This window comes from Macrosteles quadrilineatus, unplaced genomic scaffold (genome assembly GCF_028750875.1).
Source record: "Macrosteles quadrilineatus isolate MER2022 unplaced genomic scaffold, UCM_ALF_1.0 Scaffold_6__1_contigs__length_79288215, whole genome shotgun sequence".
In the NCBI taxonomy this organism is placed as follows: Eukaryota; Metazoa; Arthropoda; class Insecta; order Hemiptera; family Cicadellidae; genus Macrosteles; species Macrosteles quadrilineatus.
Window position 1 is genome coordinate 4,126,128 of NW_026542599.1, and position 288,358 is coordinate 4,414,485.

General features: G+C 35.7%; 4 protein-coding genes across 6 annotated transcripts; 1 reads left to right on the top strand and 3 right to left on the bottom strand.

The window, feature by feature from the left end:
• Window positions 1-11,649: 11,649 nt before the first annotated feature.
• LOC128997303 (origin recognition complex subunit 5-like) lies at window positions 11,650-42,064 on the bottom strand. Of its 3 annotated transcripts, XM_054422932.1 has the most exons (11): window positions 41,920-42,046; window positions 41,019-41,118; window positions 39,248-39,355; window positions 37,738-37,909; window positions 36,684-36,799; window positions 34,202-34,382; window positions 31,927-32,060; window positions 15,733-15,863; window positions 14,323-14,641; window positions 13,422-13,528; window positions 11,650-11,789 (listed from the first exon to the last, which is right to left on the bottom strand). In XM_054422932.1, exons 2-11 carry the CDS (start codon window positions 41,052-41,054, stop codon window positions 11,750-11,752), a joined length of 1,344 nt encoding a protein of 447 aa, XP_054278907.1. In that variant the 5' UTR covers window positions 41,055-41,118; window positions 41,920-42,046; the 3' UTR covers window positions 11,650-11,749. The 3 variants fall into 3 exon arrangements, with proteins under 3 accessions (XP_054278907.1, XP_054278906.1, XP_054278908.1); XM_054422931.1 differs by lacking the exon at window positions 41,019-41,118 and having other exon boundaries at window positions 41,920-42,064; XM_054422933.1 differs by lacking the exon at window positions 41,920-42,046 and having other exon boundaries at window positions 40,942-41,055.
• Window positions 42,065-50,295: 8,231 nt separating this feature from the next.
• LOC128997672 (receptor-type tyrosine-protein phosphatase kappa-like) lies at window positions 50,296-236,935 on the bottom strand. Its single transcript, XM_054423318.1, has 16 exons — window positions 236,719-236,935; window positions 89,393-89,505; window positions 73,781-73,868; window positions 67,530-67,606; window positions 63,633-63,767; window positions 62,216-62,353; window positions 59,047-59,207; window positions 58,063-58,198; window positions 57,589-57,738; window positions 56,740-56,839; window positions 56,061-56,137; window positions 55,356-55,487; window positions 54,437-54,565; window positions 51,806-51,993; window positions 50,991-51,126; window positions 50,296-50,418 (listed from the first exon to the last, which is right to left on the bottom strand). The coding sequence occupies exons 1-16, from the start codon at window positions 236,744-236,746 to the stop codon at window positions 50,338-50,340; spliced, it is 1,869 nt and encodes a 622-aa protein (XP_054279293.1). The 5' UTR covers window positions 236,747-236,935; the 3' UTR covers window positions 50,296-50,337.
• Window positions 236,936-245,830: 8,895 nt separating this feature from the next.
• On the bottom strand, window positions 245,831-273,732 carry LOC128996884 (protein bicaudal D). The gene is made up of 13 exons (XM_054422411.1): window positions 273,316-273,732; window positions 267,584-267,724; window positions 265,584-265,808; window positions 264,998-265,135; window positions 263,155-263,254; window positions 261,993-262,168; window positions 258,520-258,693; window positions 257,282-257,437; window positions 256,292-256,511; window positions 252,768-252,932; window positions 251,799-252,053; window positions 250,401-250,565; window positions 245,831-248,161 (listed from the first exon to the last, which is right to left on the bottom strand). Exons 1-13 carry the CDS (start codon window positions 273,523-273,525, stop codon window positions 248,064-248,066), a joined length of 2,223 nt encoding a protein of 740 aa, XP_054278386.1. The 5' UTR covers window positions 273,526-273,732; the 3' UTR covers window positions 245,831-248,063.
• Window positions 273,733-280,790: 7,058 nt separating this feature from the next.
• Window positions 280,791-283,181, top strand: LOC128996544 (uncharacterized). Its single transcript, XM_054421934.1, has 4 exons — window positions 280,791-280,796; window positions 281,127-281,748; window positions 282,196-282,273; window positions 282,766-283,181. The coding sequence occupies exons 1-4, from the start codon at window positions 280,791-280,793 to the stop codon at window positions 283,179-283,181; spliced, it is 1,122 nt and encodes a 373-aa protein (XP_054277909.1).
• The last annotated feature ends 5,177 nt before the right edge of the window (window positions 283,182-288,358 follow it).

Genomic DNA, 288,358 nt, shown 5'->3' on the forward strand with positions numbered 1-288,358 from the left:
ACAAGCATTTTGGCGAAAACAGAAATTAGTTATCTTTTTCCGTTTCAAAATGGCGGCAGTTTTTTTTTTTTAATCTATATTTTTTTAATACTCTGTGTTTCCTATACCAATGCATTTATCCCTTCTCCGGTTAAATTGTCTTACTTGTTATGAAATTAGCTTTACTGTGATATGCTACAAGTAACAATTTTTTGAAATTATAAAAATTAAAAAAAAAATATTTTTGAAAATTTGCAAATGCTTATTTTTCAAAAATTTCAAATAGCAACATATGTCAAGTGGCACATCATTTTATAGGTTTTTTATTTCCTAACAACTTTGTAATTTACACTTACTTCGTATCTCTTTAAGTTTTTGCGTAAATAACAAAAAACCTAATTTTCCTATATAAAATGCATGTTATTTGGGGCTGACGTGGTTTAACACTTCATCAAATTGGGCCTTTAGTGTTAAAGGCATAAAAGGAAAGTAAAAATTATTCCTGTTATGTTTGGTACCATGAGTTTAAAATAAAATTGTATAGATCGTGTCAATTAGGATGGCGTGTTTGGGTTGAACGATGGAAAGGTTCCCAACAACATTGAGAACACACTATACGCTATAAATGAATGTACACAACATTCATTTATATGTAATTAGTTGATGAGAAGGCCGTGCAAAATAACAGGAGTGACAATGGAAGAAGTGTTATTTCGCACACACGCATCCCACTGGCTAATGTAATTGACACGATCTACACTGTGCTAGTTTTGGTCCACCCTGGGGGTCCATTCCCAGTACCCGCCATGTCTGACGAGCCTTCCCCTATCCGCCACCTGGGGAGGCGCCCGATAGGAGACTAGCAACTCCACACGGGAAAAATATGGTAGAGGTGGGCGGAATCATTTCTACGATATTTAACCCTTCTTATTTCAGTTTATAAATTTAAAAAAAAGTCACAAAGCACGATACCCGTTGTGGAAGGTGGTGCTAGACATAGTACTTTCCAAAGACTTCCTAACTTTTTAGGGATGTTACATAACACTCTTCCAATAGATAAGAGTAAACATTTTGTGCTGTTATAGTAAAATAAGAACCTTGTATTGAAAGACTTTCCAGAACGATCACCGTTAGGAATTGTTAACATAAGTGGAAAACGTAATAGATTATCCGATACCCACCTGATACAGCTGCCACCTCTAGTACTTAACCTAACTTGACTAACCTATACTGCCTATGAAGGTGTAGCCATAGAGATTAGTTATCCCTACTAAGGGGTATTTTCAAGAAGAGAGAGCCTGATCAAAATAATGTATATCCTCGAAAATGCATTACTCCTTAATACAATATTCAAACGAACGCAATTAGTTTAATCCCTATAGGCATACCTGTAAATAATATTTAGTTGACTATAATAAACTTATATATTGAAGGCCCAGTTTTGAAATAGTAATATGTACCTTAGTGCGTTAGTAAACTGAGTTAATATCCTGACAAACTAAAAGTAAACAATTTAAAAAATACTAAGGAGCCTTTCAAAGATTTAATAGTACATTAACAATATTAAAATTTATAGAATAACCCTTATTACTAAGGCCAAGATACCAGCCTAAACATATGAAAATTATTATATATCTACTAAACCAGACAAAAAGCAGTGTAACTAAACCAACCTGTTTTCTTAGTAACGATGCAGAAGTCACAGTAGGTTTCTTAATGTATTATCAACTAAGCTTTGCAGCTATCAAACTCTTTTCACACTATTCCCTGTTCCCAAGTTAACAAAAGTATAACAGTGTTATATCTTTAAAAAATATATTTTAATTTAAATTGTATTTCAAGTCAATCTTTAACCGGGTACTAAGAAATTTAATTTAGTAAAGCCAATTCATAGAATTAATGTTGGCAGATATTTTTCTATGTATCCAGGCTAAATTAAAACATGTAAATCTAAGACAAACAAAATTAAATGCTTCCTACCTTTGGTTGGCTTCAGCTGAAATTTGACCGATATGATGTGAACAAAGGTATTTATATGAATTTCACTTAGGGTTTTCTCCAATGCTTATTTAAGAAACGTTTATATCTTTACAGCTATGTTACCTAAAGCTCCCAGCTATTTATAATGGTATGGCCTACACTATAATTAACCTGTATATACACTTCTTTTTTGTTTCCAAAACCAATATACCAATGGACCTATGCATAACCTCCTCTAATACGTATGCCCATGATTTAGCCAAACCCATGTGAAAAATATCTTTTTTATTTAACTTTACTACCAAAAAAGTAAGTTAAAAACCAAAACTTCAAAAGGTTAATAGCTTTATCTAAATATGCATTATATTTCAAAATTAATTTTAGCGAATTTCCCTATAGGGAAGTAGCTATTACCGTAGGTGGCACGGTAAGACCTAGACCCGGGACCGATTTACTTTTTCATTTCGATGTCCCCAGAGGCCAAAAACACCATTCGTTCAAATTTTTATATATGTATATATATATATATATATATATACTTATATATATATATATATATATATATACGTCCGTGAACGCGATAACTTGAGTAATTTTTGTCCGATTTTGATGAAATTTGGTTTAAAGGTGTAAAGCGGGATAAACTTGAATGAGTTCGCGAACCAGCACGATCGGACCATGGGAACGGGGCTTTACGGGGGGTTTTTATGGGGTAAAAATAGGTTTTTCTCACTTTTGACCCTCAAAACACAAAATTTCCCGATTTCTCTTTAGACCTTTTTAAAGAGCTTAAAAAAACAAATAATTTAGTATATAAAAGTATTTTTGTTCGATTATTAGTAACGGAAAATATTAAAAAAATTGTAAATTTAAAATTCACATGTTATTCTTATGGAGAATATTGTCAAATGTTGTAGTTTGCTTGTTTATGGATATATTTTGATCAAACTTGGCAAATTTATTTATTTTGTACTAAGCTATCAATATTTTACTCAAAAACACACTTTATTAGTTTCCTTGTAGCAGGCAACCTAGGTACTCGTTAAACCTAATGTTATTAAAATATATTTAACTGAAAATCAATTCAGACAAATGGAAATTCGCTTAGTCGGCAGGTTTGCTGCGGCGGGGGTATTGTTTTGTATTTATTTTAGGCTACACGAATTGTACATTTTTACTGTCTTGATTTAAAAATAACAATTCCATATTGGGCACTTGCGTACTATTTTTATTTCCCCTTTAATAAATCTGTACGATAGAAGGATTATTTAATTTTAATCAATTGCTTATGTTAAATTAATCTCTATGCAGCTTGATGAAGGTGTTCACATCATATTGGACTTTTTTTAGCAAGACACAAACAATGAAATAATGTATACAATTGCCAAGATACATGTAACAAGAGAATATAATGTTGCTTACAATTACGTAGGCACAATAAATTTCGTAGACTAAAAACTGTCAGCGTCGATTCAAACAACATATCGATATTTAAATCATCCGGCTTGTTGTTGGAAAATATAGAAAATTGCGTTTCTCGATACCGTAGTCTTCTTTCCGTTGATATTTTAGTTAACTGGCCAACAACACCAACTGACTAACACTTCTTCCCTTCACGCGGTTGAAATAGTTCCAACTTAATTCTATGTATGTTTCTATAGAACGTATATTCGGTAGAACGTATTCGTATAGTATACCTACCCGAAGCCTGGATACAAGAAATTATTTAACACCTTAAACACTCAGAGATATAAATTCTTACCTTTGGTACGACTGCAACCACTAACCTGCGAACAAAGTTGTTTTACTATTTATGTGTTTAAATAAGCTTTAAAAGCTTATCTAAGGTAAATCAACATATACTTTGACCATAGCATGTTTTATACAGGAGGTATCTTCAATAGTGGTTTTATGTTGTATTAAACTATCGAAATTATAACACGTAAAAGGAACACTCTGCAATAAAATTGGAGTCAAAAAAGCCTGCTTGAAACTCCTTCTTAATATTTTATTGCCAATGACAATTCATAGAAATGTAAATTTTACTTGAAATGCAAATATAAAAAACGAGAATTAATTTAAAGTTTCTTAAAGCTTAATAATTCAGATTTGTTTACAAAAAAAATATTAAACAGCGCTTACATAAACATAGGAGATAAAATATCATAATTTTGTATTTTGTTAAGAATATACCAACGAAGTATCTTAATTTTTGTGGCTTTATTTGGTTGTTGATGTATTTTTATCAATAGGCCTAATAACATAAAAATATATACTATTTTCTTTCAGGCTAAATCACAGTTTAAAATAGGCCTAAAGCTCTTAAATAAGTTTGTTATCAATTATCTTTCTATAAATAAATGTGGCTCTTGTTTGGGCTATGCTATGATTCTAAACTCCATCGTAATTGGAAATTGATTACAGCAACTCAAGGCTTAGTCACAATTTAAAAACACTGTCCTTCAAAAACTGTTTTATTATTGTTAGGCTAAGATTAATTATTTATTTATAATAATGATACTTAAAGGCAGCAATCATTGGAAGGCCCTAATACAGTCCTATCACGTCAGAAATGATAAATAGGGCCAAAATGTAATCTAGAGATCCCTAAATTTAATGAAACTAAAATTTTATAAGGGCTATTTTTTCCGATTATGACTATGAAGGTCGAATAAAAATAACTATGTTAATATTTTACCAAAAGGTTGAAAATATGTAGTTGCAAAAGTTTGCAAACTTAGCAAGAATATCAATTTTATCATTAGAAGTACCGTTTATCAACACTTCATTCAGTTTTAATGGTTTTAGTAAGCCTAAATAAAGCACTGATTCAGCGAAAACCTAAGTAGTAATTTTCTAAAACAAAATAAGCCATATGAATTATAAGAGCCATTATTTAATCATTCTAATGTACGCTAGACTAGGATATTATCATAAAATAACAAGTAGACCATTGCGTAATCAACTTTGGTTTAATGTTTGCAGAAAATTAAATCTTCTTTAATAATGCTGAATAATTGAAAATACATACCAGAATTAATACTGCAAAGCATCTCCAGAACAAAGATGCATGTCGTCGCAGGAAAATCTGCATAAATATTATCACTGAATGAGTCACTTGACACTAACACTTTTAACTAAATGTCTACTAATACACACTAACAAACACTACGTGATACAGATACTAACATTCACTACAAGGTCACGAATACTACGCGTAGTAACATGAAAATACATCGTACAGTTCAACTACAGTTACAAGACAACAATGAACCAATAAGAAACGAGCACGTCATGCGAGTAGAGGACTTGCTGATCAGCTGATCAGCTGACAGTGAAATAGGTTTTTGGTTAGTTTATTAGCCAACTTTTTAATGCGCTACAATACAATGTATTAAAATAGTATTTATTGTATTATTTATGGAATATTAATTATGTAGCCTATGTATGTATTATATACTATTTAAATTAATATAACATTAAAATAGGTAAATAGCTCGACACGAAAAATATATTTTCGTTACAATGCAATTACGAAAGTAATCAACAGTCATAAGTAGTATTATTTTCACTAATAGTTACTAAATTAAAAGTAATATAGTTAGTAGATAGTAATATAGTTTAATGTAATATTTAGCTCAGTTCCTAATTTTGTGAATACCATTATTAAATTGTGAATATCGTAATACTGTGCTCGTACTATGATTTAAGAAATGTTAAATTTAATTATGCTATTTTATAAGAAATGATTGCGTTTATGCATGATATACATTCGGATTAATAACATTGAGAGTGTATTACTGTGAAATGGGATAAATAGGTCTGTTATTACCAAACTATAAATTACATTGTTAAACTACAGTCTAGATAGTTGTAGCACAGACTATAGAATATGTGGTTTACTCTATAGTCTATGTTTGTAGTTTTAGACGCGATGTTCCACGATCCCATTGTTGCGACGTTCCGCGATCCCAGTGACTAACGCATAACAACAATGCTGGCGAACAGATGTTATCAGGAGTTTGTTGTTGCTGAAATTTATTGTGGAAATTTTCAACATAAATGCTCGTATGCATATAAATGTTTGTTATTGTAGAAGGGAAATAAACTAGCTTTCTAGCTATAACAGTTAGGTTGCAAAAGTCATATTTTAAAACGTTTGAATTTACTTCTAACCTGCAGTTACTACAGTATTTTACAATTGACCACATTTAGTTGTACTGGCTTTTATTCAGTCACTTATTAAACATACACCATTACAGATTTACAGTTACTCTTGTACGATTAGCTGGATATGGTTTTTTATATTTTTCTGTCCGATATACAGTACATTTAACCTCTTTCAGGAGTTTAATACCAGTATAACACCATTATTATAACATAACCGACTTAAATGGCTTAACAATTGAATATAAACGGTATCAGCATTCTGACACATACTTTCTCCCATAAGTTTGTCAACAACCTTTATCATGTGTAAGCGGTGAGAGTAAATATACGGAAATGGGATTTGTACAATTTTGTTCAGAATTTAAAGGACTATAACATACAAAAATTTTTATCAAAATCGTTCGTGCCATTTTTGGAAAAATCAGATTTTTCTGTTATTTTATGGGGTTTTTATTGGAAAAGAATTTGTGATGTATAGATGTGATTTAGGTATATTAAACCACTATAATTTATCTTTACTTATCATTATGTAGCACATGTATACAAAGTAGCTACAAGAGATATTACCTCAAAATCACCGCATATTTCCGTCATTTCCGCCACACAGAGCGTAAACCAATCCCAGGCTTGGCGTAATGATATCAACCAGATGAGGCTTGATGTACGTGATTGATATGGCTCAACATGTTGTTTACGATGGAAAATTGTTAAGTGTTCTATTATGGTAAATGCGTTATACCAATCTATATAAGTTTATTTCGTTTAACTTGAGAATAGTTATTTTACGAATACTTGGGAATAGCTAATTAAGGGGGTAACAGAACTTGTTCATTTTTTTATCTTTGAATTTAAGATAATGTACAATATTTGCTCGTGTAGGTCAATTGAAGGTCTGAATGGATGATTGAAAGGGGGAGATGATTGGTTGCCTCCTTGTAATAAACTCCGACCAACTCATCAGACTACCTGCAATTGACCATCTATCTCTCTCTCTTCTATTTATTTCTGCCTCTTACTCATTCTCTCTCTCAAAATGGAGGATGGACCATCGGGGTCTACATCAGAGCAGGGTTAAGAAATTATTAATCATCCCTCAGGTAAATTTTTTTCTGTCGATTTTAGCAAATTTTCTCTATAGGAAAGATTCTTCTACCGTAGGTGGCACGGAAGACTTTTACCCGGGACTGATGTTTATGTCCATAGAGGCTAAAAACAAAAAAAAACACTATGTGTTCTTATTATAAATGTTTATGTGGTATATATATTTATCTATTTATTTTGTTTTATTTTTACATTTGTTCTTTTTTTTCAAAATGTTCAATTATTAATTAACTGAGATGTGGACGCCACCTAGGTGCGTAGGTATTTTAACCCACTTATTAGTGAAGGATGAGTGTAGAATGGAGTGTGATAATCTGTGCAGCTTTGCTACTGACTAAGATCAGCTGTTTCATTAGCAAGGATCATTTTATTTACAGCACAATAAGGATAAGGATGATAAGGAACAGCTGGGTCCAGTGTTGAACCATTAAAAACTGACTTTTCTCAGGATTGATCAAGCAAACTTTATTTACTTCACAAAAAATTTTTATCCGCTGAGGTTTCATTGATGAATTGTACAAATCCTCAAAAAAATAAAATTATGGAATTAATTGTAATAATAATGAAAATATGCCTACATAATATCTTTTAATTATGAGTAGATTTAATACTGATAACTTTTAAAATAATTCATATTTCTTTTAAAATAATTTTCTGTTTTTTTATTTTTATTTTTGGAGTTATGTATTAAATGTGGTACTAGATTTACTTGCCAATGGCTTTCAGTAGTCCAAATTGACTTATTTTCCCATTTGAAATCTTATGTATGTTTTATCATAGATAAAAGGAGTATAGACATATGTCTACTCCTTTTATCTATGGCTTTATGTAAGTTTAGTCTTAAGTTTTTTGAATTTAGATGACGTTTTAGCAAGCGAATGTCGACTAAAAGATATTTTCTATTTTAGAATAGATTTTACGATTTGTGAAGCCCTCTCACATTAAACTTAAACTTGCATTTTCAAAATTTTAATACAGTAATATCAAATTTACCAATATATAAACTTCACCAAAAGATTTACTAATAAACACAAAGTCTATGAAGCCTATTAGAAATAAGTATATAGTTTGTCTAAATGCAAATTGACCCCAAGTTTTGCAAGGGACACAGGGAATGCCTTCTCAAAACTTAACCTATGCATAACAAATGATATCTCCATGTCAACTCACACAGTGTGGCTTACTGCTCAAGGGACAAGGGGAACTTATGTGACTGCTTGCAAAATACATTTAGAATAATCATAACATATCAAGATATATTAGTCTACAGTTCTCAAATATATACGTGTGCATTTTGAACTCCCTGGTAGTTATTAACTATATGATATGCTCTTTTCCCTTTTCTGACGATCATGTGTGCAGCTTTTACCCGCTAATTTTATAATACATCACGACAAATAGTATATTTAACAATCTTCTCCTAAAGAGGTAAATGTTAAATAACAGTTCTCTCAACCAGGTTAAACTTCCTTGAAACTAAGTTTGATCTGCAACTTTTACATTATAAACTTTCTTTATTTCCTTTTAACTGGTTATTTTGTAAAAGGAACTCTTTACAACTAACATATGTAATTATTTTGAATCAAAATAAATCAATATTGTTTATTATTATTGTCATAGAGATGTAAGAACACAATCCAGTGTGTATTGAAGTGAAGGACTAGTAATGAAAATGTAGGGAGGGATCTGCTAGCTTATTTGTTACCAAGGAAAAGCTAATGACTTATTGTGTAGATCGATCCAGGGAAAAGTTTATCCTAAATGCAACACAGCTATTAAAAAAACCCTGCCGCATCAAACTTGCATACTCAGCGAATTTCATTATTTGATTTTCACTAAAATATTTCCCTAAAAATGTCTAATTTAGGCCTATTTACTTTTTAAATATAATTATGCTTTATGAGTATTAGGCCTACTTATGTTTGCTGCTACAGGGACGTTAATGAAGTATTTTTTTTTTTTTTTAGTAAAACATCAATAGCTTATACAAATTTAAAAAAAATTTCATCAAAATATATCAACAGGAAAACGAACAAAAACAGTATCTACTTATTCTCCATAAGAGTTGTTTATTTACAGGTTCTCCCGCGGTAGGCCTACATAGTATAAGGATTTAGTGCTTTCTAGTTTGATTTTTTTGTGAACATAACTGTTTTGGATCCCCCTGAACTGAACCCAAAAAGTTGTTTTCGAAGTGATGTCTGTAGGTGTGAGGTCCAGGGTCCAGATCTTACCATGAGACCTATGAACAGTTATAGCTTATTCACTATAAGGGAAATTTGCCAATATTCAATACATGGGAAATTGGCTAAAATCACCCATGGTAAATTTTAAATACAAATAATATTAAATCTATGATTATAAATTAACAACTATCTTTCGAGTAAACAATCTCAACTATTTGTAAAATTTAACATGATACAAAAAATATTTAAATGATGACGTCAAAGCAGACTCAATGAAAAGGTCTCATTAACAATTAACAAGTTGGCCAGTGCTTTTAGTGGTTTTGATTGTTTACCAAAGAGCAATATGCTTTTGCAATGTGTGTGTTGGAGTTAGGTTTTTGGCGGCCGATAAATAAATAATTTATAGTAACATCATTAATATTGCTGTTGTTAAAAACCACCAAGATATCATGCCAATAATATACCCCAAATATATTTTGGGTATCAAATCAAATCTTTATCATTACATAGCATGCTTTACAATAGATTTTGTCCAAACAGAATAAGAATTGCCATAAAAATAACAATCTATTTCAAGGTTTACAGACAATAAATAAATAAATAAAAACAGATATGTAAAATTTTAAACAAGCAGACTCCTGAACGCTTTCAAATTTTATTTCTTTATATTAAAACTAATTGGTTCAACCATTCTTTGCATTTTCGGGACTTCACCATAGAAAAACAAGTAGTGTTAATGTACAAATTAATCGCACAAAATAATATACTCTAATTTTTCAGCTATCAATGTACAACAGAATTTGGAAAATGTAGGCCATGAAAATATAAACGTTGTTAACAATCTTTTTGCTGCCATTTTGGACCCCGACCTCTGAACTTTGAACGAACATTGAAAGTCCATAGGGCAGATTTCTAGGGGATTCAGATATCATAACCTTCCTAGGTATATGTAAAACAGGATTCAACATTTTTATGGTGATTGGAAGGTAGTGTTGAAATGCATAAAGAGCATACATATGGATAAATCCAATTCAATTCAATATTTCTTTATTCATTAATTAATTAGTGATCACAAAAATTAATTAATATCCCCTAAAACTGATTTTATAGATGCTAAGTATAAATAAATTAATAATTTTTTTCTTCAATAAATCAATGTTAATAAGCCTTTCTTTTTGTATTATGATTTTGTGTCACCTAAAGAGAAATAAAACGCTTTGCAGTTGTAAATGAACATGTTTTTTGGGTATATCTATACTTGTACCATTGACTATTGGATACAGACATCCCATCTATATGGATCAGCTGTCGCCAATTTTTTGCAAAAAAAAATGTAGTTGTGTGAGCTAGTCATTGATTGCGCTAGTGTCTAAAACTCTATTTTGTACCTTATTTTTTGTTACTGACATAATTGCTGGGTCACAACAGTTGCTATAGCACATAATAAGTCATTTCATCAGTTTGACTTGGTAAAAACCATCGTGTAATTGGCAGAAATCAGTAATTTAGATCAGCGCAATCTGTAGGTGGCTCACATCAGCTAAGACAAATTTTATTAAAAACCTGGCTACAACTTTAACATGGGGATGGAATGTCTCTTATACTTTATTTTTAAATTGCGACCATACGAATGTAGGTATTTTAATCCAATAATGAATGTAGATGAGTGTAGGATGAGTAGCTCGATCTTGAAGTCTAGTTAGTGAATAAGGCCGACATCTACGCCTTTAGCATTTTGAAAGTTTTTTGTCTAAACGAGTTTTGGTCCAAACAATGGTCTTGCTACTATCTAAGTTTGACCTTTTTGATTTCAGATTGAAACGAAGCTATGACACTAAGAGGATTCCAAGACAGTATTTTATTGTAAGACAGAAGTCCTCAGTTCGTTACAATTTTATTTAATATTTCTTTATTACAGAAACTGTTCTATATTTGATGCCAGCATGTGGAAATAGCTGGCAACATTTTTTGTTCCTTACATCGTTGATGGTCATTACAGTAACTCACAAAAAGTTGTTCATATTCGACTTAGTAAACAAGTTCGTGTATTCAACCGAAACTAGTAATTTACATCAGCGCCATCTGTCGGTGGCTTACATCATTTAATTCAAAAACTGGCGACAACTTTAACATTGGGATGGAATGTCTAATTGCCTCATTAGTCAAAGATCTCTTATCACTGACAGCTACGGTAGCAAAATAACAACCATGGGCCTCAATATTTTCAACAACTTTGTAATTTAAAATAAATACATTACTGACTTAAAATAGAGTTAAAATCAGATCACATTTTATCCACACAGATCACAAATATTAAGTCTTGTTTCTCATTAATGCACCATGTACTTCCTTACATTGAAGTCAAGGGTTCTGGAACAAATACAGAACAATTAATACAACAGAATATTGAAATTGTTTCACACAAAAATCACACATTTGTCTGCATGAACTGTGTCATTGTAAATAGATAAAAGTGGGGACCGCAAATTGTGCATTTTGATATGGTTTAAACTTCAAAAATTCTACATTAAAGAAAACACCATCATGTAAAAATTTAATAGCTTTGTTTAAGAATTTACAGTATATTAAATTTGATTATTTAAGATCTCTAGACCAAAAAGGAAGTTTTACCTACTTTAGTCAGTTACAATAATCAATAAGTAGCCGGTTAAAATTCAAGTATTTATGAACTAGAGCAACTCATGCGAATTTTGCAAAATCAGATTTATGCCTCTTTGGAAGAACTAGACCAGGATACAAAACACTTTTTTCCCCTCTGGCACCAAATTTATAAACCATTCATTTCCTTAAACTGTTTTGTATCTTTTTTACAATCTGATACAAAACACTTTTTCCCCTTCAACACAATTTTTATAAACTATCTATTTCCTTAAATTGTTTTGCCTCTTGTTTACAATCTGACTGTGGTTAAACATTCAGTGGAAGTATCAGCTGTTAAAAGACAATTCACATAATTTAAACTGTTAAAAAGATAATTGGTCAGCATCACTGGATGTTTGAAAATGAACTACTGAAATAAATAAAATGCTTAAGAGGGGTTAAGCCCTAAAGGAAATAAACTTTTTTTCCCTCCGCTGGATCATAAAAATGACATTTCAATCGTAAAATTTGGTTGAGTAGGACGGCTGAAAAAGGGGATGTTACAGAGAAACTTATTTACCTTAACTAAACTGAACTTATTCTAAATTTACCCTTATTTTATTAGGTATATGAACAATAAATACGTTTTCCTACAGTTACCTAACAATGTACATGTTCTCTCACTGATTTGAGAAAGCAAAGTGGCCGATTCTCTCATCAGTGAGACAATGTTAACATTGTCTCACTCTAATTACTTTGTCTCACCCCAGATTCGCAACGTGAAGGCACGAATTAGTGAGCGCGTAACATGCAGGCAACGTCGTATGCGCGTGAAATACGTTGGCAGCACTGGCTGTAAATCAGCTGGTCAGCTGTTGTACTGTTGTATTTGTCACTTCACATTAAATGTTATATTAAAAGTTCACTTCTGTGTAAAAATAGGTTATGTTTCTTCACAAATTTATTTGTTTTTTGGTAACTGTAGGAAAAGTATAATGTGCAACTCGAGTTAAAAGTACAATTGCCTCACTCGAGAAACCATTCCTCACGAGCCGTAGGCTTGTGAGTAAGGATTTCTCTCGAGTGAGTCATTTGCTCACTTTTCTCACTAGTTGCATAAATAACTATTGTCAATCCTAAACTATGCAAAGCTTTAAATGTGATACGCTGGCATTAAAAAAGTTAATTTTAAGTTAGTAAAATATACATAAAATGTGTGTCGGTTGCTAGCCTTAACTAGTACATGAGAGATATCCTTTAAATCTCCATAATTTAGGTTTATGGACCACTTGCGAAAAAAAAACAACAAATTTTTTTTCTTCCATGAAAATGTCACTGGCGTTAACAGTATCAAGGCACACACTATGTGCTATGTAACTTTTACATTTTGAAAATGCTTACCTAGATATCGCTTCAACACATTCAATTCCGACGGCACATCTATACTTTGGTTTGTCCAGATCATCTCCTAGCTTCACCAACAACCTCAGCTCGACCAATGAAGTGATCTGAAACAAACGGAAATCAAAACTAGAACTCTTATTTCATTCATTTAGAGTTAGCAACAAGCTAAAATGTTGTTTGACATTAAAGCGGGCATGGATTGTTTTCTCACAACGGTTATTCTGTCTCCTGCAACCGCAGCAAAAATATTGTTCATCTCATGAAATCACAGAAACATCATTATTGATCACAGAAACATTATCACCATCCTCCAATATCATGGAAAATATTGAACATCTCCCACCATTTCAACCTCTCAGGAACATTATAATTGTCTACGGCAATCGAGGGAAAAACCAGAACATCCCCCACCGTCATGTGGACATCATCATCGTATACCGGAAAAATATTAAACATCTCCTGAACTCGCAGGGACATCATAATTGTCAAAAAAAAACTTTATTGTTGCGCTGCAATCGCGGCGAACTCCTAAGTATCTTCAGTGTTAATGGAAACATAGTCATTTACCCGTAATTACGGAAACTATCATTGTTATCTGCGACTGCATTATTATTTACTCTTGAACATCTCATGCAGTAAAAGGAACATCATTGTTGTCTACCACGTGCCTAATTACCATTGAAACCCCCCTCCCTCCCCCCGTGGTGTTGTGCTTAACTATTGAACCTCTCTCGTGGTCACGGAACCATTATAATCGCCTTTCCTGATATCGCGTGATCAAAGTCCAAGTTGTAGATCTTAAAAAAAACTATTAAATTTTCTCAGGATTAAACCGACAACCTTTTGATTACTAGACGAGCATTAATTTATTTAAACATTTTAATAAGTCACTTCTTACCTGTGCCAGTAGATTTGCATTTAACGGTGTTTTTTCTTCCATAATCGCATAGAAGATAGCCAGTAGACGATCTAGCGTGAAAACCTTCGGTCCCAACAACTCCTTGCTAGTGTTTTCCTTTTTCTGATCTTGAACCAACCTTTTCTTTTTCTTTCCGTGGTTTTTCACAAAAAGTCTCTTATCATCTTTCGGCAAGTTATATGAGGCTAGAAATGCTGCTATCAGGAAATACTTGGCGTAATACGGAAGATCCAGAGACTGTACTACTTTTGTAGATAACACCTTGTCTGGTTTCAAATGTTCTTCATTTTGACTGACCCTAAAATACAAAATGGCAATTTTAAAAAAAATTGGATTAATTAAATATTTATAGAAAATGTAATAGTTATATTTATTTTCAGTTGAATTATTTAAGCTTGAGAAATAGTGCCTAGTCACGTCTATTAGCAAACAACCTAGCACAGCAGTAAATATGCTAGTGGAAAACAAAGAAAGAGAATGGGTGAAGTAATAATGTTCAAAAGTTTGACAATTCAAGAATATTTGTTTCATGTTTTTTTTTTTTTATTTTCCCATGTGAGCTAGTTAAGTAAATGACTGACTTGCAATTAATTCATGTTGTAAATGTTCTTGTAAACCACTTCAAGACAAGCCAGAAAAATGTACATCTACGAAAAATAAATATATTTAGCTTAGTTGTCTGCGGGACAGACCTTTTTACGGTCAGGTCAAATATTTAGCATTTCGGGTCTTGGACCAACATCGGGTTGCTTTTGAAAGTATTGACTTAAAAAAAAAATATTATTATACCGTTCTGTAATCAGTTTGTACATAAAATTAATATTGTATATAATATCCCCCACATCCCAGTAGTGAAGTCGTGAACATCCCCCGAAGACACAGAGAACCTCTTTCGTGGTCACTGTGAGATCAGTTATCTATCTTTTTGCAGTCATAACAACATCCTCTCCTTCCTCCGCGAGAAAACCCAGCAACATTACACAAATTAAAGCAAAATTGTCAATTATTGATCACGCTCCCTTGCAGACGCTTTCTACTAACACAAAAATAAAAGCTCATCTCGGCTGGACCTGAGTTACCCAAGTTAGGTCCGAACTCTTAGCCCAACCCAACCCGAAGATTTCAGGGACCCGCAGACCCCTAGTTTAAGTTGCTTTTGGTTAGAGTAGCTAAAATTAGATCAAGTTGGAACAGAACTAAACCGACAGGATCACCTTTTTTTGGGTAGGTACTACATGTCAAAATATCTTCAACTGAAAAAAGCGAATAACAAAGACACACTTTCAGATTTTCAACTTGGTTGACTTACCAAGCAGCGATTATCTTTACTTAAAAAGATTTTTGACCCACTTTTTGTCTACTAAGCGTAACAACTAACCACAGCTTTACCCAGTTAAATAGACGTTGCTCAGTGATGCACGGATGTGAGGGAGGACTTGTTTGTAAAGAGCCACATGATCCGTGGGATTGACACTGCCAGATTTGATCGGCTCTACGTACTTTGGGTACAATGCTACCAACTGTAACAAGCAAGAAATAACAAATAAGTGATACAAGAGTTTAAACTTTTTGGATCAGTATAGTAGGTTAAAAGTTCTTCTTATTCTATACAAATTTCTGTAATAATTGTCACTAACTTAAGTCTAATTAATTAATATGAGATCTGAAAAATTGGATTTTCGACAATTAAAAACTCAATATGGCCTCTTATTTTGATATTATTACGTAGGAAATCTGATGGGGAATAATCCAAAACAATTTTACCTCTCTATGGTACGGGTTTGACACAATGCAGTTTAAGGTAAAGGCTTGCATTATTCTATACTTTTCCCGCCTTTTTCCAATAGCGGACGTTGTCGAGTGGGAAAGCTTGGAAATTTTTTGGAAATGTTCAGGGATATGTGCAAAACACATTCCATTCGGATTCGATTGTGGCCTAATTTTGTCTAGGTGAAGTCAATTTCTTTTCTCAAATGGTAGGGTACCTAGACTAACAGTCATATATCAATGCAAATCTGTAAAAGGGTGAGTTAATAACGGAATGGGATAAACTGTGTGGATGTTTACTGATGAAGGTCGTTTTTGTTTAGTAATCAAGAACAGCTGTGATGAGTTTCAAAACATATTGTGTTCCTGAGTTTTCATTACCAGATCTTGACAATTTAGACTCATGAAATATAATCCATCCCTACAACACATCCATGCCAAAGAACTTCCGTATAACTTAGTAGGGGGAAATGTTCTATGAATATCAAGTTTAATGCTTTCTCTATGATTTTAAAATATAAAATACTGATCCCAAAAACATTGTTTACTACATTAAAAGATTACTCAAATCATGAAGCCTCTCATAGTAAGATGATTTCCGTAAACTTACTATAGAAGTGCAAACATGTAAAAGTGTTGCAAATTAATTAACACAGAGTATTTAGAGTGGTGAAAGGCAATTTGGTTATGGAAATACTTTTAGGATAGCAGATATTTGTTTAGAATCAAACAATACTATTCTCCTTGCAAATAAAGCAATATTTAAGGTTACATAGAGGTTACCAAAAATCACTTTTCACTAGTACAAATTGTAATTTCTTACAGTTCTAGCTGCAATTCTAGCTTCTGAGATCTAGCTAAAAATTTATCTTTTTTTTGGGGGTCTTATAATTGTTTCATGAGTTTTGTTTATGTAATTTTGATTTACTCTCTTGCTACATTGACCAATGTATTTAACATCGTGTACTTAGTTTCTAATTGATTAACTTATTGCGTAGTTTTGTGAAATCGTGCTTGAGGTTGCTGTAAAACTTGAACTTTATTGATATGCGAGCCCAGTCAATTGCCTAGGCCATATTGATCACATAAAGCTGTGCATGTATTTAGTGGATGGGATGGACCATAAATTGTAGTGAATTTGACATCAAATCTTAAACATTTGGTGAACTACATTCATAACCTAGTCCGGCTTTGTTGGCAACAAATCATGCAAAAGTGATGAAATGTGATGGCACAATTGTATTTCTGCATGCTTTGTATGTAGAGAGGCTTAGATGCATTGTTTGCCCTAGCTAGATATGTACATCATTTTTAATACTAGATTTGACATTAATTCACCGACTTCACCAAACCCATATAGATTAAACATACTCCATGGTTAGTCTATTCCAAAACTTGGAACACAGCTCACATCCTCAACGTACTCATCTACAAATGATTCTTAAAAGTAGACCAAAAAAGGCAAGTACTAACCCCTACAATAAATATAATCTAACGCAATAAGGAATAGTTATCTGTTCCTTTGACATTGATGATATATCCAACTGATTTGATAATATAACATTTTTTAAGTGTATTAAATTCATCATTTTGATCAAACTATAAAAGACTTGCCCTGCAGTGAAGAATAAATTTTAAAAATTAAAAATAACAAGTGTCAAGACTCATCATATATGGGACAAAATTATATTAAACACAGTTTGTTACCATAGATACACAAGACTTCCTTCTTAAATTTTCTATGAAAGCGACAAATTTTTATTTAGCTTAAACAAAATTAGATTGCACTGTGAAAATGAGCTAGAAATCTTCAGCAATGCTGGAATCTGAGGAGAATCTTTTTTTAAGAAGTTCATCATTCGATTGAGGTTTTCTTTCATCAGTTTCCTAGGAAGATTCACAAGTGTTCTTTCGTATCATGGAGGAAACAGCCTGATTCGATCACAGAAGATTTCCCCAGAACACTATGTTGATATTCTTCATCGACTCCTAAGGCCAACTGTAAAGTATTTTTCCATGATAGAGTAAACATCCAGGATTCAATCAGAGGAATGTGCCACAACCTCTAATCACATAATCTTAACATCCTGGATTCCATACTAAGAAATCAATGTGGAAAAGCTACGCAGAAGAAGATGAAGTCCGAGGTCTACGAACTTCTCAAGTAAGTTCTCAGAAGAGGAGTCACAAGGCAACATGCAATCTAGTCAGGAGAGTCAAAGATTGCACAGCAATGCCTTGTTTTCGACTGCGGCCTCCCTATTATGACTACGTCTAGATTATGACTACGGATTATGACATCTAGATTATGACACCTCTCTTATGACTACCGATCAAGACACCTCTCTTATACCTACCGATCAAGACACCTCTCTTATACCTACCGATCAAGACACCTCTCTTATACCTACCGATCAAGACACCTCTCTTATACCTACCGATCAAGACACCTCTCTTATACCTACCGATCAAGACACCTCTCTTATACCTACCGATCAAGACACCTCTCTTATACCTACCGATGAAGACACCTCTATTACGACTACTTTTGGCTCTCCCAACGATGGCATCTCTATCATGACATTTTAAAGATGATATAACTTGAAACTACGTCGCTAAGGTAAGAAAATTTAAGTTTTGCAACAAACATAATGATGAATATTTATCATACTAATGAAAACAGACATACAGCATCATTGGCGATGTCAGATGTATAGTATAAAATGAAAGATCGCCCACTTTATAAAAGCGATGCACCAAAAAACCGTAAGTAAAGCTTAATTTTAACTCATTCTTAATCTGATGCAATAAATGCTTGAAGAAACACAAAATGAACATTTTACAGATAAGATTCTATGGCTGTTTGCTTTTTCATTGAAACCGTGGGACATGAAAGTAGATTTATTTTTGGTGAGGTCATATTAGATTTAACAGTACGAAACTTATACTTTATTGAAATATTGAAATATGTTTACAGCGTTATTAACGTTTGATTTATTAATTTGACTAAAAGCCCTTTTGTGATTTTAGGATACAAGACATCACTGTGCAATCTTTGACTCTCCTGACTAGATTGCATGTTGCCTTGTGACTCCTCTTCTGAGAACTTACTTGAGAAGTTCGTAGACCTCCGACTTCATCTTCTTATCTTCTTCTGCGTAGCTTTTCCACATTGATTTCTTAGTATGGAATCCAAGATGTTAAGATTATGTGATTAGAGGTTGTGGCACATTCCTCTGATTGAATCCTGGATGTTTACTCTATCATGGAAAAATACTTTACAGTTGGCCTTAGGAGTCGATGAAGAATATCATAGTGTTATGGGGAAATCTTCTGTGATCGAATCAGGCTGTTTCCTCCATGATACGAAAGAACACTTGTAAATCTTCCTAGGAAACTGATGAAAGAAAACCTCAATCGAATGGTGAACTTCTTTGAAAAAGATTCTCCTCAGATTCCAGCATTGCTGAATATTTCTAGCAGGATCTGCCAAACAATCAAGTTGCGAATTCACAAAAAAACTCTTGAAATGGCCACTTGAAGTCAAATTTGTAAAATGTATTCATTCATCCAGTACCGCAAGCCAAATCATCAGTATGGAAATTATTGGCAAACTACTTATGTTAAATTCCTCAATTTTTGTTTCATTAAATTAATTGAATGTTTTTAAATAGGTCTCGTTTTTGTGAATTCATCTAACAAATCCTTTTTATGCAAGAAGAAAACACAATGGTGTTCTAAAGTGACAAAAATTTTGATAGTATTGAAACTTTTAAGGATGTAACTTATCAAATAACTGTAGCGCAAATACTAAGTATAAGAGTCAACGCCAATTGTAGAATGTAACTAAATTTGAAAACTCATATTTTAATATTTTTAGAAAAACATAATTATATTGTGATCTTCAATACTGTACCATATAATCTAAAATAAGAACATTTACGGGCAAACCCTTTCCCTTTCCTAGGATTTTTAAAATTTGTTTCTTTAATATAGGGTATTTGACCACGAGAAATAGATTGTAATTGGTCACAAGGCTGAGGAAAATCCAGTTTCCGTCTTACAGCTCTTCAAAGTGGCCATGTTATCTTCAATACCTTTTGTATCTTAAGTCAACAAAAACAGCCAATACAGATTATTTTTACTGTCATTATTTTGATTTAAGTTTAAAAAAAAATATGTGTATTGGTTTGTTTAAACAAAAGTTGTAAAGATATTAATAGTTATATTCCAGTTTGGTTTACATTCGTATTACTGTTTAAATGTTTTCAAGGTTAATGTACAACAATAATGGAACGAGGAAGACCTCCAAAGCAGAATAAACATAATCCAAATGAGAGAGAAGAGAGAAGCTACAATCGATCATCAGGAAAAAAAATTTACCTATTCGTCTACAATCGAGCCAGTTCCAACAAGTTCATACATCTCACTAAATGTCTCAAAACCTTGATGAAGTTACAGATCAAAGAACAAAAGGAGAAAAATAATTTAAGATTTGATTTGATTCCATTCTACTTCATATTTAGATAAATACTTTCATCCTGTGCACTTTGGTTTATAAGATACAGGGTAAAAATATTTTAAGATTTATAACGTTCAAGATGAGTAACAGAAGTTGATATCAGGTTGCCGTGTTAAAGCTGTGACCTGTTTCTGATTTTATAAGGGAACGTCTAGTTTGAAGAACTCATCTTGATTTGAAGTCATCTAAAGACTTCATCTAAAGACTGAAGAATGGGCTGCTCTCACGAATGAGTAGTTCATTAATTTTAAACTGTATTATTAACCATAGTCATTTCAAAACTTATGCAACAGACAGGGTTAGTCAGGGCTGGCAGCAACAGTGGGGCAAATGCGTAGAGGCCTAGGGGCCGAATCTAACAGAAATATTTAATTAGGCTAAGACACCTCATTCCTAAACATATTAGATCTCTTCGATATAAAAAGACAAATCAAGATATCTCTGCGTTCGTTCCATCTGGGAGTCAACCAAGGAGAGGTTTCAGTGTGATTAAAAAATTAAATACCCTCGCCGCAGCAAACCTGCAGACTAAGCGAATTTCCATTAGCCTGATTGGATTTACACTAAAATCTAATATATAAAATTCTCGTGTCACAGTGTTTGTCTGCAAACTCCTCCGGAACGACTTCACCGATCGTTATGAAATTTGGTGTGTAAATTCTGTAGGTATGCGAATCGGACGTAAACTATTTCCCGTTTCGAAATTCTTAAAAGGGCTCCGCCCCAGTGGCTCTGGAGTTTCCCATGTTAACCTTATGAGAAATGGAATTAATGAATCTTAACAGCTGTTTCAATTAAACAAGTTGGTTCTGTTCTATGATGTTCAATAGCATTAAAGTTACAAGGATTACCAACAGGGTGCAGCACTATTATTTCTTTTACATTTATGACAACAGCTAATTTGCAACCAAAAGGTGAGTGAGCGTAGCGAACGAACTTCAACCTGGAGGCGAGTTAGCGTAGCGAACGAGATAACCTGAAGGCAAGTGAGCGCAGCGAACGAGCTCCAACCTGAACGAACTTCAACCTGGAGGCGAGTGAGCGTAGCGAACGAGCTAACCTGAAGGCAAGTGAGCGCAGCGAACGAGCTCCAACCTAAAGGTGAGTGAGCGTAGCGAACGAGCTCCAACCCAAAGGTGAGTGAGCGTAGCGAACGAACTTCAACCCAAAGGTGAGTGAGCGTAGCGAACGAACTTCAACCAGGACGTGATTGAGCGATGCGAACGAGATCATCTTGAAAATTAAACGTAACGGTACTTTCTTTCCATCGGTCTGTCTTAGGGGAAACCTATAACTTAGGCGATACGAAGTTCGCCGGGTCAGCTAGTGTCTCCTTAAAAATATCACATTTATTCCCTATTTAAATAACATTAGTTTAATAAGTACTTACCCTCCCTGTTGCAGCAAACCTAAGTAGTACTTAGGTTTGCTGCAACAGGGAGAGTAAAAAGGGGTGTATTTTATTTTTAGTAAAATGTTAATAGTTTAGTATGAAATGAATGCATTTTCCAAATTTGATCAAAATATGTTCATAAACAAGCAAACTACAACTTTTTACTTATTCTCCATAAGAATAACATCAACATGGAAATTTTAAATTTACAGTTTTTTTGGAATTTTCTCCGTAACTATTAGACGCACAACCACGCTTCAATATACCATTTTTTTTTTTAACTCTACAAAATTGTGTAACGGTTCAAATGTGTAGGGGGTAAAATAACGGCTAAACCACGAACTTTAAACAGCTAAACATAAGCTGTTGAGTAAGCCTAGTCGCGACACTAAACTGACATCGTACCTAACCTCAAATACCAAGACCGCAGACGACGTTGGTGTCAGTTTGGTTGTTTGGGTTGTTCGACTGCGTCTGAGGACGGGCTACGGGAGAGAATAAGAGCAGCTGATCCACCTTGTGAGCGAGGCAGCTATAAAGCCTGTTAAAGCTGCCATGCGCCTGCCTTCGCTGCCAGTTTTTTTCGGTTTCTGTAACTCGTTGACCAATCAGGAATCGTTTTAACTTTCGTCTCTATTCTGAGACGAAGGTGAAGTAAGAAGAAGTTTTGTGAAGTTTTAGTCATTCGTAATCCCGGCTTTTCGTAAGTTTGTTTCGCTTTTGGTTCGTTCTCGAAAATTCGTGCAAGTTAAAGTTCGTATCGCAAGCTCTGAAAGCTTAAGTTCGTACGTATAGTTTTGTAGTGAACTGGTGCAGGAACATAGTGGGTTATAATTTCGTCGACTGGTGAGTTTCGTAGTTAACTTCTCTGGTTGTCGTATATTACTTGACCAGCTTTCGTGTACGAAGCTTGGTTGAACTTGAAGACTAGGCCTGATACGCAGACCTAGTCACACGCCTTAACCAACTAATTTAGTAAAGTATTGCAGTTGGTGAAATATATTTTCGCTTAACGTTTCATAATCCGTATTTGGGACTTACTTTTTAATTCTTAAATCTGTTATAAAGTTCCCGAACGCCCCGAAGTTGGCCCCAGCAGACAGGTTTCTGCTTGATAATTATTGCAGAAGTTTGCTTAAGTTGAACACGTGGGGAAGTTGAAGTTTTAGTTTTTTCTTTTTTCGTATCAGCTCTTGAAGCAGTTTTATTTTTAGTTTCAGTTTTTCTCCCGTTTCGTGTCTCACTTGGACAACTTAAGCCAACTCGTTTTCTTGTCTAGTAAATTCAGACTCTGTGGGAGTTAGGCTAGGTTAGGCCTATCTTGTACTAACCTTGTTTGTTTCAGGGTGACGACGTAACTCCGTAGGTAAGCGGAGTGCCTACTTAGCTTACTTGTTGATTTGTTAAGTTAGCTAGTAGTGTGTCTTTTAGATATTTGCCCACAGAGTCAAGTCAAAATTATTTATTTCCCCACAAGCCCTAGGCTAGAGTGGTGATTTCGAGTAGGGTGTTTGGTAACCCGCAACGTTCGTCTCGAGCTCTGACAACCAGGGCTATCAAAGTTAGGCTATCCGAATCACTATCGACTCCTGGGAAACTCCCCGCGACCAGACTAGGGCGAATCCTGGGATCTCGTTTTCTTACCGGTGGCGTAATTTACCTCTTGTCGTCCGCCAGGAAAATTACGTCACATAAATGGCGCCCGAAGCAGTTGGACCAGTGATTGGATAGTCTGATAGTACTTGGTGAGCTCAAGCTAAGATCGCGGTAGCAGCTGACGTCGAGTTGTAAGATTTTAGCCTACGTTAACCGCTCTAGCCTATCAAGTGTTTGCCTAGGCCTACTGTTATTTTTTATTCTACGTTACCGTTCTAGCCTAGCATCTCTAGTTTAGTAGGTAGCTTAGGCCTACATATTTTCTAGTTTCGTCGTTGTAGCCTATTGCTAGCCTAAGCCTATTGGTGTTTAGCGTTAAATATTTTAGCCTATTTGTGTGATAGCCTATTTATTTTAGGTAAAACGTTTACTTTATAGTAGCCTATTGCATTTTAGCCTTTTTATTATTGGATTTTGGAGCAGTTTGGACTTGGTCCTATTTTAACAAATTTTCTGGGTTTTGAGTACCTAGTTGGGACTTAGGCTATATAAAAAAAAAAAAAAAAATTTTTTTTTAAAGTTGTCTTGTTTGGACTTATTTAGTGCTGTTTAACGTTAGGCCTGAATTTAAATAGGCCTATTGTGGATTTTCATAATTGTTAATCAATTTCAGCCTTTTAAACTATTTTTGCAATTTGTTTGTCTTGTTGTGCACTAATACTTTGCAGCTATGCCTAACTCACTCCCTGAAATTTTGACAACGACGCCAGGAGTTCTAACCATGGCTGGGGCCGTGGTGACTACGTCATCGGTTATCCCTACCTGCTCGTGTGCATCAACAGTTACTACTACGTCAACGGTGTACACACGACCGGTGACCTCGACCGGCTATACTGCTCCGCTCTACCCAACGGATGATCCACGTGTCGGCTGGATACATGAGCTGTCAAAGCAACAGTTGATGGTGGAGATGGCGCGACACCAATTGCCATCACATGGTACACTGGCAGAAATGCGCAAACGTCTCTGCACGTACTGGCGAAGCAACGCTGGTGCACCGTCTTCTCCAACCTCCCAGGAGGAGGTGTTTACGACTGGCCAGGTGTTAGATAACCAGGCCCGGAGTTCGATGCAGGAGCCTACTCCACGCCCATCGCCTTTCGACTACCGAACGGGGTCAATGCCTCAGCCTACTGCGTGGAGACCACCCGGTACCTATGGACTCGTAGGCCTACCCCCTGCTACGTTCCAGCGTCAGAGCCCACCTGCTGCGGTCACCTCGGCATCACATGAACCCTCACTCGCAGGACTGGAGAACTTGACTGACGCTCGACATGCCTTCGACTTCGCTCCGAGGTCTTCGCTCCCGGAAAATTCTGATGCCGATCCGGTACGTCACACTTTGGACCGCATGCGGCAGATGCTCGGCCTATCGCCCAATGCTGACATGCGCAGCCTAGAGCACACGTTAGCCGAGGTGTTGAACCTCGAACAGCGGGGCTCACGACGTGAGGAGGACTACGCCGAGCTTCCAGTCCACGGGATCGACCCGCTAACCTCCCGATACACAGTCCCGTCTCGGCCAAGGGATGGATATGGAGGTGTCCGGTCTTCGTATGTCCTACGGAGTGATGACCGACCTGATGACGTTGCTAAAACGTCGTCCGCCCTCTGTGACAAGGTCCGGAAGTGGAACTTGCGCTTCGACGGCAGACGAGATGCGGTTTCGTTTCTGGAGCGTCTAGAGGAGCTGCGCGAGGCCTACTCTCTGTCGCCAGAGGACGTTTTGAAGGCTCTGCCTTCGCTTCTACATGGCCAAGCTCTCCTCTGGTACAGGAACAACAAAATGATGTGGCGTTCCTTCCTCGACTTTAGGCGGGCATTCGAGGTCCAGTTCTTCCCTGCTGGCTATCATCGCCACTTGGATGACGAGATACGGAAGCGCACTCAGGGTGAAACAGAGGCATTTAAAGATTTTGTGATTGCCCTGACAACCCTGATCCGACGGAGCGGCACTTTCTCTAACCAGGAAACTATCGACCTGGTGTACTTGAACATGAGGCCGGAATACAAGTTCATGATACGACGTCATGACTTTGTCACGCTACCCGACCTCATCGAGCGAGCCGACGAATACGAGGAGCTGCTACGGGAGCGTAAGCTGTTCCGCCCTCCCCCTCCGGTCGCTCAAGCATTGGTGCCTGAGACGGCCTACACGCCCAGGCGTCGAATGGACCGTTTCGTCGATGTTGCGGTGATGGACTATTCTGAGCCCGACCGTAAACCGCAACCTACCTCGCCCAAGACCGGCCGCACTGGTGATTACCCTGCAAGGAGTGGGGGTAACCAGCCAAAGCATACGACAGCCACCGTTCCTAATAATAAAAACCGGGGCCTACCGTCTACGAATCCATCCCGACCATCGAGTAACCGCAACCCTCCAGTCTGCTGGAATTGTGATGCACGCGGTCATGTCTTCCGAGATTGCGATCAGCCGAAGGTGTTGCGGTGTTACTACTGCAAACAAGTCGGAGTGGCCACTACGAGCTGCGGTTGTCGCGCGGGAAACGCCAGACGGACTCAGGCCGCAGGAGGTCGCCTGAGCCCACGTCCCGTGGCCGCACTACCTCCGACGAATGGAGCTCATGGCTCCAGTACATAAGGGCCTTTACCGAATCGGGCTCAGGAATCGTGAGGTCACTTGAGCCCGCAGCGCAGCCACCTACGACCTCTACCGAGCTCAATTACGTGAGCACCTCGTACGTGTCGGCTGGAAAATCGTCTGAGTCGACAGACATCCGACCTTTTGTCGACATCACGCTCCTTGGAAAGGGATTTCGCGCTCTGTTGGATACCGGAGCAGTTGTAAACCTCGTCGGGGAAGAGGTTGTACGTCACTTCGACGAGTGTGGGGTAAAACCTGAGATATCTTCGGCGGACCTGAGGATGGCTGATGGTACACGTTGTCGGATTGAGACGAAGTACCACATCCCGGCCCAGATCTTAGGTGAAAACCTCATACTCGGAGCCTATTTCGTGCCTGGGCTCACCACGGACGTAGTATTAGGTATGAGGTGTATTCGAGACCTTAACCTCATACGAATTAACGTCAACAACGATGGCACGTTCGACACGACCACGACCCTTCCTTGTGCGACGGGCACACTGGAACCGCTGACGTCTAAGGAAGAACAACATCTCAAGAATTTTCTCGAGAAAGAACTCCCTCTCTTCGATGCTGTTGTGGGACCCACGGCGTTGACTGAGCATGTCATCCGGCTCAAACCAAACGCAGTCCCGATCAAACAGCGCCACTACCCTCGTAACCCTGCGATGCAAGCGGTCATCAACGATGAAGTAGCTGCCATGTTGAAGGATGGTGTAATTGAACCATCCGAGAGTCCATGGAGCTCTCCGATCGTGTTGATCCGAAAGTCGACTGGGAAATACCGCTTTTGCATCGACATGCGCCGGGTGAACGACTCCTCGATCAAAGACGCCTATCCTCTGCCTAGGATTAACGCCATCCTTGAGAAGCTCAGGCAGGCCAAGTTCATCAGTACCTTGGACCTGAAGCAAGGCTACTGGCAAGTGCCACTGGCCGTCGACAGTCGCCCCGTGACCGCCTTTACTGTGCCAGGCCTAGGCCTTTTTCAGTTCAAGGTCATGCCGTTTGGCCTACACTCGGCCGGTGCCACCTTCCAGCGCCTTCTGGATCGAGTCATCGGGCCTGAGCTGGAGCCGATGGTCTTCGCGTACCTTGATGACCTTGTGGTAGTGTCAACATCTTTCGAGGAACATCTAGAACTTCTAGGGGTTGTTTTTCGCCGCCTACGCGAGGCGGGCCTTCGTTTAAACCCCGAGAAGTGTCACTTCGCCCGTAGGGAGCTGAAGTATTTGGGACACATCGTGAGCCAAGATGGAATTGCCACGGATCCTGAGAAGGTCCGCGCCATTCAGGATATCCCCGCACCCACGAACGTCAAGGGACTTCGCAGTTTCCTAGGCCTTGCGTCGTGGTATCGGCGATTCGTCGAGAAGTTCGCTTCAGTAACCATTCCGCTTCGAGGTTTGCTGAAGAAGAACGCCAAGTGGCTCTGGGGACCCGAACAAACTAAGGCATTCGAAGCTCTGAAGCACGCCTTGGTGACGGCCCCGATTCTCGCCTGTCCCGACTTCAGCCAACCCTTCGTGCTCCAGGTCGACGCCTCGAATTATGGCCTGGGAGCAGCGTTAACTCAGAGTGTAAACGACCGAGAAGTGGTCGTTGCGTATGCCAGTAGGCTACTCTCTGAGGCCGAACAGAACTACACGACTACTGAGAAGGAGTGTCTCGCTCTCGTGTGGGCTGTTCGGAAATTCAAGGCTTATCTCGAAGGCTACCACTTCATTGCGATAACCGACCATGTCGCCCTAAAATGGCTGCTTAAGCTCAGTGAGCCTAGTGGGCGCCTGGCTCGGTGGGTTATGGAGTTGCAGCAATTCGACTTCGAGATAAGGTACCGCAAGGGGACAGCGAACAGAGTGGCAGACGCCCTGTCTCGTCAGCCGGTCCCTGAAGTGCCCAGCTCGTCTGGTGAACCCGATCAACCTACGTATGAGGTCGGAGTTTTAACCAGACGCGGTGCTAGGGAACAGTTGCGGTTACGACGCCTAACCGATGCTGAAGGTGACGAACCTTTACTCGGTGATGATCCGGCGGGTGACGTTATCGATCACGAAGCTCCTGGTCCGACGCAGCAGGAGACTGACGACCCATCTTCCGACGTGGACAACGATGGTAACCCGCCGGGCAGCCACAGTGCTTGGTATGACCGCCTTTGCAATCTGGTCAGCAAACACCCTAGGCGATACTCGAGATACCAGCTTCGCGGCGGTAAGCTGTACCGTGCAGTCTCGAGGAAGGATCGACCTACGACATGGAGGGTGTGTGTGCCAAGCGACCAAGTATCCGTGGTGCTGCACGAAAACCACGACACGGCTACGGCAGGACATCTTGGGGTGAAGAAAACGTTAGCCCGAGTTGGTGGGGAGTACTTTTGGCCTAACTGGCGTCGTGAGGTGAAGGCCTATGTACGGTCTTGCGCCCAATGCCAGGCCTATAAAGTACCCCAAACGAAACCAGCTGGGAAAATGTACTTCCGACAACCCCAAGGACCGTGGTACGCAGTGTCTGCTGACCTGGTAGGCCCATTGCCTAGATCACAACGGGGTCAGCGATTTCTGCTCGTGGTGCAGGATACCTTCAGCAAATGGACGGAACTCGCCTCCATTGCGTCTGCAACCGCAAAGAATGTGGTGACAAAGCTGAAGGCTATCCTACTTCGACATGGAGCTCCGGATGTGTTGATTACGGACAACGGCACGCAGTTTGTCGGTAAACTGGTTCGAGAGTTGGCGGCGGAGTGGGGCATCACGCTGCAGACGACGGCCCCCTACAGCCCGCAGTCGAACCCAGTCGAGAGGCAAAACCGGGTGGTGAAGACCATGATTGCACAGTTCGTAAAAGGCAACCATAGGTCTTGGGACAACCACCTGGTGGAGTTTCAGTACGCCCTGAACACAGCTGTCCACGACTCTACCGGATTCACTCCTGCGATGCTGTGTTTCGGACGCGAACTGAAGCCTCCCTGTGCCGTCCGTGGCCTTTCGTTTGAGGTGTCTGAAACTCCCCAAGGTCCCTCGTTAAGTGAGGCCCATCGCAAACGACTAGATGAGTTTCAGCGTCTGATCACGCAGACACACAAGAACCTCAAGGCTGCCTACGAGAGGCAATCGACATACTATAACCTCCGTCGTAGGGAGGTGACTCACGAAGTTGGCGCGCAGGTGATGAGAAGACTTCACATCCTGTCTTCCGCTGCGGACGCCATCGTAGGGAAATTAGCACCAAAATATCATGGCCCCTGCATTGTGGTCGGTCGTCGAGGTGCTAATCTCTTCGAGGTACGAGATGAGGATTCTGCTGCGGTGCACGTCGTGCACGTGAAAGACTTAAAACCTTTCTGTGCACGTGACTAATATGCAAGGATCCCGCAACCGCAGCAACGTATTGCGATCCGTTTGTTCGTCAGTCCTTTCAGCCACGTCAAGCTGCCGACAAGCAGCCATAGATAACCCTCGTCTGGGGGGTGACGTATCATCGTGAGAAGCTCTTCGCCGCACGTCCGAGACCCCGAGCCTGCCGTACTACCCTACCTTCGTAAACCCCACGCCTACTCTTCACCTTTGGTTACTTTTCGCCCCGAGTCGTTTTCGCCTAGACCTCTGAGGCAACTCGGCCTCAGACTGTCTACATCATTTGTAACTTCGTCCATTTTTCGTCGTCAACACCCTGGAGCAGTCGGACCAACGGGGTCCGGCATCGGCTTCTGTTAACTTTTCCTGCCCACGATCCTACTGATGCGTCATCTGCAGGAAAGTTCAACAGCTTTTTTTCTTTTTTCTCGCTTTTCTTTTTTTTCGTTCCGAAGTGTGGAGGGGGTGTAACGGTTCAAATGTGTAGGGGGTAAAATAACGGCTAAACCACGAACTTTAAACAGCTAAACATAAGCTGTTGAGTAAGCCTAGTCGCGACACTAAACTGACATCGTACCTAACCTCAAATACCAAGACCGCAGACGACGTTGGTGTCAGTTTGGTTGTTTGGGTTGTTCGACTGCGTCTGAGGGCGGGCTACGGGAGAGAATAAGAGCAGCTGATCCACCTTGTGAGCGAGGCAGCTATAAAGCCTGTTAAAGCTGCCATGCGCCTGCCTTCGCTGCCAGTTTTTTTCGGTTTCTGTAACTCGTTGACCAATCAGGAATCGTTTTAACTTTCGTCTCTATTCTGAGACGAAGGTGAAGTAAGAAGAAGTTTTGTGAAGTTTTAGTCATTCGTAATCCCGGCTTTTCGTAAGTTTGTTTCGCTTTTGGTTCGTTCTCGAAAATTCGTGCAAGTTAAAGTTCGTATCGCAAGCTCTGAAAGCTTAAGTTCGTACGTATAGTTTTGTAGTGAACTGGTGCAGGAACATAGTGGGTTATAATTTCGTCGACTGGTGAGTTTCGTAGTTAACTTCTCTGGTTGTCGTATATTACTTGACCAGCTTTCGTGTACGAAGCTTGGTTGAACTTGAAGACTAGGCCTGATACGCAGACCTAGTCACACGCCTTAACCAACTAATTTAGTAAAGTATTGCAGTTGGTGAAATATATTTTCGCTTAACGTTTCATAATCCGTATTTGGGACTTACTTTTTAATTCTTAAATCTGTTATAAAGTTCCCGAACGCCCCGAAGTTGGCCCCAGCAGACAGGTTTCTGCTTGATAATTATTGCAGAAGTTTGCTTAAGTTGAACACGTGGGGAAGTTGAAGTTTTAGTTTTTTCTTTTTTCGTATCAGCTCTTGAAGCAGTTTTATTTTTAGTTTCAGTTTTTCTCCCGTTTCGTGTCTCACTTGGACAACTTAAGCCAACTCGTTTTCTTGTCTAGTAAATTCAGACTCTGTGGGAGTTAGGCTAGGTTAGGCCTATCTTGTACTAACCTTGTTTGTTTCAGGGTGACGACGTAACTCCGTAGGTAAGCGGAGTGCCTACTTAGCTTACTTGTTGATTTGTTAAGTTAGCTAGTAGTGTGTCTTTTAGATATTTGCCCACAGAGTCAAGTCAAAATTATTTATTTCCCCACAAGCCCTAGGCTAGAGTGGTGATTTCGAGTAGGGTGTTTGGTAACCCGCAACGTTCGTCTCGAGCTCTGACAACCAGGGCTATCAAAGTTAGGCTATCCGAATCACTATCGACTCCTGGGAAACTCCCCGCGACCAGACTAGGGCGAATCCTGGGATCTCGTTTTCTTACCGGTGGCGTAATTTACCTCTTGTCGTCCGCCAGGAAAATTACGTCACAATTGTATGGAAAGAAAATGCTAAATTTTAAGTTTTTAGGGTCAAAAATGGGAAAACCAATTTTTACCCCATAAAACCCCTCATAAACCCCTGTTCCCATAGTCCGATCATGCTGGTTTATGAACTCGTTAGAATAAATGTAGGTTTACACGTTTGTACCAAATTTCCTCAAAATCGGATTATTTTTGCTCGATTTATCGCGCTAACAGACACATATATAAATATATATATATATATGAATTTGAACGGATGGTGATTTTGGCCTCTAGGGACCTCAAAACAAAAAAGGAAATCGGTCCCGGGTCCAGGTCTTACCATGAGTACTACGGTAATAGCTTATTCCCTATAGGGAAATTTGCTAAAAACTAAATAAAATTTAAAAAATCATAATGGGTTGGTTTTGGAAGCACTCTACTTAACTTACTTGGTGTTTTAACTCGTTCAAATCTCTTGTAGCTAGGTAGAAGATATCCAGGAAAAGTCTACTAAACTGGTTGAATAATTCTTTTTCATCTTCAGCTTCAGGACTTACTGTCATCAGGATCTTCATAGCATCATCTAAAAAAAGAATAATACTGCATTGATCATTAAGACCTTTGGTGGAAATGAGAGCAAATTAATTTAATACTTATACTTAAATACTTTTCAATGAAATGGCGACCATACAAAGTAGGTATTTTAAGCCAAGTATGAATGGAGATAAGTGTAGGATGAGTGGCGCGATCTTGTAGTCTTGTTAGTGACTAAGGCCGACTTATTCCTTAGACACAGCTGTTAATTAATAGCCCATACAGCTAATGGCATCTAAGGGACCTACAGTTTATAGTGGAATCTGAATTTTGCTTTGGTATAGACGAATTGGTATAATTTTTAGGATAGTACTGCGGATAATCGTAGTACTTACTCGTGCGGACCTTAATCCACACTAGAAAGTATCGCATCCACAGTGCATGCCTATAAATATCCACAATTTGTAACCTCCTAGTAGTTGGATTACAGGACGACTCAACCCATCCCAGTGATTTCAGCAGAAGACAGCTGCAGACAACTGGAGCTACCAATATCACTGTCAATGAACAGTCCAAACTACTAGGCTAGACCATTGATGCTAAACTCTATTGGACAGAACATGTAAATAGCCTGAGCAAAAGACTAGGATCTGAAATTTGTGTAATGCGTGGAATTAAATGGATGGAAGCAACTAAGATTGCATTCTATGATTTAGTACAGTCCTACTAAGATATGGATAAGTGATGTAGGGTGGAACCAAACAACAGAACCTTACAAGAATACTGCGACTTCAGAAAAAAGCTATAAGAACGCTAGCTGACCTCAGTCCTACAGAATGCTGCAGGAATCTTATAAATCACTAAAAAGCATGACATAGGGGTTAAGGGGGTGTGATAGTTCCTAGGACAGCCCAAGGCTGCACTGATATCCGAAACTGAGGAACTACTTCTCCCCCAGGGTCTTTAGAAATGGTGCTCAAGACTGTCCGAGAAGGCCAGTACAAATTTAAGTACAGGCCTGTGTAGTCCAATGACTGCACCGTTCACGTCGTGGCCCCTGTCACGCTGATCTCGGCGGATCTAGGCTAGAGTCCCGAATGACTCTCTGGTGGGGGGCAGCAGCACCATCAGAACTGGGTGTTTCGTACTGGTCTAAGACAAGGCTTGCAGAGCAGGACGCTCACCCAGACGTTCAGTCTTAGCAATAACTACGACTGAGCACTGCGGGCCCTGGGCTAAGGTGGAATGCGACCTGTGCTGAGAGCCTTGCGGCACTGGGGGCCTAATACTCAGTGTCTGAAACGGAGCCTTCTGGGAACCAGGGGGAACCCAGTCGTATGAACCCCTTACCTCTCTAATCGGGTCCCTGGGGAGGTGGACCTTTAAATACCCAGGACTCGTGGGAACAAAATGGATGTCCAAAAAATAGTTAGTGAGCAAACTAGTTAGTGACAAAACCAAGACTGATGAGCAAGGAGAGAGTGACCGACTGGTCGAAAGCACTCCTATTGCTAGTGCTTTCGTAGAAGATCCGACCCAAATGGAGGAGGAAGGCCTACTAAAATCTGATGATGAAGACAAGCTCCCGGAAACTGGAAAGGAAAGAAAAAACAAACGACTTTCCAGGGGAGAGCTACGAAGACGGAGGATAGCGGAAGCTTTAGCCAAAGGCGAAAAGGTGCTATCCAGAAGTGAGAGGAGGCTGGCGTGGGCTGCCAAGCACCCGAACTCTGCTCCCGGCAAAGCTGGATCCCCTGGGAACCAGGATGCGGGGGAAAAGCAGGGCGAGGGCGGCACTCCCAACCTCTTAAAACAAGAATGACTTAACGTGAAGTTATAACTGTTCCCATGGACCACTTGATATAATTTAGTATAAGTGATTATTTTAAACAACTCACTTTCAAAGACTGGATTCCATTTTTTTTCCTAAAATGATGGAAAAACTTAAACATACTGTAGTAATTAGATGTCAGCATAAAATTGCCGCCTGAAATTTAGAAAAGTAACAGGAAATCTAAAATAAAATATTTGACTCCAAGTGAATAATACTTAATAATCTATAGCATCAACTTTAACACAAATAATATTGTTTGTTTGCACTGTTGAGGATTGAAGGCATTGGTAAATTAGTTGAGGATGAGTCCTCATGTTTTAGGACAGCTTGTGTTACTCAAACAATTTGGAGCTTACCTTTGGTATACTGGGGAAAGAAAACCCTCAAATGAGGGACAAACGTAGTGTGTTTCTCTGGTAGGATTTGACTAATGAATACCACACACAGATGGGGCATGTTCGTGAGCTCTTGGAGCTTCTGGAACGCTTGGAAGTAATGATCGCCAAGGTCAAAAAGTCGCTCACAGTTGTCCAGGACCTAGAACAGTATTGGAGAATATTAGGTTTAATGTATAAACCTGAGCATGATTTACATAATAATTAATCAATGACAAAATAACAAAAAATTAAATAACAAGCAACATTTCATTAAAAAAGGAATAAATATATAATGTTATTTAATTAATAAGAAGATAGTTCTGTGAGCTAGTCACATATTGCGCGAGTGTCAAAAAACTGTATTTCTTAAGTTATATTTTGTTACTGAGTACTGAGATAATAGACAAGACATAATCAGAGGTCAAGGTATAAAGAACTTTCAAAATCTTAGTATAAACTCAGGAGTAAAGAAGTTAAGATCTAATAAGAGACCATAGTGCTTGAATTTGAATTTAAAGGTTGCTCGTTGATTTTTAAGTTTAATTGGTCCAGTAGCATGTCAAAGAATGATGGATGTAAAAATAGGTGTATTTCTATCTGAGGTATATCAACTATATTCCTGCATTATTTTAGATCAACTGGTCCAGTGGTTTTCACATGATGGTCCATATAATATAGACTAACTAGAGAACCCGTGCGGCTCAATGAGCCGCATAGTATGAAACATAACGTCGAGGAAAACGTTATGCTTAAATTCGAGTAATTCTAGTTACATCTTAGAGTTGTTTAAACACTTGTTAGAAACTAATTTTAAATATCTCTATTTGTGTCTATTGCCTACATTATTGCTGCTCTCAGTTTTAACTAATAACTTCTAATGAGTGCAGTGAACATGAAGTTCACTAACGATCTGCCTCAATTCGAGTGAACATGTTGCAACAAAGTTTTTTCAGCATTGAGAATTGAAGAAAACTGTTGCCTTACTTATAACCTGTGTTAAATAATTTAAATTGGGACATTTTATTTCTTTGATTTGAGACATCCCCCTAATCAAACGAATTTTCTCCGTAGAGTATCCTAAAAAGTGGGGTGATATCAACCATTTTCATGTGCTCCATATTTTTTTCTGCAAACTCTGGGTTACCAACTGGACAGCTATAATCTGCTTTGAATAGGCTAAAGCAGCAACACCATTGAAAGTTGGTTATCATATATTAACGTGTTGTCAGTCAGTCACAGTATATGCCTCGCATCAGAACGTTCTCATGTTGTTCAGTGGAGTTTCTCTTAATAACTGTCCCAAAGTATGGATTCATTTGTCGAAATAGGTTAGATAACTCTCGTAGCTCTAAGATTTTGATAGCAATTTTCATTTTCCTTTTTAAACAGCGTATATTATGTGCCTCTCCTGAATCCTAAAAATAAACTTGACCGTAACTACTCGATCGTTGAATACATAAACACTAATTCCTTCACTTATGTTTAATCTAATATTGCCACTAAAACTTTTAATAGTTTTTGAAACTTCTTATTTTGGACTGGAAATGTCTGGATTGTGTTGGTGAATTCAGTCAAACAAATTTGTATAAGTTTGTCCGAGGAACTGGCAACATAACCTAGAAGTAAACAATCTATTTCCGTTTTTTATCTATTGAAGTAGAGCGAGTAATACTAATACAAAAGTTTGCAATAAAAACATAAGGTCCGCCAGAATTTGGTATAATCTTACTACCTACTTGAACTTATCATAGTCAAGGCATTAATATAGTTTGTACTAAATGTTTGGAAATATATCGATCTGTCAGTGTCAGAAGTAAAAATTCTTTGCTTGCATTCATTTGATCTAGGCAAGTTTACTTTACCACCGTGACAACACTATGTGCTTCGTATATTTTATCATTTCCAAAGTAAGTTGCATAGCAGAACTGGTAAATATTATTCATCTCACCAAGTGAATTTGTATCTAGATGGGTATCTGTTAGACCAGATCTCTCTTTTTCTACTCACCTCATAGGCATAAGTGATCTTACTATTGATTGTCTCCTCCTCCCGTTTTCAATATTTCTTCTTTGAACTTGAGGCATTTTCTGTTCTTCCAACAAAACTGATTCACTTTTTAACCTGTTCTTAACCTACTGAATATTACAAACAATAATGTTTACTTCCAAAAAGCTAATGAGTTTCTTTTTATAAACAGCTGTTTTTTTGTTTTTAAATTTGTTCTATGCATTTCTTATGGGGAAAAGCCGACCTTTGAGAGGGTCTCACGCCCATAAGAGTAGGGATTTTAAAATTCTAAAACCTTATTGCAAAACTACATATTGAGACGAATCTTTTGACACCTTAAACGTTGAAATTGGTCTACAAATAAGGGAGGAGTTGCGTTAACAAAAAACGGCTTCACGTATTATATATATAGATTTCCAAACTTTTACATAAGATAAGATAACCAAGAACTTACGATAACGCACGACTTATCCCTCAGTTGTTGCTTTTGGGCAGCTATCTTGAGCTGTTTGACAAGGACCATCATGTTGTCACATTTCTCATTCCCAGAATCCTTTGTGTACTCTCCATCTGTGGGACGGACAAAATGTGTTATAATCCATATTTTCTAGCCCCTGAGCTGGTTCTATAACTAAATTGAAATTTTACCTTTGTCATCCAGCTCCTGATTTATTTATAATAAATCACAATAAATCAGGAGCTGGATGACAAAGGTAAAATTTCAATTTAGTTAAAATGTGTTAGTAAAATTTTCAAAATCTGCTCCCTTTCCTCAAATCAATCAGAAGTCAAAACGTTTCATCATAAAAATGGTACCAACAGCTAACGAGTATTCTTATGAGTGCAGCATTGTCAAAGTATTGCAGGCAAGATTTTCTGTCCCAGCACTGCCTTGTCAACTACTGGGAAACTTTCATGTGAAGTTCACCCTAGCCGCTATTGGGACTACAGACTTAAGGAAGCCAATTTTGGCATAGCAGTCTAGGAGCTATAAAATGGATTAGGCCTATTAAAATTTATATAGTAAAAACGTAACAATACACACAGTTTTTTACTAGTATTATGAGTTTACAATTTTGCCTTGATTATATGACGGGTGACGATAGGCTTAATGATGTCTCTGCAATCGCGGGAGACGATGACAATTTTGTTGCCATTGCAAGTAAAGATGATGGTGTTTAATGACATATTTTGTAGAGTGCTCCGCCGTGATAAAAGATTGCATCAAATATGTTTTTATTCTGTTCTTGTTACTTATGTTCTTTTACTAATTGTTTGTGTTTAGTTTTATACAGCTTTTCCTAAGAGCATTTTAAATACTTTCTCTTGTAACGCTTCAGCATTTTAAGTACTTTTCCATTAAATCCTTAAGTAAAAATGCCAACAGGGTAGACACCAAGAACAAAAATAGATCTGATATAACAAAAAATACTTCCATTTTTTTCTCTCAAGACTCGAGTGAAAATACCAATTGGCAAATTAAGCTCAGTTTGACTTATTTCACTCACCTAGCAGGCCGTCCAAGATAGGCTCTAATAGCAGACGAGGTGTGTAGCACTCGATGCAGTTGACGAACGCAAACTGCAGCGAAGCTAGGTTAAGCAAAGCTTGAACCACTTGTGTTTTGCCAGTAGCTGTGTCTCCGTAGATGTAAATACACTCTGGTAGAGGGTCACCAGCCTACGACAAATGAAAAAGCAAGTATTTGAACAAAATCCAACATACAATGTTATGTACGAGAATGAATACTGTTGTGGTTATCATGCTTTGTCAATTAAGGCTGTCATTAATAACGATTATGAATTTAATTGCTAACAAGAGGGCTTAAGTGCAAAGTGCACATGCATTAGTAGAGTTCAAAACTTGTTATAGAAACCAAACGCACAATGAAATTTAACCTTTTACTTTAAAAAGTGTTGCTTGTTTAAGACAGTTATTAGGTAAACAAAACTTAATAATTTACAAAAAAATTAATTTGTTGATTATGGAAGATATACAGTGCCTTATTGAGTGATTTACCTAAGTTACCTCAATTAGGTTAGAATTTCAATAAAAGTAGCCTCTGAATATTTAACACATTCGCTGCGGCTCATCAAATAGCAGGCGTAGCTTCAGTGTGGCGCAGCCCGCAGTGTCGAACAAGTGATTGGCTTTTGAATTTCAGTCTGACGAATAGCAAATACGCTTTACAATGAGAGTCGATGTAGTTTGCTAAAACACCCACAGATAGCTGCACTACTTGGAACATAGTCGGTCCCATTGTATTGCCAATTGGAGGAAGAAAGAGGGGACAACAAGTTGATTTTTAAGCTTGCCAGACGGGGACTTTACTAGGAAATTTACTGCCAACCTACACCACAACCAAAAAGCAAGTCACACACTAAGTACGGTAACGTGGTAGGTCCACCTTTGACCGACGCTAGAGCAAAAACAAAGATATACAAAATGTATTGCCGAGCGTTCCCGATTGGGTACGGACACACTCTATGGGCGCCAAGCACCGTACCCAATCTGGAGCGGCCACATAAAACGTGTTAAAAGCCATTTTCATTAACTTTGTTGTCTTTGTTTACTAACTACCTTACTAAGATCAAACATTCAATTAGCTTACAATTCACAATTTAACCGAAATAAAGACATTTGGTCAGCATCACTGGATTTTTGAAACTAAAAATAAATCAAACACTAAAGTGGGTGAAGCCCTTAATGAAATTAGATCAGTGACCATAAGTCACTCTGCTGGCTTCGAAACGACACTTCATCGTAAAAACTGGTTAAGTAGGAAGGGCAAAAATGGGATGTATCAGATACACTTATTGTATTACCGGTTCGAATTGGAATATAACATCTAGGTGACATTTTAACATCACAACTTATATTCTGTATGGAACGTATCTCCTGACCTTCCATCTACCTGTGGACTAGCCAATGGTTTAAGGCCCGGGCAGCCCCAGAGACGGTGGGTATGAAACAGAATCCGGATCATAAACATACAGCGTAATAAATAGGTCTACTCACAGTTCCTAGCAAGTTGTACAGAAGTTCTATCTGTTTCTGTCTGCCAGGGTACATTTGATTTAGTGTCTCAATAGTTTCCAAGGCCATTATCATCTCATCGTCTTCCTCCTAAAATTCACATATTTGTCAGAGATTGAACTACCGGTACCTAATAAATATTGACTTTAGAAAGTTTTGTACTTTTTACACAAATATTATTAGGCTATCTTTTGAATTTTTCCTACGGATCTTGAGACTTGTTATTATGTATTGTAGGGTAGAAGAGACACTTTGGAAAAAATTTAACTTGGGCCAGTTTTTTTATAAATGGCAATTATACTTTTCTTACAGTTACCTGACAAAGCAGGCTTTCTTGTACTGATTATAGCAAGCAAATGAGCTAATTGCTGCATTTACTTAGGCTACATTTGCCGCACTTTAAATAGTAGGTCTATTCCAACCAAATAACACAAAACAGCTTTAATAAGGCTTATAATACGTGTACTGTTGAAAATAAGTTGGCAACACTTAAAGATGCTACGACTGCTATCAGCTGGTGCAGTGTTTTGTACATCATTTGAGCTGGGTCAACTTAATCCTGAGATTTTATACAAGTGATTAAACGGGCTGGTATACAACAAGCTACATGTAACAAGCTGAAGGCTTGTAAAGTTTTCCTGCATATCTAACGGGATGAAAACCAAAAACAAAAACAGCATGGGCTACGATACTACGTGCAATGCTATGACTTGCAACCAAATGACAGTAGAAAATCAAAGAGACTCATTAACAAAAAACAAAACTTAAAACATCAAAACTTTAAGTTAAAAAATATTCAAAATAAATAGACAAAATATAATACTGTACCAGAATATGGCGGTAAATAGCCTACATGAAATAATATTCTAATTAAAGACAGATGCATATAAACTACACAAAAATACCAGACAGTAGCCTAACTAATCACAGCAAACACATAATAATTTTCACAATGCCAATTGTATCGTTACGAAACATATTTATCTTAAATGTAATTGCAAATAATTTTTAAAGGGGTTGCCTTAGGAATCATTAAATAATAAAATACTATTATATAGGCCTACAAAAGGTTAAATAAAAGGAATCCATAGTTTACAGTTTAGACATGCACCCTGAACCCGCAGCTGTGCTGTAATAATTAATGGTAGGCCTATGTCCGCTCTGTCCTTTTTGGTAAAAATGTGTGTAGGCCTATGTGATTGTTATTTTTTTATATGTTTGAAGACTTTCTGACGAGGAACAATATCTTTACATCGTAGGGCTTGACAATGGCACTTTTTAAGTGTGTCAAAACTGGTCGCCACATGACTCTAAGGATTATGGCAATGAATTTCAGCTCTTGCATATTAGCCTATAATTATTTAGTAATCTGGAAAGCAACGTCCCAGCCTTTCACTGCATAGCCTAGGAATTAGGTCTACTTAACAGCAGGTCATAAAACTATCATGCGTATCCTACTGTTAGTAATTAGGAAATTTAACCACACAAAACTAGCCTACCCACAGATACCATTTCAATCTAAGTAAGTACATAATGGTACCAAGCGAAAACACACAAAACTAAGCAGTAACTATGATTAAATTTTTTTCAAGAATAAGCAAGCAGTTTATAACAATAAAAAAAATCCCATGCATTATCACAAACAACAAGCTTAAATAACATTAAGTATTAATTACCTATGGGTTACTTAAAGGTCTGAAGTCTAAAGCTTTAATTACCACCACCTTGGCCTTCACTTGCTCTCTGTTCTTACCTCAAAATCGTCACAATCCATTTGTTTGGAACTCATATTAAGTTATTAATGGCCTACCGAATTCCTCCTCCACTTTAGGACTGCATCTTCAGAATTTCATCTGGGGGTAAACAAGTATATTAGCCTAATTTATTCTGTGCTTTTAAGATTATTAAACTAGGCCTAGCTAAATTGGAGTGTTGCATTGGACTTCCCAATGTCACAATGTTCAATGACATAAGTCAGTGTCACAGCATCCAAAATGTAATTTTTGAGCTGCCTCAACACGTCCAATATAAACTATAGGCCTATCTATTCAACTGTTTCACAACGTCCAAATCTTAAGTTATCATGTCCAAAAATGCAGTACATAACTGCAAGAAACGTAGTCTTTCTACAAGCTTTCTAAATCATGGGATTGGTCGTTGTGCAACAGCGTACTTTTCAAGTTTGGTTAGTTAGTTTAACCTAACCTATAACTAACCGAATGAAATAATCGATATATCGAATAATCTATATACAAGTTAACCATATATTTCATTCGAATGAGTGTAGGACGTAAACTAAAGTGCAGCCTAAATAAATTTACCCAAGTTACCGAAGACAGTTTAATTTCATATTTCCCTAGCCTATTGCACACAAATACAACCTAACTTAGGCCTAGCCTACATTGTACTGATTTAGGTACATAAACGTAAGGCTCTTAAACTAAAAATAGGAGTTTCCTGCCAAAAGAGTTAAAATTAAGTTGTAGGGTAGGGCCTAAGCTAAATTGTTATGTACATCACCAAATACATTGAGTGTTAATATTGTATGTACACAAAGAAATACAACTAACCCTAACCCATGTTTGAAAAAATTACAATCTACACAAAAATTACGTACTGTTTTGTTAACAAGTTAGTTAGTTTAGTGTCCTTACTTCGATCAGGATGGTTGATGATACTGTTACACACACTGTCATAGACTAACCATGTTGTCCATGTTTTAATTAAAATGTTACTGTACTGTATCGATTCTCTACAACCTAGAACCTACACGGCTACACCTACACCTAAAAACAAAACTATTAAATAAAGAAAACCTTTACCTAAACTTTAAAATTATCTACAAACAAACTAATTAGTACAATTGTTTTGATTCTGCTTTGGATTGGAGGTTAGGTTTGGTTTATCTCCGTCCGATCCGATCCGAGTGGACACTAATTCCCGCCATTTCACAATAGAATATATAGACAGAAAGCAAACCCTAAAAAAATCTACTGGAAACATAAAGGAGTACCAACTATGCTCGTTGGTCCCAAAGTGGTCCCAACAGCCGTTGGTCAAAGATGGTCGATATCCCATAGATTCTACACTATTATTATATGGGATACTCAAGTCAATGGCTTATTTTCTACAAAGTGACATCTTATAGCATTGAAAGTGTCGGAGTTTTAGGATGTTGGTAATATGAACGTCTCTAGGGTTGTCGGCTTTCTGAGATTTTTTTCTATAGGAAAAACCGAGGCTACCGAGGGGAGCACAATCATTGAAAGCAAAAACTAAACTCTTCACAATCATTGAGGTCGGGGCTGTGTGTAGCCCCGCCTTTATAGGTAATGTAATGGAAACGATATTACTCTAACTAACTAGGCCTATTCACTTATTTATTTGACGGTACTCATGTCAAATATTGTAATAAAACAGAGTAAGTAATACAACTATGGCTAATATCTATGTGGCTTGATTTTAAATGGACCAATTTCAATATAGTATCGCTTACTATTATAATTTACAGGAGCGCTAACTAACTGTAGTTTTTCTCGAATACTATCTACTACTATAGTAGTTTAAGCTTTTAGCAATAGAGTTAATAGTCTAATACATTTTACAGTTTGTTTTACATTACTGTTCTATTATTGAGATGTTTTTCAATTTGTATAACATATTTCACCAATAAATTAGTTTAAGATATTGGTCGAATCCATTTATAGAAATTTATTATTAGGTATTATTATTTATTAATAATACTAATATTAATATTAATATTATTCATTATTTTTGGACACTGGCTTTAATAGACGATTAAATAGGTGCATATTGGTTCTATTTGTCTATGATACAAACAATGTTAACCCTTAAGCGCGCGCGCTAGTTTTTTTACTCTGGAGCGCGCGCGGGGGTCTAGTGCACCCCCAAATAAAAATGGGTATATATAAAAACAGTTTGTGATATTTAGCTCCTTAAACTTTAGACATAATATCCATATTAGTTTTATCACTTTACACATGTTATGTACATTTTTGTTACGTAAAAATGTGATGATCCTATATCCTATAACTATTTTGAAAATAATACGAGTAGTTTGGACCCTTAATTTTTTCATGATGAAATGTAATAATGGTGTTGAAGAGGGGAAACTCGTAGTTAAACATGTGTTTATTGCAAACAAATATAACTTTTAATTTTACAACAGTTACTTGTAAAAAACCATGTAAGCAGTAAATATTTAATGAATTAATAAATTTCCCGGTTTGTATAAAATACTGAATAAAAAATAAAATAAATTTAACACTTTCTTTGGTTATGTGTGTTTTTTTAACATCCTCGTCCAGTTGAGTCAGGTTTAGAGGTCCTTTTAAACACACTTCAAAAATATTTTACATTTATTTTGTGCCTGGCACACAATTTTTTTAAGGTTTTTACCATAGACTAAGCAACACAAAGTATGTTTTATCTATGGTTTTACACTCTTAAATTTGGTCTTGGCGTCTTTTTTACCAAGGCAGACGCGCCTTTTTACTGGAAAGCTAGATCAGTATGGACTATATATACGGTTGAATTGCTGCTTTACTGATACTACGTTTTTTTTTTTGCAAACTTGCAATACTATCAAAATTATAAATAATAAAGTTGTTATAAACTATTTATACCAATTCGATAATAAAACTGAGACACTACTACGCGCACGGGGGTACACAGACCCCCCAATGAACACGTATAGGCCTACTGGTAACACAGCCAGGGTGGTAAACAGTCAATGACTGGCCAAGACTAACAAACCTCTGCGCTAGATGATAGAATATGCTATTTTAGGCTGCTACTGTTATGCTCACCAGGGTTGCCACCTTACTTGTAAAATTATGACAGAATTTTTGTCTGTATTATGTAGATAAGGAATTATTCAATTAATTTTTTAGTTTTTTTGGCAGTTTTTACTGTTTGATCACCTCAAAATGTTATAGGTGGATATGTGTTAAAAAAGAGCTTAAAAACACAAAGTACAGTAGTCAGAGCTTAGCCTGGGCGTGCGGCCGCGCTATGGCGAGGGGTGTAGAGGGGAGGGTTTATTGCTCATTTCCAAAAATATCTGCCCACACTGCTGTCTTCATGGCTTTGGCAAGGGGGAGGGGGGACGGTTAGTACACAAACACAAGGGTCCGCGCTCCCAGCTAACTGCGACACTACTACGATTAGTACTTTAATCTTACCTAACTTACCTGAAAGTAAGAGGGACTGTATTATCTTGCCATGCTACACAAACTCTAACCTAACCTGTTTAAAACATTAAAACCTAAATTCAAACTGTTCGGATTCAGCGGGTCACAGAGAAGTAAAGGTACAGAGGAAACATTCAATGGTAAGCTTGTGTGGTGTCTAGCACTACTCTTAGTACTGGTGTCTAAGGTAAAGTCCAACTCAGAACTCCACCCCCTTGCCTTCATGTACTACAGCACTCACATTGGAAGAAGACCCTGTGCTCTGTATGCAATAGGAATTTCCGCACAGTGCTCACCACTCGGACTCTTCCTTGCTTGTCACAAGTATATTTCTAGCTGCTAGAGCTGAAAGCGCAAGGTTATCCCCCTATTTCTTCTGGACCTTTTCTCTGTCAGCGGGTAAAGAAAAAATGCAGTTGCTCGGTATACTGTATTTAAAACAAACATTAACACAATGCACTTACTCAGGGGTACGAGATACATGTGTATAAAGATAAATAAATGTATTTACAAATGGAGAGAGATGACACAAGAGGTTAACATAGAGCAACCACAATACACTATAGGCTATGAACACTAAGTACTACAAGAGGCACATGAGTGGTCCCATCTCACCATTCAAACTAGATTGTTTTGTTAAAATCATTTTTGTTTGGAAAACTTACAACTAGTGTGCTCAACATTTTTAATCACCCTAATGGGGGACAAACTATACATGTTGTACAATGGTTTAGAGAACATTGCTTTGATCTCTTTGGTTGTGATTTTAGAAGATTCGCAATGCAGGTCTATGTAGGTGATTGCGCCAATTTGATCCTAGCAAGTCACAACCAATTTGGTTTGGTTCATGCAATAATTTGTCGTTACAGCTTTGAACCAGTCAGCCAAGGGTCTGGTCTTCAGCACACAAAAGGAAATTATTATATTTTTTGGTAAAAAAATAGTCAGGTTTAAAAAATAATTTACAAACTGTACAGAAAATCTCAAAAGAGTTAAACAAACGCCAATTTCAAAGTTGAAAAAGTACATTTTAACTAATTAAACAATTGAACAATTAAAATGAAAACAACCCTCTTTCTATTTTCAAACAAAAATGCAACATATATTTTAAAATTTTAATCTTATCACTTATTACAAAAGAGAAAAACTACCCAACAAAACAAAACATTGTGGCAATTTGGTTGCTCCAAAAAATAGTATGGACAACACTTAAAAGCTTTACAAACTATTATAACTATACCTATATCTTAAAAACAATATGATTAGAAAAGTGAACTCAAAGAATCGACTACAAAAAACCATATACAATTTATGTTTAACTCCATAGGGTTTTGTATTGAAGTTTTACAATACAGATATAATAGTTAATGGAGATGGTACTTAAAAATACAATTACCTGTTTGTAGGAAATCTTACAGCATATTATTTATATAACCTTGGATTATCTGATTAACCTTAACCTACAACATCATAGTTTTTGGGTTCATAACTTGTCTAGCATTAATAACTGTTTGTTCAAACAAAAATATGTCAATTATGGTTAACGCTTTCCATAGCTAAGATAAGATGTGTATTTTATCATTTTGTTGTACATTAAGATACAAGTTAAAAGCTCAATCATTTCCTGAAGTTTAAAATGTATTCTATAACTAATAAAATGCAGTTGTTTAAATTTTTTTGTTCATATTGTATTAAGTTAACTTGCTAAACTTTACTATTTCTATAGCACCGTACAATATCTTAGGGAAATAGGGATGAGTTTTTGGATTGGGTCCCATATAATTCTGAGCTGTCGCAATTTCTTACTAGAAAAAGCTGAAATTCAAAATACCTAATTTCTAAACATTTTGTAAGATGTACACATTCCCGCACCTTCAAAAATATTAAAAGGTGGATCAAATATCCTTCCTTTGAGCATTTAAAAATGTATTGGCTATAGACAGTGTAAGTGAATAACTACTTGTATTTCTAAAGGAGTAGTATAGACTAATATTATGATGGTGAGAAGATAAAAAATAGTATTTGTTTTTATACATCTTATGGTTAACGAGTAGTGCAGATGTGAAAATTATTTCAATCTCCAATATCTTTTATTAGAATCTTCTTCCTTGTTTTTGAAATAATTTATCTGCATACAAAACAATTCTCCTGAAAAGATAAAGAACATAATATACAGCATGTCACTTTATGTATAGTTTTTTGTGCTTTAAACTGAAATGGTGGTAAAGTAGCTTCTTCCCTATAAGAAAATTCGCAAAACCTTAAACAATTTATCTAAGCTTGATTTTTTGTCAACTTAAAAACATCCTAACTCAGTTTTTATATCAAAATTACAAAATGATTATAAATAACTATATAATGTCATTAATTATTACTTTCAGAACAAAATTGAAAATACAGAGGTTGTAAGTGAAAAAAGTACATTACTGTGAAGGTGTTCTTAACAGGGATGCTTGGGAAAAAACAAAAAAATCAATTCTTGTAACAGTGTTGCAGAAGATGAACTCATGATGGCCATGTCATTACCATTGATTCAATGTCATTGACCTAGTATATGATTATTTTACTACTTGAACTAAGTTTGTCACATCATTAAAAATATATATTGGATAAAAGTTCTAGTATTTAACTTTCCCCAAAAATTAACCTAGACCTGTAATTTACCGTCTGAAAACTCTGAAACCGCCGATCAATAATTCAACGTTTTCTGAAACTGCCCAACCCCTATTATTCCAAATAAGCAGGGATTGAAAGCATAAGATTTGAAAACTGCATCAAATTACTGTGAACATTTTTTTGTTCACAGTAATTGTCTTTTTTGTAAAAAAATAATTCAGAGAAACATTTAATATTTATGCAATCATCAATAAAATGCTAGAAATTGTCATTCAAATCATAAAGGGCACAGTATCAAAAGCTTGGCAAAATATATTTATAGAAAAGCTTACACTTAGTACATTTGGTTGGTTACATTTACCTAAATCATTCCATTTAACCATTTTAACACTCCATACAAATCACATGACAGGCTATAAAACTAAACAACCAGTAAGTTAAAGGCTAAAACGGACATTTGAATAAAAACAGCTAAGACATCTAATATAAAATATTAAAATTACTGTGACGTTTAATATCAAATATGGACAGATACAATACGATATACTTTATATATAAACATGGCTATAAAATAACTCTATACATCTACCACCACCGTGTACTAAATTACAGTGAGTATACTTAAGACACCATACAATAAAAATGACTTCTCCTTGATTCACTGCATACTAGCATACTTTTGTTGGCATACAATCAATACATTCAGTGTACATTACATTTCGGGGCAACGCCAGGAATTTGATACATAGGACACATATTTTTTTTCTTCAGCATTACTTAATTGTGTTTTTATGCGGAGAAGTAAAGCTTAAATTGACCAAAAAGTAAGTGGTACTTATTCTTAAAGCACACATCAACAACTGCTAAAACAACTAAAATCAATGGAAAGTAAAATTGTTTGGAGAGAGCATGTCAATTAATACTGTTGAGTCTATGTCTTAGTTTAAAATTAGTGGTGCTCTTCTTTCAACTTATCTTTCACATGAGTGTTTGTTCCACATGTACTTTGGGGTGACAAAGAAAAATCTAGGCACATCTGAGTAACACATCACACATAATAATGAAACAAGACCTTTATTTGAAAAAAAAAATGTACAATGATGAATTTTTCATTTGGATCACAAATTTAGGAATCTAATCTACAGATCCACATGTTAATGTATTTTCTATTGTTGCGTTTTGAAGATTGTGGTCTTCAGGCGACCAACGTTTTGGCCTCGATGTATATTCAAGAGGACTTTACTTCCCACAGTTGTCGTATAATTGTGCTTGATCAACCATCAAGTCAAGATATCATCATCCTGAGAATACCACTCTAAGGCCAAGACATTGGTGAAAAGATGTATTTTATAAATTTTGAAACAATCGTTGCCTAAAGACAATCAATCTACAAATCCACATATGTTATGTTCAACGGTTTGATTTGTGTGGGAAAACACGCTTATGCAGTTTGCAGTGCATCAAGGAACAGCCATGAGTGGACCCCTGGATTGTTGTTACTAGCCACCAAAACGTTAAACAGAAAACACGGAAATGAGGAAAGCACGCGCCTCTGAAATGAGGAGACCACGTACCTCCAAACTGAGAGGTAGCACGTGCCTGTACATATGGTGTTCTGCAGTGATCCGGTGCGCGTTCCAACAAGCACGCACACGTTACTAATCTACCTGAAAGACTAGGCTCATATAGAGATAAATATTCCATCTTATATACAACTACGACGGTTAACAAATTTAACTTTTCTATAATACAAGATAAAAACATACCATACATTTACTTACACTTATAAGTTAACAACTTTTCTACAATAAAAGATAAAAACATACCAAAAACTTACTGTTGGATAAAATAAAATCTCATAAGGCCTTTCGATAGTTAAATCGCTACATTTAGTTTAACTCTATTTTGGACTTTGATACCACTCTGTAAATTTGTGCAAATATTGAAATGCGTACTTTAAACTTTGCTGCATAGACATTGATAAACAAAATTGTCTAGTTATAATGAATAAAATTGTATATTTTATTAGTAAATATAAGAAAAATACTTTAAAATTTAGTATAATTTGATGTATCAAATTATTAAACTCATCCATTTCTGTTTATTTTTTATATTTTACTTACAGTTACTACAGTCAGCCTAATTTTATATTTAGTATTTGCTGAATATATAAAATAATGTAAAATGAATATATATGATAGATAAAACTCAGGAAATCAGCAAGACACTAATACACAATTACCATATGTTTTAAGTAAAAATAAGGCTTAAAAATGAAAATTTGCACTATGAGTCTTGTAAAGTTTGACGAGCATTCAATATTTACAGAGTAGCAAAAGACCTTAAATACATTTTTCAAATGGGAAAGCAATCGGAAAAGTGGCTCTGTACATGGGAAGTGGGAACCTCAGTCTGTCCTACATCGACCACAGGCTCGAGACAATCTCTTCCGTTAGAATCCTCTTCCAACTCGTCCCCTAAGACACTTCTGGCATCATCTTTAATCCCGGGTGAGAACATATCGCAGCAAAACGTACTTTGATCGAGTTCAGTGTCAGCAGGGAGATCGTCTGAAGCGGAAATGTTGGACAGCGTCATTTCTTCTAATTGAGAGTAGAATATTTCATCCTCCGTGACACTACTAGTATTGCACAAGCCTCGACAGTCTGTATAATAATAAAGCTCCTCAGTAGGAGTGTAATCGGAACGGTCACTGTAACAAAATGCTTCAGAGTTCTGTCTGTCTACCTTCACATGTACAGGATCTGCATCTGCGGGGGGTTCTGGACGAAGGTTTTCCACGACTGGAACGTCAGGTGCTTCTTGGGAACTATTTGAAGGCGCATTTGAGCATGATTGATCCTCGACTTTATTTATTTCAACAGGAACAGTAAAAGTAGTTTCAGCAACGTCACTAAACGAATAAGAATAAACACATTCACTAAAAGACTTGTGTTTACTGGAAAGCCTGTCTCGGTCGTACATTGCTAAACTGTCGCAGGCTTCATCGACGTAAGGAAAGTCGGCTCTGAAAGTGCGAGGAGGCGAAGGCTCGTAGTTATCCTCTACAACACGAGCTTGACGGCTTAACCTCGGCCGATCCAAGACGTATCTCCCGACATTGGTAGGTCCTGGACCGTCTTCTGGGCTCGGGGTCAGATCAACAATTTCATCTTCTGGCGTCAGCGGCAACGCAGCGCCACGGCCAAACTGGTAAAACCAGAGGTGCTGGACATCGCACTCTCACTTCTTCTCCTTCAAGTCCTTGTCCAAGTAGTGCAGCACATAGTGGAGTACGAGGTCGTAGCAGTATTTGTACTCCGTCTGAAAACCACATCAATAAGTTAATTTATAATAACGCTTTTAGGCATGTAAAATGTCCCATATTAAGAATAAGTCATCCTCACCCAAAATATAATGATTTTTAACTTCATAGTTTGATAACTAAATACTGGTATTTTGTGGGTAGCTAAATGGTAATAGTGCTCGCCTTCAAATCTGAAGGTTGCTGGTTCGATTCCAGGCAAGATTGTAACGGACCCAGATGCCATTATTGTAAGGTGGACACGAGATAGGAACAAGATCATGGTTTATACTGTTTCCTATAAGAACGTTAAGAAATACCAACGGCGTTGATGCAAACAAATAAAAGCATATTTAGAAAGTACCTATCTGAGATTGTAACCTAGTTCATTACCTAGTTCATACTAGTACCTAGTTTTACCTAGTACCTAGTTCTTCTGGCGCTTATAGCCAAAAAAGAAGCATTTTCTAAACTTGGTCCAGTCCTGTGAGAATTGGTTAAAAGAATTGGTACTATAAATCAAATAAAATCCTGTACCGTATTTGAGTTGTAGTGATATATATGATAAGCGAAAACAACTTGATCATCTAACCATATTCTCAATGAGCTGAGGTCTGTGCCTTCTGACAGTCTTGACTGCTTGGAAGATGTCCACTTCTCCGTGCTGAATGACTTGTTCAATACAGGCATTGGCAGCACAGTAAACCCCACAGCGACCCCTTCCATCCCTGCAAATAACCATCATAAAGTATACTTCCGGTAAATAAAAAAAAATCAGTAGACAAAACCTGCATTGGTTAAGGTAATTGAATAATCACTGGTTCAATCTTTCTTAGAATGTATGTTTTGATGGTTCAAAAATGGACACAGCTATTCTTGATAACTGGGCCTTTAAAAAATGTTCCTGGGATAGAGAGAAGTAAGGTACAGAGGACAACTGTGTACTTTCAGTTCTAGTATGCTGTGCTGGAAATATACTTATTGTGACGAGCAAGGAAGAGGCCAAGTATTGAGTGCTGTGCGGAAATTACTATAGTACAGAGTCTTCCACCAGCATTGTAATACATGTGGGCAAGCGGGCAGTGTTGGACTTTGGCCGAGACATCAGTAACTAGTGCTAGACACCTACAGCACAAATGTACCATTGAATCGTTCCTCTGTACGTTACCTCTTTGTGGTAGCTTACAGAAGGCTCAAAACTGGACCCCTGTCCTTGATCATTGGGCCTTTAAATAATCCTGGCTAATGAAACACAAGGCATCTCACTCTGTTCTACACTCATCCTTCACTCGCCAGTTGGGCTAAAAAGAAGTATTGTGGTAGATCTAAAGGAAAGATGTGGTGCTCTCATTGCCTCACCCTAGAATAGTTAAATAGAGATTATCACTAAGCAAATTGGCTACTTACTGTGAGACCACAACGACTGGGCCGTAGTCGGTGCGTTGCCGCCAGCGCTCCACCATGTTCATCAGTTCCACAAGGCTGTTAGTTGACGTCGGAACTCTGTGTCCGTCCGGCCAACAGGTCAGCTGAAACATCTGGACAGTGCGAGGAGGAGCCTTGACACCGGCCATCAGCTCTGTCAGGGACACAATCTGTAACAAATTGAATCAAGTCATTTATTGATCCGGTAACACAACAAGTATTGGACAATAAGTCAAAGGAAATTGGAAAAGCTATGCTAAATGGAAGTCTTTTACCATTGTAGAACTTATTCAATGTCAAGTGTTTATCTTAAAGTGATGATCTGCTTTAATCTTTACAGAAAGGTCTTAAAGGTTAGTGGCAGGATGTTAAAACAGTCAAACTGGTCACCATAGCAAAACAGTTTAAGGACTTTGACAACCAGCATTTAGGAACATCAAAGTTCTTGAACTTACAGTTGGTTAGTTTTCTTCAAGGAATGGCTCATCTAGGTCGGGATAAAAGGGATAGAAGCTAGCTTAGGCCGGGGCCACACTTGTAATTTTCAACCAGCGAGACTGTTTTTTTCCGTTTTCACGTGTGACGCATGTGAAACAGTTTGACCGTGGCCACACTTGTCTTACGAGATAGGTTTTTCGGGCAAACCAGTGAGACTGATAGAGCATGCCACACTGGCAATAAAAATCGTCCGTGTCCGTGATACACACTCCCCCCCCCTTCCACGCTCTCTATACAGGTTAAAACTAGAAACGTCCGTGGAAAAAGTTCAGCGAGATAAGATGAGTGTGTTCACTCCCATAAGCCGCAATGCCCCGCGACTAGTTTTACGTGCAACGCCCATGGAATGTTAGTAGAGAATACACGTGCAATTCCATTTGTCAGTCTCGCTGGTACGTTTTTACTCTAGTGTGGCCTGCCCCTATACCGTAATGTATCTCTCAAACCCACGGGTAACGCCCGTGGAAAAAATTCAGCGAGATAAGATGAGTGTGGCCCCGGCCTTACCTTAGGAGAAGTACAGGCAAGCCATAAATACATCAGAAAACACTCAATATTTTATTCCCTAGGGGACTTTGTCAAGTGTAGAGATAGAGAAAGAGTTTACAAAATGGTTGCTGTCATATAGTGTTGTCACACAATAGGTTTACTGGCTTAATCTCTTCTATCTTTAGTGTCCCCTGATTCAACACTTTATATCTTACAGTAGAAAAAAAGGAAAAGTTGAGTAAGCCAGTATAGATTGTGCTAACTTATTTTTTGTAACTGAAATAGTTGAAATGACATGAAAGATGCTAGCTTACAAATTTCATCCTACCAGTTTTACACGATTAAAATATCCACACATAAAGCGAAAATCAGTACAATCTTGTCGGTGATCTTCCTCACTTCTACGACGTCCATTTTCGGTTAAAAACTGGCAGCAACTTTTATGGGAATGGTATGTCTAGTTATATCAACAGTTAAAGGTACATCTTGAAACAAAGCTCACTTTGAGCTTACTTTCAGAGCCAGCCTTTAGGAACGTGCTAAATTTGCACCCGCACAGGGCCCCACACCTTAGGAAGCCCTGAGCTTGGTGCAAAATAAAAAATTAGTAAAAGTCTGAGAATTTTTCTCAATTACGGAAAAATAAAAAGAGGGGTGTATAAATACTAATATTATACATTAAGATTTTTGTTGGTATTGTTGCAATACTACTTTGGTAATAGGGACCCCACTCTGAATGTTACTGGCCCCGAACCACTTAAGGCCAGCCCTTAGCTATTTACTAAGCTATTAACTTACCCTCCGATGTTCCTCGCCAGGTAGAGTGAATGCAGGATGATATCCAGAACCTAAACACTAACATGCAACAATCAAGCAAAGCTACAACACCATGCAAAACAATACAAAAAATCACTTGTTACATAAAAAATAACATGCTTTGATTTTAGAAATATTTGTCTTGGAAGATTTTGACTAACTATAAAATTGACAACTATAGCATTAAACATGTTGAAAATGCATTTAGGAAATAAACAGACGAAAGCACAGGTGAGAGGGGGGAACTGTAACAATTCACCTCTAAGCACCGTAGATACAGAATGTTTTTAAAAGACCAATTTTGTTGAGTCAGAATGAGTTTTTCAAAAGTGAAATGAGCATGCTTCAAAGACAACACCTCACATTATTTGGTAACTTGCATTGCATCCATTATTTAAGACTGTAAAGTGAGTTTGGAGATTTACCCTATGTGTCATATGATGAGGAATGGTACTGAATGATTGTATTTTCAATTTTTCCAGTTCAAACAGAAGGCACACAACAACAGAAGGTTGGTTGTGGTACTTGTACACACACTTGGGCACCTTTTGTATGTTGCAGTGCCAGTTCTTGAAATCAGTCAACAGACTCTTACAAGATTTTTGATAGGATTAGTAGGAATCATGCAGCTTAGTGAAGTGACGGCTCATTTTTTGAGTTGAAAGAATATTACCAAACTTTTAATCTCCATCCATTTGCAAATAAAACTGACAAACTTACTACTACAATAAAAACTTTTCAAATTATCTGTCTAAAAAAATAGTGAGATTGAAAAACCACAAAGAGATGGAGCCATGCATGTTGTCATACCTTCTTGTTGATCCTGAAGACCCAAGTTTTGATGTTGCTGTAGTGATTATGGGAGATGTGGTCAATTGTGAACACTGGACCGTACTTCTTAGAATGTCTCCCCTCTGGCCAGAATGGAGGGTAATCTTGCTATTGGAAACAAAATTAAATAGGTATTAGATAGTGCAGTTGGTAAACCAAAAGTGTGAATTAAAATAGTAGAAAATCAATTAAATCTATTTAGGTGAAGATTTAAAATAACACTCCACAGAGTTTAAAATACTTACTTGGCTATATAGAAAATATATTTTACTAAATCAAATTTTAATTTTTAAATTCTTTTTACTGTAAAATGTTTATTTGCTAGATTAAGTCGTCCATCTCTTCAAAGTATTAAAGAATCAAATAATCTTACAAAATTATCTTGTATTTTGATATTTAGGTAAATGTATCGATTGATTTGAGGTTATTTTGTAAGGATATTTAAAACAGAAATTGTGTTTTTATTTGCCTACCCCACAGAGAAGTAAAGTACAGAAGAAGAAACATTCAATGGTACACTTAAATGATGCCTAGCACAGTTGCTGGTGTCTAGGGTAAAGTCCAACACCACCCCTCGCACCATCATGTACTACAATGCTCACGGTGGAGGAAGACCCTGTTCCCTGTTTAACAGGAATTTACGCACAGTGCTTGCCACTCGGGCTCTTCCTTGCTTGTCACAAGTATATTTCTAGCGTAACATACTAGAGCTGAAACTTCACGTCCCATAAGCCTGTTTCCTCTGTACTTTACTTCTCTTTGACTCCCAGAAAAATTCGGTCATATTTAAATGTTCCCTACAGCCTGGCCAGATACTGTTCATATACTTGTACACTTCCCAGAGGGATGGTATGCTAAACATTACAGTTTTTAAATGAATCCCAAATGCCATACTCACAGAGTTAGGAGGTGGTACACACAGCACGACCACAGCAGAACACTCGTAGTCATAAACGACTGACCAGATGTCACCCAGGGTGTGTTTCAGGGGCCACTCTGTTACTATGTACTCTCTGGGCTTTGTGTAGCCCTGGAACAGAACAAATCAAATTTATTGTCCTTCACTACAGATAGAACTATACAACTAGACTTTCCATCCCATGTTGAAGCTGTTTGAACTTTGCATATTAGATATCACATTTATAGCCATCTATAATAGTCAAACCACTACAAAGTTTATTTCCCCATATTTTTTGTCCACCCTATTGATTTATATGTTTGATGGATCATTGCTTTTGTAGTTGTCTGCTAAACACTTCACTGTGCAGACGATGCATTACACCACATCAACGTGACTCAATTTACAATGCTTAGTTTGTATAAAGCTTTCATATAAATGGCAACTAAGATATACACAGAGTCAGAGTTGTTTCATACAGTTGTGTTGATTGAAAAATATATAACATTGAACACATAATAACTTCTAATAAGACAACAACATTTTTTGTACCTATGCTAAGAAACTTTCCATTATACTATGAGTCCTCTAAAAGGAAGTGAGCAGAGTAAGAGTTAAGTTTCAAAATGCATGGCTTTTTGTTGAAAAAGTTTTCTTGAAAAGCAAAGTTACTTATGAAACATACAACTGGAATTGCATACTCACGTCTACAAAAACAGCGTTGATGTAGTCAGTGAAGGTGTTGCCTTGGAATGATGTCAAGTATGGTCGGAAATTGTCAGCTGGAAAGAAAATATTTTTCGTTATCAAAAGGACACTGACCTAGAAATACAACTGGAGGTAGCCCTTACATGGCAACTCTGCTAGAAAATCTAGCTAGACCTTGTCAAATGTTGTCACCTACTAAGGGAATCAGCGGGCGCCCCTAAACCACCGACGCCCCTAAACCACTGGCGCCCCTAACCCACCTGCGCCCCTGAGCATATGCCCATAGTCTGCCCATTTATAAAAGTGGGCCTGTGTACTAGTACAAATGGCGACTAACATCTCCCAATTCTCCCATAACTCAATAACTCGTTTATTGAACCAAAGTAGACACAATTACATGTAGGTTAGGTCAAAATAATATATTCAGCGCAACTTCCAGTTGTATCTCTAGCTCAGTACCATAATATCAGCATTTAATTTAAACTGTTCATGCACTTAATCAAATAATTATTCACCACTTTTATCACCTACCTACTTATGAGTCTTATTCTAAATTAAGTATGTTCAGATTCTTAAACATTATTTGCTACAGTGTGAGTGTCACATTCTAAATGAAATTCACTAGGATACATAAAGGTTAGTAAAAGCCTATATAATCTTAAGAGAGTTAACTCACGAGGCACTATCAGAACGTCTCGGTTTTTCATTCTGTTGTCTGCTCTATGACCACCAGCACAATCACCTATGGTGAAACGTGGCGTTTGCTTGCATATTTGCTGAAACAGAAAAATTATCATTGTAAGATAGATGTGGTTGAAACAAATGATAATTTTTTCAAAAACTATTCCATCAAATAGGTTTTCTTTTAATTTAGTGTATTCAATCAAAAGGGTGCAGGTATCACAAAACTGTCTTTGAATACAGGACTTTCAGTAGGTAATTAATGAATTTGACTAAAAGGATTGCTGATATTGGCCATAGTAGTGATGTATTAGGTAGCATACATATAGGGAGGAATTTGGATATTTTTGTGTCTGTGAGAGAAGAATTTTGTAAAAAATAATAGTAAAAGTTTCAGCTTTTGGAAAGTCAGTGGAGACCTCTTTAACTTTTGTGGATATACCAAAGATAAAAAATGTATATCTCACACTAAAGTTTGAGACGGTACAACCACTAGGCATTCTACCTCTTATTTAGTAAAGACAAAGTTTATGCGTTTCATAATCATCAATTAAACACGTCTCGGCAAGTGACTGTAATTTTTTGTAAAAAATAAAGCCATTAACCAACCACCAAATGCAAACTGATATAATATTGAATTATGTGGTAAAATCATGAAAAGTATATGTCATAGTTTTTAACAGTACTTGTGTAGACCTCGATCATTTATTTCATTGCCTGGCGTCTGGTCATAATCCTCTTGCAATATGCACCTGTTGCGTTGGCTTAGAAAAACTCTTGTTCATAGTTTTGATCTCTAAGTGTTGTTGTACATTCCGAATTCCAAAAATGACATGAACATTACCTGATATTCTCTCTGGTACTCATTGAGCTTGGTAACAGGATCTTTCATGGATTTCTGTTTCAATCTCTGTGACAGTTCCTTCACAGGGAACCACGAAACTCCGCAAACTACATATTCTTCTAATGTGTCGTAGATAAATTTGTACTGTTCCTGAAAAACAAATGAATAAATCGTATACGGTACCCTATATACATACTCTTATTAAATCAGATCAAACAATCTATATTTACAGTTTCAATAAAATCAGTAGGTAATGCAAATTTTTACCATTCACCTAACAAAAACAAATACTCTCAGGCATCTGATAAAGTAGAAGATTTTGAATGAAATATGTCTCCTAATTTTATGATTCTTTTTTATAAAAAGATTCTCTTTTTTAAATTATAGATAATTTGATTTGACTTATGATTTGTGTCTGTTTGAAAAAGTATGACCAAACAAGAACACCAAAAATAATAAGAAGGAGAAATTTACCAGGGTTTCAACCATGCCTTTTCTTGATTGGCGTAGCATTTTGAGGTATCCAAAAATATCAAATGCATCTTCCTCTTCTTTCAGTTCTAAGTTTGCATCTATTGACAAAAACACACCAGATCTTCCACCACCATCACTGAAACATTATAAATTATATCGATTACATTTATATTATTTATTCCATTTTGAATACCCAACATTTAACGAAGGTGAACAAACTGAAGGCATTGAAAGTTGGGGCAGTACTCATTTTTAGGCAAAGCATGAGATATTAAAAGAAAACTAAACATCATCTTGCAGTTGCATTTTGCATACTGAACCATTAATCTTTTAGGTCTTCTTTTCATTAATAATAAGCTGAAAGTATTACAAAGTAGCGTTAGCCCAAAACTAGCTAATAATAATTATATTCAGAAAAACTTGTCCTTGATATTCCTAAGGATGAAACATTTTTTACACAATAAAGGATCTATTTAAGTGAATTAAATTATTAACTGGCTAAACTGAAAGTGGTAATGTGGTGCTCGGTACTCTTATTCTGAGGAAAAGCTTGGATAAGGATAAGATGTTCCCTTAATTTACAAATTAACATTCAGTAAACTCAGATGTTTTTTCCACAGTCAACACATAATGACTGCCCGTCCTAAACACCTTCCCCCAAGGCCATATCCCTAAAACGCAGGTATAAAGACTATTAAAGAGGACCCTGTGCTTTCAGCTCTGGTATGTTGTGCAAAACTTGTGCTGAGCTAGGAAAAGCTTAAGCGGTGAGCACTGTGCAGAAATTTGTATAGCACAAGGGCCTTCTTTCACCATGAGCGCTGTAGTACACGAGGGCCAGGAGGTGGTATTGAAATGTCTCCTAGTCACCAGCACTACGGCTAGACACCACTTAAATGTACCATTGAATGTTTCCTCTGTACCTTACTTATCTATGCCTGAACTTAGGAGCATTAAGGAATAGTCCGATTTTTAGACACTTACTTGCAGTGCACCACTATCGGACCCTCTCGCGCAGTCCTGTAGGAACCGACGACCGCTCTCATTCTCCTCCGGAACTCTAGGATGGCGTTTGAGAACGGACACGTGTGGCACGGCCACTCTGTGTAATGGAACTGTAGGAGAGTTCTCTCCTGTTCTTCCTCCTGCAGCAAACAGAAACTGTGTAAATTGGACAATTTGTTTATCCAATAGTCAATGGTCAAATCTAGAAATATATCTGGGTAGATGAGTGGATATTGCTTCCCTGGTAATCAAAAGGTTGACCGTACGTCCCTGATAAACCTGCTTCATATAATATGTACTATGTACTATGGGGGAGAAAGTAAAACTATAATGATCAGGACAACTAATCCAATTTAGAACCAAAAGGATTCTGACTTTTAATGGAATTGAACCATGTGCCCTTCTGATTATAAAGGAAGGCTCTATCCAGCAATTGGGTGAAAAGAGCTATTTTAGCCCTTCAGCACATGTATTGTAGATACCTAACCATAAAATAGCTTTAACTGATTGTGTACGAAATAATAGTTATAGTGCAAATCAGCTTAGAATCTGTAATCCATAAAATTTACTCCTCTAGTGAGTTATATTTTTAATTTGTTTGATATAAAACCAAGACAATAATTTAGGTAAATTACAAAATGAATTAAAACTGAATTTACCAATTAAATATTGACAATAGTTTTACTAGAATGAAAATCAACAAGTTTTCAAGACGAACAAAGAATGGCTTTGTTAACTTCAGAGTCTTCATTCTTCCAGAGGTTTGAATACAAACAAAACAAGTTTCAATACCAGTGACATTTGACGGCGTAGTTGAGGAATATAGATTTATTGGGGTTTTTTCCTATAGAAACTTGTTTACATCCACATTTTGTAAAATGTTTTAAAATAACTTGTTTTCACAAATAATACAGTGAGTAAAAAAAAAACATAATTCCTCTTTAACATGGTTTGAGGAGTACCTTATTATTTGCGTGTCTTACAAATTTATTTAAATATTTTTTGTAAACTCTACCACTTTATCCACACTGGACTAAGTCCCCCAAGGGACGAAATTTTGTGTGCACCGTGTCTGTATGTTTACGACCTACCTACACTTCTTCAAGGTAATCTAGCTGTGGTAATCCTCCTTATTCTAGAATTCAAAATGCTATTAATGTTTGTGGCTTTCAATTAATCAGTGCAAAATTAAATTATGGCTTTAGTGAAGAAATTTTCTCCAAAACAGAGAGATCATCTCTCTGTGGAATCTCCCTCTAAATGATCATAAACCTGTGGACTGTGAATGATCAATAAGTCATAACATATTGCTTTAAACACCCCTGCTGCAGCAAAACTGCAGAAAATCCAATTTCCATTTATCTGGTTGGATTTTCATATACTGTATAACAATCAACCAATTGTGTTGTTGGTCTCTGGTGGCGTCAAAACAAAAAAATAAATTGGCCCTGACCTCCAGGGTCTAGGTCTTAACACGTTCGCTACTGAGCGTCGCATATATGCGACGCCGCGGTCATTGCCACAGACCGAGGTATACATTTGAATCTTACACATAGACCGACTGTCACTTGGATAACAGTACACACAGACCACGGGCAAAAACCTGTAAAACAACGATCATTTACATTGTAATACGCTACAATGGTGTTTGTAAATAAATTATTTTTGTTTATTTGTATTTTTTATAACCTTTTGTAATGTTGCATATTTGCGACGCCCGGTCTACAGCGAAGACAATAATGAAAATTATCATAGTTTTCTTGAAATAGACTAAACGTCGCATATATGCGACAGTTCATTTTTTTGTGTTTTAAGGTGAAAGAAAGTAAAAAATAAACAGATTATTCAAGAACAGTTTATAACTGAACAAATATATAAGCTACATAGAATAATGCAGCATACATACTGCATAGTGATGCAGAAAAGTAAAGACCAGTTTTTCCAACTATTATATGACATCACCAATCATCATATCCACAGACCAAGCGACGCAGTTGTGCGTCAGACATCTCTGTAGACCACTGCAGGGAATTCAGTGCCTTCAAATAGACCACTACAAAGATATCAGCATTTTAATAACATTAGAACCCCGACGCAAATATGCGTCGGCAGTCTATTTTATGGTGGAATGGCCTCTGGATCGTCTGAATTAACTATATAGTGGTTTAAATTACCTTGTTACTGTCAAAACGATCCTTTGTAGTTAGTAAGACTACAGCTGTTTCGTGCTGCGAATGGAGCACATCATCAGGTCAGAAGAATGTCAAGTAGTCTTCATATTCCTCGCAGTGGAGTTCGTCAAAAGTTTAATAATAAATAGAGAACAAAACACATAACACACGGAAACACGAAACATTTAATATTGGTCGACCAGACGACGGTAACAACACACGTGATACGGCGCCGACGGCACGTGACAGTCGCGACTCACCCTCAACCGGCGCCGTATCACGTGTGTTGTTACCGTCGTCTGGTCGACCAATATTAAATGTTTCGTGTTTCCGTGTGTTATGTGTTTTGTTCTCTATTTATTATTAAACTTTTGACGAACTCCACTGCGAGGAATATGAAGACTACTTGACATTCTTCTGACCTGATGATGTGCTCCATTCGCAGCACGAAACAGCTGTAGTCTTACTAACTACAAAGGATCGTTTTGACAGTAACAAGGTAATTTAAACCACTATATAGTCTATTTTAATGTGACTAGCCGTCGCATATATGCGACGGCAGTCCATGGGTGGAAACCGGCCGTCGCATATGTGCGTCGCTGGTCCATGTGAATGGAAAATTTCGTACTATTGCAGTAGCGAACGTGTTAAACTCCGTTCACAAAATCTAGGCGGTGTTAGGGGAAGAAACCTATCCCCTCCACTTGATTCTACCTTTAAAACAATAGCTCAACAGCTGAGGTTTGCCAAAACATCAATCATCTGCAACAAACTTTAAGTAAAAAAGTAGTGGGTGAACTCCCCCTTAAACTGCCCCCTATGGGAAATTCACGAACAATGACTGTATATGGCAACATGAGCCTTCAGGACAAGTCTTGCTTTCCATCCACTAAGTCAACCATTACAATGTCATTAACTCATTACTTATGATATATACAAGAGTATTTGGTTTATTAAGCGCAAATAGTTCAACTCACCGTTCCCATTTTGTACACGACTCTGATTGTTCGTACATGAAAGTTTGCAAGTTCTTCTTCTTTTTTCACAGAAATATTTAAGTCTCCATAGTTCTCATTACTAACTTTTGCAGACGGCCAGTACTGCATACACATGACCTGTAAAAATTATACATTGCACGATATATATCAGGGTAAATTATTAACATTGACTATATACAGTAATACAGTAGAATTTCAAAACATGTCTCATATGAGGATGATCAAATAAGACTAGTTAACATGGTTGACTTCTTATTAAGGTTTGCAACACCGTAACTGAAATGAAATGAAATGTTTATTTGTCACATAGAATTTACATAATTGTGATACATCACCAGTAAACATATGACACGTCAGTTTTTCTAACAAAATACATGATATTATATATTTTATTTCATTGTAGTTAGTAATACATTAAAAAATAAGGTCAACAGATTAACTAAAGAGAACTAAAGAGTCGTATAAAAACAAGTGTGTTTGAAAATGATTTTTTTTATCTAGGGTCACATGTTATCGAGAGTCTTCTCATTGAGGTTCCATGTATAAGACATTTATATACTTTGGAAAGATAGAGATGAAAATTAGATTAAGTGTGTCTCTAAATAAATGATCGCAAATACAATTATAAACGACTCAAAATTGCCAATGTGAAGCCAAAGAGCAAATGTTTATCACCACTTCTATTTATATACCATTTGTTGCCATATATACATATAATTTTTTTACATCAGCTAAACAGATATAGAAATAATATCGTGTACAGGAACAATTAAAAGTTTTATAAATATTTTTTTTTTATTTGCAGTGCTTGTCTAAAACACTCTTAGACCAAATTTCTCATATCAAAGGCCTCATATACTAGACTTCGGTGACAATAGTGGCAAAAACACACCGCTCTATTGGCAAACCAAAACAGCTGCTGTACTAGATTTTTTACACATTTGTTATTACATATTTACAACCATGGAAATAAGCCGGTTGGTGCGGTGTTGCCACACATCAATGCCACGGCCTTGTATAAAGGGCGCTATGTCATTGCAAATAACTCTATATTTGTAAAATGGTTTTCAACACCTACTTAGCCAAAAAAGGGAGATATTTAAATATTTTGGTACAGTTTTAAACGGTTAGTTCAATGGTCAATCGACTACAAGTTGTCAAAGCTGTAAGTTAAGTTTGTGAAACATTTTCAACAAAAGTTGGATGATGTGTAGGGATTGTTTTGTTGGTATACACTTACATTTGATAAACTTAACTGAGTAAACAAGTGACAACGTCCAAATAAGTCGGTAAGGACACAGATTGTTAAACTTTCAGAACAAAACGAGAAATTTAGTTATCGATTTTAATTATGAGTAAAAAGTCTTTTATTTTCCTAGTTTTAATTGGTTCTTACTTTGATAAAGTCGAAAGTTTTCGTCAGCATCACTATACAACTGGCTTTTTCTTGCCAAATCATCCGCCAGAAGTCGCACACAGTCGCCTCCGTTGGACCTTGAGTTACGATGTACGCGTTTGGCTTAAGTAAACTCTGCAACATAGATGAGGTAGTTAAAGAGCAGAAAAGGAAACATTTTATGGTAACATGTCAAGTAATAATACTATACTAGTGTACATGTTGCTCGAATTCGAGCAATTGCAAAGTATTACAGGAGTTATTTCAAAATGAATAACAGTCATATTTACAATGAGTTTAAAAGAGTCAACTCAAAGATTACCGGTGTGTAACTCAGATCATATTTATCTTCGTTATTGATAAACCTAAAGCATTCCGGCCGATTTTCTCCTTCTCAAAGTGCCTCGTTGTACAGGCAATACAGGTTATTGATAGAGGGCCAATTGAGAATGAAAAGTCGTTTTGGGGTAGTGTTAGGGAGCATTTGTTACCTAGTTGAGATTGTCCAGGGTCAGGTGCTGAATGTGATGAGTTAATCCTATATTACCATCGATGTATAATAACTCCCTTTACGCGTCACTGTTCTGTAGCTGCGGTCGTTATCACGATTACGCCTCTTGTCTATGTTTCGTTGTCGTCGCGTCGGAGGCATTTAAAAGGAAAAACAACAAATAAACAAATTATAGCTAGACAAAACAACGATAAATGCACAAATTTAAGTTACAATCATGCTAACTCGATCCGTCATAGCGACACAAAACAACGATAAATACACAAATTTAAGATACAACCATACTAACACGATCCGTCTTGGGGGTTATGTTTACACAAACTCAAATAGTAAATAAATGTACTCAATGCGTTTCATTGAATTGAAAAATAAATAACAGCAATTAAATTATACAGCTGATCAAAATGTAAACAATTATGTTCTTCATAAGGATAACATGGGAACTTTCAAAGCCACTGGGGCAGAGCCCAAGGGGCTTTTTCAAAAATGTAAGGCCAGTTTGCAAATCTACGCGACACGCTCTTTCCAATGAGACGTCAATGGATAAAATCGGTTAAGAAATGGCGGAGGAGTTCAACCGACAAAGTTTCATGTAGCGTATTAATTATATAGACTAGTTTTACCTTTGCCTGAGTCCTACTGAGTGAAATTAATAGAGCTTGTCGTATTATTAAATACAAAATAAAAATAAAATACCCCCGCCGCAGCAAACCTGCAGACTAAGCGAATTTCCATTTGACTGATTGGATTTACACTGAAATGTCTACTTAAAAATATAACATTTATTCTCTATTTAAATAGAATTAGTTTAACTAGTACTTAGGTTTGCTGTATCAGGGAGGGTAAAACTGTTTTTTTTTTTGTAAAACGTTAATAGTTAGTAAGAAATAAAAACATTTTCCAAATTTGATCAAAATATGTTCATAAACAAGCAAACTACAACAATTTACTTATTCTCCATAAGAATAACATGGGAATTTTAAATTTACAATTTTTTGGAATTTTCTCCGTAACCATTAGGCGCATAATAACGCTTCAATATACTAAATTATTTGTTTTTTTAAGCTCTACAAAATGGTTTGGAAAGAAATTGCCAAATTTTATGTTTCTTGGGTCAAAAATGTGAAAAACCTATTTTTACCCCATAAAACCCCCCGTAAACCCCCGTTCCCATGGTCTGATCATGCTGGATCGCGAACTCGTTCGAATAAACGTAGGTTTACACTTTTGTACCAAATTTCATCAAAATCGGATCATTTTTGCTCGAGTTATCGTGCTGACGGACACATATATATATATATATATATAAATATATAAATATATATATATATATATGAATTTGAACGGATGGTGTTTTTGGCCTCTAGGGACCTCAAAATGAAAAAAAAAATCGGTCCCTCGTCCAGGTCATACCATGAGTACTACGGTAATAGCTTATTCCCTATATGGGAAATTCGCTAAAAACTACAAACTGATGAAATTTAAACTAAAATCTCATACCTGAAAACATATAAAACAGGTTTAGATTAGATTAGATGCAAAAACCAACACAATGGAAATAAACGATATCAGGATTCTGATACATACTTTCTCTCATAAGCTTGTCAACACAACCTTTATCATGGGTAAGCGGTGAGAGTAAATATGATATTTTATAGTTAAAAATCACAAAAGTTGCAATAAATTTTGAACCCTAATTGTTTCAGCAATGGGGTGTTGTAAGGCTACTATTTTTTAGAATTATAAGGGCCATAACATACTACGTTAAATCAAAACCGGTATTTTTCTAAAATCCTATTTTTCGTTATTTTATGGGAAAATAATATAATTTACAATAACTTTCGAACCGTAATTTTTATAGAAATGGGAGTCGTACCATTTTGTTCAGAATATGAAGGGCTACAACATACAAAATTTTTATCAACCTCGTTCAGGCCATTTTTAAGAAAATCTTATTTTTCTGTTATTTTATATAAAATATGCTTACTTTAAAAGTAAAAAAACTTTAGTTCAAGAGATCTAAAGTTTAAATTAGATAACAAAACACAATTTATCCATAACCAAGTAATAAAAAGTCTGTATAACTTTGATTATATCACAGTCCAATAAAACGAGATAAAAACTTTTCAACGACATCTTCCTCTCCAAGTACTTTTCAATTATTCAAAGCCACGCTTGGATTTAATTTACTGTGTAGGTTGTCTGATCAATTTTAATTTATTTTTCTTTCTATACAGTTTTCTTTTCTCTATAAATTCCTTTAAATCTTCCTCAGTTCATTAAACTCATATTCTTTAGTTATTATTTTGTTTTGAAAGGGGGAAAATATTACTTAAACACAATTAATAATCATAACTATATGGTAAGCAGTGACGTAACCTTAAGCCTAATACTTCCATGTACAAAATCCTAAACATCCTTTTAACTTTATACTTTGTTTTTTTATGTTATGAGGGCAGTTTTTTAAAGTAAAGGCCGATTTTTGCGTATAAACCCGTAGTTCACTTGTACCCTGCTACAATTAAGGCTCCTGGCCACATACTTACACTAAATTTAGGACTTGCCCCCCCCCCTATAACAATTTTTAGCTGGGGTCCTGCTTAATGGCATCATTTTGTGAACAGAATGACATCTTTTGCAACTCTGTAGCTGAGATGTCGTCAAGTGACTGAAGGCTACGCAATAACAGCCCTTACTTTAAAAACCACCCTCGTAATTTCATTATTTTAATTGAAAAAAATTATATTATAATATTATAATAATTTAACTTTATTAAAACTAAACTATATCCAAAAATAACATAAAAATGAATTTACGTAAGGTTGTAAAAAAAAATTCACTAATATGCATTAAAAATCCACAAAATTCACTACGACCTTCATCCATATAATTCCTTTATGATGAAAATAATCTGCAACTAAACAAATATAAGCTATCTTAGTATTTAATAAACCGTCTCTAATATAAAAAATACAAGACAAGTTTGCAAAACTTTTTTTAGATTTCTCGTTAGAATTGGTTTAATACAATTATTAGTATCCTTACAGCCCTGACTGTACCAAACTAGATTTTAAAATATGCTGACTTAAGATGATAATATTTGTTTGAAATTTCACGTTTTTTAGTTAATTAGGGAAAAATACGATATAATTTTATGAACCACCATCTTAGAGAAAAAGGAAATATGACTACGAAACGAACATCTCTAATATTTGATTAATGCAGTACAGTTAATTAAAAACATCCATTAAATATTTAAGTAGCTAATGTAACAAATTGAAAAGAACATTGTTTTACATTAAAAATATTTAATTTTAGCGGTCAAAAATCAGAGTAATCCTAAGCATATTGATGGATAAAACATAGAATTTGAATAAGTTACTTACATCTACATAGGAAGCATTAACATAGTCAGAATCTGGCATGTCAGGCGATTTATCTAACACAACACGATTGTAATCATCTGAAACAAAATAAAAATATGTTAGTTAAAAATGTTATTCAACTTCATCAATACACCAAAATTAAATTCCTTAATGGTGTGTGAACAAGTGAAATTAATCCTAATTGATAACAAAGCAGCAACGAAAGAAAAAAAAACAATGTGTTAGAAATGCATCCATACAGGTAAAATAATTGAAACTATAATAAACTGCCAATGAAAAACATATTTTCAACTATAAAACGTATTAAAATATATAAGTTAAATGTATTAAGAACACACAATACGTTAATGTATTTCCATACTCATAAGCGAGTACTTTGCTTTCTCAAATCAGTGAGAGAACATGTACATTGTTGGGTAACTGTAGGAAATAGTTTTGATCAAACATATGTATTGAAATATTGTTGAACAATTATTTTCACTAATTCTGATTCAGCACTCCTTGTAATGTGGGTTTTTTTTTCAAGGGCCTTGGTTTACCTTTTGGTATACAATAAACAACACATATTTCCTGATGGTAAGAGCTCTTCCCTAGAGCACGGACTTGCAGTTCGGTGGAATACTATTCCTACCAATCATCATGTATCCCTGTATATTTCTCAAGCTGAATAAAGTGATTTTTGATTTGATTTGATTTGTTTGACATTAATATATATATTTTCACTTGTGGTTATTTTTGCAGTCAAATTTAATCATACATATTTTAAATTCAAGTATAAATATATATAAAGGTTTAACCATAGATATTTTGTCAAACTTAAAGTTAGGTAGAAGGAATATTTTAAGAAAAAACCCTATGAAGGTCTTATATACACAATCAACAACTGAGTAAAAAAAACTGTAGTGTTTTATTTGATTTAACACATTTGTCACATAAAAACACCGTAAATCACAGCAAGGTTTGCAGTTCAAATTCTGTATCTAGATTGTGTTCAACGGTTCAATGCGCCAGTAAATAACCCGATTTGATTCTAATCATGAGACTAACTGATGCTTACACCTTACGGTAGAGTAATTAGTGAAAGCCAACACATTTCAGATATCACAACAAACCTCGCTGTCGTAAACCTACCAAAAAAACCTGTTTAACGTTTAAAAAATTAACAAACGCAAAGTTCTGCTGGATTGTAATAATTTGCTTAAAAACGAGAATAATTTACTACATTGAATTCTATATTATTAAAGAAATAATCAGCCAATCGTACACACATGACTGGACAGTGATGTATTGGTCATGTTGTTGGTAGACACTACTGTGACTGTACACACAACCAGAGTCATCACTGGTGATTGACAACAGGTTAATTACCTCAGTCTGTGGTACACACGGGACTGGACAGTGATGTATTGGTCAAGTTGTTGGTAGACACTACTGTGACTGTACACACAACCAGAGTCATCACTGGTGATTGACAACAGGTTAATTACCTCAGTCTGTGGTACACACGGGACTGGACAGTGATGTATTGGTCAAGTTGTTGGTAGACACTACTGTGATTGTACACACAACCAGAGTCATCACTGGTGATTGACAACAGGTTAATTACCTCAGTCTGTGGTACACACGGGACTGGACAGTGATGTATTGGATACGTTGTTGGTAGACACTACTGTGATTGTACACACAACCAGAGTCATCACTGGTGATTGACAACAGGTTAATTACCTCAGTCTGTGGTACACACGGGACTGGACAGTGATGTATTGGATACGTTGTTGGTAGACACTACTGTGATTGTACACACAACCAGAGTCATCACTGGTGATTGACAACAGGTTAATTACCTCAGTCTGTGGTACACACAGGACTGGACAGTGATGTATTGGTCAAGTTGTTGGTAGACACTACTGTGATTGTACACACAACCAGAGTCATCACTGGTGATTGACAACAGGTTAATTACCTCAGTCTGTGGTACACACGGGACTGGACAGTGATGTATTGGTCATGTTGTTGGTAGACACTACTGTGACTGTACACACAACCAGAGTCATCACTGGCGATTGACAACAGGTTAATTACCTCAGTCTGTGGTACACACGGGACTGGACAGTGATGTATTGGTCAAGTTGTTGGTAGACACTACTGTGACTGTACACACAACCAGAGTCATCACTGGTGATTGACAACAGGTTAATTACCTCAGTCTGTGGTACACACAAGACTGGACAGTGATGTATTGGATACGTTGTTGGTAGACACTACTGTGATTGTACACACAACCAGAGTCATCACTGGTGATTGACAACAGGTTAATTACCTCAGTCTGTGGTACACACAGGACTGGACAGTGATGTATTGGATACGTTGTTGGTAGACACTACTGTGATTGTACACACAACCAGAGTCATCACTGGTGATTGACAACAGGTTAATTACCTCAGTCTGTGGTACACACAGGACTGGACAGTGATGTATTGGTCAAGTTGTTGGTAGACACTACTCTGACTGTACACACAACCAGAGTCATCACTGGTGATTGACAACAGGTTAATTACCTCAGTCTGTGGTACACACGGGACTGGACAGTGATGTATTGGATACGTTGTTGGTAGACACTACTGTGACTGTACACACAACCAGAGTCATCACTGGTGATTGACAACAGGTTAATTACCTCAGTCTGTGGTACACACAAGACTGGACAGTGATGTATTGGATACGTTGTTGGTAGACACTACTGTGATTGTACACACAACCAGAGTCATCACTGGTGATTGACAACAGGTTAATTACCTCAGTCTGTGGTACACACAGGACTGGACAGTGATGTATTGGATACGTTGTTGGTAGACACTACTGTGATTGTACACACAACCAGAGTCATCACTGGTGATTGACAACAGGTTAATTACCTCAGTCTGTGGTACACACAGGACTGGACAGTGATGTATTGGTCATGTTGTTGGTAGACACTACTGTGACTGTACACACAACCAGAGTCATCACTGGTGATTGACAACAGGTTAATTACCTCAGTCTGTGGTACACACAGGACTGGACAGTGATGTATTGGTCATGTTGTTGGTAGACACTACTGTGACTGTACACACAACCAGAGTCATCACTGGTGATTGACAACAGGTTAATTACCTCAGTCTGTGGTACACACGGGACTGGACAGTGATGTATTGGTTATGTTGTTGGTAGACACTACTGTGACTGTACACACAACCAGAGTCATCATTGGTAAAAACTTAAATTTAAAAAAATAATTTTTTTCTTTATCAGAATTGAATAGTTGATCTTGAATTTTTGGATGGATTCATTTGGTGAATTATCCACATCTATACTATCGGTAATTGTATTTAATAGTTATAATTGGATATAAAAAATCATCATTGTTGAAACAGGATGTTGACTTGACCAAAAGTGATGCAAAATCGTTTTTCCTACCAGGCTGCTAATGATCCAATCATGAATAAACCAAACTTCCTATTAAACAGTCTCATTGAAGATGTTTTCCCATAAAAGAACTAGCTATAAGCTATTTTTAGAGATTTCCACTGTCTGATCCAACAAAGAAATTTTGCGAAATGCCGTTAAACTCTGTTTACCTAAATCACTTTGGTCTTTGTGTTTTAAAGGAGCTATAATTAGATTGGCTTGCATAAAAGCGCTTTTACGCTACATTTATGTCAGAACATTTAGGAGAATTGTTCAAGTCAAGTAAGGCAGTTGCTTTTATCGTAAAATATTTACAGCATGGAATACCAGCGATATTTGTCATTCTTTGAAGCTGATCACATTCAAGGCGATAAACTTTGTATTTATTTTATATCTGTGAAACAAAACGTTTGTGGAAGTTTATCTAAACAATGAAACTTTTGAGCTTGCACGATAATTCTTTTTCAAAGTTATTGTGGCGATATAAGGGTAGGGATCTCTTAAAATAAATTAAGTTTTAATCGCATTGGAGACCTACCCTGTCACCCTTTATGTTTACGAGATTCGAACACTAACCACAGCGTGATAACAGATTGATAAAAGCTATGAATACAACGTGATGTATTTTGCACAAACATATTCTTCTCTACAGTAATTTGCGACGTATTTAGAGCAAAGCACCATCCAAGAGGTAATAAAAACCTTGTCTATACTTATTTATTGTTTGGTGTAGTTTATACTTAGGAATATAAAATGTATACAAAATCTAGTTTGCACGTATTAGGTTAATCTAAAAAAAAGATTGTGTGATATATGTAGAAAATATCTGAAATAAGGTAATTTAAATAAAAAAATCTAGGGATAGCCCCCTTCATTTTGTAAAGGTAGCATGCAGCCTAAGGCAATTACAAAATTTCAAAACAAAGATTTATTTTCCTATAGCTGCCTGACAAAGCAGGCTTCCTTGCACTGATTATATCACGCACGGTAGCTTATTGCTGCATTTACTTACTTTTGCCGCACTCATTTTACTCACTCCTGTATTTCAAACAAACAACACAAAACAGTGTGTTTTTATAATGTGTTTTTTTTTAACGCTTGAAAATACGATGGCAAAACTTTAAGGTTACAACTACAATCAGCTGATGCATGGTTTCACAGCCTTTTACATTTTGATACTACGATTTTTCTGCTATTCTATTTTCGTCCAAGGCTTGGATTAAACTAACCTTAAACGTCTTGTTTAGACTAATTATTTATACTAGAGGTCGTCCAGTGAAAACTCGACTAAAAATATGTAACGTTGTAAATAAAACAAGTAATTTCTTCTATTCGTTTTGATTTTCTGTTTATATTGTGTTGTTATTTTGTCACCAGCATGGCAACACATAATGACCCATGTTCATTTTTTTCATTTTTAATTAATTTTTTGTGCTCTTTTTTGGGTCTATATAAATTTATGAAGAGATCCACATCCACATGAAAATATCTTTCCAACAGTATGCGTAGATTTTCCCTGCGATGCTCACGAGCAGAGGAAAGAGGTTTTAGAGTGAAAATTTAAAAACGTACGTTTTCATGTCCCTGGCCTTTTACTTCGTAGATACTGGATTTGTAGTATATTATTATGTGTTTTAATATTTTTTGGGACGGAGGCAACATGTTACACACATTTATTTGGTTTTAAATAGGTTCTAGGTATTTTTTTCCTTTTTTAAAGTCTCGAAATTCACGACCATGACGTGTCCCTAGGGTACATTTTCCAACTTTCACGCTGTTTTTAGACTAATTATTCATGCCAAAATATATGAAGCCATATTTTATGTCATCAGTGGTTATTAAACTTACAAAAAAGGAACCAAAAGCTCAGTGACCTTTTTATTTTATAATGGTCATAAAAGCAAATTAGTTTATAGCAAAACATAGTTATAAAAATAATATTAACCATTTTTAATATTCATTTAAACGTCCGTTATGGTCGTGACAGGATTTTGTGTTTTTCTACTAAAGATGCTCTTTAAAAAAAGATATTGCGTTACAATGGACATTTTATGAAACTTCAAATGTTAATGAAATAAAAAAATAATAAAAGTTTTGAAAAAAGGGAAAACAAATTTGCAAGGTGCTTTTCCTGAAAACGTACGTTTTTAAATTTTCACTCTTTAAAGAAACATGCTTGCCTATTAATATTATAGAAGCGGCTGCAAAGTGTCTCGGCTACATTAGTTACTCGAATAACTATTGTTTAAATATTTCAATAATTAGCTAATTGAAACTGTGCTACATAAAACAATTACTATCAAACACAATTTAAAATTTATTATTAGGGTTTGTGAAAGTACTTGTGGAATCTCAGTAGATGGCTGCAGCATGACACTATCATGAACTAATAACAGGCTTAATGTGTCTTCGTCATTAAAGTTGACAGATGATTTAGTGTATTATTTGTGACCTTGGTCACTAGAAGCGTCATCCAGTACTCAGCCGTTGTAATGGAATAGGGAGCAATGTGGGAGCAATTTGGCAACCCTTATGCGTAAGGTAGTTATTTGCTCTCTTAAGCCTGGAAGCTGAGTATCGCTTTAGCGGAGCTTAAAGTTCCTTCTATTTCTAAATTAAAATAAGCTTTAACATGTAGGTATCTAGATAACATCGGAAATAAAAGAGAATTTTACCATGGATTTCATTCAATAGTTTTCAAATCAGGCTAGTACCTAAACACATTCGACTTACACTAAACTTTGTTACCACTACAAGAAATTACCCCTATAGCTTCGAGAAAATGTTAAAACATGGTTACTTACAAGGAATGCACTTGGGGTTCTGGTTCTTTTCTTTGTTGGCCGGTTTCAGAGCATGTCTACACGAATGCGTTTCCACCTTGCATGCAGTCTGGAACATAAAAAAATGTGTAAGAAGAGCACCATAGAGAAGTAATAATATAAGAAAAGCTAGGTAATTTTAAACATATTGCAGTTGACTGTTTTGAAAGGGTTGTTCGGTCCTAGAGTGCTAGGTTCGTCTATGTTTCAGGATAGGGGTTGCAGCATTATCACTGAGACTCGTTGGGGATTGGCAGGATTTGAACACGGGAACTCAAGGACCAAAGTCCCGTACTCTATCTCTAGACCAGCTGGCTCCCCAGTTAAAGGTATTTATTGTCTGTCACACATTAGATATCATATGAACTGATATTGGGGGAATTTGTGGCTTCATGCTTGGTGGTATTTTTACACAATCGATCTGAAATTATTGGAACTATGACCCAGATCAGTTCCATAGTTGCTATATAAAACACAAACATTATTTAATACAGTAAATTAATATGCATTTGATGTAAATAAATGGACATATTTATAATTTCTGTTGACTATTTTGTAAGGCCCCTTAAGATGTATAAAAAATAGAACAATTTTGAAGATTTTCGTTGAAACCTTTGCTCCGAAAATTAATTAAAACCACCATTTTAAGATAGCACATCAAAAAAATTGGTTGATATATAAACGTGAAATAAAATTAGATGGATTTAGGGAAATTTCAAATGCTTCTAATGCACCATTAGCAAAGCTTAATCGGAGATTTTAGCTCTTGATCCAAAGTCAGAGAAACAAAGAAATGTTAAATAATCAGTGTTTTGAAAATTGCATAAATTAGACCACAATCTTCCATGAATATGCAACATGAAACGTAAAACAACCTTGTTTTATGGAAATGTTGGTTTTACGCCTAAAGAAGTTTAGCCAAAGACGGTTTTAATGAATGTCGAGCAGGCTTTCGCAAAAAAATGTTGACTTTAGACAAAAGAAGAGATTTAAAATTATTTATAACAGGCGTGCACCAACATTGTAAACTTTCTTAATCCAATATTGCGAGTTGTAATAGAAAATTCAGTTATGTGTGAAGTTCTATTGTGTGAAAAGCAATCGTTATTACAAAATATTATATGGATCCCAATAACCCAGGAAATTGAATAAACCCAATATATAAGGATGGAAACCAATTTAATAATGGCCACTGAATAAAAACCGAACATATATTGTATTTCATTGGGTTGGTTATATGCCAACTTAAAACTATGGGCCTTTATATCAATAATAGTATTGAACAGCATATCATTTGAAAGATTATGAAATGGCCAAGTTTTTTTATGCATTTAAACATTGCATGGATGCAGGTTTATGTATCAAAGTGGGCTCTTGAAAATTATCGTAGTTAATTAATTTATTGCAATTTTTACTTTATTTTGGACATAACATGGACTATGTAATGGTATAATTGTTGAATGAAACCTTTGATTTATAGCATATTTAATATTCTTTCCAATGATTTCAACTATAACTCTCTAAAGTAATTGGTTAAGTTTTTATTACATAAATTGTGGAGCAAAGTCAAATAAAATAAGAAAAACACAAAATCCCCTATTACAGCCAAACGGTTGAAAATTGGACACGGGTTTACAGGACCTTTTTTGTTCCTTTTAGTAAGTAGAACCTACTGGTGAAGTAAACACGCTCAGTAGAAACTCACCCTGTATAGTTCAGCGTTATCAAATAACAATGTGCAAGAACCTGTGAATCTATCCTTGTGCAAACTATTGTCAGTTTTGTAAAATATGGAAATAGAGTTTAATAATTATTTAATTAATAAATAACCTAATGCCAATAGTACCTCTATCTAAAATTCATTTCCCTTAGAATCGAATTAGTAACCTTAAGGGTTGAAGGCGGGCCACCACATGGATACCAAGACAACTGAAATGAACGGTATCCGCAATCTGACACATACTTCTTCTCTGGCATGTAAACAACCCTTAACATTGACAAGTGGTAGGAGTAACTAAGGTATTTATGGGTAGTTGCAATACATTTCGAAACCTTATTTTACAGCATTGGGGGGTCTTATGATTTTTAGGCATAAAAACACCATAAAATACTATATTTTAATCGAAATAGTTTTAGCCGTTTTTGTAAAAATCTGATTCTTCCAAAATTTTATGGAGTTTTTTAAAAAAAATCATAGGTAATTAAAAATAAATTTTAAAAATCAAAGGAGATACTATAGATTAGTATTCTCCCAAACATTTAGATTAGTATACCACGTACCAAATTTTGCCAAAATCGGAACACAGGTGTAGTATACAGGGTGATTGAAAAGTCTGGGTACGGCTTAATATTTTAACAAATAATGCAGATAGAGCTAAAATACTTGGTACAAAGTTACAGGGCATAAAACTCTATTTTAACACATATTCAGTGATTCAATAACTCTTCAGGGGGACGTCCCACAAGGAGTCAGAAGAAAATCTTAAATGGAAGCATAGGTCAATATGCACGTCAAATTAAAGGTCTTTTTTAGTAAAATACAATGCCGCAAACCGCACTTCAAAAGGTTGATCTTGCGCAAAATGGCAGATGTTCAAAGGTTTCTTGAATCCACCATTTTGAATCTTTGAACGGCTGCCATTTTTTACTCAGGCATTCTTTTGAGCTTGAATTTACGGCATCGTAATCTAAAAGTGAAGACCTTTAATTTGATGTGCATATCGACCTATGCTTACGTTAACAATTTTCTTCCGATTCCTAGGGCTGTGCCCCCTGAGGAGAAAGCGTATAATAGCAATGTAAATTAAATGAATCTTTGAACAACTGTCATTTTGCGCAGGATCAACTTTTTGAACTGCGGTTTGCGGCATTGTATTCTACTAAAAAAGACCTTTAATTTGATGTGCATATCGACCTATGCTTACGTTAACAATTTTCTTCCGATTCCTAGGGCTGTGCCCCCTGAGGAGAAAGCGTATAATAGCAATGTAAATTAAATGAATCTTTGAACAACTGTCATTTTGCGCAGGATCAACTTTTTGAACTGCGGTTTGCGGCATTGTATTCTACTAAAAAAGACCTTTAATTTGATGTGCATATTGACCTATGCTTCCATTTAAGATTTTCTTCTGACTCCTGGCGGGCCGTCCCCCTGAGGAGGTAGCGGATCACTGGATATGTGTTAAAATAGATGTATATGCTTTATAACTTGATTCCAAGTTTTGTAGGTCTACGTTTATTATTTTTCAAAATATTAAGCTGTACCCAGACTTTTTAATCACCCTGTATAGCTCTGTACACATCCACGCACACATGCAACATATATCACTTAAAAGATTTTTTTGTCAGGAGGACTTCAAAAATGGATATTTGCACCCAAAACTCGAATTTAATTTTTTTACGAACACAATACTCTTTCCATTTCGGCTACTATGTATAGGAGGAGGAAGTAAAACGCACAATTTGTGAAATTACAAAGGAACCCATTTACATGAATTATTTAATATCATCCACTTAGCGGTTCAGTTTAAAAAGCAAATTTTTTGATAACAAAATTAACGGACAAAAAATTTGGAGGGAGGAGTTGGTTGGTTTAATTTAGAGTTAATTGCATGACATAGCGAGAATATTTCCTCTAATAGGTCAAATTTGAACATGTATGTCATAGTCGTGCATGTTGTATGTAGAAGATTGTATGAGATCAAGTTGGTCATTGGGAGGACGAGAAGATTCAAACTAGAGTTTATAATTGCATGACATGGCGAGAATATTACCTCTTGATAACTATGTCATATTGGGTCATGTAGTCATACAAGTTGTATGAGATAGGGTCAGCCATTGGGTAGGATGGGATGTTGGTTTAATTCGGAGTTGTCAAATTATTCTAGTCTACAGGACGAGGTAAAATAATTTAGTTGTCAAATAAAAACAATTTTTTACGAAATGATATGGATAGATATTTAGAATCAATACCTAAGTTCTAAGTTGGTATGGATTCAAAAAGATTTAATTTAGGGTTTTATTTAACGTTTTAGTGGAAATGTCTCAGGCGATTGTTTGTTAACGAATTATTTTTTTTTAGAACTATACTTGGAACGATCTAAAGAAGAACAATCTAACGATAAAAATACAATTATTTAGTACGTTTCAAACAATAAATCAATTCATACCTAGCCCATAACAGGAAATAGGTGTAACACAATTAACATTTGTACTTGAATAATTCCCCTAAGAGAGTACTAATGAAACATTGATTTAATTAAGATTTCCCATGATTATGATTAATTAGTGCATGGATAATTTAACATGAAGAAACAACACCTTTTTAAGAGTAAAGAGCAAAAGTCAATTTTTGAATCCTTTTTTTAATTTTATTTTTATTTTGTTTTGTGTTTTGACTTTAAAAGTGCATTACACGTGATAAGAATGTTACGCTTCTATCTGCAAAGAGAAAAACGAATATTCTAGAACAAGTGACATATTGGAAGCAGAAACATAAATGATTTATTCAACGCCCGTAATATATTTGTTTCAGAGGTCGGAGTTGTCTTTACTCAACGCGTGAACCTCAACAAAATAGACAGAAAATATCTCTTTTCAACAATTCGATCCTACAGATAATAAATTAGTAAATTGTCTGCAAACAAATGTTTAATTGTTACTTATGTGCGTTCATAAGTACATGTACAACGATGAAATAAATCATAGGCAATGTCAACAATTTGAGAAGATAAAACAAAGGGCAAATGCAGCCGAAGTGATTAAAAAATTGTATTCACAAGTAAATTTTCTGTCCGCAATTTAATTTCTTATTACTACTTTGCTTCATCCTTAAGAAAATGGTTTTATTCATGGTTTCATCTATCAAGACATTATGGTTCAAGGATCTACGATTATGCGGGAAATGAGTTTCTACGAATGTAGGTGTACAAAAAGCTAGCATAGCGACGATGAAGATCTACTGTTAAAAAGCCTAGTCCATAAAAAGTGCATGGGTTGAAATACTAGGCTACAAAGTGCGCATGGTTCAAGCTTGATAACTGCGTAAAGTTAGCTAATGGAACTACATATGACTATGATATCTGTTGGGGAGTAACCTGGTCTGATGGCATAGCGCGGGCTTCTGGTTCCGAGGTCGCAGGTGCGAATCCCACCAATCACCAATGGACTTTATCCATATGATTACTACCCCTCTCTAAGCCGTAAACTACTGTTTAAAACAGTCTCTGACCTAAAGCCTAGCGTCGTAGGATGTGAAGATAGGAAGTATAAGCTATAACTACAATATTAATTAACCAAGCCCAAAACATGACGGTGGTTTTTAGCTTTCTCAGTAGAATATGTGTGAGGCAATGGTCAAAAGGCCCCCTTTGGATGGGCCTTGTTAACCTGTATTGTAAGGGACGTACATGGATTGCTATCTGAGGTTACATTGTATACAGACACCCTGCAGCAAGTTATCGTCGCATCTACCTTGTGTATTCACCTAGGGTAGCCTCAACATTTAGTTATTTATAGCATCATGAGACCACATATAGGTGGAGGTAACCATGGCACCCTTCACAAAGGCTTTTCATGCAACAGCAAGCGACAACATATCGCAATTTGTGTTTTAATTTTGTATTTTGCGACGAAACAGTTTTCCGTCCAAACATCAGCCTTAGCGTTTTCGTTTTTAATTTTTTTTTACATAAGTGATTGTTTGACAAAGTGAGGGAAATACTTTATTTTTTTATGTTTTAAGTGTTTTTATCGCTTTGGGAATTATCAGGATATTTGAGAATGGTCCAAAACCGTAGGCCTATCACCAAAAACTCTAACTTTAGAATTTTGACAAAATGAATAATTTCTCTATATACTATGCATAAGTGGAGAAAGTAAAAAAGGGATGCAACGAGGAACGATAGTTTACGTACTAGTATTGATATGGAATCAGGTGAATTGTTTTATAATATTATTTTTTAAATAACTTGTCAGTCAACTTTTAGCCGGAATTAAAACACTATTTTACTCGTCAAAGTGAATATTTTATGCAGTAATATTATATATTAAAGTTGATTTGTTTAATGTGTGTCTCTTCTATTTTTTACCACAAGAAAATACCAATACGTTTCATATTTTGTCACATACCCTATAATTGCTGTGTTTAAAAGTTGTAAAATATGATTTTACAGTAAGTTGTAATTCTAATAATTAATGAATAATCTCTAATTTTATTTATCATTAGCTTAATGATACCCGCACCACAGTATACATGTAGACTAAGTGAATTTTCACTAGCGTGATTGGCTTTTTACCAAGATATTTACTTAGACACATTTAAATATAATAGGCTATACATATGAGTTTTAACTGATTGTGTTTTTGGCCTCTGGAACATAAAAAAAAAAAATAAAATTATTCCCGGGTTAAATTCCAACCATAAAACCTCCACAACTTATTCCCTGTATGTGTAATTCACTAAAATTTACTAAAGATACTTAAAAAACCCACAACGCTTTAGATACTAGTCTATAACCAATGTTTAAGTGAGCCTAAACTGAAAATTTATGTTAATTACTCTATTTCATCGATGATTTCAACGAATCGCTAAACAAAAAAGCCCTGCTCAAACAAGATCGTGTAAAGTTATGAACTCAAAATGTAGCCTTATAACAGTGACAATGTAGTTAAGGTGATCAGAGCTGTGCAACAGCTGCAAGAGACAAAGCCACAAACCACGATGTCATTAATGTCAGGTGAACCTTGTACCTCCGTCACGACATGCATCAATGTTACTTGTGATAATGTCACTCATGCCTTATACAGTTAGTTACCTCTTGTAATAATGCCACTCATACATTATACTGCTACCTCTTGTGGTAATGTCACTCATGCCTAACCTAACCTAACCTAACAAACCACGATGTCATTAATGCCTGGTGAACCTTGTACCTCCGTCACGACATGCATCAATGTTACTTGTGATAATGTCACTCATGCCTTATACAGTTAGTTACCTCTTGTAATAATGCCACTCATACATTATACAGCTACCTCTTGTGGTAATGTCACTCATGCCTAACCTAACCTAACCTAACAAACCACGATGTCATTAATGTCAGGTGAACCTTGTACCTCCGTCACGACATGCATCAATGTTACTTGTGATAATGTCACTCATGCCTTATACAGTTAGTTACCTCTTGCAATAATGCCACTCATACATTATAATGCTACCTCTTGTGGTAATGTCACTCATGACTAACCTAACCAAGATGTCATTAATGTCAGGTGAACCTTGTACAGTTAGTTACCTCTTGCAATAATGCTAATTACACATTATACAGCTACATCTTGTGGTAATGTCACTTATGCCTAACCTATAGTGATTTGTCACTCATGCCTTATACAGTTAGTTGCCTCTTGCAATAATACCACTCATACATTATACAGCTACCACTTGTGGTAATGTCACTTATGCCTAACCTATAGTGATAATGTCACTCATGCCTTATACAGTTGGTTACCTCTTGTAATAATACCACTCATACATTATACAGCTACCACTTGTGGTAATGTCACTTATGCCTAACCTATAGTGATTTGTCACTCATGCCTTATACAATTAGTTACCTCTTGTAATAATACCACTCATACATTATACAGCTACCACTTGTGGTAATGTCACTTATGCCTAACCTATAGTGATAATGTCACTCATGCCTTATACAGTTGGTTACCTCTTGCAATAATGATAATTACACATTATACAGCTACATCTTGTGGTAATGTCACTTATGCCTAACCTATAGTGATAATGTCACTCATGCATTATACAGTTAGTTACCTCTTGTAATAATGCTAATTACACATTATACAGCTACATCTTGTGGTAATGTCACTTATGCCTAACCTATAGTGATTTGTCACTCATGCCTTATACAGTTAGTTACCTCTTGTAATAATACCACTCATACATTATACAGCTACCACTTGTGGTAATGTCACTTATGCCTAACCTATAGTGATAATGTCACTCATGCCTTATACAGTTGGTTACCTCTTGCAATAATGCTAATTACACATTATACAGCTACATCTTGTGGTAATGTCACTTATGCCTAACCTATAGTGATTTGTCACTCATGCCTTATACAGTTAGTTACCTCTTGTAATAATACCACTCATACATTATACAGCTACCACTTGTGGTAATGTCACTTATGCCTAACCTATAGTGATAATGTCACTCATGCCTTATACAGTTGGTTACCTCTTGCAATAATGATAATTACACATTATACAGCTACATCTTGTGGTAATGTCACTTATGCCTAACCTATAGTGATAATGTCACTCATGCATTATACAGTTAGTTACCTCTTGTAATAATGCCACTCATACATTATACAGCTACCTCTTGAGGTAATGTCACTCATGCCTAACCGTCACTCATGCCTTATACAGTTACCTCGTCATAGTACATATACAGTTATAGAATTCAAAAATATATTATTTACTACTCTAACATTCTAGATCAAAATCCAACTAAAGTATTTAAAGGAAAACGGGTGGAAAATTGAAATGGTGTTGAAAAAGGGGATACAACAAGAAACGATAGTTTGAAAATGTAAATGTAAGTGTTCATCGAATGCATAAGATAATTTGAATAAATAATACCATGCCGAAATACGGGACTAAAATATTCTGACGAGGGGTTTAATTTGTGTTTGCTCTAAATATTCGAGCTTTAACAAACTTTATTTTACCATTAAGGACCTTTACGCACGCAATATTAAAATAAGTTTAATTCGTATGAAAAGGCACATTTTAGACATTTGTTTTGCGGAAAAACAAAATGTTATTCTGAAAACTGCTCATATTGTTTTGGAACCCCGATTCTGACTGTAATTATAAATAAAGAGGGATTGATTACTATGTCATCGTTTAATCCAAAATTAGCCACTAATGGTGAAAATTATGTTGTAAGTGTAAATGTACAAACTCGTCATATAATATTGGTTTAATAATTCATTACAAAAATCTAGAAATATTTTAGCTTGGCTACAAACACAGACGGAAAACAGGATGAAATATCGTGTGCGTGTCGCAATAATTAAGAGTTACGAAGTTAATTGTAGCTTTCATACATAATTTCTTCATTGTTCGTGTGAAGAGTAATGTATAGCGTATATAAATCTTCATTTTCTGTACGGTTTATGTTTCTAATGTTAAGTTAACTAGATAACTTTATAATCAATTCAGTGTTGAATAAAATAGTTGTATTGTTTTTAATAAACAATTGCCTTTTCGATGTAAAGAAATGCCAACACTTACAGTTAGTTGATCTATAAAAAAACTGAATCCCATAACAAAATGTTAAGGCCACAAATTAAAAATGAATTTTAGATAGTTAAAAGTAGAATTAACTCATTTATTATCTAACATGCACGTAAAAGAGGTAATCTTGGATTGAATATTGATTATTGATACTTTACATAATTACTTTACATTGATTATATGATTGACTTTACATACTTATATTGCTTAGTGCTTTGAGGTAATAATGACATACCTGGTTGTAACAGTTTGAAAGTTTAACCATAAAACCCAGGGACAATGCTGACCTATTTATTAACCAGTCCAGAACAGGTTACACTTAAGTACTTGTTTTAATCTTATAAACGACTGTTCGATATAGTTGCAATGGACTTAGCGAGAACCAATTTAAACTTTGCCAATTTCTTCGTAAATAAGGCAAAGCTGTTTTCTTCAACAAGGTTTAGTGTTACTTGACCATTGCTAGCAAGGGATTTATATGTTAAGCAATGCGGCAAGAACTTGAAATTACTGATGTAAGTTTTAGTAAGTATTTTGAAAATTTATTTATGACAGTATTTGGTCGAGAATAAGATACAAAATACCCCCAACGAAAATGCTGACCAACTGAATTTAGTTTTGCCTGAACCAATTTCAACTAATATATTCCCTTAACAATGTTGGATATATTCCAACATAAGGTTAAGTGAGAAGTTCAGTGTGCTGCTACAAGAAATGTCATAAAAGGTTTTTTTAAATGTAATAGCTTGATAAAAATCAAGTAAACTAACATTAACAAATATGCATTAACGTCCCTGTCCGTATATATGGTTTAGAACCTGTCTGATCTATAAACACATCAATAATACTAGTGGCTGGGTAATAATGTATCCATTACAATATGTCTCTATCAGAAACTGTTATGTGCTACCATTAATAGGCTTATGCCAATCACGTCCTCAAATTGGATGTGGAGGATTAAAATTACAAATGAGCTGAAAATGGACAATTAGGTGATTAAGTTTAATGTTACTTTTAAAATGAATATTAATTTACAAATCTGCAACCACTCATTTACTGTTATTTTTATGAACACTGAGAGATTTATAGTTTTACCATTTCATTGCCGATGTAATCTTTCAGAAACTAATAAAATACAACAAACAGTTGACCTAATTTTAACTTAAAAAACACAAAACGAAATTTTTACTTTATCCAAAAATACATAATATATGAACAAAAACCTCTGAGTAGTACCCCTGAACCCAAAAAGAGGGTTTTGAAGTGATGTCTGTGTATGTGTGAGTGTGTGTGTCTGTTTGTATGTGTGGATACAGAGCTACTGACCACAACATTGGTCCGATTTTTACGAAGTTTTGTATGTTATTACAATCCATGGCACCTCCAGCGTTTTTGGTAACTTTTTCGAAATTTAGATATTTGTTTTTTTGAAATGGTGGTCTTTTATTAAAACCCATAATAGAGAAATCGGATTTTAAAAAATACTACCCAAACTACTTAGATTAAAATTTAGTATGTTTTTTAGTCCTTTTAATTTAAACAATCTGGTGCAACCACCATTGTTGTAAAAATACGGTTCAAAAGTTATTGCAAAGTTATGTGATTTTCCCCATAAAATATTATGGTTTCTCCTACCCCTTACCATGGAAAGGGTTGTTAGCTAGTTAATGGGAGAAAGTAAGTTTCAGATTGCTGATACCATTAATTTATCTAGTAAACCGAAATTATATTATTCCGTTCCCACCACACCTCCCATTGACACGCCAAACCACCGTGGGCAATCGTATTGACAGTTAGTTTGTGGTTAACCTCACCTGATGCGACATTTAACATCACAGTCACCCTAGTTGGCATTTGGTTTGCGTAAAACCTAACAGAGAAGGGGTTTAATAACTAATCTGTTTTATCTTGTTTGGCCAAACAATTCAGTCCATCTCTATATTTATAGATTTAGTAAGATATGTGTAAAAATAAAATTTATTAGTACGAGGTTTGGTTTAAGCTGAAGGAGGTTTTGTAAAAAAAAAACACAATTTACTTCATTTATGAGTGTTTTAGGTAGAATTACACAGACATTGTATTGAATGATTAGGTTTAATGATGATTGATCGTAGTATTACACACTTGTGTACTACAGTCTAGTATGTGGGATAATGTTAGGTAGAATTACACAGACATTGTATTGAATGATTAGGTGTAATGATGATCTATCGTAGAACAACACAATTGGTGTGGCCAGTATGTAGGATAACATTAGTTAGAATTACACAGACATTGTTTTAAATTATTAGGTATAGTGATGATTAAACGTAGAACTAGATAGACATCATGTTGAAGGGGATATTGTTAGATAAAGGGTTGCCAAACATTAGATGTACAAGCCCAGACTGTGAATAATAACATTGCCATAGCGAGTTTAGCCAATAGAACGACCTTTGTACATGTACATAGCAGGAGCCCATTGTGTTGGGGAACTAGCAATCATAAACATAGTCTAATAACTAAGCAATCCTAGTACAGCATGAGCAATTCTCTAAAATTAGTAACGTAAGAGTTAGACTTTGTTGTACAGCATTGTGAAACAATAATATCTTAATTAAATCAACTGTTGTAATACTGTTATAATTTTCAGTATGGTTTTTGTTCCATCCAATGCCGATTAAACTTTGCTTTGTTTAAGTAAAATTTTGTATAGTAGAACAAACGATTTTAAAACTCTATTCACATTAAAATACTAGCAACCTACACTATTACGCTACGGCTATTGATTATCCAAGTTATTCAAAGTTAAATGCAGTTCGGTGTCTCTTAAGTTTCCTTGAGGAGAATTAAATTAGATTGCTTGTTTATGTATTTACTTTACCTTTCAATCGGGAGACTATCCTGATTATATTAGATTACTTTTTTAATATATCGTAATGAAAGTTAGCTCTTTAATGGTGGAGTTGTGAGAATTTAAACATATGTTGTTTTTGGGTTAGAGTTTTTTTTAACGCCTAATATCTTAAAATTTTCACCTGACTGAAAATTAGCTTAGTAGTTATCAATACCTCTCCGGTTAGACCAATGGATATAGGGCTCGCTTTTAATTGTCAAGATCACAGCTTGTCATTGTGTGATCTGAACTATAATTAATATGATTTGGTAATTTTATTATGTTCTAGGACGATAGACACAAACCCAAACGCAAAATTGTCTTTACATTACTAGACCTAGGGGTTGCGGCACTATCACTTAGGTAAAATCCATTTAGTGATTTGGTAGTATTTGAACCCGGGACCTCAAGGACCAAAGTCCCGTACTCTAACCACAAGACCAGCTCGCTCACCCATATTTGGCTATAAATGATGTTACCTAGAAAAAAAATGCTGGATACCTACTAATAATATAGTATCAATGACGTTATTAAACAATGGCATGACCAGGTTTTGAACCCATCCCTGCCCTTACAAATAATGGCACAATATACAATAAATAACCCCGCCCCCGCCAAGCCACGGACTAAATGAATTAAAATTTGTCTGATTGGATTTTTACACAAATATTTCCATACACAAGTCATATTTTTATTCCCCATTACTTAAAATAACATTAGATTTAACTGGTACTTAGATTACCTGCTACGGGGAAGGTGAAACGTGTTTTTTACTAAATATTAATAGAAAGTAAAAAATAAATTACTAAATAAAAAATTCCATTCTTATTAATGGATTTTTTTAATTTGGCAATTTATTTGTTTCATTTATTTGTTGTTTGGCAAATTATATCTAAAAGCTAGAGGACAGTAATGTGCCTTTGAAGATGACTTATCCGAACAGCTGGAGGACTGATCCGAACAGCTGGATGATTAATCCAAACGACCATCTGATCCCAGGCGACTACATTAATTGGTAATGAAACTGCGATGACACTGGGTGGACACTGTCCTTCCACACCCCTCTTCTGACAACAAACTGTCATCATGATTGATGTGTCTGGAATATCGCTTTCAGAATGATTGCGAAAATTAATCTTCAATTTACTAAGCTCAGTGTTGAGCAAATTATTTTAACGTAGTTTGTTTATAATTCGTTTCAAATACATGAATTTACGGGGCTAATTACTTTGAATACTTTTGTATGACCTTCACATGCTAGTACGCTCGGTTCCTCACACAGGGCTTACACCTTACTTAATTATCAGTTAGCACAAAATAAATGCGCGTTCCAAAATAAAAATGAAAATTTCATTAATTTGAGCAAAATATAAACTAATATTCAACGCCACTCATCACAATCGCAACGATGTCTTCACTGCTTAAATTGTGCTCTTAAATTCCACCAGAGTTTTGAAACTTTGGATGAAATTCCTGATTTTTACGAACTCATGAGCTTTGACTGAAATACAACTGATTATCATCTTATTTAGATAGCTTGCCATGACAAGTCATGCACTATATTATTTTGAGCAGAGCAAGCAAAGTTGTTAATGCTCTTTCCCACACAAATTTTATTTTTTTCACCCACGAGGTGCCAATATAGAATCGTGCATGGTTTGGTATACCATTGCTTCCAGTTTATTATGCCTTAATCTTGTTGGATGTCTTCATCTGTATACATACGAATTTGCAACACATATTTTAAACGTTCATTGACTATGTATGTATTAGTAGCATAGGACTTGAAGACATACTTTTCGTCATCGTAAACATTTAATTTGTCGTTATATTTCTCATAATTATTTTATTAATTCGCTGATTCTTTTCAAAATTACAAACAGACAACTATATAGCACAGCTGGTTTGTTTTTTGCAACAGATCTTTCCGTAAGCATTTTAAATATGGAAATATCAGCTGAGCTAACGAAGTGGTTAGGGTGATAATTGCTTGCCTTACCACCGTTAAATGATCTCGTCAGCGACTCACTCTCACAGTTTAACGCTCAGTAATTTCACGTAAAATTAAGAATATCTTAAAATCTTTTCTAGAAATCAAACTACAGTACATATACTGTTTACAAATTACATCTATAAAACGAAAATGGCTTTAAGGCCGTTCGTGTTAAAATATGAATAAGACCTGCTGTGTTTGTTAAAAAAAACGAGAAAAAGAGAATTGGTTAAAAAAAAACAATAAACTTTAAAAATACTCTATTTGGTAAATAGGACATGGAAGTGTTGTATTACAGCATACGCAAAGGGATTGTACTGATCATTTAAACCATAAACAGTTCATACCAGTATAATTATTAACGATTATGCACAAATTTATTTATAAATCCTAGTAAATAATGTGTAAACTTGTTGTGGTCCTTTGTTACAAATAACTACATATTGTGCAACATTTAATAAATCTTACTTCACAAAAACATTTGCCTAGTTTTGAGTCCCTAGTCTACTGCACCTATCTTAGGCTCTCTCAAACCAATTGTGCATAACAAGTTACCATCATTTAATTTTTAAAATCTCAAGTTTTTTTATAATTTATCAAAGTGTAAATACATAACCATTCGAGAACTTCATAATCTAAACTAAACTATTTCTAAGTCACTTGGAAAACAATGAATTTAGATAATGAAAAATAGCACTTCTTGTCTCCCTGAAAACACAAACCGTGACAAAATATATTGGAGGAAACACCTACAAAACCTGCAAGAACAAAGGCTACTAAACAAGGTAACAAACACTATATTTTCTAGTTCTTGCCACTGGGAAAATAAATAAAATGAATACAATTTCTGATTAGAGCAAGAACAAGGGTAGAAAACATTGAATTTACTCTATCCCTTTCAGACCCAGCACACTCATTTGTGTAGGTAAAGTCCTGACAACCTAATTAACACGATTGTGTAGGTTAGATGTTTATTTTATTTTTTTTTTTTTTAGATTCTGGATCTTTCCGTTGCTCAGACCTGTACGCATCGATTGTGTAGGTTATGGAGATCAGCTGGGAATTTTTGTTTTGCAGTTTGCCTTCATGTCTTATGGTAAAACTGATCGTTTTGTTGCAATGTCACGGTAAGATATGAGAAAGAGGCAACTGTTAAGGTTAATGACTGTTTTATTTATATTTTTAAACGTATATAATGTTAATTATTGCTGAAACTGAAATGGTTAATATGGTATTATGAAGGTTTCGTCTTTAAAACAAACCTAATCAATAATTTTAGTATTTGAAATCTAGATTAAAAACCATGATTTATTCAAAATTTGTTCAGGACTTAAAGCGGTCGAGATGACTAGGATTCCCGGGTCTGAAAGGGTTAAATTAGATTTAAATTTATTGAAGAACCTACCTGGAACTCGACCTTGTACAGCACTGGGAACTTCCGTCTCTGGTCGCAATGTTTGACGAAGTTCTTGATCTCCACGGGCTTGCTGGGTATGGTCGACATGACTCCATTGTTTTCTGGAACAAAACTTCATCTAATAAGCCAATGAAGGTGGTGATTCAAAGTGTATAGTAGGCAGGAATAGAAGGTAGAAGTTCGGTAGAAGTAGAAGAAATGTATTGCAAACTTGGCTTTTAATAAGTCGTAATGGAACATTTGCGAAACCACACCTTAAATAGCATTACCCCACCGTCAGCAAAAGACCTTAGAAGACAGTAAATTCAATTTCAAAATAATAAAATAGTTTTCGTAAACTGTTTAAATGTTGATAAAAGCAAATTTATTTATTGTAGTGTGCCTATGTTATTTTGCTGGGTACAACAATGCATTACTGTTATCACGTCACAATACCTTTATACTATTGTTGTCGTTATATTAGTACTATAATTTATTTTCTGAGACGTATTAGATATTTATCCATCTTATTATATATTCAAAACTTTTGCAAGCCTTATGCCAGCTAGTCTGACCATACTACTGGACCGAATTACACGCGGGTTGTACCAAAAGAAAGGTTGTCGGTCCTATATGTGCAGGTTTTATTTATATTTTGGAAATATTTATTGGGTCAAAAATGGAAATTAAACTTTTCTTATGGAGATTTAACATGGGGCCAAATTTTTAAGCTTACGACAGCTCCCCTGACCATAATAATGTACCGATTTACACGCGGGTTGTACCAAAAGAAAGGTCATTAGTCCTATATGTACAGGTTTTATTTATATTTTGAAAATATTTATGTTAATTGGGTCAAAAATGGAAATTAAACTTTTCTTATGGAGATTTAACTTGGGGCCAAATTTTTAAGCTTACGACAGCCCCCCTGACCATAATACTTTACCGATTTACACGGGGGTTGTACCAAAAGAAAAGTTATCGGTCCTATATGTGCAGGTTTTATTTGTATTTTGAGAATATTTATGCTATGTATTATTTAAAGAGTTGGGTGAAAATAGAGAAGTTTGCCAATGCATACTTTTGGTCAAGTTTTCGACCACAGGGCGAGCTCTGGTACTACATACGAGTATCAATGTAATATTGTAAAAAATGGTGTAACCATTCAAAGGAAAAAAATTAAAAAGATTATAATAAAAATGTAATGACGATACTGTTTTCATTATTTGGAAATGTTATCCTAGGCAAAAACAGTGTGGATATTTTAAAGTCAATCAAATGTAAAACAGAGCTGATGTCCAAAACTCCAACTAATTCATTCATGTCCTCCAGATAAAAAAACCTTTAGCCCCATTAACCCCAAATTATACCCAAATTCACCATAGTATAACTAAAACTATATTTACCCACCTATTAATCAATAAGCTATTTATTTTTCCTCTAAGTGAATTTTTCCTGAGAATGACAACCGTATACCGCTTTCTGCAGAGCGTTTAACCAAGTTTGCGTTGAGATACGTTGTCTTTGAAGTCGCTTATTATCATTGCACCGGTTGATCGTGATCATAGACATAGACAGTGTCGACCCATCGAATGTCTCTTTGATCAATGATCAATAATTATTAGAGATGAATCAAACGATGAACCACAACTACCGATCGTGTTGGTGTTTGAGAAACAGTTCGATGGATCTTTAGATTAAATCATTATGTAGTGATTAATTCATAACCTTTTGTGCTCAAGCATAAATACAGTTTGTATTTATGACGACCGTACACGAAAAAAATCACCTAATAAGAATTTGTGTAAAATTCTAAAGCATTCTTAAAGCAAGATCGGATTTAATTATACGAATTTGTATAACATTGTGATGGATTGTATTGCAAACTATGCCAACAGGTTCTTTGTCGAAGACAATTACGGTATAAATCGAGTTCCCTTATATACAAAGAGTCTGGAAGTGTAAAAGTGGACGACTAAAGTGTTAAGTAAACAGTCCAAAGCAAAGATCTGGAATTACAAAAAATACGTTAGCAATTCTATAGAAACTTCGGATGTGAACTGAAGTAAAAGGCATAAAGTGGAGTATAATAAGTATTTGTATATAGCGTGGCTTAACTGAACTAATTTTTCGAGGTTAAAATAAGGGAAGAGATTGGTTTTTATCTTTTTGGGGTACATTAATTAAAAAAGTAATAAAACATTTATTTAATGAAATAATTTTTTTTAAAGATTATAACAACGTGAGAAAGTACATCTTTGTTGAACCTACAAGAAAAGTAAACGATAACGTTTAATCTTAGTTCTTTACTGCATCGTTTGAAAGGAGAAGTGTTGTTCCCTGTTTTACGAGTTTTTTGAACGACCTAAACGTATAAAAATATAATTACTATCTTGATTACTTTATGAATTTTCATTTTTTATTCATGGTTCGTTGTTGTTTCTGTGTTAGTAATGCACATGGTTTTAGGGGGTTTTTTATCTAACTTTTGTTGGCATGTAATGCAAACGCTTGTCTTTATTTTAAATTACCACTTTATAATTATTTTTTCGTAGGTACTTGCAATAAATAAAGGTTTCCCATATTCCAATAAAAAGATCTAATAATTAACTATAGTTTATCCTCTGGTTATGTAACAAAACGAAAAAAATATTTTAGATATTGCAGTCTAAAAATAAACTATTGTACGTATTAGATTCTGTAAAATTTGTATTTTATACGAAATGAAAGAAATCTTGATTCGATTTGACACCAAAGCACGGATCGTAAAATTAACCCTTAAATAATAGAAACAAAGTTTTGTTCTATACTAGCGCTCAGTGTCACCAAAATGAACTAGACTTGGTAAACAAGATTCCAATCTTACTATAGGAGAAGTCTACATGTGTTGGTTACGATAAAATATATCAATGTACCATTTGCACTCATAATATAAAATGTATGTCATTATTTGCTCGCTGATACAACAGTGATATAATTGGTTTGCACATTGACATGGTAGGTGCTGACGCAATTTACACGATCAGTTTAACAATTACTATTCAACGTTCAATTATCAATGTACAAATGGGCAATCGTGAATTTAACCTCTAGCGGACAGGTATGTTTTTTATAGTACTCAAAACAATGATTACGTGTTCCCGTTGCATTTTTGCAGTTGAACGAAATACAACGGGTTGATATTAAATATACAGGGTGACATAATTTACGTACTAATTCCTCAGGTATATCATCCAGTTTGCATAAAAATTTTGCTTTTTTTGACCCAAAGGACCACTACGTTAAAATTATGTCCCACCACTTTTGAACACCCTGCATGTCAACCTTTTTGAAAATATATAATAAACACTCTGTAAAATATAGGTTAGATACGTTACAAATATTATATATGAAATTATTTAATAAAAACAAAGTAAATAGGCATATGATTAATGATTCTGAATCTATGAATAGCTATACACACTTTAATACAAACTGTAACTCTTATAATTCATAAGCCATGTTTAAGAATGTACAGTGGTAGTATTGAACCCGACATATTGTGACTAAAATACACAAAATAAATATTTGTTGACATTTATACACAAAAATAGTTACTTACAGCAACAGTTGGATACCCACATGAAATTTAAAAATATTCAGTGCAAACGGAATAAACACTAAAAATCCAAACATATAAATGAAAAGGAATATTATTTAGCGCAAAAAGAAAAAATATACGAATCACATGTAAGATGTTATCACAAAAAGCTTAACAACAAACAAAAGTGGTTTACTAAACCCAAGCAGGTTATAGATCTAAATATTTATTTTTTAAATTACGATGTCAAATAGAAAAAGGACATCAGTTTCATCTGAACAGATTATTTAAAACAAAGAAGCAGTAATTATTCGTTGGAAATTTTGTCATTTCTCTTTTCGACGGAAGTTGGGTAAATTGATACTTTCAACTGCATCGGGTATTTATAATTTTGAACAAAAATGTTTGGTCTTGAATTACTATTTTACTCAGACGTTTAAATAGTAAGCAGACATAGGTCGGTGGCATATTATATAGCGAGTTCAAAAATTAGATTCAACAGAGTAAAGAAAATAATACTTTAATAGAATATTAGCACCCCATTCGTGTAACAAATGCAAGGTCCTAATGTTGCAATGTAGACCTCAATGTCCAAAGTCAATGACAGGATGAAGGATCTTTTGTATTATTGAATAAAAGCTTACTGAAATATTAAACATAAATACTTAACTAAAGTTTTGTTTTTTCCTTCATCCCGTATTTTATTACACATTTTCCTACTGCTAGAGAAATGTGGTTGAGAATTCCAATTAACTAAAAGATAAAATAGAGTAAAAGATACATATTCAAATAAAACTAAGTACTTGATTTAGTAACTAAAATAAACTATAGTGCACACAAAGATTAGTGTACAATGGATATGGATGGCAAAACTGCAAACTTCACCTTTCTTTGTACTAGTTCTTGCAAGAACATTCAGTGGTAACTAGATAGTTTTACATTATGGCAAAGACTGCTGCATCCATTAGTTAACTTATCCATTAGTTTGTAATTGACAAAAACAAAATGGCGGTTCAGTTAGACACAACATACGTCACAATACAAACACTATACAGTACAAGATATCACAAGAAAACCCCATTAGGTTAGAAGCTGAGACATCTTGTATCGTTATTGATATTGTTTTGTTTTCATATCCAAGTAGACTTCGTGACTTGGGAGCAATATTATTTGATATTATATACGCTAATTAAGTCATGTACCTTAATTTGAAATACTTATTTCACTTTTAATAGGTAAGATGTAGGATATGTTTTATGTACCTATAAGCTTGAGGACTTCATGTCAATAGAAATGTGAGTAAAAGAGAAAATAAAAAATCATAGCTAACTGTTGGGAAAAATCTTAGTTGAAATGTGAAAAAACATTAGTAAGTAAAAGAACTGTATAAAATTGGTCTGAGCTTACCAGAAATTCTTGTGTCCTAAATTACCATATTTCTTAAGTAATTCGATAAAGGGGAAAATTATCATATGTAAGAATGTTATCGAGCTAAAGGACGAAATAAGATTCCTTTAGATGTATTGTAACCCATTCCCAAATACTTTTTTAGACACAGGCTGTTAAATTATTTTTTATAATCTTTTTACCCAACATCCATTTCTTTGTGATACCTGCATCAGTTTTTAAGTGTTGTACATACGAAAAATACATTAAAAGATTTAAGGGTTTTTTCCAAAAAGGTCAATAGAAAAAATATGAAGTAAAAAATTAAAACGTTTTATGTTTAAGATTAATGTTTTTTTAATTGTTAAAAACATTTTGCATTTCAGGTATTTCAAATCGAACTTTTCACCATAAGTATTTTATAAGTATTTTATAAGTATTTAAAGTATAAGTATTTTATATCCTGTTTAAACCTTTCTATTATGTCATTAACATCCTTGTTTGGTGTTAAAACAATAATTAAGGTGACTTCATCTTTATAAGATGTACAGTACTTAGCTTTATATCTACAACATTTGCAAAAGTTTTGGATTCCAGAAAACTGCTGCTTGGATAAAGTATGTGAAGAAACAAATTGAATGGCAAATACAAACAGCAAAATCACTGCTTCAACTTTGTATTTACGTACCTTCTGGCGTGACTGTACAAATATGAGAAACAGTCTTTCTGTCTTGTTAATTCTGTTCGATAAAAAATGTACGTTAAAAATTTAAAAAACCTTTATAACCCACTAATTTGAGTGTAGTTCGATATACAATTACAACAATGTTTCTGAAACTCTGTTTGCATATGATTGCAAAGTTGTATTAAGCTAGAATTTGATTTCCATGTCTATGTTTGCAAATTTGGAAGAAGTTATTTAACAGAACATACAACTATAGTAATAAGATTACAAAAACTGATCAATTCTAATGTCACCAGAAACAAGGTAAATGAGCAATAAAGACTTAAGATCAATCACAACGAAAGTAAACAAAGTTTTAGATCTACTTAACCCTTTACAAAGGTTATTTAGATTTTTTATATATTTCTGCAACTATAAAAAAACTCATTTTTAATAGAAAGTATTTTGTTTTCACACAATTTAATTGGATATCTGGTCAACTTACATGTTTCGTGGCGACTGCCACATATTCAGGTCTATACTCATCTACGATTCGTAATAAGAGATAAAAATAACACTAACCACACGTTGATCCAAATTTAATAGAACAAATTTACATTAATGAGATCAATGTAGCAGTGTACGCGTGTGGCTGGGCAGGCGGTGACTAGTTGAGATATTGTAAGGTAAAACAATACTCACATTAATATTAATCAATTTTAAAAGAACAGTGAATTTGTCATTATCAACCATGTAAATACATGTGTCTAATGTGCTAGAAATATTTTGAACTAAGTCCAAAGAGTAAGCGAAGCCAACGCAATTTCCTGTTCAAACTTTATCACTGGTTATAATAGGCACGGAGAAGTGCCTCACCTATCTGTGTAATAAACAGTGTCATACGTGCCAGGTTAATTTTCTGCCATCGAAAACCACTCAAAACCCACGCGACAAACACTAATAAACACTATTTCGGGCTATAGAGCGCTGTAAACCAATGTTGACTGGCTGTTACCACACGGTCCCCGACTTTGTGTATATTGCGTTCTATACTTGGTGGACTGATGACGACATGACACGTTTAAATCAGCTGTAGATTTCTGACGAAAATATATTTATCTACGACTGTTTTTTAAAATAGCCTTTCAGTACAGTTCTTAGAATTGAAAAGTATCTCATAACAGCATTGTTTACTTTCATAACAGCATAGTTTTACTCATAAAACGGGTAACGGACCAATGAGGTTCGAGGATTGAGAGAGGAAAAGTAAAATTTTAATGATTAAACTAATCAGCTGTTCAGGCCAATTTAATTGTTGATTGGTGCAATTAGTGTTTGATACAATGTTTCGTTGCATCACTGTCAGTGGCAATGAGAGGTTATAAACGAAAACATGACCTCTCTTAGAAGTTATGAGTAGTGATTTTTAGTAATTAAAACATTGTCGTAGGTAAACTAGAGTACGCAACTCGCGTAAATAGTGCTAACGACACAAGTACAACATTTAAGCTACGAGCCTTCGATATTGCATAGTTCGACATAAGTTGGCATATTGCACAGGAAAATAGATATTAATGAAAATGGAAAGCATTTAGTTAGGTATTTTTTTTTCCTTATTGGTTGGTTTAGTGGTTTAAAAGTACGCCTTGTAGCATTGAGGTACGGGTTACAAATCTTGCCAAACAATATGTTTTAAATTGCGTAAGTGAGTTTGTCTCAGTTTGTAGAGTCACGGACTGCGGGCCCAAGGCAGCAATGTCGTGGGTTTTAGTCACTGCCACTACTACTACTTTTTATCAAAACAGTCCACCCTTTTACTGTACCGGCTAACCCCTTGCTTTGCTGTATACGTTCCACGCTCAGGTACATAACCTATGTAGACGGGAAAATGCTGCTAAAGAGGCCGCCAACTTCTTTAAAAAGTATATGTATACATAAATAAACTATAGGCTCCTATATAAAAAAGAAGGTATAGGTTTACCAGGTAGAGATGTTTTCTCTGGATTATATGACTCCATCTACTAAAAGCCGTTTGAGAAATCTTTAAATTAAATAAAATGAAAAGAAGAAACGTTAATTGTATGAACTAATATCACCACTATGTTGGGAAAGAGCAATACTTGCCTAAAACCTGTAGTTCTATTCTAAGAAGTAAAATTTGTGTTCATGTGAATAATTTTACGAATATATACAACAAATACAACTTATGAGAATGACAAGAATTTGTTACTATTCATTATTATGTATAGTAAGTTAATGTTATTAATGGTACATTGCAAATATTATTTATAAATGTTTTATATTTTATAAAAATGTCTGCAACGATTCCTTGGTTAGTTAGGGACTTGTTATAATAACAAGTATTTTTACCACAACACTAAACCGGTAGCCTAGCTGACGAATGGAAGAAAAATCGATAAACAGTTTTTTTTTTATTCATAAACAGATTCTTCATAAACTAATTTTCTCTCAAGACCAGATCAAGATTGAGAATGCAAATGTCTGCAACGACAAAGTTTCTGCTAATTTGCAAACGACTTAACTTGTTGGTTAACTGTGTCACTGTAATAATTAATATTACAATGTTTATGCAGTGTTGAGTTAAACTTGCCATTTATACATGTCTTAGTTAATCAGCCAGCTTTGACTACAGTAAATCTTCCGTTTCACTAAACTTGGTTTTAATAATACATTTATTAGATGTGGGTAATACTTCGGAACAGATTAAACACCTTTTGTAATAGTTAATTTACTGTTTGAAATACTTAATTTACTTAACATTTGACTTAGCAGTAGGTAATGTAAAACTTATATTGGCATAAAAATGTAATACTAAATTTTAAGGTACAAGATGCATAGTATTTTTAAATTTCAATAAAAAATCATTAGTCTATACAGGATGATTTGTACTCAGTGTGACAAAATTTTTTTGGTGTAAGTACAAAGTAAATGAAGTGTGATGATGCATATCAAATGTTCCAAGTCTAAAAATTAGCTTCCCAAAATATTATTTTATGTTTTTAAAAAATAACCATGTTTTAAACTTAATACAGTGATTTATCAATTACCTGTCTATGGATTAGAGTAGATAATGTCATTTTCGTGTTCTACATTAAATTTTGAACAAGAATAATAGAAAATGACGGAGGATCAGTTGTAAAAACTCCATGGTAAAAAGATTCAAAGATAATAATTTAGATATTTGATAAAAATTTTAAAAACAATGGTCTATTGCATTTTTCACACCCTGTATACAAGAAAGTGTTGGAATATGTTAAAAACTGCGCCATTTTATAAGCTTTCCAACGATATGCTACACTATTGAGGTTTATGTCTGCTTATGTACGCTTTAATGGTTTGAAGACTACAAAGCATGGTGTTTTTAACATTTAAAACACAGAAAGTTGGCATGTATTAAGAAAAGTTGTATTTTTGTTTCATCTTGAACAGTTAAAACCGTAAAAAGTTCCCTGTTTTCTGGTATGGTATCCACTAAAACAAGCAAAAAAATATCTAAACCTCAATAGTGTATGATATGGTTGGAAAGCTTATAAAATGGCGCAGTTTTTTAACATATTCCGACACTTTCTTGTATACAGGGTGTGAAAAATGCAATAGACCATTGTTTTTAAAAGTTTTATCAAATATCTTAATTTTTATCTTTGAATCTATTTACAATGGAGTTTTTACAACTGATCCTCCGTCATTTTCCATTATTCTTGTTCAAAATTTAATGTTGAACACGAAAATGGCATTATCTACTCAAATCCATATTCAGGTAATTGAGAAATCGCTTTATTAAGTTTAAAAGCATGGTTATTTTTGAAAAACATAAAATAATTTTTTGGGACGCTAATTTTGAGACTAGGAACATTTTATATGCATCATCACACTTCATTTACTTTGTACTTACATCAAAAAAAAAATTGTCACACTGAGTACAAATCACCCTGTATATTGGGCTTTTGTACCTAAAGATTTTGCATTACATTACAGTAGATTTAAAATTAAAATTTTAATGGTAATATTGACTTTTGGGTAGTTAAGTAGATATTTAATCTGTATAAAGCAGATGAGGACAATATTGTATTCAAATAGAACACACTTGAACGCGGCCCAACTAAAATAAAATGTTTTGTGAAATGGGAAATAAATTAATTTATTCAATACTGTGCTACTGCAAAAAGTCTCCATATTTTTTATAAAAAAATATTTTAATATTCAATTATTTTGAACATGTGGTGTTTTTGGACTCTAGGGAAATAAAAAAAGTAATTCGTCCCGGGACTAGGTCTTAACAAGAGAAGGTAATAGCTTATTTCCTATGAGGAAATTTTTCAAACGATATCGCCCTTTACTATATTTTATTTTTAAACCAGTTTCAGAATTGCATAAAGGATTAAACAACACCTGAACGTTTAGCGAGTAATTGCCTATTGCTGCCTACGTTGGGTTTAAGCGACGATAAAACCACAGTTTCCGCTACACTAACGTTAAAGTTAACAACTTCTTTTATACGTTTGTGGGCAGTAGACGGAAAAACTATTAGACGTTTTATAGCTAATTGCATAAAGGGTAATGAAATAAAACATGCACTGAATAAACTGTATCAGCAATCTGTCACATAATTTCTCCCATTTGCTAGTCAACAACCCCTATCGCTTATCACGGGTAAGCGGTGAGAGTAAGATATTTTGCCACATCACACAATTTCAATACCTTTTGAACCGCAAACATTTACAGCAATATGGGTTATACCATTTTGTTTAGAGTTATATGGCCTATAACATAATAAATTGAAATCAAAATTATTACAGTAGGCCGTTTTTAATTTTTAATTTTTTATTTTATGTGTTTTTATGGGAAAATAACATGACTTGAAACACATTTTGACCGTAATCTTTACAGCAATGCGGGTTTAGCCGATTTTTTTTTATAAAAAGAACTAAACATTCTTAATTTTTATCAAAATCCTAAGGACCGTTTATGTGCAAATCCACACACAGAGATCACTTCGGAACCCACTTTTATGTGGTCTGGGTGACCAGAAAAGCATATATCTACCCAAAACTCAACCTTACAAGTTTTACGAAAACAATACTTCCCTCATATTGGTACTTAAGGGGAGAAAGTTAAGTTTAATGAGACAAGACCAGGAACCTCTATAAAAACGTAGAGCTATGTTTATGTGTTGAAATAGAAGTTGTCAGAAATTTTTACTTTTACTGAAACATATTTGTTGAAGGTTGTATATAGGATATAAATCAATTTTATAGTTTCTCATTAAGTAAGATCTAAAATACAGACTTAGAGATAATATTTAATCTGATATGTAACCATACATCTTAAGATGTGCTGATCCGAAGGGTGACGTCAATATCACGTACCTCTAAGCCGCATGTGATTGGTGAGATTTAAACACATAACACCAAAACAGAAACATTATTAATTACTAAACCAACAAAAAGCCCACTCATTATGTTTTATTTTATGTTTGTATAAACTATTACTTCATCGCTGTGAATGCGGCTTGTCCCCTAATTTTTTCAACATACTCGCAAACATAACTTTTGGGAGTTGCGTTGATTTGGTAGGCTTAATAATTAGTTAGCTTTGTAAAACTATTAATAGGTAAAGGCTGTAAATATTAAACGGTTTCCGTAGTCTGTGACAGCAGTGAAAATAAACGAATCAGTAAAAGTCAAACGACAATGTAAGTTTAAAAATTAATAAAGAGTTATGGCAGTATTAGGCATTTATTTCCACCGCGGAAACACCAAAATTTGTTCTCGAGCGGAAATGGATAAATAATTTTACAGGAAGTGGGGTTCATCACCGTTGCCAACCCTTGCCAACATAGACTTCCAAACGTTTATGATAAAATGAGTATTATTTTGACACATCGTTTACATGTAACAGCCCCTTGATAATACTAAATCATTGTTTATATCTAAAAAATAGTTTTGAAAGAAGTTTGCAAAAGTTCATGATTTGAGGAACAGAATTGAAAAAAAACTATTTTTTGCCCCCATAAAACTCCGTTCCCATCGTCCAACCATGCTGGTTTAGAATAAATGTACGTTTCCACGTCCGTACCTACATTTTATCAAAATCAGAGGCATTTTTTGCTCGAGTTATTGTGCTAACAGATATATGTGAATTTGGACGAATGGTATTTTTTGCCCCCAGAAATATCTAATCCAAAAAGTTACTGTATAAGACCTACAGTAATAGCTTGTTCCCTAAATGGAAAATTCAACCAGGACGTGATTGAGCCATGCGAATACTTACAAAGTTAAACGGGGCAAAGCCCGCGGGTACAGCTAGTTTATCTATATATTATATTATTTAAAATAAGTTAACGGTCGGCATGAGTTTTAGAGAAGGAAAAAAGTTTAGATTGTTTCCTAATATGGGCTCAATTGGTCACAGGAAGCTAACACTTTGAATCAGGAGATGCGGGTTCGAATCCTGAAGATAACCAACTGCTTTTAACCATGTTAACCCATAGCCCAGTGCTTCGGATACACTACCATCAAATCAATGTCCCTCAACAAAAAATCCTAAACTATAAAAACCGATGTTTCACAAGAATTACTGTGATAAAGCTTAATTGAGTGTCGTACAGCAATACTGAGAATAGTCTAAGTGTCGTGCTTTGGTGAGTTTGTGAAGGTTAATGTAGCAGAGCACAAGCAAGCGAGCAAGCAGACAGGCGGAAACCTGATAGTCTCGGTGGAGTAGATAGTGAGTTCTGTTTTTGTTACACGAGTTTAACTAGTTTTAGTTCCACATATCTCGTTAGTAATGTTTACTAGGTATTTTTATAAGTTTTTATGGTTGAACCACTGTAATTCTGTAGCCAACGCTGACACATGGTCAGGTATCTGATAAATTATCAGAATGTTTAAAGTTCGATTTATTAGATTTGGTGCAAACAAAATACTTCTGGGTAGTTGTTATTGGTTTTAGATTTAAGTAATATATTCCTTCTCACACCTCAATACCAGTTCTAAAAACATATTTTGTACGAGAGTGCCTACAAAATATCCGGATATATTTCATTATATGTTTTAATACCTCAAAATAGATTTCCAAGATAGTTTGGAGTCAACATTTAAGGTAAGCCTAAAGCTATTGCTCCTACTTATTCTATGTTTTCACATTGGAATTGAGGACCATGGTTCAGAGGAGCTAAAATTACTAGACATATCTATGATTATATCCTATGTTTTAGGACTCATGATCATGACGATTTTAGTAAACGACACTCGCAGCATCTTTATGTCAGCTTGCATTAAATCTTGAAAAAGCTGATCTAGATATGAACTGCTACAAAACAGTGCAGTATCGCCAGCAAAGCAAATTAAGTACCTTTTAATACGCCTTTACGAACGTAATATGTGACATAAATGCGGAATCATCCCCGACAATAAAGAACCCTGTAAGGTTAATTTACGAACTGTACACAGCAAAGAATATACACAAATAACTTATTACTCGTTGCTATACTAATTAGTCCGACATGAATCAGACATGAAACAATCATGAAAGCGACATGAAACAGACATGAAACGTAAATGAAATAAACATGAAACAGACATGAAACTAACTTGAATCAAATATGAAACAGAAGCGAGTTCGACGAAGGTGAAATGTTCACCTTTGAGCACTGAAACGCAACATTAGGTTTTTTCTCTTGATCATCAGATTGTGTTGCTACCGTAACTGCTTCGAGATATGTTTCATTGAATATTATACAACTGATATTATCAATCGATCATTCGTGTGTTGGTATGTTTCTGATGTTTGTGAACCAAGTTTTGTTCGTCTGGGAATTCAAGATCGAAAACACGCTTTGAGAGAATTTATGACTTTGCTGGCTAGAGAGGGACAATTTTTAACATCGGTGTTTATATTTAATCATTGATCAACGATTAGTTGTATAATTATACTAGTAAGTGCGATGCAGGTAAGCCCTGAGATAGACCATATATTGAAAATACATTATGTAGATTATTCTAGCACAAGAATGTAAAAATGGGCACAGTTGTAAAACTGCAGAGAGTTTTAGGCTATACGTGAAAATGATGACTCATTGTCTATTATCATGTATTATATGGATTTGTAAAATAAAAATGTATAAATGTATAAAAATTATATTTTAAAAATGTTATTATTTTTTAATATTCATGCAATCATCAAAGAGTAAAAACAAATACTTTGACAATAAAATACTTACATAATTGTTAACCCACATAGTAACATACCTAAATATTATAATCATGCCGGGTAAAATTAAAAGTATAAAGGGTTATGATAACACAATCAAAAGGAGGATCAGACATAATTAACTAATTGAAACTCAAATAACCCAAATTGATAGGGCAGGGAAATTCCTCTAGGTACTCTATGTTTTCAAGCCCAGAACGTCATATGTCTACAAAACTAAAACTCGTAATGATACACATTTATCTTATGATGATATGTAATGTAATATGTAAACTGTATAACTTTTTTCGGTGTAGGCCTAATATTATTCCATGAAAACTGTTCGAAGAGTTTTGAACAGATTACTAAATGTAATATAACTAGGTACGTAAAATAATATGAAACCGTCTCTGATAAGATATATAACAACAAACCAATCTAATAATTTCAAAATGTAAATAAATCGTTTTTTTTACCGACACACTGAATTATTATGAATTAATTATGAATTTATATGTTCTTTTATTTTTAATAACATAATAAGTAATTTGTTGTTAGGTAAAATAATTTAATATTCTATTCAAATATTATTTTTTTAAATTCGGATTCCTGTGAAGTTTTTAATTTTAAATTGAAAGAAAATTTACAAGTAATGGTAAACAAGACACTAGAGAATTACCAGCAACATCAAAAGACTCGTCTTTTAAGGTGCCTTTTATCTTTTTCTCGCCTCTACAGAAAAAACAAGACAAAAATACTACAAAAAATTGAATCGAAAGAAAATATAGCACGGTATTTTACCGAACAGCAAAGTATAAAAAATATGTGTAATAGTAAGAATTGGTTGCAGTTTTTTTTTTTTTTTTTTTTATTGTCTGATTGAGGTAAGTATCTACGTATCTCATTTCAAGCCAAACAATATCTTCACACGCTGTTAAGTAAAATTATCTTCAGAAAGTTAATTTGTATTTGTGAAAAGAAAAATAGGGTACATTTTAAATTGCTTACTAAGGGCCACGGCCCACTTAAACACATTAGTCAAGCAGAATACCATGATTAAAAAAAAGTATTATAATGTGATGTGCCATTTAGATAGTTTATGGAGCTGTTTAAAGTCTAAGATACTATGAATGATCCTGTGCTTTAGAACATTACGATTCTATAACAATACAATTGTATAATAGATTTGGTGTGAAAAGTAAAACGGTGTTGCATTTGTCGGAGACAAATTTCGAATCCTATTAAAATGAGCAATGTGTGATCTTGTCTCTTTGTGTTTTCATATTTTGTTAGAACTAAATTAATTAATATACCTACATAAAATGACAACTTCATCCCTATTAGAATTAAACCCCTAGCCTTCGTAATTCTAAGAAACCCTTCCAATCTAGTCGAAGCCCTTGTTCCCAGCAAGCTACAAAATAACAGTAGTTTTAAGCATAGAAGAACGAAGACTGGACAAACTCGACTTGTTACAAGGATAGCAATTTCCTTTAAAACACGGGCTGCAATATAAGTTATGAAGAGTGTGGAAACTACAATACACCATCTAAACTACGAGACATCGACCACATAAAATACAAGAAATAACAGAGTATAGGACACTTGGGGCAAGTTGGGACGACTTTTATTGATACTTGAAAACCCTCGAAACTTTTCAAGGGACGTGATTATGGAGTATTGTAGTGTCGGGTTATGTTTCTTCAAGTTAGATAGAAAATAATATCAGGAAATAGCCTTAAACACTTAGTAGGCCTATGGTATCTTTATTTTTAAATATTTTTTTTTGTGTTTTAAAACATCATTAGTAAGTTAAACATGTTTGCAGTACCAGTTTTTGTTTTGTTTTGGGGTGTCCAAGATAACATCTGTATACAACATTAAGAATTTTTATATCTTTCTTCTTATGTTCTGAATTTTGTATTTATGTTGTATTTAAAAACATAATTAGTGTCCGGTGATTGTGGAAAAACTTTCATCGCAGTACCCGATGTTGTTGTTTAAGTACGTTGAAAACAATATCATCGCCTAGACTATTAGTTTATAGTGACTTCCCAAAGTTTTCGTCCTAAAGCTTTTATTTTATAATGTTTTTTTTTTATCATTATAAGTTGGGCAAGCGTAGTGAGTTATGATTTACAGTTAGAGAAAAATTAATAAAATATGTTTGTCCTAGCCTCACATCCTTGGACACAATCCCGGAACCACCTTTCACATTACCTGGACTAGACCTGGAGGCAATAGGCCATTGGCGGGATTTGAATCCGCGTGCTCCGCCACTATGTCAGCTCCCCATGAAAAAATACTACCCCAGGTATCCACAAGTTACATAATTTATTTTTTGATTGCTTGAAGAACAATAGTTGCTATGTGTCATGTTTTTAATTTTTTTAAACAATAAAATAATGTAGTAGATTGCATCATAAAACACTTCAGATAAAATGTTAGTACAGCTAATAGCTTATAAGATTAATCATTATTTCAGTTTTTTTTTATTCAGCGTTGTACCAATTTAATAGTCTTTTGATTAGTTGGACAAATCGAAAAACAATTTAAATTCAAGCCACTTTCTAGAATCTAGTTTTTTTGCGTTACCACATTTTGTTCATGTCCCAGAAATGTATCAATCAATTCAATAGATGAGTAAGTCATATTCACTCCAACAATAATGATACAAATTTGAGGAGTTATCGGCAGTTTAACACATCAAAGTTAAAATATATATTATAAGCAATCAAATTGTTTGAATTTAATTGCAAGTCCTCCAAAATTTACCTCTTTAGAAATGTTTGAAATACAAACATAACACTTGTGTTTTGCTTTTCGTTTGGTAAGCAAGTTGGAATGATTGTAATAGGAAACGTATTCAATGGCCACCCTCAATAGCAACACAGGCTGGAAACAGCGTGGTTCGAAAACTCACTTGTGGACCACTTCAACACAATTATTTGTGACGCTTCAACGAAATTGTACAATGGAAGGATTGTTTGTTTTGCCTTTTGGGTTGTATAATTAGTTGTATTACTTGCTATGGCTAGCCAGACAACCAACGGGCCCAAGCGACAACATTTTATTCACTAATTTAAACGTATATGAGACTATGGAATCATTACATATTACTATTTACGTGAGTCGCGTACACTACTTACCTACAACAGCGTTTCAATTACTAAAAATCACTACTCATAACTTCTCAGAGAGGTTATGTTTTCGTTTATAGCCTTTCATTGACACTGACAGTGAGGCAACGAAACATTGTACCAAACACTAATTGCACCACTCAATTAAATTGGCCTGAACAGCTGATTAGTTGAAGTTCGAACCATTGCAATTTTACTTCTTCACTCTCTATCCTTAAACCTCATTGGACCGTTACCTATGTTGTTATGAGTAAAACTATGCTGTTATGAAAGTAAACAAAGCTGTTATGTGAAACTTTTCAATTCTAAGAACTGAACTGAAAAGGCTTGTGCCAGAACATGAAAGGGACTAGGAGAAGGGGTAGACCGAGAAGAAGATGGCTTGACGAGGTAGAGGATGACCTGAGGATGTTGAGATTGAGGAATTGGAAAGAGATGGCGCAAGATCGAGGCGATTGGAGGCGAATTGTAGCAGAAGCCAAAGGCCACCAAGGCCTGTAGAGCTGCGGAAGTAAGTAAGTAAGTAGAACTGAAAAGGCTACTTAAAAAAACTGTCGTAGGTAAGTGTCTTTGAAGACGGGTTGGCTAAGGAATTAGGCCAGACAGATACGAAATAGCTGAATATTGCATCTACGTGATATAACTCGTTTTATATCGCACACCAACCATCAAAGAACTTGGCAGAATGAAAATATCAAGTTTTAGTATTTTTTAAATCCAGATTCATTTGACATATTGTCATTGATAATATATATCCAAATCCAGATATGGTTCTAGTTTTAATTCTAGGTTCCAAATCCTTGATTAAAATCCAGATTTAAACTCAGATCCACACAAACATTCCAACCCAGATACAAATCTAGGGGAGTGAGCTGGTCTAGTGGCAGAGCTCGGGGCTTCGACGCCCGAGGTCCATGGTTCTAATCCCGCCAATCACCAATTAATATTATCCATGTGATAATGCCGCAACCCCCTAGGATTAGCAAGAAGTAATGTGTAAAACAGATCCAGGATAGAACCTAACGTCCTATGATGTGAAGGTGGGACATAAAAAAACAAAATCTATAGAACCAGGTCTAGTAAAATTTTAGACTCACGAAATCCAAATCCGGATCCTAATCCATAATTAAATCAACTCCAAATGTTAATCCAGATCTCTATCCTAACGTTTTTTTCTATTCATTTATAGCGTCAGTATAAAAACTTAAGTTCGCAGAGTTTAATTGTTTAGGAAGTTCAGCAAGAACGAAGAGATATAATGGAGTCACTATCTGACGCTGGGTGCCTGCCAGTAGGGGGCGCCACTATGTCGTGAATCTGCGAAACCGGCCAAAACGGAGAAGTTCATGTCTGTTGATGGCGGCTATTGTTTTAAATAATTAATTTCCTGTAAGGAAGCCATGAAAATTGCATATTTCGTGTCCAACCCTTACATCCTAGGAGGCTAGGTTCGGGCCTGGAACTGTTTTACTCATTACGCCAGGTCTGATCGATGGGTCTAGAGAGCTATGGTTCCGTCACATTACTTAAGTACATTGGTGACTGGCGTGATTTGAACCTAGGACTTGTTAAAAATGAACTTACAGCATTAGGAGTAATTGAAAGTATAATTAAGTTACATGGATTAGAAAAGTATTTTTTTTTGCATTAAAAATACTTAAATTTGTTTGAGAGTTCTTGTTTTAAGACCATTGCAACAACTAACACATTTATCAATGAAGGAAGTATACGTGAAACAGTCACACAAAAAACAGTGCAACAAGTTTTTTGTTATTCATACATACTTTGCTATGAAAATTGATTCTATGATACCCATAATGTCTTCAGACTATGGTAAATGTTTACAATAAGGGGTGAATTCTCAGACGTTTTAAATTTAATTACAGGCAAGGAATCATTTTGACTATAAAGATGTAACCGTAATTTTATTTATTATAGTTTGATCACAAACAGGTAAAATTTGATATCCGAATTTGGAAATGAAATAACATGTACAAAATTAATATTAAACTTACATAAATAAATACATTCAACCTTTTATAAATTTGTATTTAAGCAATAGATCTGGTTTGAAATTGTAATGGTTGTAAACACAAATTAGTATCGTAAACAATATAGCAAATTCACACTGCAGGTTATAGGTATCTACAGGTAACAGAGAAAGTTACAGGTTAAGAAAGTTAGCATTGCTTTTTGCTTAGTTAGTTTTGTTAGGTTAAATTTTCTAAGGTTTACGAAAAAACTGAATATGTCATTTGGGTACATAATTTATATTTGGGATATATGTCTAAAGGACCCAATTCTTTCTCGGGTGTTTACTTTCTTAAGCTTGTTAATATAGGATGTTTTAGTGTTATGTTAGTTGTGAATTGTGGAAAATTTTAATTTTTATGAACAAAAATGTTGTCCTATTCAATGGGGAGTACACTGGCGTAGTGTTAGAGCGCGGAGTTTCGGTCTGTACGGTTTCGGATTCAATTCCCACCAATCACAATAATATTTTTGTTTACATTATGGATACTAACGGTTCCTACCAGCATAAGAAGTGAAATTACGGCATTTAAAATTATGTAAAGAGTCTTCAGATTAATCCTATGTTTTGTATAATTAGTATAGATAAACTTTGAGTGTTCAGTGACCCTTCGCTCCATTACTCTCCCCCCCTTGAGTTCGACGCTCTTGGACCTTAGTGTGTTTCAATGTTCTCCCTGCCCAGACCACCCCTCTGAACGTCTCCCTCCCCTCACTACAACCCCCTCACTACTCATCTTGCTACAAGGCAACCGCTTAGTTTATATAAGCAGTGACCGCCTTTATCATTTAGCGAAGCAACTCTTAAGACAGAAATTGAAGCATATAATTATGAGGTTGAAGTAAAATTATAAGTAACAGTTGTGCTTGGTAATTGATTTTTAAGAAGAGTAAATAAAAATACGTCTAATAACACTTTAAACAAATATTTACACTTATACTGTTTACACATCTGTTACAAAAGTAAATCGGTCCCGGGTCCAGGTATTACCATGAGACCTACGGTAATAGCTTATTCCCTATATAGGAAATTCGCTAAAAACTGACGCAGTTAATCCAGTAAACCTGGTCAAAAACGAAAAGATGGTATTATGGTATTGTGAAATCTTAAGTAGTTCATGTATGGTACATCTCCGGATAAAATTAAGGGTGGATACCAGCTAAATTAATCTTATTTATTAGTTTTTCGATACGAAAATAATTCTCATCCTGTTTCAAATTCAAAGCAAATGTTGTACGTTTGTACACTGATACCGTTTGAGTTTTCAACGGTAAATTTCGGCAAATTTTCAAATACACCGACTTTAGAATAACGGCTTACACATGTAACAAAGAATAATCATCCACATTTTTACACAACAATGGTGTTTCAATAATGATCGATTTTGACCATCCAGTCTTACTGGTCCACTCCGAACTTTCTATTGAGCTTGAAACCGGACTGAAAGAAAATAATTGATCGCCAATTCAACATCTTATATACATTTATTCTATATCAAAAAATCTGTAAGCTATACGAGAAGTTATTTCCAAATGTTTCATTGAAAACCTATAATATAAATACAATTTTGGATTTTTGTGATTTTTTTAATAACTTTACAAATTAATAGGATATTGTCCGTTATTTTGAAGTGGACAAGAAACAGGAACTTAGCTCATGTTATGATGGTAGCAAACAAAATTAGGACGGCCCCATATACACATACATTATGTGCCGTAGTAATTTAGGCAACATAATACTTCGTAATAATGAGGTCGTTAATAACATCTCGCTTCATATCATGGTACTGTATCGGATATTTCATCTTAAAAACTTTTCACAAAAAAGGTAACCGGGAGATTGAAGTGTTCACTTGCAAATCTAGTGATACTGGTTCGATCGTGGTGTGGTTATGGTCAAATTTATCAGTGGACTATTTCGTTTAACCTTTGCATCCTAGGACGCAAGTTTCGCCCTAAACCGTTTTATACTCACTCCAGCTTATTTAAAATCCACATTCTACTCTCATATTTTGGTTAAAATACGCACCTAGTAAAATACGCTCCATCTCAATTAGTGTTCTAATTCAATACTTTATACTTAAATACTTTTCAATCAAATTTTAAGCCAAGTATGAATAGAGATGAGTGTAGGATGAGTGGCGCTATCTTGTAGTCTTGTTAGTGACTAAGGCAAACATATTCCTTAGACACAGCTGTTAACTAATAGCCCATACAGCTAATGGCAACTAAGGGACGTACAGTTTATAGTGGAATCCGAACCACATTTTTCCTTGGTATATACGAATTGGTCTAATTATTTTGGATAGCACAGCGGATAGTCGTAGTACTCACCAGTGCGGACGTTAATCCACACCAGGGAGTATCGTATCCACAGTGCATGCGATCATTATCAACATTAAAATCATTATCACAGAACCAAAGTCATTCGTGAATGTAGTAATTTAAAACCGGTACTTCAGGGACCAAAGCCATGTGTTCTGCAACTAAACCATGTCCTATCATTAAACCACTAAACGTTCTAGTAACACGATTGCGTTATGTTAACAAGACTACACTCTACGCAATTTTCTAAGAAAAATTATACTAATACCACTCGTAAGAAAAATTTAAAGAAAAATGTATTTAGATGAGAAAAACATAAACAATTCAAAACGCTCTAAAGCGAAAATAATACACATTTTATTCAGACCAACAGAGCTTAATAAATAAATATATTTATCTATTTTGACAAGTCTTCATTTTGTAAAAACACTAAACAGTTACAGCATGTTTACTAAAAATAACTTCAAGAAGAACAGAAAGTCTTTTGAAAAAGATTTATAAATTATTTACGCGAAAAGCTTGTTAGTGCAAGAAATAATTACTTTCATGATAGTAAAACAGCTTATCGTCTCTAAAAGATGATTGAAAGTAAAGACAGCGTCAGGGATGGCTTACAACTGACGTTAGGAACCAATTTGCCCGAGGCACCAATCATTTAAGGTGAACTAAAATTTATTTTCTCCGTCTCCGTTTTGACAGAGTGAAGTCAAATTTCCTATTGAGGATTAACAAATGTTTTACAAGCTATATTTTGCTTGAATATTCCAATCAACAAACGCTATAGGCGAAACGATCACCACTTACCATATTTATTTGTATTTTGTCTTGTGAGTTATCTGTATACGTGTAAATATAAGTTTCAGGTGTTATTTGACGTATTCTTTTAACCCTTCTTAAATTAAACAACACGTACAACTACGATCACGAAATTGTTTGATAAAATAACAATATGAATTGAAAGATCAATATAAAAAACAATTTTGAATCGAACTCATAAACGAGCTTTTTTATGTTAGATGTGTTAGGTAAGGATAGCAAAAATCATTTTTATGTCGTTTTTAATTTGGTACACTTTGTTTCGTAGCTTTAACATATTAAGCAATGTGGTATATATAGTGCTGAGTTATTTTCATGCACATCCCGTTATGAAAGTTGAAAAGTGATTTTAATTTAAACTTCAAATAATCAGATTTGTATGCTATTACTGTAAAACTTACAGAGGACAACAAATTACCACCGATAAAAATATTCGGTTTAAGGATAAGAAAAAGAGAAGAAAGATAAGGGTAGGGGAGAACGGGTAGTAAGGACAGAGGTATTGTTGGCCCCTCATTATGATTCAAGTAGGAAAATGACTCCAACAATCCTTAGTCTGTTGCAACTCTCTGTTACGATAACAATGATATTTATTCCTCGTGACTTTATATTTTAAGCCAAGAAATTTCAGATGGAATTTTTAAAAATTATTACATAAAAAGGTAACTAGAATATATACTAAAGAGTAACAGTTCAATAAAATGGCACGATGAGCTCAAGGAGGAAATTTGTTTATACTTCAAAAACTTGAATTTAATTTTCATTAACGAGAAATATAAAATCCTCACCATAACTTTTATGAACCATCTTACACGTAGAAAAGGTAACTGAAAAATATATATTGAAACCCCCATGGCCTTTCTAGAATTGGTTTGGCTGTGAGAAGCTATGTTTACGATAAGGGATTGTCTTTTCTCCAACAGAAGATTGATCATCGGCGCTGAAATGTTTCTATTGATTGCTTAAGTCGGCCGTGTCTTGAAAAATAGGTCACAATCTTATTTAAGTTACAGTAAGTTAATTTAAAAAGGTGTCTAGTCCTATTTAGCATTTACTATCTTATGAGGATCACCATTAAATTAAAATTACCCAAGCAAGTAGGAAATTACGATTGTTAAATTTTGAACTAATTCACGAATCAACCTATTTCATGGTCATTAACATACGGAACTCAAGTGCACATTGTTTTACTAATTTTTTACAGATAAATATAATTTATTTACATTTTCATTGTTTAGATTTTGTATCTATGATAACTTACTACAAGAGTCTATACACTTGTTTATTTATCATAATAATTTTATGTTGACGACCGCCTTGGAAGACTAATAATGAATATGTTGAATATTATGAGTGTAATTTGTTACCAAACAGGTTTTTTCTTTAGCCTTTATCAAACGCCCGATGAACAAATAATAAAGAGTTAACATTGCAAACATTTATAAAAGTTAAGATTTTCTTTTAATTAGAAAATTCTTTCAAACAGTTTTAACAGGTAACAATTAAAATGGTATAGCTCTAGATTCTGGGTTTATATGAAATTTGGTACAGACTTTCTTTAAATAAATATTTCTCGATTATTGCACAATAGTAAAGTTTTATTTTTGATATCTATAGACATTTGCAGTTCTTTAACGGGATAATTCACTAGGATCTTACTAGAAGCAAGGTCAATTGTAAGGTACCTTTGTGGGACTCACCTTCAAATCTCAATGTCGCTGGTTCGATTCCAATCAAAATCAATTCTGGGCCTGATGCCATTTTACATCAGCTATCAATAATTGTATCAAACAAACGTATGTCACTCGTCCAAAATGTGTTTACCGGATTCGTGTATGGTAAACCCGTAATCGACTTCGTCTCGCACGGGAACGACCACACTTGTCCGGTAAACATTTATTTTCAGGACTAGTAACGTAATATACTATAGTGATTCAAAACCTCACTAAATAGTTTTGACTTTAACTCAAGACGAGTATACTGACTGAGATATAAGTTCCCAAGAGAACGACTGTCGTTGTCAATGGTCATTTCCCCACAGACCGGTCAAGCGTTGCCGATTGAAACCGTGACGTGAGCTTTAACGGAGAGTTTTCCCAGTAAAACAAAAACCACCAGGGAAAAGAATGCTTTCAAGTAAATCTAAGGTACATATCGAAAGGTTTTTTGTAATATCATCATGTTTGTGAGTTTCTATTGTCCTACATAAAATGAAATAGGTATTTATAATGTTAGTTAAATGCCTTTAGAAACAGTTTTGCTAGTATTATAATTACATTGTTAGCGAATGCCCCATGTAGATAATATGCTATTGTCATAAATGTTATGGGAATACCTAGACCCGGGACGGATTTACTTTTTCTTCTATATTTCCCAGAGGCTAAAACACAATTCATTTAACTTCATGTATGTTTATGAATGTGAGTGTAACAATAATTCGAGAAGAAATCGCCCAATTTTGATGAAATTTGTAATTTTGACAGTTGAATAACATGCTAATTTACAAACTGAGGATTACAAAACAGTGGCATACTGGTATGGTAGAGATTAATTAGGCCGTACTTTCAGATGTTTGTAAGTTGATTGATTAGAGAATAGAGTGATTTAAGATGTTTATGCAATTAATACATTTGAGGTGGACTGCATGAAGTTGATGTATGAAGTGTACATTGTTGTTTAGTTCGTAAGCATGAGGACATTACTTCAGAATACACCATCTTTCTGATATGATGTGTGTAAAGTGCACGAATATAACCTAAATATTGTTAATTTTTATGTTTCCATTGAGCATTACAGAGTTAACCAACCTCACTGCTCAGTTTGTTTTATAAACTTATTAAGAGTGTGTTGGTCTAGGACATATTTCTTGGACCGTCCCAGGTTCAAGTCTTGCATTCATATGACATTTAGCCATGTGATAATGTGTTGACCCTTTAGGTCTAGTCTGAATACTTATCCAGGTTAAAGTATAGCGTCCTAGACTGTTAAAAACATTAAGACGATCCCACATTTCAAGAAACTTTAGCATAATACACACATACACGAAACCCTCACTCAAATATTATTAGAGGTAGTTTGGTCGAATAATTAGTATACTAAAAAAGCAGAAGCGTAGTCAATTTTCACTTCTACTTTAGAAGTATACAAGTAAACATCCTACAATTTTCAGGGGGAGTGGTATTCTCGTATTCAACCATTATTTGTGGATGTCAAAACTCAGGCTGATTCAAAAATATACATAATAGCTTTACATGGTTTGGAACTCTGCCATGTTTCGGTCTTGACTTGAGTTTCATCATTTAGTTAATGGATTTCAAGATCTATAAATTGGAACGCAACTATTATAGTTCTACAAACTCGTGTGTCGCAATCAGAATTCTGTTGAAACATGGTTTCACACTCAAACTCAACCGATTATACTGCTCTTGACAAACTATTTCTGTCAACTATCTTGTAAATAGTTTCATAACCTGCTCTTCCGAACGTAACCAACGAAAAACAAAACGTGGTGCAAATATTGTAAAATTAATGAAGCTATTGTTAATATATACACACACTAGTGATAAAATCAGGTATTTAAATCTCTTGTATTTAGGACGAACAAAACAGTTTCGAAGACCTTGCCACAATAGATATCCGTACTATCATAATGAGTGTTTCCCCTCCCCTTCCACCAAGGCTCCACCCTCCCAAAGTACCTATAGTTGAATACCCTATTGTTGCATCGGTAACAAGTGAGTTATATTCACCATGAATCTATGCAACGTTGAATATAAGTTTACGTGATTTCATTGTTTCTAACCAGCAATGACTCAAACCAACTTTCTTTCTTTGCAATGTAAACTTGACTACATTTTACTAAGCTTGGAATAATACTTATGTGTGGATGTCCCTTTGTCACCTTAATTGGAACTAGATTTATTCATAAAACAACTGAAAGCAAAATGTTGAATAAATGAAAATCCAGTTATCATACAAGTTTTAAGTCGATAAGCCGTAAACATTTTGTAGGGCTCAAAGAGTGATGCATGGTCGAGGCAGTACTTTGATAAATTACTTATACTGATAGCCCCTCCTGAGGGAGCCATACATCTTAAGATAAGTTTTGCTGGAACATGTATCTCTAAGCCAATATAACACAATGGAACAAGCCCTAAGTGAGCTAATTTAATAATGGATAAACTGTTCATGTAATTTTATATTTATTGTTTGAAATATTTAGTGAAAAAGATATATTTTCCACGGTCTTATAGGAGAACAATAATGGTTTTAAATCAACTGTATCATGCGTAGGTAATTGTGTTTACAGATATTTGTACACTACAGTTGGTCACAACATATTTGTAATGAACAGGTCCTAAAATAAATGTAATAAGGTTTAATGTTATTTTCTTACTACCAGCAGTAAGAAAATGACAATAGTAAAAAAACTTATGTTTTCGTTTAGATTATTATACAAATTTAAAAAATTGTCAACATGTCTCTACACTAGTGTATCACAACATGTACCACTAACTATGTCATCTGTTGTATCATACTTGTGTAGCAGTAGACCTACACTAGAGAGTGGATGTGTTTATGTAGCTAGATGGTGTTTATTCAAGTCTCAAGCTGCAGGTCAAGGACTGTAGACGCCACATATCAACTTGTCAACAAGTCTCTACACTAGTGTATCACATAATGTACCACTAACTATGTCATCTGTTGTATCATACTTGTGTAGCAGTAGACCTACACTAGAGAGTGGATGTGTTTATGTAGCTAGATGGTGTTTATTCAAGTCTCAAGCTGCAGGTCAAGGACTGTAGACGCCACATATCAACTTGTCAACATGTCTCTACACTAGTGTATCACATCATGTACCACTAACTATGTCATCTGTTGTACCATACTTGTGTAGCAGTAGACCTACACTAGAGAGTGGATGTGTTTATGTAGCTAGAGAGTGTTTATTCAAGTCTCAAGCTGCAGGTCAAGGACTGTAGACGCCACATATCAACTTGTCAACATGTCTCTACACTAGTGTATCACATCATGTACCACTAACTATGTCATCTGTTGTATCACACTTGTGTAGCAGTAGACCTACACTAGAGAGTGGATGTGTTTATGTAGCTAGATGGTGTTTATTCAAGTCTCAAGCTGCAGGTCAAGGACTGTAGACGCCACATATCAACTTGTCAACATGTCTCTACACTAGTGTATCACATCATGTACCACTAACTATGTCATCTGTTGTATCATAAATGTGTAGCAGTAGACCTACACTAGAGAGTGGATGTGTTTATGTAGCTAGATGGTGTTTATTTAAGTCTCACAGCTGCAGGTCAAGGACTGTAGACGCCACATATCAACTTGTCAACAGGTCTCTACACTGGTGTATCACATCATGTACCACTAACTATGTCATCTGTTGTATCATACTTGTGTAGCAGTAGACCCACACTAGAGAGTGGATGTGTTTATGTAGCTAGAGAGTGTTTATTCAAGTCTCAAGCTGCAGGTCAAGGACTGTAGACGCCACATATCAACTTGTCAACATGTCTCTACACTAGTGTATCACATCATGTACCACTAACTATGTCATCTGTAGTGTCATACTTGTGTAGCAGTAGACCTACACTAGAGAGTGGATGTGTTATGTTGCTAGAGAGTGTTTATTCAAGACTCACAGCTGCAGGTCAAGGACTGTAGACGCCACATATCAACTTGTCAACATGTCTCTACACTAGTGTATCACATCATGTACCACTAACTATGTCATCTGTTGTGTCATACTTGTGTAGCAGTAGACCTACACTAGAGAGTGGATGTGTTTATGTAGCTAGAGAGTGTTTATTCAAGTCTCACAGCTGCAGGTCAAGGACTGTAGACGCCACATATCAACTTGTCAACATGTCTCTACACTAGTGTATCACATCATGTACCACTGACTATGTCATCTGTTGTATCATACTTGTGTAGCAGTAGACCTACACTAGAGAGTGGATGTGTTTATGTAGCTAGAGAGTGTTTATTCAAGTCTCAAGCTGCAGGTCAAGGACTGTAGACGCCACATATCAACTTGTCAACAAGTCTCTACACTAGTGTATCACATCATGTACCACTAACTATGTCATCTGTTGTATCATACTTGTGTAGCAGTAGACCTACACTAGAGAGTGGATGTGTTTATGTAGCTAGATGGTGTTTATTCAAGTCTCAAGCTGCAGGTCAAGGACTGTAGACGCCACATATCAACTTGTCAACATGTCTCTACACTAGTGTATCACATCATGTACCACTAACTATGTCATCTGTTGTATCACACTTGTGTAGCAGTAGACCTACACTAGATAGTGGATGTGTTTATGTAGCTAGAGAGTGTTTATTCAAGTCTCAAGCTGCAGGTCAAGGACTGTAGACGCCACATATCAACTTGTCAACATGTCTCTACACTAGTGTATCACATCATGTACCACTAACTATGTCATCTGTTGTATCATACTTGTGTAGCAGTAGACCTACACTAGATAGTGGATGTGTTTATGTAGCTAGAGAGTGTTTATTCAAGTCTCACAGCTGCAGGTCAAGGACTGTAGACGCCACATATCAACTTGTCAACATGTCTCTACACTAGTGTATCACATCATGTACAACTAACTATGTCATCTGTTGTATCATACATGTGTAGCAGTAGACCTACACTAGAGAGTGGATGTGTTTATGTAGCTAGATGGTGTTTATTCAAGTCTCACAGCTGCAGGTCAAGGACTGTAGACGCCACATATCAACTTGTCAACATGTCTCTACACTAGTGTATCACATCATGTACCACTAACTATGTCATCTGTTGTATCATACATGTGTAGCAGTAGACCTACACTAGAGAGTGGATGTGTTTATGTAGCTAGATGGTGTTTATTCAAGTCTCACAGCAAGGACTGTAGACGCCACATATCAACTTGTCAACATGTCTCTACACTAGTGTATCACATCATGTACCACTAACTATGTCATCTGTTGTATCATACTTGTGTAGCAGTAGACCTACACTAGAGAGTGGATGTGTTTATGTAGCTAGAGAGTGTTTATTCAAGTCTCACAGCTGCAGGTCAAGGACTGTAGACGCCACATATCAACTTGTCAACAAGTCTCTACACTAGTGTATCACATCATGTACCACTAACTATGTCATCTGTTGTACCATACTTGTGGAGCAGTAGACCTACACTAGATAGTGGATGTGTTTATGTAGCTAGAGAGTGTTTATTCAAGTCTCACAGCTGCAGGTCCAGGACTGTAGACGCCACATATCAACTTGTCAACAAGTCTCTACACTAGTGTATCACATCATGTACCACTAACTATGTCATCTGTTGTATCATACTTGTGTAGCAGTAGACCTACACTAGATAGTGGGTGTGTTTATGTAGCTAGAGAGTGTTTATTCAAGTCTCACAACTGCAGGTCAAGGACTGTAGACGCCACATATCAACTTGTCAACAAGTCTCTACACTAGTGTATCACATCATGTACCACTAACTATGTCATCTGTTGTATCATACTTGTGTAGCAGTAGACCTACACTAGATAGTGGGTGTGTTTATGTAGCTAGAGAGTGTTTATTCAAGTCTCACAGCTGCAGGTCAAGGACTGTAGACGCCACATATCAACTTGTCAACATGTCTCTACACTAGTGTATCACACCATGTACCACTGACTATGTCATCTGTTGTATCATACTTGTGTAGCAGTAGACCTACACTAGATAGTGGGTGTGTTTATGTAGCTAGAGAGTGTGTATTCAAGTCTCACAGCTGCAGGTCAAGTACTGTAGACGCCACATATCAACTTGTCAACATGTCTCTACACTAGTGTATCACATCATGCACCACTGACTAGGTCATCTGTTGTACCATACTTGTGTAGCAGTAGACCTACACTAGATAGTGGGTGTGTTTATGTAGCTAGAGAGTGTTTATTCAAGTCTCACAGCTGCTTGTCAAGGACTGTAGACGCCACATATCAACTTGTCAACAAGTCTCTACACTAGTGTATCACATCATGTACCACTAACTATGTCATCTGTTGTATCATACTTGTGTAGCAGTAGACCTACACTAGAGAGTGGATGTGTTTATGTAGCTAGATGGTGTTTATTCAAGTCTCAAGCTGCAGGTCAAGGACTGTAGACGCCACATATCAAATTGTCAACATGTCTCTACACTAGTGTATCACATCATGTACCACTGACTATGTCATCTGTTGTATCATACTTGTGTAGCAGTAGACCTACACTAGAGAGTGGATGTGTTATGTTGCTAGAGAGTGTTTATTCAAGTCTCACAGCTGCAGGTCAAGGACTGTAGACGCCACATATCAACTTGTCAACATGTCTCTACACTAGTGTATCACATCATGTACCACTAACTATGTCATCTGTTGTATCATACTTGTGTAGCAGTAGACCTACACTAGAGAGTGGATGTGTTATGTTGCTAGAGAGTGTTTATTCAAGTCTCACAGCTGCAGGTCAAGGACTGTAGACGCCACATATCAACTTGTCAACATGTCTCTACACTAGTGTATCACATCATGTACCACTAACTATGTCATCTGTTGTATCATACTTGTGTAGCAGTAGACCTACACTAGAGAGTGGATGTGTTATGTTGCTAGAGAGTGTTTATTCAAGTCTCACAGCTGCAGGTCAAGGACTGTAGACGACACATATCAACTTGTCAACATGTCTCTACACTAGTGTATCACATCATGTACCACTAACTATGTCATCTGTTGTATCATACTTGTGTAGCAGTAGACCTACACTAGAGAGTGGATGTGTTATGTTGCTAGAGAGTGTTTATTCAAGTCTCACAGCTGCAGGTCAAGGACTGTAGACGCCACATATCAACTTGTCAACATGTCTCTACACTAGTGTATCACATCATGTACCACTAACTATGTCATCTGTTGTATCATACTTGTGTAGCAGTAGACCTACACTAGAGAGTGGATGTGTTTATGTAGCTAGAGAGTGTTTATTCAAGTCTCACAGCTGCAGGTCAAGGACTGTAGACGCCACATATCAACTTGTCAACATGTCTCTACACTAGTGTATCACATCATGTACCACTAACTATGTCATCTGTTGTATCATACTTGTGTAGCAGTAGACCTACACTAGAGAGTGGATGTGTTATGTTGCTAGAGAGTGTTTATTCAAGTCTCACAGCTGCAGGTCAAGGACTGTAGACGCCACATATCAACTTGTCAACAAGTCTCTACACTAGTGTATCACATCATGTACCACTAACTATGTCATCTGTTGTGTCATACTTGTGTAGCAGTAGACCTACACTAGAGAGTGGATGTGTTTATGTAGCTAGAGAGTGTTTATTCAAGTCTCACAGCTGCAGGTCAAGGACTGTAGACGCCACATATCAACTTGTCAACATGTCTCTACACTAGTGTATCACATCATGTACCACTAACTATGTCATCTGTTGTACCATACTTGTGTAGCAGTAGACCTACACTAGAGAGTGGATGTGTTTATGTAGCTAGATGGTGTTTATTCAAGTCTTACAGCTGCAGGTCAAGGACTGTAGACGCCACATATCAACTTGTCAACAAGTCTCTACACTAGTGTATCACATCATGTACCACTAACTATGTCATCTGTTGTATCATACTTGTGTAGCAGTAGACCTACACTAGAGAGTGGATGTGTTTATGTAGCTAGATGGTGTTTATTCAAGTCTCAAGCTGCAGGTCAAGGACTGTAGACGCCACATATCAACTTGTCAACAAGTCTCTACACTAGTGTATCACATCATGTACCACTAACTATGTCATCTGTTGTATCATACTTGTGTAGCAGTAGACCTACACTAGAGAGTGGATGTGTTTATGTAGCTAGATGGTGTTTATTCAAGTCTCAAGCTGCAGGTCAAGGACTGTAGACGCCACATATCAACTTGTCAACATGTCTCTACACTAGTGTATCACATCATGTACCACTAACTATGTCATCTGTTGTATCATACTTGTGTAGCAGTAGACCTACACTAGAGAGTGGATGTGTTATGTTGCTAGAGAGTGTTTATTCAAGTCTCACAGCTGCAGGTCAAGGACTGTAGACGCCACATATCAACTTGTCAACAAGTCTCTACACTAGTGTATCACATCATGTACCACTAACTATGTCATCTGTTGTATCATACTTGTGTAGCAGTAGACCTACACTAGAGAGTGGATGTGTTTATGTAGCTAGAGAGTGTTTATTCAAGTCTCACAGCTGCAGGTCAAGGACTGTAGACGCCACATATCAACTTGTCAACATGTCTCTACACTAGTGTATCACATCATGTACCACTAACTATGTCATCTGTTGTATCATACTTGTGTAGCAGTAGACCTACACTAGAGAGTGGATGTGTTTATGTAGCTAGAGAGTGTTTATTCAAGTCTCACAGCTGCAGGTCAAGGACTGTAGACGCCACATATCAACTTGTCAACATGTCTCTACACTAGTGTATCACATCATGTACCACTAACTATGTCATCTGTTGTATCATACTTGTGTAGCAGTAGACCTACACTAGAGAGTGGATGTGTTTATGTAGCTAGAGAGTGTTTATTCAAGTCTCACAGCTGCAGGTCAAGGACTGTAGACGCCACATATCAACTTGTCAACATGTCTCTACACTAGTGTATAACATCATGTACCACTAACTATGTCATCTGTTGTATCATACTTGTGTAGCAGTAGACCTACACTAGAGAGTGGATGTGTTATGTTGCTAGAGAGTGTTTATTCAAGTCTCACAGCTGCAGGTCAAGGACTGTAGACGCCACATATCAACTTGTCAACAAGTCTCTACACTAGTGTATCACATCATGTACCACTAACTATGTCATCTGTTGTGTCATACTTGTGTAGCAGTAGACCTACACTAGAGAGTGGATGTGTTTATGTAGCTAGAGAGTGTTTATTCAAGTCTCACAGCTGCAGGTCAAGGACTGTAGACGCCACATATCAACTTGTCAACATGTCTCTACACTAGTGTATCACATCATGTACCACTAACTATGTCATCTGTTGTACCATACTTGTGTAGCAGTAGACCTACACTAGAGAGTGGATGTGTTTATGTAGCTAGATGGTGTTTATTCAAGTCTCACAGCTGCAGGTCAAGGACTGTAGACGCCACATATCAACTTGTCAACAAGTCTCTACACTAGTGTATCACATCATGTACCACTAACTATGTCATCTGTTGTATCATACTTGTGTAGCAGTAGACCTACACTAGAGAGTGGATGTGTTTATGTAGCTAGATGGTGTTTATTCAAGTCTCAAGCTGCAGGTCAAGGACTGTAGACGCCACATATCAACTTGTCAACATGTCTCTACACTAGTGTATCACATCATGTACCACTAACTATGTCATCTGTTGTATTATACTTGTGTAGCAGTAGACCTACACTAGATAGTGGGTGTGTTTATGTAGCTAGAGAGTGTTTATTCAAGTCTCAAGCTGCAGGTCAAGGACTGTAGACGCCACATATCAACTTGTCAACATGTCTCTACACTAGTGTATCACATCATGTACCACTAACTATGTCATCTGTTGTATCATACTTGTGTAGCAGTAGACCTACACTAGATAGTGGGTGTGTTTATGTAGCTAGAGAGTGTTTATTCAAGTCTCAAGCTGCAGGTCAAGGACTGTAGACGCCACATATCAACTTGTCAACATGTCTCTACACTAGTGTATCACATCATGTACCACTAACTATGTCATCTGTTGTATCATACTTGTGTAGCAGTAGACCTACACTAGATAGTGGGTGTGTTTATGTAGCTAGAGAGTGTTTATTCAAGTCTCACAACTGCAGGTCAAGGACTGTAGACGCCACATATCAACTTGTCAACAAGTCTCTACACTAGTGTATCACATCATGTACCACTAACTATGTCATCTGTTGTATCATACTTGTGTAGCAGTAGACCTACACTAGATAGTGGGTGTGTTTATGTAGCTAGAGAGTGTTTATTCAAGTCTCACAGCTGCAGGTCAAGGACTGTAGACGCCACATATCAACTTGTCAACATGTCTCTACACTAGTGTATCACACCATGTACCACTGACTATGTCATCTGTTGTATCATACTTGTGTAGCAGTAGACCTACACTAGATAGTGGGTGTGTTTATGTAGCTAGAGAGTGTGTATTCAAGTCTCACAGCTGCAGGTCAAGTACTGTAGACGCCACATATCAACTTGTCAACATGTCTCTACACTAGTGTATCACATCATGCACCACTAACTATGTCATCTGTTGTATCATACTTGTGTAGCAGTAGACCTACACTAGATAGTGGGTGTGTTTATGTAGCTAGAGAGTGTTTATTCAAGTCTCACAGCTGCTTGTCAAGGACTGTAGACGCCACATATCAACTTGTCAACAAGTCTCTACACTAGTGTATCACATCATGTACCACTAACTATGTCATCTGTTGTATCATACTTGTGTAGCAGTAGACCTACACTAGAGAGTGGATGTGTTTATGTAGCTAGATGGTGTTTATTCAAGTCTCACAGCTGCAGGTCAAGGACTGTAGACGCCACATATCAACTTGTCAACAAGTCTCTACACTAGTGTATCACATCATGTACCACTAACTATGTCATCTGTTGTATCATACTTGTGTAGCAGTAGACCTACACTAGAGAGTGGATGTGTTTATGTAGCTAGATGGTGTTTATTCAAGTCTCAAGCTGCAGGTCAAGGACTGTAGACGCCACATATCAACTTGTCAACATGTCTCTACACTAGTGTATCACATCATGTACCACTAACTATGTCATCTGTTGTATCATACTTGTGTAGCAGTAGACCTACACTAGATAGTGGGTGTGTTTATGTAGCTAGAGAGTGTTTATTCAAGTCTCACAACTGCAGGTCAAGGACTGTAGACGCCACATATCAACTTGTCAACAAGTCTCTACACTAGTGTATCACATCATGTACCACTAACTATGTCATCTGTTGTATCATACTTGTGTAGCAGTAGACCTACACTAGATAATGGGTGTGTTTATGTAGCTAGAGAGTGTTTATTCAAGTCTCACAGCTGCAGGTCAAGGACTGTAGACGCCACATATCAACTTGTCAACATGTCTCTACACTAGTGTATCACACCATGTACCACTGACTATGTCATCTGTTGTATCATACTTGTGTAGCAGTAGACCTACACTAGATAGTGGGTGTGTTTATGTAGCTAGAGAGTGTGTATTCAAGTCTCACAGCTGCAGGTCAAGTACTGTAGACGCCACATATCAACTTGTCAACATGTCTCTACACTAGTGTATCACATCATGCACCACTGACTAGGTCATCTGTTGTACCATACTTGTGTAGCAGTAGACCTACACTAGATAGTGGGTGTGTTATGTTGCTAGAGAGTGTTTATTCAAGTCTCACAGCTGCAGGTCAAGTACTGTAGACGCCACATATCAACTTGTCAACATGTCTCTACACTAGTGTATCACATCATGTACCACTAACTATGTCATCTGTTGTATCATACTTGTGTAGCAGTAGACCTACACTAGATAGTGGGTGTGTTTATGTAGCTAGAGAGTGTTTATTCAAGTCTCACAGCTGCTTGTCAAGGACTGTAGACGCCACATATCAACTTGTCAACAAGTCTCTACACTAGTGTATCACATCATGTACCACTAACTATGTCATCTGTTGTATCATACTTGTGTAGCAGTAGACCTACACTAGAGAGTGGATGTGTTTATGTAGCTAGATGGTGTTTATTCAAGTCTCAAGCTGCAGGTCAAGGACTGTAGACGCCACATATCAAATTGTCAACATGTCTCTACACTAGTGTATCACATCATGTACCACTGACTATGTCATCTGTTGTATCATACTTGTGTAGCAGTAGACCTACACTAGAGAGTGGATGTGTTATGTTGCTAGAGAGTGTTTATTCAAGTCTCACAGCTGCAGGTCAAGGACTGTAGACGCCACATATCAACTTGTCAACATGTCTCTACACTAGTGTATCACATCATGTACCACTAACTATGTCATCTGTTGTATCATACTTGTGTAGCAGTAGACCTACACTAGAGAGTGGATGTGTTATGTTGCTAGAGAGTGTTTATTCAAGTCTCACAGCTGCAGGTCAAGGACTGTAGACGCCACATATAAACTTGTCAACATGTCTCTACACTAGTGTATCACATCATGTACCACTAACTATGTCATCTGTTGTATCATACTTGTGTAGCAGTAGACCTACACTAGAGAGTGGATGTGTTATGTTGCTAGAGAGTGTTTATTCAAGTCTCACAGCTGCAGGTCAAGGACTGTAGACGACACATATCAACTTGTCAACATGTCTCTACACTAGTGTATCACATCATGTACCACTAACTATGTCATCTGTTGTATCATACTTGTGTAGCAGTAGACCTACACTAGAGAGTGGATGTGTTATGTTGCTAGAGAGTGTTTATTCAAGTCTCACAGCTGCAGGTCAAGGACTGTAGACGCCACATATCAACTTGTCAACATGTCTCTACACTAGTGTATCACATCATGTACCACTAACTATGTCATCTGTTGTATCATACTTGTGTAGCAGTAGACCTACACTAGAGAGTGGATGTGTTATGTTGCTAGAGAGTGTTTATTCAAGTCTCACAGCTGCAGGTCAAGGACTGTAGACGCCACATATCAACTTGTCAACAAGTCTCTACACTAGTGTATCACATCATGTACCACTAACTATGTCATCTGTTGTATCATACTTGTGTAGCAGTAGACCTACACTAGAGAGTGGATGTGTTTATGTAGCTAGAGAGTGTTTATTCAAGTCTCACAGCTGCAGGTCAAGGACTGTAGACGCCACATATCAACTTGTCAACATGTCTCTACACTAGTGTATCACATCATGTACCACTAACTATGTCATCTGTTGTATCATACTTGTGTAGCAGTAGACCTACACTAGAGAGTGGATGTGTTTATGTAGCTAGAGAGTGTTTATTCAAGTCTCACAGCTGCAGGTCAAGGACTGTAGACGCCACATATCAATTTGTCAACATGTCTCTACACTAGTGTATCACATCATGTACCACTAACTATGTCATCTGTTGTATCATACTTGTGTAGCAGTAGACCTACACTAGAGAGTGGATGTGTTTATGTAGCTAGAGAGTGTTTATTCAAGTCTCACAGCTGCAGGTCAAGGACTGTAGACGCCACATATCAACTTGTCAACATGTCTCTACACTAGTGTATCACATCATGTACCACTAACTATGTCATCTGTTGTATCATACTTGTGTAGCAGTAGACCTACACTAGAGAGTGGATGTGTTTATGTAGCTAGAGAGTGTTTATTCAAGTCTCACAGCTGCAGGTCAAGGACTGTAGACGCCACATATCAACTTGTCAACATGTCTCTACACTAGTGTATCACATCATGTACCACTAACTATGTCATCTGTTGTATCATACTTGTGTAGCAGTAGACCTACACTAGAGAGTGGATGTGTTTATGTAGCTAGAGAGTGTTTATTCAAGTCTCACAGCTGCAGGTCAAGGACTGTAGACGCCACATATCAACTTGTCAACATGTCTCTACACTAGTGTATCACATCATGTACCACTAACTATGTCATCTGTTGTATCATACTTGTGTAGCAGTAGACCTACACTAGAGAGTGGATGTGTTATGTTGCTAGAGAGTGTTTATTCAAGTCTCACAGCTGCAGGTCAAGGACTGTAGACGCCACATATCAACTTGTCAACAAGTCTCTACACTAGTGTATCACATCATGTACCACTAACTATGTCATCTGTTGTATCATACTTGTGTAGCAGTAGACCTACACTAGAGAGTGGATGTGTTTATGTAGCTAGATGGTGTTTATTCAAGTCTCACAGCTGCAGGTCAAGGACTGTAGACGCCACATATCAAGTTGTCAACAAGTCTCTACACTAGTGTATCACATCATGTACCACTAACTATGTCATCTGTTGTATCATACTTGTGTAGCAGTAGACCTACACTAGAGAGTGGATGTGTTTATGTAGCTAGATGGTGTTTATTCAAGTCTCAAGCTGCAGGTCAAGGACTGTAGACGCCACATATCAACTTGTCAACATGTCTCTACACTAGTGTATCACATCATGTACCACTAACTATGTCATCTGTTGTATCATACTTGTGTAGCAGTAGACCTACACTAGATAGTGGGTGTGTTTATGTAGCTAGAGAGTGTTTATTCAAGTCTCACAACTGCAGGTCAAGGACTGTAGACGCCACATATCAACTTGTCAACAAGTCTCTACACTAGTGTATCACATCATGTACCACTAACTATGTCATCTGTTGTATCATACTTGTGTAGCAGTAGACCTACACTAGATAATGGGTGTGTTTATGTAGCTAGAGAGTGTTTATTCAAGTCTCACAGCTGCAGGTCAAGGACTGTAGACGCCACATATCAACTTGTCAACATGTCTCTACACTAGTGTATCACACCATGTACCACTGACTATGTCATCTGTTGTATCATACTTGTGTAGCAGTAGACCTACACTAGATAGTGGGTGTGTTTATGTAGCTAGAGAGTGTGTATTCAAGTCTCACAGCTGCAGGTCAAGTACTGTAGACGCCACATATCAACTTGTCAACATGTCTCTACACTAGTGTATCACATCATGCACCACTGACTAGGTCATCTGTTGTACCATACTTGTGTAGCAGTAGACCTACACTAGATAGTGGGTGTGTTATGTTGCTAGAGAGTGTTTATTCAAGTCTCACAGCTGCAGGTCAAGTACTGTAGACGCCACATATCAACTTGTCAACATGTCTCTACACTAGTGTATCACATCATGTACCACTAACTATGTCATCTGTTGTATCATACTTGTGTAGCAGTAGACCTACACTAGATAGTGGGTGTGTTTATGTAGCTAGAGAGTGTTTATTCAAGTCTCACAGCTGCTTGTCAAGGACTGTAGACGCCACATATCAACTTGTCAACAAGTCTCTACACTAGTGTATCACATCATGTACCACTAACTATGTCATCTGTTGTATCATACTTGTGTAGCAGTAGACCTACACTAGAGAGTGGATGTGTTTATGTAGCTAGATGGTGTTTATTCAAGTCTCAAGCTGCAGGTCAAGGACTGTAGACGCCACATATCAAATTGTCAACATGTCTCTACACTAGTGTATCACATCATGTACCACTGACTATGTCATCTGTTGTATCATACTTGTGTAGCAGTAGACCTACACTAGAGAGTGGATGTGTTATGTTGCTAGAGAGTGTTTATTCAAGTCTCACAGCTGCAGGTCAAGGACTGTAGACGCCACATATCAACTTGTCAACATGTCTCTACACTAGTGTATCACATCATGTACCACTAACTATGTCATCTGTTGTATCATACTTGTGTAGCAGTAGACCTACACTAGAGAGTGGATGTGTTATGTTGCTAGAGAGTGTTTATTCAAGTCTCACAGCTGCAGGTCAAGGACTGTAGACGCCACATATAAACTTGTCAACATGTCTCTACACTAGTGTATCACATCATGTACCACTAACTATGTCATCTGTTGTATCATACTTGTGTAGCAGTAGACCTACACTAGAGAGTGGATGTGTTATGTTGCTAGAGAGTGTTTATTCAAGTCTCACAGCTGCAGGTCAAGGACTGTAGACGACACATATCAACTTGTCAACATGTCTCTACACTAGTGTATCACATCATGTACCACTAACTATGTCATCTGTTGTATCATACTTGTGTAGCAGTAGACCTACACTAGAGAGTGGATGTGTTATGTTGCTAGAGAGTGTTTATTCAAGTCTCACAGCTGCAGGTCAAGGACTGTAGACGCCACATATCAACTTGTCAACATGTCTCTACACTAGTGTATCACATCATGTACCACTAACTATGTCATCTGTTGTATCATACTTGTGTAGCAGTAGACCTACACTAGAGAGTGGATGTGTTATGTTGCTAGAGAGTGTTTATTCAAGTCTCACAGCTGCAGGTCAAGGACTGTAGACGCCACATATCAACTTGTCAACAAGTCTCTACACTAGTGTATCACATCATGTACCACTAACTATGTCATCTGTTGTATCATACTTGTGTAGCAGTAGACCTACACTAGAGAGTGGATGTGTTTATGTAGCTAGAGAGTGTTTATTCAAGTCTCACAGCTGCAGGTCAAGGACTGTAGACGCCACATATCAACTTGTCAACATGTCTCTACACTAGTGTATCACATCATGTACCACTAACTATGTCATCTGTTGTATCATACTTGTGTAGCAGTAGACCTACACTAGAGAGTGGATGTGTTTATGTAGCTAGAGAGTGTTTATTCAAGTCTCACAGCTGCAGGTCAAGGACTGTAGACGCCACATATCAATTTGTCAACATGTCTCTACACTAGTGTATCACATCATGTACCACTAACTATGTCATCTGTTGTATCATACTTGTGTAGCAGTAGACCTACACTAGAGAGTGGATGTGTTTATGTAGCTAGAGAGTGTTTATTCAAGTCTCACAGCTGCAGGTCAAGGACTGTAGACGCCACATATCAACTTGTCAACATGTCTCTACACTAGTGTATCACATCATGTACCACTAACTATGTCATCTGTTGTATCATACTTGTGTAGCAGTAGACCTACACTAGAGAGTGGATGTGTTTATGTAGCTAGAGAGTGTTTATTCAAGTCTCACAGCTGCAGGTCAAGGACTGTAGACGCCACATATCAACTTGTCAACATGTCTCTACACTAGTGTATCACATCATGTACCACTAACTATGTCATCTGTTGTATCATACTTGTGTAGCAGTAGACCTACACTAGAGAGTGGATGTGTTTATGTAGCTAGAGAGTGTTTATTCAAGTCTCACAGCTGCAGGTCAAGGACTGTAGACGCCACATATCAACTTGTCAACATGTCTCTACACTAGTGTATCACATCATGTACCACTAACTATGTCATCTGTTGTATCATACTTGTGTAGCAGTAGACCTACACTAGAGAGTGGATGTGTTATGTTGCTAGAGAGTGTTTATTCAAGTCTCACAGCTGCAGGTCAAGGACTGTAGACGCCACATATCAACTTGTCAACAAGTCTCTACACTAGTGTATCACATCATGTACCACTAACTATGTCATCTGTTGTGTCATACTTGTGTAGCAGTAGACCTACACTAGAGAGTGGATGTGTTTATGTAGCTAGAGAGTGTTTATTCAAGTCTCACAGCTGCAGGTCAAGGACTGTAGACGCCACATATCAACTTGTCAACATGTCTCTACACTAGTGTATCACATCATGTACCACTAACTATGTCATCTGTTGTATCATACTTGTGTAGCAGTAGACCTACACTAGAGAGTGGATGTGTTATGTTGCTAGAGAGTGTTTATTCAAGTCTCACAGCTGCAGGTCAAGGACTGTAGACGCCACATATCAACTTGTCAACATGTCTCTACACTAGTGTATCACATCATGTACCACTAACTATGTCATCTGTTGTATCATACTTGTGTAGCAGTAGACCTACACTAGAGAGTGGATGTGTTATGTTGCTAGAGAGTGTTTATTCAAGTCTCACAGCTGCAGGTCAAGGACTGTAGACGACACATATCAACTTGTCAACATGTCTCTACACTAGTGTATCACATCATGTACCACTAACTATGTCATCTGTTGTATCATACTTGTGTAGCAGTAGACCTACACTAGAGAGTGGATGTGTTATGTTGCTAGAGAGTGTTTATTCAAGTCTCACAGCTGCAGGTCAAGGACTGTAGACGCCACATATCAACTTGTCAACATGTCTCTACACTAGTGTATCACATCATGTACCACTAACTATGTCATCTGTTGTATCATACTTGTGTAGCAGTAGACCTACACTAGAGAGTGGATGTGTTATGTTGCTAGAGAGTGTTTATTCAAGTCTCACAGCTGCAGGTCAAGGACTGTAGACGCCACATATCAACTTGTCAACATGTCTCTACACTAGTGTATCACATCATGTACCACTAACTATGTCATCTGTTGTATCATACTTGTGTAGCAGTAGACCTACACTAGAGAGTGGATGTGTTTATGTAGCTAGAGAGTGTTTATTCAAGTCTCACAGCTGCAGGTCAAGGACTGTAGACGCCACATATCAACTTGTCAACATGTCTCTACACTAGTGTATCACATCATGTACCACTAACTATGTCATCTGTTGTATCATACTTGTGTAGCAGTAGACCTACACTAGAGAGTGGATGTGTTTATGTAGCTAGAGAGTGTTTATTCAAGTCTCACAGCTGCAGGTCAAGGACTGTAGACGCCACATATCAACTTGTCAACATGTCTCTACACTAGTGTATCACATCATGTACCACTAACTATGTCATCTGTTGTATCATACTTGTGTAGCAGTAGACCTACACTAGAGAGTGGATGTGTTTATGTAGCTAGAGAGTGTTTATTCAAGTCTCACATCTGCAGGTCAAGGACTGTAGACGCCACATATCAACTTGTCAACATGTCTCTACACTAGTGTATCACATCATGTACCACTAACTATGTCATCTGTTGTATCATACTTGTGTAGCAGTAGACCTACACTAGAGAGTGGATGTGTTTATGTAGCTAGAGAGTGTTTATTCTAGTCTCACAGCTGCAGGTCAAGGACTGTAGACGCCACATATCAACTTGTCAACATGTCTCTACACTAGTGTATCACATCATGTACCACTAACTATGTCATCTGTTGTATCATACTTGTGTAGCAGTAGACCTACACTAGAGAGTGGATGTGTTATGTTGCTAGAGAGTGTTTATTCAAGTCTCACAGCTGCAGGTCAAGGACTGTAGACGCCACATATCAACTTGTCAACAAGTCTCTACACTAGTGTATCACATCATGTACCACTAACTATGTCATCTGTTGTGTCATACTTGTGTAGCAGTAGACCTACACTAGAGAGTGGATGTGTTTATGTAGCTAGAGAGTGTTTATTCAAGTCTCACAGCTGCAGGTCAAGGACTGTAGACGCCACATATCAACTTGTCAACATGTCTCTACACTAGTGTATCACATCATGTACCACTAACTATGTCATCTGTTGTACCATACTTGTGTAGCAGTAGACCTACACTAGAGAGTGGATGTGTTTATGTAGCTAGATGGTGTTTATTCAAGTCTCACAGCTGCAGGTCAAGGACTGTAGACGCCACATATCAACTTGTCAACAAGTCTCTACACTAGTGTATCACATCATGTACCACTAACTATGTCATCTGTTGTATCATACTTGTGTAGCAGTAGACCTACACTAGAGAGTGGATGTGTTTATGTAGCTAGATGGTGTTTATTCAAGTCTCAAGCTGCAGGTCAAGGACTGTAGACGCCACATATCAACTTGTCAACATGTCTCTACACTAGTGTATCACATCATGTACCACTAACTATGTCATCTGTTGTATTATACTTGTGTAGCAGTAGACCTACACTAGATAGTGGGTGTGTTTATGTAGCTAGAGAGTGTTTATTCAAGTCTCAAGCTGCAGGTCAAGGACTGTAGACGCCACATATCAACTTGTCAACATGTCTCTACACTAGTGTATCACATCATGTACCACTAACTATGTCATCTGTTGTATCATACTTGTGTAGCAGTAGACCTACACTAGATAGTGGGTGTGTTTATGTAGCTAGAGAGTGTTTATTCAAGTCTCAAGCTGCAGGTCAAGGACTGTAGACGCCACATATCAACTTGTCAACATGTCTCTACACTAGTGTATCACATCATGTACCACTAACTATGTCATCTGTTGTATCATACTTGTGTAGCAGTAGACCTACACTAGATAGTGGGTGTGTTTATGTAGCTAGAGAGTGTTTATTCAAGTCTCACAACTGCAGGTCAAGGACTGTAGACGCCACATATCAACTTGTCAACAAGTCTCTACACTAGTGTATCACATCATGTACCACTAACTATGTCATCTGTTGTATCATACTTGTGTAGCAGTAGACCTACACTAGATAGTGGGTGTGTTTATGTAGCTAGAGAGTGTTTATTCAAGTCTCACAGCTGCAGGTCAAGGACTGTAGACGCCACATATCAACTTGTCAACATGTCTCTACACTAGTGTATCACACCATGTACCACTGACTATGTCATCTGTTGTATCATACTTGTGTAGCAGTAGACCTACACTAGATAGTGGGTGTGTTTATGTAGCTAGAGAGTGTGTATTCAAGTCTCACAGCTGCAGGTCAAGTACTGTAGACGCCACATATCAACTTGTCAACATGTCTCTACACTAGTGTATCACATCATGCACCACTAACTATGTCATCTGTTGTATCATACTTGTGTAGCAGTAGACCTACACTAGATAGTGGGTGTGTTTATGTAGCTAGAGAGTGTTTATTCAAGTCTCACAGCTGCTTGTCAAGGACTGTAGACGCCACATATCAACTTGTCAACAAGTCTCTACACTAGTGTATCACATCATGTACCACTAACTATGTCATCTGTTGTATCATACTTGTGTAGCAGTAGACCTACACTAGAGAGTGGATGTGTTTATGTAGCTAGATGGTGTTTATTCAAGTCTCACAGCTGCAGGTCAAGGACTGTAGACGCCACATATCAACTTGTCAACAAGTCTCTACACTAGTGTATCACATCATGTACCACTAACTATGTCATCTGTTGTATCATACTTGTGTAGCAGTAGACCTACACTAGAGAGTGGATGTGTTTATGTAGCTAGATGGTGTTTATTCAAGTCTCACAACTGCAGGTCAAGGACTGTAGACGCCACATATCAACTTGTCAACAAGTCTCTACACTAGTGTATCACATCATGTACCACTAACTATGTCATCTGTTGTATCATACTTGTGTAGCAGTAGACCTACACTAGATAATGGGTGTGTTTATGTAGCTAGAGAGTGTTTATTCAAGTCTCACAGCTGCAGGTCAAGGACTGTAGACGCCACATATCAACTTGTCAACATGTCTCTACACTAGTGTATCACACCATGTACCACTGACTATGTCATCTGTTGTATCATACTTGTGTAGCAGTAGACCTACACTAGATAGTGGGTGTGTTTATGTAGCTAGAGAGTGTGTATTCAAGTCTCACAGCTGCAGGTCAAGTACTGTAGACGCCACATATCAACTTGTCAACATGTCTCTACACTAGTGTATCACATCATGCACCACTGACTAGGTCATCTGTTGTACCATACTTGTGTAGCAGTAGACCTACACTAGATAGTGGGTGTGTTTATGTAGCTAGAGAGTGTTTATTCAAGTCTCACAGCTGCTTGTCAAGGACTGTAGACGCCACATATCAACTTGTCAACAAGTCTCTACACTAGTGTATCACATCATGTACCACTAACTATGTCATCTGTTGTATCATACTTGTGTAGCAGTAGACCTACACTAGAGAGTGGATGTGTTTATGTAGCTAGATGGTGTTTATTCAAGTCTCAAGCTGCAGGTCAAGGACTGTAGACGCCACATATCAAATTGTCAACATGTCTCTACACTAGTGTATCACATCATGTACCACTGACTATGTCATCTGTTGTATCATACTTGTGTAGCAGTAGACCTACACTAGAGAGTGGATGTGTTATGTTGCTAGAGAGTGTTTATTCAAGTCTCACAGCTGCAGGTCAAGGACTGTAGACGCCACATATCAACTTGTCAACATGTCTCTACACTAGTGTATCACATCATGTACCACTAACTATGTCATCTGTTGTATCATACTTGTGTAGCAGTAGACCTACACTAGAGAGTGGATGTGTTATGTTGCTAGAGAGTGTTTATTCAAGTCTCACAGCTGCAGGTCAAGGACTGTAGACGCCACATATCAACTTGTCAACATGTCTCTACACTAGTGTATCACATCATGTACCACTAACTATGTCATCTGTTGTATCATACTTGTGTAGCAATAGACCTACACTAGAGAGTGGATGTGTTATGTTGCTAGAGAGTGTTTATTCAAGTCTCACAGCTGCAGGTCAAGGACTGTAGACGACACATATCAACTTGTCAACATGTCTCTACACTAGTGTATCACATCATGTACCACTAACTATGTCATCTGTTGTATCATACTTGTGTAGCAGTAGACCTACACTAGAGAGTGGACGTGTTTATGTAGCTAGAGAGTGTTTATTCAAGACTCACAGCTGCAGGTCAAGGACTGTAGACGCCACATATCAACTTGTCAACATGTCTCTACACTAGTGTATCACAACATGTACCACTAATCATGTCATCTTTTGTATCATACTTGTGTAGCAGTAGACCTACACTAGATAGTGGATGTGTTTATGTAGCTAGAGAGTGTTTATTCAAGTCTCACAGCTGCAGGTCAAGGACTGTAGACGCCACATATTAACTTGTCAACATGTCTCTACACTAGTGTATCACAACATGTACCACTAATCATGTCATCTGTTGTATCATACTTGTGTAGCAGTAGACCTACACTAGAGAGTGGATGTGTTTATGTAGCTAGAGAGTGTTTATTCAAGTCTCACAGCTGCAGGTCAAGGACTGTAGACGCCACATATCAACTTGTCAACAAGTCTCTACACTAGTGTATCACATCATGTACCACTGACTATGTCATCTGTTGTATCATACTTGTGTAGCAGTAGACCTACTCTAGAGAGTGGATGTGTTTATGTAGCTAGAGAGTGTTTATTCAAGTCTCGCAGCTGCAGGTCAAGGACTGTAGACGCCACATATTAACTTGTCAACATGTCTCTACACTAGTGTATCACAACATGTACCACTAATCATGTCATATGTTGTATCATACTTGTGTAGCAGTAGACCTACACTAGAGAGTGGATGTGTTTATGTAGCTAGAGAGTGTTTATTCAAGTCTCACAGCTGCAGGTCAAGGACTGTAGACGCCACATATCAACTTGTCAACATGTCTCTACACTAGCATATCACATCATGTACCACTAATCATGTCTTCTGTTGTATTATACTTGTGTAGCAGTAGACCTACACTAGAGAGTGGATGTGTTTATGTAGCTAGAGACTGTCTATTCAAGTATCACAGCTGCAGGTCAAGGAATGTAGACGCCACATATCAACTTGTCAACATGTCTCTACACTAGCATATCACATCATGTACCACTAATCATGTCATCTGTTGTATCATACTTGTGTAGCAGTAGACCTACACTAGAGAGTGGATGTGTTTATGTAGCTAGAGTGTGTTTATTCAAGTCTCACAGCTGCATGTCAAGGACTGTAGACGCCACATATCAACTTGTCAACATGTCTCTACACTAGTGTATCACATCATGTACCACTAATCATGTCATCTGTTGTATCATACTTGTGTAGCAGTAGACCTACACTAGAGAGTGGATGTGTTTATGTAGCTAGAGTGTGTTTATTCAAGTCTCACAGCTGCATGTCAAGGACTGTAGACGCCACATATCAACTTGTCAACATGTCTCTACACTAGTGTATCACATCATGTACCACTAATCATGTCATCTGTTGTATCATACTTGTGTAGCAGTAGACCTACACTAGAGAGTGGATGTGTTTATGTAGCTAGAGTGTGTTTATTCAAGTCTCACAGCTGCATGTCAAGGACTGTAGACGCCACATATCAACTTGTCAACAAGTCTCTACACTAGTGTATCACACCATATACCACTAACTATGTCATCTGTTGTATCATACTTGTGTAGCAGTAGACCTACACTAGAGAGTGGATGTGTTATGTAGCTAGAGAGTGTTTATTCAAGTCTCACAGCTGCAGGACAAGGACTGTAGACGCCACATATCAACTTGTCAACATGTCTCTACACTAGTGTATCACATCATGTACCACTAATCATGTCATCTGTTGTATCATACTTGTGTAGCAGTAGACCTACACTAGAGAGTGGATGTGTTTATGTAGCTAGAGTGTGTTTATTCAAGTCTTACAGCTGCAGGTCAAGGACTGTAGACGCCACATATCAACTTGTCAACATGTCTCTACACTAGTGTATCACATCATGTACCACTGACTATGTCATCTGTTGTATCATACTTGTGTAGCAGTAGACCTACACTAGAGAGTGGATGTGTTTATGTAGCTAGAGAGTGTTTATTCAAGTCTCACAGCAGCAGGTCAAGGACTGTAGACGCCACATATCAACTTGTCAACATGTCTCTACACTAGTGTATCACATCATGTACCACTAACTATTTCATCAGTTGTATCATACTTGTGTAGCAGTAGACCCACACTAGATATTGGGTGTGTTATGTAGCTAGAGAGTGTTTATTCAAGTCTCACAGCAGCAGGTCAAGAACTGTAGACGCCACATATCAACTTGTCAACATGTCTCTACACTAGTGTATCACATCATGTACCACTAACTATGTCATCAGTTGTATCATACTTGTGTAGCAGTAGACCCACACTAGATAGTGGATGTGTTTATGTAGCTAGAGAGTGTTTATTCAAGTCTCACAGCAGCAGGTCAAGGACTGTAGACGCCACATATCAACTTGTCAACATGTCTCTACACTAGTGTATCACATCATGTACCACTAACTATGTCATCTGTTGTATCATACTTGTGTAACAGTAGACCCACACTAGATAGTGGATGTGTTTATGTAGCTAGAGAGTGTTTATTCAAGTCTCACAGCAGCAGGTCAAGCACTGTAGACGCCACATATCAACTTGTCAACATGTCTCTACACTAGTGTATCACATCATGTACCACTGACTATGTCATCTGTTGTATCATACTTGTGTAGCAGTAGACCTACACTAGAGAGTGGATGTGTTTATGTAGCTAGAGAGTGTTTATTCAAGTCTCACAGCAGCAGGTCAAGGACTGTAGACGCCACATATCAACTTGTCAACATGTCTCTACACTAGTGTATCACATCATGTACCACTGACTATGTCATCTGTTGTATCATACTTGTGTAGCAGTAGACCTACACTAGAGAGTGGATGTGTTTATGTAGCTAGAGAGTGTTTATTCAAGTCTCACAGCAGCAGGTCAAGGACTGTAGACGCCACATATCAACTTGTCAACATGTCTCTACACTAGTGTATCACATCATGTACCACTAACTATGTCATCTTTTGTATCATACTTGTGTAGTAGTAGACCTACACTAGATAGTGGGTGTGTTTATGTAGCTAGAGAGTGTTTATTCAAGTCTCACAGCTGCAGGTCAAGGACTGTAGACGCCACATATCAACTTGTCAACATGTCTCTACACTAGTGTATCACACCATATACCACTAACTATGTCATCTGTTGTATCATACTTGTGTAGCAGTAGACCTACACTAGAGAGTGGATGTGTTATGTAGCTAGAGAGTGTTTATTCAAGTCTCACAGCTGCAGGTCAAGAACTGTAGACGCCACATATCAACTTGTCAACATGTCTCTACACTAGTGTATCACATCATGTACCACTGACTATGTCATCTGTTGTATCATTCTTGTGTAGCAGTAGACCCATACTAGATAGTGGATGTGTTTATGTAGCTAGAGAGTGTTTATTCAAGTCTCACAGCTGCAGGTCAAGCACTGTAGACGCCACATATCAACTTGTCAACATGTCTCTACACTAGTGTATCACATCATGTACCACTAACTATGTCATCTGTTGTATCATACTTGTGTAGCAGTAGACCTACACTAGATAGTGGATGTGTTATGTTGCTAGAGAGTGTTTATTCAAGTCTCACAGCTGCAGGTCAAGGACTGTAGACGCCACATATCAACTTGTCAACATGTCTCTACACTAGTGTATCACATCATGTACCACTAACTATGTCATCTGTTGTATCATACTTGTGTAGCAGTAGACCTACACTAGAGAGTGGATGTGTTATGTAGCTAGAGAGTGTTTATTCAAGTCTCACAGCTGCAGGTCAAGGACTGTAGACGCCACATATCAACTTGTCAACATGTCTCTACACTAGTGTATCACAACATGTACCACTAATCATGTCATCTGTTGTATCATACTTGTGTAGCAATAGACCTACACTAGAGAGTGGATGTGTTATGTAGCTAGAGAGTGTTTATTCAAGTCTCACAGCTGCAGGTCAAGGACTGTAGACGCCACATATCAACTTGTCAACATGTCTCTACACTAGTGTATCACATCATGTACCACTGACTATGTCATCTGTTGTATCATACTTGTGTAGCAATAGACATACACTAGAGAGTGGATGTGTTATGTAGCTAGAGAGTGTTTATTCAAGTCTCACAGCTGCAGGTCAAGCACTGTAGACGCCACATATCAACTTGTCAACAAGTCTCTACACTAGTGTATCACACCATATACCACTAACTATGTCATCTGTTGTATCATACTTGTGTAGCAGTAGACCTACACTAGAGAGTGGATGTGTTATGTTGCTAGAGAGTGTTTATTCAAGTCTCACAGCTGCAGGTCAAGGACTGTAGACGCCACATATCAACTTGTCAACATGTCTCTACACTAGTGTATCACAACATGTACCACTAATCATGTCATATGTTGTATCATACTTGTGTAGCAATAGACCTACACTAGAGAGTGGATGTGTTATGTAGCTAGAGAGTGTTTATTCAAGTCTCACAGCTGCAGGTCAAGGACTGTAGACGCCACATATCAACTTGTCAACAAGTCTCTACACTAGTGTATTACAACATGTACCACTAACTACGTCATCTGTTGTATCATACTTGTGTAGCAGTAGACCCACACTAGATAGTGGATGTGTTTATGTAGCTAGAGAGTGTTTATTCAAGTCTCACAGCTGCAGGTCAAGAACTGTAGACGCCACATATCAACTTGTCAACATGTCTCTACACTAGTGTATCACAACATGTACCACTAACTATGTCATCTGTTGTATCATACTTGTGTAGCAGTAGACCTACACTAGAGAGTGGATGTGTTATGTAGCTAGAGAGTGTTTATTCAAGTCTCACAGCTGCAGGTCAAGGACTGTAGACGCCACATATCAACTTGTCAACAAGTCTCTACACTAGTGTATCACATCATGTACCACTAACTATGTCATCTGTTGTATCATACTTGTGTAGCAGTAGACCTACACTAGAGAGTGGATGTGTTTATGTAGCTAGATGGTGTTTATTCAAGTCTCACAGCTGCAGGTCAAGGACTGTAGACGCCACATATCAACTTGTCAACATGTCTCTACACTAGTGTATCACATCATGTACCACTGACTATGTCATCTGTTGTATCATACTTGTGTAGCAGTAGACCTACACTAGAGAGTGGATGTGTTTATGTAGCTAGAGAGTGTTTATTCAAGTCTCAAAGCTGCAGGTCAAGGACTGTAGACGCCACATATCAACTTGTCAACCCGCTTTTAAGCATGCTTCTACATTCTAGCAGGAAAAAATCTTGCAATTAAATGTTTGGTGACGTTTTCAGTAGAAACTGTCCTTTTCAGTTTTTAATACGGTGGTTTTATGCCAAAAACTCCCAATTATTAAAACTGTTTTGTTGAATCACTTTTTCAAACAATGACATAATTATTAAACAAGAATTGAGATACACATCTGAACACAAGCAAAAAGTAAATAAAAATGTCAGGAGATTATAAAAAACTGTGTTCTAAAACGGGTTTTTCGAGTCTTATTACGAGTCTTGTTTGAGCTTTTAAGATTCGCCCTTCACTGGCTCCATCGATCTTGTTTCTAATTGAAAGCACCACAGACTAACCAAGTGAGGAAGGACTGATTAATAATACTCCAGACTAAACTGCTTCCTCAGTTAATGGATTAATGACGATTTCGTCTCGTCAGGAAATTCACAGAACGGAAATTCTATTTAGAATAATAGTTGTGTGTATAATGTAATGGTGCATACTCTTTTAGTTAACATAAATGTCATATCAGAAACTATTCATCAAATTTTTAGGGGTTATTTTGTTTATAGTTATTTCTTGATAAAAACTATTAGGATAGTACTTGACATAGAATGCAGTTGTTTTTCAAATTAATTTAGATTTATTGTCAATAAATTGGTTTATTCAAGCAACTTTAATTTACATATACACAATATGTAAGTTGTTTAGTTAGTAAGATATGTACCAAAAAGTTTCACAAAATGACATAGTGTCAAACTAAACACACACCAGAATAATCATTCCAGAGGTATTTCTCGAGAAAAAAACCCCCGCGGCGATTTTGCAATAGCTTTAGAAATAAGAAGAGGCAGAGCGGTGTTGCTTGGGGTTGTCACGTTCTTGTAAGTAGTTCATACTTTATCTTAACTTTCCGAACAAGTCTTGAAGTCACAACCGAATGAAATACAACCCTCTCTTGTTGTTTTAATCTTCTTGAGATGCATTTGTAAAACTATCTGTTTGCAAAGACTAAGTTTGTTTGTCTGGTTATTAGATAGGATGAACGAATTTTGGTCGATAAGTTAAATGTATTATATGTGTGTTGGATTAGTTAGAAAAACAAGATGGTAAACTAGTTCCGTTAAAAAAAAAATTATTATAATTAATATAATTTTATAACCCTCTGGTTGTATCAGTTTCAAATTCAAAAGTCACCTGTTGGATTTCAAGCGAGGTGGATTTTGGACAACTGTCTTATAAAAAATACTTAGGTTTTTGTCAAACGGTGGGTTAAAATTTTACATAATTCATCCGAGTTTTACCCTATGCTTAGGATGTTCATACCATTACTCAGATACGTTTATTTTATTGTAATACAGGGTAAATTATGCAATTAAGATTTTTCCTTAGTAGTTGATGATAATGAATAGAAAAATACCAATATTTCGCATAATAAAGAAATACGTTTGAAATTATTTAATCACATTTTACACAACAAATTCGAAATAAATGTACCTATATGCGTAAATATTTAAAAGTGTACAGTTTTAAATGAGAGATGCAGTTTTGAAGTGGGTAATGTGTACCGGTAAATATTTTCATAAAATACAGTGCCAGCCAAAGAGACGGAATTACTTAGAAGGGGGATGGATTAAGCAACAGTGCGGGAAACCTCAACCATTAACACACCTGAGACATTTCTTCCACACCCGTCTCTGCTGATTGAGGCAACAAAAATGTTGTGTACTTGTTCATACACTGTAATCCAACTAGGTTTCTATGTTAATTAACAAATTAAATACTCCCACTGCAGCAAACCTGCAGACTCAGCGAGTTTCCTTTTGCCTGATAGGATTTTCTCTTAGGTCAACTCTCGCCAGATCTAATCTAGTGCTTAGGGTTGCTGCAGAAAGGGGTGTGACAAGGTATGTTTATTCGTGAATTGGTAAAGCTATGTATTAAATAAATAATACCAAAAGTTATCTAAATATATAGAGAAACAAGCAAACTATAACAGTTTACTTATGCGCCATAAAAATAATATAGGAATTTCAAATGTATACATTTTTTGAATTTTCTCCGTTATTATTAAGCTTGAAAAGACACGTCAAAATGCATTGCAATATAATTTTTTTTTATCCCTATAAAATGGCTTAGAAAGAATTTGCGAAATTGAATGATTTAAGAAACAAAAATGGGAAAACACATTTTATCCCATTAAACACTAAAAATCCCCGTTCCCATCGTCCGATCACGCTGGCTGGCGAGCTCGTTCTTATAACCGTAGGTTATGTAACAAATTTTATAATTTAATTTTAGAAGTTAGCCTCCGGATTACGTTTGAATATATTAAATTGGCGTAAATACCTGCTTCGTAGTAATCCAATCGTTGCTAGTGTTGCAACTAGTTTCAACTTTCTACAAAATTATCTTCAGGCGTCAAGGATGTCAAAGGGTGTTGTAAAATCGGATCAGGACATCAAAAAGAAAAAGAACATCGGTCCCGTACCCACGTCTTACCATGAGACGGTAGTAACTTTTTCTCTATATGTAAAACTTGCTAAAAGACATACAATTTTACTATGTTTGACTTAAGATAGTGAAAGGAGCCGATTTGTATCTAACAAATATATAGCCCAAGACTATTAGTAACTTGAGGTACATTGTTTGGTCAAAAGCTATGTTAAGGCACAGACAATATAATACATTGTCTGTGGTTAAGGCCTTCCTCTATTCAGTGGATCGGATCCCACCTCAGAGAATATAAACGGATAAGACTACGAAGCAAGAAGACCCATAATTATCTTGGATAAGTTCTACATCTATAAGTGGTAGAGTAAACTTTAAATACAAATACGTGAATTGTGCAGAATTATAGAACCCCTACTAAACAGTTATCCTGATCCTATCTATGAATTCGTTCAGTGTTTAAGTCACAAAAACTAAAGCCACGCTTTGTTATGTTAATGAAAAGCAATCTTAATAATCCAAGACACCCTCACAACCATTTCAACAATTGGGTTTAAACTTATTCATTTGTTAGTCAAAACAGTTTCTAAGATGCAAATAACAAAACTTTCCTCGACTCATTGTGGAGGTAAAATTTAATTACTGAGCCAATAAATTAAGTTGCGTTATAGTGGTTTAATATAGTATACATACAAGCTCAGCGTATCGAACATTTAAATTCAGTATCGACGAAAAAGATATATTTCTTTTATTTCAAGGGATAAGAAAATGTTTACTTTGTACTAAATGATTTTCAAAATATTCCAGTGAATCATTTAATTTTCAATTTCACGTAGGTTTTATGCTTTAAATGTCAAAGTTACGATTTTTATTTCATTTTGTTTAACTCTCAGAGACTACAGCAAAGCGTACGATATTCGTACTCCTCACCACAAACAATATAATAATGTTAAATCGTATTAAAATTCATTTCTTCTCGCCTAATTTCTCTAATTCTTTCAAACAATATATCTACAGTTTAATGTAGGCTCTTGACTACAAGGTAATGTTTTAAGAAAGCTACAACACATATAAATATATGATCAGCCATTGTTACGTATAAATACCTTGCAAAGAGGAACACCTGCAAGTTTTTACAATTTTAACCGACAAAACTCTTATAATAAAATAACCACAATTACCAACACCTAGTTCTTGAATCATTTAGGAATTCTTTTCTCTCCCTTGAAGTTGAAGTTATACTTCGTATCATTTTAAAATCGGAAGCAGGTGTTGATGTTTGTTTATATAACAGGTAGTGTTCATCGCTTATTAAAGGATAATTCTACTGAGCACTTTTTCCTTTTTGTTATAAACAAGCAGTAAATAACAATTGGATATTTTAAAATATTATTTGCCTAGGATGAAAATACAAAAAAGGTTTATAACCATTTACTGTTGTCAATCCATATTGTTCCAGGGCTTAGATTGTCTTGTCAAATATTCCAACGACAAAGTTCCGTTAAGTAGAGAATACAGAAGATTGGACAATGAGGCAATCCAGGTATTTAAACTATCAACAGTAAACTCGTACGTCAACGGACTAAAAAAACGTCTTAAAACTGTCAACAGCTGACCCCTAATCTTTCAGAGAGCGAATATAATCTGTGGCATTAACTTAATTATGACTGGGACGGTGGCGTCGTCCTGTAATCCAGCTACTAGGAGGTCACGAATTGTGGATATTTATTGGCATGCACTGTGGATGCGATACTCCCTGGTGTGGATTAACGTCCACAGGAATGAGTACTACGACTATCCTTAGTACTATGGTACTATCCTGATAATTAGACCGATTCGTATATACCAAGGCAAAAATGTTGCGCGGATTCCACAATTAACTGTAGGTCCCTTGGTTGCCATTAGCTGTATGGGCTATTAATTAACAGCTGTGTCTAAGGAATGTCGGCCCTAGTCACTAACAAGACTACAAGATCGCGCCAGTCATCCTACACTCATCTCCATTCATACTTGGCTTAAAATACCTACTTAGTAAGGTGGCCATTTAATTAAAGTATTTCAAGAAAGAAAGAAAGAAAGAAAGTGTAACCAACAGTGCCATGATAGTATTTTGACGCAATACCCGCAGCACACGGATGACCCTATATTGCTGTTCAGCGCCGTTGTATTATTTACAGGAATTGATGTTGTTAAAACGTGGCTTAAGCATGCATCCTTTATATTATCATATTCATAAATGGCTTGTAATGTTGTCTGAGTAATAAATACCTATGAATCAATTACTATAGTTTGGCTGCTTAGAAAGCGACCTCCTCCACCATTGGTTTAGTATTAGCGCGCAGGTCGTTTTCTAAGCGGCCGAACTATAGCATTAATATTTGTGACACAATAATGCACATTAATTAGTATTGGTAAACCTTGAACATCCATATTTCCGTTCATAAATGATAACTAGATAATTAGCCTAATAAAATTGCAATGATCAATTTTACTTTTAATTCTCCGTACTCAATGTGGATGAATAAACACATTGTGAGAATAAAAAATAAAACTGATTCCATTTAAACTTGTCAATGGTTGGTAAACCGCAAAGAAAAGACCTATCTTAAACAATTACTTAATTTAACTTATCTCTTTGAAATGTTACTGAGTGCTTATGACTCGTTAAGATACCTCAGGAATTGTATTTATACATTGAAAATTAAAAACAAAACTTAAAAATGATGTCAAGAAAGTTTTCTTTAGTTATTTTAAATTTGTTTAGAACTAAGGTTTCACTCTGTTGGTTGTCTTGATTGGTTCTGGCTTAATTGAATACACCAGAGTTGACTTAATGGTAAATAGTTTCAAACAGTTTTAATTTAAACTTCAAATCTTGTATAATATCTATAAACAATTTAAAAATATGACGTATTTTAAAAGTTTAGAGTGATTTGATAAAGCGTCAAAAAATACGTTGACTTCTAAAAAATCCCGTGCAAAGGAGGTCAACCGTTATAAGTCTTTCCTTAGAGGGAACTTCTTAAAGTCAAGTTCGATGATTGTAAGAAAATAGTACACTGAAACAGCATGAAGTATAAATTCAGTCAGACATTGCTAAAAGTCCACGTTGGCTGTTGCTGTTACAACCATGCAATAGGCCTGCTTTGCGACGTTGCCACACACCAACGCCTTTGCCTCGTAAAGGTTATGGACCTTCCTGATGAATTTAAACCTTAGAAAATTCAACCTTTAATCAGCTAAAAATGCTTGAGTAGAATTTGACTCGGTCTTCTTGGTTAAAATCTTTTTCTGAGTTTAAAATCTATACTGTATATAAAATAAAACTTTTAATAAAACTATTATTTTTTGTTTGTAGTCATAAGTCCATATTTGATTAATCAAGTGGTTAAACGCCAGACTACTGTTCTGAAGGGCTTGGTTCAAATCTCGCCAATAACCAATGAATTAGTGATGACGTCACCACGACATAGTGGTTCGGAACCCACTATTGCAGATGCATAATTACAATGTAAAATATGTGTTTATCGAGCAGAACTGTTTATAATTTTTGTAAGATTACTCGTTTAGTACCCTTAGCTTGACTTTGCTTACAGCTACCATTAGAATGAAATTCAAGCTATCATTATAGGGAGCTTTTAGCATTCAAGTCATTATTGCGATACACAAAATCGTCCGAGGTAAAACATAAAATAAAAGAACACGCAATATGCAGTGAAAAACCCCTACATAAAAGAGATAATTTACATTTCATCATCACATCATATTACTTACAGTTGGTTGAATGAAATACTATATTCTAACTAACCATAAACAAATAACAATGGGTTAGAAACGTGTGCATTAAAGATAAACACAAAAGGCAAGATCTAATAGACTGTTTACTATTGAATTATTTAGATAATGGTTCAAAAACTGCTTAAATAACGCACGAGTTTGATATCATTAACAACATGAAGCAATTAGTAAACTAATAGATTCTGTTCATTTCATTTCAAGCTCCTGTATTCGATAATACGATAAATAGGGTTATTAATAGATGTATTAGTTGAAAGCCAAAGTAATTAATTATCAATATTAAATCTCTATATCGAAATTCATATATCGAATCCGTTGATTTAGTGTATTTAACTACATAACCACCAAAGTTAATGGAATGTTTATTGTTTTCAGTAAAGCGAGCAATGTAATGTAATGGCTTTAGCAGATAGGAAGCTTTGGAATGTTTTAAAATAATAGAGTTCAGTTCGTAGAAGTAACACTTTACAATAATTTTGTTTATTAAAAATCCTACCGTACAAGTTATTGACAAAGTCACAAAAACCTTTTTTAGATGAGTTGTTGCAGGATTTCAATAAACTGTGTTGAGTAAAACAATACACTTGCTACTTTTTAAACACAACAATACAAAAAAAAGACATATAAACCAATATACTCGTATCCAAGTCTGAACTGTCCACAACCAATATTGCACCAGTAATGCAAGCTATTTCTGTACCCACGAAATAACACCTATTCTGGGTTTGAGAATCTGTATATTAAAGGTCAGTGGAGATATCACTAATATTTCTGATAGAAATGCTCACTGTTATGCTTTTGGACGACTGGTTATTGTTTCTTTTTTAATCAAAAGGCGTAGGGATATTATTAATTTTTTTATCTTTCTGTCCCTATACATAGTATATTGAGAAAGTATTGTTTTTGATAAAATTGTTCTAATGAATTAGCTGTAGACATTATACGTACACAATATTATTATTTATATTATTATATTATATTATTATTATATTATTATTAGGAGTTGCAACGTTATGTTTAATTAAAACTATGATAATCTCGTCTCCTAATTTTACCGCTACGAGCCCTTAATTAAGTTTGATGATTAACCAACTCTGCCTTTGTCTTTATGACTTCCATTAAAAATGCATGGTCCATCGCGATTCATAAGGTGAAATAGAGCTGTAAAATAAAAGAGCATAGGAGCAAGGTAGTTCATTTTCTATGTTCTAGGTGGTATTAAATAGGCTAACAGTGAGCTTGTAACATTAATGAAACAAAAGAAACATAGCAATCGGCTGTTTTAAACTATTCAATAAATTAAGTAATTATGGCTTATTCTTTTGGTTTCCGTAGTCAACTGAATTTTAAAGAATTAAAAATTTTTGAATAAAACAACATCTGTATGAATTTCCATTTTCGCTCTAAGTATATCTCTATAGTAAGGAATATCATCTATATTTTAGATCAATATTATAGTTTAACCAGTATTTCAATAGTACAAAATTGAAATTTTACCTAGGCACAGATCTAACTAACTTCTTGGTCAGCACTGTGCGTGTTATTAAATTCACCAACGATTTGTATTTACTCCGAGTAAAGATTGAAATGCTTGAGGGCTGCACAAAAAGGTCTAGTATAAGATATATTTATACTATCGACCAAATTATATCATAAAACTTAACATCATTATCACCAAAACAAGATATTAATTTTTAGGTAGACAATGTATCTAAGGTTAAATTCTCTTCAAGGAAAAAGCGATATTACTTATAAATGTTGATGTCAAATTTCATAGATTGTTTCATCTACCTTCTAGTCAGAAATAATATAAATTTACGTTAAATAAAAATTGACCTATGACCGAGTTTCATGGAAGAGTATGCCTTTTTTGTCCTAGGACGCTAGGCACGAGCCCGGAATTGTTTTCAGGCTAGACCTAGGGGTACGGCATAATCACTTGGATAAAATCCATTGGTGATTAGGCGGGGTTTGAACCTGGGACCCCAGGAACCGGAGTCCCGCGCTCTAACCACTAGACCAGCCCCATGGGAGAGTATGCTGAGCCATATTTCTTTCTTACATTACGGATTAATACTTGAGGAACATCAACAGGTTTTCTATGGAGTATAGACTGAAAAGCTACCTTATAAATATAAAACTGTATTCGTGCGACTCTATAAATATTCTGATAAAACACAGACAAGTAAGCAACTGTTGGAGATTTTTCGTACGTCATGTCCGGCCAGGGTTGCCAACATTCTGACGTGGGACGTGCAGTCAGTGTTACCAACTGTCATTCAAGAATAGATCTTTTACACGTTTTGAGTGGGCGTCCATTCAAAGAGAGGGGCCATATTTGACATTCGACGCGCTATGCACGGCCAGCGTAGCATAAAACAAGAAGATGAAAGTAATTTAAAAATTCTAAACTGAGCTTTGAATTTATTTATCGCTGTAGTTTTCATAAATAATAGTGATATATATAAGATTCAGTTTTTGCGTTGTCTGACGATGCCAACATAGCTGGTTAAACGCCTCATGAAATACTAATTACAACAATATTGGTGAAGTATTTATTAAATTGTATAGCCTACATACCCTTTTAGAAAATTAATTATTTTATAAATCTTGTTGAAAATAATATATAAATAATAAGCTGTGAGTAATTGACTTTGGATTTTGCAAATAAACTTCTCATTCGATTGTGATATCGGAAGACCATGTTTATGTATGGTTATTGGTCAATGACCTATTATGTTTGAAAACAAATTAATCTTTCTCGTTTTAGAGAATAAATTACCGTGTACGCATTTAAACCCAATCAGATAATTGGAAATTCACTTCGTCTGCAGGTTTGCTGCGTCGGGGGTACTGTTCGGTTACCCTATTGCTTACAGTTCTTAACACATCACCCACTTATAAGCCTAAACAAAATATTTACGTTTTTTATAACTATACTTTATCAAATGAGAATGTTTAATGTTTGCGTCAAAATGTTAGAACACCACGTGACAGCTTTGGTCGCAGTTCTAATTCATTGAACCACTGCTACTTAAAAATGTGTTAATCGAATAATTTATATTGAAAATGGCTCGTTACTTTTAACTAAAAGCTATGCAATAACTGTATCAGTTTTGAAAATCATAACTTTAAGCTTTACCACTTAAAAACACCCGATAAATCATGCTAATACGTTTAAATAAAAATACAAATTTATTATTCAGCAAAACATTTAGTGCACAAACAGATTAATAGGTAATTAATCAATAGGTAACTCGTGTGTAACTGAATAAAAATTGACTTGTTTAAATGCGTGAGATATTTCATAGAAACAATAATTAATCACCATATTTGTGTGAATACATTTTTGTACTACACATTGTGTGTACTTGAGACTCTGTGTTTTGACTCGACAACAACGTGCTACGTAGGGAGGTCATATTTCTGGTGTGGACGTCATACTGTTGGCAAATACATCTAGAAAGCGTCACTCGCATAGACTAACCATCGTGCATTGCGTTAGTTTGCATTAATATTGAATTTCATCGTTTGCCAAATTATATAAAACTTTATATTTTGAATAATTTTCAAATACAAACGATTGTGTGTACCGAATGACATAGTAATGTTGTTACATAAAATAGAATTATGATAATTTTTACATAAATTTTTACCTGAACACATGCACGTATATGTATGTATACGGATTTGTATTTAACCATACTCAAACAACAATATTATATACCTATATATCACTAATCGAATTTGTATTTCATATATAAATATCATGTATGTATTCATATCTAATCTCATCTATAGAATACATTTAAAGGAATAATCATCATGCTATTTTTTATAAACACATAAAATTGTAAGTCTTATGCTGATTTCTTCATTTTAATTTCAGTTTTGTTTTTATTGCGTGAAAACATTCATATACTATTTGTAATAATATTGTTCTCTCATTGACGGTAAAAATACAGATAGGTACTGGAAGATGCACATTTTTTCTAGTCGTAATTTCGTTGAATATGGTGTAATTGTCGTATACGGTAAGCATAACCATAGATAAAGTAAATTGTCTTAAACCATAGATGAAGTGATACAATTATATTACTTTATCTATGCTTCTCTGGCCCAAGCTTGAACTCAGTGACCTATAATCAATTCCTCAAAATTAATCCGAGACTTATTAATTCTGCAAATTAAATGTGAAGGGTTCGTCAACGGCAATATGGGGATGTGGTCTTAAAATAAATTAAATTAAATTAAATTAAATTTCTAATGGTTTAAACATTTGATTGAACATAATTTGTACCTCTCAAACTATTTATTAACTTTAATTGTGGGATTAACCTTAATTGTATCATGTCGTTTACAAACCAGTATAAATTAAACTACTGTATATTGAGTTTGCTCTCACAAACTTGTAAATGGTAATTGGCGCAAATCTGTTACGATGTTGCTTATTTTATTTTTCTAGTAATTGTTGATTTAAATAATTTATTTGTTTTGTACTGAAATGTAGAGCATATACTAAAGAAAGTTTCCTTTGTAGAAAAAATAAATATATCCATTTTAAATTTAACATTTGAAGGCTTATGTTATTATTTTTAAGAAGTAAGTTTCATGGTTATGCTGAATACTGAACTAAAAAAAAATATTGAGGTAGATAATGCAGATACAATTACAAAATATTCAGAAAAAAACAAACTTTTGCTCCTTGTCTGTTACAGGGCATTGAAAAATGTACTGTAATGCATTTTCCCTTATGTGCTGGTAAACAGTGTTCATTCTATTTTCAAATATGCAATCAATGATTTTTCCGTACATTTACAAGGAAATCAAGGTAGACATGTACGAATTTCCTGACAAATGTGGTGAAATAATCTGAAATTTCGGTTATGAATAATACATCAACAAAGAGCAACAAGTGGCGGGAACACTGTTGTTCAGGCGGTAAAAGAGGATTATATTAAAACCAGTGAGCCAACGTTGTAGAAGCAAAACACTGATGCTCAAATGCCGCATGTATGTCATTATAATCACTGATAAACATGTGTCATATTACTTGAAGGCTGAAACTCTTCTTTAAAATTAAGTAAACATCCAACCCAGGGATTACGTAAGTGGATTTTTAAGCTAGGGGATCACAAACACTACTTGAGAAAGCGGGTCAACCCTATCAGATGTTTGTGGATATAGCAGGAATCGAACCCGTTTTCGAAGGAAGTCAGATGCGATAACTACAAGGCTGGCAACCCACCGAAAACCTCTAAGTTTTTTTTTGGAAACCTAGATAAAACGGTAGACTGCTATAAATGCTGAAACTAAAATGTATTCAACTTGTAAAGGATATATACAAGGCTACTGCACTTTATATATTTTTTGCAATTAGGACATTTAAAGTGATATTCCAGTGCTAAATCACAGATATAACGATTTTGATCAATTTTTCACCGTAAAACCCTATACATTTTTTATATGTTAATTGTTGAGAAAAAAAATACTAAAAGCTATTTTTGGTTAGTAAAGTAATTTGGAATTCTGGGATCTTTATATAAACCATTATGAATGCCTCAAATGATTAAATAGAAAGGTTTCAGTTCTATAATTATACAAATTATTATGTTTCAACTTTTCTTTTATATGAAAAAACCTAGACACACATTCTTTTTAATTATAAAAAGCAGATTACAGGAATCTGGCCAAATGGAAAACTATGTACAAGTATAATATCCATGCATTATTTCCACATTAAGTTTATAAGCCAAATAGTTAAAATTAGCTTACCAATAAACTGAATCTCAATGTGCACTCACCTGGAAAATACAAATCAAATTGATATACATAATTTTAAAATAAACATACAAATACTAAATTGCTAGTAAAATGTTTAAGATATCAAGTGTGATGTTGAGTATGGTTTTTACGTTCTGCCCCTATAAATAGTATACGGAGAAAGTATGTGTTTGTCAACATACTCTAGATTGAGTTTTGGGTGGAAACACAAGTTTTTGGAACCCCCAACCTAAAGAGTGTTTTTTGAAGTGATGTCTGTGTGTTATTTATTTTATTACATGGAATATTGGATGTGACTAAAGTGATTAGCTATAAACAAGATTTGAGACAATTTATTTATTTTATAATTTATTGAGCGGAGCGAGCGAAGCGAGCGAAGCTCTTATACGTCGACTTTTATGCATTTCGTAATACGCAAACTCCTCCTAGACGGCTGAATCAATCGTTTTCAAATTTTGCATGGTGATAAAGACCATATCGGTGAGTGCCAACATCTATATGGCGTTAAAAAAGTCTCTCAGGAATCCGTAGAAAAATGAAACTGAAAATCACATTTTTTTTACATTAGTCTTATGGGTTGCTAGGTAACCATGTTGGCTGAATTAAATAACAAGTAAAAAGTAAACAAAAGATTTGAAGTTTTAGCATGTGCTCATAATAAGCCAACTACCCACAGTATACTAGGAAATTACAAATACAGTACAAAAGGAAAAACATCACTTGTTAATATTGAGCAAAGATTATACTTAAGATTACTCGATACATTGTAGTCAAGGGTAGCAGTGCGAAGTCTAGGATCTGTTTATGACGAATACATTAAGGTATCTGCAATCCTAAAATGCTATGGGAAGGGAAGGAAACAGGTCCGTGACGTAGGAAGTAGTGAAGGAAGTAGTATAGGCAATCATAAAATGCTATGGGAATAGAGGGAAACAGGTCCGTGACGTAGGAAGTGATGAAGGAAGTAGTAAATGCGAGCAGTCCGGAGTGTGGGGACTGTTTATGACGATAAGATTATGGTATCTGCAATCCTAAAATGCTATGGGAAGGGAGGAAAACAGGTCCGCGACGTAGGAAGTGGTGAAGGAAGTAGTCAAGGCGAGCTGTCAGGAGTGAGGGAACTGTTTATGGCGATTAGATAAGGGTATGGCCAATCCTAAAATGCTATGGGAAGGGAGGGAAACAGGTCCGTGACGTAAGAAGTGGTGAAGGAAGTAGTCAAGGCGAGTTGTCCGGAGTGTTGTAAATGTTTATGACAATTAGATTAAGGTATCAGCAAACCTAAAATGCTACGGGAAGGGAGGAAAACAGGTCCGCGACGTAGGAAGTGATGAAGGAAGTAGTCAAGGTGAGCTGTCCGGAGTGTGGGGACTGTTTATGACGATTAGATTAAGGTATTTGCAATTCTAAAATGCTATGGGAAGGGAGGAAAACAGGTCCGCGACGTAGGAAGTGGTGAAGGAAGTAGTCAAGGCGAGTAGTCCGGAGTGCGGGAACTGTTTATGACGATTAGATAAGGGTATGGGCAATCCTAAAATGCTATGGGAAGGGAGGGAAACAGGTCCGTGACGTAAGAAGTGGTGAAGGAAGTAGTCAAGGCGAGCTGTCTGGAGCGTGGGAACTGTTTATGATGATTAGATTAAGGTATTTGCAATTCTAAAATGCTATGGAAAGGGAGGAAAATAGGTCCGCGACGTAGGAAGTGGTGAAGGAAGTAGTCTAGGCGAGTTGTCTGGAGTGTTTGAAATGTTTATGACAATTAGATTATGGTATCAGCAAACCTAAAATGCTACGGGAAGGGAGGAAAACAGGTCCGCAACGTAGGAAGTGATGAAGGAAGTAGTCAAGGTGAGCTGTGTTGAGTTTGAGAATGGATTAATGTATCTGCAATGCTAAAATGCTACGGGAAGAGACTGTAGACTGTAATATGTTAAAATGATTACGAAGCACAAATCGATACATATTTTCGATACATGCAATCGTTTACAATCGAAATTTACAACTGAGTTGACAACAGCTGATTTTTACTCCATAGAGGCTAAAAACGATTTTTACTCCCTAAATATTAAAAATGCTACTTTAGACCCGCAGCGCATGCATGAAAAAATACTGTTTTTACTGCAGTAAGACAAAAACAATATAATATGAACCCTTGATGACTCCGCTCAATTTTGTGGATGCCTCTGCGAACGCCACCTAGTTTATTTATTATTTATTTATACAAAAGTAAAATTGCAAACTGTGTGGACCTAAACACATTTCAACGAAAAACACTCATTTGAGTGATTTGAATTGCCTCTATGGACTGGCTTTCGCATTACCTGTGGACATAACCAACTCTTGTATTAGCTGTGGGGACATCATACAATTTTCATGATTTTTCATGGTCTTCTAGAAAAAAATTTGACAGAATTTTCATGGTAAGGAACACAATTTTCTACAAGACGTTTTCAAAAATCGCACTCCTTCACAAAACAAAATAAGCCTAAATAGGCCTATTTAAAAAAATATATTTACAAAAATATTTTTTAAATTTCTTTTCCGGCATGTATTTGTACTTTTAATGATCCCAACAATTGAAGAAAAGTGTTTTAAGAGACATTTAAAAATTGTGACCCACTAAAAAGTTTTAAATGGCGTATTTTCTATAAAAAGGTGGGTTTTTAACGCTTGTTGGGCCAAACCGTTGTACACGGGTGGTCTGATTCACCCTAACCAAATATTTCCTAAGAACAAAAGAAAACGATAGACATAATTTTCTCAACAAATTGGCAAATAGATCAGACGAAGACAATCGTACTGTCAGGAATGCGGACTTGTTGCCACTCGTTTGTACTGTTTGACGTTGCCTATTACTGTAATAAGTTAAATGGCATTAATAAATTCTTATTGAGTCGTCCGGGCACGACCGTATCACTATATATATCCATCGATACAGCGATGTATATATCTTGCTCTCTCCTACGTCCATTCTCCACTGCCACTTCTCTTTCCTTGTTTCATTTTCGTTCTTTTTCCTCCCACTTTTCATACTCTTAATTTCTTCTTGATTTTCTAGACTATTCTATTATGCTCTTGCTTCATTCGCCCCTTAACATCGTTTCAGCATCCCTCAGGCAGTCCCTTACTAATTTCTTTAGCAGCTTAATCTATCTCCCTTTTCCGTATTTTATTTTAGCCTTGTTTTAATTGTTTTGTCATATAGGGAATAAGATATTTACCGTAGGTCTCTTGGCCCAGGGACCGATTTACTTTTTCGTTTTGATGTCCCTAGAGGTCAAAAACACCATCCGTTCAAATTCATATGTCCTTTAGCACGATAACACGAGCAAAGATTATACGATTTCGATGAAAATTGGTACAAACCACGAATACAAACGTGTAAACCTACATTCGGACGAGTCAGCAAACCATCATGCTTGGATCATGGGAACGGGGTTTTAGGGGTGATTGATTAATAGGGTAGAAATTGGGTTTTCTTCAATTTTGATCCTAACAACATCAAATTTCCCAGTTTCTCTCTAAACCATTTTAAAGAGCTTAAAAAACAAATAATTTTGTATCTTGAAGTGTTTTTGTACAGTTATTTGTTAGGAAAAAATCATAAAATTGTAAATTCATAATTCCCATGTTATTCTTATGGAGAATAAGTAAACTTTTGTAGTTTGCTTGTTTATGAATATATTTTGATCGAACATGGCAAATATATTTATTTTATACTAAGCTATTGATAGTAACAAAAAAACACACTTCATTACCCTCCCTGTAGCAGCTAGCCTTGGTACTCGTTATACGTAATGTTATTGAAATGGATTTAATTGAATAGCAAACTAGACAAATAAAAATTCGCTTAGTCTTTAGGTTTGCTGTGGCGATGTTATTATTACTTGTTTTACGTACATTGTTTCTTCATCCCACACAAATACCTCCCTTATCCTAATGCACCCTGTTTCTTTCTCTATTAATACCTATTCTAACCTCCTTACTTAACCGTCGTCTCCATCATTTATCCGATTCTCCTTCCATTTCATTTTCTTGTATATTGATTACCAACTGAATTTCACCTTTTGTCTTTTACGCACTAAATTCGTCCTCCTTCTAATTCATCAACTCACCTTTACCCATTCCTCTATTCTTATAATTCACCCTTTATTTCGGTAACGTCAACCTCAACATAAAAGGTAAAATATCTAAACATTTTCTTATTAAAATATTTTATCATACTGAACAAAACTGTAAACGAATCAGTAAGTATCGTTGTTTGCACCGTCCTCAATTTTTGTCCAAAACCACATACCTACATATCCGAATCAGTAACACTATTTCGATAAGGATGTACTATTATTGTTCAGAAAATTACACACTGAGCAACAAGATACATAGAGAGATCCGAACAGAAAATAGCTGTAGAACTGATAGAGTTATAATCCTGCTGTCTCCAGTGTCGGGGTATGGGGATGGCACATTTATTAGCCATGTCATACAACGGATGTTTGTTTTGTGGTGTCAACATGGCCTAATGAATTGAGCCTCACCAACAACTCACACACACACACGCACACACACAATCACATCTACGGCGTCTTGGTGTCGGGAGCTAAAGGCTTGCTATTGATTATCCATCAATGGTTTTCTGGCAGTCGTTCCGCTGAAGGTTTGATTAGTTGATGTATTGGAACAAATTCTATTCAACCGTCTGTTGAAATACTTATAAGTTGTCTTGCATTTGAATTTAGGCAAGGCGTTGTAACACGATGTTTACCATTCAATTCAGTTTAAGTCCACACCAGGTATTATACAGAGGTTATACTTTTTGGGAAAGATTTGTGTCTATTTCCTTATTTCGTTACCCGATGTGTGTTTTTGTGTTTAGTTCCTTTTTACTTTTTTCCGTGTTTGCTTACCAGGATTCAGTAATTATTTCACTTACGTATGCGTCACTGAGATCCCATTGTGAGTTAGATAAGATTTGTACAACGATTACTCTGAGAGTATTTCCCCAAGGGGAGTATTTTTGGGATGAGATTTTACTGAGTGAAGAACTACTGCTCATTGCAAATCCACAAAATGTCTAAATAAATCTGGTATTTAAGTAGAAAAGCTCATCGAAACAATGAGTAAGCATCTTGCAAGGATTAGCAAAGAATCTAGCAAGGATTTCTATATTAAGTGGGCTACAAAAAGGGTCAAAAGGGCTTATTTGAGACACCTAAAACATCTGCAGGTTTCTCATGTACGAAAATAGTATATGTGGATAGTCTTTATTGAGATTTCCACACAGCAAAATTACATGGTAAAGCTTCATTTCTAGGACACTAACACTAGTGTGCGATTTTAAGTCGAAGATGAGTGAAGAATGTAATGAATGGATAAAGTTATAGCTTTGTTGTTGATTGAGATCAGCTGGTTTTAGGTGGGACCATTATATTGAAAGCCCAATGATCGACAGACAGCTGGGTCCAGTTTTAAACTATCAATATGCTTCTGATTTTCTCATAATCTATCTATATATTAATAGGCAAGCATGTTTCTTTAAAACCTTTTTTCTCAGCTCGTGTGCATCGTATGGAAAATCTACGCATACCGTTGGAAAGCTATTTTCCTGTAGGTGTGCAGAATTCCTTTATAAATTTAAATAGGCTCAAAGATAAGCACAAAAAATAAGTTTAAAAGTTGTAAAAAATTAACATGGATCTTATGCGTTGCTATGCTGGTTACGAAATAACAACGAAATATAAACAGAAAATCAAAACAAATGGAGGAAACTCCAATCACATGTTTTATTTACAGTGTGGGGTGAAAATAGTTAAGTGAGTACATTACATATTTTTGGTCGAGTTTCGACCACTGGACGACCTCTCGTCTATATATTAATAGGCAAGCATGTTTCTTTAAAACCTTTTTTCTCAGGTCGTGTGCATCGCAGAGAAAATCTACGCATACTGTTGGAAAGATATTTTCCTGTAGATGTGCAGAATGCCTCTAAAAATTAAAATAGGCTAACAAATAAGCACAAAAAATTAATTTGAAAACTTCAAAAATTAACATGGAGCATATGGGTTGCCATGATGGTGACGAAATAACAACAAAATGTAAACAGAAAATCAAAACAAATGGAAGAAATTCAAATCACATGTGTTATTTACAGTGTGGGGAGAAAATAGAGAAGTCTGTACATTAATTATTTTTGGTCGAGTTTCGACCACAGGACGACCACTAGTATTCTTAAAAGCCAATGCATCAAATACTTCATTCTGTGTTCACCCCCATCGAGTATGCCGTAAAGCTTATAACTCACTCTGAATATCCCAGCCGCATCTTAGTTTTAAAATAAAACTAAATCGATAACTGTTGGAATTTTAGTGTAAATAAGTGACTATTGTTTCTGGGAAATTAGAAAAACAATCGGAGAAAGTGTTGGTATGCGCCAACAGCGTTGCCAGATTTCCCGAGTATTTTTGGCGCGTAGTACTGGCAACACTGCCGGATTCGGGTCATGGTTGAGACGGCCGCCGGGGAAATATAGGGATTGATAAGGCAATCAGTTGGTAGCCCTGGGACTCGGGGTAGGTAATATTGTTAACCTGTAATAGGGTGGAACCGGGCTCTTGATTGGAGTAGGAGCAGGAGATTACTGGAGGTAGGGGTCTTAAGTAAAGATCTCAGCTTTTCAAGACAATTAAAGTTTTTTACAAGAATTTTTCTTTATTGTCCACGGCGGTGAAATTGTTATGGGGCTACAAAAATGTCTACAGAAAAGTGATCAGCCCCCTAAAGTTTTGCATTGGACTGCTTTCCTTTAAAGTATTTCAATTGAATTTATTGAAAAATGCTGTACTGGCTAGGCACAAAAAACCATTGTGGTTTTGTCAGACATTTATTCCCACCCTTTCAAGGTGAAGTCCGAGACGCTAACCAGCAGAGTAGCACATTCGAAAATACTAACACCTACTGTTATTTCGAAATGTAGGACAAGTAACCTAATAAATAAAGAAATTCAGGCCATTTTTGCAATTTTTAATAAACGGATTACCATAGATTTTTACGAGAAGCGGTTTAAAAGGTTAAAATCTTTATGAATATGACCGATATCGAACCCATAACCAATCGCATCTATGAAAGATTGCATCACTTGTCCAATTCAGTTTTTAATCAATAAAACATTTACAGGTCCAAGACTAAATTAAATTTTTATTTTAATTTAGTTAGTGGTTCACCCTTTTTGGCCTGAATGAACTTTCTAGTTTACAAAAATGTTGCAGTATAAAATCGTAAGAAAGCGGAACAAGACAGTGTAGGAGACCTGCCCACCTGAGCTTCAAAGGGGTTGTTTATTAAATTCTAGTGGTTGGCGAGCCAAAGGAAGGGGTTTCTAGGGTTTGAGAAACAAAAGATACGTTCAAACATTATGCCTGATTACTTCATCTTAGTAATATCTTATCCAAGCAATCAAAATTTCAATTCAAGCCAATACAACATAAACGATTAATAACCAATTTCAGAGACGTGGTTGAATAGTTCATTACAGTAATTTCACAAATTATTATTTGAAATTTATTATTATAAATTGTTATTTGAAATATACTACAATATCTTACATTTAAAATCATTTTGGTAACATATTTACATGGTATTAAATGTGCAGAGTTTAAATTGTTTAAAGTAAAGTAAGTTTGGCCGTGTATTATGTCTAATTATACACAAAATCTTACATGAATGAAAAAACGTTTGGTATTTACTCGATCCAGCGATTTGTCTGCAAAATAACGGACATCGAACTTTTAGAAACAAAACTATACACAGTTTGAATAGACGAAAAAATTATTTTGGTATAAAAAAAAGCTTTTAGAATGTCCTTTTACACAAAGCCTTAATGGATTATGAAGCTGAAAAAGGTACAGAGATAATAACGTCAGACTGTGTTTTTCAACGCGAACGATCAATTAAAAATCAATTTGTTGCGCGCGATTAGGAACTTACCAACACTATAGCAGTGTTCATCCATTCTGCAAAAGTAATCAGCCAACGCCAGCAGAGCTTAATTTCTTGTATTTTTGTTTATTGTGGTTTCATTACTACACACACATCAGGATATAAAATTTACACGTTATTCACTATAAAGTCGATTATTTTAGTAACCTGTGACATGGCTACTAGTATCGGGTCCTTATAATGGAACTAAATTTAAAATGCAAATTAAAATATCGCAATTTTCTACTTAATATTTATTAGACTACTAATTTTAAATACGAGTACTGTTATGTTAAATATTTGTAAATCAAATATTAGTATAAATATATTTATTCCACCCAAGCACTATATTTAAACTGTTATAACCCAATAGGTTAAATCCTATCATAACCCAAAAAGCCATTATTTAAATTGTTGGGGGCGTAATGGGTGAAAATGAAAATAATTAATAACTCGAAGGACCAGAACTAATTAATAGTTCAAGAGAAAAATAATTAAATTAGAGAAAATGGCGAATCTGCAATTTGAAGGGCACTGAGGTCCCGAGATGGAATAAAATGTCTTGTGAGGGGCAAATGAGATTAGTTTTAGAGTCTAATTAAAACACACACAAAACTTTAAGGTTGTACCTTGAGTCCAATTATCCAAAGGTGGAGAGTATGGCAGCGGCGTCGTCTATGGTGGAGCGATGGCGGATGGCGGAGTCCTTAGACCGAGTGCTTCTGTTTTGTAGAATTTTGGAGAACGCAACGCACCCAAGTTCATAATCACAAAGAGCTCACTAATACGCGGAAGTCGCGGTGAAAACGTACGGAAAGTCTAGAAGTAATACACGGACGCGCACACACTGTCTTGAGGTTTGAAGAGTCTGAAAGCACTAGATCACAATTTAAGTAATTTAATCACAAACAAAGGGGGAAATTAAAATGTATATATAGTTAAATGTACTATAGAGGAGAGGGAGGCCAGATATAATTAATCTATAGCCTAAAAATACGTTTAAGAGAAGTAAAATGGGCAATTAATGTCCCGAGATACGAGAAAAGGAATTCACCGTGAGTTATGGACGCCGACCGTGGACAGACAGACGCCGATCACCGATTTCACTTTTAAAAATGCAATTGCGGTTTAGAGGGGTCTAGGAATTCGATGGCCAATAGGAAATGCGATTGAAGCAAACACGGCGTCAGGTGATTCATGGGTATGTAGTACAGGAAAATAGGCCTTACTGTGGCGGGAAATTCGAGCAGGCTTAGCAATCTCATTTGAATATTGAAAGCGGGAGTCTATTTACAATAAATTGTTACTGAGACTAAATAATATTACAATAAATGTGGTGATTTATATACACATTAGCATGATTAATTAACCAGTGACTTAATTAACATAATGATTAATTTCTAAATACTCTAAAAATATGAATACCGAACATTCCGGCCCCCTTGAAGCATTACAGCTTCAACAGACAATTAATTAAAAAACACAAGAGCAAACGTAAACCACACTTAAATCTAATATGTACATAGAGTAGGTTTCTTGGACTTAGTCTTCATTGCATGGCAGAGGGAAGACCTTGTGAACAGGCCGTGTGAAAGTCCCAGAAGCTGTCTTCACTGTGACGACTCGAACTGTTCCATCAGCGCCAGGGTGAGTGGAGACGATGCGTCCAAGAGGCCAGGTGAGTGGAGGTGAATTGGAGTGAATGAGCACCAAGTCTCCGGTCTTCAAATTCTCATGAGGGGTGGTCCACTTGGATCGCTGCTGGAGGGAGTGGAGATATTCAAGCTGCCAACGCCTCCAGATACGCTGGTGAAAAGCCTGGACAAGCTGCCACTGACGAAGACGATTGAAGGGCACTTCAGACAGGTGAGGTTCCGGCAGGGCAACTAATGGAGCTCCGATGAGGAAATGTCCAGGGGTCAGCACAGAAATTTCGGAAGGGTCTGAACTAAGAGCTGTAAGAGGGCGCGAGTTTAGCATTGCCTCTACTTGAATGGACAAAGTTTGAAATTGGGTTAAAGTTAAAATGGTTTCACCAATTACCCGTTTCAGATGGTATTTTGCACTTTTAACGGCACTTTCCCATAAGCCACCTTGATGAGGTGCAGAGGGGGGGTTGAAATGGAAGTTAATTCCTTTGGGGGTGGTGAAATGAACAATTTTGTCCTGCGAATCAGGTGTAAGGATGGTTTCACGGATTACCTTGCGTAATTCCGAGTTTGCACCAACAAAGTTGGTTCCGCAGTCAGAATACAGATCGGAACAGAGTCCGCGTCTCGACACAAAACGTGTGAGAGCGGCAATGAAGCCTGAGGTGGTAAGATCGGTGACTACCTCTATATGAATAGCTTTGGTAGCCATGCAGATAAAAATACACAAATAGACCTTAATCTGTCTAAGAGCTTTGAGACTGCAAACGCGAACACTAAATGGTCCGGCGTAATCTACGCCTGTAGATGAGAATGGACGAGTAGGATTGACCCGATGAGCAGGTAAATCACCCATTAGAGGGATTTTGTTTCGTGGTTTATTTTTAAAGCACACAAGACACTTAAATATGCGCGAGCGGATAACGCTCCTGGCCGATAGAATCCACACTTTTCGGGCGAGTAGTGATTGAGTTAGTTGCGGACCTGAGTGCAAGTGTACCTGGTGGTAAAAGTCTATAAGCAAATTCACTACAGTATGAGACTTGGGTAGAACAATAGGGTGACGTATGTCATGAGCAAGCGAACAATGTGACAATCGGCCACCGACGCGTATGAGACCATTAGGGTCGAGGAAGGGGGTGAGTTTCTGTAATTGTGCAGAACATATTGAGCCTTTGTTCAATAATTTAATATCCGCACTGAAATGGAGTTTTTGCACTAGTTTAAAAATTGTCACTTCCGCTAGATTTAATTCACTGAGTTTTAAGTGTCCAGAGAGTTTGTTTTTAGACCTGGAATAGTTTATGAATCGTAGTACATAAGCTAGCACACGGGTTAGTTTCAACCAAGATGAATATTTAGACAATAAGTCCCATTCCGAAGGGGCGACTGTTGCACTAAGTACACTGTTCCGTATTCAAGCATCTACGCAACCTAGGTGAATCCAGACTTCATTCATATTTTGTTCTGACCCTTGCCCTGTCACGTGATGTCTGGCAATTCCCCCCATTCCTCATGTACTCTTCAACCCGGCATCATGTTCTCGCCATTTTCCCTAGTTTTGTATTATAATATTCCCCTACTCTATTTGTGGCATATAAATTGAACTTATATTATCGTATGTTTATCTTATGTATTTATTTGTGACACACCTAACAAAAAAGTGAACTGAATAGTTAAAAACTGTATTCAAACTGTTCTTGGTGCAACTACCGGTCGCGTACGCGAAAGCTGGCCAGCAAACATCAAGTGCGTCAACGGTCTACTAGACATCACTTCAGTAAAAAGGAAGGTACCAAATCACATTTCTTCCTATTTAAAAGTTTATTATTTTGTGCTCACAGTGTGTCTCTAAAGCTGATCTTAACATAATATATCTCACATCCCTCATTTTTTATACAGTCCACCATATCGAAGTTTACCCCCCATTCGCTGGTCCTGTCGACCCGGACTACATTTGCCAATTAAAATATAATTGCTACAGTACAATAATTTATTTCTCAAATGAATGTTTATGATCAGTGTCACATCCCTAACTGGTAATATTTTGTCTTGTGAAACATTTATTACGAACAATTTTAATGTCCATTCCTGTTTCATACCAGACAATTATTTTCATGTTCAATTTTGTCACTGCCACCTAAATCACGTCAAGTTAGGCCTACCTAGTTTGTCTTGAAATAAATCAAGCGTAGAACATTTTTAGGATTGAATATTTATTCACATCTCATCCATAAAATCCTTTTAAATAATAAGGTCTCACAATCAATTCAGTCTTATTATTTGGGTTTATAAATAAAACTGCAAAGTTAGTTAGTAGTTATTTCCCTGAAATATTCTATCCCATTGTCCGCCATTTTGCAACAACGTTCTGTCCTTTGCGATACACCTTGGTAGTTGGTAGTTCTCAACTTCGTCAACAGATCGCTCTGCGCTACATGGCAACCAATAACCTGCAAGATTAGTGAAACGGTGGAACTTAGGACGAACCAATCACCTGTCTGCTATTAAACTGAAAACTCAACTCATCAAAACTCTGTTCATCTACATCAGCTGTTTGTTTAAATATAACCCGATATTGAATTGAAACATATCAACATAACCTGCAAGTTTGTTTATGTTGTTGAAAAATGAAGACATTATTTATTTAATCAAATACTAATTGATAAGGGTCCTGAACTGGAGAAAACTGGTAATTATTGTTATTGCTATACTCTCTTTATTCATTATTGTAAATATTATTGTCAACAGAGATTATTGGTGATAATAACAAATTGATAATTGACTTCACTTTACTATTGAAGTTGAATTGCAAATTGATTTATGCACTTCAGTAGGCCTAGATTTATGAGATCATTATTAATTTAAGATTTTGGGCTATTTTATGAAAACTCATCTATTCTTGTTGTGTGTTATTTAATTTGTTTGTTCATGATGAGATTCACTACCCTACAAAGAAAAGCAAAACTTGTTAAAAACAGGTTTCAGAAAATAAATAAATATTTGTCAAACCAACTTCCTCGAACTGAAGGTCAAGAATTGACTCCTGCTAATATACAGCGTTTACACAATTATAATGAGGAGGTCAGAGATCTATTTACTGACTTTAAAACTTTATTTAATAGAGTTGTGACTGATGACCCTGCTTCTGATTGTGATGAGGAGGAATCATTTTCAATGCATGATGAACTTTCTGACTTGTATGTAGCCCTTATAAGTGACATTAAAGTTCTTTTGCCAGTTGAACCTGTTGTAACACCTACTCCACCTCCAGCTTCTCTGCGCCTGCCTAAATTTGAGTTGCCTAAATTTAGTGGTAACTATGAAGAGTGGGTTAGTTTCTATAATATTTTTGAAGCCTCTGTCAATGCGAATAATTCTGTCTCCCCAGTGAATAAGTTTCAGTATTTGCTTAGTGCCCTGAGTGGTGAGCCCTTAGACTTGGTTAAGAGTCTTAATATTACTCCTGAAAACTATGTGGTAGCCCTTCGACTTCTCAAGGATCGCTATGAAAACAAGAGACGTATTGTCACTCAGCTTGTTACAAAAATTCTGGATTTATCGCCCATTACTAGTGGTTCGCTTAAGAGCTTACAATCATTTCTCACTGTATATAAGGAAAATACTCAAGCCTTGAAAAACTTAAATCATGACATTACAACTGAAAACACCCTGTTAGTCTTAACACTTTTAAAGAAGATCCCAGCTGATATTAGAAAATCTTTTGAAGACTCTCGCGCCTTAAACAATGAGATCCCTCTTGTTAATGATTTAATGACCTTTCTTGAAATGGAATTCAAACGTTTAGAAGGTGCTAGTATTTGTCTCAATTCACCATCTACCTCAAAGTATTCCACTGGCCTAAAGTGTCCTACAAACATAACTAGGCCTAATAAGTTTACGCGTGAAAGTAAGCCACATTTCACCAACCATACAAAAACTGCTCTTGTCGCCACAACCAACTCTTGTAGATTTTGTCAAGCTGCAGATCACAACATATACAAGTGTCAAAATTTCCTAGCTAGAAGTGTGAGTGAAAGATCTGAGTTTATTCGCAAGAATAGGATTTGTACAAACTGCCTCGGTTATCTTCATAACACAATCAACTGCCCCTCAAGTAAAGTGTGTCAGATTTGCTCCAAACATCACCATACTCTATTGCATGAGCCCACACGTAGTTCACTTCAGTCACAGTCAAGCTATCAAACTAAGCTGTCTCCTCAAAATAAGACCTACACACCTAATTCATCTTCAAAGAATACAACAACTATTAATCCTACTGCTTCTACAAACGTTAACGCTTTTGTAGGATTGTCTAGTCAACTCAATCCAACTAAAACCACAATCCTTCTTGGTACATGTTTAGTTCATGTCTCTTCACAACATGGTCAACATACTGTACTCCGTGCTGTGCTCGACTCCGCTGCCCAACTTACCCTTATATCAGAGAAAGCTATTCAACTCATCAACGCCCCACGTACTCGACTCCATGATGAAATAAAAGGAATCTCTGGTGCAGTTATTAATTCTAGAGGTATCGTACATGTCAACATGTCTGCGATCAATGGAAATCCTTTGGCTAAAAACCATCCTTGTATGGTTTTGAGTAGTATCACATCACCCCTGCCTCAGATACCAGTTTCACACCAGGTTAAGGAATCTTTGAAACATTTTATCCTAGCCGATCCCTGTTTCGATCAGCCTGGAGAGATAGATTTACTTATCGGTGCAGACTTATTTGCCCTAACCCTCACAGGCGAACAGCATAGATTAGGACAAAATTTACCTCAAGCTCTTGGAACCATTTTTGGTTTTGTTGTGATGGGCCTCGCTCCTGTAGCCTCTGTAGCAGGAAACTCATCAAACACATTTCCCATCTCACTCTTGACAACTCATGATTTGGACCTTCATAATTCACTTCAAAAATTCTGGACGCTAGAAGAACCCCCAATACGGATCAAGGCTCAGACTGAGGAAGATACCCTCTGTTTACAACATTTTGAAAACACCCATAGACGTGATGACTCAGGTCGTTACATAATCGAGCTGCCCAAGAAACCAAATCATTCCCCTCTTGGTGAATCTTGTACCAAAGCACAATTGAGACTTAGCTCGATGGAAAGGAAATTCTCTAATCAACCCGAGTTACAAAGGCTCTATTCTGAATTTATGGATGACTACATTGAATCAGGTCATATGACTATTTGTAAAGAACCTCCTACCTCTGAATACTATTATTTGCCTCACCACGGTGTCTTCAAGGAGAATCCCCCGAATTCAAAAATACGTGTTGTTTTTGACGGCAGCGCTAAAACTACTAATGGCATATCATTGAACGACATTCTCATGCCTGGTCCCAAACTTCAAAATGATATCAGTGATGTTTTATTGTATTTTAGATGTCATAAAATTGTATTCACCTGTGACATACGTCAAATGTATCGTCAGATCTTGGTTTCTGATAAGGACAAAAGTTATCAAATGATATACTGGCGTGCTAGTCCAGATGATCCACTCCAAACGTACAAACTCAATACAGTTACATATGGGCTTAATTGTTCCCCTTTTATTGCAATCAAAACCTTGCACCAGCTAGTTTTGGACGAAGGTCAACCATACCCACAAGCTTCTGATATCTTGACCAAGTCTATCTTCTATGATGATATTATAGCTGGAGCTGAAGATCTTGATAAAGCTATGTCAGCTCAAAATGAACTGAAAACATTGCTGTCTAAAGGCGGTTTTGAACTCCGTAAGTGGATCAGTAATGCACCCCAACTCTTGGATCAGATTCCAGTCGAACACAAAGAATCACCAGTGGAGTTGACTGATGGTAGTGAGGCCTTCTACAGTGTATTGGGTTTAAGATGGACCCCAGAGACAGACATGCTCTCATACAAAGTAAAGAATGTTGAAGTAGGCCACTTGCTAACCAAGAGAATGATTCTCTCAACAATCGCTAAACTCTATGATCTCCCAGGATTTCTCACACCTGTAATATTTTGGGCTAAAACACTCATTCAATATCTTTGGACCACAGGTCTAAAATGGGATGATCCAATTCAAGATGAGATAAGAACAAAATGGATTTCCTTTTTAGAAGAACTACCCGTCATCCAAAACCTAAGGATCCCACGTTACATCTTTACCTCAACTCATAAGCTTGCAGAACTTCATGGTTTCAGCGATGCTTCGGAAAAAGGATATGCTGCAGTAGTCTACCTCCGTGTGATCAACTTATCGAATGATGTTAAAATTAATCTGATAATGGCCAAATCTAAAGTCGCCCCACTAAAAAGAGTATCTCTGCCTCGTCTCGAACTGTGCGGTGCTCACCTACTTGGAAAGCTCCTGCAATACTGTTCAAATCTTCTTTCGTCCCACATTAAGATTGACTCGATGTATGCATGGTGTGACTCTACCATTGTTCTTACATGGATACGCACTCACCCCTATCGCTTAAAAGTTTATGTGGCCAACCGTGTCTCAGAACTACAAGAATTAATCTCTCCTGAATCATGGCATTACGTCAAGTCCCTAGACAACCCAGCAGATTGTGCAACCCGAGGACTCTCCCCATCTCAACTCTTAAGCCACCAATTGTGGTGGAAGGGACCTGAATGGTTATACTTGTCATCGGATCTTTGGCCAAAGCCCGAATTCAGTTTAATCACTGACCAAGACACTCTTGAAGTCAAACCAAATCCCTTGAATGTCCTAGTTAACGTTGAAAAGTTAGAAAATGACAGATTTGATTTACTTGAAAAATTCTCATGCTTTAGAAAACTTGTAAATGTCACTGCTTATGTTCTACGATTCATCCATAATATTTGTGGGAACGCCCGACTAGCTGGACAACTTAGTTATAAAGAGATCTCTTCTGCTAAAATGAATCTCTTCAAACTCATTCAAATTTCATCTTTCAAGGATGACATCACAGCTCTGAAAAAGGGCACTCAGTGCAGCTTAAGACTGGCTCGGTTATCACCTTACATTGACGATAACGGTTTGGTAAGAGTAGGCGGTAGGTTGAAACATTCAAACCTTACTCAAGATGCCAAATACCCAATCCTGTTACCTAAATCTCATAATGTTGTAAAACTGTTGGTCATGCACTATCATCTCAAATATTTACACGCAGGCCCTCAGTTGCTGCAATCGATCCTCACTCAAGAAGTATGGATATTATCTGCTCGTAGTGTAATCAGATCTGTAATCTTTAAATGTCAAAGATGTTTTAAGTTGAAACCTACAAATCAACCTCCACTTATGGGAGACTTACCCGAAACTCGACTACGGCCTGTAAGACCATTCTATCATACTGGCATGGATTATAGCGGTCACTTTGAAGTGAAAGTACACACCACTAGGAATTCTCAAAAGCTTAAGTCATACCTCTGTCTATTTGTTTGCTTTACCACAAAAGCGGTGCACTTGGAAGTTGTAACTGATCTCTCAGTGGACTCATTCATTGCTGCTCTTAAAAGATTTGTTTCTCGTCGTGGACTTTGTGCTCACCTATACTCTGATTGTGGAACGAACTATGTCGGTGCCTCCAAGCAACTGAATAAGACCTTCCAGAATTTCATTGATGAAAGGAATACTCAAGATGCTCTCACTAACTTCGCCCTCGATCATTCAATTAATTTTCATTTCCAACCACCAGCCGCGCCTCACCAAGGAGGCCTTTGGGAGAGTGCCATAAAGAGCTCAAAGTACCATCTCAAGAGAGTAATTGGAGATCAAATTCTAACACTAATGGAGCTGATAACTCTTGTCACGCAGGTGGAAGCAGTATTGAACTCTCGTCCACTAACAGCTCTATCAGCAGATCCATCTGACATCACAGCACTCACCCCAGGTCATTTTCTCATCGGGACATCTCTTGTTGCAGTACCTGAAGTAAATGTATCCGATATTCCTGACAATCGACTAAAGCATTGGCAAACAGTTCAGGCTCTACATCAACGCTTCTGGAGAAGGTGGCACCAAGAGTATTTGCACCAGCTTCAACAAAGGAAAAAGTGGATAAAGCCAAACAAGAATCTTGAAGTAGGCGATTTAGTCATTATCCATGACCCAAAAACACCACCACTTCTCTGGCCTCTTGGTCGCATTGTGAAGACATCACCTGGAGCAGATGGCATCGTTCGAGTTGTCTCCATCAAGACTTCGAGAGGAATCTTCTGTCGCCCTGCTACCAAGGTGTACCCGCTCCCCTAATCACAAAATATTTCTATTCAATGTCCTATTTCATGTTTATTTATATTTATAATTATCATATTTATCATATCTTATAATTAGGTGTGTCATCATTATCTATTGTGTATATATATCTACATTGTATTACTTGTGCCCATTTATGAGTCAATGAATCAATTTATGAATCTGTTGAACCATGTATGGTTCAAGGCGGGCGGCATGTTCCGTATTCAAGCATCTACGCAACCTAGGTGAATCCAGACTTCATTCATATTTTGTTCTGACCCTTGCCCTGTCACGTGATGTCTGGCAATTCCCCCCATTCCTCATGTACTCTTCAACCCGGCATCATGTTCTCGCCATTTTCCCTAGTTTTGTATTATAATATTCCCCTACTCTATTTGTGGCATATAAATTGAACTTATATTATCGTATGTTTATCTTATGTATTTATTTGTGACACACCTAACAAAAAAGTGAACTGAATAGTTAAAAACTGTATTCAAACTGTTCTTGGTGCAACTACCGGTCGCGTACGCGAAAGCTGGCCAGCAAACATCAAGTGCGTCAACGGTCTACTAGACATCACTTCAGTAAAAAGGAAGGTACCAAATCACATTTCTTCCTATTTAAAAGTTTATTATTTTGTGCTCACAGTGTGTCTCTAAAGCTGATCTTAACATAATATATCTCACATCCCTCATTTTTTATACAGTCCACCATATCGAAGTTTACCCCCCATACACTAAGAGGAGTTTCTTTAATTTCGTCCGTGGGAGTGAGTTCAGACGGCGAAAAACATGAGGGGGGCCAGTTGGCCGCAGGGAGCTGTAACCATGGTGGGCCAGTCCACCATAAGGGATGGTCAATGAGAGATGAGGCTAGAATTCCTCGTGAGGCACAATCAGCGGGGTTTTCCGTCCCTTTTATGTGCCGCCACTGATAACTGGGAATGATTTCTTGCACTTGGGCTACACGATTAGCCACAAAGGTCTTTAGTCTGTATGGAGGGGTTTGTAGCCAAGTAAGAACTACAGATGAGTCACTCCACAATACAGTGGTATTCATAGTAAGAGAGTTAAATTGTTTTTCACAATAATGCACTAGTTTTGATAAGAGGTGAGCTGCACACAATTCCAAGCGGGGTAAAGTTACCTTTTTTAACGGGGCAACACGAGTCTTAGACAATATTTGTTTCACAATGACTGTTTTGTCACTAGATTCACACCGGAAATACACTACCGCGGCATAACCGCATTCCGATGCATCACAGAAACCGTGAAGCTCGATATCAGAGGAGTGAGCGAGCGGAAATGCTCGGGGGATCTTAATTTGACCGAGGTGGTCTTTAGTGTTACTAGTGAACACATGCCACTTATGTGCTAGATCAGAAGGGAGAGGGTCGTCCCAATCAAGACCTTGAGTCCATAGTAATTGCATGAAGCATTTTGCTACCATGATTAATGGGGACAAAAATCCACAGGGGTCATATAGTTTGGCAATAAAGCTGAGCACGGAGCGCTTAGTCAGCTTTTCAGACGGGGGGTTGAAAGCGTAACAGAAACAGTCTTCTTCAGGAGACCAATGGAGACCTAGGATGGAGTACTGGGGAAGCTGAGCGTCTTGCAGGAAACTTGGAGTCTCTAGATGTTCCGAAGGAAATTTTTCTAGAAGAGCAGAGGAGTTGGAGGCCCACTTGCGAAGTTCAAAGCCACCACGATGTAGAAGTTGGATAAGTTGGTCCTGTAGTTCAAGAGCAGCCTCAACGGAGTCAGCACCCGTGATAATGTCGTCCACGTAGGTGTGATGACGTAGAGAGTGAGAAGCCTGAGGGAAGGCATCACCTTCGTCTTCCGCTAACTGCATTAAAGTTTTAATAGCAAGGTAGGGGGAGCTGTTCATGCCGTAGGTGACGGTAGTAAGTTGAAACGTAGAGATTTCCTTTGAAGGGTCGTCACGCCACATAATCAGTTGAAACTTTTGATCGTCAGGGTGCACTTGTATTTGGCGGTACATTTGCCGAATGTCACATGAAAACACAATTTTATGAGAGCGGAAGTTCAAAATTACGTCACAAATGTCAGTTTGTAATTTACGTCCTGTCAAAAGAATATCGTTTAAGGAGTGACCGGAACTGGTTTTGCTACTGGCGTCAAACACTGTCCTTAAATTGGTCGTGCTAGAGTCCTTCAGTACCCCATGATGAGGTAGGAAGTAGTGTGGGTGTATGTCTTCAACAAAATCTAGTTTTGTCATATGGCCGAGAGTTTGATATTCAGACATGAACGTCTTATACAAGTGTGAAAACTGGGGTTGAGCTTTAAATTTCTGCTCAATAGACAACAAGCGCTTTTCAGCAATGGGCCTAGATTGGCCTAGAATGGAGGGGTCCGTCTTGAACGGAAGTCGCACAACATAACGACCTGATTGATCACGAGAGTGTGATTTTTTATAGTATTCATCACAAAGAAGCTCTTCCTGTGACTTAACCTGGAAGTGAGGGGGTTCCTCCTGTTGCCAGAAACGTTGAAGGGAAGAGTGTAGTGAATTATCACTAACAGAGAGAAGAGAGATCGCAAAACCTGACACGGGTTCCGAGTTAGTTGCACAGGGAGCTTTACCCATCAGAATAAAGCCAAGATGAGTACCTATCACATGAGGCATGTGCGTGCCGAGGGAGTAACTTTCATGAGTCCAGAGGAGGGGTAGCAGAGAACTACCTATAAGCACGTCAATGCCACCAGGCAAGTGAAAAGTAGGATCAGCTAGAACATAGGGCTTGATTTTTGTTAGCACTTCCGGTGATATAGGGGAGCGAGGTAAGTCGACGGAAATCTTATCAAGAATATGGAATTGATGGTCAGTGGCTATTACTCGACCTGAGAGAGTTTCAAGATTCAAGTAAGTTGACCCTTTAGTACAGGAAGCCATTTGAGAAAGACCAGATATTTTGAGTTGAGAAGACTGGCGTTTTATATTCAGGAGATTCGCAGCGCGTTCTGAGAGCAGATCACACATACTGCCAGTATCTAGTAGAGCACGAAACACATGAGAGATACCCTGAGGGGAAGTCAACTTGACCAAGGCGGTGCCGAGTAATACAGTATAATTACCCGAAGTCGTACATGAGTTATTTTGGGCAGAATAATTGCTTACATCCGCGACAGTGGCGGAGATAGAGGCTTGTGAATTAACATCACCAGTCTGAGTGTGAGATGGACCTGAAGTGGTCGGGGAAGTTCTTTGACCTTGAGGTCGAAAAGACATCTGAGATGTTTGATTATTATCACCAAGGTGTAAGAGAGAGTGGTGTCGCTGTTTACATGTGCGACAAGTGAACTGAGAGCGGCATTCTTTGGAGCTATGTTCACCCAAGCAAGAAAAACAACGATTATGTTTTTTAACAATGGCGTGTCGCTCTCGAGGAGATTTATTTTGAAATACGTCACAAGTGTAAACTTTGTGATCATTTTTGTTACAAACAAAACATTTGTTATAGACAGGACTATTTTTAGTCTGAGAGCTATGAGAGGGGGGAGCATTAGATCTCGAAGTAGCTACCATGGCTAGGCCTACGTCAGACCGGAAATGCACCTTTTTTGGTATGGTTTTGTGAGGTGAAGGTTGAACGCTTCTGTGGGCCGATGACATGTTATGTATGTTAGCATCTTCTGTCTGCGAACATTCTTGGTTAAGAAATTTTATTATTTCACCAATTTCTGGTAATGAATGAGTAACTGGATCTTCGGTTTGACTGGAACGGAACGATTCAAGTTTTTTACGTAGTTCCTGGTCCATTTTACGCAAAAGGAGTGCGGACAATAGGGGGTTGTTGTCACTAACGTCACAATTTAATGCCTTAAGAGCTTGTGTGTGTTCCGTAAACAGGTTTACAAATTGGCGCAAACCTTTGAGTGAAGTTGCCGTAATGTTTGGCAGGTCCAACAATTGGTTAAGATGCAATGATTGCAATCTTCGATTGTTGTGATATCTGTCACGTAACAATTCATAGGCGACTAGATAATTAGGAGCGGTGAGATTTAAACTCCTTATTAAATTGAGAGGCTCTCCATTTAAGACAGAGAGTAAGTACTGGAATTTCATAACAGAGGATAATGAAGCATTACGGTGGATTGCAGTGTCAAAAAGATTGATAAAACTTGTCCACGTTAATGGATCGCCAGAGAATTTTTGTAAGTCCAGTTTAGGTAATCGTACTTGTGAGCTTGGATGAGTTTCTGAAACAGAAAACGATTCACTGAACGCGGAAGGGGTTTTTGGTGGTTCTGAGGGAACCAGGGTTTCAATCGTAGCTTGAATGTGAGAGAACATGTCTTCAATAGCATCTTGATCATTGGAAAGAGTCTTATCATCGATCCCTTCATCTTCCAGAACGAAGGCACGTTGAAGGTTATTTTCAAATTCACTGCGTTTCTTTTTTATTTCCAACGCGTAAGCGGATAATTTCTTAAGTTGTAATGGTGTTAGAGGGTCGATTTGAGTTGATAATTCATCTACTGTAGCCTTAAGTTTTTCAAAACGTGATTTAATCAGCGCCGTAGAACGGGTGTAGATTGCGGACTTAAAATCAGATGCTTTAGGAGGCATTGTGAAGTGTTCACTTGAAAGTATTCACACGAAAATGGAAGTTATGGGTACACAAAAGGCTTGTAGCTAGGCCTATGAATGGTATTAGCTTAACAATGTAGTAATTAATTGTCCGCTGAATAATATAGAGATAAAATATTATAAATATCTAAAACATATATCCACCTACTTTGTAGCTTAATTGAGGCAAATAGTGAAAAACACTAAGTTATCAACACGTTAAATAGCAATAAAATATTTTTAAATGAGTGTGGCAGGTTTAATTCGATTTTCAAACTATAAATCAACAATTGAGCTTAGTTGAAAGTATTCAAGTACGGTAATAATAATGCACAATAAAACAAGAGATATGATAGAACAAATGAATGAGTCACATGAAAGTTCACCGTTATTTACAAAAATAATAAATGGATCTAAATAAGTTTAATGAGAGTAGGCCTCATTAATGAAACAGTGTAGAATAATCCTTAGTAAACAAGAATTGCAACATAAAGAGTAAGTTATTACCCTAATAAATGAGAAAGGAACATAAAATTATAACCATCAATGAAATATGAATCACAATACAAATACGCTAGCTAACAGTTTTGTTCATATGTACAACACTAGTAATAAGAACCAGTAAAAACGGTTATTTGAACTATTTATTAAAATGTTAATTGACAAGGATAAAATTACCTTAAATATAATATCGCACGTTTGTCAACCAAAATTACAGAGATGAACTAATTTAACTTTACTTCATTTAAAATCAAAATTCAGAAAGCATAAACAATGTTAAATAACAATGACAAATTATTGTTTATTTAGTATGATATTCAAAAGAGCAATATTGATTCAAAGAATAATAGTAAATACCTAATAATAACCTAATAGTTGGTTATTAATAATATCAATCAACCTTATTACACAATACACCTTAAATGAGAAAATGTAAACAACAACAAACGCTGTACAGTGAGTGTGAGATATGCGTCTGCTACTAGTGTCGGCCGTCTGCACGCGACTAAATCCCGCAACTAAAACTAAATCCCGTTTTCGGGATAAAAAAGCCAAGTAGGGAAAAATTGTCTACTACTAGAGAGAACAGCAAATTGTACATGATTGTGACCTGCGCAGACGCGCGAGTGGAGAGAGATTGCTAAACCACGCCCACGAACGGAACGAACGCGAGCCGATATTTTACCAATATGGCGAAAATTGAAAATTGCAGATCGCTAAAAATATGGTTGATGATGAAAATTGGCTGAAATTAATTACCACAGGGCTTTAGACAATGAATCCGGCTCGAAGGACCAAATGTTGGGGGCGTAATGGGTGAAAATGAAAATAATTAATAACTCGAAGGACCAGAACTAATTAATAGTTCAAGAGAAAAATAATTAAATTAGAGAAAATGGCGAATCTGCAATTTGAAGGGCACTGAGGTCCCGAGATGGAATAAAATGTCTTGTGAGGGGCAAATGAGATTAGTTTTAGAGTCTAATTAAAACACACACAAAACTTTAAGGTTGTACCTTGAGTCCAATTATCCAAAGGTGGAGAGTATGGCAGCGGCGTCGTCTATGGTGGAGCGATGGCGGATGGCGGAGTCCTTAGACCGAGTGCTTCTGTTTTGTAGAATTTTGGAGAACGCAACGCACCCAAGTTCATAATCACAAAGAGCTCACTAATACGCGGAAGTCGCGGTGAAAACGTACGGAAAGTCTAGAAGTAATACACGGACGCGCACACACTGTCTTGAGGTTTGAAGAGTCTGAAAGCACTAGATCACAATTTAAGTAATTTAATCACAAACAAAGGGGGAAATTAAAATGTATATATAGTTAAATGTACTATAGAGGAGAGGGAGGCCAGATATAATTAATCTATAGCCTAAAAATACGTTTAAGAGAAGTAAAATGGGCAATTAATGTCCCGAGATACGAGAAAAGGAATTCACCGTGAGTTATGGACGCCGACCGTGGACAGACAGACGCCGATCACCGATTTCACTTTTAAAAATGCAATTGCGGTTTAGAGGGGTCTAGGAATTCGATGGCCAATAGGAAATGCGATTGAAGCAAACACGGCGTCAGGTGATTCATGGGTATGTAGTACAGGAAAATAGGCCTTACTGTGGCGGGAAATTCGAGCAGGCTTAGCAATCTCATTTGAATATTGAAAGCGGGAGTCTATTTACAATAAATTGTTACTGAGACTAAATAATATTACAATAAATGTGGTGATTTATATACACATTAGCATGATTAATTAACCAGTGACTTAATTAACATAATGATTAATTTCTAAATACTCTAAAAATATGAATACCGAACATAAATAGTTGACAACGTGTTTACGTCCACAAAGGGTTCACTGTTACAGACTTTGGTTTGTTGTTAACTTTATCATCGTGGAAGCCTGACATTCTGTCAACCTTTCTGTGTTATTTGGATTTTGTTAATTTTTCACATAGGCCTATTTATATTGCTCGTCCTCTTGTAGATTTTCTTACAGAAACAGTAGTCGTTACCTACTCATTTTCATTGTCATTATATAATCTTCTTTCAGTTTCATTATTGTTCCTTTATTTCCTGTAAATGAAATGCTCAATGGAAATCCTTGAGTATGGAATTTTCGTTGATAAATAATTAAATAAATCAATCATTTTAAAAACTTTATCTAAGGCTATTTAACTTTGTTGCTAATATTAAAATTTAACAAAGTTGTTCCGCTTTACATACCATAATTAATTAGCCCATTCCATGTAAGACTTCATAAAAGTGTGAAAAATTGATATTTCATCGGTCTTTTAACCTTATTTAACTTCTTACCTGGTTCAGTCACTAGTTGTGTTTTATAATTTTTGTAGTTCATTTACTTGATTTTTTAAATTGTTTAAAATAAATGTTTACTGTTACTTAATTTGACCGTAGCTTGCCGTGTACACGTAATACTGTCAAACTACATAGCATAAAGGAAATGAGCGGCTGCAAGAGTTATAAGATGAAGGCTGGAGACCAAATTGATATGGGAAATAAATAGCATTACGTGGGTCCCGAGTAGGGATCTAATACTGTTCTCCAAGGGTATCTTGCTTCACCACCCTTACAACTTTCTTACTACAATGCTCTTATATTGCCCAACTTTTGATACATTTTTGAACGATATTTATACAGTTACGAGGATTTATTAATTCCAATATACCACAAATAAAACGGGTTTTTTTCGCATTTTAGTATGGTTCAAAACATGTTTCTGCTGCAAAAAGAATAATGCATTGTATTATTAAAATTATGCTCGTTTCAAACGGTCTTTTTGTGAATTAAACTACTAATTTGCAATAAACTGAATCTGTTGTCATTAGATTTACAATATAAAAAGTGGGTTTACTTATTTCAATCAGTAATAGTTATTATCAAAAATATCCAATTTTAATCTACTTTCCATTTTTATCTCTTGATTACACTAATTACACTGTTGTTTACTGACTAGCACAATATAACTAAATATATTCATCACAAATTCATGAATGCCTCTACGACCTCGCGCATTTTCCAGCCTCGGCTTCGCATCTCTTCCTAAACTATAGCTTTGAAATACTCACTTCATATTTAATTTAGTTTACACCTACACGTTATGTCTGTGACTGAAAACATTTTGAATACGAATTTTGCTAAACGAATCAAGCAAAGTATGTAATAATCCAGTCTTGTGCAACAGTTTTCAATACTACAAGTTAATAAATAGTTATTATAGTCACTTAATATTTACTTCGGGCCTAGAATTAATTTGGTGAGTTGAACAGCTTTTAAATTCCTCGTTTTATGGTAATCCGTAAAATAAGTAGGCTAACTCGTAATGTAAATTGTAAATTGTACTATGTGTTTAATAAAGCATATTCTTGAGGTAAATATTTACATTTTATAAATAAGTTCGTAAATAAATAAAGTCTTAATTCAAACCAATTTATTTCTTCAAACTTGTCATTTATATCCGGTAATGGTTATAAATGTTTTTAAAAACAATAACTTTGATGGGTTATAACGTGGACAATAAAACACTTTCGTTAATTAATTCTTGAGAAGGAATTCCATGCGTATTAATTCTTGTCTTTAATAAGAAAAAAGTGTGCTATTCGATTGTTCTGTGAAATTTACTAAATCCAACATTTGATTAAATATATCATGATACTTAAATAAAGACTTATTTATTTCAATAAACTGTTCAAACGAAGCAAAGTACATGTTGGCGAATGTTCTTCATTCACTCCCCAACTTGATAATTTACATAATGAAGGAGTCAAGGAAAGCAAAATGGAACTTGACTTGAGTGGCTTAGGCTGGCATTCGAGAGCTCTGAAAGCTTTTTAGTGTTTCTTAATTGTAATTGTTTGTTCTTTACTAACTTAAGCCATTTAATTATATGACCATCCAAGCTAATTTTCGTCAGTGTTGATATCTTACAAGACGCTATTACAAGTTGAGTTAAGTTTATCTTACTAAAGCTGCTAGAATTTTATGATTTGCAATGCAAATACAGTTATTTGATAAATTAAGAGAAATAACGGAATTCATTCTTATCAACTGTCCTTATTCTCATGGACAAATCAGTAAATCCTCTTCTTTATGAACTTGGACTAATAAATGAAGTAAGTAGTTTTTTGTGATACCTTATATTTTAGACATGTTCACCTTTTCATGCACGTGTATTGGAAAAACTAATTACAAACTTAGTTAAGGGTTTTCTTTCAATACTACAATTTAGTGTTAGGTTAATGATAATCCCTAAAAAAAATAGATAATTTTCAATTTATCTCAGAGCAATAAAAAATTGAACGTTTATTTAGATACTCACGGATTTTGAAGTCAGAAGAGACGCTGGCTGATAGTAATAATTAATTATCTTTGACTCAATCAAATGCCATACGTTTATTACTACCATCACCCTAATGCCAAAACGTTTCCAAACTAAACAGCTGGAAAATGTTGTTCAAACTAACTAAAGAAACATACTCAGTGGATTCGAAAACGCGAGTTCAACTTGAAGGTTTATGTTTATAAAAGAAGACTATGATTTTGATTTGTTTAAAGGCCAATATTTGTCTGAAAAAGCGATGATCTATAGCATGAAATATGAATACGAAGAACTTTATTTGTTCTGTATTAGACTGGTTTTCTCTAAAGTTTAAGGGTATCCGAATTTCCTTAGGTTGCATGATAAAATAAATTGGAATAAAACAGGAACTATTAACCTATACATGGGTAAGCTTATTTAGTAAAATATGCTTTAACTAGTTTTTCATCTAATTGAAGAGATCTCTTAAACGCATCAAGATGCCTTGTAACTATGTATTGACCCTACATTTTAAGCCTTAGACACTTAGATACGTTTTAAAAGACTTGTTTTGCCACTTATTCGACTATTATGTATAAAATTAATCCATATTGTGTGTTTTTCTAAGTTCCTACGACAAAAAAACCATGAGAGAGAAAAAACACCATGTCAACAGAAAAATTTTTGGCATTAGTTTGACCTTTAGCTTTGCTGTAGTTCAAAGTTAATAGAAAGAAGAAACGAACGTTTCAGCATAGGTGGTTGAAACTGTTTGACTAGATTATATACAATGTCGTCATGTACTCTAGAAAGTGTATATCTATAGTCAACGGTTAGATGTAAAAATCAAAGCAAGAATCCCAATAGTACAGCTATCAATCCAAATAAAAGTAGTACCATATTTAGATGGTAGTACCACTCTCCCATGCAAATTATATTATTATGAATCAGCTGGTGAAACTATCGAATGCATATTTCTGCCCGGTGTACGAGAAGCTTTATTTACTTCGTTTTACTTCTCCCTATTAAAATGCACACTTTGCACACTAAAGACCTCGTAGTAATTACGATTTTAATAGGGCAAGTCGTTTCTGAGGCAAAAACACCAGTGTTTTACCTTTTAAAAATGTTTCAGACTATTTATCTACGTTTCAGACAGTAGATAAATCGAACTACGAATTTACAATTAAAATGTATTATTTGTGAATACTCGTATATAAAGAGTGTTTTGTCTAGCTATTAAATATTTGTCACTAAAAGTAGTCTTTTTAAAATCCATTTTCTTATCCTGGCTTGTCTCTTGTTAACAATCCGATAAACTCAACAGAGGGTTTATCAGTTGATCATCAGTGTATTAAAATTAAACACCACATTTTATTTCAATAAGGGCAGCATTTAAACCTCCCTCTTACGAAAAACACATGAAAATTGCCAACGAAGTAAATAACCCCAAAAGTATAAAAATATATAACAACATATCTCTCATGAAACAGCTGGTGTGAATGTTTTCTAGTGAGATGCATAACTGCATAATAACATTATGTAATCAAGAAGATAACCTTGTAACAGGAAACTGAAAAAATTCGAATTTTCTTCCCCGTGTAATTTAATTAGCCCAAAAGTAGCTTGTAGCGACGATCTTGTGTAAATCAGCCCTCAGAGACAGGTGCTGCGATCTGGCTTGATGCCATATTGAGCATTGAGCAGTGCTCGTGAACTGTTGTGTCGCGATTGCGACTCCATACATTACACTGTCTCAAAGCACCGAATCGCATTTTCAGTCTCATTGCACCGAATCACATTTTTAGTGCCATTGCACCGAATCGCATTTTCAGTGTCATCGCACCGAATCGTAGGAAAGTTATACGGTGTAAAGTTGTAAGAAAAATAATGGTGGCAAGTCATTTTATTAGCTCAGAGTATAGAATTATTTTTCTTTCAAATAGCACAGCGGCGAAAAAATATTAAGAACTTTCTACATCATTATGACAGAATTTTGTGCGTAATAGCCAATCCGACTCTTAGTAACCGGAGCGTCGGTTCAGGGCGACCATTTGAAGAAAGTTTATACAAAAGTCTAAAGTTAAACTATTTTAATTGAATTGTAAAATATTCTGTATCAATGATCTGACATATACATTCTCCGATTAGATTGTCATCAACCCTTATCATAGGTAGGCGGTGGAAGTAACTATATAATTTTATGGGGAAAATCACAAAATCTACAGTAAATTTTGAGCCGTAACGTTTGCAGCATTCAGGGTTATGCCATTTTGTTTACAGTTAATAACATACTGAATTTTAATCAAACTCAATAGAGCCATTTTTTGAAAATCTTATTTATATACTATTTAATTGTTGTTTTTTTTAGGGGAAGAATGAATTTACCATTAATAATCAAATTTTTAAAAAAATTAAGAAATCCCTGACATATCACAGATTATTGCCCATATACCACATTCCATCAATATCTAACCACATGTCTGTAGCTGTACATGAGCTGTACACGTCAACACACATACAGACACTCATATATTACTTCGAAACAATACTTTCTGGGTTAAGGATATTTCCACCAAATTTGAAACTTTAAAATTTGGAAAAAAACATTAATTTCTCCCTCCATATATTACGTGTAGGACGAGGTAGGAGGAGGAGGGGGAAGGAGAAAAGTGGGAGAAGGAATAAAAAAGGTGTTCTGGCATTAAACTAAATTACCCCTCGTTGGTATTTACTTGAAGATTCAATGGACTAGGATTAGGTTTCATGCGGTGAACGTTCCTCAGAATATTTAAGGCAATCCTTTGGAATCCAGCGCTGTACGAGTTCAGGCTGTCTGTGATGACATTGATACAAACGTCCGGACTAACATCGTAAACATATAGTTAAATCATAATTGAAACGAATTATTCAACTAAAAACATATTGACTTGTGCATATGCCGATGGATATCCAATATATTTAAACCAAATATTATTGTTCTATCATAGGAAAATTTTGACGTTTTTTGCGTAGCTTTGCTGGAAGAATGGATAACTGAAATTAGGAACGGGGAACAGGGACCAAATAAAATACAAACTAAATGAAATGAAAAAACTTGACTTTGACTTGACTTTGACTTAACTCAACTAACTAAATGAAATGAACTACTCAACTAAATGAAATGAAAAAACTTGACTTTGACTTAACTTTGACTTTGTTCTTGACTTTGACCTTTGACTTGAAAATAACTCGGTTTTTTCATTCAGTAGTAAGGTTATAGCAATTTTGGACCAGATTTAAATAGCTAATTTCAGGCAAATACACCAACTTTTAATTGTGTAGTAGCCTGTGTGTCACTAAATTTAAGCTCAAGGTTTAAGTTACCTTTTTCGTCGAGTGGTCCTTTGTACACTAGTACAGTTTCAGACTTGTATAGTAAATCATCATGTGTGACAAAGACATCAGTTCAACTGATTTGGTTGTATCCGTCGTTAGCATTGAACACATAACTCAAACCCCAAACATATGACAATTAACAACAAAGTAAAATGATACTGACAAACTGGCTAGCTATATAACGGGAGAACGTACAGTGACACCGGAAGATGACTCTTCGCATAGTATCTCACATGATGATGGACCGTAGAAGTCAATTATGGTAGTGTAAAAAGGATCACTGGACGAAGTAAGGTAACTCAATCCAATTAGCCCTAACTTTTGGCAAAGCCAAACCAAAACTACTTCTTTCATTTACAGCATTATTTATGAAACATGAAAATGTTTAAAAAAAAACAAGGAATGTAATAGTTCTTTCAGACGTTAGCACACTCTTTAAATAGCTAATACAACTATTTTCTTTTCAATAAATAAATTGTTACAGGTAGGCCTATCCTAGTATATTACATGTAGTACATATAGTAAAAGTAGTACATAGAGTATCGATAGGATGTCTACGTTGCTTTCCAAAAGTCAATTAATTTCAAGTTGTAATATTAATAACGTAATAATGACGTAATGTAATGCAGTCATAAGTAATAATGCAAGCAGCAATAATATTAACAACTATTCCAATAATGTGACGCAGTTCGTTGATAAATAAGAACTTAAGTCAAATTCATCGAGAATTAGTCTCATTTTCAAAATCTGTACGATTACCCATCGTTCATAGAGACGATTTATTTTGCGTTGGAAAACAATGGGTGACGTCACTTCAAGCGTAGAGTTCACTTATGAAGCCGTCACCAGCAAGCTTGGATGATAAACTGTGTATTTAAGGGTTGAACCTCGCAGACTTTCATAAATCATTCAAATCGAATCACATCCCTTTGGGAAACTGATTTGACAGGTTACAGAATAAATATATATTCTTAAAGTAAACCTCAGTAGCTATGTAGCTTCAAGTAGGTTGACTTTTGTTGTACATTGCATGAAAAAAATTAAGTATGTAATAAAGTTCAAATTATACCTAATGTGAAGGGGTTAGGAAATATTATAAACCAATCAAAAATTTGCCTGGGAATGATTAGTTTCCCTTATAGGGTTGTTGGCCCAGTTACTTTAGCCAGTCATCCACTCTACCAACTTAAGTCATCTACAGTAAAAACCAACGGTCAACCATTTATCTTTGCATTAAATAAGTTGAACAAAAGGTCTAAATCTATTACTGCAAACTTCGTAATTACAAGTGCCGTTGGAGTTAGGTAAAAAGCGAAGAGGTCCTTATGAAAGGCCCTGGCACAGAACCAAATGTTCACTCGGCTGCAATAAATGGCTTCTAAGACAATCTTTACCAGCCACCAGCAATTGCTTCTATTTCTAATGGCAGCTATATTAACAGTAGTTTAAATTTGAAGCAAGACATAATATGTGTTTTTTTTTTAAACTTGCATCTTTATTTATGTAAAAACCGCAATAGATAGAAATATGCAGTTGGCGGGAATCATCTATTGACGTAGGGGGCACAATTTCTTTGAATTCAACGTTACATTCACATTCCCCCCCTTTCCCCCCTGCCACCAACTTAATTTTTTTAAATAGCAAGGTACCCCTTGTGACATATCAAATAAAAGAGCATGAAAAATGGAAATGTTTGATGAAAAAAATTGAAAATCGGTTAATAAATTTGTGAAATATTCCCCCCTCCCCCCCGGAACTTATTTTTTTAAGCAAGGTGCCCCTTGTGACAAACCAAATGAAAGAGCATGAAAAAAGAAAATTTTTTGTGAAAAAAATTTAAAATCGGCTTATGAATTTGTGAGATAATCCCCCCCTTTTCCCCTACCCATAACTTATTTTTTAATAGCAAGGTACCCGCCCTTGTGACATATCAAATGAAAAATAAATTTCACCAAACATTCTCTTTCATTTGATATGTCACAAGGGGTACCTTGCTATTAAAAAAATTAAGTTCCGGGGAACGGGGGGGGGGGAATATCTCGCAAATTTATGAACCGATTTTCAATTTTTTTTCATCAAATATTTTCTTTTTCACGCTCTTTCATTTGATATGTCACAAGGGGTACCTTGCTTTTAAAAAAATTAAGTTGGGGGCAGGGGTGAAAGGGGGGAATGTGAATGTAATGTTGAATTCAAAACAATTGGGCCCCCTACGTCAATAGATGATTCCGGCAAACTGCATATTTCTATCTATTGCGGTTTTTACATAAATAAAGATGCAAGTTTAAAAAAAAAAATACATATTATGTCTTGCTTCAAATTTAAACTACTGTTAATATAGCTGCCATTAGAAATAGAAGCAATTGCTGGTGGCTGGTAAAGATTGTCTTAGACGGATGAACATTTTAGTTTTTAAAAAAACACCCTGTAGAATGTTGTCGGTAAAATAATTGACACGAGGGAATATAAGTGGCTTTACAATGCAATTTTAGATTTAACTTCACGATTTACTAAATTTTGTTAGACTTGGGCTGCTAAGATAAATTTATTTGCCCTAATATTGTTTTCTCACATCAGTATGAGCTGTTGGTGTACAAATTACTCAATTGCAGATAAATGTCGTTTAAATGGACATAAAAAATTGCTATAGTGGAATTTAAAAGAAAATTATTTATACACCATAGAGTTGTTTGAAATGGGGTTACACTAGAAAAAAGGTCTGCAACAATAAAACGCTTAAATAGAAAGAGTATATTTAATGAGTTTCAATTTCAAGGAAATGTTGTTATTTGATCACTATTATAACTGTTATCATAACTGTATCAATTGAGATGAGGACGTCACCTATGTGCGTATTTTAACCCAAATTTGAGTGAAGGATGAGTCTAGAATGGAGTGAGTTGGTCTGTGTAGTTTTGTTATTGAGTTAGATCAGCTGTTTTATTTATGTTTTTTTTAGACATGATAGTTTATTTAAATTCCAACGATTAAGGATAGCAGGGTTCAGTTTTTTACCATAGTAAAACTACTTACTATTCACGGAATTGATCCTTTTTATTGTTAGGCAAGCAATATAACATCTCATCTACCCAGCCAGAATTAATTAAATTAAAAAGTCAGAGTGAAGTGAATTTTATTTTTATTTAATTTTTTTTTTTTTGAGGGAGCAAAACTCTTCTGATGAAAACCTACACTATTCTTGCAATATGTTTCTGACAGAGACATAACACGAAACAAAGAAGCTGGGGTTGCCTATCAGATTGATATTGAGACTAAATGAAATTGGGGAAATTGAAGGCTTTCTAAAAGATCTTGTTCGTGGTATACGATGTAGTTTTTAGTTTTTGTCTTTGTCATTTGTTATCCAAGAAGCGAAACTTGCTTTTCAACAAACTCTAATGTAGCCTGCTCCAGGTTTGCATAATTTCTTGGTATTTACCATAGTGTTCTGTACTTGCCAATCATATATATTAAAATGAGACAGGGTTTTTTTATTTCACGAATCTGAATCAGCCAATTGACGGATTTTCATGATTTTTGTGTTGGAAGAAAGATAGCTTTAAGAACTATGGAATGTTTCAGTTCACATGTTTTTAATTCATCTTGGCAGCTTTTTCTTTACTATAAATTTTGAACTGCCTCAACTATGCTTGAATTAGTAATATACACAATATATACAGTTTTTAATGGACTACTCGATTCCCTTACGCAGGACGGGCCAACAGCTCGTCTTATTAAAAATATTTTGTACTATCAACCCTTAATGTAACTAATTAAGTGTGCATTCAAAATATATTTGTTATTGAAATGCTAACTACTGAACAGCAAAACGTAACAATGAGCAAGCATTGAACAGATATACTAAGCAGAACCATATCTTAAAATTGTTTCATGTGATCCGTAAGAATAATACACATGCACATGCTTGAATAAATAGTTTTAATGAATTTAAAATAAAATTATATTCCCTATCAAATTTATACTCCTTATCGACAAATAGGTCAAATTTCTCAATTTACACAAATATCCAACAACTAAAAAAAAAAACATAGAACAACTTAGTATGTATTTTTAGAAAACTTTGCAAAACTCCATTGGCAATACGTGTTTTCAAACATAACATTCAATGAAGTTGTTTGTAAATGGAACCACGACAAAAGCAATTCGAGGTAAGTAAAGAAACTCAGCTTCAATATTAAATCCGCTGGAAGGGAGCCAAAGAGTACCTTCGGTAATAGTATCTTAGACAATAGTGACTTTAATGGCATTTAGCTACAGTTCTTAGTTCACAATTTTAGAAACTGTACAGTTTTAAAATCCGAAAATTATAAAAAAAATGTAGTGATAGATTACGTAATTGGGGGTAAAAAGGTTTGTGGTTTAGAAGGCTTCATGAGAAGTTTTTGATTAAGTGATTTTATTTAACGCTATAAAGGCTCCCTTACAGGTAATAGGCCGAGACAAATAACTATTCTAGTTTTTTTTTGTAGCAAATGTATATATATTTCAGACGTGACTTCGTGTTAAAATTGCTATGGAAATTCGTTATGACTATTAGTAAAATATGAAGTTTTAATGGCTTAAATCCTAAAATGTACCAAAATCATAATGATAAGTATGAACCCACCCAAAGCTGAACCTTGAAAGAAAACTTGCACGGAGAATTATAAATTAGTCATAAAATAAAATAAAGAATACATCTAATCATAGATAAACTAAAATATAGTTTAATAGTATCACATTCTATAAGATACTCGCCAAGTTATTATTTATTAGAATTTCGCAATATATAGACCATACATATATATTTTATATAAACCAGCTACAATATTGCTAAATCCTACTCATCAACTAAGGTGGTTTAGTTCAGTTTTCAGACATTTTAAGTGGCTTACGGTTACTGAATATCTGATGAATTTAATCTACTTTTATCTACCATGTTATAAAAACTGATTTTAGATTTGCGTATGGAAATTGAAGGTTTTTTATTGGATGGATTTTTTGTTGGGTACAACCCCAACAGCATTTTGTACTAAACGATCACAACATTTTGATCTAGTAAACGTGTTTCACAGAAAGTAGATTAACCGCTTTTATCTTTGTGGCCGGGAAAGCCCGAGACTTTGAAAAATATGCAATTGAGGTATGAGCTCATTTTATTGATGGTTTTTAAAAGCTTCTTAACTGAAACACATTTTCCCTTTATCTTTTTCGTACTTTGTGCAAAGGAGATTTTATTGTGCAAATCCAAAGTTAGTTCAACGTTCATATTTAATGTGTTCTTTTAGCTTTTAAAATTTTCAATGTATAGTTCAATTGATATAATTATATATATAAAAAAAAACTTCAAAAATGATCACTTTTTTGTTAGATTGTACTATAAACGCGATGAAAGATAACATTTGACAGTCCCAACAGAATCTTTTACATCAGAAAAATATAATAAAACAAAAGAAACATAACTAATGTAAAATAACGAAGAAGAAAAGGGGTAGAGAAATGAAGAGCTGTACGTGCTCAAGACAGATTTTGCATGTATTCTTCCAGAGGTTTAGTCTTCTTGAGGTTTCGTGTTTACTCAATAACAAATTTGTATAGTCTGTAATCTTTCAACATTCTTAGCATCTGTTTATGAGCAATTAGTTAATCAGACCTTGTCAACATGTATGTTTGGAAACGTGCTTAGACAATGACCACATAGGGTTATGATAAGCTACCTTATTTATTTATCCCAAGGTTTCTACTAGTTACTAAAACAAGTTGTTATTCCGCTATTCGTTCTTTAAACGTTAGCAACCTTTGCAAATTCAACATAGTGATTATTATGGTGATTCCAGTAAAATATTAAGATTCTTATAATCGCCATATCGAAACATTAAAGATAAGACATTCTTTTACAGTATATTTTACTGAAATTAATTTTGAAATTATAATATTTTTCAAGCCAATCCCGTGACTGGTGTTCTATTCATATCCATATGGTAACAATTCGAAATCACATTGTACAAAAATAGGTGATTGGCGCGATTTGAAACAGACCCCGAAGACTGACCCCCGCGCTTTACCACTAGATCTGTTATAATCTAATTTATAAGATAGTAGGCTCTTAAGTAACCTAAATCAAGCATATGTCACCTGGACGCTCTCATAATTTGTCAAATGAAATTTTGAAAGCGTGAGGAAATTTTAATTTCTCTAATGGAGTAACTGTTTTATCCATCACCCTTTTAGTTTAGCTGAAGGCAGTTGTAAGGTTATTTAAGTTTGGTTTATGTTTACGTGTTTTTACCTAGTCAAAATATTTTAACGAAATAAAACTATCAATGTAGACACACCATTGCTTGTATTACTGATTAACGCAAATCCTAAAGTAAACTCTAATTTAAAGGAAATAACACTTAATCTGCATTAATGAACTCAAGCTTTACAATTGCGAAACATACCAAACAGACTTTAGATTTTAACAAAGGATGAAAAGTCTACTTGCACTCTAAAGTCAATGCTTATAGACTATTTTTAAGTACTAGAGATCGTCCAGTGGTCGAAAACTCGACGAAAAATATGTAATGTACACACTTCCCTATATTCACCTCACGATGTAAAAAAAACATTTAAATAGAGTTTCTTCAATTTGTTTTGATTTTTTGTTTATATTTCGTTATTATTTCGTCATCAGCATGGCAACCCATAAGGGCCGAGTTAATTTGTTTCTATTAAATTCATTTTTGGTGATTATTTTTGAGCCTGTTTTATTTTTTAAGGGATTCCGCACATCTACAGGAAAATGTCTTTCTAACAGTATGCGTAGATTTTCCCTGCAATACACGCTAGCTGAGAAAAAAGTTTTTCAAGAAACATGATTGCCTTGTATCAGCAAAAAACAAGATTGATGTACGTTACTGTATAGTATACGAAAAGTGCGATTTGGAATTTATGATTTATTAATCGATCATCTTTGTAATTAGTTTAATACAATCTAAATTAAACGATACAATTTTGAAATTTTGCTTTAAGCGTACCTATTATATGGATGCACGTCTAAAATTATGAAAACATTGAGTCAACATCGTGCAGTCAAACTGAACCATGCATGAAAAACACGTTTAACACGTCTCAGATTTTACAATCTGATAAGACTGCAATATTGTCCGAAGACCATGGTATAAGTTACAGTCGTAACCGTTTGCAGAAAATCAGGCCAATCTTTGTATATAAAACGGACCAGATTTTATCCAACGTGTAGATAACGTATGAAGAGTCCGCAAACTTTGTAACTATACTTAGAAGCAGAATGTAGCCTTAAAGAGAACTCTTTGATCATGAACAGTGATTAACCCGCCGACGTCACCGAGGTAAAATGAACTCGTTGACTTCAAACACACTACATGAGTTCTGAAATTGTGTTTGTAACCTTTACTCCCAACTAACTAGGTTGTGAAAACCTTAATCAAACGGGATCTAGTTTTAACTTTGTTTTGTGGAACATTTTTGATCTCATGTTTTTTAAGGACACATAGTAATTTAAAAAAAGGATTAATAGGGGGAATCGGACTGATCTGGTCACCCAAAGGGGCAATTGCAGTTTTGAGGGACGCCTTCAACTTCATTAACACGCTGATTGTGGTAGACTTCGCAATTGCCGCTTCCCCAGTGCAGGAGGAAGAGAAATTCAGTTTCTTGTCAATGTTACGGAGTAATGCCTAAATTTGAACATTGATTGTGATCGATATACCCTCTTCTCTTCGTGTATATTTTGAAGAGAAACTATCATGCATAAACCATTGTTCTGTTGCAATTATATACTATAAGTTCCGTGTTATGCAGTACCAGTTAGATGCTTAAGGCCTCGGTTGCAATGTAACAGAAAAGGAAACTACAGTTATTTCTTATTATATTTCACAGTTACAAGACAAAAGATTCCCGAACCATAAGTAGCAGTTATTTTAGATAAGTATCGGTTGCAGTAAGGAAACTGTTAAGCTTCATCTATATTTCACGGTACAACACGAATGATTCCTGAACCATAAGTGGCAGTTGTTTTAGATTAGTATCGGTTGCAGTAAGGAAACTGTTATGCCTCATCTATATTTCACAGTTACAACACGAAGGATTCCTGAACCATAAGTGGCAGTTGTTTTGGATTAGTATCGCTTGCATTAAGGAAACTGGTATGCCTCATCTATATTTCACAGTTACAACACGAAAGATCCCTGAGTCATAAGTAGTAGCAGTTGTTTTAGATTAGTATCGGTTGCAGGAAGGAAACTGTTATGCCTCATCTATATTTCACAGTTACAACACGAATGATCCCTGAACCATAAGTAGCAGTTATTTTAGATTAGTATCGGCTGCAGAAAGGAAACTGATATGTCTCATCTATATTTCACAGGTACAACACGAAAGATCCCTGAACCATAAGTAGCAGTTAGTTGTTTTAGATTAGTATCGGTTGCAGTAAGGAAACTGTTATGCGTCATCTATAATGTACTGTTACAACACGAAAAGTTCTTATATTGTACCATAAGTAGCAGTTACTTTAGATTAGTATCGGTTGCAACAAGGACGCTGTTACTACAAATCTATATTTCACAGTTACAGCACGAAGTTCTATTGAAACACTTTAATCCACCTACGCTGGGTAAGTTCAGCTAGAACTTTGGAAAGTATCATTAATCTTGTTCGGATTGCTAACCCTTTTCGATACTCGCTTGCCTATGATAAATTAATCAGCCTTAGGTTTTGAACGTTACATAGAACTAAGGTGTAATCAGAAAATTTGAGGTTTTCTGAAAATTATGTTTAACTCAATTTAATTATACCCATATTTTAAATGGTTAATTTTATTTTAGAGTAGTTTGTTCTATTTGTTTTACTGCAAGTAGCAAATAATTGTAGTATTTTTGCAAAATGGTTAACATTTTTATATTTTTTTTATGTTTATCCAATTCGTATGAACTAGCCTTTATATTCAATACTTCCTTATAGTGATGATACGGAAGCATAAGGAAGAATATTTATGTATATATCTGTTTGAAAATGATATAATTTAAATAAATATTAATTAAATGAATGGTGATTGGTAAAGACCAGTGAAAATGTAAGTAGCCGCCAAAATCGTTAAACACGATAATCTTTAAATCAATCATTTCAACCCTGAAACATCATCTATGCATGCAAAATTGTAAAATTTCTTAAAATTCATCAATAATTAGATATTGTATTGTGCTGTAATATACATAAAAATAATTAATACACATGAGAAAGGAATAGTAGAATGTATTTTATGTCTAAATAATACCCACGTCGCAGCAAACCTGCAGACTAAGCGAATTTTAATTGCTGTAATTGAATTTTAACCAACAGATATTTTATTTTTTTCTGTTCTTCCAAAATTTACTTTGATGAAATTTAAATCGTCATCACACTTTTAAACATGATGACTCAGAACTACAATTTAAAAAAAATTATAAATTAACAACGTGGTCTCTTTTTGTAAACAAATTAATCTTTTCGTCAGTATTTCAACTGCTGGCAAAATTGTAAGGTAACAATATCCATAAGCTGTCCACAAAAAGAAACACACAAGTACGGCTCATTTATAAATTCAATAAAAATGTTTGATACTTTTTTATTCACTTAACTCACGTGCATACAGTGTGTAAATTGAGTATGGAAACAAATCTGTATTTTTAAAACCGAAATAGATAGAAATATTCTGTTTATGACATTGATTAACAAAGGTTCCGCAATCGCGTACATCAAAAATATTTGTTAACTTCCCTAACTTGGTTAGGGGTAGGGGATAACTTATTTTTTTAACTGCAACCCCTCATTTTGAAGAATTTGTAATTATCCCTAGCCAAAATGGCAAGTATTCCAAAAAAAGTGATTGATGTGAAAAAAGCACCATTTCAAAAATATGGAAACAAGTCTGTATTTTTTAAACGAAATAGATAGGAATATTTTGTTTGTGGCATTGGTCGTTATGAAATTTTTTCGGCATTTTTTACATCGAAAATATTTTCAACCCCCTAACAAGGTTGAGGGTAGGGAGTGACTTATTTCCCCAAAGAGCAACCCCTATTGAGTGACCCCTCATTTTTAAGGGGTTTTTAAAAGAAATACAATGATGCAAACCACTAGATCTAACCACTATCCAAAACTGCAGGTATTACAAATTTTGAATTAATGTAATGGGTGCTTTCCCCCATAAATTAAATCTTTTAATACCTGCCATTTGTTTTAAGGATGATATATCTACCTCGGGTTTGTGGCATTGTATTTCTTTTGACAAATCCTCCAAATTAAGGGTCACTCATTAGGGGCTGCTATTTGAAAAAAGTTACCCCTACCACCAACCCTGTTAGGGGGGGTTAAAATTGTTTAAATAAAAGATGGCGGAACCTCTGTTCACAATCAATGCCACAAACAGAACATTTCTATCTATTTCGGTTTAATAATACAGATATGTATCCATACTTAATTTACACAGTGTATAATAACGTCTAGCTATTATAAAAATTCATTTTTGTTTTGAGTCTCAAAATCAAAACAAACTTACATTGCCTACTACCTGAAAAAATATAAACCTGCAACATTAAAAAGGGAGACATTTCTTTTCAATATATACGTATACAGCAAAGATAATAATAAAAATATAAATATAGCTTACTCGAAATACCAACTTCACAAATGAAATCACTACCATGATAGTCACAGGAACAGAAACCAATATTGCGACTACTGTTTCAGTAATGGAATGTCTCATTTCTTCACATATTGTTACCCAACGTTCGAAATACGCGAGATATCAATGGATATGAAGTTTTTTATGTGAATAAACACAGAAACACTGTGAAATTAAACCACTAACTATATACACTCCACGTATAGTATTTTTTATTATACATATAAAATAGCATATCTCCCATGTAACTACAATGTTTTTAATAATAATAATTTACCTCTTTGAAGTAAAGACATATTCAGTCGGTCAAGGTTATTTTTGTTTAGTAGTAGTTTCTTAAAATTAGTTTTTTGTTTTCGATTTAAGTACATTTTTGTGAGTACTACTTTGCATTATGACCTTCTTCGGTCCACGTTAATGGTTTTGAAACATGTAGATACACATTAGCATTATAGAATCAGAGGTACAGCTAATGTATAACTAATGATATATAGGGGTAAAACTAAAAAAGAATCATTAAAAGTGTATAAATTATGTGCCATTACTTAAAAAAACTAACAAGGAAAAATATATTACATTCATTTATTTTTAGAGATCAATGTGCTTGCAATCACCTATCCTTAAACATAATTTAGAATGGTAAATTTGACTGTTTTTTGTTTTTTTTTTTTTTTTTGTAATTTCATGTAGAAACTTGAAACGTAAATAGCTGGGTAGTTATACCCACCGGTTAGATTCTACAAAATCAGTTGGTTTTTACTGTTTCGAAACTATTTTTTTTTGCTATTTTTTTCCTAGGACGCTAGGCACTTGCCCAAAATTGTTTTTCACATTACTTCATGCTAGACCTAGGGGTTACGGCATTATCACTTAGATAAAATCCATTGGTGATTTGGCAGGATTTGAACCCGGGACCCCAGGAACCGGAGTCCTGCGCTCTAACCACTAGACCCCATGGTTTTTAAATGGTATTGGCTGAAAACATTTTTAATCATATTACACTTACGATTAACATAAGTGTGCGCTGTCTCAAATTACCAATAACAATAATACTCACACATTTGATAGAAACATAACAATTACAACCAAAAGGATCTTTTGAGAGAAAGTCTTATAGACGGAGTGGCTTAAGCCTTCATTGCCGTGAAAGATTAAACTAATACATCAAGTTGATTGCTCTCTCGGCACCCAAACCCAGGTAAACTGTCGAAGAACGTCCGTTTGAACAGAGAACACTTGAGTTAATATTGTGTGTAGAGGCGTAAAGTAAAAACAATCATTAACAGCTGAGTAGTGACAAAGTATGGCGTCGTCTTTATGTCATTGACCTTAATATTAGTGTAGACCTCTTTTATTATCTATATTGTCCACCTATGGTTATGATTTTACACCAAGAGAACACGTTGATCAACCTCATAGAGTGTATTACTATTTCAGTCATGTTAAAATTTTAACTTAGCAAATTTCCTTATAGGGATGAATCGATTACCGTAGTTTGAACGGAAAGGTTTCGACCAAGGGCCGATTTTCTTTCATTTTTATGTCCCCAGAGACAAAAAAAAAACTATTTGTCCAAATGTATACATATAATATGTAAAAATATTTTTGGTCCGATTTTGATGAGTTTTTGGCGAGGATGTAATGCTGGATAAACTTGATTGAGTTTGCGAACCAGCAACATCGGTTAATGGGAACACCGTGCTATGAGTTTTTCTTTTTTTTAGTTCAAATATTGCTGTTTTTTTTCTCTTAAATTTTGAAATTCACCGATTTTTATACATCCATCTTGAAGAGCTTACACAAAAATAACTTTGTATGTCAAGCATTGTTGTTACAGAGAAAAAGAAGAAAAAACTGTCCTTTTAAAATGCATTATGTTATTCTTAAGGAGAAAAATAAAATCGTTGTAGCTTTCTGGTATATAAATAATATAGGCATATTGCTCATTTTTTTATTTATGTATTTCATGCTTATTAGTCTTAACATAAAAAAATTATTTACCGTTCTGGTAGCAGTAAACGTTTATACTTGTGGGAAATTGGAATGTGAGTTGTTGTTTATGGAAATATTTAAGTAAAAATCCAATAAGACCAATTTTAATTTGCCAAGTCTGCAGGTTTGCTGCGGCGAGGGTATTTCACGGCATAACATTTTGTTTTTTTTTCAGAATTCACTAAATAGAATAAAGTTAGCAAGAAGTTGCTCTTTAAGTTCGTGGTGATAACTAGGTTTTCATTAAATAAACTCTTATTTACAGAAGATCAATGAAGATGCTTAATTGGCGAATGTCATTTTTATTGTAATATGAACTACAACACATGTATAACTGCATTTAGTGTGGATTATTTCAAAAATCGGAAAGTACACGTGGACATTATAAGACAATACAAAAATGTATTTTAATATCTTCATATTAACCGAATAAATTAAAAACAATATACTTAAACCTCATTTGAAAATGGAGTTTTGAGAAAAATATTTGGACCTGTTAGAGAGGGAGAAAGATAGGGAATTAGGCACAACCAAGAAATAAGGGACATGTACCATTCCCCAGACATAGTACGAAAAGCAAAGAGCAGAAGACTAACCAGGTGGGCTAGCCATGTATTTAGGAGGGAAGATGGCAGACCAATAAAAGATGTTTGGAAACAAAATCCAGCAGGAAGAAGACCCAAGAATCGGTGGAAGGACCAGGTGGAGAAATATTTGCAAAAATTGAGAGCAGGGAAAGAAGATTCAGAGAACAGGGAGAGATGGAGGCAACTTGTTGGCGAGGTCAAATACCACCTAGGGTATCCATGGCCTTAAGAGTAAGAGTAAACCAAACGTCACCGCGTACGTAAGAACAACGTACAACTACGTAAGAGTAAGAGTAAGTACTTAAACGTCAAAATTACCACTACAATAACTACAATTACTCACGTTCATGTGGTAGAGTAATTTCTCCAAAGCACTCACCTGCAAAATAGTTTTATTTTAATTTTGAATATTGTACAACATCCAGAATGTATTACAAACTTGAAGCTGAGTACTTGAATGGCTATAATGCTCATCTAACCGTATCAGATTGCCGGTTCAGTCCTATGAAAAGTTAGTAGCTTTTTGACGATTCGACACACTGGATCCAGCTATTCAAATTCACTCAGCTATTAGTAAACGTTCCTTGCTGAAAACATCTAATCCTATTATGTAAATATACAAATCATATAACTTATTCAACTCTCTCATAATTCTCTCCTTATTTGAGTAATACTACGCCCTAACGTCTTAATTTCATGTGATATAGCGAAGAAAACACAGAATTTTGTATAATAAACTATGTATTTGAATATATAAAAAAATAACTCCTAAGTGGTGTGACTTAAAATTTTTTACACGATTGTGTTGTTCAAATGTTAAGTTTATTGCGGACATTTTCCATCACGATGGTAAAAACCAATTCACAAAGTTTCGGGATCTGGAATCTCATCCCGTTTTTTAGGTAAAAAAAGCTTAAATAACACATTACACCTAACAATACACAAACGAGCAACCTAAGTTGGAATTACACTACAGAGAGTAGGAGTAAACAATATGCACTTTATAGCTGTCATGATACCACATTCAAATAATAACCAATCACAAAACACTATATAGTTATGTTATTTCTTAATGCCGGTAATTCGTTATAAATGTAAATTACGTTGGCTAAAGTAAACGGTTAACTAAATGAACTAAAAAATATTTAGAAAGAAAATCATATCATGTTATTTTTTACTTAATTCCTCAAATAGGTCTTACAAAAGATTATTTTGTGCGATTGTATGGTACAATTGGACATTGATAGAAATGTCTTAATATTTATATTACTGGAAATTATATATTTATAAATGTTGTGTTTGTTCAAAAAAATAAAAATAATAAATAAATAAATAAAAGTGATTGCATTGAAATAAAGTTACTAACCATTTTAATGGTCAGAAAAGGAAAACAAACGGTTGAATGAGGTAGGGTCGACGAACAGATAATCGTCATTAACTAAAGGAAACGACTATTAAAGTCAATAAAAGAGGTGATCATTTAGTGCTCCCAACATCAGTTGGACTGTTGGGGGTAGTTTGGCTTGAAGTTGTTAATCCCCAACATTACTTTGAATTGTTTTCTATTTTGCAATGAAAGTTTGATTAGAAAGTATTAATGTTAAGTCATGTTGTTAGTTTTACCGTTAGAGGTGTATTATAAAGCTGAATTATAAACGATAAAATACATTTATAATTGACACACGATCGAAAAATAGGAAATTAAATATGGAAAGTAAATAAAAATAGTAAAATAACACTTACTGCATAGGTATATATACAGTTATACTGTATTAAAAATACGGTATCCCGTTTTTTGGAAAGGTTTTGCAAAAAAGTTGCGTATCATTATCTACGCGCTGTAGATATGTTGTAGCATTTAACAGTCTTAACAAACTATTGCTCTTAAAAGCTGAAAGGTCTTACAAAAAGTTGCATATCATTAGTAGCTGTAGACATGTTAGAGCAATAAAAAGAAAAAGCCGAGTATCAAGAGACACTAAGGGGCGGTTTGGGAGCTCGAGCCCAGCTAGTACGCGCCTAGTGTTAGACGCGCCTAACTTTAGTCCCCGGACAAGAAACCAGGCTTGGGAGCTCGCGCCTAAGTTGAAATGGTCGTAGATCAAGTATAGTCGCGCCTAAGTTGCAGCGCAGCTAGATGGACAGGGAATCGCGGGGAATTCATGTTTTGACGTTGGCAACGGCCACTGCAGAGCACGTTACCGTTGACAACAACAAACGATGAACAATTGAAGATGGATACAATTTTATCATGGTATATCAACGGTGGATAATTAGTAGACTATGGTTTAAGTTTCTGCATTGTACCATTGCAAAAATTTAGTTTTGTAAGATCGTTTATTTACATCTCAATGACGGCTATGTTTTATTTCTGGTACTACACCTTATAAATACGTACAGAGCAACATAGGCTTCTGAAAATCAATATGATTTCTTTCAGAGATCAAAAACATTAGGTAGCCTAATCATTTAACAAAGATTACCCTGTGTGTGGAACGGTAACATCTGAAACTCGGTTTCATGCAATAAAAAGCTTCAAAATTAAACAGCAATTGCCCTGTATAATATATGGGTATTGACGGAAATAAAATAAAGAGTATTTTAAGTAATTGCGGAGGTTATGATAGTGTGAAGCAAATGTATACCTATCTGATAATACTTACAAAAACATTTTTGTCAATTAAAAAATTTTTAAACATGACACTCTTTTATCTAACTTTCCTATAGGGAAGTAGCTATTACCGTAGGTAGCACTTAGTTCCGGGACCGATATACTTTTCCATTTTGATGTCCCTAGAGGCCAAAAACATCCCCTATTCGTTCGTCCCTATTCGTTCTAATGTTTATATATGTATAGCCCATAGATTATATACACGTCCATGAACGTGCCAACTTGAGTAATTTTTGTCTGATTTTGATAACATTTTGCATGAAAGTGTAAGGCGCGATAAACCTTAATGAGTTCACGAACCAGCATGATCAGACCATGGGAACCCGGGGTTTTATGGGATAAAAATAGTTTTTTTACCTCAATTTTAACCCCCTAAAACATAAATCTTTATCTTTAAAATATTTTAAAGAGTATAAAAAACAAATTAGTATCTTAAAATGTTTTGTACGGTTAATGGCTACAGAGACTATTCAACAAATCTTAAATTTAAAACTTCCATGTGATTCTCATGGAGAAGTTAACTGTTGTAGTTTTGTAGTTTATGGATATATTTTGATGAAACTTGGCAAATTTATTTATTTTATATAAAGCTGTTAATATTTTAGTAAAAACACACTTTATTGCCCTCCCTGTAGTAGTATACTTACACGTAGGTAGTTCTAGTTACTTGTTAAACCTAAAGCTATTTAAATAAATTTAATTGAAAGTCCTATTAGGTTATTGGATATTCGCGTAGTCTGTAGGTTTTCTGTGGCGGGATTATTGATACGCAATAAAAATAAAACGATTATAACTGTGAGCTATTTGCAGTTTTTTTATGTTTTGTTTATTATCTCTTCACTCTTTCGTAGGAGGTGAGTGGGGGGGGGGGGGGCATGTATGCGGTTGCTAATTTTTTCCAAGCTAATATAATATTTATAATTAAGGTAAGGTACGGGTGCTTATAACCAAACTATCAGTTGAAATAAATTATATTCAGGCTCCATATTTTTATTGAAGTTAACAGTTAAGACAAAAACAAAATAATATTTCGTTAAATTACTTCCCGCAAGATTTTTTTTATTATTTTGAACAACAGAAACCTAAAAAAAAACTTTTATCAAATATACTTTGAGGGTAATGAAATTGTTCAGAATTTAATAACGAATTCCAATATAACATTCTTTTACTTAATATGTAAACAATTAACTTGCTAATGAGCTAATACCGGCATGATGTCGACTTAGACCTGCCCCCTGGCAGGACTAAAGTTGGGGACTAAACTCACTGATTTTTATGACGAAAACATATCTCTTAGTCCCGAAATTGGTCTCCCAAACCCACCGAGACTATCTCTTGGGCTGGCGCCTAAGTCTACTTGACTCCCAAACCAACAATATTTAGGCGCGAGATTATCCCTGCACAAGTTAGGCGCACGCCTAACTGATCCCGAGCTCACAAACCCGTTTTCGAGGCGGCAGCCTAAAATACCGGAAATATCCGGATTTAGTCGCGGACTAGCGCTAATACCGAGCTCCCAAACCGCCCCTAAAAGGCAAGCGAGGCCCTTCAGTTGTGCTAGCGCAGCGATAAAGGCACTTCCAAGGTTTCCTGCCTTAAAACTCTACATTCTGCTAAGAGCGTGTGATTTTCACCATGCGTAGCCTATAACCTTTGACTATTAGTCAATGCTATAACCTTTAGTAAAACATTATTTGTATAAAACGTCACTTTAATGCAATGTCCAAGAGCGATCAACTGCGTTTAATACTGAATATTGAACATGAAAACATACTCAAGTAACTTATCCCTAAACTCTTGGATTACTAGAAAAATTATGCTTTTTTGTAAACTTGTTGAATAGTTTTGAAAAAGTAGCATTATTTTAAAAGTTTAATATCCACTGTTTTAGTAATGTAGTATTAGTTGTTAGACGGGGGCGTGTATGAAGCAAATGTAAGCATAAAAGTACTGCAAATGACTTGGAGGGGAGGCAAAATTATTAGGAAAAAGGGGATGAAAAGGAGGTCAAACACGTATCTAAATTATCTGTGGATGATGCGAGTTCCCATCACGTCTAATACTGTATCACACAATAGCAGGGAAAACACTGTTGTATTATTTTACTTAAAGAAAACTTTGTTGTATGTTTTTTCCGTGCATATTACTACGAATGGAGTTTGATTTGGTTGCTAACACAAAAATCACATTTTAGTGTAATGACAGTTTTTGCAATTATTTGAGACTGAGTTCAAAAAAAAAATTGGCGGACGATTTTTAAGGTTAGAAAAAGAATTAGGTCCTATTACCCCTATAAGTACTACTTCGTACAAAACACCTCCCTGCAACCAATTTATTTAAATCACCCGTTTGGCTGCACTAAAAAACTCATCTTCGTACCGCTCTGGAACCTTTTCAAAATACCACTACGACCTAAAATGCTATACACAAAGCCCATATGACATAGTTTTATTGTTCCTGTTCTGAATTTGTTGTTCCTGTATCCGACACGATGGGTAGTAAATAGTTTTGATCGCGTTGAGACAAGGTTAGTGTGGCGCGACACCAATGACACAGTTTCCCATTTGGCACAGACGCTGCCGCAGTGGCCCATATCACAAAGCAAAGTTCCCACTGACTAGCGCATCGTGGTGAACATAACTTGAACGATGGCTTGTACAACGGCTCAGTGTTTCCATTTGAGGGATAAAAATCCCTTTCTAGGGATATTTAGGGCCTTCGAGGGATTGAAAAGGGATTGAGGGATAACTAGGGATAATCAGCGAAATTGAAGGATTTTTTAGATTTTCTAGGGATTTCAGGCCTTTGACTTTATAAAATTGAAATATTGATAAAATAATACATTTTGGCTGTAATTCAACAACGTCAATGACCTATTTTGGCTAATTTTGCAAGGTATTGACACCGTAACGCATTGATTATACTACTTTTCCCCCAGATTTTGGTAACAAATCGATTGTAGAAGATACTCCTCAAGGAGTATGTTTTATCTATGTTTGTAGGTAGTGGTAGTGACGTAGTGTTTCAAAGTCGGAACAGACAAGGGGAAGAGTAACAGCCAACACTGCACGAAACAAGCGAAGGACAAGTCGGTCGGTGGAATGTAATGGCGGATCTAGATTACTGTACTGTATTTGTTTCTTAGTAGCCCTGTGCCCTGTGTCAAAAATGTCGAATGTTTGTTTTCGTTTTGATTTTGTTTGCCGGTGATTTTTTTGGTTAAAGTAACTTGGTGTAACCTTTTCACCAAGGCATGGTGGCCATGTTTGAAAAAGACTATAAGTTTGAAATTTGGATAGGCCTACTTGAGTAACATTTTTGAAACAATTGTACTTATAAATGAAAATTATTAGTTTATAAAATTTAAAAAATAACTATTTGTTTCATTTTTTTTAGTTAATTTATCTTGTTTTGAACAACATAGGCATTTTTTAATCACGGCTACCTTTAATTCCAGGCCGGAGGCCGCGGCCTTCGAAGTGGCAACGTTGCAAGATTAATATAGTGTTGTAAAAGGTGTTTGTTTGGAGAACGCTAAACTAATAATATTTATGTATTTTTTTATAATAAATACGAATGCTTGGTTACTGAGCTATGAAAATATTGGCTCCACATTGAATGTATAGAAATAGATTTTCAATTTATATTGTTTTGGTTTTCGATTCTACATTATGTTTTATTTCCATGTTAACTTATGGGACGTCTGGCGCTAAACAATACTACGGTACTTGCAACCATTGCAACGTTGCCAATTCTACCAGGCCGCGGCCTGCCTGAAGTTAAAGATGGCCGTGGTTTTAATGGTGCAAAAATGTTTTTTATATAGTATTACTTTATAAATAATATGGGATGTTGAAGAATAATACCACCAGTTACCATATTTTAGGTGGCTATACATGATATCCATTGGTATTGCTGCAAAAATAATAAGTTATCTAGATTTGATGAAGAGGGATAATTGGAGGGATTATTAGAACACGGACTAGGGATAACTAGGGATTTTTTGACGTTGGCCCAGGGATATTTTTTTCTTGCGGATGGAAACACTGCAACGGCTCTATGTATTGTAAATGAACAATACATCTAGGCAAGTATTAGAACTATCATAGAGAAAGTTAAGTAAAACCTCATTAACCCGACACCTGGGTACTCGATAGTCTGTATAACTCGACACCCGGGTACTCGATAGTCTGTGTAACTCGACACCCGGGTACTCGATAGTCTGTGTAACTCAACACCCGGGTACTCGATAGTCTGTGTAACTCGACACCCGGGTACTCGATAGTCTGTGTAACTCGATACCCGGGTACTCGATAGTCTGTGTAACTCGACACCCGGGTACTCAAAAGTCTGTGTAGCTCGACGCCCGGGTACTCGATAGTCTGTGTAACTCGACACCCGGGTACTCGAAAGTTTGTGTAACTCGATACCCGGGTACTCGAAAGTTTGTGTAACTCGACACCCGGGTACTCGATAGTCTGTGTAACTCGACACCCGGGTACTCGATAGTCTGTGGAACTCGACACCCGGGTACTCGATAGTCTGTGTAACTCGACACCCGGGTACTCGATAGTCTGTGTAACTCGACACCCGGGTACTCGATAGTCTGTGGAACTCGACACCCGGGTACTCGATAGTCTGTGTAACTCGACACCCGGGTACTCGATAGTCTGTGTAACTCGACACCCGGGTACTCGATAGTCTGTGTAACTCGACACCCGGGTACTCGATAGTCTGTGGAACTCGACACCCGGGTACTCGATAGTCTGTGTAACTCGGCAGTCAAAAGCTGACAGGGCGCACGTCTAGGTTGCTTTTTGTTTTAGTGCGGTCGACTTTTCATGGTCAGCTGAAGATTAATTATAAGATTTTTTGAATAGTGTTTACTCAATTTAAAAAATACCCATGCAAGTAATAAGTTTATATGTTAACATTCGTTTGCATTCCTTTATCAAAACCCATTCAATGTTCTGGATAACTTGACAACCCCAAAAATCGAAAACTTTTGGGTCCACAAACTGTCGAGTTAGTGGGGTCGTCATTGGAGGAACAATATGAACTGTGGGAGTCGTAACAATGTAGGGCAGGTTTTTGATGTGCACTCTTTACATGCTCGGAAGCTATAGTCAGGCACGGGATTACACGTTACCACAGGCTGGAACTAGATGGTCGTAGCGTTATTGCTGTTAAAAGTGATTGGCGTTTTTTTTGCCAAGTGGTTGGCAGGATTTAAACCTGGAACCTTGGGGACCGAAGCTCTACTCTTACACTAGACAAACTCGGTCCCCAATATGAACTACTAACCAATGGTGGTATAATACAATCAAACTATATAACTACGTAATTGGGGTATTAAGAATTTGAAAGCTTTCAATCTATCGTAAACGTCTCTTAAAACAGCTTATGATTTGCAACTATGATTGTCCTTATAATGTTTTAGCAAAGTAAATTTTTCGTGATATAAAGATAGACAGGCAAAATCGTAACGTAAAGTGTGGAAAAATACCTCAAATAAAGCAGTTTATTACAAAATAATAGCTAAACAATGATCAACTGTAGTTATTAATAAATTAATACCGAAAATTAAACTGCAACCTTTTACATAAATCAACAGCATTTCACACATGCCAATAGCTTTGTTTACACAAACAGACCAGTAACTGGTATTGCGCCACTTTCCACAGAACCATCGATTCAATATTTATTTAAAAATCAACAGTTGTATGACAACAATGTTATATCAGCTTTAGTTCATAAACCAACAACGGCTCATACATCAATAGCTACTGTAAGCGAATCGAAAGCCTTTGAACGACTGTACTGTGTTATTTAGTGTGATGACAAACAAATGACCATGCCTGTCAGGAAATCGACATAGTTTGATAGGTCATACATGGCGCGTTCATCGGAAACTTTTGCTCATAAGGTAAATAAGATCGATTCACCCCTGTCATAAATGCTTTTAAAGGTTTTTCTATGACAATGGCATTTTACGCGTTTCTTATTAGCCTTCCAGACCATAATTTTGACACTATCCAACATTGAAATTTTGTTAGAAAGCATCATAATAGCATCGGGGTACAGAACAGCGAGAACAATTTTTTTTAATGGTAGCACAACAAACGTTTGGTTGTAGAGAATTTAGACAGCCTAAAAGGTTTTAATGACTAGCTCAATTTAGGTCACGAGATATTAAAATAGAACTGCATTGGATATGACTAATCATTTACCACTCATCACTCAATTCCTGGGGTAAAACGCCTCATCTACAAAATAAGACAAAAGTCACAAAATAGTATATTTCATCACTACAGCGTAAAGTGACTCTTTTCGAGAAACTTTTTTCCCGCGTGATAAACTATATTTTTCGTCATATGGCATAATTAATTAACAAACTAAGCTGGAAAACGGGGTACAGATAACCTCAAACGACGACCTGCTTGTTTTCAATTCTGCTAATGTAAATAAGCCACAATCAATATTTACAACAGCTGAGTTTTACTCCCTAGGGACTGAAAATGCTTTTAGGCCCTAGGGAGTAAAAATACTACTTTAAACCCGCAACGCATGTATAAAAAACGGCTGTTGTTGCTGCAGTATGACAAAAAACTCATTATTATTATTTTTTAATCAAACACATATGTTCATTTTTGTAACTTTTACAATTTCCCATGGAAATTCATTAAAAACCTTTCAGATAAGTATATTGTTGTCTACTTATGTCATGCTTTATACAAGTCTTGGTTAGTAGCTGATGTGAAATAATAAACCAAAAGCTAAAAGTAGGAGTCCCACCTGTACTGCAAGTAATTAGGTTGATTTTGTTTCAGCGATGCTACAATTACTGGGAGGGTTTCGTTAGGCACGTTCCTTCAGATGCTTTACTTTTGTCTCTAAAAACATGTTCTCACATGTGCTACGGCTGAGTTGCTTTTCCAGAGTGTTTACGACTCGTCTTAGGTAGGTATAAGTTGTCAAGTCCTACCAAACAGTTACAAATTTTCAAATTTAGTTTTAACTTTGACTATACAGAACCGGAGATTTAATCCCCACGTTAGTTGTCCCAAGTGTTTAAATCAAATTGGGCGTATTTGATGTGAGCCACTGACAAATTGCACTCATATATATTACTGATTCCTGTTGAATATGCAGACTTTTAACCAAGTCAAACTCGTAGGACATCTTATTGTACAGTATGGCATCGTATATGCCCACTTGACTATCTTAATGACAAAATTAAGGTCGAAAATATAATTTTAGACTCTGACGCACTCTTAACTCACAGAACTATGTTTAGAAAAAGAAAATTATAACAGCTGGTTTACAAAAACTGGATATCTACTTCAGTATCCCAAAGGCAATGGTAGGGAAACTACAGTACATAATAGTGTAAACAGCCGGCCATACTTTCAGTTGAGCTGAAGTATAGAAGCCCAGACGATGAAAAAATAGGACGCCCGCAACAAAGCGATTTCTCCTCAAATAATCCATGCACATGATATTTTGGAGCAGCTAATAGAAATCGCCAGAGTTTTTAAGGGAATGATTCGTCAACAAAGGTTGGAAACTAAAAGTTTCAATCATGTTGGCTAGAATAAAAATGTTTAATCATTACATGTACATTAAATACGTCACATGGGTTAAATATATACATTACAATACAACTTTGTTGAATACCGGTAATGTTTGTTTTAAACGAACATATACATTCGAGAGTCACATGAGTATTGTAACAATTTAACAATAACATTTACAACAACTTCATATGCAAATTTATTAATTTTCCTGTCCACTGACTTCCTAAATACATGTATTATTGAATAATACTGTATACTACAGAAGTACATGTTTGATTAAAAACTTTCTCAACAGGAATCGGTTTGTGTTAAATCCGTCCCTCTGTATAAACGGGTGTCAAACGAAGTTCTGCATATTTATGAGCCAGTCTTTGATTTACAAATACATGCTGCTAATCACATGCTCCAACTGGTCCAAACTTACACACAAACCACACTCCCTTATATATACATCCGCACTGGTTATAAAACATATAACGTGATATTATTGTAAAAACACTTGTTTACAATTGATTTATTGAAGTCAAGACTTAAAACCCTAATTTTAATGCTTGTCAATTTGACAGTTCGTATGGCTTATTTACTTCGTTAAAAACTGTTTTCTCACATCATAGCTTTCTCGAACTCGTCATCAATGGAACATTTAAAATAGGAAAGTAAAATTTCGTTAAATAATTAACAAATTGAAATAGAAAATTCTTCTCATTGTTTTTACACTCAATAATATTTTATAATTGGAGGCTTGAATGTTTTAACCCGTTTAACCATAGTCAAAATAGTTAAAGGAAAGTCTACGATCTTAAATGTTTTTTACGAACTGCAAGGCTTGGAAACCGATTATAAAGAATAGTTTTAGCGTATTTATTTGCGGTATCAAAATCTTAAAGACAACATGGATGTTTTGGTTTAACAATCATGTAAAAAATTTAGAAATTATATTTGTTACATAAATAAAACTATGAAGGAAAAAATACATTCTAGTAAATATATTTTAAAATAAAACCCCTAATAAATTAACTAATTGTTGTTCATTGAGCATTGCTGAAACTTTACATCCAACCAAGTTTGATCCAAGTATCTAAAACGAGATTTTGACAAGAACAAAAATATGATGCGGAGAAATAAGATGTACGAGAGAAATGTACAACTTTAATACCGGAGCTTCCCATGGTCAAGACAAGACAGATAAAACTGTTCCGGATTTGCTTTCACTTTATTAAGTCAACGGATTAAAAACATTTTCTACGTTGATTTTTTTTTTGTTTTTTAATTTATAAACTCTTTTTATAAATATTTATTGTTTATCAATGTTCAAACGTGTGAACTTCAGAGTTTGCATGATGATTGTATAATCAACGCAATGTTTTGGGATTTCCCCTAGGATTGTTAACTTTTTTTTGAAATGTAACTTTTCCAATTGGTGAGGGTGCAAAGTGTCTGGTCACAAAACTAGTGGACACACCTTTCTACTTTCATTATGTAGCTTCACTGAGAGTCTACTGAAGAAACTCACACCTTTTTGAACATTTTTAAGTAAAAGTGATCGGTAAATTTACCCTTACCACACCCCAGATGACTTTACCATACACCAGCTGACTTTACCGTACACCAGCAGACTTAGTAATCGACTTTCTGGTCTACAGAGAGTACAGAGACCAGCTGCTAACTTCGAAGTGTGGCGAAGTTGTCAATTTCATTACTAGGGCGTAAAGTGACTATTTTCGACCTGATCTCAGCAAGTTTCACTGAAAAAAGCGAAAGGATGAACATTTTTATCGCCCGTGTGATGAACTATATTTTTTATATTTCACCATCATTTAAGCAAACTAAGTTACAAGACGAAAATGCTTTTCATGTAAAGATAACCTCTCAAAACGACTTCCAGCTTATTTTAAAGTTTTGTTTTTAAGATTTTGCTAAAGCAAACAATCAGCTGTTTTGTGATTCAATATTTTCATCAATTGCGATTGTTATTAGTGTACATTATACGATCGATATGTCGAGCTATCGTCAAACATACTACAAAAAGCTACAACCCACTAAAAAAATCTATACATAATTTTAATTTGCAATTGAGTTTACATTAGGCGATTTCTACTCCTTTAAGGACAAACAGAGCTAATTTACACCATCGATATGCTTTAGACCCACAACGCTCGTATTAAAAACGGCTGTTTTGCTGCAGTGTGAAGAAAAGAAACTTATTATAAATCATAAAATGTTAATGGTATCCAAAATAAGTGTAACATACGTTTAAAAACACCCACCTAAAATTACACCATAGCTAAGGGGTACTTAAATACACTTATGAATGAGTGATGAGTTAGGGCGAGTGTGACGTCATATGAAGGAATGACAAAGAGCAACCAAACCATTTGTCATGGTAATTAATTACTAACCTAAGGAGCAACGATAGCTAGATTCAAAATCAAGCTTTCACATGAATTACTCAGCGATCCGATTTGACAGCTCCGGCGTCAAATACAGTAGACAAACTTTTATTTCCGTGTTCTCTCGGGATCGAGCGCCTCACTTTCAACTGAGAGTACAGTAATGAGACTCCCTCTTATCCGGACAACGGTTCAACCGAACTACAGTTGGCAGAAGTGACATTTCTTTAACTTCTTTTCAGTGATGATAACGTGTCTTAATAAAACGATCCCCCATTTTTAAGTAAAATTTTTGGATTAGTTATATAACAGAGGTAGTACCTGGAGACTGAGCCATGGCTTGATGTAGTTTATTTCCGGTGTAAAATCAATAAAAAGAAAACTCACGTTTTATTTACAACTAATTTTGGCTTTTACTTTAAAGATTCAGTGGAATTTTAATTCATTATGATGGAAATTTTAACTAGGCCAATTAAAACACGTTAATTTATTTTACAGTCGATTTTAACACGGTACGGCGCTTCGTTTCTCGAGGTCCCGGATTCAAATCTTGGCAAATGTCATTAATGTAATGTGGTTCAATAAGATATTAACGAAAACCTGTAGGTTTTTATATTTAGTTAATATAAACCAAAATGGATTGATACCTTGGACCTGGTGAGGTCATATACAGTAGAGTGCGCTACGACAGTGGCATGAACAAGCCATGGGGAGCAGTGGATATGATAGTGATAAGAAAGATTCAGTGATAAGATAGGTGGACCTATTTTGAACGAATAATGTCTGGCTGAACGACAATGTATAAAATGGTTTCAGTCTGCCTAAAGTCTGTGTATTGGAACCTGTCTCCTGGCCGTAATTTTGCCTGGAGACTGAATAATGGTTTAGGACTCGGGCCAATCTCAGGTAGGCAGAGGGTCGGAGATAGGTTCCATTATACATACTATAGAGTTCTATAATGAGGAGGCGGTATAAAACATAACACTCTATGTAGATAAATTCAAACTAATATGTTTACGCCACACTACATTATTTCGTCGAACTTCCCACGCAAGGATTTAGTCCAGAAAACAGCTGTTTGCCGCCAGCTTATTCAAATGGGGTTTCATTGCGTAATACTGTTCTGCAATGAGTTTTACCGGACACCAATCAGCTGATTATACTGTATTTAGGTGGCAATAAGTGGTTATAAACAAAGAGAGGTTATGACTAGTGATTTTTAGTCCTTTAGTTGGTGGTAATATATAAGGATTTGAACGGATTTAGTAGTATGGCGTAAACTATCGTACGTCACTCGTCCAAAATGTGTTTACCGGACTCGTATGGTAATCCCGTACTCGACTTCGTCTCGCACGGGAACGACCACACTCGTCCGGTAAACACTTATTTTCAGGACTAGTAACGTAATATACTATTTCCTGATAGTTCTACCTCAAACAAAGTGTTAATGCTGCCCGATATAGTATATTACGTTACTAGTCCTGAAAATAAGTGTTTGCCGGACGAGTGTGGTCGTTCCCGTGCGAGACGAAGTGGAGTACGGGATTACCATACGAGTCCGGTAAACACATTTTAGACGAGTGGCGTACGATAGTTTACGCCATACTACTATATCTGTACAAATCCTTATATATTACCACCAACTAAAGGACTAAAAATCACTAGTCATAACCTCTAAGAGAGATTATGTTTTTGTTTATAACTACAGTACTCATTGTCACCCAAATACAGTATAATCAGCTGATTGGTGTCTGGTAAAACTCATAACAGTACAGTAGTACGCAATGAAACCCCATTTGATTAAGCTGGCGGCAAACAGCTGTTTTCTGGACTAAATCCTTGCGTGGGAAGTTCGTCAAAATAGTGTAGTGTGGCGTAAAATATGTTATGTACAAAACCTCACTTTCACTACCCATTCATCAGACAGTTCACTTTTTATATATAACAATAAAACCCTTTTACCTATTGAGATCCTCAAAGAATGTTTGCAACCCTTTGTACAATGTTACCGAGCACAACTGTGACGCAAGACTATTATTTACGCGTAAACAAGGGAGGAGACGAAGGGTGATGGTTGACATTTACAGAATGAAACACTCCTACACAGAAATATTGTTGACTTTCTGTCTTCTCTTGACATTAGCGGCATCGTAATCGTCAAATATGAAAATTCTTGACGCGGAATGGTATAGCTATGGTTGTTTGAGTGGAGGAAAACTATTGTTTCCTGTTGCAATGAATCTTGCAGGAAAATTATTTAAGCGTCGTAAAAGTGTTGTAATATATTTTCTAAATTATAAATCCACTTTTTACCTTTTGCATTTATTTTTCCTGGAGTCTATATTGCCAAGGATAGTGGTTTCAGAATGTTAATATGTTAAATAAAGTTTTGTACTTTGAACTAGAGGATAAAGAGATGTTGAAACTAATGCACGGTTGGTATCAGTCTGTTTATGTATGTAATTCCTCATAAACAGGGATGTTAGGGTTTTTATTCCTGGTCACCTTGTCCATATCCTTAATAAAACGCATAGTTGTTAAACAATATTTTGATAAAGCCATCATATCAAATTGTCTTAGTAAACTATGAGCTTAGGCCTACATGATAAGATTAAGAGCTGTGAAATCCTCAATCCGATACTTAGTAATGTATAAATTCAATTAAGAAACTTATTATTTTGTATGATTTCTTTTTACTTGTCTTTTTGGTAAGTACCTTAAAACTAAAATACGTTTAAATACTTCTTTTATATGTGAGTAGTTTTATATTTACAGTAAAATTTTAAAATGGCTATATTTTATTGAAAAATTTTGTGGTTGGCTTTAATCACATCCCAAACATACGTTGTACTGGGTGGCGCATAAAGAACGCATGGATTTGAGTTGAGTGGTGAGAGCAATAGGAGCGTAGTGGAGGGACTGGACCTGGTTGTTTTGTAGGTTAGGGTGTCCAGTTTTAGTAGCAATGGTGCAGTGGTCCGTGGTACATCGCATTTTTGCGGTAGAACATTTATTCAAAATTAATTTAATCTGTTTAAACTGTTCAACGGCTTTTCTGCACAAAGTATGTTCCGCGAGTCCTCAAAAAAGTACGGTAAGGCCCGAGAATTCCCACTTTCGAAAGTTACACCAAACGTTAAGTTTCAAATCGTGCAGTGGTTTTTGATGCAATTCTTTTGGGTCTTCTGCTGCCAAATAGCGCCAGTCCTGCTTATTGACATAACTATCCAAATGAAACTGCGCTCCATCATTAACATCATAAACAAAACGCCATCAGTGGCAAGAACATCAACCATTCTCTCAAAACAGTCTCCATTGTTCGTAATCACGTTTATAAATCTTCTGTACGATCATAATTTTGTAAGGATGAAATTTTAACTCATCTTTCAGGTTGCCCTGCAACGAGCGTCAAGACAAGCACACAGTTGAAGCGCATCGCCTAGTGTAGAGGTGAGGGCTTTCCTTACTCTGTCGACATTTTGTGGAGTTCGCGCCGTGCAAGGACGACCAAACCACTTCTGCTTCATAGCAGTCGTGCGAAAAGAAGCTACCCAACAAAGTATTGTGTTGCGATCGGGTTTTGTTTTGAACCATTGAACAGTTATATCAGATTCATTATTTTTTAATAAACGTTCTACAGCAAAAACGCGATGCACCAGGTCGATTGCACCATTGCTACTAAAACTGGACGTCCTAACCTACAAAACAACCAGGCTTTGTCCCTCCACGGACGCTCCTATTGCTCTCACCACTCAACTCAAATCCATGCGTTCTTTATGCGCCACCCAGTATAACAGAATATATTTTCTTCGGCATGTTTCAAAACTAACTACGTTATGATAAACAAAAATATCAAAAGGAGGGTAAAATAATATCTGGATATTTGAATGGAAGTATTGAAAGGGGACTGTATTGTTACCCTTTCCCATTGAAGATTTTACTTATACTCCATCACAATATTGTGTATTGCTATCAGTTTTAATTTTATTTCATATCAAGCCAATGTTAAAAACTAACTTCTGTTCATTTCAGAATAACAATATCTCAAAACATATTTATTAAGTTTCAGGATTAATATAACATCTGAGTGTGACAAAAATTATATTACAATCCATAAATATGAAATTGAAACTTTTTATGATTACACATTAATTTTTAGGTTATTTCGTTACTTATTTTGATTTTGACTCCTCTTGAAGGATGAAATTGGTCTTATTTTAACTTTTAATTTCAAGACATTTTGTTTCCAATTTCACTTAAATCGTAACTACTATTTCCCATAACACCTGTTCGGCTATGTAGTCAAGATTTGTGTTTAAATTTTCTTGAAATCAAGACCTGACTTTAGGATTAAACGCCACTTAAAAGCAATATTTATGCTTATTATATATGCTATCTAAAGGAGATATCAGTAAGCTAGAAAGCCAGTTTATTTCCCTTCTTCATTAGGTATAGGCTACATTTAACTTACAATAACAAACATTTATATGCATACGAGCATTTATGTTGAAAATTTCCACAATAAATTTCAGCAACAACAAACTCCTGATAACATCTGGTCGTCAGCATTGTTGCGATGCGTTAGTCACTGGGATCGCGGAACGTCGCAACAATGGGATCGTGGAACTACGCGCCCGCGCCGGCGACCCGTAGTCGAAGATTACAACCACAGACTATAGAGTAAACCATTACACATTCTATAATCTGTGCTACAACGCTCAAGACTATAGTTTAACAATGTAATTTATAGTTTTTTGCTGTTAAATAATCCAGGTAAAAACAGTCGTATTCATCCCATTTCACAGTAATACACTCTCAATGTTATTCATCCGAATGTATATCATGCATAAACACAATCATTTCTTATAATATAGCATAATTAAAGTTAACATTTCTTAAATCATAGTACGAGCACAGTATTACGATATTCACAATTCAATAATGGTATTCACAAAATTAGGAACTGAGCTAAATATTGAATTTAGTAACTATATTACTTTGAATTTAGTGAAAATAATACTACTTATGACTGTTGATTACTTTCGTAATTGCATTGTAACGAAAATATATTTTTCGTTTTTTTGTATTAATTTAAATAGTATATAACACATACATACGCTACATAATTAATATTCCATAAATAATACAATAAATAAGTTTATACAGTAATACATTGTATCGTAGCGCATTAAAACGTTGGCTAATAAACTAACCAAAACCTAATTCATTGTCAGCTGATCAGCTGATCAGCAAGTCCTCTACTCGCATGACGTGCTCGTTTCTTATTGGTCCATTGTTGTCTTGTAACTGTCGTTGAACTGTGCGATGTATTTCATGTTACTACGCGTAGTTTTCGTAGTGACCTTGTAGTGAATGTTAGTATCTGTATCACGTAGTGTTTGTTAGTGTGTATTAGTGGACATTTAGTTAAAAGTGTTATTGTAATGTATATCATGCATAAACACAATCATTTCTTATAATATAGCATAATTAAAGTTAACATTTCTTAAATCATAGTACGAGCACAGTATTACGATATTCACAATTCAATAATGGTATTCACAAAATTAGGAACTGAATACTCGAAAATATATTTTCGAGTCAAGTGACTCATTCAGTGATAATATTTATGCAGATTTTCCTGCGACGACATGCATCTTTGTTTGGAGATTCTTTGCAGTATTAATTCTGGTTTGTACTTTCAATTATTCAGCATTATTAAACAAGCTTAAATTTTCTGCAAAAATTAAGCCAAAGTTGATTACGCAATGGTCTACTTGTTATTTTATGATAATATCCTAGTCTAGCGTACATTAGAATGATTAAATAATGGCTCTATCATTCATACGGCTTATTTTGTTTTAGAAAATGACTACTTAGGTTTTCGCTGAATCAGTGCTTTATTTAGGCCTACTAAAACTGAATGAAGTGTTGATAAACGGTACTTCTAATGATACAATTGATATTCTTGCTAAGTTTGCAAACTTTTGCAGCTACATATTTTCAACCTTTTGGTAAAATATTAACATAGGTAGGGTAAATATTTTATTTGACCTTCATAGTCATAATCGTAAAAAAGATAGCCCTTATAAAATTTTAGTTTTATAAAATTTTGGGACAATTATCTTAATTTTTTCCCCTATTTATCATCTCTAACTCAATAGGTATGTATTACCATTGATTGCTGCCAATAGGATGTAAATAAATAAATAATTAATCTTAGCCTAACAATAATAAAACACATTTTAAAGGACAGTGTATTTAAATTGTGACTAAGCCTTGAGTTAATCAATTTCCAATTACGATGAAGTTTAAAATTGAATATAGCATAGCCCAGACAAGGGTCACATTTATTTATAGAAAGATAATTGCTAACAAGCTTATTTAAGAGCTTTTTTAACTGTGATTTAGCCTGAACGAAAATAGTGTATATTTTTATGCTATTAGGCCTATTGATAAAAATAAATCAACAACAAAATAAAGCCACAAAGATACTTCGTTGTATATTCTTAACAAAATACAAAATATGACATTTTATCTCCTATGTTTACGTACCGGTAAGCTCTGTTTGGTATTTTTTGTTTAATAAATGTGCATTATTAAGCTTTAAGAAACTCTAAATTAGTTCTCGTTTTTTATAATTGAATTTCAAGCAAAATCTACATTTCTATGAGTTGTCATTGTCAATAAAATATTAAGAAGGAATTTCAATCAGGCTTTTTTGACTCCAATTTTATTGGAGAGTGTTCCTTTTGTGTTATAATTTCGACAGTTTAAATCAACATAAAACAACTATTGAAGATACCTCCTGCATAATAAATGCTATGGTCAAAGTAGCCTATATGTTGATGTAACTTAGATAAGCTTTTAAAGCTTATTTAAACACATAAATAGTAAAAACAACTTTGATTTCAGGCTAGTGGTTGCAGTCGTACCAAAGGTAAGAATTTATATCTCTGAGTGTTTGGGGTGTTAAATAATTTCTTGTATCCAGGCTTCGGGTAGGTTTACTATACGAATACGTTCTACCGGTTCGAAGTACCTTATAGAAACATACATAGAATTAAGTAGGTACTATTTCAATCGCGTGAAGGGAAGAAGTGTTAGTCAGTTGGTGTTGTTGGCCAGTTAACTAAAATATCAACAGAAAGACTATCGAGAAACGCAATTTTCTATATTTTCCAACAACAAGCCGGATGATTTAAATATCGATATGTTGTTTGAATCGACGCTGACAGTTTTTAGCCAACGAAATTAACATTTCTTGTGCCTACGTAATTGTAAGCAACATTATATTCTCTTGTTATGCCTGAACATTTTTTATGTCGTACATGTATCTTGGCAATTGTATATGTTATTTCATTGTTTTCGTCTTGTGTCTTGCTAATTAAAGTCCAATATGATGTGAACACCTTCATCATGCTGCATAGAGTTTAATCACAGACAATAGTATTATATTGTCAGTGGTTTAATTTACCATAAGCAATTGATTAAAATTAATTAATCCTTATATCGTACGGATTTATTAAAGTGGAAATAAAAACAGTACGTAAGTGACCAGTATGGAATTAATATTTTTAAATCATGACGGTAAAAATGAACAATTCGTGTAAAATAAAGAAAAAAAAAATTATTTTGAAATAGATTGCATATTTAGATTAGCTATTAACCTGTAAGGCTCTCTGGCCTCTACTCCTCTGTAATAAAGGTAAAGGAAAACTTAAAAATTGTTGACCAAACAAAAAATTATTACAAAGGGGGAAGATTCAGCTTAGAGTAGAGTACTAGCTAGATGGAGGACCTCTAGGATCGTGGAATAAGTGAACACCACTGCCAGTATGATATTATGATTTAATAAATCTAACTAAATGTGCACACCCTTGATTCTCTCAAATAAAAATACATCAAATAACAAAAGAATAGTTACACAGTGATATTATAATAATTGAGAATAATAAAATGACCAAATAAAACAGAAATAATATACTTGAATATCGACACTCTATTTTGGTTTTTATACTCTGTTTCTTATAAAAAGATATTTAAAGAAAATTTCCCTTGACACTTGAATTGTATTTATAATATAAGTTGTAAACACTTGAAATGTCCTATCCTAGTTCTAAACCAATATTTAAATACAAGTTTGGTCATCCTTCTGATAATATTATGTTAACTAAACAAACATTTAAAATAGGTACGTGTTTACGTGGTGTTATCACCCTAATTTTCAATTATTTACACAATATTTGAAATTGTCTCTATAATATACACGTCTATATTGTATAGTCCAGCCAACAGGTTTATTTACTTCGATTCGTTTTGAATCCTGTATTATTCAAACTTCAAAATTGCTCTTGTTTGATGTTAGACCCCTTTTAGTTTAATTGAGGGTTAGTTAATGTATTTATATGAATTTTAAAGTAACTCTACTTTATTTACTTTATTTGTACATATTTCCTTTATCTTTTCTTTTAGTATTTTACGAGGTTTCTCCCTCACATTTAAGTCGTGCATGCTATGACCAAATGAGTGAAGATATTTCGACATACCACAAGGCGAGGCAGTTGGGCAACGATTAAATGGTTCCCCGGGGCGTTCCTTTGGTGCGGGCGTAGACTCCGGGGTTGTTCGCTCGAGACACAAGGGTTGATCCAGGCGTAGTCCTTCCTCTCGTCATCGGTCGCTCGTTCTGGGCCGTCCTCTTCATGTGGCCTTTGGTCTAGAAGATATCCGTGGGGTTGTTGTGTCCTCGGGTTCTTGAGTCTGGTCGGGATCTTAACAGGTGCTTCAGACTATCCTGTCAAGTCACTGTCGCTACTCGATCCGGGACTCCCGACGGTTTCTTCTTTGATGTGGTACTTCTTGAGACCTCTCCAAGATTGATGAAAACTTTTTCTGTCCAAGACCTTCTGTCCCCCTTCGATTCTCGGTTCTTCCCTCGATGTCTTGGGGAAACGTCAATCATCGATGGATAATTTCCGATCAGCGTCCTCATTGGCTTCTTCCCTCATGACCAGCCTCCAGAGGGCGTGGTGCTGACCTAAGTAAATTTATTTTCTATACATCCTATAATTTCTTGGAAACGCTGGGAACAATATTGTTTCTCGTCGATTGTTGCCATCGGTTAGAATTTCTTCTTGAGATAGAAATTCAATACATGCCTGGCTTGTTCTCAGCCAGGTTAGAAATTTGCCCGTGGGAGCGTGACTTGAACTTGATCTTACGATTATATTTACTTTTTAATTCCTATGAGGGGTCAGCGAACGTTTTCTATTGTTCTTAAGATCGTAAATAAAATGATTTTACTAATTTTAATTTTTAATTTCCATATGTTTATAAACATTTTGATGTTTTGGTTTTAACTTACTTTTTTTGTAGTAAAGTGAAATAAAAAAGATATTTTTCACATTGGTTTGGCTAAATCATGGGCATACGTATTAGAGGGGGTTATGCATGGGTCCATTGGTATATTGGTTTTGGAAACAAAAAAGAAGTGTATATACAGGTTAATTATAGTGTAGGCCATACCATTATAAATAGCTGGGAGCTTTAAGTAACATAGCAGTAAAGATATAAAGGTTTCTTAAATAAGCATTGGAGAGAACCCAAAGCGAAATTCATATAAATAACTTTGTTCACATCATATCGGTCAAATTTCAGCTGAAGCCAACCAAAGGTAGGAAGCATTTAATTTTGTTTGTCTTGGATTTACATGTTTTAATTTAGCCTGGATACATGGAAATATATCTGCCAACATTAATTCTATGAATTGGCTTTACTAAATGAAATTTCTTAGTACTTGGTAATGGTCAAAGAGTGACTTTGAAATACAATTTAAATTAATATATATGTTGTAAATATATAACAATGTTATACTTTTGTTAACTTCGGAACAGTGAATAGTGTGAACAGAGTTTGATAGCTGCAAAGCTTAGTTGATATTAAATTAAGAAACCTACTGTGACTTCTGCATCGTTAATAAGAAAACAGGTTGGTTTAGTTACACTTTTTGTCTGATTTAGTAGTCATAATAATTTTCATATGTTTAGGCTGGTATCTTGGCCTTAGTAATAAGGGTTATTCTATAAATTTTAATATTGTTAATGTACTATTAAATCTTTGAAAGGCTCCTTTGTATTTTTTAAATTGTTTACTTTTAGTTTTGTCAGGATATTAACTCAGTTTACTAACGTACTAAGGTACATATTACTATTTTTCAAAACTGGGCCTTCAATATATAAGTTTATTGTAGTCAACTATATATTATTTACAGGTGTGCCTTTAGAGATTAAACTAATTGTGTTCGTTTGAATATTGTATTAAGGAGTAATGCATTTTCGAGGGTATACATTGTTTTGATCAGACTCTCTCTTCTTGAAAATACCCCTACAGTTAGTAGGTATAATTAATCTCTATGGCTACACCTTCATAGGCAGTATAGGTTAGTCACGTTAGGTTAAGTATTAGAGGTGGCCTGTATCAGGTGGGTAGGGTATCTATTACGTTTTCCACTTATGTTAACATTTCTTAACGATGATCGTTCTGGAAAGTCTCTCAATACAAGGTTCTTATTTTGCTATAACAGCACAAAATGTTTACTTCCGGAGTCATTTTTTATCTTTTGGAGTAGTACTAGAATACCTTTTGGGAAGCAGCAGAACTATAATAGCCTGCATGTGCTTCTTTTATTTGTAAATTTAAATTACTCTTATATATTGGAAGAGTGTTATGTAATACTGTATCCCTAAAAAGTTAGGAAATCTTTGGAAAGTACTATGTCTAGCACCACCTTCCACAACGGGTATCGTGCTTTGTGACTTTTATAAATTTATTAACTGACATTAGAAGGGTTAAATATTGTAGAAATGATTCCGACCACCTCTACCATATTTTTCCCGTGTGGAGTTGCTAGTCTCCTATCGGGCGCCTCCCCAGGTGGCGGATAGGGGAAGGCTCGTCAGACATGGCGGGTACTGGGTCCCCCAGGGTGGACCAAAACTAGCACAGATTTAGTACAGATTGAGTACATATATATCCAAAAATGTGGTTGTAACAAGAAAAATTTAATCGACCAAACATCTATTAATTTTAAATATCTTTAGTAACTTCTTTAAATCTTTTAATTTGTTATTTGTTGAGATGTTTAGTTTAATTTTATCCTATAATAACCTAGGAAAGCACATAATACATAACCTACATAATATTACCTACACATTACCTAACCTACATACCTAACCTAGGAAAACACTATTTTCGAGTTATTTAAACTGATAACTCAAGTTTAAGAATGTGGTATAAACAGTTAATTGAAAACCAATAAGGTGAGAAAACAAATGCTTTCCTTGAGAACTTCCACTACTAAATACACAGTATGCAAAAAATAGATTGTTAACAGTAATCGGTAATATTTCGGGGAACGTTGATTTTTCCACAAGTTGTAACCAGACTGTCAAACCAATTTACCAATGTTATCATATTAGCCTCTCAATACGCTTGAGCATTTCCTTATCAATTGTCCTTTGGACTTTCTTCAATTTTGATCTATAAGATAATAAACTGCAGTATACAACAAGCCTTAACTATCACCAGAACTCAAAATAAATGATAACTTTAACTTGAAATCGGATTCGGAATTAGTCAAGTTTTGTTGAACACGAAATTACTTGTCATATGAATGAATAATCACGCAATGCTTCAATTTCACCCTATAATGCTTATTATGTCTCTCAACAGACGACATTAGATGCTTCAAAACTTGGAATGTCATTAAAAGTTAGCTCTTCAAAATCCGGCTTTTGCAAAGTAACAAACATTGTTATTATATTTAGTTAGCTAGTTCAAGGATTTTAACTTAGATTGATATAAAACAGCAGTTTCTTTATTTTAAATAAGTTTGTTTTCATTTTGTTAACGTTATCATAAACAAAAAAGTCATTTATTGGTTGTGCAACTAGTTTTGGATATTTTTAATAATCACATGAAAATTTCTTACAATGCAAATAACTACGAGTGATGTCTTGACATAAAAAATTTCCATCCCCAAGTAAAAGTTATCACCTGTTTTCTTTTTTACCAAAATAGTCGTAGTTGATGTGAGCCACATACTGATAGCACGGACCTAAATCTAATTTCTGTGAATACACGAACTTTTTACTAATCCACACTAATGGGATGACTTATTGTGAGCTATAGCAACCGTCATTACTCATTAACTTGGTCAGCAACAAAAGATAACGTAGAAAATTTAATTTTTGACTCTAGCGCATACTGTGGCTGACCCACATAACTATGTTCTTTTTGTAAGGATCGGCGACAGCTGGGTCCATATAGATTGGATGTCTACTTCAGTATCCAATAGTCAATGTTATAACGGATCGAGCCAAATTAAATTTACTATTTTTAGTAAGTTCAACATAGAGTAAGAACAAATCTTTACTGCTCTAGCATGAGTACTATGTGTCATATTTATTATAGAATACTGATTCCTCTGCAGTTTAACTTGGGGATTTTATTTAAATTTATCAATAGTAGCTACCGTAGTAGTTTTCAAAGTTTTTGCGTCTGGAAAAGTGGTGCAATTCGTTCCTCAGTGCGACATGTAAGCGTTCGATATCGGTTATATTGATTTTTTTATTTTTAGACCGCTTCTCATATCAATGGTAATCCATTTATTAAAAAAATACAAAAATGTTCCCTCATTTCTTTATTTATTAGGTTAATTTTTCTACATTCCGAACGTGTAGGTATTAGTACTTTGTGCTAGGCTGTCGGTTAGCGTCTTGGACTTCACCGGGAAAGGGTAGAAATAAATTTCTGACAAATCCACAATGGTTTTATGTGCCTAGCTATTACAAAAAATAAATCTAATAAATCAAAATACCCAATAAATTAGGCAATACACAAAAATAAATCTGTTTTTCCAAACAACAGATAAAGTTTTTTTTTTTTTTTGGGGGGGGGGGATTTCCCCTAATATATAGCCTACAATCTTTGTATTTGAGAATTTTCTCTACTAACAGCCAAGCTAACGTACATTACCATTCCGAATATTAAACTCTAATACAAATATAGAACACTCTCAGTTATCCAATCGAAACGCAAGGACCGTCTGTAATAATTTCAACTGCACAATGGCCTTTTATTTGTGGCCAACGAACGTTACATTTCGAGCCGAGCCGCCGAGTTTTGATAAAGAGAAACAATTATCAATGTTCGCTATTTGTATTAATTGCATTTCGTTCAACGGAATAACTTTATGGAAAAGGTATTTATATTTATCTCACGTTACAGTAGTAATATTTTAATGAGTTGTCTAACATAGCACATGATATTCAAAGTGTATTAAAAGTCATAATGAAAAAAGGTACTTAAGAGTATTTGTTGTTAAAAATTAATATTATAATTTTACTATTCGTGGTAATAACAGAAAATTTTAGAAGCCTTTAATGAATTTCTCTGTAATTATTAATTAAGTTATTTTGTATACATGATGTCATTCTATTATACCCAACCTCATACGAAAACTACCTTTATAACGAATTTTCTGAACTTGATAAACATAACAGCACTAGAATATTACAAAAGTGATACATAAGAATAACGAAGGTTTATAAGGCCAATGCTTTTTACACGTAAGTTTTTTGTACTGTGTCAGAAAATCATGCGTGCGTTCTGGGCTAGCAGCCTGACTACTTCAACTATGTTAAGTTATATAACAGTTATACTCGAAAATTTGACGAAACTATTATATAAAATGTTATACGTTATATAACTATATTTGTTCGACTAATTTTTTAAAACAGAGTAAACCTAAATTGCCAATACTCTTCTTCGTGTTGCATTGGAGAAATATTGTAGTATTAGCACAAATTGTTACTTTCCTCAGTGCCCAAATAAGCAAGTTTCTCCGCCCCACCCTGTAGATGCAAACCTGTATTTAGACGTGCATACTTATAAAAAGACTCGTCTGATTAGACTCAGTCAAGTGAGGAACGGTTGGATATGTTACGTACGTCATGTCCGGCAGGTGTTGCCAACTCTAGAAGTGAATGTTGTCGTATGTGAGTGAAAAAATGTTACTAATATAGGACTAGGATGTGCACAAGCAGGCCCTGCTCTAAAATCTACTGATTTAAAAGTTGTGCCCTGAGAAAAGTAATGATCCATAGCCAAGGTTCAGAGCACGCTAAGCTTTCAGCCCACATATCTACAGAACCTTTTTTCATCTAGAGGCACTGAGGCAAGCCAAAATGTCCAGCCACCCTCATACTCCAATTATTGGTCAATTCTCCGGAAGACCCATCAAAAGGTAGTGGTTAACTACGCATACTCCCTCTTATCCGGACAATTTTTAACCGGACATCGGTTTAACCGGACTACACTCGGTGGAAATGACATCTCTTTAACCGGACAATATTTATCAGCACATTGGTTTAGCCAGACTAGATTGGCAGGAAGTGGGCGGTACTGAAACGAATGTTCTCGTGGGAAAGATTTGAGACCAGTGATCACGTGTCTAAATACAATGCTCTCTTAAATTTAGGTCAAATACTGTATACATTATACATTTAAACAGTCCATTTTAACAAGTTTTTGGGGACGTGGGTCAGAACAACCGTTATCCGGACTGGCCTCGGTCCCGAGGAGTCCGGATAAGAGGGAGTCTACTTCATATGTGATTCATTGTCTGAAAGTTCTAGGGGAGCGAGCTGGTCTAGTGGTAGACCGAAGTACCGGACTCAAATCCAAATCCTATTAAACCATTAGATTTTATCTAGATGGCGCAAACCTTAGGCAATGGTCTTAGAACACCAAAAAACACCAAAAATGTCTGTAACTCCGCACCGCAACAACATTTTCTTCGAGTCTCATTGCTATTCCAGCTACTAACACCTTCCCCACCTTGGTGCAAAAGGGATTTAACAATCTAAATCTCCTCTACTTAAAAGGTTCATTGAACTTGATTCATAATGATTATGTAATATCTGTCTGGGTAGCCGAGTGATTAAAGAGCTCACCTTCAAACTCGAAGGTCACTAATTCGATTCCAAGCGAAATCATTACAGGAAACAAGTGTCATTTTTGTCATTGGGCAATCAATTAATAAGGCTAACAAGAAAAGTTAGACGATAGACAAGACCAGCGGTTGAACATTTCCATTACAGAAAACCGTGAAAAGTGCCAATGGTGTACATAAACCAAATTTAAAATATACAATCAAATTTAAATGTCAGGTTAGTTTTAGGGAGCTATTTCAACCTTTAGATACTGCCAGGGGGCAGACCATTTGCCTTCAAAGAACATTTATCTCAGTATTTACAGTAAAAGGCAGTTTGTATTTGTGGTTTTTGGTACTAATTGTTTTTTTAACGTAAACCACTTTACATAACCCATACAATTTCTCGCTGGAACACAGAATAAAATGATCAAATGAGAATTAACATCTGTTTATTGTGATAGTCCACTTAGATAAGATCATTGACTATATTATATAGTCAATGATAAGATCTAACCAGGCTTAGCAAAGTTTTAACAAATCTAATAGACTTCTTAGAGCCAACGTCTATAGTTTGAACATTTAGTTTAAAAACTGTAGCCAATGACATGTTTGAATAATCAAACGTACAAATATGAAAAATACTTAAAAAACCTAGTATTAAATATTGCAAAACGAAATTCATAGCTTAAACGTTTTAGACTCTACAAGAAAAAACTCGTGTTTCATTAATAAGAGGTTCATAAGTCTACTTAAGCTGTAAGCAGTTTCAATTTAGGAAGTAATTTAGGGAGGAGACAGTATTGTATCTAGGGATGACAACGACAAAAATAATTCAGAAGAAAAATAGAAGAGGTGATGAGTGATGGACTCAATATTGATCCATCGTTGTTTGTTTCAGACAGAAACTGAAAATTCCATTCTCAACATCTGCAGTAGATTTTGTGACTTTTGTGTAACATTTGTAGGACATAGTTAGTTGCAGTGCGATTTAGAACGTTAAAGCAGAAAAAATAATTGGTATAATTTATTTTTTAAATGTATCTATATAATTAATACGCGAACACGAAGTTTGTCGGTTGAACTCCTCAGCCATTTCTTAACCGATTTTATCCATTGACGTCTCATTGGAAAGAACGTGTCGCGTAGATTTGCAAACTGGCCTTACATTTTGAAAAAAAGTCCCTTGGACTCTGCTCCATTGGCTTTGAAAGTTCCCATGTTATCCTTATGAAGAACATTGTTAAAATTTTGATCAGCTGTATAATGGCTGTTAATATTTAAGCTGCAATTCAAAGAAATGCGTCCTACAAGAATTAAATATTTAAAAAATAAATCATTGAAAGAACCCATTTTCAAATAATTGAAACATTAAAAGTCATAAAACGCCACCTAGTATTGAATTATACTATGGCATTTTAAAATCTTTTGTATTTTTATAGGCCAAATTGGGAATAAATACCCCCGCCGCAGCAAACCTGCCGACTAAGCGAATTTCCATTTGTCTGAATTGATTTTCAGTTAAATATATTTTAATAACATTAGGTTTAACGAGTACCTAGGTTTGCTGCTACAAGGAAACTAATAAAGTGTGTTTTTGAGTAAAATATTGATAGCTTAGTACAAAATAAATAAATTTGCCAAGTTTGATCAAAATATATCCATAAACAAGCAAACTACAACATTTGACAATATTCTCCATAAGAATAACATGGGAATTTTAAATTTACAATTTTTTTAATTTTCTCCGTTACTAACAATCGAACAAAAATACTTTTACATACTAAATTATTTGTTTTTTTAAGCTCTTTAAAAAGGTCTAAAGAGAAATCGGGAAATTTTGTGTTTTGAGGGTCAAAAGTGAGAAAAACCAATTTTTACCCCATAAAACCCCTTGTAAAGCCCCGTTCCCATGGTCCGATCGTGCTGGTTCGCGAACTCATTCAAGTTTATCCCGCTTTACACCTTTAAACTAAATTTCATCAAAATCGGACAAAAATTACTCAAGTTATCGCGTTCACGGACGTATATATATATATATAAGTCTATATATATATATATATATATATATATATATATATATACATATATAAAAATTTGAACGAATGGTGTTTTTGGCCTCTGGGGACATCAAAATGAAAAAGTAAATCGGTCCCGGGTCTAGGTCTTACCGTGCCACCTACGGTAATAGCTACTTCCCTATAGGGAAATTCGCTAAAATCAACTGAAATATCAATCCAAGTTACGACTGGTTTATCTGACATTACCATGGTAATCCTTGGTTTCTGTGTAGTGTCAACTAGTTTCGATTCACCTAACATAGTTTCGGTTCCTGTCACCTTGCAGTTTTGTTTATGGTTCTGATTAAGAAACGAAATTAGTTGCCACTCTAGCGACCAAGGATAAAACTAAATCCAGGTAGTGTAAACCATTTCAAGTATAATACAGAAATCTTGAGGATAAACAACTCTTTGAAAACTATGTTAAGAGTCTACACTTTTTCATTTTAGGGTTTTCCATGTTTCCATGAGTAAAATTTAAACTCCCAACCCAAATAGTTCCTGGACTGATCCATCGGAAATACTTTATTGAAACATTAGCAAATAAACCTTAGCAAATAAACCTTAGCAAATAAACCTTTAGATTATGCTAGAGGAAACTGAAAACAATTATTCCTAAACTAACGGTAGTTAACAAACTATTTATTCAATTTCTTAATTACATAGACAAATAAGGTACCTTTATACTGCTTGTAACCTAATTACTTATTCCTCGCAAAGATAATATTCTTGAAAAGTCATTACTGGTGACGTGACATCACGTTGATTCTAAATCTCCAACGCGATTGGACAAGGAGAACAAACTTATAAAGGCTTAGTCCTAAAGCGATAAACCACTATTGTTGCTGTTTATAGCCATACCATAATGAGGATTTGATGCATGTCTTGGCATAGATTATAGATATATGCTATTTTTTTTTGCGTCTGGTAACCTATATTTGAACTCGAGTAATTTAATGATTGGTTCTTGCATTCGAAGCAATTGTGTTCACAAATAATATGCTAGAAATTTTTTTTAGCTGTTCTAATTTACAGAGTGTGTTCCACAGTGTTATTTACATGTTCTAGACGTCATAATCTATTAATTAGCAAGCCAGCATGTAAAAGGTAGATGTAGGCTACATGTTTTCTTTTGAGCGAATTTCCCATATAGGGAATAAGCGATTACCGTAGGTCTCTTTGTAAGTAGACACGGGGCCGATTTATTTTTTTATTTCGATGTTCGAAGAGGCCGAAACACAACCCGTTGGAATTTATGAGTGCGTGAGACCGATAGCACGAAAACTTGGGTAAAAGCAAGCTGATTTACATTCAATTTGGTGAAACCGCATAAGCCTTCATATACGAACGAATTTGCGAACCAACATGATCGAACTATGGGAACAGGGTTTTATGAAGGATTTATGGAATTTTCCCATTCTCGACCCCAAAACATAATAATTTTCCAATTTCTTTCCAAACCATTTCGTAGAGCTTAAAAAATCAATAATTTAGTATATTTAAGCATTGTAATATACTAACAGTTACGGAGAAAACTACAAAAACTGAAAATTTTAAACTACCATGTGTATTTTAAGGAGAATAAATTAACTATTATACCATCTTATAACTGATTTTTTCACCAAATACATCGGGTTCTATCGTTTCAGAAGCGTGTCAAACAAATTCTGTGTAAAAATCTGTTTGTAAACACTGAAAACCCACAATTACCTACCTTATGACGAAAATACTTATGCAATGTCTCCCAAGAAAACCACTCAGGATATAAATAGGAGCACATTTACATCTATAGAAAATACATAAATCACACGTCAAGTTAACAAATAAAGTTTTACGGGTTCGCCTCGGTTGCCTTGGGGAAAGGTTCCAAGACGAGTTTAAGTTTATCTCCGCTGACTCATTCAGCGAGAAGAGTTGAGAAGTTTGCCTGTCACAGCTCACTTTTACTTGTGTTTTCGTACTTAGTTACTAGTTGTGACAAGGTAAAAACTGTAACAAATTTGGTAATAATTATTGTAACTCAACACACACAGGCACACAGGCACACAGTGTGGATTTAAGGTTAAAATCGAATCTGAAAAAATTAAACTTGCAGTTCATTTTACCAATTGCGATAGGGGCGCAAAGGATCGTATTTTAACCTAAATACGAGTAAAGGATAAGTGAACCATTGAGATGCCTTGTAAACGTTGACTATTGATAACGCTAGACATTTCATCCCCATCTAATCCAAATCGTCGTAATTGATGTGAGCCACCGATAAATTGCGCTGATCTAAATCACTAACTTCTTTTGAACAAATGAACCTAGTTAAAATGATCGAACGACTTATTGTGAGCTATATGGCCCATCAACTATGTCTCGAACTTCAGTATAAAATAGTCAATGGCGATATTAAGCGTATAAGCTCCCTCTTCATATGGTATTTTCAGGATGACAATAAGTGTTAAGTGTGTTCTATAGGTTAATAGAAAGGTCTTCTGTGTTCGTTTTATAATTTTAATGTGACAGCGGTATGATTCTAATATGTATACCTATATGAGTTCTTCGAAGCGTACTTTGAAATTGTTAGGATCAAGTAACCAACACACTGATTGTGTAGAGTTTTAGTTTCTGGTAAAAGTGTCTTTTTGAACAGTGTTTTCTTGTGTAATCTGACCTTTTTTTATAGGATGATAAGCTAACTGAAACGTGTACCAAGAGTTTAGTAAATTGGACGATGAAAATATAGTTTTAGTAAATAATCCGGCTCGAACGACCAAAAGATTTACCCACCAATTTTGTAGGTGGAAATAATTCAGTAATAGAGGTATTAAATATTATATGAACTTAATTTCATAGAGCCGTAGAAAATATATCTCAACAATCTAGATATTAATAGGCAAGCATGTTTCTTGAAACCCTGTTTTCTCAGCTCGTGTGCATCGCAATGAAAACCTACGCATAATGGAAGATATTTTCCTGCAGATGTACAGAAACCCTATATAAATTTAAATAGGCTCAAAAATAAGCACAACAAATGAAGTTAAAATAAAAAAAACATAGGCCTTATGGGTTGCTATGTAATCAAAACAAATTATTTAGTTACAGCGTGAAAACAGAGAAGTCTGAACATAACATATTTTTGGCCGAGTTTTGGACCACTGGACGACATCTCGCTTCAATAATTGAGCACGTGATGGTTAAATTCGTAGTAAAAAATTGAATAATAAAAATATGCAAAACATAATCAAAGAGTTAGATACTTGATTAACCAATTTCTTCAGCAATAAACCTCCCAGTTAAAAAACCACTGCTCTAGATTGATGGGGAATTAAAATTATCACACACTAAGATTATTTTAAGCTTCAAAAGACGTTCTAGGGCAATTATCCAATATCATTTATTTAACTAGAGGGAGCGATGCATTGGTTGTGTAAAAGTAACATCAAAGATTACCATGCAAATTAGTAATTTCACCAATAACCATCAAAGGCTCAACAACTTGGCTTTCAAAGGCTCAACAACTTGGCTTGCATAAGCATAGTTGGTCAGTAGGTGACATGCAATGATTGTGTAAAAGTAACATCACAGATTACTATGCAAATTAGTAATTTCATCAATAACCATCAAAGGCTTAACAACTTGGCCTGTATAAGCATAGTTGATCAGTTGATGGTAATGTAGGTGATGGAAGGGGAAGGGGCTCCGCTATTTTCGGCTGGCTAGGCACAGAAGTGTGCGTGGCCAAAGTCTTTTTCGGTCCACAATAAAAGCGGCCAGAGCACATTTCACTGTTTACTACTAGTTCCCATAGAAACAGCTGACCCTTGACTTATTTTGAAACTTGTTTTCTCTTCAGTTTCTGTTTTCGGACCGAAATGTATACAAAGATGGATGTTTTTACCATGCAATAATAGAAAATTTTTAAAAATAGCCACTGTTATGACTTGGTCAGCAACAAAAACATGGTTCTTACTGAACAATGATTACACATCCCAAAGAAAAACGGGATTAGAACCCGGGACCTCAGGGATCGAAGTCACAAGCTCTACATTTAGACCAGCTCACTACTCTACACCCTGTTTTGGACCATTTAACAAGTTACTGTAATTGTCTGGCGTAGTAAAGACTGACTTTCAAATATTGAGTGAAGAGTAGAAAAAGAAGTACATTTCTGTCAAAAAATAATGCACAAAATGCTACCTGAAAATCTCCCCCCAAACTAACGCTAGCTGAGTATCCGTCCGTGGGATCTTATTATAACTAAAATACTCCCAGATTTAGAATTGTACAAACTACGAAAATTGTCGAAACGGGATCACGAACCATCTAACACGCGTTAAAAAGCATTTCAAAATCAGAGGTGAAATATTCTGATGTATTGAGAAAAAGTTTACCCTTGGGGTTGGTTGAAAAATAAGCTGCGTGGCTCGGGGATTCTGTTGAAACTCGCTATCCCTAATAGAAACATGTTTTTTAGGAAATATTTACATTGCAGAAACAACGATTCCTAATAATTATTCGCAAGTTTTATGTGTATTAATGCTTTGATCACACAAATTGAAGTACTTACTTTTAATTCTATCGTTTTGCATATATTTGTTGTATATAAATGTTCGTAATACTATATGAACGTATGTACCTGCGGACCGAGCTTTGCTGGTACACCAACGCTTTAAAATGCTAAAATTACTTATTTTTGTAGCCTAGCCTCTACAAAACGGTTCAGAAAGGAATTGCAAACCTTTATGATTTGAAGGTAAAAATTAGAACCTCCTAGTAGAACCCCGTTCCCCTAGTCCGATCATGCCGTTTGTACCAAATTTAATCGAAAGAGGGACATTTTTACTCGAGTTATCGTTCTAATAGTTTTATGACTTTTAACGGAGGGTGTTTTTAACTTCTAGGAACCTCAAAACGAAAAATAAATCGGTCCCGGGGAGCTCTTAGTTATAGCTTATGGGGAATTCACTAAAAACCTTAAAAACAATGAGTCCGAGTTTTCAGAGGGCGTTTAAATAACGCGGGTGTGTTTGGCATTTTGGAGGGAGTTAAATCAGTCGGACTAGCTGATGAGTTTGTCAATGGACATGTAGTCAATGACAACGACAGGTGGTCCGAGAGATAGCCTATGGACGATTGACAGCTCACACGGGTAGGCTGATGACAAATCCATACTTTCAGTGAGTGATGTGTTCGTCCAGCCCCGAGCTAGATTTGAGGGAAATTCTTTCACGTTGTTTGTCAGGAAAATTCATTTTCTCGAAGGGGTGAGCCCCACAGGTACTCGTCCGGATGTGTCGGATTAACACACTCCAGGGTCACGGGGTTAGTGATTGGCGAGAATTGAACCCGAAACCTCAGGACCAAAGCAACGATCTCAATCAATAGACTAGATTCCTTCCCAAAAAATTTTAAACTGTGAGGACAAAGTTTTAAGGACGAATATAAGAAAACTCTTAGTTTTTTTCAATATTTGCACATAATTGCAGGGATACAAAATACGCCTGTACTGTAAAGTACTCAAATGTATACTGCATAATCATTGTTTTTTATGAACGATATTAAGTAAAAAATAAATAATTTGCTCACTATTAAAGGTCTTGTCGGAATAACTATCGCCGATGCATTCTCATAGTATGTATCAAAACATCTTATTGAATTGACGTTAAACAATTAGCCTTGTGACGTTGTCAAGGAGTAGGGTTGTATAATATTGTTATAGTTAGTAGCTGTTTTACCCGTGCTTCGCATCGGTATTGGAATACGGAAGATAATGAGTTAATGAAGTTCTTTTAATCTTCAGAAAAAAAAGTTACACACTTACCAATGATTATAGCACAGGTCGACTGTACTGCATATTTAAACAAATATCTCCTCTGGTTTATATATTTGTGATTAGCTGTAGAACAAAATCGAAACTACAATTACTTTATCGAAAATTTAACTTAGAACACTGTGATAAGGAACAATAAAGAGGTTAAACTCCGGAGAAATGTAAACAAACAATTATAAAAAGAAAATATCGAACAGCTGACGCATATTTTTAAAATGTGATTTGATACAGACCTTCAATTTAGGTTAGTATTAGGAGAGTGTATATAATTAAACAACTGGTATTTTTCGGGGAAGTTTCTCATCGAGAACTTTCATTCATGTATGCAGTCGATAGTGCGCTTTTACTCAAACGATTGCCTAAAAGTTCGTGATTCTTATTAGCTTTATATAGATTCAGGGTTTGCAAGAAGTTTCTTTGGTTTAAACGTATCTACACGCTTTTAGAATGGTTTATACTGTATCAATGTTACAAGTAAGTTTACTTGAAACCGCTACAGATATAGAACCATAGAACCCTCACCAACACAATTTATTTCCTGCAATTTCATTGTGGTGATTCCAAAGCAATGACTATTGTAAAATGGCTTTTAATAGTGTGGTTCTCTATAGAATGCAAACAACAGCCTGATTCAATTTATAACCAGCTTTAAAAGCGAAAATCGTAAATTCTACCCTATAAGAGTAAAACATTTTATTTGACATCATCGCACTTTAAACGTAACCAAAATGAAACATATAAAAACAAGCTTCAGAATTCACAATAGGATGAGATGTCTAGCACAATTCTAAGACAATGTTACAATTGTTACATTTTATGTAGAAAATTGTGCATGAGGTAACATACGGATTAACAATTTGAATTGCTATTTTAAACTTAATTGAAAGAACTCTAAACCGTGTTGGAGCCCAAGGCATTGGACACCACAAAAAGTTGATTATTTAGGTTTAGGATAGGGTTTTGTTGGGTCAGAGAAAGACTGGATTAGATGAATCCGCTACAGAAATAACCCCGATTGAACGCGCAACGCAATTCTCTGGTTACATTGAATACACGAACCTGCCCCAGAGCATGGTTCTAACCTGTACTGTTTCATACTGTCGAAAGAGTTAGAAAAATTACACCTCTATATGTCCTTGTTGTATTTTTTAACAATCTATATACTAATAGCCAAGCATGTTTCTTTCAAACCTTTTTTCTCAGCTCGTGTTCATCACAGGGAAAATATACGCATACTGTTAGAATGTTATTTGCCAGTAGATGTGCAGAATACCTTTATAAATAAGGTATAAGATAGGCTCAAAAATAAGCACAAACAATGAATTTAAAATATAAATAATAAAAGGGGGCTTATGGGTTGCCATGCTGGTGACGAAATAACAACGAAACATATACAAAAAATCAAAACAATTAAAATAAGTTCCAATTACATGTTTTATTTACAGCGTTGAGTGAAAATAGAGACTGTACATTACAAATTTTGGCCAAGTTTTCGACCACTGGACGACATCTAGTCCAAATTAAACTAGATGATAGCCTACTCATAGATCTTTGCTTGTTATCTGTTTTAAGAATGATAACAACGTGTATTAAATCAAACAAGGTTTTTTTCTGTGACACTGTTTAGCTACAAATATGTCCAGTACACAATTTACATGAAGAAGTACGAACAATGGGATCAGTAATCCTTTGTAAACTGGTCTAGTGTTAGAGTTTGAGACTTCGAAACCCGAGGTCCCGGGTTCAAATCCCGCCAATTACCAATGTTTTTTATCCAAGTGATAATGCCACAACCCTGTAAGACTAGCCTAAAGTACTGTAATGTGTAAAACAGTTCCGGGCTAGGAAGTAGCGTCCTAAGTAGTGAAGGTAGGATACATAAAAGACATTTTGTATACTATACGTATAAATCATGAAATTTCTTCGTCGGTTTTATCGGCAATTCAAATATTTTTTCTCTTAAACTCCTCCGGATCGGATTGAAATCTTTCTGATAATGTTTAATATCCATATTTCACTTCAGTAAGATTTGTTCTCTTTCTCTCAAACAACGTCATAAGTTTTGTGATTTAATGAATTTCTCACATAGGGACTATACTCGGAACCGATGAGCTATTTTTTTGTTTTGATGTTCGCAGATGCCAAAAACAGCGCCCATTCAAATTCTTGTCACACTGAGTACCAATCACCCTATATATATGCAAGAAAAATATTATACAGTACGTTATATACGACTTAGAGCATGCGGTTTATTCGCTTCTGAGGACACCAAACCGAAAATAACATACATCGCCAGGACCATGAGACATACCGTAAGCTCATTCCCTGTATGCGAAATTCGGTAAAATGATAGGTATGTGACAACACATATGTTTTACTTACATCTTCCGAACTTAGCATTGCGAGTAAACTCAAACTTGAACATCAACCAAGTATCAACCGCGTCAAAGTCCTGATCAATCTAAATACAAGTTGTCCCTCAAACTTCGCCCTTTAACCTCAAAAGGCTGCAACGTACCCTTATTCCGAAGTGTTTTAGAATGGATCTATTTGGTAGTATTTTCTAGATTTCTTCTTAAACTGTTAGGCGAATTATTTCCCCGACTACTGTAATTTAATAAGCAGTAGAAGGAAAATTCTTCATGCTTGGATTACCATGCAATTTTTTTCCAATATAGAAGATTTCTTTTGATTACCAACACCCAACACTAACACTATAAATGCGGTAAAAGTGATTTACGAAACATAAGGATTAAAATCATGATTAAAAATTATAAGAAATACGATGAATAGAGAAGATACAGCTCAATCATAAGCTATATGTTTTACCATACGATATATAAGTAGTAAAATATTTTCACTAAAAAAAAAAAAATAAAAAAAATCTAAGTATAATAAAGGTATAATATAGGCAAGCAACGCTCATAATCCTCAAAAATAGAGGATACAAAGTATGTTAAGTATGTTTTCTCTATCCAATTATCAATGAGGATTTTAACTCTCTAAAGTGAGTTCTGAGCTTTGTTTGACGTTCAACAGGTAGTACTGTACTATAGACACTATCGGCTCTGTGTTGTAGGCCTATAACATGCTATGGATGATACTATTTTGTAATGCCGATCTCGTGTATCCAATACGTTTACTTTAACACATCACTTCAATAACGAATGCTTTTAATTGTCAACGTAGGATTAATAATCAATCCTTTTATTCCGGGTAGGCGAATACATAAATAGACTTATGCATTTATAGACATTATGAGAAACATTTTTAGTGGCGTTATAACAACTTGGGAATCATTTGTGAGCACATTTTGCATTTAAAATCTGAAAATGATTCAACGTTAGATATATTAGACCATACAGCGAATCAGAAAGCGAACCATTGTAAACCATGGCTTGATTTGAGTGTTAAAGGTTGGAGTATTGCATTAACATACTAACACGTTCTAAGTAATGTGTAATCGGTACCAGTAATAATTAATGGCATACAACAGTGCTGGCAAACGTTTATTTGTAGGTAAACGTATACGTTTAACTACACTACTTCACCTATAATAAACCAGAAGTTAATTAAACATTTGAATGGTTTCAATAGAAGTTGAATAACATTTAAAAACATTATAAACTTTTGTTGAAGACACTCGGTGGGCTTCATATTTGTTGGACTCTGATGCATTTTAAAGCAAATCTTAATAACATTCTGTTAATAACTCAGTTCATTTATGTACTATACCATGCACAGAAATGTCTTAAGAGTTAATCTATGTATGTAAATATCGAACTACCAAGACAGCTTGTACATTTTTAAGAACATTTTAAATCGCAACTATACAAAAAAAAATTTTTAGAATGTACGAATTTCGAATGATGAAAGCATTTTATTTTTCTAATTTAGTAGGATGTTGAATTCGTTACATAGTCAACCCCCACAGTTAGTCCTGTAAATACTCATTAGATTTTTTTTCGAGTACTGTATGAAAATAAAAAAAAAAACCTCTTCACTTGCATGACGACGCTTGTAAAATACACGTTTTACGGCATGATTCAATTTGTAAGATAACATATACATTCAAGTACCAGTAGATTTTTTACGAAATTTGATAAATATTTCGACAAACCTTCACCAAATTCATACAAACGTCTACCAAAAGGGAATGAGTAAATTGTGTCAAAAGACAAGATAATACAAACAAATTGTCAGGTCATGCACGCTGTCCACCCCTTATCACTCACCAAAAGAGATAAGCCCGCTGTTGAGCATGGACAGCTTGATGGTGTTGGGTATGCTGACCAGCGACACGCTCGACGTCTGCTTCTTCTTCTTCGGCTTGTCGACATATCTAGAGGAAGACCTGGACCGATGTTTACGGTCGCGGCTGCCCGAGGCACCCGCAGTAGTGCTCGTACGTCCAGACAGCTTGGCGACTGTGCTCGACGCGTCCGCACTCTTCGACGGTCAGACACTGACTGAGCCGAGAGAGCCGCGCCCCCACGCGCATGCGCAGACACGACCAGTGTTGCCGCTGTCTCGACGCTAAATTTCCCAGTTCGGGAATTTAATTAATTGCTTAAAGGTGTTGTTCTTTGTGTAGATACATGGGTTGGTAGTAAAAAGAGGCATCGTCGGCATCGAAATGGTTTAGTGGTAGTGGCAGAGTTCGAGATCGGTCCCCGAGGTTCCGGGTCCAAATCCCGTCCAACACCAACTTATTTTCTACCTACTTTAAAATGCTGCATCTGTCTTAAACCTAGTTTGAAGTACAGTAGATATTAGATAAAGATTAGTAGACTTCACCTTGTCCGGACACCTTTAACCAGACATCTGTTAAACCAGAGTACAATCAAAATACGTGACGTACTGGCGGTTAAACCGGACATCGGTTAAACCGAACTACAATCGAAAGACTTGACGTACTGACCTCTAGACAGACACTTTTATCAGCACGTCGGTTTAACCCATCGATCTATATTAATACAAGATATACAACACAGTAGAGATCGATGGTTTTTATTGATCTTAGAATGATATTGTTCACTTTATTAAAAAAGTCAAACAAATCATTGATATTTCTATCCAATTTCTCGTAGGGAATAAGCTACTGTTGGTCTTGTGGAAAGTGTAAGACCTAGATCCCGGACCGATTTCCTTTCTGTGTGTGTGTGGGGGGGGGGGGGAGGGGGTGTACTAATTTTAAACAAATATTTATCTCCCTTTATAATTTAATAGTTATTATCTTCTCTAAACATAATTTGATTTTTTTAAATTTTATTTAAGTTATAGATAACTTCCAATTTACTCTGCACTCAGAAGTTAGCCAGAACGATTCAAACCAAATAGAAGGGGTTTCATAAACGCATACTCATCTCCAGTATCGGACACATTACGACACTAGGTGCAAAATTAATCACATTTTGCGAGTGTAAACGTAATGGGTCACGTGTCAAGTATGAAGACGTGAGGGGGGGGGTGAGGGGGATGAGGGGGGTGGGAAGGGGTGGCGCCGAGATGTTTCAGAGGCGCCGTCGGGACGCTGGTTATTCACGACCTTTATCGTTATCAGTTATCATGCAGGGAATGCTGAGATGTATCATCCTTAGACTCATATTGTACAACTGTCACAACTAATTTAGATGGGTATGAAAGTGCGCTAATGATGAGTAGAAGGATGAGTGCAGAATTTGACATTTCTTGTAGGTTTTAATTAAACTAGAGGTCGTCCAGTGGTCGAGAACTCGACCAAAAATATGTAATGTGACTTCTCTTTCACCTCACGCTGAAAATAAAACATGTGATTGGAATTTATTTCACTTGTATGGGTTTTCTGTTTATATTTCGTTGTTATTTTGTCACCAGCATGGTAACCAATGTTACTTTTTTAAGTTACAAATTCACTTTTTGTGCTTATTTTGAGCCTTTAATTTATAAGTAACGGAATTTTGCACATCTATAGGAAAATATCTTTCTAAAACTATGCGTAAATTTTCCCTGTGATGCACACAAGCTAAAAAAAGATTTTAAAGAAACATGCTTGCCTAACTATTAATGTATAGATTAGAATTTTTTATTTTATATTTCTTTGCTTAGCCATATATCTGCGTAGCCTTGATTCGCCCTGACTCACCATCTCGCTGTGCCTCGTAATAACATATCTGCCTTGCAATGATATCTCTGCCTCGCAATGATCTCTCTTCCTCAAAATATCACCTCTGCCTCGCAATAATCTCTCCGTCTCGCAATAACATATCTACCTCCCAAATCTCTCTGCCTCATCATATGTTTTCTTACTTCTTAGGATTAATTTCCTTATTGTAAAGCGATTATTATAGCAACAAGGAGACTATTGAATACTTTGTACATGTATTTTGTAAGATTAGTAGGGGTATTATGATTTTTCATAAAAAAAATATTAGAATATTGTTAACTTTTACCATAGTACGAATCATTTTCATTACCAGTTAAACGAGTGAATTGATATTATTTACACATTTTGATATAGAATAAATATAAACTATACAAAAAATTTTAGTTATATGTATTGTATATTTCTAATTAGGTATTTTCTGTGACAACAGATTTATATTAGTGTTGATTTAATTGTTTTGTTAAAAATGTAAATATATTTGAGTTTAACCACAAAGTGTAGCTAACTAAGCCCAGTAAAGAGATTTCCTATGTGAATCCACTGTAAGCCTTTTAATTCATTCAGGACGTGATCGTAAGCTTAAGCTTAGGTAGGTCAAAACATGTCTGCTCCGGATTACATTACCTACTGAAAATATTAATATTTTATACAGGGTGTTAAAAAAAGGTGGATACATAATTTACGTAGTGATTCCTTGGGTCAAAATTAAAGAGAAAGCAAGAATAACATTTCTTTTTCAAAATCGCTTTGTTAACCAGATATCCACCATTTTGTATTTTTTTATATAAACATTTTTACCTTTGAATTCTTTTAACTGATCTTTATGAAACTTGGATTGTTTGTTAAGGTAGGTGAGACCTAAGTTAAAAAAATGCATTTTGATTCACCTAAAAATTTCAAAATAGATACCAACTTAAATTACAAAAAAATGGTTGATTTAATGAAGAACACTTTTACTTAGCATTTTTTAATTCCCTATCAAACGAAACCAAGTTTAAAAAGATTGAATAAGAAAGAGCTAAAATATTATGTTTTTTTTAATGGGACGGACAAACCTGACTAGCTTAGCCTTATTCCACTCCGTTTTACAACTAAAAATCATAATATGGCAGCTATTTCTTATACAATCTATTTGAACTTGGTATCGTTATGTTTGATAGGGAATAAAAAATATAAAATAAAAGTGTTCTTGATTTTTTTTTTTTATAAAATATCAGCCGTTTTTAGTAATCAAAATAAGTTGTTTTTCTAACATGGGTCTCTTTTACCTTGACATCCATACTAAGTTTCATAGAGATCGGTTGAAAAATTTCAAAGATAAAAACGTTAATGTAAAAAATACAAAATAGTGAATATCTGGTTAACAAAGTGATTTTGGAAAAAAGGTTATTCTTCATTTTCTCTTAATTTTGACCCAAGGAAACACTACGTAAATTATGATCCGAACATTTTTGAACACCCTGTATTTTCATATAAATCTTATTTTATATATGACACAAAAATTTTTTGAAAAAGTTTTCAAAATGTTTCTAAGCACAACACACTCTTGACAATTATGAATATTGCAGATCTTTTATAGAACATTTGCCAGTGGAGTTTTCATTTTTCAAGAAGCCTGGCCCAGCCATTACTAACTGGACAATTTTCTAAGAAGTAGGCCAAGATGTTTTTTTTTTTTTTTAAGAGGTTGGCGGCTTCTTTTAACCTTGCATTTGCCCGTCCACATAGACTACAGATCTGTGCGTGGAACGTATCCAGCAAAGCAAGGGGTGAGCCGGTACAGTACAAAGGTGAACTGTACTGATAAAAGTTAGTGGCAGTGACTAGGATCCGAACCCACGACACTACTGCCTTGGGCCCGAAGTCCGCGACGCTACCGACTCACCAAAAACTGTATGTAAATTAACACCTCCAAATGAGTTATGTTGCTACAAAACCTACATTGAAAGTTTCAAATAGAGACGGAAATACAAATTAAAGGTTAGGCCTATATAAACACTAGTAGATTGATGTGAACACTGAGCAGCGAAGTAATGGTTAAACACTATTAAAGGGGTGGGAATATATAACCAAAGCCACTACACATGTATAATTAACCAACTAGCGAATGATTCAGTAAAATACAATGTAAATCTAACTCCTTATTACAGCAAATTTGTTGTCAAGTGTTGCAAGGAAAGTCTTTTGAAGCAGACTTAGTTAACAGTCAAAAATCATTTAACAGTAATCAGTAACAGTTAAAACCAAAATATAAATTCCGGCTTTGCTCTGGAACTGTAAGCAATAAACAGCAGCAATAATAAGCAAGCAGTAATAATAAGCAGTAGCAGTCTGTGGTTAACCTTAAGACCTATTTTAATCTACGTCCATATGTTTAGTTGTAAACAAAGGGAATTGAGTTTTATCTATTGTCAACAGATAGCACAACCGTCCCGAAACTTTAGCCCTCAAATGTACTTAAGTGATGCCCTTTCTTAATATTCTGAGACGTATTTGCACATCTACCTGAAAACACCTTTAATTTGGCACCTCAAATGTTAAAATCCACCAAGCAGTTATGGAGTTATGACTGTGAAAAGACAACTGCTTGCCCATTAATATATAGATTATTTTACTGTTCCTGTCCATCTAGTGGTTTTTTATAACCATTATATTTGACTGCCCCTGTTCCTCTTCTAGAGTTTATAACTGCTAGTAAGTACAGGATAGGACTGTACTGATTAAGGTTTGTCTGTTTGTGTTGAACAATGACTGCAATTTGAGTTTCAATGCAAGTGACTTTTTCATAGCAGTTTTACAGCAAAAAAATAAAAAATTATTAAGTCATATGAAAAAAGATCAATTAAATTTGCTTTAAGGAACCAAAACATTCAACCTTACATTCTTCACTTATTTTTCAAGCTTAAAAAAAGACATTTTCTTAAAACTTTAAGATACAAGGGGAACAATCAACGAATAAATCTTAATACTTTATTAGTAAACAGTGTTTAATAAATAGCTGAAAATAAATATTAACAATAGCATATTTTTAAATTGTCTGATACAACAAACACAGGTGAAAAAGTAAATAACACAACAAATCACAAGAAATTTTGACTTATAACTTCTTTCTAAAATTCTGAGTATGACAAGAATACTAATGCTAGAAAGACGCTAAAGAAATCTTTGGTAGTGTAACTGAAAGAAAGATAATATTTTGTTGATTGAAACTTGAATTGACAAAGGCTCTAATAGCAAAACTAGACAGTGTAGCAATCAAAAACACACTACCTAAAATTTTGAAAAAGTATACAAGTAAAGTTTTTTCAGACATTTTCTAATAAAACTTCAATTAGTCTTATAAAAATTACATTTCCCGTTTTACATACAAAATATATTTACATAATACCTGTTTGATATTGCACATACGTAAACCTTAGGTAAATACAGAACACCCTGAAACCACTACCTAGGATTATTTCTTTAACTTTTAATACTAAGGTAAAACATTGTTACTACGTAACAAGAAGTGGGTACAGAGTAAACATAAATACTATTGTGATACGAGAACCATTGAGTAAAGGATAAAACAACAATAATATTATATATGCATCACAAGTAATTGGTCGAAGCAGTCTTATAAACATGTAAGTGGCGCCTTACATAGTCAACCAACTACAGCAGGGAAACCTAAACCTATTCAAATTTAAATAAATGTTAGTCTTTTGACACAAAACAAACAATAGACGTGGGGTAAACCATACAATTCATTAAATCATTGAAAATACATACCTGCAATAATTAGTTATTAACAAGGCCAAACTTAAAAAATATAAAATATTCTGAAGTAACAACACACAATATAGTATAAAAAGTATAAAAATCAACCATTCAATCAATCCTTACATTGCGACAAATAGGAAACCAAAATTGTTTCACCTGAAGGAAACTTATCACATGGATTTTGTCTTGGTGGTTTAAACCAATTCAATCCGGTAAAACCAGACACAGATACTTTGACGGTTATGTTTCAATGGAGGGAAGAAAGCATTAGGGCATTTCAGAACGGTTCTTACAATGGACTTTGTTTTCATCTCGAGTACATCTCAATAGGACCTCATTGTGGAATATTAACACATGTTCAATCATTTACAAAATTTGTATTTAAATTTTAACAAATTTATTTGTTGTTTCTCAAACTAATTGAATTAACACTTTGAGTGCCCCAATGCTAGAAAAAAAACTTTTCCATTTGGCCCATTTTTATTTTTTGCCTAATTGTGTTCATTATTAACTATAATATCAATTATAGTCTGAAATTATGAATAATTATTAATTTTTATTCATAATTTTTAACATTTATTTTGTGAGACCACATTGGTACCACTGGGCCATTATTGATCTTTTGGTAATATCTGGCCACGTGAGACCAATGTGTCACCACACTTTGAACGTGGTGCCACATTGGTCTCACGAGGCCATAAACATAACTTGACTAACTCTGGGCCCTGTGAATCCAACGTGGCACCACAATAATCAGCTGAGCTCTGCCGATCGTTTACGGATTTACACAATATCATACGGAAATTGACGATCCCACACATGTTGACTGTGTTTATTCCCACTGTTGTTTGAGGTTATGGTTGGAATCATACAGTGCACAGTTACATGACTGTGTTTATTCCCACTGTTGTTTGAGGTTATGGTTGGAATCATACAGTGCACAGTTACAAAGTGATGTGATTTGATTGTGAAAGAATGGCAAAACGATACAAAACTTTAGATGAACATGTTATGAAACTGTGGCAGGAGTTTATGTCTGATGACGAAGATGAAACAGATAGTGAAGAATTACGTGAAGTTGATGAATATCAACCAACACACTCAGAAAGTGATGTTACAAGTGATGAAGAAGCAGAAAAACATGTTAAAAAGAAAAGGAGAATTTCCAAGGGTAAACAGCTAGAACCTACTACTAACAGAGAAATTATAGACGTACCTGATTTGGATATATCTGTTCCAAGTACTTCCAAAGCATCATCTATTGGTTCTATCAGTGACACAATTGATCAAGTTTTACAAAACCATAATGATTCAGATCTGATGATTTTAGCCCTAGATGATAACTTAGATATTGACCAAGCTAACTATGATGGTCTGATCCCTATAGTCCTAGATCATAATATAGAACCAAATCAACCAAAATCGAGTAGGCCTAACCTAAATCCTACTGATCTATCTGAAACTATATGTAGACCTTCAGACGAAGGAAATGCTGTAGATAGCGATCACAACTATGCAATACATAACATAGAGACTAGAGAGGAAAGGGACACAATTACAGAAACCATTGAAAGAGTCATAGCAGATGCGCAAATTGGCTTTTCTACACCAGATGCAGATGTAGAAGGCATCAAATGGGACAATGTTACCGGGGATAATTTGAAGCATTTTGTTTTTTCTGAGCAAAACCCCGGTTTAAGTCAGACTGTAATTGAAGAATTATCTGGCAAGACTGCTTATGAAGTTTTTAAATACTTCTTAAGTGACGAACTTCTGCAATATATTGCAGATCAGACTAACAGATATGCTGAGCAGACCATTGCTAAGGGTGTAACTCCAAATGCCAGGATAACTCGCTGGAAATCCACAAATATCCAAGAGTTGGAAAAGTTCTTTGGCATTTATTTGTGGATGGGACTCTGCAAGTTCCCAAGTATACAAAGTTATTGGTCTACGAAAAAAATATACAACAATGAGATGAAGAAATTGATGTCACGAAATCGTTTTCAACTTATCCTCAAGAACTTACATTTCAATGACAACGAGAACATAAATTTGTCGGATCGTCTTAGTAAAATTACTCCACTACTTGATATTGTCAAGGAAATTTATAAGAAAGCTGTTGTGCCAGATGAGACAGTATGTATTGATGAGACTCTCGTTCCCTTCAGAGGCCGCTTGAAATTCAAGCAGTATATCCCAAACAAACGACATCGTTTTGGAATAAAGTTATTCAAACTATGTGTGCAAGGTGGGTACACTTATGACTTTAGAGTGTATTGTGGAAAGGAAAAGGGAAAATCTTCTGTCGCAACAAAAGTTGTCATGTCACTTATGTCGAGTTTGCTTGACAAGGGTCGAACACTATGCACTGACAACTGGTATACTTCTGTAGCACTGGCACATGAGCTACTGAAACGCAAAACTCATCTGCTTGGGACACTCAAAAGTAACCGAAAGAATAACCCGACTGACGTTACCAAGGCCAAACTAGAAAAGGGAGAGACAATTGCTCGAGAAAGTGATACAGGCATTGTAGTGCAAAAATGGCGTGATAAGAGGGATGTGCTAATCTTGTCAACAAAACATACTGATGAAATGGAAACCATTCAAAGACGAAATGACACCATCCAAAAGCCGAAAAGTATCCTTGATTATAATAAAAGCAAGGCTTTTATAGACACATCTGACCAAATCAAGGGGTACAACTCATCGCTTCGTAAAGGTAATAAGTGGTACAGAAAATTAGCTTTCGAAGTGCTAACCGAAACCAATATGGTTAACGCTCTTCATGTTTTTAACAAACTTTCAGAAAAGAAAATAAGCATCACAGACTTCAAAGAACAAGTTGTTGAAGGACTAACTAGAGTAAATATTGTTCCTGCGCCTGGTCCTGAGCCCCAAGAGGACGGTCAACACAAGCTGGTGGACACTGGAAGAAGTGCAAGAAGGAGATGTCACAGATGCTATGAAATCCTGTCAAAAGACGAAGGAAGAACATATGCAATGAGGAAAACTCCGCAGTCAAAGTTCAAGTGCGACGCATGCAACAAGAACTTCTGCTTGGAGTGTTTTTTTCTTGTCCATAAGGCTATGCCGGTATTGTAGTTTTCATTGAGCTGAGACAGACAATTTCTTGAGAGAAATTATTGCAATAAATCTGTAAGTAAAGACACTAAAAAAAAAAAAAATATTTTTCAAGTTTACTTTTTTTATTATTGTAGTTTTCATTGAGCTAAGAGACAATTTTTTGAGAGACATTTTCGCAATAAATCTCTAAGTAACGACAATTAAAAATTAAAATATTTTTCAAGTTTATTTTTATTATTATTTTAACGTTTAAATTTAATTGTTTTTTCCATATTTAGTGTAATAATAAATTATCTTTTTGAAAACCATTGAGTTTTCGTTCTTCTTACTTTTGTGGCCCTGTGACTCCACACTGGCTTCACAGAACCACAGGCCAAATGCAGTTTCTTGACGTTCTGGCCCATTATTTTAAGACTACATATGGTTTAATGCCTTCTGTGAAGCCAAGTTTACTTCACAGGGCAGTTTATCCAGAACTAGCATGTGAGTCCAACGTGGTCTCACGGGGCAAGAGAGTCCTTACTCGGTGTGAGACCACTATGGATTCACATGGCACTCAAAGTGTAAGTGGTGGCTTAAATCATGTAAAAGAATAACAAGATTTCATACAATTAGTCTGCAACAGGTTCCACTCTCTGATAATGAAGTTGACCAAATTAACTATAATGGTTGCCGCAATAACCACAATGGTTGCCAGAGTAACCACAACGGTTGCCAGAGTAAACATTCCCTTTATTTAGGCCTACAACTAAAGAAACATAAAGTGATACAACAACCTTAGTATAAATACTTTACTTTAATACTTTTCATTGAAATGGCAACCATACCTTGTAATGTGTCTAGAAAGCGACCAAACCTCTTTTCCAAGACAGGCACATTAGAGTAACAAATTCCGCTTGAAAAAAAAAAACACAAAAATGTAAAAATTTAAATTAAGGGATTAAGAGACACAATTGGAACCCCGCGTACGTTCGATCCACTTTCAAATATTGGAAATGACGGAACAGATTGAGAGGTGGATTATTCCAGGGACGGCAGTGAGGGCATGGACGGCGGTGGAACAACGACGGAACTCAACTCTTACGCTATTTACACATCTGCATTGTACAAAGCTTGGCTTGCCAGGTGCGAGCTCCCAACTCATTAATTTCTTACAATTCATGTAGAACTGAAAGAAACACAAAAGTATCTCAGTGGATATACAATCCGACAGAAATTTATCTACTTGTAACAATGGAAGATTAGGCCTACTGAGATAGACCGTAACAGTGTCACCAACAATATACAAAAAATATAACCGATATATTTTAATCACTTTGGTTGGATTTTCAAATTTGCAACCCTGATTAACCCTGATTGAACCCTGACCCTAAAAGAGACAGACGATGGAAAAATTTGTTAGAGCCCGCACCCAATTATACATCGAATTGCAAACATCATAACATCAACAATTAGTTCAACAGAAAAATCAAACCTTACACAAATGACTGCATGCCCTGTAAACATTTTTTTTAACAAACCAAAAGTTAAAGGAGCGCTCAACAAAATATAGCGAGTAAAGTAAAACTGGCAGACATGGAAATTAGAAAAAAACCAAAGTCCTTATTTCTACATCTAAATTTTCAGAAAATTTAGCTATGTATTTTCAGAAGGGGCTGTGTTCTTTGCTGATAACAAATATTTCACTGGCTTATCATCCTATCTACGTTGTTAACTCAACTTTTGCACAACCAAAAAAGAAAATTAAAAGGTCATTATAAATCTAAATAGATGCATCCAACTTAGGTATTGCTCATAAATGTATTAGGACGTCCACAGTAAAAACGGGGCACTAAACAGTTTCAAAAATGTTAACATTTTTAATCATAACAAATTTAAAAAGTTAAAATATTTTTAGAAAATAATACTTTGATAAATGATTAATCGTTTATAAACTAATACAAATTGAAAAATATCAACAGTAGGACTACTAAACAGTAAAAAACAACAATAAATAACATCGGTGTATAGCTTAAAAGTATATGAATAGATTTAAGTATAAAAATAAATTACAAAATGGAACTCACATTCACATTTAGCTGCCAAAGTGTTGAAAATGGTAGTTACCGAGCTAGGTGCAAATTAATACAATTAATTACAAAAACATAAACAGCATCAACCCATCTAATAGGTTATGTTTGGACCGCTATCGCATAACAACTACTTCCTATACCACATTTAACATGGCCATACCCCATAATAAAGAAATTAAATACGGTATTAATTTGAGTATTCTCACTCAAATTAATTTTTGACAAAAGCAAAAGAACTTTTGATAAAGTAATTGACATTAGATAAAACTTCAACTTAAGTTTGTAAAATACCTTGAGGCATTCTGTACAATACATATTTACCTTAAATATAAAATTATGCCTAAGTATTTAATCTAACGTTTTACGTTTCCGACACTCCTTGAAATCGGATGGTTGGTAGTCGGATTTTAATCCTTAAAAGTATGACCCAGCCATTATTTTTTGTGAGGGGAAGGTCTTACCTAAGACTTATTACTATCTAACGTCCACCTTTTGTTGGAAGGTCTTCAAACTAATCTCTCCGAGGGTTAGTGAATCTGGCTCTGCTCATTCCTCGCGCTGCGTTGTTCTGAGGCGGTCGTCGAGCATTGCGCATCTCACGGTCCACCTCTGCAAACACAGACTCATTCAAATTTACCTGCTGTTTCAATGGAAATAAACTATATCAACAAACTGACGCATATTCCCCATTAGCTTGACATTGAAATTGAACAACCTAAAACATTTAAATGGGGGGGAAATTTTAATGGGTATAAGGCAGGAGTAACTATGGTCTTTATTACAGTAGACTCCCTCTTATCCGTAATGGCCTCGGTCGAGTACGGATAACGGGGTTTCCAGTTAAACCGACGTCCCCAAAAACTCGTTAAAACGGACCATTTGGATCCATAATGTATAAGAAAATAATGATTATTACGTATTTAGTCACGTGATCACTGGTCTCAAATCTTTCCCACGAGAACAGTTGTTTCAGTACCGACGACTTCCTGTCGATTTAGTCCAGTTAAACCGATGTGCTGATAAAGATTTTCCGGTTAAAGAGATATAATTTCTGCCGAGTGTAGTCCGGTTAAACCGATGTCCGGTAAAAAGGTGTCCGGATAAGAGGGAGTCTGCTGTAGTAAGAATCACCAAAGTTTAAACTGGTATCCTTAAGGCCAGATTTCACCACATTTACGCTAACGATGGTAGAGTTAATATTCAGTTAAACCTAACCAATGATCTAAACCACAGTTAAGGAAATTCGGTTTCACCAACGAAAACGCGTCAAAACTAACGCTGGTTTTATAAATGAGAGTTTAGTGTAAAATCCAGGTGGCGGTGGCAGTGAACTGTCATATTACCAGACTTTTATGGAAGCAAGTAAACATAACCTATAAAATAAATCAGTGTTTAAGGTAGTGAAAACAAAACTGGAGACAGCAAGATTAGAAGAATGCAATACATTCTGAGCAACAAGAAAAAAATTACAAAAGAAAACAAGAATAAATAGCAAAATAATTCAAATGAGTAAATAAAGACAAAGCAATGTTGTTAAAACATATTACATTGAGGAACGAATTGATTGAATTTTGCTGTTGAATCAATTAAGACTCAAAATATAACTTTTTACAAGGAAGTTCAAGACTTCTGTTCGTTAAAACTAACCAGTTTGGTACATTTGAAGTAGTGAAAAAACTGGAGGCAAAAGAGTTACAAGAACGAGACATAACACAGATAACATCAAAACAATGATTTTCCATAAATACTAGCAGAATAATGACAATTTAGGTTTCCTTAATTAAGTCTGACAGAACGCAAAACAATTGTTTGACCGTAAGGTTAGGGTTACCCAAAACCGGGAAAAGGAAAAGGGAGCCTATTTTTTCGAACAATGAAAAAAGGAATTTGATAATGTTGGTAGAAAAACACTCTTTTTAGCTGGGATAAAAGAGTGGCTATTAATCGCCTATCAGTTCAACGGGATCGCTGATCACATACCTAGAGATATGCCTTTACTAAAAATCTTGTGGGATAGCTTAAAGACTAAACGTGTTGATAGTTCATATCTAGTAAAAAATCAATTCCGTATTAATTATTAAAATCAGTAACCCTTTCTCTTATCCACCTAGTTCGGTGAACAACAAAGGCTACTCTTCACTATCACTTTCAAAAGCTAATACGTACCCTATGCTCTTCTAGCATTTGGCCTTTCCATAAAACCAGCTGCTATTTACTTAACGAAAGATTAAAAAAGTTGACCGGTCAAAATTGGGCAGTTAATTATCTGGGGACGAGTTAGTCTTAACTAGCTCTAATGGCGAGTGGTGAGATCCGATTTTGTCAGTTAGGCTATGGTTTAACGGCAGTTTAAGTGTTTGGTGAAATCGGACCTAAATGTTGGGGGTTAAGCCATTTTGTTCAAGCTTAAAAGGACAAAGATTCTGAACACTATTCCAATAGAGGAGTTCCAGGAAGCCTTCCGACAGTGGAATACTAAACACTTGCTGGTAGCGGTGGGTCGACTTAGAGGGAATCTTCTGAAGGAATTTTACAGGTTTTTAGTGCGCTAGACATAAACATTGAATACATTGATTTTCCTGAGCCTTGAACAAAAGCTCTTAATTTTGCCTGATAACTCAAATAAAAAAATCCTATTTCAATAAAATATTGGTGTAACCGTGTAAACCTATGTTTATTCAAACGAATTTGCAGACCAGCATGATCGGACTATCGGACTGTGCTTTAATGGGGGGTTTATTAGAATAGAAATTGATTAATACTATAACCACTCCGCTACCTACACATCTCATATTAATCCTACTACAATTAATTGATGAAGTAATGAAGTCAAGGGTTCAAATCTTACCAATCTCCTCGAGACGTTGAGTCAGCGCTAGCTTCTGCTGAACGGCCAGTCTTAACAGCTGGTTCAATGTCTTCTTCTCTTCCTCAGCTGCCTCGAGTTGTCGTTGCAACTCGTCTACCTGAGTCACGTACTCCTCACAGCGAGCAGCGAACATGGCTCGCAAACCTAGAAACACATAAGGATTTAACACTAGAGGGCCCTCCAAACCACCTGTTGGGGTAAAGGTAGCGGAACGTGTATTAAAAATAAAAACAGAGCTATGTTTTCTGAAATGAATACATCGCACAGTTAAAATGAATACATATGGTTTAGTTAAAACTAGTGGTAAAAGCAATTAAGGCCAAATTTTTCATACTGAACTATTGGTCAAACCAAGTAATTACTTTTAAAAACATAAGTTATTGTTTTTTTTTTAGGAAAATAAATAATAACATCAACTAAGGATAGTTTTATAATCTATTCCCGTGTTTAACCCATTGAAGACAGCTTGCGTGTGTAGTTTGTCACCACATTTTGCGGCGAGATAACCGTACTGCTAACCCACTGACGCTCAAATAGTTTGTGAAATCTAACCTGCGGGCGCTAGTGAAGTGCTTTTAGTGTCAATCGACCTATTCAGCCCACAATAACATGATAGCTCATTTGGCTAATGTGTTACACTTACGAGCGTTGCATTGAGGTCTTTTTACATGCGTGGGTTTGAATCCCGTACATGTGCTATCCTTATTGAGCTTCTTCAAGCTTATTGAGTAATTAACTGATAATAGAGAAATTAATAAAACATTTTTCATCAAGGGGGTTAAGTTTTAGCCAGATTTAGAATTATATTAAACTATTATTTGGCATCAAGGGGGTTAAGTTTTAGCCAGATTTAGAATTATATTAAACATAATTTTATTGAGCCACTGACAGATTTTGCAAAAATAAATTATCGATTTATCTTAACACATATTTTTCAACTTAGTCTAAATAACTTGGAATACAAAACCATAAATCATTTATGTAGGTATTATATACCTCTACTATATTATACAATCAGCTGATATATTCAATTAGATGTTCTTTGTTTATTATGAATGCAAAACAAACAAAATAAGAGTTCAGTTTAAATTACTACATCTTTACATTATGAATCTTGTTAAAACTTGTTAATAAAATAACTGTTCTTTAAGTTGGTGGTTAACATACAATAAATAGAAGACTGTAGTACACTCTGCAGGTGGCTTTGATTATGTTTTATTTTAAGCTCATCCTAATAAAGGTCAACTTCAGTATCCAAAAGTCTACGTTTGTTCTGTTGCTGATCTGGCTGTCTTGTACGTCACACAAGAATCCTGATGTTTCTGAACATAGGATCCTCTACAAATCACTTTACAACAGAAAGTAAATAAAACTTACTGGAGAAAGTAGCTGCGTCTTCTTTCAAGACTCGAAGCTCGTTCCGCAGTTTGGTCATGGTCTCGCTCACCACCGTCTTCTCATTGTCGTACTTGGACTTGAGGTTGTTTAGAGCCACTTGCGCTGTGTTCTGGTTGGATTTGAGCACCGTTCGGAGTGTAGCTATCTGCTCTCGCTTGGTGGACAGCAGTGACTTGAGCTCTATCACTTTCTCCTGCAGTTCTTGTACCTCCTCACTACCCAGATTGTGCCCGGCTGAAACATAGAATTGCATCAACTAGTCTCAAGAGACTCCTGAAGGCTGTGAGATGTTTTACTTTATATACCTTTATGCTCTTTATTATGATTGGGTTTTTACCCTAATGGTTTGGATTTTGACTCGGATATACTCAAAAGTTGAACAGGGTGAATTTTTTCAGTCAACCCAAAATAAAAGTTCAGAGATTCACTGTTTACTGTTTAGGGACAAAAGAAGCTCATATGTGGGCAAACCTCCTTCCTTTACTTCATTGGCTGTCAGCTGATTCGTGCTTATTAGCCGGGTTGTCTACACGGTTTAGTGTTATTGGGAATTACTTTGAATACATTAAAAAGACTCAACTAAACACAATTTAAATAAAACACAACTCGTACATAAAAACAGTCCGAATACACAAATATTGTATAGGGCTAAAGGGAGCCTCTGCTACCCCCCCGTGCCCCCTCTCACTCGTGTGTGCTCTGCGTGGCCCCGTGCCACACCAGGCTATTTTAGTATTATGATAGCCCTAAATATTTGTGTATTCATACCGTTTTCACGCTGTGTTTTAATTGGGTTTTTGACTAGTTGCAAGCTTTGAAATGTTGTCTTTGCAACCAAAAATGTAAGCTACTGAGCTATCTTAATCGTTAAACTATTTGAGAGAGGTATGGAAAATCTACTCAGACATACCAGTAGGCCTACAGTCAACAGTTGTTGACGTAACATACCCTCTGTGTTGGAAGTGCCGCCGGCCTTGGCTCGCTCCAATGTGTGGTTGACAGCGCTGCGCAAATGCCATATCTGGTCCAACAGAGTCTCCACATGAGCCTTGATAGTAGCAGCATCCTGCAGACTCTCCAGCTCCTTGCTGTCCATGTCAGTTTTGAGTCTGGCTCTCAGTAGTTGGACACCCTCCTCTCCAGCCACCCTCAGCTTGGACTCTGTAAACACACACTTGTCAACTCTGTACTGGTCCAACAGAGTCTCCACATGAGCCTTGATAGTAGCAGCATCCTGCAGACTCTCCAGCTCCTTGCTGTCCATGTCAGTCTTGAGTCTGGCTCTCAGTAGTTGGACACCCTCCTCTCCAGCCACCCTCAGCTTGGACTCTGTAAACACACACTTGTCAACTCTGTGCTGGTCCAACAGAGTCTCCACATGAGCCTTGATAGTAGCAGCATCCTGCAGACTCTCCAGCTCCTTGCTGTCCATGTCAGTCTTGAGTCTGGCTCTCAGTAACTGGACACCCTCCTCTCCAGCCACCCTCAGCTTGGACTCTGTAAACACACACTTGTCAACTCTGTGCTGGTCCAACAGAGTCTCCACATGAGCCTTGATAGTAGCAGCATCCTGCACTCTCCAGCTCCTTGCTGTCCATGTCAGTCTTGAGTCTGGCTCTCAGTAACTGGACACCCTCCTCTCCAGCCACCCTCAGCTTGGACTCTGTAAACACACACTTGTCAACTCTGTGCTGGTCCAACAGAGTCTCCACATGAGCCTTGATAGTAGCAGCATCCTGCAGACTCTCCAGCTCCTTGCTGTCCATGTCAGTCTTGAGTCTGGCTCTCAGTAGTTGGACACCCTCCTCTCCAGCCACCCTCAGCTTGGACTCTGTAAACACACACTTGTCAACTCTGTGCTGGTCCAACAGTCTCCACATGAGCCTTGATAGTAGCAGCATCCTGCAGACTCTCCAGCTCCTTGCTGTCCATGTCAGTCTTGAGTCTGGCTCTCAGTAGTTGGACACCCTCCTCTCCAGCCACCCTCAGCTTGGACTCTGTAAACACACACTTGTCAACTCTGTGCTGGTCCAACAGTCTCTACATGAGCCTTGATAGTAGCATCCTGCAGACTCTCCAGCTCTTTGCTGTCCATGTCAGTCTTGAGTCTGGCTCTCAGTAGTTGGACACCCTCCTCTCCAGCCACCCTCAGCTTGGACTCTGTAAACACACACTTGTCAACTCTGTACTGGTCCAACAGTCTCTACATGAGCCTTGATAGTAGCATCCTGCAGACTCTCCAGCTCCTTGCTGTCCATGTCAGTCTTGAGTCTGGCTCTCAGTAGCTGGACACCCTCCTCTCCAGCCACCCTCAGCTTGGACTCTGTAAACACACACTTGTCAACTCTGTGCTGGTCCAACAGAGTCTCCACATGAGCCTTGATAGTAGCAGCATCCTGCAGACTCTCCAGCTCTTTGCTGTCCATGTCAGTCTTGAGTCTGGCTCTCAGTAGTTGGACACCCTCCTCTCCAGCCACCCTCAGCTTGGACTCTGTAAACACACACTTGTCAACTCTGTGCTGGTCCAACAGTCTCCACATGAGCCTTGATAGTAGCAGCATCCTGCAGACTCTCCAGCTCCTTGCTGTCCATGTCAGTCTTGAGTCTGGCTCTCAGTAGTTGGACACCCTCCTCTCCAGCCACCCTCAGCTTGGACTCTGTAAACACACACTTGTCAACTCTGTGCTGGTCCAACAGAGTCTCCACATGAGCCTTGATAGTAGCAGCATCCTGCACTCTCCAGCTCCTTGCTGTCCATGTCAGTCTTGAGTCTGGCTCTCAGTAACTGGACACCCTCCTCTCCAGCCACCCTCAGCTTGGACTCTGTAAACACACACTTGTCAACTCTGTGCTGGTCCAACAGAGTCTCCACATGAGCCTTGATAGTAGCAGCATCCTGCAGACTCTCCAGCTCCTTGCTGTCCATGTCAGTCTTGAGTCTGGCTCTCAGTAGTTGGACACCCTCCTCTCCAGCCACCCTCAGCTTGGACTCTGTAAACACACACTTGTCAACTCTGTGCTGGTCCAACAGTCTCCACATGAGCCTTGATAGTAGCAGCATCCTGCAGACTCTCCAGCTCCTTGCTGTCCATGTCAGTCTTGAGTCTGGCTCTCAGTAGTTGGACACCCTCCTCTCCAGCCACCCTCAGCTTGGACTCTGTAAACACACACTTGTCAACTCTGTGCTGGTCCAACAGTCTCTACATGAGCCTTGATAGTAGCATCCTGCAGACTCTCCAGCTCCTTGCTGTCCATGTCAGTCTTGAGTCTGGCTCTCAGTAGCTGGACACCCTCCTCTCCAGCCACCCTCAGCTTGGACTCTGTAAACACACACTTGTCAACTCTGTGCTGGTCCAACAGAGTCTCCACATGAGCCTTGATAGTAGCAGCATCCTGCAGACTCTCCAGCTCTTTGCTGTCCATGTCAGTCTTGAGTCTGGCTCTCAGTAGTTGGACACCCTCCTCTCCAGCCACCCTCAGCTTGGACTCTGTAAACACACACTTGTCAACTCTGTGCTGGTCCAACAGTCTCCACATGAGCCTTGATAGTAGCAGCATCCTGCAGACTCTCCAGCTCTTTGCTGTCCATGTCAGTCTTGAGTCTGGCTCTCAGTAGTTGGACACCCTCCTCTCCAGCCACCCTCAGCTTGGACTCTGTAAACACACACTTGTCAACTCTGTGCTGGTGCAACAGAGTCTCTACATGAGCCTTGTTTGTCCACATGAGCACGCAATGTTACATTTTGAATTGGACCATTATCATTATTTACTAAACTGTCTTTTGTATTTATAAATAATGATTTTTATCGTTAAGGTGTTTAGTTCATTGGATTTAGTTATATTTTTGACTGAAATTGTGTGGTCTGTTTCCAAACAATGTTTTTCTATTGCTGATTTTTCAGGCCTGTTGTGTTATGTGAGAAGTGTGTTCTTTGAATCTAGTTATTACATTTCATTTGTTTGTCCAACATAGGATACTTCATCTCACAACTGTCGGACTGAATTTGATAAATACCAGATTTTGTCATATTTTCTAATTTACTTTAAGGATTTCTTAGAATAATTTTTATTTTGTTTTTTGTTTAAATGAACCCATTAATTCAGCATTTTTCTTAAGCGTTGTTTAAAAAAATTTGTTGTTTTGGGTTTTCAGTCACTTTTTTATGTCCAGGGTCACCACTATCATAATAGTGGTGACCCTTATCAGGGTCAGGAGTCAATGTCTTTCAGTTTTGATTGCATACTAACATTTAATTATAATCTGTATTTTTTGTAACCTAGACATTTGTAGACAGTAAAGTAAAATGTTTTGGTTTAGTGTTTAGGTTTTGAGATTTGAGATTCGGGATTCAATTGTTAAAAGTTTCAGTTTAGATTTAGAGATTCAAAAATTGTGGATTTGACCATCACTAGTATACTGTACCTATAGTTAAAATTCCTAAATTTGTAAAGTAGCGGTAATGGGTTGGCACACTCACTGGGATCGGTGTGTTTCTGATGGTCCAGTAACACTCTCGTAGGTGTCTCACCGTTGACAGTACACACGTGGTGGTACAGCTTGGCCAGTTCCTCGCTGACTGTGAGCAGGTCGTTCTGTGCAGTGGCCAGATTGTCACTAGCCTCGCCCGCCAGCTGTCCCAGCAGTCTCACGTCCGACTCTAGCTCGAGGCTACGTTGCTGACTGTCCAGCAGCTGTGACAGACAACAAGCATTTGAGCCAACGATGCTTTTATTGATCTGAGAGTGGCACCGTTTAACATTTGTAAGGCAGTTTGAGTGAGAAGGAACTCTGGCGATGAGTGAAATAGTTCACCAAATCCAAGTATACACACAGTCACTAGTGGCATTTTGCGATTAATGGAGTGTTGTGCGGGCCGACCTAACTCGCCACAGAAGGTAATTTACAAAATTAAGGTGCAAACTTAACGGTCAAAGGAAACAAGATATTAGCTTTAAAGAAAACTGCAGCAGTTAAATTATTATAAAGATCAGAAAACGACATATTTTTAAAACTAATATTGTATTTTACATTTTATTTCAAATTGATAAGTTTATTACCCTACATTCATTGTAATTACAGAATTAAATCAAAATAATCTTCTTAAGCATAATTTACATGATATAATTGAACAATTTTACAATGTAGTTCAGCTCCTAGGTTTGTACCCACATTTGAAAAATTTACCACTTTTTCATGTAAGTCCCACATTATTTGTCAGGATTTTAACAACCGTGCTTTTTAATTTCTATTGTAATACTTAATCCAAAGAAAATACTATTTTGACCAAACGCCCTTAAAATTGAGTAATTTCCAAAATAAGTAATGCAGGATGGTTTTCCATGCACATAAAATGTCCTGTGTCGAAGGGTTAATACAGACTAATTGGTGTTCTGCCAGAGTGAAAAGAAATACCGTTAAACAGTGGCTTTGAGTTATATCTAGGATCTAGTTTCGTGTTTACCTTGTTCTTGAGATCCGTCAGTTCAGTCCTCAGTTGCAGAGTTGCATCAGAACAGTTGAGGTTCTTCTCCAGCTGTTCCAGCTCTTTTTGGAACTGTTCAATCTCTCGGGTGGCCAATGTCATCCATTGCCTATACTGCAGAAGAGCCAGTTCTGACTGAGGAAATCACAAGACAAATTAGTAACTTACACACTTATCTAAGAACAAGGCAACCTCGTTTTGCACCTTTTGAAACATCAGTTTCTTGTAAAAGTGCAGGAAAGGTTTGAATTAAAATCAAGCCAAAACTAAAATACTAAAACTTTACCCTCCTTCAAACAAGTCTTAATTTGTTTCCAGTTCCCTACACCATCATTGAACTTCCTTCCCTAAAATCAGTAGATTTTTTGGGCCTCACAACACAAGGAATTTTAAAATGGAATTATCACTGTGACAGATTAGTAGAACAATAATTTATGATGACAGAACAGTTATAGTTATACCATGGATATATTTATATCAATTATGTTTAATGTGTTTGTAGGATTGTGTTTCTAAACAAATTCAACTTCACGTATCTTAGACAGTGACAATACAAAAAAAAAACTATATGAATGCAACGTACCTTCGTTGACACGGTGCTATCCTTATACACTGTAACTAAGTCACTACGTCACCCTGACGTCTTACACTACGGGAATCGGGAAGTTAATAAGCACTACGGTTTAACACTGTAAAACTGCTAACGACCGAACGGGCCGGAGTTACTCAGGATGGAAGCTGGCTATAACTGAGGTGTAGAGGTGTCGGTTAACATGGACTCATGGGTTGGGGAAATGGCGTGACCCGACAGTCCAATAGCATTGGTTTATTCAAATATTATTAACTGGTAGTGGGAAATACAAACGGTTACAGTTCAACGTACACATTTAGATATTGCCAACATAGCCTTGTAAATTATTAAATAGTAAAAACTGTTATATTACTTATATAAATATATTACAAATTTGTTTCTTGTTATTTCAGTTATTTTAATCCTTATTTAACCAAATAGCACGGTTTAACCATAAACAATAACTTGTCCCCTAGTCATATAACAAATCATAAAATTAATCAAAATAGAAACAAAATTTGTTGACACTAGTGCCCAGTGTCACCAACATGAACTAGACGAGAAGTCTACTTGTGTGTGTTTGTCTATGGTTTTGGTTTTGAAATTAGAAATCTGGTGTCAGACCTTACTAAGGTAATAAACTAACCATTTTTTCAGTGGGCAGAGCGTCTGCTTGTTTCTTGACGTGTTGCAGAGAGTCTATGTGTGCTCGTAGCTGCACCAGACGAGTCAGTATTGCCTGCAACTCAGCTTTGCTCTGCTCAGCCTCCTGTTGTGACTCGCGTAGACTCGTCGTCAACTGACACTTCTCACCTTCCATCTGATCAACAAATTGTGTCAATGCATGGAAAGTGGAAATAAATCTGTCAGCTTGTGACAGATAATAGGCTATCTGTTTCTGTTTTAGAAATCATTAAAGCGAATATGTTGGTGGCAAAATATATCGCTTTATGTTATAGAAATCCATTCTTGTAAAACAAATTACTAGGGATGGACGGGATTGAATTTTTAGTTCGGGACGGGACGGGATTTTTATTTCCTTCCCAATTTTCGGGACGGGACGGGACGGGATTTTTTTCTGTGCATAAAAAGAAAGTACTGTATTGCAGTTACCAAAAAAGACATACGAAATCAATTTTTACCATTTGTGGCACTGATCTATAAAAGCCAAAAAATTGGTAACAATTTACAGGTACCTATAGTAACTTGTGACTCGAGGGTCACGGGGTGATCATATGTATGACTCAAGGTCACGGCGCGATCGTCGTCATGACTCACGGTCACGGCGCGATCGTCGTCATGACTCGCGGTCACGGCGCGATCGTCGGTATGCCTCTGCGGTCACAGGGTTATCGTCGGTATGACTCCTCGGTCACGGGGTTGTCGTCGGTATGACTCCGCGGTCACGGGGTTATCGTCGGTATGACTCCGCGGTCACGGCATGATGGTCAGCATGACTCCGCGGTCACGGCGCGAGTCGTCGTCATAACTCGCGGTCACGGCGCGATCGTCGGTATGACTCGCGGTCACGGCGCGATCGTTGGTATGACTCCGCGGTCAAGGGGTTAACGTCGGTATGACTCGCGGTCACGGCGCGATCGTCGGTATGACTCGCGATCACGGCTCGATCGTCAGCATGACTCCGCGGTCACGGGGTTATCGTCAGTATGACTCGTGGTCACGGCGCGATCGTCGTCATGACTCGCGGTCACGGCGCGATCGTCGGTATGACTCCGCGGTCACGGGTTATCGTCGGTATGACTCGCGGTCACGGCGCGATCGTCGGTATGACTCGCGATCACGGCTCGATCGTCAGCATGACTCCGCGGTCACGGCGCGATCGTCCGTATGACTTCGTCTCCTGCGTTCGCGGACCTATCGCTCGCAATAACGGCACTCGCGAAGCGGAAAAATCGCCGACGATCGGACCAAATCCCGTCCCGAAAAATTCCCGAGTCAAATGTAATCCCGTCCCGATTATCGGGAATATTTTTTTCCCGAAAAATTCCCGAAATTTCAGGACCCGTCCATCCCTACAAATTACATCCATACAAATAATCTCCTGGAAAAAATAAATGTGCAAAAATACAGTTTCATATGGTAAAAAACTCGTCTCTGAAGCATAATGTGTAATATAGGCCTACATCCTTATTTTTAAAAGATTTCTTCATAGCGGAAAAATTAGTTATCACCATATGACATCACCTTTTGACAATAAAAAAATGTATCTTTTTTAAGTGTGACCATTCTAGATCTATAACATAAAAGAATGATTTACCTACCTTATTCAGGCTAAATTTATAAAAAAAAAATAGAGTTGTAAATCATCCATTCTATTTTTTGCAGCTTAGGATAGTTTTTTTAACGCTAGGATAGATCAAAATTGAAGCTATCCAAAAATCGAGGGATAGGTTCCCAGTTATTGTGGTTTGACACACAGAATAAAATTATCCGTAAAAAGATAGGGTCACAAAACAAACACAAACAATACTAAGTGTTCAGGAGAATTGTTATGGTTTTTAGTTTTTAAGCATCAAACGTGCAAATGATAGTAAGTGAGGTAAACACAATTTCAGTTAGGTTGAATGATTCAATGAAGGAAACCAGTCATGAACCAGAAAATCAGCCTACAAACCAGTAGCCATGTTAAATGAATCTTTACCTGTATGACAAAGAATAAACAGCTACATCAAATACAAATACATTATTTTTTCTAAAAATGTCAACTAATGTACAAGAATACTGACCAAAATTTGACAAAGGTGACTATTTTATGAATGTGAATTTGGTTAAATAAGTGTGAAACACATTTAAGAGTGAGTATCCGTTCAGACAAAATTTGTCTAGATATTTTTTTTAATAACCAAAATCTGAGTTTTACAAAATGCCTAGTTGATTTTGACCTGGTCAAGTCAAGTCAAGTCAAGTCAAATAAATCTTTATTCAGACATACAACAATGTGTACATGAATGCGTCTTAATTTTAAACTATAACTAATACTAAAACCATTTTCCTGATCCATTTTATTTTTTTTTTACATGTTTATTTACATATTTGAACATAGTGCAGTAAATTCTTCAAAATTATAAAACTCTCCATTAATTAGAAAATTCTTAAGCTTTTTTTTGAACTTATTTCTGTTTTCCTCATTTCTGATGCTACAAGGGATAGAATGAAAAAAATTAACCCCAATATAATCAGGACTTTCTTTAAATTTTTCTTTTTTATGCTTTTTAATTATAAAATTTTGTTTGTGCCTAGTATTGTAAGTATGTACATCCTGCTGTCTTTGCAGTTGTGACTCCCGGCTTTTAACATATAATATAGTCTTATATATGTAGAGGCTGTAAACTGTAAAGAATTCTAATTCTTTGAAACGATTTTTACATGATTCATTTTCATTTAAATTAAGGATGCACCTTATGACCTCTTTTTGTAAATGTAAAATTTCATTTAAGTTAGATTTATTTGTTCCACCATAAATTTCAATGCCATAAGCAATATGGGAGTGTATATTTGAATAATAAACCACACGCAAAATTTCTTTACTGCAAAGTGGAAATAGTCGTCTTAAAGTAAAAATACCGGAGCTAATTTTATTACATATTTTATCGACATGTGAGGTCCACTTTAGTGTACTGTCCAAGGTTAGACCTAAAAATTTGGTTTCACATGCAAAATTTTCAAATATCTTTTCGCCAGACTTTTTACACTCAAATTTGATGAAGGTTGTTTTGTTTTTATTAAGTAAAAGGTTTTTTTCATTTAAATAATCTCCAATTATTTTGAGCGAATCTTTCATTTTTATTTCAAGAAGTTCACTATTCTTTTCATGCATAGACATACTTATGTCATCTGCATACAAGCAGAGGGCATTGTTTTCTACCCGTTCAGATAAATGTTTTGGCATTCCTCCCAAGTAGCACAGGAACAGGAATGGACCCAACACAGATCCCCGAGGAACAGAATACTTAACTTCCCTAACATTAGATCTAACATTGTACATCTTATTTCCATCTAAATACCCAATGTTAACAAACTGTTGGCGGCCCTCTAAATAAGATTTTATCTTATGTTGTTGTCTTATGAGATTCTAGATAGGTAGGTTAGTTTGCACACCTGTTCGACCTGCTTTTCCAGTTTCTTGAGCTCGTTGAGATGGATCTCGCTGAAGAGGTCGACTTGTTTACCGTCAGGAGACGCCAAGTCCGATCCACTCTTGAGATCCGCCTCGATTCTCCTGAGTACAGGAAGATCGTCCTCATCACTGCCGATAGCGCCGTCGTCCGTTATTTCTGTACCATCAGCATTCGTTACTGAATCGTTACAAATAGGTGTGCAGAAAAGAAATTAACCTACCAAAATCTGTTCACTAAGTTTTGTAAAATGAATAGAAGTTAATTAAAATAATTAATACGGTGATAATGTTTTTGAATTGGCTGGTTAAAATTTTTCTTAACTGCATTAAATTTGTCTGTACTACAAAAACTCATTCTTACAACAAAATTACTGTTGTAGGGACATAAAGACAGGGGTTGGTGCAGTATAAATAAACCATATAAAGAATTCAGTAGAAAAAGTAAGGTATCAGTATCAAAAATACATTTTTTGATAGACTATCAATATTAGTATTAAGAATCTGTAAATTTTGTATTGACATATCTCTAAGAATGAAATAGGAATTTAAAATTTAAGTTTTTTACAAATTTTCATTTTAAACCGTTATAGGAATTATAGCCTAATGGTTTAGGATGCCAAATAATTAGTTTTCTAAGCTCTAGAAAATAGGTTAGAAAGAAATTGCAGAATGTTTTTGTTGAAGGTTCAAAAGTGAGATAAACCAATTTTAACCCCATAAAACCCTGTTCCCACAGTCAGATCATAGGCCTACTAGTAAGCAAACTTAAAAACTTTAAAAAAGTAGTTTTACATATTTGAATATCCTAATTTCTCTCTAAACTATTTTATAGGTAGAGCTAAAGAAACCAATAAATTAGTGTTTTGAAGTGTAATTTTTTATGGTTATTGATTGTTAACATTCAAAAAACTGTAAATTCAAAACTCCCTTGTTATTTTATAAACAATAAGTAACCATTTTTAGTTTGCTTATTTATGGATACAAAATTGAACTTGGCAAATTTATTTATTTCATACTAGGCTATTACCATTTTAACACTTTACTAAACCGCTACTTTACTAAAATTTGAATCGAAAACAATTTGAAATTAATGAAATTTTTAAAGCTAGATCTTTACTTAATTAAATTTTGTACATTTATTACCTCTAATACTGTATGCCAGGTTGCTAAGGTTATACATGCTCTCGCTGTTTATTCTGTGGTCAAGCTCTTTCTTCATCGCGTACTTTGCTTCTCTTTCAGCCTACAAAATAAACATTAAGTTATTTTGTTATAGTAAATAAAATAAAACACTTTAGTAATTTTGCAACCTATTTATACTTTCTACTTTGAAAATCAAACAACAACAAATCTTTTCTCACCTGTTAAAACCACAAATTGACCTCTCTACAATAAAAATTCAACTTAAACTTCAAACTGAAACAAAACTATTAGTCAGCTGATAATTCACAACTACAGGTTATCAACCAGACTACCCAATAAAAATCACAATTTCGTCCTATTTCTCGATATTTCAAAACATTCCCATAGCAGAGAACTTGCATAATCATCTAATATTTAACTGCTTTGTTGAAATTTCACCAATCAGGTTCAAAATTAAATAAATTTATGCTAGGATCCACAATTTGAATAAATCAACGCCTACTTACTAGGAAATAGTAAGGAAGGGAGAATAAACTATGTGGTTTTTTAAATTTAGTTAGGTAGCCTACTGTTTGTTAGGCTAAATTAAATTTAATTTGTTTAGGCTAAATGTTAGCCTACTTGTTTAAACATTTTAGAAAACCCAGGGAAATAGTTTTTAGGTTATAAAGTGGATTTCCTGTTGTAACGCCAATCTCACATATTCACCTTGCCTGCCTAATTTTACACGTTCGCTGCTACAGACGTTCTGGAACGTCAAATGGGCCACGAGCTAGGAATGTTCCGGAACGTCGCCATTCATCGATGTTTAACGTTTCCATGGATCAGCCAGCTCGTCACGAGCGTCCTATATTTCTTTGCAGCTCGTGGGGATGTACTTTTCTGACAATAAAAATATAGTTTCCCAAAATCACCACCAGGGTTGTTTAGAACAGGGCTTTGTCCCACCTCTTTCCTGCTAGATAGCAACACTAGTTTACAGACTGCAACCTGGGTAGTGCTGCTATCTATCAGAATCACTTAGTACTATGTCCAAAGCCAGTTTTATTGCAACACATTGCCATCCAGTACAACTACTGTTGTTTTTACTGTAAGTCAGTGTATCGGCAGCAATGTTTACGCAGCCGGCGAGCGTTAGTTCAGCTCCTGGCGCCGTCCCGGCATCTAGCGGTCAGCAGCGAACGTGTTAAACTGTCTCTCATTTATATACCAGGATAATTAACCGCTGCAGTTAAACTCTGCTACTGTACCAAAATAATTCCCGACCAAAAAAGTTTCAAATAAGGAAAAAAAATATCCAAACATGCAATCAGAACAACCTTAAGTTGAGCTTTTAATCACAAGGTCATTATTACAAAGCTAGCTGGTAGGTGGGATTTTGGATTAGAAACTCGATTTCACATTCATAATCTTTCACCTCCCATTGTCCACATACCTACTGCATACAACTTATGCTGAAAAGATGAGGTACAAAAGATTGACTTGTATAACTACTAAAATATGCCAAAGACAGACTAAAAACAGATCTTAGACTTTGGGATATTTGTTAAAGTCCAAAGTCCAGTTTATTTTAATTCCTAACTTAACATCCTAACATGCTACTCTATAGCCCAGAAATTGTTTTACAAATTACTTTACGATAGTCCTCGAATGTCAATACATTGTCACGCAGCTAAAGCCATTGGTTATTGACACAATTAGAACCTCGGAAATCAAGCACCGACACCCTGCCCTGTCTACTACCAATTTTAGAAAGTGGTACTACCGTAATCCAAGAAACCTTTACCTTTTACCTTGTTGTAAGAATGTTAAAATAACGTTCAGTTACTGAGACCAGCATCACCTGAAGAGAATGGAGGGCTTCGTCCATTTGTTTTTCAGCAATCTCTTTCAGTTTCGTAAGCTCCTCCATTTGCTGTTGTAAAACCTCCACATCTTCTTGGAGTCGTCGAATTTCATGTTTCGCTCCTTCAAATTCAACCTAGAAGTAAACAAACGATCTTAATAGGCCTACCTTAAATTATGAGGTTTGCATAATGAGTTAGCCTATGTAGATCCTGATCAATTTAAAATATTTTACTCCTAGATTTTCAATTCGATGATTGGGTTCTTTGTAAAAAAAATTTCATATTGTATTCACTTCCTATCCAAGTTTTATTTTGTTCTTAGTTATAAAATAACAATAAGTTATTTTGTTACCTTTAGCTAATTAATTTTGTTACTTTTAGCTAATTCAATTGTTGATTGGTGTGTTTTACATTGGAATAATGTTTTGATCTATTTTGCCAAACGTACAAAGTAACCTTTCATCCTCATACGCCCAATGAAGTTTTGTGCACCCAATTATTTGTATAAATCCATAAATCTACACAATCTCTCCAATATGCATCTGAAGGAGGGTTAAACAATTTAAGATGCTCTGATGTTACCTGAGATGACTTAAGTCCTGACACTTGCTTCTGTAGGGTAATGTTCTCTTCTTCCAGTTCCGAGTAGTCTACCAGCATACGACTCTCTCGGAACTTGATCTCCTTCAGTTCCGCGCGCAAACTCTTGCGCTCCGTATCCGCCTCTGCCTTCTCCTTCAGCAGCTCATTGTTCTCGTGTATCACCCGATTCCTCTCTTCCAACAGCCTCTCCAGTTCTTGACGCATCTGAAATACAAAATTTAAATAAAATTAGAAATAAAATAAAAATATGTATTCCCATAAGCGTTCTTGGTAGACTATTAATTTGTTTGGTTAAGATTCAAAAGGAGATTTGAATTATTTAGAGTAATGAAAGATCAGTATTATATTAACTAAGAACAATTTTCCTTCAGCGTAGATATGAAAGCTGGAACACCCAGCGGCTTGAAGTCACGGGGGTGTTTGTTATACATTTTAGGCCTAATTTGCACTTAATACAGTAAGGGTTCACTCTGTACATCCCTTTTTTGCCGGTCTTACTCAGCCAATTTCCACGATTTAGGTACCATTTTAAAGCTTATGATCTAGGGGAATGAAAAATTGTAACCAAAAAGATGATTTCATTTAGGGCTTCGCTCCTCTAGCGTATAACTTATTTCATGAGTTCACATAAAAAAATCAAGTGATGCTGATTAAACTAGTCCAGGACCTGACTAGGGTTCTGTGTGCATGTCGTGTATAGAGAATTTTGCTTTTGCATTTCAATATAGGTGTCTTAGGAAGTGTTTTCCACTCGGGTGTCAAGTTCGCACCTGGTACGTTTTCGAGCTATGACGTCAGCCTTCACTTAAACTTGGCAGTGTTTCCGAAAACTGGATAGTTTGATTATCGTGTGTACTTCACAGTTAATCTGATAATATCTAAGTTAGCAGATCTTTTAACTTATTGTTATGTGAAAACCTAAAGAAACCTGGTTTCAAATATTCAACTACTTATTCTCCAGCTTCAAATAACATTGACTAAAAATAACTCACATTAGTAGATTTCTCATCCCTAATAACTAAAGCTGATTTAGTGGGTGTTGTATGTATGGTTATTTTCTACGTCATTTACATTGTGCAAAGCAGTTTACAAATAATTGATTCTATTTGGTTAAAATAGTTTTCAAGTTGGAAAATAGCCTAAAAAAAACGAACAAAAAAAATCCAAGACACTCAAGCATTTATTTATTGCGTTAAATAAATAATAGGCTATTAATTTGCCTTTAAAGTTTAAATGGTCAAACAGCAAAAAATAATGATAAGTCTCTTGAAGAGAGTGTGTTTAAATATTGACTTTTGTCTGTGCTACAAAACACAATATTAAAACTGGCTTTAAATATTAGTACAGATGTTTGAAATGTTGGAAACTAGATCAATCTAAGTACGACATCATGACTTACAGAAGCCACTAACACGATTTTGTTTAAGCTCATGATGGAAGCTCAGTAACTGCAGATTGAATTTAGAATCAAAGGGAAGGAATCAACCGATGCACCTGGGTGAAACTGGCAAAATAAATTTTTTGTTCATAGTTATTTTTTCCATGAGATTCTTACAAGTAGGGCCTAGGAAATATCTTATTCGTTTAAATTCATGCACAAAATTGTAATACATATAGAACACATTAAAATCTCTTGTAGTAAGTTAACAAAACAAGCTGGTTATGAATTCATGTTTCCTAAAACAATTGCACACTGAGAGTCTAAACAATACGTTTGGAATGCGATAAGTAAGAGCACTTTATTTAAAATCCAAAGTTCACTGGGTTCTAATCTGAAAACTCTTTTCGTTAATCCGTCTTGGACTGCACTTGACACCGTTTCCACAAACAAAAACTGCGCTGCACTTTACAAACTTCAGATTAAAAGATGGGTGCAACGGTGATAAAAACCCTTTGGAAAATAAGATACAGCTTATAGTATTTAAGTATCACAAAGCTAGCTATACTTGACTACGCATTGGCTCTATAGGCCTACTTACAAGTTTCTGGTCATTTTCAAGATCAAGAATTGTCGAATTAAGAGACGTCTCCCTCGCGCATGACTCCTGCAGAAGGGATTCTTCCGTTTCAATTCCAGTTTTCGTAGTCACCTTGGCCGTTGTTTGGAACTTTGCCAGAGCCTGAAACAACATGGATGAACGTTAATATTGGTAAACCTATGTTGTTATAGTTAAAAAGTGTTAGGCTACTAAATACTGTAACCAAATTTTTTATTAGTAGGCCTACTATTATTGTTAGATTTGAAATTCCTTTGTAATTCCTAAATGGAGAATAAGTTAACTGTTATTGTGGTATTTATGCTTGTTATGTGATTTATTTTAATCAAATTTCGCAATTTTTATCATTTTATAACCTACAAAAAACACACCTTATTACCTTTCCTGTAGCACCTAAGTACTCATTAAAGTTAATGTTATTTAAATAGGGAATAAAACTGGCGATTGTAAGGGAATATTTTAGGGGAAATCCAGCCAGGTAAATCTAAATTTGCTTAGACTGCAGGTTTGCTTGCGACGGGGGTGTATTAACACATCCCATTTTGTAGTTAATAGGCATAAGGGCTCGTGTAACCCAACACTACATAACTAGTGTCTACAGTTGTTAGCATTATAATGCAAAATCAACACTGACCACTCAGGCAGAGCAACCTGGCATGCAAGTAATTACCAAGAAACATCATACTTGTCTAACTATGCTTACACTGAAAACTTAAGGTTACTGGTAACTTACTATAGGCTACTGAGTTCACAAAATTTAGGCGGTTTGAGAGGAAGCGATTCCATCCCCTCCACAGCATTTCAAATTTTAAACAACAGCTGACAGTTGATCAGCTGATATTTAGGTTATGTTAAAAAAGTGGTAGAAGAACCTAGGAAACCTTCCCCTTAAACCGCCTGAATATTATGAACAAAGGGAAAAAACTCAAAGGTAATGGTCGGCAAAAACATTTTTTACTGGTAAACATTTCCTATTACAAGTCCTTTTAGACCAAGAGTATTTCTACTCTCCTTGAAAAAAGGCTATTTTTTACAGTGCTCAGTAATCCAGTATTGCCAGAGCCCAAAACATTAACGAGGATTAGGCGTGAGTGAGTGTCTACTGTGTAATTTGGAAGTTAAACTATTTAACTTCATTGGATTTGTCATATAAAAATGTGTAAAAAATTATGGACATTTCTTGGTTGGAGGGTATAATTTGTATATAATATGATGAATTAAAAAAATCGAGGAACTCATGAAAAATACCCATACGTGTGGGTGACTTAAGATGTCAAAGTAGGTAAGTATTTATGTAAAATCATTTGGTTTAATAAATTTTTTAGATGACCAATATGAAAAAAAATAATTATTAGGCTAGTGCAAAAACTATAAACATTTTAGAGCTTCAAAAATGTTTATGTTTACAAAGGGAGTACAAAGGCTACTATCCTCTCCTAAATACAAACTATTTACATTTTATATTAATTAACTAATGACACGTGATATACTTAGTCTATGTGAATTCACTTGGATTAAATATTATTAAGGTGGATAATAAATATTGTAGTCAAATTAATACAGGAATATTTAGCCTACTTCCGGGCAACACTACTGTACGTCCAATCCAGAAATATTTTTTTGCTATAGCCTACCATAGAATAAATAAACACCAATACTTAGACTATTGTATAAACGGTAACTTTACTGACAACATATTTGCCAAACGTTTTTGTACTCAATATTCTAATTGGCACATATGGAAAGTGAAAAGGGACCTCTTGTCGGCGATCTGCAAAACTTTCAGTACGGCCAATATAAGTAATTAAGGTCGAAAATATCGGAATTGGTTTTTTAACGATTGTTAAACCTCATCTGACATAGAACAGGACATTGTTAGCCTCTGCACGGTCTGAGAAAAGGTACCTCTTGTCGCTCAATGTTATTTCGCCATAACGACAAGAAGTACCATTTCTAATATTTGACTTTATAAACAGACTTTAGTCTTCCAAAAAATGAATTCTAATGCATTCTAGTGGAAATTTAGAGTAGACCTACTACAACAAAGTTCAGTTTACGGAGAACAAAATATCTCACAAATGTTGCGGTCCTGAGAAGAGATACCTTTTCTTATCTTATGGAGAAGTAACATAGGGCCGACAAGAGGTGCCTTTTCTGAAATGCGATTTTTACGACATGCTTCGATAAAACAATTATTTAGATAAAAACTAAGGTACCGTGAGTTAAGGCGAAAATTGGTATTACCTCCAAAGAGAACAATATAAGCTTTTGTTTGATTAAGTTACCAAAATCGTTTCTTAAATACAAAAAAAAAAAAACTGTTTTTTACCTACACATTTGAAATTTTTAAAATAGTTTTTCTCAAACCCTCTTCTATAACAAAATTTCAATGTCCTGTAAATAACTTAAACAAACAAATCGTAGATGCATGGGACTTGCACCAAGTGATTGGGAATTTAATAAGGAATTCAAATATTTATATAACTCAAAATCGAAAATTCCTGACAAGAGGTCTCTATTCGCTTTCCACATCACATATGGGCTTTTTTAGTTTCAAATATGGATCGAGGCGGCCGGGGCAACTGGTGCTGTGTTTGTGTTTTATATTTGTATCCTCTGTCTTGCCTAATGCCTTGATTCAAAGTCCCGAGGGTGATGCAAAGCGAGTACCAATAGAACAATAAAACATGTTTAGTTAAAAATAATGTTATTCCAAACAAAAAACCCTATTTTATAAAGCATCATAGTATACAGTTATGTTAGTTTGCTGTAGGCCTATAGATTTTAGGAATTTTGGTAATTTAAAATATCAAAATTTAATAATAAATGTACAAACAATTAACATTAGGCTACTGGTACCTATATGACTTAAATGTGTGCATGCTTAGTTACTAATAATTTGAACAAATAAAATAAAATGTACATAAGCTAATTTAAATGCTATTTAGGCTACCCGGGTGTAAAAACTCTGCCCACAGTTATATACTGGTAAATGCACGGATATTTTACATCTCTAGCTACATCTAAAAAAAGACAATGGTGGATATAAGATCACTTTAAAAATATCCCACCATCCAAAAAAAAAAAAAAAAAAAAACTTAAAAAGAAAATCTTGAGGAATATTCAATAAAAGTTACTTGCTTTAAAACATACTAGCATAAGATCTTAAGGCCTCTTAGGTGACTTGAAATCAGTCATCTTAATTTAGTTTTATCTAAATTATTATGATATTCTTACATATTGCTGAATACAGACTTTTCACATTTCATTACTAACCTCAATTAATTGTATGACGTCAAGTTGTATGCCCAAGTCTAGCCAGTAAATGGAGACTGTCAAATGACACAACAAGCCTAGATTGGAAGTAATGACTGCCACATTGAATCAAGCCTCCCCCCCTTTGTTGGTTTAAACAATTGTCCTGGTCCAAAACCTACATTATTTTACGGTCTTTTGTTAAGGGAATGGACTGTGCAGAAAAGTTAAAATATTCTGAATGATTAAGGTTTAAGTTAGACGGCAAAAGTAATTTTTAACTGACACACATTTTGATTAATTGTAGGCTATTTCTAAAAAAAAAAACAAGCTTATAAACATAGGCAAATGGGAAGTTCTAAAGTTGTGTACCGGTATCACATGCTATAGAAAGCATTAGGCCCAGGTTATCTTGTTAAAGGCACTTACGAGAAAACTTTTGGAGCCTGAGAAATTATTGATTGCTACATTAAGTTATGCTAAAATTATTTTATGTTTTGTTCCTGATGAACACAAAAATCATAGCCTACTATAACTTAAAACATGTTTATGTTGGGTGAATATAGTAGCCTAGTTAGGCTTAAGTTAAGGTAAACAGTAACTTAGAACAATTCCAGATTTTAGGTCCCTCATTACAGTAGCCTACCCATTCAATCCACTTTAAGCCTTTTGTTTAGTCACCCTAATAATAAACGTACAGAAGTCTCGATTAGCCTATATGGCCTTCTTTTACACAACTCTTCACATGGACACACAATCAAGTAGGTGTAACTTAAGCTACATTGAGACAGTTTGGCATTATTTTCAAGTAGTATGACAATATACCTAAGTAAGTACCTACTTAACATCATCGAGCAAGGGTCTTTAACCTATGGCTAACAGGCAACATCAGGTATGCGAACCGATTTTATCAGATATGCAGAAAGCTAGGATAGGCTACTGAACAAAATATATTTTATCTGGTAGTAGGCCTAACTTATAAGTTACATCACACATCATCTCCTGCAATTGTAGTGACACTAAAGAGGATATCTTGCAGTCTTACCATCTTATCTAGCGATCGAGGCAACACCAGTGAGCATCCCTTGCGGCCTCATTTTACGGTACCGGTATCGGAGATAACATTGTCTTCAGCAATCGCATCAACACTCATAAAATATCTCGGGGTCTCGTTTATACCATGTTTGTCACCAACGATCGCGGCAATAACCTTGAGCATCTTCTGCAGTCACGGCAATACCATTATCGACTTTGTGATCATATTTCCTTATAGGCTAACCATAACAGAGAACCAATGGAACACAGTTGAATGAATGGCTCGATTATGGGCTAACACTTATTGGTGATTAAGTTTACTTATTACTGAATTCCCAGTCCAAAACAAATACTTAGGCCTACCTAGGTAACTCTTTCACAAAAACTTACAGCGTTGACTAAGTAAGTTCAGGCAGCCTAGAACTCGCTAATTTTTAGCAGTCATCAAAATTCATAAAAATCATAAATTAATAAATTAGGCTAAAACTTTTTATATGAATTTTGATTAGGCCCTACCCCTAAAAATGACTCCTAAGGCCTACAGTACTTGCCACTTTTTGAGGTGAAAACTAGCTGTACGTTAAGTTAAACATTCAGTGATCGAATTATGAACCTAATAGGCCTACCATTGACTATAGGTAGGCTATACCATTGATTATAGTAACTTAAGGTAGGTACCTAACTTAACTTGGACAATACTAAGTAAATATATTTTTATCTTCATAGATGAACATTCAAAATCAACTCTTATTGATCAGAAAATATATTTTAGATCTATAACCCCTCAACGGGCTGACATTTTAAATTCTTAAAAATTCAGGATTCTTACTAAACTTCAATAATGGGCCTAAGTAACATTGGGGACCTGCATATTTTCATTAGTCATCCGGATTTGACAACGTTCACTATAGGATGATGGTTAGCCAGTTATTTAATTCAGATCTTCACCTTTGGTAACATTTGTAGCCACACAGTCCTCTGAATTCCTAAGCTTACTATACCTACTACAACTATCTGCAGTACTATCCTGATAACTAGACCAATTCGTTAATACCAAGACAAGAATGTGGTTCGGATTCCACTAAACTGTAGGTCACTTCAATTGCCATTAGCTGTTTGGGCTATTAACTAACAGCTGTGTCTAAGGAATATGTCAGCATTAAGTTAGTCACTAACAAGACTACAAGATTGCGTCACTCATCCTTCACTCATATTTGGGTAAAAAAAGCACATAAGTTGCGTAAATAATTGACAAAATAAATAAAATACCCAATGGGTGCACAACTAGGCTTTCTTCTTAGACCTTATCTAGGCTATAGGTTGGCCTAGCCTCAATTCCAAAACTTAAAAGGATTTCTTGTGCTTATTCCTGTTAGAACAAGTTAGGCTACCATACCTTAACATAGGCTATTTTTAAACCTTACCTCTTGTGTGATTTCAAGTTCATGTCTTGCATTTTCATAGAGGGATTCCAACTCCTCACATTTCGATAACAGAGTTTCCTTTTCATCCAAAAGCACTAAACCATATTGGGCGGACTGTATTTTTTCACTGCTTGCTTGGTCTAATTCTCTACTAAGTCTTTCTATTTCTTGTTTTAGCTCATTTACATTATCTTGAACATTATGCTCCATTTTAAGGCTAATCTTTATGTTAGATACCTCTAGAAATACAACTTTTAAGTTTATTATCTCCTAACACAAACCGAACTCGAAATAAAATAACGTTTATGAAATTCCATGTCCTGAATTGCAATGGTTATCAAATGTAAACCGGTTGGATAAGTATATCGATAAAATTTACAAAAGAATTATGACAGAATAAAGATAGCCTAAAATTAGACATAGGCAGCTATGTTGAACGGATAGCCTAGGGTTCACTACGATACTCGGACAGAATACGATTGAATCGATCTATCGAGAGTCTGCAATTTCACTATCGATATTGAATTGTGTACACTATCGATATTGGAAAATCGGATTCGAGTTTGTTGTTGGATCTGAGTCTGTGAGTATTGAGTTTTCAATTTCAATCGGACTCAAATCATCTACTCAATCCACCTCTACAACCTAACTGTACAATTTGTTTTTCAGGATTTGTTTTGCCGACAGTGTCATTTGGAGGCTTCTGATTGACTATAATGAAGGTTTACTAATTGAAAAATTAGTTCTGTTCATAAAATAAAATAATAAATGCCTCAAATCCAATTTTATAGTTTTTTAATTATAAAATTAAACTATCATAGCCTAACCAAACTCACCAGACTTGCTGATAATGAAAAATCAAATTAAGGTTTAATAAAAAAAATATATTTCTGTTCATAAAATAAAACTATAAATGGCTCAAATTCAATTTTAATTATAAAATTAAACTGTCATAACCTAACCAAACTTGTTGATAATGAAAAAATCCAAGACAAAAAATTAGTGATACGGGTAGGATTCGAACCCGGCACCTTCTGCTTATCAGCCCGGCACTCTATCCACTACACCACCGAGGCCTGTTATGGTCCTCAAAATATGAAAAGAAGTGCATAATAATACCAAATGTTTAATAAGGTGTATAATAATTCTAAACAAAATAATACAACCCCATTGTTGGTTTTGAATTTTAATTTTTAATTGCTGTAACAGTTGTAGTTCAAGTTAAAAGCCTTTAGCACCATCTGTTCAATTCATATACAGTAGAACCTCGATAACAAGTCAACCTTGATAACAAGGGTAATTTTCAAATCCCCTTGGAATTATTTTACCCCTAATCATATGTTATTGCAAACCTCGATAAGAAGTCAACCTTGATAACAAGTCTTATTTTATAGTCCTTAAAAGTCTTGTTATCAAGGTTCTACTGTAAATTATAGCCTATACCATAGATAAAACATACTCCCTTAAGACTTGTGCTGCTTAGTTTAGTCTATGCCTATACACATATACAGGGGTGCCCATCCCCCCCTAGACTCATGACGCACCCCCCCCCCCAATTGAGCAACAGCCCCCCCCCCCACCATAAATGATGTACACAACAAATGAGAAACATTATTCCCCCGCCCAGCACTATTATTTGTAAAACTATAAAAGAAGTTTTATATTTTTTTTAGATATTTAAAATTCAAACCCAGTTAATCTATATAAATAAAGTTATAGTTTTGTCTGTACACTGCTCAGAATTATACATATTTTGGGTTATTTATGTTCTATACATTGAAGACGTTGAAACATGTCTTATCTCAATTTATGTCCGTCTGTCACGGCTCAGAAGGCATTTTATGCAGCCTACTCTAAAGAAAACTAAAGTACCGATTACGATTCTAATGGTTTAATTGTATCCACAGGATTGGCGAGAGAGTCCTTATAGCCATTAAAATATGGCCTCTCTATTTTGGAAATAAAATAACGGACGATCAAAAACACAATTTTGTGTGATTTTTCTAGTTTATTTTCTCCATGTTTACTACATACGTCATTAATTAATGAAATACTAATAATCTGTTAAGAGAACACGTCATATATGATATTACGAAAAGCTGTTTTGATAAAGATTCCTTTTCCTAGCTGAACTGATATGTTTACATAAATGTTGTTTACGAATACTGTGTAGGCCCTAACCATTTCCGATCACGTTTGTAACCATTTCCGATCACGTTTGTAAGCAAATCCAAAACCAAGTGATATTAATAACCGTGTGGCTTTGGCTTACACAACGGGTTTCATTTATCACGGGTACTAATATGTAACTGTAAATTAAATTAAATAACTAGCCATCATGTTTTTGCTATAAGTTATTGTTGTTAATTACTACATTATTGTTGTTAATTACTATATTATTGTTATTGTTATTTGTTTTGTTGCCTATGTCTAAGTGTCAAAAGTTCACAGTTGTTATTTAATATTACATTTATTATTTAATATTATTATTTATTTATTATTATTTGTTATTTAATATTATTTTGTTATCTTGAACTGTACAATGTATCTTTAGTACCACATCAAACAAAATGGAATGTCCGTTGAAATAAAATAAAATAAAACCATCCAGGTCGGGAACCGCGGAGATTTTGTGTGTATCAAGTTGTACTTGAATTTTGATTACAGGGAAAAGACCGTGATTTAGTGTTGTACAGGACTGGAAAACTTATCTTTCTATATAAATAAAATTAGAGTTTTATAAGTCACCTCAATTTAAGGAATTTTTTATTGCCAGAATATCCATATAGCGTTCGTAACCTCTGCTTAACGAATTGTCAGCGTCTTTTCTCGATATAACGATCCCCTCTCCCTCCCTTTAGAAACATCACAGCTCCTTTGATGAAAATGAAATGGAAACAACGCTTGCGCCAACAATCGTCTGCTCCGTTTTACACTTCTGTCTGCTGTGCGCTATGTTACAACAGATTTGAGATACAACTTGATACAACAGCTGGGGAATGAATGATGACGATATAATCATAAATAAATCATAATGCTTAGTAAACTGTGATTGAGTGATTAGTAACCATGGTAACTTTAGTAAGGTTGTGATTGGCCGATGAGTAGGCCTAAATATGGCGACTTGTTGAATTCGTGTATGAATTGAAGAGAAACCAATTAAAGAACAGAAGAACAAAGAAAAAGAATAACGAGATTGTTCTCGTTACATTCTTTTTTAAGAGTGTTTTAATTATCTCTAAATATAATTTTACACTTTTTTATTACTTATCTATCAATTCCTATGCTGTGATACAGCACCTATCGGTAGCCTATCTGTCTATCACGAGCAGTACCTTATAACACTTTCTAAAGGATCCTTTAATATTTACGTTATTTATAGCAATGCAATGTTTGGCTAGTGATTAGTTGAGTTTGAGTTAGCTACAGTTTTAAACGTTGCCGTTTGTACAACTGAAACAAGATAAATTATTAGAAATTTACAATAATAATGTTATTGCACAATAATAATGATTGTGCAATATTGAATTTCGTTTATAAAAAAGCAAATCGTGACGTTAATGGCTGTTTACAGCGTTTTAATGAGTTTGTCATCTGTTTTTATACTATATTGGATTAACCGTATTTTTCATTACCCCCCCCCCCTCACCCTATTAACTCAGGTAATCGAGTATCTACACAATATTGTAAAGTATTGTAGCCTATGCTACTTGATTGTATTTTAAACGAGCTTTATGTCAACAAAGCTTTCTGTGCTAAGTCGCGGTGTAGCTGGACGTGTCTGTACCACGCGTTATCTTTTATCTACCACAGCAGTTGAGCCATCCCGAGCTCCCTCTAGATCTCACGTCTTGCTAATCTTAAATAATAACTTTCTACACGAATCCTAAACTATCCTAAAATCCTATTTTAACTAATTTAATTCAATAATATAACTATTGTCATTAATTAATCCACTTTCTATCTGGTGACTGTGTAATATATTTTTGATTGTCGTCACGTTGAACACTGTTGCAATTAGCTTTAGCCACCCCCCCCATTTGAATTTTTTGAGCCCCCCCCCCAAAAATTTCAATGACGCAGTCTGCGTCACAGCCCCCCCTTGTGGGCACCCCTGACATATAATTCAAAGTCAAAATAATCCAATTATGATGAAATTTGTTACAAACGTGTAAAACAACGTTTGTTGTAGCGTTCCGTTAGCATAATCGGACTATGAGCAGGGGTAAAAATGCTGGGGTTTCCTATGTTTGACCTTTTAAAAACTTCAAACATCTTTGTAAATAATTCATTATTGTTAAAAAAAATTTATCAAAAAACATGAAAATAACTTGTAATTTTGAAGTAGATTATTAGGTAAACTTGTTTGTTCTATTTTGGCTTGTTTGTGGATATTTGACTTTAATTTTAATTTTTTGTACAATTCAATACCAATCTAAGTACATTTTACCGAGAACACACTTTACCTTCCCTGTATCTTATAACGCTATATCAGCAAACATAAATATTTTAAAACAAGAGAACAAATCTTACATTGAAATGGGTGATGAGTATACTACACTTTTCAGTACCTACCGAGCTTACAAGGCAATTCAATATTTTTTAAAGATTTTATTGATGGAAAGACTTATTTCAAATAATTATATTCCCACTTGGTGTGAACAATTTAAGTTTTGTTGACTGATAGGCCTACTATGATTAGTGTACTTTATAATCAAGCTTCAACTTTGTACTTGACTGTGTGGTAATTTATAATAGAATATATATAAAAGATAAATAAAATAAATAATTAAGATGTTTTTGTAAATAATTTAAATTATATATAGTTAACACAAAACGATAAGAGAGTATTTTAGTATTTGTTTTGATAAAAGAAGTAAAATATCAATAGGGTTATCCCAATCGAGAGGGCTCTCAATTAATTATTTAGTTTTTATTATTATATAAAATAGTTTTTCTATCATTTGTGTTCACTTATTTACATTGAGGACAAGAACACAAGAATGCAATACAAGAATACAAGAGTACTTTATTTTACAATTTTTAAGATTGAAAAAGGCATCAATACAATATGTTATCGATTAAAAATCTTTGTTGATTGGAGTAGTTGCGGTAGAAAGATGATTTAACTTGTAACGTAGTCACTCTAGTTGCTGCCAAGACAAATATTCATCAATGCTGTAGAAAGGTCTAAGTAACAGCACCTGTGATGTTCCTTCTTCAGTCTTCTAGAACAGAGAATGTTTACATGTTATTAAAATAAGGAGGCTCGTGTAGGATGAATGAACAATTCTCCTCGGCTAGACTGCAATGTTAAAACTTTAAAGTGTCTATTTGGGTTGAATGGAGCATGTTCTCGAGAAATTAACATTTGCAGACAAACTAATGCTAAAATTCATTGAACATCCACAACATTTTATTCACTTGTATTTTAGTACGAGTTAGATAGCAGTTTTCTAAACTAACATAATTTAATTAAAATGTCCCTTTTGACCAGATTTATTTCTACCTCAAATCATGGTTCTCTCAGTAATTAACAGATCAACTTCACTTTTTTTATGAACAAAGACAGCTTATGGTTTACAAAAAATATAACCCATACCTATTTTAAAATCAAGACTAATGCAGGTTTTTTTAGCAATAGCAATGGTTTATCTGTATTAGGCTTAAGCCTAATTTTGATTTTAAATAGTGCCGCAGATGCTTTTATTTATGATCACATTACCTTAATCAAATACCTATATTTGCATGAAATTGGTTAAAGCTTATATGCCTATTCTACCAATGTTGCTGTCCCGTTATATTTTATCTTCCAACTAAATTAATTCTCAATTTTTTCCCACATTAAAATACTATAATGCAGTGGGCGGTTCCAAGGGGTGGAGGGCTGTAGGAGCAAGAGCCCTCCCCATTAGAAACTGACTCTGGAAATATAAGTTTAAACATAAATTTTGTCATAAATAGGTGACAGAAGTTTTGGAACACAGTCCGAGACGTAAAAACAGTTTTAAAAATAGCAGATTTTCCTAAGGTCAACCCCTGAAACCCCCTCCTAGTGTTAATCACCCCTGTTAGCCCTTCACAACGTTCTAATCTAGAACCACCACTAATATGACAACCCTACATGGGATCAGAGGCTGTATAGAAAATGTTACTACTATAAATTAACAATTTAAACAAATAAATGTCTTACCTGTTCACCGCTGGATTTATTTATTACGTAATAGAGAGATCTGTGACCACACTCCAATGCATTTTACGAATGTTGGTTAAAGGTACGCAAACTTGAAATCTGACTAGGCCTAGAGTCGGTTGATTAGGGTATGAACCTGCAAAAACATTAAAAAGCTTATAGTTAATCAATTTTAAAACATCAATCTACAATTCCAAAGAGAATAGCTAAGATATTATCGATGGAATAACTTATTACATAATATAGCCTAAACTATCGAATAAACTTAAAATATAAATATAGTAAGTTTAATCAATAGCCTATTTAAGTTATGTAGGCCTATAAGTTATTAAATAACTTCTTGATCAGCATTGTACGTGTTATTAAATTTACGGAAAGTAAATAAAAGAAACGTCTTATAACACTTAAAACATATATTTACGCTTATCCCCTGCTAAAGGCTAATACCACCGCGGATGCACCTAGACTGCTAGCCCCAGTGGTGATGAAGCAACGGTATTGGCAAGGGTGACTCTGTTACTTCCCCGTAGTGCAGGGGGGGAAACGCCTTTTCGGTGGGCTTAGCACTGATAAGGTAGGCGAAATCAGAGAACCCGAACCCGGTCCTCCAAGGGCATGTGGGGGTTGAGCGTCGGGCCAACAACTCACCTCGGAAAACCACCAAGTTACGAAAAACCAACACCATGCCTCGGACACAGGACGGATTACACGGAATGAACTTCGGCTACCCTTTAGGACTTTGAGACTTGGTACGTGGAATGTCAGAACACTAGCAGCGCCTGGAGCCATAGACATTCTATCAGAAGAATTAAATAAATATGAGATGGATCTAGTGGCCCTGCAAGAAACAAGATGGCCATTGGCAGGAAAGCTAAATACCAAAGATTACATTGTTTACTATAGTGGCAATGAAGATGGAAGTTACCAAAGAGGAGTAGGTTTTGCTGTAAGCAGGAAGATTGAGAGTGCTGTGATATATTTTGAAGCCAAAGATGAAAGATTATGTATTATTAGGATTAAAGGTAAATTTAAGAATATATCTGTAATGTGTGTTTACGCGCCTACGGAAGATGCGGAAGATGATATTAAGGATGATTTTTATGAAATGGTGGAGGAAGAATATAGGAAACTTCCAAGTTATGATACTAAGATAATGATGGGTGATTTTAACGCAAAAATTGGCAAAGAGCAAATATGGAAAAATGTTGCAGGATCACATAGCCTTCATTCAAACAGCAATGATAATGGAGTGAGACTTTTGAGTCTCTCGGTAGCCATAAGCATGAAGGTAATGAGTACATCTTTTCCAAGAAAAGACATACACAAAGTCACATGGACATCACCAAATGGAAAAACTAACAACCAAATAGATCATGTTCTAATAGATCTCAGACATTCTAGTCATATTACCAATGTACGTAGCATAAGGAACGCAGAATGTGGGTCAGACCACTACCTTATTCTAGTCAATCTACGACAGAGAATTAAGATAGAGAAACTAACAAAACAGAAAACTGCAACAAATATTAATTTTGAAAAGTTAAGAGAAGAAAGAGTAAGGAAAGAGTTTCAGCTTAAACTGTCTAACCGTTTCCAAGCATTAAATAACCTTGATCAGGAAGACTCAGAGGTAAATAGAATTGAGAAGGTTTGGAAGAACATCAAAGAGACCCTGCAAGACTGTGCAAAAGAAGTTTGTGGGAAAAGGGAAAGGAAAAACAAAAAACCATGGTTCGACGAAGAATGTAAAGCTAATGTCTTACAAAGGAAAAAAGCAAAAGAAGTCTGGCTCAATAAGAAACAAGAAAGAGATAGAGAAAACTACACAAAAATCTCAAGAGAGACAGTAAAGGTACTTCGGAGGAAAAAAAGAGAATGGGTAAACCAAATCTTAGAGAAAGCTGAACAAGACAGGACAGCAAACAACAGTAGAGACTTCTACCGATCAATAAGATTTTTTAGGAAGGGATACAGTCCAATGCCATATGGGATTAAAAACAAATCAGGACAACTGGTGGTGCAGAACAAAGAAGGACTACAAGTATGGCAGGAACATTTTAAAGATCTTTTGAATGTAAGACAGTCTGAACAAGAAGAAGAAGAGGAGGAAGTGTACCAGAATGTAGATCCAATTGTACCATACCCAACAATTCAAGAAGTAAAAACGTCCATCAAGGAATTAAAAAATAATAAAGCCCCAGGGGAGGACTCTATCCCATCGGAAGTAATCAAAGCAGGAGGCACAGAACTGGCAAGGGAGATCCACAAACTGATCATTGATATTTGGGACAACGAATTGATTCCGAATGAATGGAAGGAAGCAGTTATCATTCCCATTCACAAGAAAGGAGACAAAAAAGAATGCACCAATTACAGAGGAATTTCCCTCCTTAACTGCACCTATAAAGTATTATCAAAGATTTTACAAAAAAGACTAGAGAAGTATACATCAAATATCATAGGAGACCATCAAGCCGGCTTCACAAGAGGAAGATCAACCACGGATCAAATTTTTATATTGAAAGAGGCAATTGCAAAATATTATGAATTCAACAAATCCTTTCTCTGCCTTTTCATTGACTTCTCCAAAGCATACGACTCGATCACTAGGGGAAAACTCTGGAAAGTAATGGAAAAGTATGGAATACCTAAAAAGTTAATAAATCTATCAAAGTCAACTGTTTCAGGATCTAAATGCAAGGTTAAAGTCAATGGAGAATTCTCAGAGGATTTTGATATAAATACTGGTGTGAGACAAGGAGATGGTTTGTCCCCATTGTTATTCAACCTAGCTCTGGAAGACTCTCTACAAGAATTACAAAAGCTAGAAGCTGGAATTACTATGGGAACCAACATTAATATCCTGGCATTTGCAGATGATGTGGCACTTGTGGCCAAAAACGAAGAAGAACTAAAAGTTATGGTCTCAAAACTCATAAACCACACTAAAAAAGTTGGCTTAAATATCAATGTAGACAAAACCAAGATAATGGAATGTGGAAGAGCTATCCAATTAAATAATAAGAATCATGTAGAAATAGAAGGACACAAATTTTATAAAGTAAACAATTTCTCTTACCTAGGAGTAATGCTGACAGATAATAATGAGGAAGACTCTGAAATTCAGCAAAGATTAAATGCAGCTCATAAAAGTTTATCGGCATGCCACAAATTGTTGAGTTCTCGCCTACTCTCACAGAAAACTAAAATCCGTATATACAAAACTATAATAAGACCAGTATTACTATATGGCTCAGAGAATTGGGTGATAAGCAAGAGAACTGAGAAACGACTTATAGTGTTCGAAAACAAGATTCTAAGGAAAATCTTTGGACCAACCTTTGAAAACGGAGAATGGAGAGTTAAGCACAACAGGGAGTTGAGAGAGTTGTACAGGGACCCAGATATTGTGGCTGAGGTGAGAAGTAGGAGATTGAGATGGGCAGGCCATGTGTTAAGAAAGGAAGAGGGATCCTTAGTGAGAAACGCCCTAAACAACAATCCCGAGGGTAGAAGACCTCCTGGAAGGCCCAAGTTGAGGTGGAGAGATCAAGTGAGAAGAGATCTGAGAAGAATGGGAAGAAGAGAGGATGAAGCAATGGATCGTGCAGTCTGGAGGCAGTGTGTTGGCGAGGCAAAGTACCTCCTTGGGTACCAAGAGCCACGGCAGTAAGTAAGTAAGTATTTACGCTTATACTGTTACTCACAAGACGGTAAATATACAAAAACGATGGTAAGTGGTGATCGATTTCGATTGGACACTCCAATCATCATCAGACCCAATAGGCGAATGACGTGGGTCTGACTCATTCGCCTATTGGGTCTGATGATGATTGGAGTGTCCAATCGAAATCGATCACCACTTACCATCGTTTTTGTATATTTACCGTCTTGTGAGTAACAGTATAAGCGTAAATATATGTTTTAAGTGTTATAAGACGTTTCTTTTATTTACTTTCCGTATAAGTTATTGAATTTCAATATTGATTTGATGTTAACTTATGAGGATTCTCAAGTAGATTATCGCCATTGACTATAATATATAAGTTAGGCACTACCTAGGTAACTTGTATGTAGTAGGTATATATAACTTAGTCAATATTATCGCCCACCAATCTATAACAGTGTGCTGTATCTTTAAAATTAACTTACCGGTAACTTAGGTTAAGTAGCTAACAAAACTTACAAAAAAGGATACGATTACAAATTGAGGTCCAAGTGTAAATTTATTTGTTTAAAAACAATTACTAGATATAGCATACTTATCAACTCTTGTGTGTATACAATTTACTTACAGTAGGCCTTGTTTGTAATTATCTAAAACTAACGTACCGGTAACTTGAACTAAGCCAAAGCGAAATCTTAGGGTAGGCCTACTTTGGTATTATCCGGAGACCAATTATTTTAGAGAAATTTTTTACTGGAGAGTCCAAAAATAACTACATAGGCTACTGTAATAGGAAAAAACCTGCTTTAATTGACTGACTGTCCAAATTTGACATGATTACAATTAGCGGCCTTTGAGTTCTGTCTCCCAGAAAAAAAGGCAGCGATGTTGGCGAGGATTGAGTTGAATGCGTCGCTGCCGCTATACTCCGCCAAGTAGGTATGCAGCACGCTGCGGCGGTCATGATAAGTTGGATTATCATGAATATGTTTATAAAACTTTCCTTGTTTCGTTATGAATTGAACTATACCAAATGAGTCTTACTTTTGCCCGCCAAATACCCCAGATACAGGTGGTAACAAGTGATGAATGCTCCGGTCAATGACCTGGCTAAGTACTTGAGGGGATATGGCGTGCAAAAGTAATTTATGACTCATCTGGTATTGTAAGATTCATATAGAAATTAGGAAAGTCCTGCAAACAAACATATTTGTGAAAACCAAACCTAACATAAGTAACTGCGCTGTGTAAGGGTGGCCTCCGGATAATACCAAAGTACCCAACTTAACCGCCACAGCACGTGTTAACGAGTCTTTTTGAAAAGCATAAATAAATAAGTTATTCAAGTTATATCAAGTGAAAACTTTGACTGATAGGCCTACGATAGAAATATTAAACTGAATTTCCATCTGATAGTAAGTTAAGTTAGGCCTAGGCTATAAGTTAGGTTCTCTACAGACTTGTAGGCTACCTATCGATTCAATCGCTCTGACAACTGCAAAAATTGCAACTAAGTAGCATCTTAGGAAACGACTTAAGTTAAGTTAAGCTTTCATAACTTTAATGTTCTTAAGAAACCGATTAAATCTTACTGATAATCCTAGAAATGTTTTCAAACTTCATCAAGTCCCTACGTTAACCTTATTAGGTACAATTACTTACCTTACCGCCACTCCTCAGAATCTTCTGATTAATACTTTCAAGGTTTAGAGGTTAATAATCTAAGTTAATCTATTTAATTTTAGCCAATTATCAAATCAAGGAGACAATAACATGAATGGATTTATTAGGTAACTTAATAGCCACGAATACTTAAAGTATTCGTGGTAATAACATATTTCTACCTGTACTTCTCGTGGAAAAAGCAAACCAGTTTGATGCCAGACAAACATACCCAATTGGTCAAATTCTTCCTTTAACCTTACATAGCCCGAAATCTCCTTGGCGTATAGCAATTTAAATCTGTTATATGTGTGTTGCACAAGTTTCCATCTCTTTTAAAGTTAATTCCATTTTAAAATCTAATTTACGTGTATCGTGTACCTGGCCACCTCCAACAACTAAACTAAGTCACACAAAAATGACAATGTCAACAATAACAACATAACACGTAAACGTAAACAAACATAGGATACGATACGAGACGAGACGAGATACGATGATTCCGTCGTCATAAGAACCGATTCGACTTCAGTAAGAAAGAAATATCGCAGAGTCACGATAGATCGATTCAATCGTATTCTGTCCGAGTATCGTAGTGAACCCTAGGCTATCCATGTTGAACGAATGAAACGAAAATTACACTTCACCACACTTCTGCAGTTTTGTTCTGACACTTCACTTCAGTTCTTCTGATCTTCTCTTCACTTGTGGACTTGGAAATAATAAGAATAAGCAATTTGTCTTTTTTCATGTCACTGGCAGGCTAGTGTTTTTGAGGTTCACGTTGTAATAGAATAAACAGCTGATAGATCGAACCATTGATTATACATCTTCCATGAATCTCCCCATGAGAACTATTATCAATGATCCTTTCTTACTATAATGTTACTCCATTTTAAAGGTTCGTCTAGTCCAGGATTCCAAGTCGCTACAGTTACAGTACTCCAAGTGTAGTAAAATATGACGTTTAACAATTGCAAGCTCATTGCAATTGTACACGCATTCCTACCTAGTACCATAGATAAAACATACTAGTACCTATTATGTTTTATCTATGCTATAGTAAAAACGGGCTTCTTAAAATTTCAAAACATACCACAATTATTGAAGTCTAATAGGCAGTTAAAAATTAACGAGAGTAAATAATTCCAGTACCTACGCCCTAAAACTAATAGGACCTAATAACACTAAGTGTCATATAGTCAATGCCTGAAAGCAAGTTGACCAATATCGTAGTCGTTGGTTAAACTACAGTATGTATGGGATCTGTCCTGTGCGGGTAGGTGGTAACCTCAATATTCACGGACGTGTGTATATATATATAATATTAACGAATTGTGTGTTTTTATGGCCTCTAGGTACATCAAAATGAAAAAAAAGTAATATGTCGGTCCCGGGTCCATGTCTTACCATGCCACCTACGGTAATAGCATAGATAAAACATGTAATAGCTTCTTCCCTACAGGAAAATTCACTTAAAGCCATATTTTGGGAAAAAACTTTATATGTAGATTATTATAAATATATATATATATTTATTTAATAAGCTACATATTTGCTTACCTTAGTAACCTTTATAACTACTTTTAATTTGCAGAATTAATTTTCTACAATTATTTGTTGTATTAATTATAGTATATTCATTGGTTATAAATCAATGGTACGTCCTCTGTTTGTTATCTGATCGTGGCAAGTGCTGCTCTCGTTTGATATTAGTATCAACTACCACCACTGTAGTTTCAGAGACAGGACATTGTTGTAGGTCTATCTGTGGCAGTAGGCGCTGACTGGTGGGTTTGAGGTAAACTAACACAAAAGTTCTATGTCGTAGAATGGTGTAGTTCAATTTACAACAACACCGTGTTACAACACCATGCTAAACATGTATACAGCACCCCATGTATTAGAGAGGAAGCTATAATTTTACTGATTATTATGAACTACTATAAAATGGTAGGTTCTATAATGTACGTAATCTGTGTACGCTTGGAAATACGTGTACGCTGGGTTATACTAGGCCAGTACTGGGTTATACTGGGCCATAACTGGGTTATACTGGGCCAGTACTGGATTATACTGGGCCAGTACTGGGTTATACTGGGCCAGTACTGGATTATACTGGGTCGTTACTGGGTTATACTGGGCCAGTACTGGGTTACACTGGGTCGGTACTGGGCTATACTGGGTCGGTACTGGGTTATACTTGGCCGGTACTGGGTTATTATAGTGGGCCAGTACTGGGTTGTACTGGGCCAGTACTGGGTTAAACTGGGCCAGTACTGGGCTTTACTGGGCCAGTACTGGGATTTACTGGGCCAGTACTGGGCTTTACTGGGCCAGTACTGGGTTATACTGGGCCAGTACTGGGTTATAGTGGGCCAGTATTGGGTTATACTGGGCCATTACTGGGCCGGTACTGGGTTATACTGGGCTAGTACCGGGTTATACTGGGCCAGAACCGGGTTATAGTGGGCTAGTACTGGGTTATACTGGGCCAGTACTGGGTTATACTTGGCCCCTTGGCCGGTACTGGGTTGTACTGGGCTAGTACTGGGTTATACTTGGCCAGTTATGGGTTATACTGGGCCAGTACTGGGTTATACTTGGCCAGTACTAGTACTGGGTTTTACTTGGCCGGTACTGGGTTACAGGTTTCAATGAATGGTGTTATGTTTTGCGGAATTTGTTACCAACAGGAAAAGGTTTATAAGTTTTGATTCTGTTCTTTACCAAGGGACGTAAAAAGCTCTGTTGTATCCATTAGAGCTTTTTAACTCATTGAACCTTTAGGTTCGTCGCCTCATAAACCTATGCTAAAAAGGACTCTATTATCATTTTGATGAGAAACCTCAGCAGGGTCAAAGATTGGTTGTAGCTCACTTGGGCAACTACTCCGGTCAAACTGTCATTAACTATGCAATAGTCCAAAATCCTTTCAAACTGACTAAGAAGAAATTTCCCTTTAAAAAGTTACCTTTTCCATTACTTTAAGGCATATGGACAGTCGCTAACGAAGGAAGGATTAGGCTATACCTGTAACTGCCAGACCCTATTTTTTACACATTCAGTTTTTTGTGTCTTTACCAGGGTTTCGTTTTTAAGTGAAAACTATGTCTGTGTAAAAACAAAAACAAAGCCATAAACACAAATATCGTATATGGCCATATTACTTCAAACATAGTGTTCAAAGAGTACGAACTTACACCGCTCGAAACATGTAAAAACGAAAACAACTTAATATTATATTTAAATACATTTTTTATCGATTAGAAAATTTTTATATTTGCAAAATTTTATTACATAGGGTGTCCCGGAACTCTCTACCAATATTTTAGGGCATTGTTCCTGGGTAGTTAATACACCTAAATATCACATTTAAATTGTCCGGAAGTCCTTAGTTACTCACACAGCCGCCATTTTGTTTTTTTAAGTTATGCATTTTTTTCTAAGGAATGGTTAAACATATGAAATTGAAACTTTGCACAAACATTTATGACAACTAGACAAAGCTACCAAAAGAT

What these genes read in the sequence shown, in the direction of transcription:
- LOC128997303 (XM_054422931.1), bottom strand. Translation starts at nt 41,961, where the DNA reads ATGACAGTGTGTGTAACAGTATCATCAACCATCCTGATCGAA. An exon ending in TGTACAACTTGCTAGGAACT is followed by an intron (nt 37,910 to 39,247) that starts GTGAGTAGACCT and finishes CATTTGTCGTAG; the next exon opens with GCTGGTGACCCTCTACCAGA. An exon ending in CTTTCCCCAGTATACCAAAG is followed by an intron (nt 32,061 to 34,201) that starts GTAAGCTCCAAA and finishes TTCTTTTTTTAG; the next exon opens with ATGATGCTATGAAGATCCTG.
- LOC128997672 (XM_054423318.1), bottom strand. Translation starts at nt 236,746, where the DNA reads ATGCTCAACAGCGGGCTTATCTCTTTTG. An exon ending in TCAACGCTGTTTTTGTAGAC is followed by an intron (nt 55,488 to 56,060) that starts GTGAGTATGCAA and finishes GTTCTGTTCCAG; the next exon opens with GGCTACACAAAGCCCAGAGA. An exon ending in CCAGTCGTTGTGGTCTCACA is followed by an intron (nt 51,127 to 51,805) that starts GTAAGTAGCCAA and finishes GGTTATTTGCAG; the next exon opens with GGATGGAAGGGGTCGCTGTG.
- LOC128996884 (XM_054422411.1), bottom strand. Translation starts at nt 273,525, where the DNA reads ATGGAGCATAATGTTCAAGATAATGTAAATGAGCTAAAACAAGAAATA. An exon ending in CCTGGCATACAGTATTAGAG is followed by an intron (nt 262,169 to 263,154) that starts GTAATAAATGTA and finishes CTGATGGTACAG; the next exon opens with AAATAACGGACGACGGCGCT. An exon ending in TGACGGATCTCAAGAACAAG is followed by an intron (nt 256,512 to 257,281) that starts GTAAACACGAAA and finishes TGTCTGTCACAG; the next exon opens with CTGCTGGACAGTCAGCAACG.
- LOC128996544 (XM_054421934.1), top strand. An exon ending in GGAAGTAATCAAAGCAGGAG is followed by an intron (nt 281,749 to 282,195) that starts GCACAGAACTGG and finishes CAACTGTTTCAG; the next exon opens with GATCTAAATGCAAGGTTAAA. An exon ending in TGGTGTGAGACAAGGAGATG is followed by an intron (nt 282,274 to 282,765) that starts GTTTGTCCCCAT and finishes TATATGGCTCAG; the next exon opens with AGAATTGGGTGATAAGCAAG.